The sequence below is a fragment of the Phaethon aethereus genome (genome assembly GCF_964289735.1).
Source record: "Phaethon aethereus genome assembly, chromosome: 13".
NCBI lineage: Eukaryota > Metazoa > Chordata > Aves > Phaethontiformes > Phaethontidae > Phaethon > Phaethon aethereus.
The window spans coordinates 12,281,776-12,570,133 of record NC_138589.1 but is presented as its reverse complement, the minus strand read 5'-3'; the positions used below and the strand labels follow the sequence as shown (position 1 = coordinate 12,570,133).

General features: G+C 38.5%; 5 protein-coding genes across 11 annotated transcripts; 2 read left to right on the top strand and 3 right to left on the bottom strand.

Moving 5' to 3' along the window:
- Window positions 1–37,102: 37,102 nt before the first annotated feature.
- Window positions 37,103–66,533, top strand: GARRE1 (granule associated Rac and RHOG effector 1; the record flags this gene model as incomplete). Its single annotated transcript, XM_082005531.1, has 13 exons — window positions 37,103–37,597; window positions 45,742–45,948; window positions 48,377–48,517; window positions 48,622–48,717; window positions 48,871–49,032; window positions 49,985–50,143; window positions 54,974–55,071; window positions 56,569–56,694; window positions 57,191–58,185; window positions 61,487–61,652; window positions 62,529–62,663; window positions 64,928–65,006; window positions 65,594–66,533. 13 exons carry the CDS (start codon window positions 37,103–37,105, stop codon window positions 65,915–65,917), a joined length of 3,183 nt encoding a protein of 1,060 aa, XP_081861657.1. The 3' UTR covers window positions 65,918–66,533.
- A 2,865-nt stretch (window positions 66,534–69,398) lies between these two features.
- SS18L2 (SS18 like 2) lies at window positions 69,399–72,141 on the bottom strand (the record flags this gene model as incomplete). The annotated part of the gene is made up of 3 exons (XM_082005703.1): window positions 70,545–72,141; window positions 70,306–70,382; window positions 69,399–69,483 (listed from the first exon to the last, which is right to left on the bottom strand). The coding sequence occupies exons 1-3, from the start codon at window positions 70,611–70,613 to the stop codon at window positions 69,399–69,401; spliced, it is 231 nt and encodes a 76-aa protein (XP_081861829.1). The 5' UTR covers window positions 70,614–72,141.
- Window positions 72,142–72,715: 574 nt separating this feature from the next.
- On the bottom strand, window positions 72,716–91,847 carry LSM14A (LSM14A mRNA processing body assembly factor; the record flags this gene model as incomplete). 7 transcript variants are annotated; one of them, XM_082005676.1, is made up of 10 exons in its annotated part: window positions 72,716–72,854; window positions 74,757–74,985; window positions 75,859–76,030; window positions 77,522–77,701; window positions 78,366–78,428; window positions 78,737–78,913; window positions 80,767–80,889; window positions 82,000–82,132; window positions 83,512–83,675; window positions 91,727–91,847. In XM_082005676.1, the coding sequence occupies 10 exons, from the start codon at window positions 91,845–91,847 to the stop codon at window positions 72,831–72,833; spliced, it is 1,386 nt and encodes a 461-aa protein (XP_081861802.1). In that variant the 3' UTR covers window positions 72,716–72,830. The 7 variants fall into 7 exon arrangements, with proteins under 7 accessions (XP_081861802.1, XP_081861803.1, XP_081861804.1 ...); XM_082005677.1 differs by having other exon boundaries at window positions 77,522–77,695; XM_082005678.1 differs by having other exon boundaries at window positions 82,000–82,096.
- A 5,615-nt stretch (window positions 91,848–97,462) lies between these two features.
- Window positions 97,463–245,557, top strand: LOC309409571 (transcription initiation factor TFIID subunit 4-like; the record flags this gene model as incomplete). Its single annotated transcript, XM_082005740.1, has 15 exons — window positions 97,463–98,615; window positions 102,436–102,608; window positions 116,378–116,515; window positions 117,730–117,957; window positions 118,844–118,966; window positions 120,690–120,779; window positions 122,656–122,913; window positions 132,527–132,632; window positions 136,927–137,041; window positions 144,369–144,538; window positions 163,111–163,241; window positions 165,195–165,320; window positions 174,195–174,251; window positions 199,702–199,824; window positions 243,775–245,557. The coding sequence occupies 15 exons, from the start codon at window positions 97,463–97,465 to the stop codon at window positions 243,940–243,942; spliced, it is 3,159 nt and encodes a 1,052-aa protein (XP_081861866.1). The 3' UTR covers window positions 243,943–245,557.
- Window positions 245,558–249,084: 3,527 nt separating this feature from the next.
- On the bottom strand, window positions 249,085–288,078 carry KCTD15 (potassium channel tetramerization domain containing 15; the record flags this gene model as incomplete). The annotated part of the gene is made up of 5 exons (XM_082005472.1): window positions 249,085–249,240; window positions 254,944–255,249; window positions 263,901–264,045; window positions 286,455–286,630; window positions 288,061–288,078. The coding sequence occupies 5 exons, from the start codon at window positions 288,076–288,078 to the stop codon at window positions 249,085–249,087; spliced, it is 801 nt and encodes a 266-aa protein (XP_081861598.1).
- Between the last annotated feature and the right edge of the window lie 280 nt (window positions 288,079–288,358).

Sequence of the window (288,358 nt, the reverse complement as noted above, 5' to 3'; positions counted from 1 at the left end):
TAGTTTCATAATTCCATGTTCTCCATTACAAAATTAATCCTTATTTGGCAGTTTTCCACAATACAAAATAATCTGTATAGGCAAAAGGTAATAACAGTACCACTCAGGCAGCTGAAATTAAGTTGCCTTTGTTACAGTGCCCTAACAGAAACTACGGCAATGCAATAGCATTTGTTCCCCTGTTCAGTCCTCCTGTAACAGTCCCGTGTTGCAGGAACTACCACACCGAAATTCTTTAAAACTACCATTTAGGCTTCTTTCTAGACCACTTTAAATATTTATATATATTTATAAACATATATAATTTTTGTGTATTTATATAAACATAAGTTAAAATAAATAATGTAAAATTCACCATTCATATGGTAACATGTTTACTATAAACTACTAAAATACGAACTATTTGTCCAATAGAAGACACTTACTAAAAAAATCAAATTCTGTTATTTGAAACATACATAACACCTTATTGCAATCAGTCATACAACGTCAAACAAACAAAACTTAATTTGGCAAGCAGCCTCTAATTTCAAACATTTAGTACAAGGGATACTATTTTTCTGTACCTGCTTATAAATGTTCTAGAATTAATTCTAAATTTTGTTTCACTTCTTCTTAAATAGTGTTTAGAATCTATTATATTAGAAGCCCTAAATATCCTATTAATAAGTCAGGTCAATTCCATAGAATTACATTTTACTCTTAGTCACAACTTTACAATGGAATATACTTAAATGCCATATTAATTTCTAAGTAAAAAAAAAATCAGTCTAGTTCTCATTCACACATTTACAGCATATCTGTTTTATAACAATCTTCTAAGAGCTAGTATTACAAAATGTCAACAACAGTTCTTTGTGTCTCACAAATAATCACTCAACACCTCCATATTTGCTGCATACTTTGAACAGTTCTAAGCCAACCACTAATGGCTAACTAATAATGAATTCATAAGCACTTGCTTGTCATCAAAATAAATTTTTTAAATATAAAAACTTCTCCAGTATTTAGATGGCCCCGCAAACTATTTTACCACAGCTGGCTGAGAAGTACATTTTTGTGGTTTTGCAAACTGATTCCTTTTTGTGAAAGTTTTCAAGAAAACAAGCAAAATGAGATCCCAGACATCTGAATCACCAGACATTCAAAAAAAATTATACATATGTTTAAGTAGTTGACTTCCTGAAGCAAAAATATGAAATGCCAATGACCATTTTGTGCATGTAGTTGGGAGTACTCCATTCCTGTGCCCATCTGGCTGGTCGCAGCAGGCAAAGGGTTTATTTCAGTCTAGTCCTCCATTTCAGCACAAATGGAAGACAGTTTTTTAAGCAGAACGGCATTTTAAAAACAAACACATCTTCTCCTTCATCTCTGGACTAGGGACACTGACCTTAAAAATATCTGAAATTCTTCCACTGCCTGTAAACAAAAATGGACTGCAGGCAGTCATGATCATATGTCACTCTTACAAAACATTCTTACTCGTTGGCTACTTTTTGGAAAGGTTATTTGCTGTCAATCAAGTGACAAGTTCTGCTTATATTAATGGTGATGACATCAGACCTGTAGAAGAGAAGATTAGCATGGGGAGTCTAAATATATAAACTAGAAGGTCATGGGATACATCCAACGTCAATTGAAGTCAATGGTCTCCATTCACTTCGATCAAAACTGGACTGATCCATGTAGGATTAAGAGATTTTAAAAAATATTTATTTATTTATTTATTTTCCCTATAGCTAGTATCATTGGCTTGCGGCCTAGGATTTTTTAAGGTGACCTGGATCTTTGATTTGTCTAACAAGAAACGGTGATTGTCCCTATTTTTATATTTAGGTGGCCATATATAGTCAGTCATGTTCACTCTTTCCAAAGTGGGACTCGCCCTGTGGAGGTAACAGGGAAGAATTTTTCCAGACAGCAGGCTGGGGGCTCTAACCACGCGCTTCTTTCGCTGTTTGGTAGTGTTTACAAAGAAGCTGGGCAAGAGGCCAATTCTCATTTTAAGCCTCAGGTTGGACACAATGGTCGGTCAATGTACTGAGGGGTATAAAGCACAGGTCAGCAGCTTTCCTGTCAGGCAGCAAATAACTAAATTTCATTTGTCTGAAATAGGATTTTAGTTGTCCAGGGCTGCAGGACAAAAGGACTGTTCTCACCCTGACAGCTGGAATGGATGATTTATGAAATGTATTTTTAGAAGTCTTATTTGCCTATGTGTATGCCTGCATTGTCAGACATTCAGACAGCAGGAGCAAGTTAGGCTATGAGCCACGAGGACTATGACATACTGTACAAACTTTATAACATATCTAGATCTAAACTTGCATTTTCGTTACTTCTCACCCTCCAGCTGCAAATACACAGTCCAAGTATTAATGCGACACTACTGCTGTTCTTCCTGTACTTCAACATACTACAGCATTCGCAGTAATTAGTAACCACAAAGGGAAAATCACTGCTGATACAACAGGACATTAGTGATCAAGTCTGTTTTCCAAAATCACACTGGTTTTCCCCACGTTTCCTTTTCCCTAAACATATCTCCCTGATTAACAGAAACAACAATCTCTTGTAAATTAGCTTTTTCCTTCAACAAGACAACCCACTCTTGAGGGATTTTATTACTAACATTCATCCTCCTAATCTTATCCCACACCTTGCTGATACGCATATCCTTATTAACATTTGCACATGGCTATTGTGCCAGTGCTGCTTTTTTTCAGAGCTAATGATTTCTTCCTCCTGCAGCCCATGACATCAAGTTGCACTCATTTCAAAGCTGGTTTCCTCTCTCTCTAAACAACATTGTTACAGTTTTTGTTTAAACAGTGCACAGGTTTCCTTCCCTTCCTATACAATGGAGGTCTTGGAAAGCACTTTTCACATATACCTAACATCAATAGTAAAATCATAAATATAACTGGATACATCTAGTCTATGCTGATTTACATATGACTTTACTAAATAGTTAATCGTACTACCATCTTTCAAAATATTTAGAATTCACAAAAATAAAAAATAGAGTATACAGTATATAGTATTGTAAGCATTCAGGAAAACAATTTTAATGTACAGTGTCACCACAGATATCTACACTATATATTCTCTAGTCCTTAGGAGTTTCCTCTTTATTCTGCAATAGTTACTATGCACTTCTGCTGAATTGAATGTTTTCATACTCTGTTCATATTAAGAAGTGTGAACTTCCTATTTATTTCTCAGTCTGTCTTAATTTCCTACCATCTGGTTACGACATATCAGCTTTGAGGCTAGGATTCTGACCAGTCTTCTGTGCCTTTATGCTCTTAATCTATAAGCTTAATCTGTACTAAATTTCAAATTAAATGTCTGATCTTTAGAGACAGCTATGTGTTAAAAGTTGTTATACAGCACTGTAAAAAAACTATAATAATAAGTAAATAAATCCAGCAAGTCAAAATAAAAAATATGCTTATTGTGTGTAATTCCACTGTTGGTGTTGACAGAACCAAATTCTGAACAGATCCACTGAATACAATGAAATCACTAAGATAACAAAATACGGAGCAGACTTGGACACGTCTTGATAGTGTGAAAGAACAGGTTTGTGCATTGTATTGAACTGCAAGACTAGGTCTGTAGAACAAATTTCTGCCCGTGAACACAATATGCTTTAATCAGCATGGCTGATGTAGTTTTGGGATCTATTGGTAAAACATATAGCACTATTAGAAAAAGTCCTGGTGGATGGCCATCAGCCAGTGCAATATAATTTGCCAGCTATTCATGAGGGCAGGAGATTGCTGTGGTCCCATAAGCACCGTATCACCCTCTTCATATGACCAAGAACTGCAAGGTTCGTGGCTTGGAGAGCAGAACAGTTTGCAGGTGGGAAATGTGAATAGCTCACCAGGGATTCTAGATTTCTTTTTGGACAGGCCTGGACTGGACATGCAACAAGACTCAAGCGTGAGTAGTAGTGTTTGCCTTACTAACTCCTAATGGTTTTCTTCTTCCTACAACAGTCCCTGGCACTGCTCTGCGCTGGCTATGTGATACAACCTCAGCACAAGAGCAACGCTTGAGCTCCTGGAGAGCTGCTTGCAGCTAAAAAGCTCCAGCCGGGCCACTCTGCTTCCCCAGGATAGGAAATACAAGTATCCCTAAAAATACACGTCTCTGTGTGTGTTAATCTCTCTCTCTTCATTCTTGGGAAAAAACCAAACCCAAACACAAAAACAAAAACCAGGAGATACTTTGTGGTTTTCCCTTGATTACTTTTAAGGTATAGCCTCACTGTCTGGCCTAGGAGGAAGGAAAATACATCCCAGCATTTTCTTCTCTCTTTCCCTTCCTCTTCAGCTCCTGCTGACTTCCTTTACATTCCGTTTTTCCACCACATACCCATACTTTCTTCCACTCAAAACCTTGTTGAAACCTCATCAGAGTATTTTTTATCTTTTTTAAAATCAATATTTCATCTACCATTTAGTTAAAAGCAGCAAAAAAAAAGAAGGTACCTTCTCCAGCCATTTATTGCAATCTTGCAGTACAACGAATACTCCGACACCCCACTCTGTTGAAGAAGCCAACAATATGACAGCCTTCTGTTCCCTTGCGTGCTTTCCAAGTATTTCCCAGGTATCTCTTAATTTGAGGACTAAATTTACTAGGAAGAGACATGCTTAGCAGACATGCGAGAATCAGAAAAGTTTGGAGGGAATGCACTGATGAGAAGCCCAGTCTGCCAGCAACCATCTGTTACTAAGAAGGAAACAAAGCCACAGATTGCTCCCAGGCAGCTCCCCACAGACACTACCTGAGGACTATTTCCAGCTTGTGGCTAGAAGGTGTCCAATAAATTGACAATTTCACTTCTTCCCACAGAGTTTTCTGATTAGCAGCACTGAAACTAGTGGAAATTACTGTTCTTTTCACTTAATTACTATCATATCCAAGTGTGTGGGGTTTTTTTTGGGGGGGAGGAAAGAGTTACAGGCAGATTATTGGATGCTTAGCCCTGTAGACAAAATTTTTGCTTACATATATGCCAACAATTTTTGACTACTCTCCTACTATTACACGTTACCATATTTTCTAACTTCTACCAGACATTTCTGTAAGTTATTAAATGCTTGTTCCATTTCAAATGTAAGATTTTAAATGAGCCTTGGAAATAAAAAATAATCTCTTTCTACTAAGAAAGGTAGGATTGATAGAAGACTATTTCTATAGAAATAGGATTTGAAAATACATTGCATTTTCTGTATTTTCAATACATTTTCAAACATTTCTGTATAAAATCTGCATTAAGCCTGAGAAATAATACCAAACCAGTTTAAACCCACACAGCAAAGCCATCATAGACCAGGCCCGTTTCTGAACAATTCCTAAAGCTGGTAGCACTGTGACAGTTACGTCCAAGGGATCAATTTCAGATAATGTTTGTGCTTTTTACCTAATTCCCAAATAAATCCATTTAACAGCAGTGTTGAACTCTGCAGTTTATCCAGCTAGCAACGTTGAACCGACGGGGAATACAGTACTTCGCAGGTGTCACTGGCGATCTCCATCACAAACAAATTGCTGTACTGAGGGAGGACGCTGCACCTTACCACAAAACAACAGAATGAGAAATCTCATTATTTTAAGCACATATAAAATATTCGCTGATTGCTTCTTTCCTCCTTCGCCCCTTTTCTTCTGCCTGGCCGTCCCTCACCCTCGTTCCCCTGCACCCCTCGCAGCCGGGGCCTGTCCCGGGCAGTCCTTGTCGCCCCCTCACTGGGACAACCCCACCGCCCCCCTCCCGGCCTCGCCTCACCCGCCGTGTCCCCGGCGGCATCCCCGCCATAGGGGACGCCCGGGGCCGCCGCTGCCCGCCCCTTCCTCCTCCCCCCACCGCCTGCCGCCCGCCGCCCCTGCCCTTCCCTCACCCCTCAGCCGGCGGCCGCCCGCCCTCTCCCGCCTTCCCCTTCCCGCTGTCACTCGCGGCTCCGCCCGCCCCCTCGCGCGGCCCCTCCCCGGCGCCCGGCGGAGGAGCCGCCGTTTCCGGAGTACACAGAGCGGGGCTGGCCGCGCGGCGGGGGCTGTCGCGCGCAGGTGAGTGAGCGCCGCCGCCGAGCGGCCTTCCCCCGGCCCCGCGGCGACGGTTGCTCCCGGCCGCTGCCCGCGGGCGGCCGGCAGCAGCCTCGCAGCCCTGGCCGGCGGGGCCCTGGCGGTGCGAGGCACCGGGCTGGTATGGACGGCGTTACCGCCGCTCCGCCCTCCCTCCCTCCCTCTGCGGGCGCCGAGGGGGACGGGGCGCGGAGCCGGGCAGCCAGCGCCCTGCGGCCGCTCGGGGGAGTCCCCTGGGCCGCGGCGGGGGGCGCCGGCAGGGGCTGGGAGGAGCCGTCGTCGGCGCCTCGAGGAGCCTCGGCCAGGGGGAGGGCGGCGGCAGTGCCCCGGGGCGCGGCCCGGGGGTTGTCGCCGCGTTCCCTCGGCGGGGCCGAGCCGGGCCGGGCCGGCCCTGTGGCGGCGGGGGCAGCCACGGCGCGGGCGCGCAGCCCGGGGCCGTGGCGAGACAGCGGCCGCCCCTCACCTCCCCCGCCCCTTCTCGCCGCCGTGACCCGTGTGCGGGCAGCCCGGGGAGCGCGGCGGGGGCTGAGACTGCGCCTGCGGGAATTCCTGCGCACCTTCCTGCTAAATAGTGACCGGCGGCCGCCCGGGGCGCCAGCCTGCCCCGGCCCGTCAGCGAGACCCCGCCGCGGGGGCCTTGCCTCAGGGCGGCGCGGCGCTGCCCCGGCCCGGCACCGCCAGCTCCCGGCGGTGGGGCGGACCCGCTGGCCGTGTGGGCCTCCCGGGCGCTGCCGGTGGGACCGGCCCCTCGGGAGGGTTGTAACGTCGGCCTCCCGAGAGCACACCTCTCCATGGTGCCCGCGGTGGGTTTTCGCGCCCCACGGTCCGAAGGCCTGCGGGCAGCAGAGTCTCCGTCGTGGCGGCCGCTGCAGTGGGCTGTGCTTGTACGGGTTTTTTCACCTGATGCGAACTGAAAGTGCCGTTTGTTGTTATCCAGCCTTATGTTTAGTACGTTGTGTGCGTATGGTAAATGCAAGCAGCAGAGGATAACTTTCGTTTTGGGCGGTAGTGTAAAACTTTACTGATACCCCTTTGCTTCTCCCTGCTTGAGGGGTTTTACCGTTTGAATGGAGAGGAAATGCTGCCGGTATATGTTTGTCAGGTGGATGTTGTCTTAGAAATTTGAAAGAAGTCAAAAGATCTTGTTTGTTTTGTGTGAGATTATAGACCTAGTTACAGGTATAAATCGGATGTTATTATCATCATTATTGGTTTTATAGAGGAACAGATGTCTGGGTGTCTTGAAGAGCGGCGTACGTCAGTCATGTGTAGCCGCAATAAATTGCTTGGCTTTTCAGAGTTGGTCAGCGTCTGGCTCCGGAGGCAGCTGACAGAAGGTTGAGGCTTGGTTCCCAGAATGGCACTGCATCTTGTAGCTGCCGGTGTGGCTGTTGGATGATCTTAAATCTAGAGTTTGGGGAAAAGTTTGCTGTGGATTTCAAGGTTTTGTTGCTTGAAGTTTCTCAGCCTGATGCCATCTTGCAAAGGGGCAGTGGTGCTCTTGAGGAACTGTTGCTGTTTTCTGTGGGTGACAGGCAGCTGAAGCTCCTGTGGTACGCTCCTCTTCCCTCACCTCTCTGACTTATGTGGTATGTGTCATGTAGCTCCCAGCCACATGAAGGTTGTGGTATGCAGCGTGTGGGATCAGGAGTGTTAGCCGATCTTGGTATGTGCACAGGTGCTATTTGTGTATCATGGGTATCAACATGATTTTGTGCTTGGCTGGAGTCTTCTACTAGGTGACATTTCTACAGAAAAGATGATGGACCCTTCTTTTGTGAAGAATTGCTATTTTTCTAAATTTAAGACGTGCACATGGTTTTGTTTTTTTCCTTTATTTTCTGTTCCGTATTTCCCTTCCTAGAAGGAAGGACTTTTGAAGTATTTAATCTATGGTTGTGAAGAAGGTGTATTTCAGGTCAACATACATATTTACGGTGCTTTGTGGAACCTTTGGGGTGTAAGGAGCATGGAGCCACTGCTTCCCATGTGCCTTGTGGTACTGCTTCCTAGGTCAGCATAAGGCATAAATTCTTCTGTTGGTGTTTTTTATTCCGAATCAGGAGTTACTCAGAGTTGTTAGGAAACTAGAAACAATGCATACAGGAAATATTTTCCCAATCAGAGTCTCATCTGAGACTCTGAAATTTGATTAACAGTTAAATAATCCTTCATACAAAGTAATATGAAAATATCTGCTGCAGATCTTTAAAAGAGAAGGCTAGGTTTCTTCTACTTCTTAGGTATCAACTTGTGTTTGATCGCTTGAATCTTTTCCCACTTGAATCTTACTTTTCTGTGTTTTTTTTTCCTGCTGTCTCCAACCTGAGAGCTTTTTTCCCCACTTCTTCCCACTATTTATTACTTTTCAACACCTTTTCTTCCTCAGCGTACAAATGATGGTCAGTTTTATTTTGCAGCAAACCAACTGTATTTTTGCTGTTCTGTAAGGTTTATACCTTAAGCTTCCCTTTTTACCCTGAACTGACTGTAGTTTTAAGTGCTGCCACTTGCCTCTTGTTACTCAAAACAGGATTGTGTCGAGAAATTGTGCTGCTGCTTTTGTTTATATAGTACTACTGTAATAGGAAAAGACTTGTTCTTGGTACAATGAATGCTGGTACACCAGAAATCCTGCTAATGATAGTGATTAATGGGTGCTGCTCAAAATAGCTGTCACTGCTGATATGACTAATTGTGCTATATGAGAAGAGCTTCTTTATTCACAGTAATCTCAAGGTGTTTCTACAGTTTTAGAGAAATGCCTGATCTGTGCAGATAGATAAATGCACAGTGAAATGCAGAACTTGCAGTGAAGTGTGGCAATTTTTTAGCAGCTTGCTGCTGCACTGCAAAACCACTTGGGGCTGAAAATGAAGAATATTTTCTTGTGGTTACTGTAGGTAGATAGAATATTATTACTGGAATTGGATGTTGGCCAGAACAACACCCTACATGTTGCAAACAATGCCAGGGTATTGTTAGTAGCTATAGAAGGGGTTTTATATCATACATGAAAGATGACATTTCCAGCAGCATGGGTAACCTCATCACAAAACATTGTGCTGAGGCTGGCTCGGAAGATAACTTGGCTTTGCTAGGCTTGACAAAATTGCATCGGTCCTCCTAGAGCTTGGTGATATGTCTGGATTAGTGTTTCTTAACCTTCATTGGCCTTTGGGTAACAACAATGTATTAGTAATGTGCCACAGGCAGATCTTGTGCTCTCCAGGCAATATTGTATTCCAGGTTCTGTTTAGGTTTTGTATGTCTTGTGGCTGAAAGCAACACTGGAAGCTTATGTGGGGACTACAGATCTAAACCATAGAAAATGCTGTTTCTTGATATCTGTGAAATCTGAAGTTCTGCCTGGTAGGATGAGAACATTTTGAAAGTTAAGTAGAATTTGTTAAAGATGGTTTCCAAACTCACTGAGAAGAAGCTAGTAGTAGTTGTATTTTGTTGTGCCTCTGGCTTTGTATGGGTTTTTTGTCTTTGGCTGTTTGTGTACCTCAAGACAATTTTATGGCAGGAGGGGTTTAGACAGTCATCCCTTTTGTCCTCAAACTATTAACGGGGTGGGGGGGCGTAAGAGGCATTCGTTTCACAAATACTGCATTGCAGGTTAATTGCTGATTTGGTGATTTGGATCACAGTCTTGTAGTGTTCTGAGAGTAAAGCATTTAGGTCCAGTCTTTGAATTTTGCCAAAACAGTAATTAAAAAAAAAAAAAAATTTTTTTTTCTACTGAACTTTGTAAAGATGACATTGGTGTTAATGAGATGTGTTTCACTTTGAAGTGCTCTAATGTGACAAGACAAATTATTTGGAGAATTGTGGTATTGAAATATCAATCTTGTCTTACTCTGCTGTAATTAATGAAGATTAATGTGTGGTTACTCTAAGATAAATTTGGGGTGATTCATCTATGTGGTTCTGTTAAGGTCATAAACTTTGCATGAGGCAAAGACTTTTGCATGAGACTTCCAGGGACCCAAGTTGGGGCAGCCTTAAGTACAAGAGAAAGAAGGGCATGTGTGTGAAACAGTGGAATAGAGGGTCTAGAAATGCTGGGTAAGCTTTGAAGAATGAAAGAAAAGTGCTGAAAAAGGGTATGCGAAGTACTCCAGGTGTGGCTGGGGTAATCCTGAGATGTCTGTGAGTGAAGATCAGTATGGGTCTACCTGAGGTAGGAGTAACAGCCTCTGAGGCTTTCAGGCATGTTCAAGAGCCATTCTAGCAAGTCAGACGTTTTTCCAGCTGTGGTATTGCATACCGTCGGTGGTAGATTAGCTTCAATCTAATGATAACATACAGCAGCTTATCAGGCCAAGCACTTATTATAACTTTGTGTTAAAACAATTCAAATTTGAAGTGAGATATTCTAGAGTTTTGCGTTGAAGAGCTATTTTCATGAAGGAAATAAATACTCTCTGTTCTAAGGAAAGCCCTCATAGGAGAACATGGTAACAGCAGTAGATAGAATTTTTGCTGTATTAGCTAAAAAGCAAGAACTTTAACAAGTTTTTGTTGTAAAGTAGCTGTCAGTGTTTTTTAAAATAAAATTTTACCTTGCGTGTTCTTACAGTCACATCAGAGAAAATAATTCCTTAGGAAACAGTGCAATACCTCCCTGAATTATGACCAATTCCTGCTTATTTTTTAGTAAAATTTTTTCCTTGAAATGACTGATACATGTATTCTGTTTTAGGCTAGCTTGATTTTAATTGTCTTGCAACATAGCTGTATTCCTTCTTTGTGATCTTTTTTTTCTTATTTTTCTAACAGTTTTCTGCTTTTTCAAGTGGTTAGGGTGTTTTTTTTTTTGTCAATGTAACTGTTTTTGTTTTATGTAGTCATGTTTCAGGGGTACTTGTCAGATGCTAATGTTTTCTGGGAAGCTTTTCTGTACAATAGCATTGCAAAAGACAGATTATTTGGAAAATTTCAACAGGAAGATCCCTCTACCACCTTATCAGCCACCTCTTACCAGGTTTAGATACTCTATTTTAGTTCTTTCCTGACACTACATGTGTGTTGGTCAGAAAGTTATAAGGGAACATGTCAACTGTTGTTTAATAACAGTACTTTAGGTGTGATTCTTGTTGAGTTGTGCACTCAAAATTGACATTTAAATGGTACTGTCCAATTACAGAAAATTCCTCAGGGGCTCTGTGCCGTGTATTCTGCAATCTGGGAATGAAATAAAATTCCTTGACTTCAACAGCTTCTGAACATAAGGGAAATAATATTTAACTTTGATTCTCTAATGCTTTATTCTAACATGCTGTATTTTGGGAACTTTAAAGTGGTGTATGGCATGTGTTATAGAGGAGAGGGGGTTGGAGAAGAGTAGGAAAAAAAGGCCATGATGGACCTCAGCACTTCTCCACGGGCATCCCTAGTGTGATCCATTTGTGTGAGAGTTATCTAGCAATGAAATAGATCTTTAATCCTGTCAGTAACTGAATGTTTTTAGTTTCCCAAGTAATTACCTCACTGTGATAACTTGGTATGTTTGTGAGTTTCTAGATGGTATTGGTAATTCCTCTGGATTTACTGGGGTAAAATTAGATCCTTTGAAGCATGTCCACATGGTCCGTCTGATACCACGATAATTGGAACAATGTTCCTAGGTGTTTTTTTTGTTTATGAAAGTTGAACTTCCTGCTCTTCTATACAGATTACAGAACTTGGCTGATTGTGCCTTAGAAGAACAGTTTGAGTCCAAGCACAAGAGCTTCCCCAGAGAAAGATAAAGTACCTGAATGTCTACAGCTCACATTCCAGAAAAATCTGGAGATCTTTTAAGTGTTACTTCCCAAGAGTCTAAGTACAAGGTAATACTTTTAAAAGTTCCTTAAAAATACTTGAAGCTGGCAATCTCATCCTGAAGAAGCTACACATTCTTTTCATGTGGCCCAACATATAACAGAAATGCTGAAAATCAGTGAAAGCTGTAGTGACTAGAAAGGACAGACACAGAAATACTCTTGTTGAAAGGCTTTTCTTGTGTCTGCATCCTCACAGCTTGAGTAAAAGACTGAGTATCACAGGGGAAAGATCACTTTGCATAAGTGTAATTCTATGCCAGACTCAAAAAGATTTGAGGAACATAATCTCTTTCTGTTGAGTATTTCAAAATTTTTCTCAGAATGCTATTTGCAAGTATTGCACCAGATGGTATTACGTAGAAGGAGGAAGAATACAAGGAGGAAGAGGCTACCTAAAATTTTCATTCTTCCAGATCTGTGTGTTCTTCTGCATGCATCTTGCAGGGTAACTTCAGTGTGGAATGAGTTTGTCATCTCCAGATGCTCAGAAGAAACCATGTTTGTCAAATGAAGGTAGAAATGAATGCGGGTTTTAATAATTTGTTAACAGCAGCTGTGTTTAGTAAAAGTTGGAAAGATCCTGAGGATAGGAGATTTTTTTGGAGGGAAGAATAGCAATATTGCTTGCTGTTGAATGGTCGGCAATTCTTTGTCCAAGCAGGAATTGAAGGCCAGGTAGTATAGAATAGTGTTAACTAAAACTGTGCAAATATGTTGTTGCAGAATCCAACTTCATCTGTCCATGTTTCATAGCTCCAGAATAAACTTTATTTAGCCTCTTACCAAAGACATAGTTAGATATTTGTGGTTTTTTGGCTGAACAACACAGTTTGCAAATATTTAAATAATAAAGTAATATAGATATACCCTTTTACCTACATGAGATGGACATTTATAAGCAGATGATGTAATCAAGAACTTTAATATGGTACTGAAAAATAGGTCTACTGCTAAATAAGCATGTATCCTTTAGAAAAGCTAAAACCTTTCATTTATTAAATAAAAAGCAAAAGAATGAAAAAAAAAAAGTGTAAGATTTAGTAGTGGTTGGAATTTTGTTTTGCTGAGTTCAGTTCTGAGTAACGCAAATGAAATCGTCAAGACTGCCAGGTTGCTGCTGTTGTTGGTAGGAAAGCAGAGCTTTGAGTGGATACTTGTACATTCTTCACCTACAGAGAGCAAACTGGGCATACTTTACTAACTCATAGTGGAGTACAAATAGACTGTCTTTCTACCAGTGTAGATGTACAAGTTATGATACAAGCAAGGTTAGTAGTAGCTTTGGTAGTATTATAACTTGCACTTCTGTTTTAGTGATTTTTGAAGAGAAGTTGCTGAAGTTTATGTAGAGAAGAAGGGTAGGTTAACTAAAAATCAAATTTCCTAAATTAATCCAAGTGTAAGTGGACTTTTAATTCTGTGGCTTATTTTTCCTAAGAGACTTCCATGCTGATGAAAACTGTATGGGGTGCTGGAAGGAAATGCCAATTATTAGAACAAAACCCTGAAAAAAAGGGCACGTATACTGTTACTTGGAATGTGCTTGCTTCTGTATTGAGTCCTTACTCAAAGACCTTCCAGTCTTTCTGTGTGTCTTGTGTTGCTTTCAGGAAGAGAATGAAAACATTTTCTCTCAAGCAATCCTATTAGATCTTATAATAAACTTCTTTGTCTAAACATTGCAATAATTTCCAGGGCAACAGATTGTGATGTTGAATTCAGCACTTTGACCTCGTTTCAGGTCCAAAGAGGAGTGAGTATCATAAAGTTTTAGACAAGTTACTACAAAATAACTTTGGTAATTACCAAACTTTATATAAAATTTGTCCATGAATTTAACACGGGTTTGTTCACAAGTTCTTCTTAATTTGGATCTGTAGAATACCTTTGCTATCAACCCTAATTTAAATGTTATCTTTCATATAATATTTGGTCTTAGAACTGGACATACCGGCATATGGTCTAGTTTGGCAGTCTTTGGCCAAGTGCACTTACTGCTTTATACATGTGGAAAAGTGGTACATCTGACCTGTGCTATTTTGAAATTAATCTGTTGCTTGGTTTTGTGGTTAGAAAAGATCTTGGTCTGCTTAAGTGAAATCTATTGGTCTGCAGATGTTGCTGGATGTGAAATCCGTTGAAAACCACTAATGATACTTTTTTGTTTTTTATATAGGAATGTTACATTTTTGTGGTGATGGCTTGGTATGATAGAGTAAATCTATAGTTGACACACAACATTTAAGGAAATGTTTTTTGAGGAAAGTGCATTTTCTTCCTTTGAAGACAAAGCAAGGAAAATATGTTTTTTTTCTTTTTTCCATTTTAGTTTCTGGAACAGTTGGGTTTTATGAGGTTTGATTAGGATTGTCTGATTCAGTCAGACAGATGAATAACAGACCATGATTTGCCTCTTAATTATGTTTCCCCGGAACATGTGTTAAAAGATTTTTAGCTCTTCTCACTCTGCCTTCTCTTTCCATATCATGGTGACCATGAGGGCTGCAGTGGTCCCTTTCAAATCATAGATGCTGTCTTTCAAGCATCAGGAGGTCTTTTTGTAACTAAATTTCTAACACTATTTAAGTTGTTGCTGGTCAGATGTCAGAGTTACTACTCTAAAACCTTTCACGATGTCTTTGATTCTGGATGCTTTTCTGAAGAATATGCTTTAATCAGACATATTGTTAGACTGAATACCTGGTGTGTGAATTGCTGTGGCTTACAGATACCAGAGTTCATGGTTGAATAGCTCCTCTGGCTTCAAAGAAAAAATTAAACTTAATATATTGTATTATTTTGAGTTTGTTCCTTGTACAGTATGTTGACATGTTTTTTTTTGTGACACTTTAGTGTTTTTAAACTAAACTTCTCAGGTCAGTTTCTGAGGGAAGATCTGTAGATTAGCATGTTGCTGTTGGTCTTTTCAGCCCGTACTTACCCTCTCATTCATTGTTTTGTGTTTTAATGTGTGCTTCTCCATCCCTTGCACTTTGGGGAATTATTGGTGGAAAATGGCTGTCTAAACTCTGCCTTCTCTTCTGTTCCAACACCTTTTGTTATGTGTTTGTTCTTCTTGAAAGGCCTTCGTGGCCCTCAACTTTGTGTCTTGTGATACATGGAGAAGACTACTGCCAATATGACTGAAAAATTTGACTTGATTTTAAGTTGTGGTTTGTTTGTTCTTTTTCTTGAGATGTTTGCATTTTTATGGACTTTTTCAGCTTCACAGTGCAGCCAGTGGATGCTTTTCTCAGTCTGATACAGTATGTTGTTACTGATACTTTCAGCTGTATCCTGAAACAGGAGAAAATGATGTATTTCAGTCAGTGACTTTCTGCTAAAAAGTTGCATCTGTATTTTGTTCCGAAATTGTTTTAGCACAGATGAGGCAGTTTATTTTAAAAAATTCTTCTGGTTTCAGGGAAATAGTATAGTGTCTTCCTTGCATATGCTATTTGGTATAATGTGTTGTGGAGTGTGAATTGCTAATCTCTGCTGTGTTTGGTTGTTTTTCACTGCATGTTAAATCCTGTATCAAGAAAAACAAGGGTAAGTATAGCTTATGGAATTTTCTACACTACATAATCATGCTCCTTTTCCTTTTAACTTCAGGTTTTGTAAGTGATGCAGTTCTCATAATTACAAGCTTAGATAGGAAGGTATGCTGTATTTTGATCCGGATGTTCAGTGTATTGAGGAATAAATTATAATATGAATGCAGGGCATCTTGCACACTATGTCTATGCTAAATATTTTTCTCTAAAATGAATCCTAATGTGAGCAAAGTTAAACTGGTGTAATTTGGAACAGTACTTGGAGCAAATATTATGCAACTAGGTATGTGTGCATACTGACGGTGATGCTTGGTAGCATGCGAAAAATCTGATTGTGCCTCAAAGCACTGTTGACTTAGTGGACTTCTTATCCTTTATTTAGCTGTCTCTAAAGGTTTGTGTTGTGGGTTTTTCTTCTTTTACATCACACCATTGACTTAAGACATATAGTTCATTGGCTTTCACTTACCTTACAGTGTCACAGACGGCGTTTTGGCCAAAAGATGATGTTGTGAAGGGCAGTACTCTATCTGAAATAGTCCAAACGTAGTGATCTCAGAAGACCCACTTTATATACTCTGAGAAAGGCAGGGAATAGTAATTGCAGCTGTAGAATATCCCTCAGAGGGGAAGCATTTGACAAGTTGACTTACATATACCAATATGTGTCCTCAAATGCAAGATACCCTTGTCTTAGAACTGCTGTGTATTCCAGCACTGCTAAGACCTTCTACATCTTTTTAGGTAAGAACCAGCATTTTAGGAAGTAATACTTTGAAACTGATGCTTTGTAGTTGATGTGAAGGGAGGAATTGTTTTTTGTTTTCACTGGTGAAATTATTTTTTTTCTAAATCTGCTACTTATGTGCTTCCATATGGAAGGTGTTGCCTCAGCTTGGATTGGTGATAAGCTGTAGGCAGGTACTTGTGGCTTACTCGCACTTACACCGGAATGCCTCTCCTTCTGCTTTCTTCTGTTCTTGTTTGTTTTCTTTCCTCTGTTCAAAGGTTTTGCTTTCTTGTTAAATACCTTCATATTGAAGACTATGATAAGAAATATAGCAAAACAACTACTCATAAACTTAATGAGTAATCATTGAGATAACGCAGTGTAATCTTTTAGAATTAACAAATAATTAGGTGAAAAAATTTACACTCACTTATGAACAACAAGCTTAAATCTGACACAAATGAGGATAAGGTACTCAGATTTTTACAGCATTGACATGTGGTAAAAACCTAGATGCCACAAGATTTTTTCATTGATGTTTTTTCGTGAGTAGTTATCTTATAGGAACTTACCAGTATAGATTGCTTAATATAACATTGAAATTGTTTTTATTAGTAATGAGTCAGTACCACTTATGACCAATAAAAATCCACTGTCTTGTGCAACATATGGACAAAGACATGTCCACGTAAATGAAGTCGATGTGTTTTGATTTTAGAGGTAAATAAATGCCAGCGTAATCACCTGAAAGATATAAAAAGCAGTCCATGGAAGAATTTTCTATTTCAGACAGAGAATAATATGTTAGTTATAAGAGGAGATAATACTCCATTTTACAAGTGGCTATACTGTTTAAAATTATTTGCCAATATGCATACAGCAACTCAAAAAGCAGCAGAATGCCTTACTAATAGCATTTGAGAGCCCTAAAACATAGTTTGATATCAATTTTTAATATCATCATATCAATACACTGTAAAGAAAACCATCAGTTTCGTTGCCAAGCCCACAATCATCTAATTTTCTTACACTGCTGAATCCAGTCACTCTCCTTTTCTTTTTTCCCTGTGATTATTTTTTCCTTCTTTTACTGCTTTTTTCCTTTTGATTCACATTTAAAACTGTCCTGTTTATATGTATTACACAGTGAGAGTTGGAATATTAGCTGAAAGATGGGGAGAGAAATCTGCTGTGCTGAAAATGCGAAAGATTTCCTGTTGTTCTAAACTCAGTTTGGTATGAGTGTTCGTGTCCGTGCAGCTGAAGCACTACTTAAACTCTCCAGTGGCACAGCAATACACGAGTGGTAGTTGAGGATAAAATTCCCTTGATGTATCAGGTAATACTCTGACTGTGGTTAGTCCTAGTTCTGACTGTAGTATACTTTGTTTCTAATAAAATAATAAATGCAAAAAGTGGTATGGTCTGTTCCAGCTGCATAGTGTTACTGGACACTTTGAAGGAAGGTAATTATTTATTTCTAGAATTGAAATTTTGAGAAAATGACTCACTGAAATTCAAATCCCTTAATAAAAGAGAGCATACAGAATGTAATGTGTACATAACGGGTATTGTTAGGTGTATGCAGGAAATAGTATTTTGTATTGTGGATAAAAGCAAATATATAAATACCTTAGTGTGTAGTAAGGATGCATCTCATACTGTGGTTTTTAAGCTTGCTGGAATGAATCTAAAAGTAGGAAAAAACAGTTGAAAATAGGACCAATGTTGTTGAATTGAAAGCAAGAAAATAAGATATATTTTTAGTGTTCAAAAATTACAGGTAACTACAGACTTGATATTATAATAGGTTTTTTGAAATGAAGATTCAAAAAATAAATGTAGCATGCCTGTGTTTATTCATTTGTGTTTCCTGAGAGATTTCTACCGATACATACTGTAGGCTTATGCAGAATATAGAAGTTGTAATTGCCTAACAGAGTATCTCTACAAATAGAGCAAGATCCTTACACAGCGTTGGAAGGAAGGAATGCTAGTAGCAGTAGGAACAGAGTTTTCTAGGGTTTTTTTTTTTCCATATAACGCTTTTGAGAATAGGAATGGATGGAAATCCTTCCTGCAAGAGTGTGTTAGCTGATTGTGCAGTAGCGATTTGCACTTTCTGCTGCCATCAGTAATTCAGGAGCAGAGTAGACACAAGTTCAGGTTTTTGTCAGAGCTTGCCTAATGGGGAAAAAATGTGGAAGGTGTATTATCTGTAAATGGAGAATATAGTAAAGAACTATAGTGGAATTTTGAGCCTTAGATCTTAGGGTCTAGCAGCAGGGTTCTTTCCAAAGAGTTAGTTGTTCTCTGGGGTTCTATTACTGTGTTGTTTATCTTAAAGCAGATGTAAGGTGAACTTTTTGCCTAAGTAATAATTTAATTTACATTCTCCTGAGATGTGTGGAAGGAGTTGTTTCCTTAATACTGATTATGAGGTAGTAGTGGGCATTGAGTTTTGTCCAAAATCGGTCTGGCTGAGGTGTAGCCACTGTGTGATGGTTCCACTGGGGTTGGAAGAACTTGGAAGTAGTGAATATGTCGGAATGAACAAGATATCTAAGATCTCTGGCAGTGGTTCTTGAGAGGTGTTGATTACAGCAGTGTCTGGCTTCTTGCAGGGAGGTGGCTTTCGTAGCAGGCTTCAGTCTCCCCTGGCAGGGAAGCTGTGTGTGTGCTGAATCAGATGTTGTGGAAGTTTGTGGCAGCTAGCAGAGAGTCAGAAGGCACATGTTGTCTGTTTTGGCCACTAATACTATCTTAAATGTAATGTTTACTAGATTATGTTAATTTTCTTTTACATTATGTTAATATGCTTTATATTTAAATTGTTTGGTATTTAACAATGCAGTTAAATTATTTTTTAAATTAACAACACAGACATTTTGATGATCAGTGTTCATTTATTTATGCTCCAGTACTGACAGCAGTAGTTACAGTATTGCTGTTAGCACTATGATGACTTCACCTGATGATGCTGGTGGGCTGTGAGTAGAAGGCATTATTTTTCAGAAAACCTTCTCAGATTTCCTTTTAGAAATTTCAAAAAAATCACTACATTTTCAGTGAGCTTAAACGTTTTTTTCAGATGCTCATCGAGTAATTTGAATGTTTCATATAAACAATTGTACATTAAAAGGGTTGTTTTGACTTAGTAGAATGTTCATTGCATGCTTTAGCCAAAATTTAGGCACAAATTATCACACATCTCCGGCCTGAATCAGTGATTGAACTCCAGGAGCCCTTTCCCTATGAAGTAAGGATTTTTAAATGGTGTCAGGTGTGGATTTACTTTGGTACGTACTTGGTTTTCATTCTTTATGACTACTGAAGAATATTCTTACGTGACTAAAACCACCTATGCTGTGTTCCCACAAGTTTATGAAAGGTAGGAATGGAAACAGTTTTGAAAAAAATAAAGGCCTTCTTAATACTGTCCTCAGTGAGGACTTCAGAATTGCTTCTGTAACTTTCATACTGAAGGCAGAGACTATGGGAAAATGTTTTTAAAATTATATTTACATTGACAGGCAATATTATATTAGTTCTTTAATTATGTATTTTATGGAGACCACAGTAATAAAGTGCTTAATGAATTTAATATTTTTGAATAGTTGGGTTGTTGGACAGTGGTGGCATGAAACTCTTTTTCCATTTGAATAACAGTATCCTTTTGAAAACATACTTGCGAATATTTTCCTAGTGCTATGATAAATTTTTGTGGCTGTCATTCATTGACATGAGAATCTCGGTGATGTTTTTTGAGATGTTTCTAGTCCTTATTTTGGGGTGGGGTGGAGAAACTTTCAAACATTGACCCTTAAGACTCAATGAACTTACCATTCAAAATATGTTTTTATAACATCCTTTTTTTGCTGAGTGAAAGGCAGTCCTGACTTGCAGTTATAATTTGTGTTGACAGTGTAATTTTATTTTATTTTCTAAGTAAGGAAAGTATTGTTACTCCCTCAGTAGCCACCTAGGAATGACTGTCATGTCGGGCATCTTCTGATTGTACTGTTCCTGTTATTGTGCTAAGTTTTGCTTCATATTATAAATTGATCTGATAAGTATGTTGATGGGATGACTCTTGACTTCACTATTTCTATGTTGTTTTAAAGTCCATTTCAAAATCCAGCTCTGCCATCTTAAAAAGTTCTCACACTTGTTTTTCTCTAGTCTGATTTCACTTCTCTGCTTTTATTCTTAATTGCTAGAGGCTGTCCTCCCACTTGCAATATTCACTTTCTGTGGAACTACCAGTAAATCCAAATGATGCCCTACTGAGGATAGGATGGAAACTGAAGGAGTGGGAGAGAGAAAGTAGAACAAACTAACAGTATTTGTTAGAACTGCATGTGCAGACCAATGCGAAACAAACTGTATTTATTGTAAAATATCTTGATAAGATACAATGTGTTTTGTTAAATTTTTGTATGTAACACTTCATGTCTTAGTTCAAGGATTATTCCTCCTTTCCTAATTTTGCTTGTGTAGTCAGGTTGTCTGATAACTGCTTATATCGAAAAGATAATTCGAAAAGTAATTTTGTGAAGTACTAGGGGTAATTTTTTTGCTGTTAGCATCTGAGGCTGACTGATTTTCTGATCAATCAACAGAAAGTCATATTGATATAGTTGGCCTTGTTTTGAAAGGTTAGCTACTAGCTTGGTATAAGTACTATAAATATTTTGATAGATGGGTGCATTGGAATTAATTTTTTTACTTTCACTGTGTGTAAGTGAAGGTGTTTGCAGGTATTCACTAATGCACAGTGACCAAATCAGTTCCCCTCTGCAGGCTAAGCACGCAGTCAGCTGAACAGTGACAGATGTTCCCTCCATGACCTGTGGGGATGTGTTTTCTGGGACTGAAATAGCATGTTTTGGGGTAGGGAGAAGAGTGTCAACATGTGGCTGGTGAAAACGCATACATGGACTTGTAACTCTGTGCAGCTCTGAGAGGGCATGGCTGTGTCAGACTGCAACCTCCAGGCTTGGGACACATCCTGGCAACTTCTTGTTTTTCAGCACTTTGGAGACAGAAAAATATTTTTTAATTCTTCAAGGAGCTGTTCTATATCAAAGTGCTTTTGTGGGCAAATTTGTGCATGGGGGAACATTTTGGCCTACCAACTGCACAAATTGGGTATAATTGATAAAAATACGGAAGAGGGTTATGGTGCTAATTAAAAGTATAAATTTTTGTCACTGCCATTGTGGCCCAGATAGACATCTGATCCAGTAGGTCATTTTTATTTTAATTAGTTTTGTGTAAGAAATGTTACAGAATCAATGACAAACAAATTACGTATTTTGTTGTTGCAGCAAAAAACCAAACAGGTTTAAGCAAAGTCCTTCTCATAAATAGGTGATGTCAGATTGGAAGACTTCCTTTGGAGTAAAACCCTGGAATTAGTAAGACTTTAGCTTAATTTCCACAGGTACTCCCCGAGTATCAGTAATGGCTGGAAGTTAATGCTTTGCTTCACAGGCTGCACTGAAGTGCAGATCTGTTGTATTTTAAGGTCTTTATCTAAACCTTCTAACAAATGAAGATGTTTCATTGCAGTGGAGTACTGACGGCAGTATTGAAAACCTCTTTTTCAGAGAAGGCTTTTAAACCTGTATTGCATAAACACTGTATGTTTCTAATGCTCTTAAAAGTAATGTAAAATTGTCCTCAAGAAGAAACATATGGTTATAAAATCTGACGTGGTCTGTGAGCTGTCCTGACTCTTGGAAGCAGAGTCTGCAACATGGAGGATATTTAATTTAAAAAAATTGGGATAAGGGTCGTGAATTGTATGCTAGAAATAGAAAATAAGATTAGAGGTTATGTTTCAGGCATGGAGCTGTCTCTGGGGGGGGAACAGAACAAGGTTACTCCAAGGTTTGGAGCCTGGCTGGGGGATGGGGAGAAGGGAGGAAATCCAGCAGTGACTAAAAATGGTGCCTGGGGGGGTTTGTAGTAATATATAAAGTAGAAATTGCCAGGTGTTGCCTTGATGCTTAGTGTCGTGTGTTGTAGCCTTCTCCCTACCATCCTTGCTGGTGCCAGATTAGTCATGGGCAGTGCTTGGTACCAGTGGGGTGGTCCTGGTTGTCAGAATGCCCTCTGCACAAACAGTCCTGGTGGTCAAAAAGTTGCTTTTTCTAAATCTAGTACTTAGGAAATATATTTGAAAGGGATCTGGCCAGATCTCTAATAGATGCATCAGCTGGTATTGAAACATTGCTTAACTGTATTTGGCATCTTTGCAGTCTCTTACGGCTGGCAGAGCTTTATTGTGTCGCAATTTCTGCAGCAGAAAGCCCTTTGTCAACATAAGTTACTGTGAAGGAGTGTCAGCATGGCTTAAATCGCCTAAACATCATTTAATGTAAGTCTAGCCTTTCACGTTGACAGTAATTTTTTAGTAAAATTGACATGTCGGAAGATACCACTTAAAATTTTAAACATTTCCTTCCAGTCTTCACTTGTGAACAAAATTCAGCTCTTAATGAATATTGAGAGATACCACTGGATATACTTAATTAGGTATGAAATTAGGATCTTCCACTGATGCATGTATGTGATATCTTGGTCTGTTTGTACTGGGTGCTTCGGGGGGAAGACGTGTGTTTTCAGAAAGATCTGACAAATAATAAAAGTTTAAGCTTAAGTCTTCAGGATTGCTTATAGATTTTTGATTTCTACTGAATAGATCAATCACATCATGTTAATTTGTTTTATGGATTAAAACATTACATCTGTTTCTCTTTCAAGATGTATTCTACCAGCATAAATATCCCATTGTATCTTCTGCTGGGCAAAAAATTTCTTGCACAACTCAGTGCAAAAATTTTGGCACATAATCTGGTGACGAATCGTGCTCATGATTGAGGGCTTAGTTGTTTATATAAAACTATCAGTACTTCTACTTTCAGGACTTGGTAAGGTGGTCTGACTGTGCTTTATACGTTGGAAATGAGGATTGGTAATTATTTAATAATTGATAATATTATTGGGAAATATTTGGAGAGTTCTTTGGGGAATAATTTTTAACCTAAGAACAATGCAGTTTTTTAAAGGAAAAATCACATCAGTTAAATCACATCAGTATTTATCTGAACCTCAGTTTGACTGTTGTATGCCTTTCCATGCCATATACTTAAAGTAGCAGCTTAAAGCCGGAAGCTAGAAAAGCTATGCATGCTGCTGAGACGTGCCGGCAGAATTCCATGTATGCATTTGTTAGCAAGTAGCTCTTGTGTGAAGTTATTTATATTCCTTGGTAGCATCTACACTAGATTAAAAAAAAAAAAAAAGATTTATTTTCCAAACGTGCAAACTTATTTATATTGAAAGGAATTAAATGTATTATTAAGAGTATCTCTGTTTTTAAAGAAGCAGGAAAACAGTAGTCTCTTAAAATATTAAAATCTTTTGCTTTTCTTAATGAAATGAAAATAACTTTAATCAAGCTACTCTTCCTAGGAAGAACGTATAGAATGCAAAAACCAAATAATTAATTGCTTTTAAACCCAGAAATTTATTACAGCTGTGTCAGTATAAGGAGTGGATGGAGACCTAGGATTGCTTTAGTATTCCTCAGCCTTCAGTCTGCAACTTTTTGATTTTAAGTTGACCTGTGGCCTATTTTGTCATTTACATTGTATGGATAAAAGGCAACAAATTATTCTGTGGGCTGAAATGGAAAGCAGGATTACTGAAGCAGCTAATAGAAGGCACTAGATACTGGAGTCTCAAAGTTGTAAGCTGCCACCATTGTGTTGAAGGTGGCGTGATACTTGCTGGAACACAGAGGCTTGCTGAAGAAGGACAAGAGGAGAATCCTTTTGTCTCTGGTGCTTAACTTGTGTTTGAACCAGTTGTTAATGGCATTTGCAGAAGATTGAAAAGCAGGCAGAACAACTAGACAAGCGCTAAGCTTTGCGTGTTCTTCGGGGGAAAGGTTATAGTTGGCAAGATTTGGCTGCTTTTTTAGCTTTTGATTTGTGTTAGAGATTTATAAAGTGGAAGGGTGCTACATTTGATCTCATAACTAATTATGTTTTGACTTTAACCATGCAGGATGAGTTAGTGTTATTTTAAAAATCTCATCTATATTTAATTAAGACTTATAAATTCTGGTCTTAATGAGGAGGGGAACGCTGTGCCCAAGACACACAAGCAGCTTTTTTGATTAGAAGAAATGAGGAAAGGTTATGAAGTATGCATGCTATCGTTTCTACTTTTTTAATCTTTATGATCTCAAATTACTTGTCACCACTGTTCTTTCATCAGCTACAGAAATTAGTTCTACGTAATCTAATATATTAAAAACCATAGATTTGTTAGAAATCATTTTGACAGTCCCAAAAGTCTCCTGGGATCTAGTTCAAGAATGATTCTTAGAATTAAGGTTTAAACGATTCAACTGTTACTATTTATGAAATCGGTATTTACAGTCATATTATATGATGATTTTGGAGTATTATGTACACACTAATGTCTGGTTTTGTTACAGGAGGGAGACTCTTATTCACACTGGATTGCTCTGGTTTATTCATATCCTGTGACAGTGAATCAGATATTGCTGTCTATATACAGACTGAATTGCCAGCCAACTTTGGGCCCAAATATGGTAAACATAATTATGTTCATTTGCTGTAAAAAGATACTGTTCTTAGTTTAACATTTTCATGATTACAGTTTTCTGATAATTCCATAATTTTCAACATGAGAGGGATATGAAAGGCCTAATCATCATGTCCCTCTCTTCAGTATAGAGTATAGTTTGTTTTCCTGGGCAAAACTCCAGCTGTTCAGTGATGAATTTACTGCTGCTCAAATACAGCAAGCCCATAAACCATTTGGAAAGTCTGTTCTCAGAATACAGGAGTTGTGGTACGGAGACATGAGTCTGTATTAGGTAGATGACAAAAAAGCTCGTGGCTGCAACTGTCATGAGACAGTAAGTCTATGTGCTGATGTCAGGTTTTCTGATATGCACTCCTGTTTCCTATTTCTGGAAATGAAATTCATATAATTTCAGAATACTTAAGGAGACTTTCAGTGATTGAGTTGGAGGAGAAGGCAAGCATTGAGATAGAGAAAACTTCTACTGTGTATGGAAGAGAAATATTAATAAATATTGGATTAGGTTTTAATTCCAGTCACAAAGAAATAGCATAGACACATATTAAATATGAAGAAGAGACTAGTTACATGTGGAAATAACATGCTAATAGTAGCTACCTCATTTATGTGAATGGGTTAGGGTTAGTATATTTAATGCAACTAAGAAAACATTTGCAGGGCTTCTTCTTTTTCTTTTTTGATGTAGATTAGTATCAAGAGAATGTTGTAGATGTATTCTGTGGCAAGTGTTGAGAATTCAGAAGCAGCATAGTAATTTGGGAAAGGAAAGATTGTTGGTGTTGAGTTACTTTAAATGTTTTGAAAGCTTTCATCATCCTTGCTGTAAACAGGCAAAAAAAAAAAAAAAAGAGAAATCTTGAAGTCTTTACAGGATTTTCTGTACATAATCTGTCCTATGTTTCTAGTACTCTAAACTTCCTTCTTCATAGGAGAACTTTAAATATGTAGATGATCTGTAATTTTCCCTGCCTTTGAAATATTACTTTTGTCTAACACTACTAAAATAATTAAAATGTGTTCTGAAGCTTCTCTGAGTTTGGGTTTGTCTTTTTAAAGTTGCATAGCATCACAAACTCAGTTAAAACAGTCTAGAAATTAGGTTTAGAGATACTTTTTTCAGTAGAAAAATTCAAATCTGTATATGCTAATAAGTGTGAGTACTGTAGCATTTATGAGATGTAGTATCTATGTTTGCAAGAGCAGTAAAATGGCTGGAAGCCTTGTCTAAATATCAATGAGGAAATGCTTATGTTTCCAGAGCAGTTGTAAACAGTATGTCATTGTGATATACTGCTTTTGATGATCACTAAGTTGGAGTGAATAGGAAGGTAAAAATGGTCATGCTGATTCAGACTTCAAAATTGATCCAACTCAACCTTCTTTATCCCATGGAGGTTATAAATGGATGCCTAGGGAAAGGCAAGAACAGGGTGAATTTGTGGGCTACACTCATTTAAAATTCTCTTCAACGATTTGCTGCATATAAGACTTCCTTAGCCTGTGGTTAGTCTATTTAGTAAGCCAAATGAGTCCCTCTGGAAGAAGGAGCGATAAGGAGACCAGAACTGCACGCTAAATTTGGAAGTGTGGGTAAACCATGGATTTATGCAGTGGCATAATTATGTTTCTGGCTTTCCCAAAGCTGCTGCTCCCTTCTAAATTCCTTTGCTAATAATTTGTAACTTAAGATTTATTCTTCTGACTCTACCATTCAGCATCAGGCTGACATTGTAGCAAAACTAGCCAGTTGTTACACCAAGATCATCTTCCAAAGTGGTAATGATCAGACCAGGGCTCATAATTTTGCATGTCAGGCTAGGATTGTTTTTCCCATGTATAAGTTCATAAATTTATCCATAATTAATCTAGTCTCTTATTTTAGTCCCTCAGTCCAGTAAAATTATGCCATTCTTTGTGTGTGTAGGTATCTATATATATAGTAGTGTGTGTAGTATGTCATGCCTAAACACTGTAGTATTTGACTTGGGCTCTTACTCCCACTTGTCTTTCCAAGTCTTGTTGAAAGTATAATTTGTTTGGGGCAATGAAAACTTCCTCAGAAGAACCTGACTTCTGAAAGAAGGTAGCATTTAGAATGTCTTTCAATTATTTCTCTTAAGTACTTTGCCAAAGGGTGGGAATTACTCCCATTTTTCTAGGTGCAGAAGCTTTTTATGTGGTATTTGGGTCCATGGACAAATCATTTTAAGTCAGTGGGAATGAAGCTCTACATAATCAAGCTCTGCTTGATTTCTTGATCTGCACTGACTCACCAGTAACTAAGCTCTTCAAGGTGATTTCCTAAACCTCTTTAACAAATTTCAGTAGAAACTTTTAGCACGCTTTTTCCATGTGTACTAAAAATCTCTCTTCCCAGTGAATGATACTGAAAAATACATATGACATTTGCTTATGCTGGAAAGCTGCAATTCACGATCTAGCAAGATACTTGAGCATGTGAGATACACCACTAACTTTACTGGAACTAATCATCTGCGTAAGTCCATTGCTGAAGTGAGCCTAAAGATTAAACTGCTTCCAGGTTTAAGATGTCTACTATGATATTACAGGATTGTCGGGTTTTTTGGTGGAGTTTGTTGTTGTTTGATGTTGTATCATGTTCCCCCAATGTGAAAGCTGGTCTTCTGCAGGAACATGGGAAATTGTGATTTTTGTAGTTATCATTACAGAACTGAGAAACAATTATATTTTCTTTTCTTAATGCTTGTTTTCTCTGTTAAGTTTTAACAGGGAAGTACCATCCTAGACTCTGTGCTGACTGCATTTAGAAGTGAAACTGTAATCAGGAGTGATGGGGTGAAGACGAACAGTCTTAACATAGGTGGCTTCTGCTGTAGCTTAGAAAGGCTTTAAGTGCATATATGATGTGCTGGGTGGGATTGAAAGGAAAGACTTGGGAGAGGAGGAGGGATTATCTCAAATGGCCATAACTGGACCATGATGCACAGTAAGTAATATTTCTGTTCCAGATATGTTTTAATTTAATATTTCTCTGGTTCATCCTTTTCTTCCTGCCTTCTCTTCAGCAGGAAGTGAAATCTGTGGCTGACAAAGGCTGTTTATAGGAATAGATGTTAATTTACTCTTAAGACTTTTCTAGAAATTGTCAGCTCTCCATCTCTTCCTTGAAACCATGGCCTTCAGTTCTTCATTTTGGAAAAAAGCCTATTTTTTCCGATGGCTGACTGCAAGTGGCTGGTTTTCAGTGTGAGCAGTTGTCTCTTCCCAAGCAGTCCTGCAGGTAGTGGCCAGGATCAAACAGTTCTGTAGGCAATGTCTTCTGGGCGGCCTTTTCTACGGGTGGTTTGTGCTGTTCATGCTCGCTCTCACTGTGGTCCCATGAGCCTTTTCTTTATCTTACCATGTTTTATAGCTCTGAGAGAGCAAGAGAGCGTGTGCTTGTGGCTGATGTTAAGTGCACACTTTTGGAAGATGAGAGATAGAGTCTTGAGCCTCCTCTGGCTGACAATCACATTGCATGGGAATTTTTCATGCTGCGTGCAAATGCTTTGTTAGGGTACTGTATCAAAAAATCGACTTTATTTTCTTTTCCTTCTCTTTTGCACCCACGTTTCTCCTGCAAAAGGGAACTGGTCCTGCTTTCAAAATAGATAACGTAAGTACCTATTGCCAAGGGAGGCTTGAAACAGTGATCCTGATCTGACACAGGCAACTATTTTTGACATACAGGGAGGCACCCAAGTCTGAAAGAAGGTCTGGTTTAACACATTCCTTTCACCAGCTTTTCCTTTTGCTGTCATATCTTTTTGCTGAGACTTGAGTTAGTGCTATTCGGTGTGCTACATGTTTTAATTCAAACAAAATGTAAGTCTCCTTGATGCACTGTAGGCTTGGAAAAATCCAGCTCAGTCTATTGATAACTGTGAATCTGATTCAGAGATACCTACCTTCTGTGTGTATATTACAGGGAGTATAGTTATACAGTTCAGGGCTACAGATTCTTTTCTGGAAGGTTAAGGGTTGGAAGCAAAGTGGTGGAGTGCTGAGCAGCTAAGACCCTCATCCTTACCTCGCTCCAGAAACTTGGTGTTCTTTAGCCTTTTCCAGTTATCTCTGTTTCCAAGTTGTTTTCATGACAGAGTCTTTGGTGACTTTTTAAATTTTTTTTTGGGGGGGGAGGGCAGGGCAAGGCATGGGAGTATTTTTGTCTTTGCTTGTCTTTTAGGCATCTAGCATAGATGTGCCTCTAGATGATTTTTCAGTATAAGTGCAAAAGACACAAATCTGCATAAACCAGTAATAGCTTTGTTTTAAGGAGGGTTATTGTGAAGGGAGAAAAGCTCTAGACAAAGACATAATAAATCAGTTCAGAGACTCTCTATAAATATTAGGTAAATATTTAATCAATTAAATTGGCCTTTGAGTTAATAAAACGAAATTGCTGGAGCCTTACACTTAAGTTTAACAAATCTTCATGCTTCTGTTTGTAATTGCTTCATTGGTAAATGAGATCAGTTTCTGTATTAATAAGTTAGTCTGTTTAGATTTGTATAGATTTAAATAGGATGCTCAAGTTGGTGATTCTAGTTAAACTACGCTGACTACATACTCCCTGTGGAGTATGTCCTGTGAGCTATGGTCCCCAACCGGTAGGAGGAAAGACACTGAATGGGTTTTAAGACTGTGGCTATTGGCAACCATCCAAACCTGGAGTAGCCAGGAGAGCAGGCCAGAGCATCTGGTGAGCTGGTATTAGGAAGGGGAGAGCCTGGAAGGAGGATGCTTCTAACAGGCACTTCATGGGTTCACTAAGGGTTGGCTTGCCAACTTGTTTTGTCTTGTTGGTTTTTTTTGTTCCAACTGTTCTGGGCAAGCAGCTAAAAAGGAATCCCAATAAGCAATTTATGAGCTCACAAGAAGTAAAATGATATTGGTAGCAGAGACTATTTATGTGTCTCTCCCCCTTTCTCTCCCTGTCCTTCTCTAATAGGAGATTTTTACAACTTGGATGACCAAAAAAACCCCAAACAAACCACCCCCCAGAAAACATCCAGGAGGTGCCTGGGTCTTCTAGTGGCTGCAGCCTATCCTGCTAGAAAGGCTGTCGGCCTTGAAAAGCGAGGTTTTCCTTTCTGGCTTTGTAGCCTAAGTACGGACACCTGTGCTGATGTGTGTTGCCTGTTCCCAGGCTGAGCTACCAGGATGTGTGTCCTCTCCCTGCTGGCACTTGTGGGCTGCTGGGGTTTTTGTTGTGTGTCTGCATCCTGACAGCTGCGTGGAGCAAGTCCTGAGAAACTGTAAGCCTCGTTTGCTGTGATAGTGAAGATGATGATACTTGTCAACCCCTATAAAAGGATTTCCATGCTCTAAGTATTTATGATGTGTTGGTGTGAAATTACAGGTGCAAAATAACTTAGTTGATGTCAGAGATTAATGAATATTTTCTGCCAGTCGGCATTACTTGGAGTTGGCTGTTCTTGTTGACTGAAAAGTTTACTTGTCAAAACATAGTTTCAGCTCTTGTATTATTTGTAAAAGTTTTGTGTCCAAAACAGTGTTTAAAAATGAAAACAAATTTTGAAAGTTCCCACACTTAATTTTATGCATTTTCTTTTTATGAATGGATTGAATGTATTATACACTTGTTGAGAAACTCCTTTATATTCTCAATTGTCATTCTTATGGCAATTTTAATACTAATAGATACGATGTATTAATTAGCAGTGGTGGAGATGTTCTAGTGGAAGTCAGAATTTAATTTCTCTGGTTATGAGATTTGTTACTGAAATTCAAATATTCTTTATATTTAATCTCTGGTATGCAGATTCTATTTTGTAGTGTTTTTGAATGGATCTGGTTTGTAAGTGCTAAGTATACTTTATAGCTGTAGATTTAGTTTGGGATAGTGTAAAATGAATCAACTCACAGTTAAAATCTAAAATCCTGTATTGATCTCTGTCTTGACACCTCCCACCCCCCCGAATTGGGATTATGTGATTGTTTTTATTGACCTGTTTATTTATGAGGCTCCTGTAAAGTTTATTTAGAGGAAATAGTTTCCACCATCTGTCTTAGTTGACTCGTATTCTTACCTACAATTAGCAGCCTGTCTAAAAGGAGAAGCAGGAAATAACCTCTTACACCGCACACAGCCTGTGGTTCTTCCCTCCAGATGAAGGTTTGGTGTGGATCACTCGTGCCTTGAGTACACTGGTACAGTCTACTTACAAGGCCCTTACCTGGGACTAACTTTCCTTTTCTCCTGTTTTACTACTGTGTCTGTGCTTTTGTGTAGACTGCTGGTCTGAAAGCTTTTTATAGCTGGGCCTGTCAGTGCTTCCTTCTTCAGAATCCCTTGCTGTTGTCTCTTCTGTCCTTGCTATCGTCTCCATGCCATCGCCCTTGCCAGTGTGGCGCTCAAGGTGATCAAAGCAGTGGAGCCTGTCTTGTGATACACTGCACGCTCGGCTTTGGGTCTGAGCCGGATATCGTTCCCAGCCCGGGATCCCTGCTTTACGCCACTGTGTTTCCTTGGCCAGGATGTTTGTAGTTGTGTTGGGAGGTGCTGATACACAAATTGATGTTGCTTCGGCCTCGACTAATAGTTTTTTTAGTTCTGAGCCAGCTAGTGGTGGGGACGGAAGACTGGTCTTCAGGAAGTAGCGTATGCACTTCCCCGACTGTTCTACTCCCAGTTTGCTATTCAGATGTTGAAGACCATTTGGGATGTTTGTTTTTTTTTTTTTGAAGGTATCCACATTTGGACTTCGGGTGGCCTGGCCACATAGTAGATCTGATGTACACATTAGTGACAGCAGAACCTGAAGGTGGAGTGACACCTTTCATAGTGGAGTAACTTCTGAATTTGTACAAGATTTGTGTAACTAAATGTGAGAGGGAATTAGTGTGTTCTCAGCAGGCGGCCCTTGGCTCTAGCAGCTTGCCGACCTTTTGGCCTTGCAGTAGGCTTTGTTTGTTCAGGCTTTTCCTTGGTAAGCAATCTGGCTGTTCTGGGTTGTTCCTTTTGGAGTTACTCTTTTTGGGACATTAATTGAACTTGGTTGCTTTCATGTTTTATTGTTTTATGTAAACGGTGCTTGCGTTGCTAAGTTCATCCTGAGATTTGGAACCTGTATCTCATAAAATTGAAACCAACATAAAATATGTGGAAGTGTTACTTTCAAAAAATTTAGTTCAGGTATTTTGGATCATCTTACTCATATGTTATTTTGCACGTTCACTGAAAGTACAACAGAATTCATAAAGAACACCTTTGCAAGAGGTTTTCAGAATTGAGATCAGAACCCTGTTTAAAACACTTTTTTTTTTTTGAATCAAAAAATTTGTAACCAGTATGGCCTGCAAAGCATTCATGTAGATGGCAAATGAAGTTGGCTGAAAGGAAGTTGATCGTTTGGGTGATTGTGTAACTAAGCTAGTGATAGACTTGTACATGTTACTCACTACTTCCTCTGCTGAATATGCTGTTGACTCAGGGGAAAAAGATGCCTCCTCTTCTAGCAGGGTGACCCCAGATGGGACAGATGGGAGATTAGACCCCTTGTTGCTGGTCCAAAACAGAAACAGGGAGGTGCCAAATTCCGTTTTCTGAAAGTCTTCTGTGTTAATTTGTGTCTCTTGCAATTAGTGAAGTTGGAGAAAATACTTTTTCTGGGAAGTATCTAAGCAAAATAAAATAAAATTGTTACATTTACAAAAAGAATAGTGAACTTGATTTGCATATGCACTTATTTTCATGCAATTTGTTTCCTCTATGCAAATGTGGCCATTTTTAGAGCAACTCATGCAGATGTCTATTTGATTCTCTGTGGAAGTTCAAATAGTTCAAACTAGTAGCAGTTCCTTAACTATGGCATTAACTCCTTAAAGCAAGAACATAAACAACGTGGTGAGCTTTTCAGTAGCGTTTTACAGCTTTCAACAGGATAGTGTTCGGTGTGGAGCTTGTTTTTTAGACTGTATATTCTATTTATGATGTTTAATAGTATATGAACAACATGTTTTGGCCTCGATTACATAAAGGGAGGAATAATTTTTTTAATTCGTGGTATGCTAACTTTTTTCATAGTGTCTACACGTGATTTCTGTGAATATTTGTTTTCTGCAAAATGAAGTACAAGCTTAAGGTTTATATTTTGAACTGAGAACATGCTTTTGTATCACTAGAATGAAACACTTTGATTTTTACACACACACACACACACACACACACCCCCCCTAGTATGGCAAGAGTTAGACTGGCATAAAGTTCATATAGTTACAATATGGAGCACCCACTTTCAGCTCGTGCACAAAGAGCAGTGGGGGAACCATAGCATTGGGGAAGGGAGAGGAGAGCGTGGGAACATTTTTCTGCTTTACTTTATCAGGAAAAGATGCAAAAGGAAGAATGTTTATTTTGTACATAGCATGTTGGAGATCTCATTATAGAAAGTGTAAGGCATGTAGCATTATCCATATGCCTAGTGTTGAGAATTGTAGTTTTCCTCCCTCTAAATAAGTATCTCTTTAGATGCTGAAGGTATAAGCTGTGCCCTTTAAGCTTTTTGTTGATTTTATTACAAGGGAATATTGAAGCTGAAGAATTGAATAAGTACCTGTGGGTTTGACTATGAAATTGTCTAGAAGTAAAACACAATGATTTATCATGTTTATAGCTGTAGGAAATATGAAAACACCACTTTTTTTTTTATTCTTTGCACTTATATTCTTTTAGGATATAGCAGTTTTACGTATTGGCTAAATATCAGACTGTTTCAAATAATCAGTTCATCTCTAATATGCTTGTCTAATTCAGTGCTGTTTAGCTTGAAAACCCCTTCTTAGCTTTTTCTACTTTTGATACTAGTTAACATTTAGATGTTTCATGATAATTTCTTAAGTTCCTCTGCAATGTGAAATTCATGTCTAATTAGGGAAAATAATCACCGATTTGCTTATACAATGCATATAAATTAAGCAGCTTTTTTGTTCCATCTACATTTATGTGCAATCAAGAAAACCAATTTAATCATGCTTTCAAATGTAAGGCACCGTAGGTTGTAAAGCAAGGAGAAAAATATTTTCAGCTATGCATATGATATCAAGACCTCCTAGCAAATTCAGTTTTTAATGTGTTTATTGAATTTTGATGCATTCAGTGTGAATATTGAGAGAAGTATAAAGTAATTAGGAAAGTAAGTAAATCAGTTTAGAGTACTCTAGTATGGGATGCCGAAATGTGTATGGGAATTTCTGCTGTGTTTTATCTGTTTATAATGTTTTAGTAAGTGGGAATATAAAGGGGTAATGGTTTTAAACTAAAAGAGGGCAGATTTCAACTAGCTACAAGGAAGGAATTTGTTACAATGAGGGTGGTGAAACGCTGGCACAGGTTACCCAGAGAGGAGGTGGTAGATGCCCATCCCTGGAGACATTCCAGGTCAGGTTAGGCGGGGCTCTGAGCAACCTGATCTAGTTGAAGATGTCCCTGCTCACTGCAGGGCGGGGGGTTGGACTGGATGACCTTTAAAGGTCCCTTCTGACCCCAAACTATTCTGTGATTCTATAAAAGGGTATTTGCTCTAGATCTCGGAAGCAGAACCATCTGCAGCAATGACTTCCTGAAAAACTTGTGTGTCTGTTGTTTTAGTGGGTGTGAGACTATCCGGCTTTATATGTTGTTTTGTCCTGCTGTGTCTTGCCTACTTCTTTATCTGTGGGATTTTGTATCATATATATGTGCCAAAACACATTATGGGAATGAATTGACACCTTGTTTCTTCAGACAGGTGGAAATAAATTTTGACTGAAAATAGAAATCTTTATTTGCCAACCATTTTGGCAATATTAATACAGGTTTCATATCTCAAATATAAAAAGCTAAAGGGACATTTTTTTGTTGAATTAAAGGGCTCCTTCTTGTTATATCTGGATTATTCTCTAAGTGCTCCAGGAAAAAAACCCACACCTATTATGAATTACTGTTTGATGTTAGCCTTGTACATCACAATTGCTGCAGTAAGGAAAAGAATGTCCTTATTTGATCAAATCAAGTTACATGTTTGCGTAGGAGAGGAAGAGAGTGGCCTGAAGTGTGATTAATAGCTAGGACCAGATAGACAGATTGAACAAATTGTATACTTTCCTTCTGATAATGTCATGACATTGTTAATCAGTGTCTTTTGCAGTCTCAAGAAATAGAACGTTTCTCTCTCAAAGTGAGGAAGTCTATAAGAAGTTAGCTGTTTAAGACAATAGTATGGGGTTTCCCACCCTAACGTAACTGGTGGGATAAGAGGTAATTGGGTCAATGCAGTTCTGACTCTGGCACAGAAGAAAGGAAGATGATTGAGGTGGGATTAATTAACAAGCTATAAATTCATAGTCCATTAAAAAAGTTGCATCACACACACATATAAATACATGTATGTGTATATAAAGATATATAAATGATCTCCTAGGATAACTGTATGGGTATAGGACTCCAACCTCTAAACATGATCATGAGATGCCAAGCCTCTGTCCAGTTAAGAGCTGTATTTGGCTAAGGGTAAGGGCTTAAAAATCTTCATGCCCTTTTCCAGAAGCTCCAGGTTCTTCAGCCGGGTCTTGAACATCTCCTGCTGCAAACTGACCCTTCTTACTGCTCAGGCTCTGTTCACCTTCCAACAAATGCCTTCAGGAAAGCACTCTTGCTCTCCAGCTGCACCGGAGTTTGCTGGTAGGAGCAGGGCAGTACTAGAAACTCTATTTCCTCTGTGCTTTCATGTCTGGTGAGATTGCTATTTAGGCCAATTTGTTATGCAATTTTGCCTCATATAATACTTTGCATATGATAGATGCTGTCCATCATTCTGAAATGGGATGTGTATTGTATTTTTCAGCTAATCTCAGTTAGGCTATAGACAGATTTGTCTGCTGTTGTACTGAAAAAAGTTAAGGACCTGTATCTGTTGATTTAGTAAATTATTAGAATGAATGGGAGTCTCAGATTTCTGTAGTAATTATGGTGTGTGAAAAAGGTTTCATTGACTTAAAGAATTAAGTTATTTAAAAAGGATGAGGTTAAAAAACATGATTAACTCCCCCTGAGCTCTGCATTAATAGCCTTCCACTGTTCTTAACTGTGTAAGGGTTGTACTGGGGATTAACTATAGTCTTGTTTGACAGTCTAGGATGGGAGAATTAATAAGAAAATATTCAGCAGTGTTGAGTTTAGTAACAGGACGATACCAAATTTTAACTGCCTTCTAAGCTGTCAGTGCAACTCTCCCTTCCTTTTAATTTTGCGTAGTTGACAACATATGCTAAGAGAAGTATATCAGAACAGTGCAGGAGTTAAAATTTTAAACCTTCTCATTGTTCCATAACATTTTAAACTTTTTTTTTTCTCCTTCACAGGAAATGACCTAGAGGCCTTACAAATACATATGTGCATTTTTGTTCCGAGTCTACAATTGAGGGCAAATGCAGTCTGGAAGCACCACTTCTTAATGTTACAACGGAAACAACTACCTCAACAAACAAGGAAAGGGGAAGAAGGCTTGCAATAATAAACACTCTAATTTTTAATAGCTTCTACTTGCAAAGTCTTCTGTAATCAGAGTCCAGATTATTTTTTTTTCCCTCCAGTATTAAGAAGAGACACTACAAATAAACTAATTTGGCAGACTGGATCTGTCAAGACATTTGAAGATATTTGATCTGCTGACATAAGGATTTGCTTTTGCAAGGAAGGAGCCTCTGCACTGCTTTTACAATCGCTGTTGATCGGTGGTTTGCTCCACTTTTCCTGGTATTACTAACGGGAAAATTGTATTAAGGTATTGCTTCTAAAACTATTATTTGCGTTGACAAAAATAACTTTTGTAGACTTAAAAGCAAGTGACGATAATATGCTCATGAAGAAATCGTAGTTGATAACTTCTCTGCTCCAGCATTGCTTTTCTGTGTGCAGAGTGGAAGACCAAACAAGAGACAGAGCATTATTAAGATACTTTGGTTTGCTTTTTGAGTACAGTTTATAACTGCAGCAGGGCTGCACTGAACATTGAAAATACAAAGTCAGCAAATCTGCTGCCTTTCTCACTGCTGATACAAATTATACAGACGCTTGCCTTTTTGAAATGCCTTTTGTGAAACCTATGGACACAGTCCTCCACTGTTACTATACATAACTATATATTTGAGGAAGGAATTTGACAAGTGATTGTTAATTCAAGAAATCTTTGGACAAGCACTCACTTATGTATTGCTGTAGTGCACAAGAAAGCAAAATGGACTATAAGCGGCGCTTTTTGCTTGGCGGGTCCAAGCAAAAAGTGCAGCAACACCAGCAGTATCAAATGCCTGAGCTAGGCAGGACCCTGAGCGCACCGCTGGCATCTACAACCCCAACATCCCCTTTGGTCTCCTCAGCTGCTGCGGGCAGCTGCAACCACCCTGTGTCCCACACTACTCCAATCGCAGACATCCAGCAGGGAATCTCCAAATATCTGGATGCACTCAACGTGTTTTGCCGTACGAGCACTTTCCTTACAGACCTTTTCAGCAGTGTATTTAGGAACTCGCACTATTCTAAGGCAGCTATGCAACTGAAAGACGTGCAGGAACATGTCATGGAAGCAGCGAGTCGACTCACAGCAGCAATAAAACCAGAAATAGCAAAAATGCTGATGGAACTCAGTGCAGGAGCTGCAAACTTTAAAGATCAAAAAGAGTTCAGCCTGCAAGACATCGAGGTAAGTTACCTTGCGGATACTGTTTTGCATGTGAATTTGTATCATTCCTTCTTAATTGAACTTCTCTTCAAAATCACTTCTGTGCCAAAGTTCTTTCTGACGTTGTATTTGTGGGCAATGCTGGTAAAAAGATCAACTCTTCTATTATGTTTTCTTGGAAGTATTAAGTCATTTGCAGTGCCTGACTTCCAACTATGTTGAATTAGGTGTTTAGTGGATATTTCTGTATAAGAACTTGTACTCTATTTAAAGATTTCATGAAGTAAGAAAGATGAGTTATAATTAAATTGTACTACCTATATAATTCTAAGTGGTAATCTTCTATATGATTTAAACTTATAACCAGCAATCCAACAACCTCTTTCTTTGGGGAAATTATGCTTAGTTAAAAAAAAAAGGGGCAAACCAAAAAAACCCCAAAACCCTGCCCCTTCAAACCAACTAAATAAAAGTTTTAAACAGCTTTCTGTTTATATTAGCTAATATTTCTAACAATATTAAGTCATCATATTCTAAATTAACCTATAGTTTACTTAATATTATCCATTCTGAGGGTAAACCTGAACACTTTGGGAGTCGCATATTGTCATCAGTGTTTGTGTAAAACTGCATACTAGTTGGCTAATGATTGAACTTTGTGTAAAATAATGTTTTATCACTCTTCAAAAAAATTTTTGTCTCTTTGCGCTCATGTGCTTAAAAGGAAAATACCGTGCTAGCACGAGAGATTTGTGCTGTAAAAATTTGTCATGACTTTGCTATAATTTCCATATACCGGCAGCGAGTGCCCAACAGTCAGAATTCAGAGGTGTTGAAGTTGAGAGGATCCCCAACTCTCGTCATGCATGGCTGGGTATTTCTCCTGTAGTAAATGTCACAATTATGTAACGGGCAGTGCTAAGTGATAGTCACGTGTGAATCTCTGGTGTTTCCAGTAGTTCCTCATGTTTTGACATATTTCTTTACAGCAGTCTTTGCAAAGTTATTCTTACAGAATTCCATCCTGAGTGGAAAACTTATTTTTGAGTTCTCTTATTTCTGATTTCGATTTCAGGTAACTTTGTAGGGATGAATGGTATACACACATGCTTATCAAGCATTATCTGCTTGCTATAACTGCACAACTTACAGATGAAGTAGTGCTATTTGTAGTACATGCTTGTAGTGAGAAATACGACTGGCAGTTTTCAGTGTTGTGTACTTAGTATAGAAAGAAGTAAGATTGGCTATATATTTGTTATAAATGTCCTCTGTAGACCGATATTTTTGAAAACAGTCTAATAATGTCACTATGTTTAGCTAAGGCTGTAGGAAAAAAATATTTATTTTTTTAAAAGTTAAAAATCTGTGTGAATTTATGTAATTGAAGACCTTGATAACATCTGTGCTGAAAGACTTCTTTTAATTAAAAAAAGCAAAAACATACGCAGCACTACCAGTCTTCTTGGGGCTTTTTGTGGACTTTGAAAATCTGTCTTGCGAAGTGTTGGCAACTATCTGTATACTGCTTTTATAACCTAGTCAAGCAATTCTAGGTGCGAATTGATGCCCTGCCCCACACGCTGTGTGGGGAGAGTGCTTCTTCAGCAGTGAGCGGAGCTCACAAGCAAAAGCAAAGTGTTGTTTGCATAAGTTGGCTGCCAGCTTAAAGCAAAGGTGGAGAAACTTGCTTTGGTCCCTGCTTTACCTGTATAGACCTAACCCTTGTTCCTGAGCTCTGTGTGCACCTGCAGCGCGCTCTTCACCAGGCAGCTCCATGGTAGGAAGAAACGTAAAGAGAATGCAGGCAAAACAGCTGGATGGCTTGGCTTGCTTCCTAGGCATCTCTTGTGGAGACCGACCACTTGGATCGTACTTTTCTTATGCCTTTTATTAATTAAAACTGCATCTTGCGCATAGCTTTAAACAAGTAAATCCTGCATATTGATGGGAACTTTTGCATAATGAGACAAGTATTGCATTCTGCTTTTGCTTAAGACCCAGCAAAGGTGAAGGACTTGACACTGACTCACATGGTTATTTCATAAGTCAGGCAGGCAGCATGATTTAGATAACTTCAGTATAGGGGCAAGCTACTTGGATGATTGTGCCTCAGAAGCAGTTATCAGTTGCTCACTGTCAAAATGGAGCTGGGCAGAGGTCAGTGTAGAGAATATATTTAAGTTATATTAAGGTGACTCAGAAGTACGTGATGTAAGTATGCTGGAAGACCTGCTGAATTAAAGATAATCTTGAATTGAACAAATGAGTTTTCCAGTTGGGATGGGATTCAGAGGTGAAAATGGAATGTTACAATATTTAAATAGAAATCTTCAGCCTCACAAGAGGAGCGCACTGGGCAGCAGTTCTGAAGAACAGTTCTAGGGCTTATGGTAGTTGTATGTTGAGTAGGAGTCAGTGTTGTGCAGTTGCAAATAATAAATCAGTGTTGTTGCTATTCTGCAAAGAGGCAGTTGTCATGTATTTAACACAACTATAACCTGCAAGAACTGTGAAATAAGCATTCAACTCTCTTCACTTTAAGCATTCAACTCTCTTCACTTTGGTTATTATGGCCTTAAACACCATTAAGCACCAGTGCACGCGCGCACCACTGCTGTTGCGCTTAGAGAAATAGTGAGCAACTGGAGAGACATCAGAGGAGAGTAGCAAGAGTAATCAGACATCCAGGAAGTAGGACTTCAGAGGACAAATTGAAAAGACTGACTCTACAGAAGAGAAGACTTAAGAAGGAAAATCAGAATTGTTCAGGTATGTAAGAAACTGCTAGAAGACATGGCAGTGTTCTTCTCTTCATGCCCATGCAAGGTGGAGCAAGAAGTAATGAATTGAAATTTCAGAAGGAGAGATTCCTATTAATTGTTGTGGAAATACTTTGTCATGTTAGTGAAGCGCTGACGTGGATTGCTACAAAGGGTAGGGAGCCTCCATCATAAAGAACTTACAGAACAGGTTAAACCTGCATCTAGCAAAACTGACCCAGGTGAAATTGCTCTTGCTTGGGACAGTAGGATGACCTTTTGAGAGCCTCTCCTACTCTGCTTTTCTGTGATTAGAAGACTGAGCTATTTATGCTGAAATTAAAAAAAAAAAAAAAGGAAAAAACAAACCACGCATCTATAGAAAAGTAACAGTTCATAAAACTACCAGCAGGAGTAAAAAACTCATAATGGAAGCAGAAAAATATTGAGGTAGGAGGACAGAACCCCAAATTCATGAGAAGGATGTGAGAATGAGGTGTTTTCTATGCATGAGCACAGCTAAGGAAAACATACTTTTCCTAAGCCTTCCTCAACAAAGGCCGTATGTTTTGACGAAGAATGAGAAATATAAGTGGAGCGGGTTTGGCTTTAGGAATTCAGGAGTGCGCTATAGCTTTTCTTAGGTGCCACACATCTTCATCTAGTGGGCTCTAGCCCCCAGGGAAGACAACATCCAGAAATCTTCAAGTTCTCATGAACATACACTGACTTGGATTTGGACTAAAAAAGGTGGTACAACCTGGACTGTAGCAGCAAGTGGGTGAGGTTTTTAATTTATTTATTGTTTTTTAGCAGAACAGAGCTTGCTAGTTCAGAGCTGTCCTCAAGATGTGGAAGAAGGTGACTTCTCTTGATCAAAGTGTTGGTGACAGATGGAGTTTCCCAAAGTTTCTTAATTTCAGAAATGCAAATGCTGATTTTTATTTTCTGCCTTTCCTTTTCCCCGTTCAAAAAGCGTCAAGTTCTCAGGTGTTTTGTGCCTGTATGGGTGAGGAATAGCTTGGAAACTGGGGAATGAGATTGTGGTTTATGTTAAGTTTTCCAGATCTGTTCTTAAAGTTTTGTAAGCTGGAAGAATGCAGTAAAACTGTATTTCTGTTAATAAAAGCATTAAAGGAAATCCTGGGGGGTGGGAATTTAAACTGGGAAAAAATTTGTATATTTCCTCATCTTTTCTGAAGCTTTACAGCAGCCTCAGTACTGCAAAATACAAAGAATGAATCTTGTTTTAGTTAACATGGTGCTTGTGTGTTGTTTTGAAAGTGTTAGTAATGACAGAGATGTACATGTTGCCTTCCTGAACAAAACGGAAACATAAATAGGCACAGGATATTTACTTGGGTGCTCTGTTTTTTATTAAATGGGAGATTGTTTTTGGCTTTTATGTGTATAAAATAACTGAAAAATTTTGAACAAGAAGCTTGTGGGACAAAAATGTCTGAGTAAATATAAAATGTAGGCTTTCCTTAGCATACACTGTGAAGCCCAATTTATTTATTTTTTTTAATTACTACCTTTGCTGTGATTTGCAGGGATTGTCTTCAGACTTTTCTGAGTTGAGGAATTGTTAGTAGCAAAAAGCTGCTTCAATTCAGTAGAAAATGCTATGGCTTGCTGGAATGACATTGTACTCTTGTCTTGGTCTATAATCTCAGGGTCTGCTCAGACCTGTTAGCATCATCTTTAGAAACATTTCATATTTAATTTTAATTGATGCATTTTATTTTTAACATGCTTAACTCTTAAATGCTGTTTTGCTAAATTATGCATTTTAGTAGCGTCAATACCATGTTCTCTCTATTGGGCTTTGAGGTTGAGTGTTAGCAGAAATGAGTCTGTTGGGTTGCCTGTGTCTCCTAATACAGTAGATGTAAAGGTGCAACTTCTGCTGGAATCTAGTTTATGTTGTAGGCAACTCTTTTTCAAAGAGCAGGATTGTGTCTTTCCATTGAGGTGTCTTGGTCATGAGATCACTCTTCCGAACTGCAGGGCATTGCTATGAAGTAAAAATGAATAATACTCTGCCCACTTTCAGTAATATGTGGGAAAGGAGGTTATCTCATAATCTGGTACACCAGTTTGAGTCATACCTCATTAACTTCATTTTATTGCTATTTTAATCTTGTCTCTTCAGTAGGTAGACAGGTTGTGCACCAGGCTTATCCTTACCGAAGCTGTTAAGAACTGAATAAGCCTATTGCAGTGTGTTGGTTTTTTGACGGTTTTGTTTGCCTAGGGAAACAGCCAAAAAAAAAAACCAAAAAACCAACAAACCCCCAAAACCAACTGTACTACATAAAATGGTACTTGGAACTGTAGGTCAGTGTTTGTATCAAGTTTGGAAGACTGACACTAGTTATTTGCTAACTTAATTAGTGGCAGTGTTCTGTTTTAAAGAATCTGTTGTATAAGATTTGCTTGCCGGGGCATTTGCATGCGATCACTGTTTAGCAATGAAATCTGGCGATTTTATGTGTGCACTTTGTCCAGCAAAATATTCCAAAGTTGACTAACTGTGTGCCCCCAATAGGAGGATAATATGGGACAGAGTCACCTAACACTGCATCTCCACCTGATGCTCCTGTTTGTATGTAACCAGTTTGATAAACTTATCACCTGTTTCAGAGACATGGAAGTCTGAAGTGAGACCTCCCCAAAAAGTCCCATTGCTTCCAGATGCCTAAACAGGAAGACAGATTCCTTTAGGTAAGGTTATTCAGCTGCTGAGATAGATAGCTGTCCTACCTGGTAAGGGTTAGGAAGGTCAAGGTGCTGGAGCTGTATTTCTTGGGGACAAAAGATTTGTGAGCTGAAGACCTCATTATATAAACTATTTCATCATATAAATGCAATATAAATGATTCTAAGAAATGGATTAAGAAAACACCACCACTACCAAGAAAAATTTAACTAGGTGGCACCTGTGATGATTCCAGTTCATCTTTGATTACTGCATAGTTTTTAGTTGTTCTTATGGTCTAAAGCAGGAGAGTCAAACACTTCTGCATGGGGGAAGCAGGGAAAAATAAACTCGAAAAAAGAGATGGTGGTGTGTCTAACTGGGGGCTGGCGGGGGGGGGAAACCAACCAAAACCAAAAATATATCCCTATGCTAATATTGTTCTGCAGATCTCACAACAGAGATTTAGTATATGGCTTTACACACTTCGGTAACTGATGGCCAACCCTGGCTGTACTTGTTAAACTGGTGGCAGTTGTACTTCTTTCCCACAGTTAAAACAGAGTTTCAGCTCTGTGGAAGAACCACCTCAAAAAGTGAACTTTTAAAGCAAAGTGAGTTTGGCATCTGCAGTGAGTGTGTAACAGTGCAAAAATCCTCCAGCACTTGGATTTTATTTAAGCAGTTAAAACCATCCTTACCCATTTCTGAGGAAGACTGAAATAATTTACTTTTCAAACAAAATGAAAGTTCAGTAAAGCAGATGTTACTATTTATCTTTACTGTTTAACATTGTAAATTATACTAGGAATGTTGTGTGCTGCCACTTAAACTAAATAATTTGTTTATTTTGAGCATTATTCCCAGGCAAGGAGAAACTTCAACTTCTGTACCTTAAATATTCTTTGAAACTTAATCGGGTTGAAATTCCTAATGAGTCCTAGTTTTTTCTTCCCCTGAGAACTGCATTCTTTGTACACAGAAATACTCAGACTGCCAGTTGTCTTTTCCCGCAGTTTCCTTATAAATCTTTCTAATCTTGTAGCCAGGAAAGCTGGAGTTTTATTCACTTTATCATTTGCTGACTGCCTTTTTAATAAGGCGAACTCCACTTTCAGAGGTCGGTCAAAGTACCAAAAATGTTTAATTTTATGCCTTGTACAAAGAAGGGAAGTGATTGAACCAGAATGGAATGTCAAAAAGAGTCCGGATGCAATGGAAAAAAAGCATTGCCACCACTGGTTCTTCTGAAGTAGATAGTTAATGCATATAGCTGTTCGGGTGACTACAGAGTCTTGCCAGTAAGATCATTGTGTCTGAATGTTTTTATTCCAGAAGAATGTAGCTGAAAATAAGCCAGATGATTTATTTGCTCCAAGGCACGATGGCTTTGTACATTATCTGTGTATTTTATAAATTATTCCTAAAATGGAATTCAAGTTGAATTTTTTTTTTAATAAATCAAAGATACATTTTTGACTACTTTGTGTGACAAACTCCCTAAAAGAAACACCACACTTTGAATAGCTTTTAAATACTTTCTACAGTAATTTGGAAAATACTTGCTTCTCTGCTGCATTCCAGTTATGCTTTCTTGTAAGCTTTCCTCTGCTTAGGGGAGTGCGGCCCTGAAGGTAGATGGAACACTCCTGTTTCTGCTGCTTCGCTCCCCAGGTTGTCCTTCTGGATGGTTGCAGTCCTGTCTGTTCTTCCACACATGGAGGCTGCACCTAAATACTCAGTTTGTGTGACCTGTTTTGTTTTGCTTACAGTAACTGAGGCCTATGTCTGCCTTTGGTCATAATTCTCGTTAGCATTGGCATGAGAGAGGGAGATAAATGGGGGATGGAAATGTGCAGGGGACAGAGGTCCAGGATGCGGAGCCCAGCTCTGGCTGACAGAGGTGGGCACACCTTCCCCGGCAGGATGCTGGCGCAGCCCTCAGCCCAGCGAGTACGGGGAGGGACTGGCAGCCCTTCGCTTCTCTGCCTTTCCTCGGGCTTTCCGAGTGAGTATTACGTGACCCATTTTTGTGAAATATTCGGAAGAAAAGATTTGTGCCAGCGTTAGCAGTTCCTGTCAGACAATGCAAGTGACAGGGCTGCAAATTTGTGCATGCATTCTGCAGTCACTGTTATATTCAGAAAATGGCACTGTGTTGCCACTGTATTATGTGGCAAAATGTTTATCATGCTTATTACTGGTTATTTTCCTGCTTGGAAGATAAACTGGTGGATTAAACTTTTCTGATTTTTATGATAATGTTTTGAAATGATTCTTTTTTTGTTTGTTTTGTTTTGTGTTTTTAGCATAAATTCAGCTAGGTCCATGTGCAAATGGGTTTTGCTGTTGACTTGGTCCTTGTGGTAATATGCTATTTCTGTTTTTGTATTGTTTCATGTGCTTGATATTGCCAAGTAACTTAACAAGCTTTTCATTCTTCAAATAACCATGACTTGAATGCAGAAGTAAAAATGACATGAACTCCCTTAATTCATAGAAATCAATGCTCCCTCACTGTTTACTTTATCTTAAGTAAATGGTTAAATATCATGTGTTACTTATGATCTGAAGCGTTATTTTAATAAAAAAAGATCTGAGGTTAACTTAGCTCCTTACCCCAAACATTGAACAAAAAGGAAGAGGGAAGCTTCTGTGAAATACTCTGTTTGCTTGAAACTAGTTTGTTTCTTCTCCCGCAGGTACTTGGGCGATGTTTCTTGACCGTGATGCAGGTCCACTTTCAGTTCCTGTCACAAGCTTTGCAGAAGGTCCAGCCAGTGGCACACTCTTGCTTTGCTGAAGCTGTAGCTCAGGAGAGAAAAAATGTTAGTGGGGCTGGAGCCTCAAATTTAAGCCCCACGAATGAGCTAGAAGATGCAATAAGATCATGGAGAGGAGCAGCAGAGGTATGGAGATCTTGCTGTAGTGGCATTATATTTAGTGAAATGACAGTTATAGTTAGTGAAACCTAAATTCAGGCTGGATGCCCTGATAAAAGAAGAAAAGCTCTGATTTTAAAGACATACTACGTTTGAAGGGGAGAGCATGGTGCAGTTAAAGATGCTAAAACTTGTTTTACCTATATATGGTGATTATACTGTCTTTGTCCTGTGTAAAGTTTTCTTTGTGATATGATTGTACATAAGGAGTGCACAAACAGTGGAAACAGCTTTTTGTTATTAGTAGTGAATTACCAATGTTCAAATGTGGTTTGGCAGAGGAAATAAAAAAAAAAACCCAACATACAAGTCAGCAAAACCAGCAAAATCTTGATGAAGAATAATGTAGATAATGTCTATTTCTCTTAAATGTTGAGCATGAATTCTATTTTATACTTAAAAATCTTTACGGTAACTTCTAAAACTCTTGTCTTCATGCTGTTAAGCTTGATGTTGCTTGATCCATCAATTGTTGGAATGCTGATCCTATTACTTAAATGTACTGCGCTCTGGACTTGTATTTTCACAAACACTTGCCATCTGGGGAATTCTTACTTTTCCTGCTGTAAAAAGGAATTTACAGAGAAAAATGGTTTTACGAGCTTTTCTGCTTTCCTTTGCACTATTGAAGTCTGCAGACTGATATCAAAATGGATTCAGACACTGAGTGCATGGTTTCCTTAAATTCAAGTAACTTGGAGCATGTGCTTTTGAAGTCTAATTTCGCAGCTCACACAGTCATGTTAATCATCTTGACTGGAAATCTTGTTAAGGTTTCCATTTATCAACTAACATCTGCAAGGTATATGAAAGCAAACAAGTTTCCTTTAGAACTATGAATGCAGAGAAATTATTTGTAATTTTTACTGCAGCATAAATTTATTTCGCTGGATAAAATAGGGATTTGGGAGTGTTCTAGGTATATTACAGATAACTGTAACAGGTCTAATCCTGCTATATCTTTACTCTTTTGCATAAAAATAGTTAATTGTTTAATAAACTTAATTCCTTAAAACTATGTTACAATTTCTAGAAATGCCCTGCAATTGCTATCAAGCTTGTTTAAAATGTGGTTAAAATTAAACTTCTGTTTGCAGAATGTGGGACCCTAACTTTCTTTTTTACCACATTAACAGTCCACTCTGGCTATTTCTGTTAATAAAACCTGTATTTCAAAATAGAATTTAGTACAGGTATTACACTAATCAAATCCTTTATTAAACATACATGGGGAGGAGAAGAGAAAAAGACAGATTGCCCCTTGTTCCAGAATAACAATAGAAGAAACTTCTCAATTTTTATGATTGACTAAAATAATTAATCTGAAATATTTGTGTGGGGTTTTAGGATAGTATAAGAAAAATCTGTGCTCTGTAAATAAATAAAATCTCTCTCTTGTATATTAGCCTATCTTCAACTATAAGTCACTTTGATAGAAGGGAGATTTGAAATACTGAAATTTTTCCAAATTTTTGCTTTCTGGAGTAGAAGGCAATCCATTATTTCCATATAAAATCAGCCTTTTTGGCAGGAGAATACACTACTGTTTCAGAATAAAGTTTACAATGATACTTTTTCAGTAGCTCCAAACTATTTTTGTTTTTTAAGATCTTTCACTTGGAAAATGCTGTAATCTTGTACATGTTGATGAGGTGAGCGATGTGTCTGCCCATTGCCTTGTAGTACCAAAAATCCCCAGTTCCTTTAGAGCAAGACTCCTTCCTAGACTGAAAAATAAGCTGTATCTGAGCCCTTAAATGCAGTTGACAGTACGTTCCTATTTGTTTTACCCTGCTCAGTAGTGTAATATTTTACAGTTAAAACTAGATATTTGGCTTTTCCTATTTCTTATTTTTCAAAATCATGTTACATAAAGCTATTCTCTTGCTGTGTGAAGTTGGTTTTGTGTGGCTCTTCTCAAATTGCACCACAGTAATTACCCTTAATTTTGTAAAACATATCTTCTTATGTACACAGGAGTGATTGTACACATGATCAAATGTATCCTCTGTTTCTGTGGCAAGTAATACCCTTTATGTTGAAGTTCTAAGTCCCTCCTCTGGTAACCACAGTCATCATGTGGCCTGTGTAACCGGATCCTTAGTCCTGAGAGGGAGCTGAAATAGTAACAGCAAACAATGTTGAATTAAGTTGCTAGCCAATTCCTATATGCCGTACAAATTATGTGAGATTTGTACTTTCAAAGTAGCAGTGGAGATTTAATAAGTTATAATAAATAATCTCCTTCAGGTCTGTTCCACCAGGTGCTGCTTCTCATCTCCTTCATAATGTTTTAAACTCTGTGGGGTTTTTTTGCTCTTTTTTAAGATTTAATTAAGCTTGACCTGATTTAATGTTGAACCTCTTTACCCTGGATTTTTATTTTACATTACAGGCCACATCTCGACTGCGAGAAAGAGGCTGTGATGGATGTTTAGCAGGAATTGAAGTTCAGCAACTTTTCTGCTCACAGAGTGTGGCAATCCCTGAACATCAGCTCAAAGAGCTAAACATGAAAATTGACAGTGCTTTGCAGGTGAGGTTTTAAAGTCTGCTGCTTTCATGCTTACTTGCTAAATACTTACTGCATGCTTACTTGCTGATACGCCCATTCTATCTCAACTTTTTGTTTAATGTCAGGCTTACAAACTGGCTTTGGAGAGCTTAGGCCATTGTGAATATGCAATGAAGGCTGGCTTCCACTTGAACCCAAAAGCTATTGAAGCAAGTCTTCAGGTAGGATCTGCTAAACCTGCTCTCTCTTTCATCCCTCCGCACCTTGATAATAACTGTTAAAAAAAAAAAAAATATTGGACTCATATTAGGATTTTTTAGGATTTTTTTTAATGTCTTCATTTCTTCTAATTGATCTGTTCTCTTATATTTCAGGGCTGTTGCAGTGAAGCTGAAGCCCAGCAAACAGGAAGGAGACAGACTCCACCTCAGCCAATTCAGTGTGAACTGCCCACCGTACCTGTTCAGATAGGATCGCATTTTCTGAAAGGAATATCCTTTAATGAGTCTGCAACAGAAAACCTGAAGCTGAAAACGGTAATAACCCTGAATCTAACCACAGGAGAGAAGAGGGGGGGATGTGAGAAGAGTAGAACTCCTTAAAATTCAGAGAATAACTGCAGCAGATGTTCGGTGCCAAACTTTTATTTAAAAGTGCGTTATTTTTAGCCTGACTTCCTGTGGAAACAAGATGTTGATAACAACATTGTAGGTCCACACCTGCTTCTGATCACATTTTAACCACCTGGGCAAATTTAGTCCAGTCTGAGAGAGGCATAGAAATCTAGGGGGTAATGAAGCTTCTGTGAACTTTTTGAAAATAGGTGGGTTAGGTATCAAGAAGTGCAGAGGAAAGTGAGCCCTTACAGATGCCCCAACCAGGTGATGCACTTCAGAGCTTTTATCGTCTTAGGTGCCAAAATAAGTCTGGCCCAGCCTAGTGCTAAGGGAGGTACTTGAAAAAATACTCTGTAACAAAGCTCCTTTTAATGTCTTCTTACAGATTTCCATAAATTAAAAAAAAAAAAATTGTGGAGAAGTTAATTGTGTTTTCAGTATGAAGGAATGGAAAAGTTGTCCATTCAGAAGTAATTTGGGCAATTTTAATCAGCGTTTTCACTTTTTTTTTTTTAAGATAAGCCCAGTTCCTTCATCCTGAAAGAGTTGAAACAATCCACAGTTCAAAATGCTGCTTTTCTGTTGTCTTTGCAGTGCTTTTTGTAGTTTTGAGTAAACTGTTTTGCAAGAATATAAGCAAAATACTGTTTGATTTTGGAGGAGTATTGTGTTCCAAATAGCAGAGATGGTCTTCAATATTTCTGTTCTGCAGTTGAGCTCTTCTAGTAATACAAGACTGTTCAGAGGTAACAGACATTATAGTTGTTTGAAAAATGTGTAGAACAATGATAAATACATATGGAGGTATTGGTGTTAACATTTCTGAATCGTGTTTAGTATGACAAAGTTTTTATGACTCTGTTTTTTTCAGCACACAATGCTGCAGTTGATTAAGGAAGCTGGATGCCATAATGGACTTACACCACGGGATGACTCTCCTGTTACTGAAGTACTAAATCAGGTTTGCCCTTCCACTTGGCGAGGAGCCTGCAAAACTGCTGTACAATTGTTATTTGGCCAAGCTGGACTGGTACGTGACTATGAATAGGTTTAGCAAAAAAAGGGCTCTTTCAACATCCTGAAGAGAAAGTAGATATTTTAAAGAGTTTGGAAATTAATTTCCAGTGTCTGTCTTTGTGTTTCTCCATTTTTAATGCTGAAGCTAACTTGATTTATGAGCAAAATTTATCCTCGTAGAATGCAAGTTCGTAGATGGTATCTGTAGTTGATAGGAACGGAAGAATGTACTGTGTACTTCATAGTCTCCGTTATTAGAGGGACCACAAGAAATGAAACTTCTAGTTCATAGTGAAGTAGAACGATTTTCAAATCTGTAGATGACCATGTTAAAAAGAAAGACCCCTTCCCTCCCTTCTCTCAGATTAGCTTTAAAATCTGCCATTTTTTAATTTCCTCTCTGCTTTCAATGGAAGCTGAGTTTCCTGTCCAACATAAACCAGGAAGTCCTCTGCACCAAGTAATGCTACTTGACATCTCCAACAGAGGACAGAGCGATTAAATACATTGCTGTAGACATATGCATTCTTTAGAAACAAACCCCATGGATTTTACAGTATCTAAACAGTTGCTAAAAATAGATGCTTGGAATATACTCTGGTAAGACAATGCATTTGTGCTCCCATAACTAATTACTGTAATATCTTCATTTAATGAAGTGTTCCTTCATGACACATAAGTTTTTTTGGACTGCTGTGAGTTTTCATTTGACTGGACAAATAAAATGAGGGCAAGAACGCAATAGGATAGGAAAGAAATGCAAGCATAAAGGTACATGTTACCCTATTATAGTTTCTGTCAAGGTTTCTTTGAATCACCTTTACCTACAAGAGGCTAAATGCTTCTTGTTGATTCAGCATTAGGACTTTGTAACTAAGTGTAATTCCTGATGAAAGGATCCATATTGCTACATACTTTGTAAATACCGCATTTTTCAAACACCCGATTTAAGTGACTTCCTCCTTCTGTCCTAGTTCATTAAACCATATGATTTTTGGTACCATTAATAGGTTCTCCAATAATCATAGAATCTTTGGGTTGAAAGGGACCTTTAAAGGTAATTTAGTCCAACCCCCTTGCAGTGAGCAGGGAGATCATCAGCTAGAGCAGGTTTCTCAGAGCCCCATCCAACCTGACCTGGGATGTTTCCAGGGATGGGGCATCTACCACCTCTCTGGGCAACCTGGGCCAGCGTTTCACTACTCATTGGGAAAAATTTCTTCTTATATGTCGTCTAAATATGCCCTCTTTTAGTTTAAAACCATTACCCCTTGTCCTATTGCTACAGGCCCTGCTAAAAAGTCTGTCCCCATCTTTTTTACAAGCTCCCTTTAAGTACTGGAAGGCTGCAATAAGGTCTCCCCAGAGCCTTCTGCAGGCTGAACAACCCCAACTCTCAGCCTTGTGCTCGTGGGAGAGGTGTTCCATCCCTCTGATCATTTGGTGAATGGTGATCATAATGGTGAATGATGAATTGTAAATAATAAATTTGTAAGATATTTCTTCTGTAGTAGGTTCAAATCATACCGGAATTCAAGTGACTTTTCACGTAAAGAAGGCCTACAATGAAAGGAACAGATCATCAGTATCATAACAGCAGTGCACCTGCTGTGAGTCCTTACCTCAGTATGATACAGGGATTTAAGGGTAGGAGATGGTATTGCATTAACCACTTTGTAATATGGAAGTTTTACAGGGAGGCATAAGAAAGCAGGGGGAGAAAGCAAATGTGGAATAGTAGGATTGATCAAATTTCTACTTAGGTGTTTTCAAGGAAAATATGTATTAAATATTAATAAATACAAAAAAACCTAGAAAAAAGGATATGGTTAAGTGGGATGTGTTCAAGGTAGGATGTTGGGAGTCAGCAGCAAGGTATGGGAAATGAGGCCAAGAAAGAAACCATTTCTCAGCGCTATGGGAGTGTGCTGTAACTCAGGAGGAGTTCTTGGCTCCCGAGTGTCTAGATGAGGAATGCCTTGGAGGACGCTGCACCTCCCACAGTTTCCTTTCTGTGGGGTCTCAGTGCTGTGCACACCCAAGTTCTACCCTGATGAGATTTGGGGAGTGGCCCGAGGCACATTTGGACTCAGGAGTCTGGAAGTCTCCTGGTGTCCCCCAGTCTAGACATAACTAGTTAGACCTGCTGGTAATTAAAGCAATGATATTCTTCACGTTTATGATAACATTTGGAGAGTTGTCAGCATAAAACTTACTTATACATTCTCCCAAATAACAGTGCTGATACAAGGAATATTCTTTGTGTTGAATCATGAATGCGTCCGAAGATTTTTGCATGAACCTCAGGTTCTAAAAGTAGCAGGTTTCTATCTTCAAAGACACACTAATGAGCTCTACAGATGACAAAATACTTGTGGGCCTTCTCTCCTTTGTTCGTTCTCACTTTGATTTGTTACAATTTGGAAGGGTGTGAGGGTTGAGGTTTTTCCTTCATAAAGTATGTGCCATCATTTTTTTACAAGATTCAATTATGTTTGTATATAGCCTTATGCAATGACAAGAAATTGTAGTTTGCTTCTTTTAAAGCATTCTTTGGGTGGAGATGAGAGAGGAAACACCTGTAAAACAAGAACAATAGATGTCTGATGCACAGGAAGCTATCCTCTAAGCACCCACCAGGCGGGGAGGGAGAATGTGTTTATTTTAAGTTTATTTTGTGTAGAACTTGGATAAATGAATCATAGGACAATATTACGTAGTCTTTGGTTTACTGCTTTTAGAAACTAACCTGTCTGCATTAGTTCAGAATTGTGTGTAAATTTGTCATTTAAATGCCAAATTTACAAAAGAACATTCCTTGACAGTCTCAGTATCTTTAGCCTGTCTTGCTATGTGCCTTTTAAGAAGAAACTCATTAAGAGTGGAAAGCACAATGAGATGTGACTAAGTTTGCTTGGTTATTTCAGGCTTCAGCTTTTAAATAATTTTAAAATGTGCAGTTTTTCAGTTTCTACTTTAGCATATATATTAAGAAATTTATTTTCAGATTTGGGTCAGCTGAAGAAATCATGTTTGAATAAAAGTGTATTAAAATAGTTGAATTCAGAGGATGAGTGGAAATAAAACTTTGAATTGGCCTCATGCAAATTCATGAAGAGAAGGTTTAACTGCATCTTTAGCCATCCTTTTTTGTGCTGCTAGATCTTTCTACAGCAAAAAACAACATGCATTGCAGAAGCAGTAAATCTTCTAGTAATGTTTAAATCCCAGATGTCGTAACTCTGACCAAATGTTGGGAAAGGTAAAGCTCTTTTTTTTTAAAGGGGAAAAAAAGGAAGATACTGGGTGGAGGAGGGAGTCAGACACTGCCAACAAAGCCCAGACCGTGAGCACTACCTGCACCACGACCAGAAGCTGATCTAGGTCTGCACAAATCAGTATTTTAGTTCTGACTTACAGGTGTGAGGTGCAGACAGCATTTTTCTTGGGAGTTGAGAAAAATCATTCTGAAGTTCATCTCTCCTTATCCCAGTTATAATTGCAATATAGCTGAATTGCAGATTACCAAATTACATAAAATTAAAATGGTATAAATACAAGGAAAAAAGTAATGGAGTTGCCCAGTTATTAAATGAGAGGTATTTTCATGAGTGGATAATAGGATGGTGTTTTGTCACTGTGCTTAGACATGTTTTACAAGTTTGAATGAACTCGGGCAAATGCTTAGAGGCAGCTGGAGGAAAGCGAAGGCCTTATACTCAAGTATCTACAAGGTGAGAACTAACTGTGCTCAAGTGTCATTGGATGGTTTTGTTAAAGAGAGAGAGAGGAGACTCGCAGCATTATTCGAATTTCACATTTCTTCATAACCAGTAGTAGACAACCAGTTAGTAGTAGAACCAGTGTAGGATGATTGCAAAAAAGCCAGTAATATCCCTTGAGGCTTATTTATACTGGAGGACTTTTGCCACTTCAAGGATAAATGGTACAGCTAATCTGCTAGTCACTGAAGCAAGAACTGCTGACTGCTGCCAAAAAAGCTGCTGGTTCAGCATGACCAAAATAGGAAATTATGGAAATGATCAAGAAGGCCAACCCATGCAGACTGGACAACAACAGACAGCATGAACCAAATATGGAACTTGCTGTCACTGGTATTAAAATTTAAGTGAAGCTGAAGTGAATCCATTCCTTCTCAATTCCATAAAAAGAAAGGTTCATGACAGAAGGTTAATTTTCAAGACTTTCATCTTCCATATATCTCCATGACGTCTTACAGAAGGCTCAGAATTCAACAAATTGAACAGTCACTTTTCTTCTCCTTATATAATAGAGAATTAATAATAGTAGTTTCACTAGGTAGAATAGAGAAATGTTGGTGTGGAATTTTATAACCTTAAAAGGATGAGGGGTGTTAGGAATTGTGAGGTATGTGAAGAGTTTCAAACTAAATACTACTTGTCTATATCATACTGTGCACTGCAGTTAAATTATTTAAAATGTTTTGACAAACAAGTGTTTGGGAGCTGTTCAGGTAGTAACAGTGCCAAACCTTTCAAATGAAGCCATTGGTAACTACCAGCTGTTAGGTAAAGCAGTTGATAACTATGTAGTGATGTGTAACTACACTACGTAATTGAGCAGAATTAAGTCCTTGAAATACAGGTTACTGTATCAAACTAATCATTTTACAGTCCTTTTTTTAGATATTAAAATAGAAGTCATCTTACAATGATTTTGTGAGTTGATTTGGTTTTATCCGGTTATTTTTTGCACCTGTAGCATGGTAAGGAGGTGAGACTAATGCATCTTAACTAGAAAGGTGATAAAATAACTAGAATTAATTCTTAAAATTTCCCTTTATTTTAATTTTATTTGCTAGGTGGTTGTGGACACAGCACAGATTGAAAACAAAGAAGCCTATGCTCCTCAGATAAGTTTAGAAGGATCCAGGATTGTGGTGCAAGTTCCATCAACTTGGTAAATAAAAATACTGTATTGCAGATAATACTAATAGCTATGACTGAAATACATAGGGAAAACATTACACGACAAATGGAAGAGAGAATATTATATGATTATGGAATATCTTTAAGTTCCTTTATCGGGAACTGTTTGAATGCCACTGTTCCTGACAGACTGACAGTTGTACTTCAGCTGTCTTTGTACTAGCACTGCCTCTGTTGGAGGCAATAGGAGAGAGGCAGTGCTGGGGCCCTTAAGCGTACTTTTAAAGATAAAGCAAAAGCTTGATGAAGAAAGGAGGTTTAAAAAAAAAAAAAAAAATCCAATAGTATTCCTGTTATGCCCCTCGCCGGGGCTGGTCCTCCCAGCTGTTACCTAAGGAAGGCCAGGAACTAGATGAGATGAATAGAAGAGCTGCAGCTCGCTCTTCCCTGAGCTGTTCTTTAAGCGCTGTTGTGAACCGCAGAACTCTGTGGACCGAGAGACGCAATTCCTACCCGTTTAGTTGACTGCCTAGGAAAGAATGGTAGGATTAATCTGTGGTTTTGGTGAGGATTTCTTCCCTTGTGGAACAATGATTTGGAATTCAAACACTTCCTTTCTCTCTTACTCAGTGTTATGAATTTCAGTACAACACAGTTCATTCATCTGAATCTTTAATGAGATAGTCAGTCTGTTACTAATGGTACCAATGGTATGTCCAGAAGTATACGTCAACTGGTAGTACCCAAATACATCTTTAAGTCCTCTACAGAATGTGAACTGGCACTTCTCTTTCTGTAAATTGCTCTATTATGAAAGAACTAAAATAATGCAGAGCGCTTTAGAGCCAGGCTTTGTGCGCTCTGGAAGAGCTCCGCCTGCTGACACACAGTGAGAGTGCCTCTTTACTGGTCTGCTGGAGCGGCTCATTAAGTACTTGACAAATGTGCTAATATCTAGATTTAAGTTACTCTGATTTCAGCTCAAATTCAGTCCTAATTCTGTGCCACTAATGAGGAAAATTCACTAACCCTGCATCTGCACAGCTCAGTAAAATCTTCCCCAGACTGTTGGATAGGCTGAATCATTTTCCACTTGGAATCTGTCCGGCTGGGGGTTCCTAGTGTTGGACTCCAGAGTGCACCCATGCACTAGCGTTTTGTGTCAGGTTTGTTCACTGCTCTTGTCATTTTCCAGAAATTGGCTTTGTGTATTAGTTTTTTCTTACCTCTGTGCTTGAATTACACCTGCTTAGCTACAGAGCTAATAATTAATCATGATTTAAAAATAAATGCTGTAACAATTTTTCAGTTAATTAGTTGTATATTCAACAGTAGGGAAAAAAAATGGGGCTGCAGGCATAGTATTTAGGAACCCTCAGGCCTTCATACATTATGCGGCCTTTATTAGTTGCATCTCTGTAGGAGCATTAGTAGTACATCAATGGGCCTTTTATTATCTGACTAGTATGGTAAAATTGTTTATTGTAAGAAATAAAAATTTTGATTAAGTTAAACTTGATGATTACAGGTGTCTGAAAGAAGATCCAGCAACAATGTCTTTGCTACAGAGAAGTCTGGATCCAGAGAAGACTCTGGGACTGGTAGATGTGCTTTACACTGCTGTGTTTGACATACACAGGTGGAAGGAAGGAAGGTACATCTTGTCCTGAGCCTCGTGCTCTACTTTCCTAGTTTAAACAAAGCCATCATTGTTGTAGGTCTGTATGGAGGAATTTGATAGCACCAGTTCCTCAGAAGGGGAAAACAGTAGTCAAACTGAGAGCAAAAAATTGGTAATCTACATAGGTACCTTGTGGGTACCTACAGAGATACAGCAGTCTTAACAGCAAACCAGCAGCTTATCTAAGTGTGCAAAAGTATGTGTTTGTTTCTTACAAAAATACTTTATATTAAATTGGTCTCCATTTAGGTCTTGAAGCACAATTAAAATTTTTTAAGGAATGGAAAGCAGTTAACGCTATTGCAAAATACAAGTAATGATTTGCATTGTTACCATAGGAAGTAGCTGATGAACTTGGCAATCTGGTTTTGTTTCTTCCAGTAGCTATTACCCAAATACACATTTTCCTCCAAAGTGCAAACTCAGTTACGTCTTAGGTGGTTTGATATACGTGTTTTTGTTGATGCAGGGAGCAAGCTTTGCCTTGTATTCAGATCCAGTTACAGCGTGAAATCTCTGACTTTGGGAATCAAGTTGACATGCCATCCGGAAATGGAAGCAAATCTTCAGGTGGCCTACAAAAGACGTTCTCAAAACTGACTTCACGGTTTACAAAAAAAACTTCCTGCACCAGTACAAGTAATACTGGAAGCTATTCAATCCCCAATACACCCTCCAAAAATGTCTTCATAAGTTCCAACTCAGAGGAAAAAGCTAAAATGCCCACTAACATGGACGCACGGTTACAAAGCATTTTGAACATTGGTAATTTTCCTAGGACCACAGATCCACTGCAGTCAATTCAGAGCACAAATAATCAGCTAGTGAATGGATTTCTAGTCGAAAGACGGGACAACTTCTTCAAACCTGATGATGGCAAGGATGACAAAGGTATGAATTTACCAACTGACCAAGAAATGCAGGATGTTATAGATTTCTTGTCTGGTTTTAACATGGGCAAATCCCAGCAAACTTCTCCGATGGTGAAAAGAAGGAACTCTGCTGCATCCTCTACAGCAACAGAACAAAAATCAGGAACAGTACAACAGCAACCGCAATCTGTCTCTCACACACCACTGCATCCTTCTCAGCAAGGCTTGTCACAGCAGCAGCAGCAGTCACAAAAGCAGCAGCAGCAGCAAATGCAGTATTACCAACACTTGCTTCAACCTATTGGACCACAGCAACGTGTACCTGCCAAATGGCTCACTAATTCTTCACAGCAGCCAGCCCAAGCTGTTGGAGCTGGATTGTCTCATATAAACCAGTGGAACAATCCTAGTTTTTCAGATTTAAGCTCCGATTTGTACAGCTTGGGTCTTGTGAGCAGCTATATGGACAATATGATGTCAGAGATGTTAGGACAGAAACCACAAGGACCTAGAAACAACACATGGCCAAATCGTGACCAAACTGATGGAGTGTTTGGGATGTTGGGAGAAATCCTGCCTTTTGACCCTGCAGGTGTGTGTCTTTTCCTTTATTATGTTTTTTATAAGGGTCCTTTTACAAAGAATACTGTTAAATATTGTTAGCAGTAACTGTCACTTCCTTGTGCTCTCCACCAGATGCTACAGTTCTTACAAAGGCAGGCAGGCATTTCTATGTATGCCTTTTTTCTCTTTTAACAGAAGGTAAACTAACATAGAAGCACTTTTCATTCATAAATAGAATGCAACCAAATTCCTTGCTTCTTGTCCCAGTTGCAGTAGTTCTGACCTTTCCTGTATGGACCACATCAAAGTACTGAAACAGATACTTACAGATGGTATTTCTCTGAGCAATTTGTAAAATGGTTTAAAACCATTGTTAACTCTTGAACTTAGTATTTTACCTCTCCCCAAAATGATCTTTCCTGCTCTTTACCGGTCTTGTGGTCTGGAGCTAGAGCTGGATTTAGTCTTTCCCATATCCCTGCATTTCCCCTCCATTATGGTGCTATTTCATGGGAGTCGTACTGGTCCCGCAGTGAAAAGCTTGGATGCCAAAGGATTAGAGACTGAAGAGCAAGTTCCATATGGTCTGCCAGATGTGTTTGAACCACCAATAAATTGCAAATGTAGAGGGATTATTGTCAAAGATGAAGTGAGATAAAATTTTATAGCCATAAACAAATAGCGAAAGACTATGAAATTGACTGTAGAGTCTAAGAGGAGACTAATGAATTCTTCTGATAGTAGTACTAAGAACAACTTACAAATCTATTATCTCGTAAATATAATTTCTGTTGGCCTGGAACATAGCTACAGGAACTTTGTAGTATACATTTTTGAAAACTGCCTGGAGGGACGCAGCACTGGAACTAAGAAGAAAACCTTTTATCAAACCATGAATCTGTTTCCCATGTACATTTACATGTGTGTGTGTAAGACTGTGTAGGCATCTCAGAAAGCAGCTTATTTGACTCACAATTTTGATAGTTATTTTGTAGCTTAGTTGAATAAATTAGTGGAGTTTGTAAGGCAAAAATAGGCATCATAGGTTATCGAAAGCTTCTTAACAATTTTAAGTCTGGATTAGCATCACCTTATTTAAACATACTTATGGTATATACTTAAGGTTTATCACAACCTTTAAGAAAGGAAAAAATTATTTTCACCAAGCATCAAATACATGTACACATAGGGGGAAAAAAAAATGCATGTATATAAAGGACTGGCATTTTTAGCATTTTGAATTCATTATATTTCTGTAGTATTTTCCTTTTAATCTACGTAAAGCTACTTGTTCCATTTGATATGATGAATATCAAGGACTTTGAAAGTGATACTCTGAAAAGGCGACATTCAAGTTGACAAATGGTGCTCTGGGGATTAAGATACATGTTTCTACAGTTGAAGTGAGAAGTAAACAGTATTTCCACAGATCTGGTGTTTAAAAAAACCCAAAAAACCCCATCCAATCAAATAGATATTTTTTTTCCATTGGAAAGATAACTTTTCTTCATTTAACTTGTCTCCATAAAACTTGCTAGGTTGAGCTGTGATGTAGGAATTTTCAATTTAAGCTCTAGTGCAGTACAGAAGGCTTTAAAACACAGAACGCTTTTTCATTTCCAGGCTTTCTGAGGACTCTTGTACATTTGTCATTTGAAACAAATGGCATTACTTTGATACATATTTTTAGAGCCTGAAAATGATGTGTCTCTTCTGATGCAAATCTGCTAATTAAGAATTTATAAAATTGATGGCTTTTCATGTCAAAGGCTTAACTAGCTACCAAAAATGTATTTTGCAGTACTTTTATCATCTGTAAGAACTTGATGAAGGAATGTTGATACCTCCAGGTCTTTTGAATTACTTTCACAGATGTGAAAGAATGAAATGAAAAACAGATCTGATAAAAAGCTGCTTACCTGGTATGTTTTTGAGGTAAAAATTAACACAGGTTGCTGTTTTGAATATAACAGTATTTCAACACTTAATGCTATCCACAGGGGGGAAAAACTGAATGCCCTTCAGAATCTACCTAGAATCTGTCCTTAGATTTGAGGATCTGTCTAGCTTCCAGCCTCATCTTAAATGGACAAAAAGGTATTTCTCAGAGAACAGTATTAGTGGCAATATTTTGTTTCTGTACTGCTGTCAGATAGCTCTGCCCCTTGCTTATACATTCTTTATTAAAAGAATGTATAGAAACAAAGTTATCTTCTTGTCATTTTAATTTGCATCCAACAAAACATTGTGGAGCTCTTTTCTGAATGTGCCAAATGAAATTGAGGAAACTTTTCTTCTAAATGCTGAACTGAACATAGGGAAGCCATCACATGACAGACCCGATTTCTGCTTTCTGAGCTGTGCAGGCTTGTTGGATATTCTTCAGTCTTCACTCTTAATTTAAAACTGAGACCAGCAAGCCAGCAGCTCTGTACTTCCTGCTGCAATTACTATGCATGAAGTCTAGACATTTTCCATAAATCCAGTCAGATTGCAGTTTTCCCTCAGGGGCAAAAAAAAAAAAGGCAAAAGGAAACAGAAGCTGTGGAAACTCAATTACACTGACTCATAACAGCATTCTTCTTAATACATGAATTATGTGCTCTGAACAATTAGGCATTTAAAACATTTCTGGATTAAGGCTTTTGCTGTGTCTGTTCAAGATCATGCTTGTCACTTATCAGATCACTTACCAGATGCTTGAGACGCATTCTTTATTTTTAAGAATTACTGTTTTTTTTTCTGTAAATGTCAGTCTTACTCTGAAATATTTGGCAGGTCAGGATAAGAATGTTTTTGAAATTGTTGTCTAGTCTTTGTAGGAAGTAGGCAATTTCTGGGCTGTATGGTCTAATATGATCAATCTGAAATTCTGATTTCTCGAAGTAAGCAGGATCACAATGTAGATGGAAATCATGTTGCAATCTGGAATCAACTATGATCAGCACGTTCTTTTTCTCTAAGCTTGGATAAATATACAGGCTTCAATTCCGTCAGCGTCTGCTGATGGGATATTGGACCTTTCAGTGTATAGAGATGTGCGTAGTGACAAATACTATTTCCCTGATGGAATGCAAGGAGCAGGTGTGAGAGAGAATTATTATCCACCATGTATGAACGGCAGGTATCTACTTTTTAAAAAACATTTCCCATTCGGTGTTCTTCACTGCTCTATGAAGATGTATCAACTGTTGCCTGGCATTTATTATCAGTGAAGGAATTACTTTCTGTTGTGGGGTATGATCAAGCCTAAAGGATTAAATGAGGGGGATAATTGCAGTAGAAATAGCTGAATGTCAGCAACTGACTTCTTGGTTTCTTTTATTCAGTTGGCTCTGATCCAGAATTTGCCCGCTATGTTGCTGGGGTCAACCAGGCTATGCAACAAAAAAGGCAAGCACAGCATGTCCGTCGTCCAAGCAACACACGTAGCAACTGGCCTCTTCCTGATGATCCTCATAAAACCTGGCCCTTTCCCGAGTATTTCACAGAAGGGTAAGAGATTGGGCAAGCTACATATTTTTATTGTATATGAGTTTATTTTACACTCAAACTTGGCAGAATGTGGGAATACTGGGTGTTTTTTCCAATTGCTGCTGCATCTGTGAAAGCTGCACTTCATTATGTCGAGTGAGAAATCTGAGCCCTTCCTGCTTTGCTGATACTGAAGCACTGACATTTGTTTGATGTCATCTTTAGAGAGGAATGTATACTGACTTTGACTCGAACAGAGGAAATAAGGAAGTTAAGGCACAGATTCATTCAGAACGGTTTTCTTTCAGTATTTTGAAAACGCTTAAGACCTAGTTTTGCCGAAGAGTGATGCTATTAAAGTTGCAGTGCCTGACTGAATTCAGGTTTCCAGATTTTAGCCACTTAATCTTACTACTATAAGGCAGGTACCTTACAGCAAGTACGTTAGTAGTTTTTTTTCTCTCTTCCAATCAGAAGTGTTTCAACATTCTCTGTCCATTTGTCCATGATGTATTAGCTGTGACTCTCAAGCTAGCTTATAACGAGTACAACTATGTGTTCTAGCTCAGTTTTGCAATGAAAAAGCCAAGCGCTTAGTAATTCCAAAACCAACTATCACTTGTTTCTCCTTCCTGACCAAGAGAGACACTTTTGATTTATATAGTTATTTTAGTAAAATACATATAAAGTGACTGTAACAGACAAAGCATTTGATGTGGTTATTCAGAAGTAACTGAAAATACTTGTATTACTGGCATGTTTTACAAAGTATTGGAATTTTTTTGTGCTCTGAGGTTATCACCTGTGACAAAGATTCAGCGTAACTAGCGAGGGTATGCAGTCTGGACCAAGCACTATAAATACAAGGACTAATACAACCAACCTTTTGTCTTACAGTGATGTGACAAATAGCTGGTCTGGTACTCAAGGAGACTCTGCCAGCTCAAGCGATGAGACCTCCTCAGCTAATGGAGACAGTTTGTTCTCCATGTTCTCAGGGCCAGACCTTGTTGCTGCTGTAAAGCAGAGGAGGTGAGCAAAATGAACAGAAGTACATACTGCTTCATAAGATTCTTCTATTTTGATAATTTCATTTGAGTAGCCACACAAAGGAAATTCCTGCTAATTAGATGACTATACAAATGTCAGTTTGCGTGCTACACTGACATGGATCAGTGTATAGTCTATGTGACCTAATGCTAGGGATTCCCAAATTGAATTATATTGGTAGCTGTCTCCTTATACAAACTAGCACCTCTGCAAATACCCAGTTGTTAGCTGCAATTCAGTATGCCTAGAAAAGATGCGATGCTTTCCCTCTTCCAAGATAGATAAGCTAATTTGGACGCCACTTCTTTCTAAACTACCGAGGCCTTAGACATCATCTTTGAATTGGTTTTCTAAACTGTGTACAGCTTTGTCATGCCCCTAATATTGTGCCTTCTGATGCCAGCAAGTTCCTATTTCCTGGCTTCTACTGCACCTTTGTGGCACTCAAGACAGGCTGCTGATAATGTTGTGTAGACTTCCGTCTCCTTGCCTACTACCACCATTTCAGTAGTTGTAAATACCTGCCTGATAATACAAAAAGAGGCTTCAAACTTAGTAACTGAAAAACTAAGCCAGGATTCTCAGCTATAAAAATTGACTTGAAAGTAGTAGTGCGAATTACAATTGCTTTCTGCTTTTCTAAAGGGCTGGAAGTTGGGTATCTTTGGAACCTCAGGGATTCCACAGTAGAGGGTAGTTAAGAATAATAAAAGGCACAAGATGAAGCATGAATTCCAACCCACTTCCAATCTGGGATCACTCTCCCAAACTGATTTTCAGAGCCTTTTCTAAAAATAAATGAAGCTACTTCTGTGGCCAAATATTCTATTTTTGTTTAGATCACAGAATAATTCAGTCAGTACATCTAGATACAAGATTGTCTGTCTGCTTTTTGGTGATAGGAAAGTCAATTTCCTGCATATTATACCTGGATATTTTTGTATGCCTGGCCAGAAAGGAAGTATACTGGAACTGAAAATAATGAGACTAAGGCAAGCAAGTTGAAAGGAATTTACCAAAAGAGGGGCTGTTTTCTGAATCTTTACACTTACTGAGACTTTATATAGAGGGGATAGGAATTGACCTTCAATAAAAACTAAATTTAAGTTAATGGAAGAGAGCTGTCTAACAAGCAGTCACAGAAGTAGTAATTATGTATGTTTTTAAAGAAAGAAGCAGGGAAGGAAAACACAACAGACATACAATGGGTGAATTAATCTGCCAAGCCATCAGGTATCTAGAGATTGATCATGGAGCAAGAACAACAAATGCTTTATGTAGTGTTCTGAAGAGAAGAGCATAAGTAAGTTGCCAAGTGTGCACCTCATTAAATAAAAACTTAAGCTGAAGTAACAGCACTACTGTTTTATGTTACTTTTAGAAAGAAAAACATTCTACAAGGGAGGGCCTGACAAAATACCAGAGCTAAAACTGTACCGGAAGAGAAGGCAAAAGGGTTGAGCGCTCTAAAGCTGACCTGCAAAGGACTGCTTACCTATGGAGGCCCAATTGGAGCATGGTGATTTTTTTAAAAAAATTAAGGATGAAAGGATAGAAGATTCCACTTTAATCTAAACCCACCCATCTCACCCCCCCAAACGAACACCTCCCCCCCCCCCCCCCCCCCGCCCCGGCCCAAACCAACCAAAAAACAAAAAAAAGAGAACCTTCCAGAATGCACACACGTTGTCAAGGACTTCTATTTGAAATTAGGTATTAGGTCACAAGTTTATACCAAAGGTACAACGTTTTTCCTCAGTAAAGTCACTGTGCTTCAACAGATGTTTCACTTGCTCAACTGTTTTGTCTTGTCTGTAAAGTTATTTCAGAAAAGATACTTAAAAAGAACACCACACAACAAAAAACAAGCAAACCCACAAAAAACTAAAACGAGAGCAGAGCAGGTAACAGAAGAAAAAAGGCAATTTCTGGCAGATCTTCCAAAGTGGGCAAAGAGTGGGCAAAGAGACTAGCCTATTTTCCAAAACTGTGTGCATGTTGCTGAAGCTGTAGCATAAAGAACCATTGCACTGTCAAGGCTCTGGCAGTATTCAGTAATTAATTTCTTTCTGCATTGCTGCTTTTACCTGTACTGAGCAAAGATACATGAAACAAGATGAAGCGTCACTACACATTCTAGGCTGTCAAACATGACATACTGAAACTACAGAACAGTATATGCCTGTGGCAGATTAATGTGACTCATTTAAAAAAAAAAAAGTAAACGTTACTCTTTTTTTGGGCAGAAAACACAGCAGTGGCGAGCAGGAACCTAGTACGCTACCATCACCACCTCTTCTTTCTGCAGCAGATGACCGTAATCAGGTAAGCTGAAAATAGCTTTGCTTAGTCATTTTTCCTGTTTGCATTTTGGGCTGGTTTATACTAGGAAAACAACTAGAACAGCATCTGTTATCTCCAGATTGCTTACCCCTGCTAAAACCCAAACCATTTGCACTGAAGTAGTACTAGATGCTTTTATCAAAGTTACCAAATTTTAATATTAAAATTGGACATCACTTATCTTTTTCCCTTGCACCAGAAATTATCACAAAACCAAAGATTTCAAGTTAAGCAAAGAGGCAAGGAAGTCAATTTTAATCATCTATGCAGAGAAAACTAAAGTATCACCAGATTTACTACCACCTTTCTTGCTGGAAATTTTGACTTAGCGCTGGGCTATTATGTGTCCAGCAAACGTGCTGAAGTAAATAAAAAGTTTTTTCAATAGGCAGGTATTTTAAGAATTGAGAGTGTTTTACATATGCATCAATTCTGCTTTCAAATGTAAATTAATCTTATGAAAATGTCTTGAGCGGTTAAAACGACATGTTAAGTATTGTCTGAAGAAAGAAGTGTTTTGGTATTAAAATACCAAAAAACCACAAAACCACCTCATTTTGTTTTCTCAGGATAATAAAACCAAAACCTGGCCTCCAAAGGCACCCTGGCAGCATACGTCCTCTGTCACGAACACGCTACCTGGTCAGAGTACATCTTTGTATCCTATGAGCAGCCCTGTCAGCCAGTGGAGTGACACGATGCAGATCCTCCAGTCACCCGTGTGGGCAGCAGCCAACGACTGTGCTCCAGCTGCAGCAATCTCCTCTAACTTTGCCTATGCGCAGCAGCAGCAATCACAACAACAGGCTTCCCAGCACAAACAGATGAATAAGGGCTTTAAATCTTTTCCAGTAAAGCACGAACGCAGACCATCTTACCTGCATCAGTACTAACTGCTTTTCATATTGGAAAATGCAGCACAGGGCCAAACATAAATTACATATACTTGGTTTCACAATTGTGTATTGGCTATGTCCTGTTTATCTCATTAACTACGGAACTGAGGGGGTTTGGGTGAGATATGCAAACTCTTGAATTCTGATTTACAGTGCTGAGCAAATATGGCCAATATGTATGTTTGTTTGTATGCGAAAACAGCCCAAAACTGTGATGTAGAAATGCTTTCAAAAAAGTGTATATTGCCTTTACTTTCAAAACCTTTTTTTTTTTTTTTAAAGAACTGCTGAAGGACTACCATACAAGAAACACTGTATTTTATAGCTATTTTTCATATAGATCTATAGTTAAACATCTTACTGAAACACATTGAATATGCTGAAGCAAATATATAGTGGTCACTTTGCTCAACACTGTGTTCAAATTTATAATGGACAAGCTGTAAAGCCTTTCTCCATAAATGGCCTGTGGGCAGCTTTTTTTAAATGAAGTGTAAGAGCAGCTTTTTGTGTGCCACACAAGTGAGTTCCTTATGAAACTGTTGCAGAAACAGGTGTGAAATTCAGTTTTGTGGTACCAAGTGAAGAACAGCAGAACCACTCAACCTTGTGTCACAATGTTATCTGAGCTGCTTAAAGTAGACGGCATCTGTGTGGATAATATGACACTGGTTTTCAAATAAATACACCGTTTCTTACTGCTTCATTTGGCCAAAGGCATTATCCACACAGTGCTCCTTAAGTGTGTGAAAGTATAGCCTAAAAGACTACTTGCATATATTTAAAGTCTTATTTCAGATGCTACAGTTGATTAAAAATTGTGAGCTGGCTCAGAAGATACTAAACTGAAATGTGGGGTAGCAGTTAGTTAAAAGAACTTTTTTTTAAAAAAAGGATGAAGTAATTATTTGCAGTCAGTATGTGCCATTAAGTGAACCTGTGGAATTAGGAATAATCTTCCAACCAAAGTGGATCCGGGAGAGTGACTGGTGCTTAAAAATTGAAGAACAATGGTAAATATATGTATAGCTATCCCACTGTATATTAATTGAGATGACAGAAGATTCTTTATATAGTTAGAGCTTATTTAAATTTTCATATTTCATCTTTGAAAGAGTCTAAAAACCACAATATTTTCTGGTATAAGAGTTTTGACAGTATTAATCTTATTTTTGTATTTTTCTTAAGTCATATCATTCTAATATGTTAACTACTAGTAAAATGGGTTATTAGTTCTAACTACATAATTTTTCAATGAAGATAAAGCACATTTGTTGTTTTTGTTTTTACAAACTAAGTACATCTATATCTAAAGATACCAAAAAATAAATACATTAGATTATATATATATATAAATAAAAAGTATACACAACACTAAAACTATTAAACATTTGGGTATTTAAAACCCATCCACCTTTTTTGTTTGTATGGTGACGGGCTATATTTGCAGGCCCAGATTGTTACCTTTTGTGCTGTTTGAGGATGCCAATGTTGCCTGTATTTATGATATTGTCACCATGTTTTCTGGAACTTCATACTTACCATGTTTACAAAGATTTGTTTTCTGTACATAGACTTTTTACAGTAATGTGCTTTGCACAATCAGTGTGGCTTCTGTCTGTAAATTGTTAATGGTCTGTACTACTATAATTTTGAAAACCCTCTGCTGAAAATGTGTTTATTTAACTTGATGAATGGTTTTGAGTTTCCTAAATCTTGTCATTTAGATCTAATATTAAATCCTAAATTTGGTTGTACTTACTGGTTATTCATACTAAGACCAAAATCGAAGTTAATGAAAACACTTCATTTTGAACCTTTTCTAACAAGTGCCAAAATTATTGCTATAGTTTTTGCAGTTTTATTCATAATCACAAATACTGGCACGTTTCTGGACCTACATAAGTGAGTTGCAAAAAACACAGAAAGTTTGTCTGCATTTTGACCACGTAGGTGCTACTCTGTCCTTTGCTTCCGATCGTTCTGAACACTGGTAATTTTAAGAATTGTTGCACTTGGCAAATGAGTCTTGCCATTAAACTTCACTTACACTGCCAAGTGCAAGGGTTTGGTGCTTAGTTAATTTACCCTTATTGCAGTGCTTCTTGTGAATAGCTAAATGCTTCTGAACTGGAACTGTACATTTTGTATTTTAAAGCTTCTGTAAAAGTAAACTATTTGCTTTATTAAAGATATACATTTAATAGGTCATAGCTGTTTAAAATACGCACCTTGCTGAAAACGAGCAGCACCTTAAACTGTAACTTTGGTTTGTAAACAAAGATCTTATTTCATTAACATGGGATTATTTAACAGTTTGAAAATTGTCAACTGCCTACTTACTGACTCATATAAAAATGAACTTTATGCACTGTACAATCTGAAGCATCTGTAAGGCTACTTTTTCAAGTAGGTTGCACTGAAGAACACGATACAGAAGATACCTTAGCAGCATCTTTGCACTAGCAGTGCAGCCCAACGTTGACAAAACGAAGTTACTTGTGATTGCTACAAACTCAGAGTAAACAGTTTTGATGGTAGCAAGTGAAAACTCCTCCACACTCTCCCCTCCAACAGAATTATTAGCGAGGCTATTAGTTTAGCTTATGTTAATCATGCCACTGAAATGCACTACAGTGTGCAAGTAAGCTGTGCTCTTTGTGGATAAATGTACACCAGCACACAGCTGACCATAAATGCTCACAAATACCCAGGAAGCATATGAATCCATTTTGATTACACAAGAATTTACTTGTTTACAGAGCATTTCAAGCAAAAAGGAAAAGTCTTGACACAACTAGGGCAAACACACAGCCTTCTCTCACTGAAATACAGGCTTGATTTCTCCCTTGCACTTTGTTGCTCTAAGTTATGCAACAGTCCCATCTTTCCTAGAAAAGATATTTCTATTTCACTATATCACTGAGCTGCTCCTTTGTTAACAGGTTACATTAATCCAGAATATATTATAATTTACAAGGAACATCTTCAGTTTATTAAGTGCAATTCCTATGATGCAAGATAGAAAACAGTCTACTGCTTATATATATGGCAATGTACAAACTGCCTTTGTCATGCTGGAGATGAGACAGATAGAGAGAAGTTACTTACTTAGCTAATGCTTACCCTACTGTCACACAACCTCGGTTGTGAAATGGTCTCTGCTTCAGTGAGACTACAGGAGTCCTAAAGGTGTCTCTGGTAGTGCTGTCCCGACAACCAGGCTATACATGGAGTCTTTCGGGGGGGGAAAGGAAGTGTGATAAATAATCATCACCCTTAAGTTTTGCTTACAGTTACAGGGGAAAAAAATTGCCTAATATTACATCAAAAACAATGTTTGTGTTTTTAACATAAAGGCATGGATGACTTTACCTGCCTTTCAAGACCACAGCTTCTCAGCTCTCAAAATGAGACTCTAAACTAAGTATTTCTACAGATTCTTAAAGCATCACTGCTCATGTCCAGGTATGCGCAGTCAGTCTACAGTCTTCGTGCTGGGTGGCATCGCATCAGCAATTGTAGCTAAATAAATGAGGTTTCTATGCAGGATATGCTGGTACCTATGAGAGGAAGAAATACATTATCTGAAAAATGTGTTATTTTCTAGCAAACTACTCACCCTTTAATCGTCGCTTTGTAATCTGATCAATAGTTGCTGTTAGGGAAAGAAATAGCAAACTAAAAATAATAAAGTGTCAGGGCAAACACCTTCCTATCCTGTTTATATGTTCTAAAGCCCAATATACTGCACTGAACTGCATTCTAACAAAGCACCTTCTACTTGCGAACTTTGACAGTAAACATGCACGTTAAGATCTTTGTATGATCAATACTGAAAAGATGCAGAACCGCAAGAAAGCAGCTCAGGGGCAGGAGCTGACAAAGCTCCACTACTGGGCTGAACATACGGCCAGCACGCACCCAGGCCCGGCAGCCGCTGCCAACCTGTCTGTCGTTCGGGTCTCTGCAAGTCTAAGGGCTGAACTGCTGCAGAGCCACAAGCAGAGTACCCTCGCCCTTCTGCAAGTACCAGTCAGGGTTGTACACACACCGGCGGGAAGGAAAGGCCTGCCCAAGAGAGCTGGTTTTCATATTCACACAGAACAAAAACCTTGACAGAAAGGAGGACGCACAGGGTTTATTCTATACAGCGGCATTTCTGCTTTACACATCTGTAAAAGCAGTTTTTAGGAAGTCTCCTAAGAGGTACAACCGCATTTTCTTCCTAACGCCAGGGAAGCTCTGGACAGCACGAGCCGCGCTGCGCTGTCGTTAGGAATTTAGGGACTTCGAGGCTCCCGGGCTTCCGGGTTGCCCCGGAGGAGGCTACGCCACGCAGGCGCCGGAACCTGCCCGCCCGGCACCCACGGGGGCTCACTTACTGCACGCAGTCGGTGGCCCGGCCCTTGCTCTGGTACTCCACGATGCACCGGATCAGCTGGTCGTTCTCCTCCAGCAACTAGAGCACAGGAGCGCGCCGTCACCGCCCGCCTCAAGCCCGCCGCGAGCCGCTACCGCCCACCGCAGAGGCCGAGGCCACGGCCGCGCCAGGCAGGGCCGGCTCCACCTCAAACGCGCCGGGAGGGCCCGTGCCGCCACCGCCCCTCGCGCCCGCGCTCACCCGCTGCAGGGTCTCCTGGTTCACCTCCGCTTTCCCGCGCAGCCGCTCCGGCACGAACGCCACCGACATGGCGCCGCCGCCGCGCGCAAGGGCTGACGGGAACAGGCGGCCCCGCCCTCTGCAGGCTCCGATTGGCTCCCAAGGGCCGCCGGCGGGCGCCGCGCGCCTCGGCACGTCCGTCGCGGGGGCACGAGGAGAGGCGAGCCGCGAGACGACGCGGCGCCCCGGTGTGGCCACGCGCGCCCCGCCCCAGCCGCTCCCGCCCGCGGAGACCGGCGGAAGCCGCCGCGCCCGCGGCCGCCCGGCGCAGTGCCGCTAGCGACAAGAAGTAACTTCCAGCAGGCGGGATTTATTGAAGTGTTTATTCTGGTTTAAAATTAAAAAAAAAAAAAAAAAGAGAGAGAGAGAGAAAGGAAAAAAAAAGGCCGGGGGGGGGGGGGGGGGAGCACACCCCTCACTGCCGCGGAGCAAGGTACACGGAAGGTATGCCGTATGCCCCGCCGCTGCCTCCCGGGCAGGGAGCAGCCCCGGTAAGCCACGCGCAGGGTAGAGACTGAAAGCCCCAGCCTGGCAGCAGGTATCATTGGTATTTACATCTCATCAGTTTAAATAAAGCCTGGGACACCTCGTACAGTATACACAGTTATTGCAACAGTACAGCATTTGTCTCTGTGGTCAAAAGCCCCAACGGTTGTTCAGAATCATGATTCATGGATCCCAAAAGGCAGTGTCGTTAACATGCAGAAAACATTACTAAACAATATTATCTAACTTCTACGGTTGCCAAGTACTTGACCTTAATAAGGAAACCAATTACAAAATACTTCCTCGTAGTGCTATACAAAAGTTATAAAATTAAGATTCTATCAACCACTTTTAAATATTCCAATTTTCCAACAGTGCAGTTTTCCACATCTTTATCACCACTGAACATTCTGAAGATAAAGTAAAAAAAAAAAAAAACAGCAAATTAGATCAAAATGTTTTAATCTTTGGATCCCTTTATTCCTGTGGCCTTCATATACATATACAGACACAAATGACCAGGTTTCTATTTCAGCATATCAAAAACTCATAACTAGTCATTCAGAAGTGGCAGAAAGTCCATTCTATGCCAGTTGTGACTCCACGGTCTTAGAACCAGAGTCTTAATGTCTCCAAGCTATGGTCTATCAAAATGCAAACAACTTCAAACACTAAGAATTCTTTAAATTGCTTATTCCTACAGGTATTACAACAAAGTTAACATTTCAAGAATTGACAAATGGAGACATACTTTTGTCCCAGGCACTCCAGGAGAATCACTAACTCATGTGCCTGGTCCATTATTAAAAAAAGTTAATATTTATGACTATGTAAAATTAATTGCAAATTTTGACATATGAAAATTTATTTTCTCCTTATTTGAAAATATCTCCTTAATTTGGTCAAATCCTGTGATATGCCAGAAACTAGAAAATCAAATTCTTGCAAGAGAAGTGAAGAGTTTATCCAGTTTCGTGTAATGGAAGAACATTTTCAAATCTTCATTATAGTCCAAATATAAAAATCAAACACTTAAGCCTGAAAAAGCTGCTAAAGAAAAAAACCCCAACTAATTCAGTGTTCTTCAGCATATCAACTTCTGCAATAACACAGTATGTTTGCTGACTTAAAAATGTTTATTCTTTAAAAAATTAGTTGCTTTTTATACAGCTATACAAAGTTTGTAATGTTTCTTTGGCAATGGGATATAATGGAATTTTACAACTATATAAAAAGTTTCCTTTGCCTAAGAAACAGTATTTACTGTGTGTACATATTAGACTGACAAAGCAAGTTTTCTACTGTCCAGCACCCTAGTTGATAAAAGTACAACTATCTCAAAAGGGCTATTACAGGATTTCCAAAAAACAACCTTCAGTGGATCAAAACACTCACAGTATCGACGGCCTTCTGCATACAATTGTCCTTACAACTTGAAGCAATTATCAAATACAGTTTAGTAGTAAGAAAAATCCTTTCAGTGATGAAAAAATACTTAAACTCCATCGAAGTACTGCTTTATAATTAACTATACATAAGAAATTACTTATCCTTCTGTCTCAAATATATTTAATGCTCACTGTTTTCAAAGATGGCCATTTTTCAAAAGTAACTGCATTACACCCCTTTGAAATTAAATAGTTAAATCCCAGTGCTGGTGACAAGTATACAGCAAATTAACTTCATTCTTTGCAGAGACTGAAACTAATTCTCTGGATCAAGAAGATCTAGACGTTCACTCGGTTTCAGCTTTCTTGTAGACTATGCAGCAACTTTGTTGTCTTTCTAGAGGGAACAACAGTAGAATGTTAAAATTAATTTTGCAAAACAAAAATCACAAATTAATGTGGGCAACAGCACTGGGAGAAGATGCACTGTGATGGCTACTTCCCATCTTCTGAAATCAGAAAGACAACCTCCCTATCTGATCAGATTAGCATCTGGTCAGAACATGCTCTGGCACACGCTGAAGCAGCTCGCCACTTTGACCAGATGCGTGGCACAAATCCTGGGTCTTTACATCACCTCCTACTTTTCTGGAAGGCTGTGAAATTCTTCCATTCAGAAATTCAAGTCTTTGATCTTCAACCCCTCATTCCAATTCATGCTCAGCTACCAGAGGTTGGAATTACTAGTCCTGTGAGTTAAAGAAAACTAATGAAGGAATATCTGAGGGACAGTCAGAAATCTTCTGTGATGAAAAAAGGCCCACCTTTTCTTTTTTAATTTAAAAAAAAAAAATCTTCAACCAGAAAACAAAGATTTTGTTCTGCAAAACTTTTAACTGCGCACGCAGTAAACTATAAGAGGGAGTTCTTCTGTCCCAGTCAGAATTGTAAAAGCCTACATTTACTTGCACCAATCTGGTTAATTATTGTTACCGGTTCTAAACAGTATGACAGTATTATTTCTGTTCCTTAACAAGCTAACATTCAAGTTGCATATACACACTAAGTGTCAAGAAAAAAGGCTTTTACTGAAATTATTGAAAGATTCTAGTTTTGCAAGCAATTGAGCTCTGCTGATTTTCATAATCTGTACAATCAATGAGCTTTTGTAAAAAGGAGAATTCACATGATTTCCAAGAAAAAGAAAGTGCACCTTAGATACCACTGGCACAGAATACATCACTTTACTAGCTGGGGCTGACAAATAACTTTGCCCTTCCTCTGAATGGCTGGTAGGAAGAAGAGTTAAGATCTTCAACAGGAAACAGAGAAATGGGTGTCTTAATAGTGTTGCAAAAGCAACAAATTGCATAGTTATACTGTAAAGGAAGATTCTGCTCTTTAGCCATCATAGCTCTTGCAGAACAAATTACTATTTCTATGCTTATGTGATGATGAAAGTATGTTTGTAGATCAGGTTACTTCACTTAGCAGACTTATGTGGTGGCTTCTGCATAACTCTTGAAGAAACTGTAAGCTTCATTCATACTTAACTAAAAATAAAGCAGTAGTACTTCTTTTAGTCTTTTAAAAATGGTTTCGCTATGGGATGGACACAGATCTTTTGTTTTCAAGTTCTTATGCCTTATCTCCCACAGTTCTTTTCCACTGAATGACTAGCTGAAAAAAGTCAATCCTGCCTTAGCTTTACCACCAAATATTGAATATAATTCTGTAAAGTTGTATTTTTACAAAAAAAAAAGTGTAACAGGACCTTTCATAACTAAAATATTTTTATCTTCCTCTTTGCAAAAGGTCATCGCTACACTTCAGTAACTTCAATTACTGTATTTTAGGGGTTACATAGGATCTTAAAAGTCTCTAGGCTTTGTCCCAACTCATTCAACAAGGTTTGTTGCACACTAGAAGCAGGTTAAGTTACTCCCTCTCAATCTTTGTATTTTACAATATTGCTTAGAAAAATGCTTGCGATTCATGTTCCTAACACTTGTATTGAATCTGCACAACTTTCACCCCACCCCCCCAGTTCTAGCTATAGAACAAATATTTAGGGCATGTGAAGAAAAGTAGCTTTTAGTTTTGGTTGCTGCTAACAGTAAAATGATGCTATGTGACAAAGATTTCAGCATTAATGGACTTTCAATTAAGTAGCTCACAGTATCTGCAAAACACTATTCAAGAAATTCTAGCTCAACATCAAATTCAAAAGCAGGACTTTTTTTACCACTAGTTTCCAAGAACAGTGGATCACGTGATAGTAAGATTAAATATATGTTACCCTATATTCAAAGTCAGCAAACTCCCTGCCTCCACGACCTCCTCTGAATCCACCACGAAATCCTCGGGGGGCAGTGAAGCCACCTCTTACACTTCCTCGTCCTCTTCCACCTCGGAAGCCAATCCCCCCTCTGCCTCTGTACCCTCCACGGCCACGACTGGGACGCAGTGGTATTCCGAAGGTTTCTGCGTTTAATCTTCTTTCCTCAGCCCAGGTGGGTCGCCGTTCTCTGCCATACAAAAGGAACAAGGATTGTTTTAAAACACACTTCAGAAGGAAGATTGGCTGGCTTAGTTAGAATCGCCAGAAAGCCCATGAAACAAAAAATGATACATTAATCACATTGTAAATCTCCAAATTATCCCTTTCACAAGAATCTAGATGTCTGCCACAATTCATTTAACTCCATGAAAAGGGATACATTACAATATCATTAATTATACATTAAAAATGTTGTAAGAGTTTCCCATATAGGACACAGTCTGCATCCTCTGCACAAGGCATCATATAATAAATAAAAGCTGCCTGCAATTTAAAACAAGAAACAGAAAATAAGATTTTGCAGCTACAGACATTATTTTCTCTGGCCATCAGTACAACAAAACAATCCCCCCCTCACTCCGTAATTCAAAATAGGTCAGCAATACACACCATCTTGTCTAATAAAAAGGCAACAGCAAAAGATAATCTTTAATTTTCCTGAAATGCTATTTTCCCATTCAAACACCACTAATGGCCAAGATGGTTACGTAATCTCCTTAAAAACCATTAACAAAGCACAGTCATAACTGATTTAACTAAAGTGGTAATTTACTAACAAAACAAAATACTTCAGTAAATCTCAAAAGGAGAATCTGGAGTATGTACACTCAGTTCTAGAAGCACTGTTCTAGAACAGCATTTTAAAATGTCTTCCTACTGATGTATTGCACTTGCCCACAAAGAAATTTTGTGCATCATATTCCTGTCGTCCCCCCCTGCATGTGGCCATAATCCTTACTCACTTTTGATTCAGAGTTGATTGTAATGAGTAGTGCTTACACTACCTTGTGACATAAACATGCATTAAGTAGACTAACAAACTTTCCTTTACAGGCCATACCTATTGTCATCACAGGAGATGTTATCAAAGAAAGATTTGGTTTTGTCATAGTAGCAGTTGGGTCCAAGTGGATCTTCCTCATCCGCATTCCCTTCACTATTTTGGGTATCAACACCTGAGTCACCTTTGTCTTCTCCATTCACAGGCTTCTCTGGTTTCTCAAGCTTATCTTCTGGAAAATAAAAGTAAACAAAAGCCTTCCAGAACATCATACTAAACACAATGGCACTGTTAACTTACTCCCAGACAGGCACAAACTGTACTGAAATATACAAAAATACAAAACACCCTCCAAAATTTAACATGGAAGTCAAAGAATTTGACACATAAATTGGGATGTTTTGCTGTTGCTGTCTGGAGGTTTGATATCCTCTGTAGTCTTTGTGGGTTTAATTAACAAAAAACCTGTGGCAGAATGGATTTGACATCCATCTACCTTGGAACCTCCTAGCTACTTCCTCTACAGACTTAAAGGCCTCACTCAGTCATTCCTCATGTAAAAGCCATACCATGTTTTTGCTCATCCCTGTTACCCTTCTCTATCTTTAACTTTGCTGTTACCTCCTTCAAGGCACAGGTCCAGTATTCAAGATATTATGCCACAAACTGACTTTATGATATATTTGTCTAGCACTGCCTGCAGTTCAACTTACTGTTTTGACTGGTACTGAAAAAAAAAAGCTGATGGTTCAGCAGAACTAGCTATTATGATCTTAAAGTCTCATTCCTAAATGCTTAAATCGCATGATGCTGTGCAAAAACTTCAGTTAACCGGCTCAACCTTTCCACAACACGCACAAAAATAACCACTCTCGTCTCATAAAATATTTCCATAGCTCTTTATTGTTAGCTTTCCCTTTCTTCTCTATTACTCAGAAAAAAATAGTATTAACAGCAAACTGTCAACTCATTTAAAAAGGGGCAAGCACCAGAGAACAAATCCTATGGGACTCTACTGGTGTTTTTTCTCTACACTGAAATCTGACCATTTATTCCTACCTTTTGTTTCCCTGCTTCTAGCCAATCATTTACTGAAATAGCAAAATCCCTACTTTAACCTGTAACAATTTGTCCAAAAATAGTAGCAGCAGTGCAATGAACAGGTGGCTGGTCACAAGAGAATGAGGTAATTGAAACAGAAGCCTGCTAGAAAACAAAAAGTGCTGGCAGTATGGATCTAAAACTACTCCTGTGTTTCTTTCGAAAAGGGTAAAAGCAAAGAAATGCCTTCATAAATTGAAGATCTCGTGCATCCTCCAGCAAAGTTCTGATCCCAAACTCATGTGATTGCTTTTGGTCTATTAATTGAAAACATAAACCACAGGTTTTCTTTCATTGCATCTTTTCCAGAACTCCAAAGTAAATTCACACTACTGGAACTTCTGCTCAAGTGATCTGCATTTTTAACCATCAGACTTGTTAGAGCATGATGTATAATATTTACTAATTAAAGTTCCTTCAAAACTCAAATACTGACCCAAGCATTTAATAAATAATCCCAGTTTACTTGTTCCTTGATTTTTTTTTTAATTAATTTGTTCTTTTTAATGACTGCAAACAAAACTTAGTAGGATATGCCTTTTAAAAGTTGTTCTCCAAGGTAGGGTTAAAACAGCAATACACAGTTTTTCCATGCTCAAATCTAAAGCAAAGATTGGTTTACCTTTTAGTTTAAGTTTATTGTGAAATTCTCTATCAATTTCCTCCTTGTTGAACTGTGCATTTGCACTTTCAAAGTCAAAGTCCTTCTCAAACTTCATTGGACCATCCCTCCTAATGCCAAATCTTCCTCGGCCCCCTCTGTGACCTCCACGGCCTCTCCGTGCTGAAGGTCCTCCTGGAACTGAAAAGAGGGAAATTCTGTTTGGTTTTGTTTTGTGCATTGGTTTTTCTTTGTGGGTGGTGGAGGTGGTTGTTTTTTTGGGTGGGGTTTTTTAATTCCTGGGGTAACAGCTTGGGACTTCATGCATCCTCTTCCCGCACTTCTGTTGTTAAAAGTCCTGTCGGAGCAGCTTGTAATTTGTAAATTCACTTACATCAATTACAGCAGTGACACAGAAAGCATAATAGTACTAAACCTGTGTACTAAGACTTCTAGAAGTTATTAAAATGTTAGTGGCTTTTCAGGCAAATATTTTTGTAGAAAGATAACGGATTTTATTTCCTGCTATTGTGTTTATAAATCCATGAATACTGCTTGGTTTTGCATTTTTATTCAAATTGCTTAATATAGAGCAAGCAGAAGAGATTTTCTCTTTAATGCTGACTTTTTGTGCTTGTATTATTCTGACTCAATGCAAAGTTATTGTTACCCACTAGAAACAATTATGTGAAAGCATTCTAAATACATGAATTCTTTATTACTGTATTCTGAACTGCAAGATTTCTGGATGTTAGAAACAAAGTCCTAGCACTTCACAAACTATACACTATGTTGTATTTTAGCAGACTTTAAAAAAAATTAATCAAGTCTGAAAACGATAGCTATTTCTCAAAACAAGATTTACCAATTTGTCGTTTGTTTTCATTTCTGAGTTCATTTTCTGATCTTGAAACCTTGTGTGCTTCAGCTAAAGTTGGAAATAAAAAAATTATTTGTTTATCCAATTCGGTATTTTTGATCATACTTCTGTATATATATTGTTCAGATTTCAAAAAAATCCAAACCTATAAAAGTAAACCACAAGTTTAACTTCATAAAATTAAAGAAAATTTAGAATATATGCTTGACTTTAAAAAGAAATATATATAATCCAGGTCTCTGCCAGCCAGTCTACCAGTAACGGACAGCAGGAAAATTCCTACGTGTTACCCTTAAAAAGGGTACTTCATATGTGTATGGAAGACAACAAGTCATATGAAAATTATCCAAAGCTACCTCGTCTGTGCTCTTGATTCTCTAATGACTTCTGGCTAGCAGACACCAAAGGTCTGGCTGGTACAGGGCTCCTCCTCCCAACTGGTGCTGGAGTAGGCAAGTGGGCTGCAGGTGTTTGTACCGCTTGTTCCATAGTGGGGCTCCTTCTCAAATGATCTATCTGAGGGCTTGAACGACCTGGGAAAAAAAACCAAAAAAACCAAAAACCAAAACCCAGAGAGTTATTTCTCATCCACAAATTTGAGTTACTGGTCTCAACCAATCTAGACTGACAGGTTTATCTGCCTTACCAGTCAAGACAGCTGTGTCCAAAGAAGAAATAAATATTTCTGCACCCTCAGATCCACTAATCCAGAATGAAGGATATTTAGCAATTCCCCTTCCCCCAGTCTAAAAGAAAAAAATGGGTAGGACAATTAATCCCTACCAACCCATCCATGATGTGCATTTAGCTGTGGAATGAAATTTTTTGATTGGAGATAAAAATACTCTTTCTGCCTCCCTGGAAAGACAAGTGGAACGTGACTGCTCCCAAAGGCAGATATACAGTTACGATACTGGTATTTCATTTCATCTAGCACACTCTGTTGTATGATCACCACAACATAAATGAACAGTGATGGCTAGTGGCAGGCATAATGCAGATGAAGGAGCTATGAACGCTTCCCCACACAGTGCTGTTCACACATTTCAATTTGCAGCATGAGTGACTGGAGCCAGAAGCATGTTTTAGAATTTTGCTCCGGCCAGACAAGTTTACCACACCATATAGGTAGATCTGCTAAGAAATTAGAGTAAGAATCAAGTCCCAGTAAGTAGAAAAAAAGAATAATGTCATATCCCATAAAAAAGCTAAACAAAAGAAGAAAAACACCAAATAATAAAAAAAAAAACCACCACGACACCACACACTCTACAAAGATGACAATTTTTTTTTTTAAAGCAAACACACAGAGGAAAATCTCATTAGTGCCCCACAAGAAACTGTGGCAGAATGTATGTTCATCTGGAGCATATGTTATACATTAAGTCCAAGAATCAGACAGGTTTTTAATTCACCTCCAGAAAACCAAGTTACTCTTTCAACAGAGAAACAGTAAATGCTCAGTATACTCCACCCCCCACCCCCCCTTCAATTAATGTGACAAAATAGAACCTATTTTTGGTAATCCACTCAGCTAATCTTAGAAAGCACTCCACATTGGTATACAAATCTTAACTAGAAATTAGGAAAAACCTGTTTGCTGTAAGTGTTTTGCCTTTTAACATGACTGCATAAACTTAAAAACAGCATTAGGAATATATCTTACCACACAATTTTACTTGTGGTGAAGAGTGGAAGCACAGGAAGTAACGCCTTTTGGATTTTGAGGAGCAATCTTAACATATTTGCATGAAAAGTGAGGGTGAAGGTGCTCAACATTTAGTTTCTTTTTTCTCTGCCACTCAAAAAGCATCAAGAATTTCCTTTTTGCTTCTACTTTCTTTTTCCAGTATTACACAAACTACCTATACAGTTTCTATTACTTTTAAGCTTACTTAACTGTTACGTCACTACCTCTACAGGCAGTCATGTCTGCTGTCATTATTTGTATAAATATACATTAACAAAAAAAACCCACCACCCTTGGGAATAAAGATTTAAAAATTGTACGCTGCAGGACTTCACAATCCAATCAGCATGAAGTATCTTGAGTTTTCTCATGCTATCAATAAAAATAGATATTGAATTTCTACATGCACCCATTTGCTAACATTATTCAACTGAAGTCAGTCCTAGTCCTCAATATAGGTGCCATAAGGATAACAACAAATGTGCCACTAACAGTTACCTGTGCAGCATGCCAAAATGTAGGCAAACACACTTAAGAGAGCAAGTACAAAGACTCTCAGCACTTTCTGGTTTTAATACCAAGTGTTTTCATGACAGAATTCAGCTGTTTGGTTAGCATTTCTGGCAACCACCTAAATCATAGGGGCATGATTGGTCAAAAAAAAAAAAAAGATCAAAGACTTATTAAGAGATTTACCTTGAGACATCTGTGTTTTTAGTGATCTTGCATCTGTTGTAAATGCAGAACCAACTGCAGTGCTTTGGGACATACTAGCACTGGCTGAAGAGTCGGTTCCAAAAGATGTTAAAGAACCTCCTGCTTTGAAAGAAATAATATAGCTGTAAAACCCGGTTTAGACTTTTTTTTTTAATTAGCTTTAAATGATTAGTGAAGCCGTATTAGGCAATTATTCTAGAATACACATAAGTCTGCTCTTCTTATACACTCTGAGTTTAATGTAATGTACATTACATTAAACTTACAAATACATATTTGTAGTAAGTTGGTAAGACTGTAATACCTTCATGCTTTTTATCTAAAAAAAAAAAAAGCACTGCTAACTTCAGTTTTGCAAGTATTAACATAGCATTAGTTTCACAAGTATTAACATAGCATAGCTATGAAAGCATCTTACAGGGTAAGAAACAACGTCATTGGTATGCATTTCCACTTAGCATCTTTTAAACAAAACCATGACTGTCACATCTTAACTGTTATCAAGTTATGGCCAATTCCACAGCCTTCCTTTCACACGGCTAACATTTTCAGTACCAAGAGTAACGCTGTCACCATAACAGTTGCAAGAATGTAAGCTCCTATGTGAAAAACTAATAGGTGAAATAAAGAACTTTAACGGAGGAATTAAAGTTGGTCGGTGAGTCTCAGAGAGCATCTGCAGTATAAAGGAGGAACTAACCCATGCAGCTCTCAAACACTTCCAGCATGTACTTCATGCCAAGGTAAGGTCTCATGAATAGCTGAAGGACGGTGCTGGCACATGGATTGCTGTATAATCCAAACCCTTTGGTTAAGGCACACACCACCTGGTCAACCTGGGATACCAGATTTCTGCAGCACAGCTATGGGCCTTTTGTGGACGAGCTGCCTCTACCATTTGTGAAATACAATGATTACAAGATGAATGTAACAAATACATATGAAAAAGAACGTATTCATGAATACAGGAACCTTTGCCCACTTGTCCCTCTGAGATAGGGTGTTTAGTTTTCAATCATAATTGCTTTCATTTTAGCTGCAAAGGCTATGAAAAACTCTAGTTTTGAGCTAGACTGTGGGACTGATACAAATTAAAGAGTGGATCTGCCCTTAGGATAAGACATTGATGGAATTATAAGCACAGATTACTGTCTATGCACACACCTGCAAATTCACTTATAGAAAAATGCCAAATAATAAAAATGAACATACCAACTCCAACGGCACCAAACTGCTGCCCCACCAGTGGGCTTGGACTAAACTGACTGTATGCAGGCATTCTGCCAAAAGGACCATAGGACCCCACAGACTGGAATGAAGATGTAGTTGAAGATCCTAGTGAAGACTAAAGAAAAAACACACTTGCAGAAATTCATGTTTGCACAAGAAGTAGGAAATAGTTCTGCAAGGCAAAAAATGCAGAAACTCTAAAACTATTTGTTAAATTTACCCTATCACCATCACTGTGGCTAATACAAATAAAAGACCTTAACATTCATAAAGTTGTTTCTGTAAATATCAAGAATTTAACTGCTTTAACACACAAGCAAAGACAGCACAAAAATTATAAACAGTTAGCATAAAACATTTTCACAAGTATATATACAGTTCAGAAAGCACTTTTATCCTTCCGATATCACAAACTTGTGAAAACAATACCATAACATTTTGCAATCTCTTCCCTAGAACCTCAGATACTGGACTTTCTTGTCAAACACGTGCATAAGTTTTTGTTGGCAAACTTGTAAAGTGTCACATCTTCTTCCCTGAAGTTTCAAAAACCACATGAACAATGAAAGACCCAAACATACTGGAGAAGGGTGGGGTTATTACTATTATTGGGCCTACCAGTAATACAGTTTCACAGCTCTCAACTACCACTGACAGAAGTAGTTGCACCAAATTTAGCAAAAGATCTTAGAGGATTGCAAGTGTAGTTTATATGGAAGTATCAAGAATTTTATCTTACAGAATAGTTAAATATTAGAAATGTAAACACTTACATGGAATGATCAAGTTCCATTTGAACCAAGAACTTACATCTTACTCTCAGGGATGATTTTAAGACACCCCATAAGCACAATCAACAAGCTGACAAATTTCAAAAATAACTATCTCTGTCAGTCCATTTACTATAAAATAATAGATTAACTAAGCTTGAAGCCTTCAAGTTGTAAGTTGCCTTCCCTTCAGCAACCAAGTATTCCCTTTTAAAATAACTGCCCTTTAGTATGAAGCTTTTTAAAAAACAAATAGCTACATTAAATGCTTTTAAAGTCATAGTCAGCAAAAAAAGTTGAATGTTAAAATCCAAAAGCAAGCAAAACCAAACAAACCAACCACTAATGATTTGGCAAGGTTTCAGCATCTACTCCATTCGACTTATACCAAGTCTGATCTTTCCAAGAAGTCTTGCATGTGTGTCCTCCTAAGCCAAGTACCTTTCAAAAAAGGCATCAAGGTCTAGTAGAAGTCATTTGTTGTTTTTGAAAAACAGGCAGCTTTGGTATCCAGTGCATTGTGCTAGAGTTAAGATTTCAACCTTGATTTTCAGAGTTAAAGACATGATTCAAAAGACAAAAATCTTTCCAGAGTTTTTTTTACATTGGGTTGTGAACTTTACAGCAACAAAGATATTAATTTTTAAACACTCAGCTAGAGAGCACTTAAAGATACCAGGTTATACCTTCAGCAACAAACGTGTAAAAAAATGTTTTTACCTACCTGAACAATAGCAGGGTCCTGTGGCAAAGAACACTGAGGCTTTGGTGGCTCACAGACAGTTAGGTCTTTAATGTCACTGCCACGGAAAATAATATACTCAAAGACTTCATCACGAGGTGGTATAGGTCTATCAGTTGGTCTATCTTCTGTACCAAAGGAGCGAACTGCAAAATTGGGAAGGGGGGGAAAAAGCAAACAAACAAAACACAAACACACCCCACATTCAATGAAAAGTTTTAAAATATACTACCTAGACCAACAGCATTAAATAAAAAAAAAAGTTGTTGAAAAAACCCAACAACTAAATAGGCAGCATATTCTTTGCCATTATCAACTGCTCAGACATAAACAAATAATTTGATCTTACAAGCTTCAGTTAAAAATCAAGCAGAAAGATATTTTTTCTATTCCTTACTGAAACATCACTTATGCTACCACTCACATGTTGATTATTCTGAGAGTTTTCTGAGGGTAAGGGGAAGCAGGAAAGCAGTTTTTGCTAAAGTTAAGACTTCCTGGACATTATAGCAACAGGAACACCAACAAAGGCTGGTTAAGTCAGTCCTGTGAATCAAGGGCTACATGAAGTTTACATACTTCATATTCTGCACTTGCAAATCACAAAAAAAATTGCTAATACAGATAGAAACTAGAACATTAAAAATTACCTAAAACAAAGTATTTCTCAATAGATCCAAGGTCTGAATCAAGATTTAAATAAAAATTATTAATTCTGTGGCATGACAATTTTCATGAACCAAAACGCTGGTGTAAGTTTCGTATGATCTCTGTCAAATTAAGTCAACTCACTGGGGCATAACCACCTTCCTAAGTAGGCCTGCATAGTGTGCAACATACCAAGACATTAAATCTATTTGTATGTACCTAGCTGAATTCCAATGGTTTTCAGATTGCATAGCGATGAAGCTTATGATGCTTTTCCCTTTGCACTATGTATAATCGCTACCTCTGCATATGGCTAGCAACACTTCACATTCACTACCCTTTCCAAGACTTCTCCTCACCATAATACTGCCAACACTTGGTGAATATAAAATTAAACAAAAATCTGAAGAGATATATCTCCAGGAGCTAAAGTTTTGTAAGCAAAAACTAAACAATAATTGAAACCAGAGAAGAAAAAAAAATTACAATCACATTCTACTGAACATCAGTTTGCAGCAGATTTAACTATCCCTCATGACTGTCTTTGCTCTAGCCTTTTAAGAGGTTTTTGTTTGCCTTGTAGAGTACTACAGGTTATGCTGAGAAAACATATCGTATTTTGCTTTATTTTACCAGAATTAGTATTCCCTCCATTTTCAGATGCATCAACAATTTGGAGACATCATTAGGCACGTATTTGCAGCCATAAAACCATTAGTCAAGAAAAGCAGAGTTTCCTGTAGAGGTGTATAAAGTGATACTGAGTCATTTCTCAGGCTGCACCAACCATCTTCTGTAACTGTTGCTTCTTCTAGTACTGCATAAACAGAGCTTATCAGTCAAGTATTACAGATCTTTTTGAGAAGCATTAATTCAGGGATAAAGAGCTCAACTCCACACTACAATGAAAGTATTAAGTGGTTACAATTATTTTGTTCATACTTATATAAACTTGAGATTAATTTAATCAATTTTTCTATTTCTGTGCATCTGAAAGCCTGCTCTGAATGGTACTATAAAATGTAGGCACTGTAAAAAGGCATGGATTGTTAAATGAATTTCAGTATTCTGTTCTAAAATAAATCTGTCTTCTCTTCTTCCTCTACAGAAAAAGTTATATGAAGCTGAAGAATTTGCAGAAATTAACTCAAAGTAACACACAATAACTTAACAACATTTTCAATCGGTTATGTATATTACATTCAGTTGCTTTTTATTCATCACACCTTTCTATTTCAGTCTTGACTTCAGATCCAACTTCACTTTCTAGCCATCCTATACTCTATTTATTGGAGAACTAGTAAATTAACTTGGTCCTTCATTCCATCATTTGACCTGCTGACTTGGTAAGTATAACCAAAGTTGATTTTGTATTGGTTCTCTTTTGTCCCACACTGACATGGTTGCTCTAGTGGCCATTTTGTCTACAAAGGTGCACAAAAACCAGCCAGAGTGTGATCAGTAAGTTACTGAAGTATTTTAATTTCTAGCTAAAGTGAAGGAACTAAGCAGTAGCAATACCACCAAAAGGGGTAGTAAACTAGCGGATCACATCTCACCTCTACACAGAAATGAAAAGCTGATTAACTATAGAAGAAATCTGCTTGGAAAGTACTTTTTAAGTCAGAGCTATGCTGCATGGATAAGTATTTTACTACTAATACCAACATCACAAGACACATATAAGAACAGTTTTAAAACCTGGCAATTACTTTTCTCCATTCTAAACCAATCAAAAAAGAAAGTGAACACCCTAACTTTCATCTACTGACACCTTCTAAGACGTAAAGGGATTTTACTGTACGTCAACAAGAATTTGTCTTTCTCCCCATCATAAAATTATGAAAACATCAGAAGGTAGTATTTTCAATAACAAAAATTAGAATCAATCTTTAAGACACTCAGCTGCCTATCCAGCTAGATCAAGACACTAATAAGGTCATCAATGGTTTCACAATAAAACACATCAAGAGTTGCTACTAAGAGTTTGGGGTTTTTTTCTACCTCTCCACTGCCCCAAACCAAACTGGTTTTAGTGCAACTCTCAGCAAAACATAAAGACAATTTTGTCCAACGAAGATTAGCTCTGCTGGAGAGGGATAAGCAAACTCCTCTGATCTGGAGTTCAACCTTTCCCTCACGCCAAAGCAACAAAAATAACCATCCCTGAGTCTAATTGCCTCCTAAAGCAAGGAACCAGAACTGCATGTGCAGCGATCTAAGAAAGCAGTTTAGTATAAGGGCTGCTCAATGTTTTTGCAGTGTTTATCCCAACTAGGTCCTTCAGATAGTAGTATAGAGTAAAAAGTTGAATGTTACTTTTAATATTTTGCAAAGGGATAGCTGTCTTTATGGTTTCTTCTTTCCTAGCCTGGATTGGGATTTAACATAATCTGAGCTCGTTAAAGTAAAAAGTCTAATATTAAGGTGGCCAGTACAGTAGGATTTTAGAACAAAATAGTTTTTACCATAGTTTTGCATAATCAAAAATACTAAGTTGCCAGAGTATCAAAATGAAAAGGTATTGGAGCAGCAGCAGTCTTAGAACTCTATCCAGCTTTGTCTCTTGGGGTATTTCCTCAGACTACATCCTTCCTCCAGAAAAGGTGCAGTGGTTCACACATAGCAAAATACTAAAGGGCGAGAGGAAGTGAAAATAAACACCTGGAAGATAACAATCTTCCAACACCAAGAGTATGGTAAATCCATGTAATCTTGCCTTGTCAATTTAAGTTTTTTATTATTTGGGGTTTTTTTAATGAGCTAAACTGGCTTTATGACTTACAAACAAAAAGGCAACCATCACATCTTGAAACCAAACTTATTTTTTGTCAGCGTAAATACACACACTTACATAGCTAGCTAGCAAGAAACTAACACTGTTGAGCCTAACAGGATACATATATGTAATTTTATGCCCAAGTAGCTCCACCAATTTCATATTGAAGCGCTGTGAGCAAATCTTTGTACAGATTTTGACTGACTTAAATGTTACTGCTATACTGTATTTTAATACATATTACACTACTATAGCATCCAAGGAAAACATTGCAACTTTCCCTATCAGTTAACATCAATTATTACCTGTTGATTAACACAGAAATATACTGTGTTAATCAGAAGCCAAGCTATATATTCTACTAGCAAGAGGACTCTGTTCCTATGCAATGTGAATTATTATAAATATGTAGTTCAATCTCTGTATGCAGCACTGACACAATCCCATCAGACTTACTTCATATGTAGCATACATACACAGAAACCAGTCTTAAGGCACCCATGAGAAGCATGGCAACTAAAATGAGACCACCACTAACAGAATAAGACATTTCAATTGCCATCTCTCTTCAGAACATCACAACCCTCTCCCTGCAAGCATGCTCAGATGCCTGCACACCACATTACAGAAGAAATATTATGAAGGAGACAGCTTGTGGTGGGCTCATACCTTCAGCACAGTTAATTCAGTATGCACTCCCTTACTCTTAAGGGTGCTGAGTTAACAGGGAGACAGGTATGAGGAAAGTAGCCAGAAGTGGGCTTTGACAAGAGGAATTTTTCTGTTGTGACACACTATGCACGGGGTTGTTTTGGCACACATGCCCTAAACCTCAAAGCATGGAGGCAGCATGTCACTTAATTGACTAAAAAAATAACTTCATAAAAACTTGATAAAAATGTAACGCTTCCTGTTCCCGCTCCCACACCTGAACTATAGGAAATGCTCCAAGTCTTCACAAGAATTTAACTTTTTTCTGCCTATGTTTGAGTCTTTCACCAAACTAATATTGTGTAAAAGTCCAAATGAAGGGGAAGTTTTGTCTTTCATGTGCCATTAGACTATGGAAAACACTATCATAGATGGTTGAAAATGCCAGAAATGCCAGAAGTTTAACTAATTCTTAAATTACTGAAAGCTATTTTGTTAATATCTATTAATTATAATGATTCCAAATGCAACTCTCAATGGTCCAACAGCTGGTAAGTGAAAACTGATGCATTATACCAGATACACAGTATGTAATTTTCTGTTTCTTATACTTCCATGACTAAGGATTCCCTACTGTTGGCAGGGAACAAAGCCTTTTCTGATCCATTATGGTTGTTCTTACACAGTTTACCCACATTAAAAAATCCATCCCTCTAAATCAGTGTGTTGAAATATGTGTATTACTAGCATGAAACATCACACCTCGTTTTCAATGCCACAACATGTAAGATCAAGCATGATCACTCATGATTATTCTACAACTGCCCTCAGGTAGGGCAGCAATCACTTTACAGCAAGAAAATTTTACTCTTAACTGTGGCTTGCAAACACACTATTCTTAAATCGGTTGGACTTAATGATGTTTAAAAAATTAAGTATGAATTAGAAGTATGAACTAAAAGGATATTCCAAGTTAATTTAACTTGAAACTTCACAAGAGTAGGTGGGTTTTGGTTCCAAACACTAGCTCTGGAAAGCTGGGAAACAAGAAAAAAAACATATGCACCAATAATATATAAAACCCTCAAGTAATTGTATAGCTTGGTTAATATTTGGAGTCTGATATAGACGGGACTTTTCACTGTTATTTAAATAATAATACTCTTTAACACCTTGTGAAAGGATGCATTATTTTCCCTTATTAGACTCCAGGTTAGGATAAAAATGTTATGCTCAACATTTAAACAGTTGCTATCTTCCTCTAACTCATGAGACAGAGGCTGCAACTTTTGCTAGTGAAAGGATCACAGCTTTGTAAATAAAATGCCAATCAGAAAACTATAGGACATTGCCCCTCAGTAACCGAAGACTATAATCAGTATCCTGTTAGCAACCCAAAAACCTTATTTTGGTCTAAAACCCCAGAAGATTTAAGATAAATGAAGACATTGCACATGTAAAACTTTGTGACATTAATCTCAAGCTTCAGTTAAGCCCACTGAAGTCCTACTGTTAGGCAAATCTGTAGTTATTCATGAACAGATTCTGTGTCTACTTTTGCACTTTATGTCACAACAATTTCAGTGATTTCAGTTAGGAAATTAACAACAATAAGCCTCCCTGCACTTAACCCAGGTAACAGTCACATGAAGCCAGTTACAGAACAGAGCAACCATAAGCTTCGAGTCATCCTTTAAGGCTCCCCCCCCCTTTTTTCTGGCAGAAAATTTGACATTTGTGGTAAAGATCCATGGTAAACAGATCCATGGTAAACAGTTCTGGTTTGACTTCTGGACTCACCACCGGAATGAGAGATAACTATTAGCCGATGAACATATTTACAGCTACAGACAGTTCAGAAGGAAGATCCACTTCTTTCACATACAGACCTGGCCATGATTAACCACACCTGTCACATATATGCTCTCATACACATTCACATGACCTAAACCTTCATTTATTCAGAAACTTGAATACTGTAGAGTTGAGCAATTTGTTCATGAGCAGAGTGAACTGTTTTACAGTCCAATATGGCTGTTATCAGCTTCCAGATGAAGCTTAAGATTTTTGGTTCCAGGTGGCCTAGAAATACTGGTTTATTCTCTTCTGAATGATGACACTATATTACAAAACACATTCTTCAGCTAACTCAGCCAATTTTTATTAAAGCAAATTTAATGGTTTAGATTTACATTTCTGATGAGAGCTATGGGAAGAGAGTAGATCAAACTACAATTACAAATCTAACCTATCTTAAGTATGTACACTTTGGCAGATATGCTATAACACGACTTAACCGCTCTTGAAAAGTCATGCAAAACTGGCTTGGTCAGCACTAAATCTGTCTAATTTAGGACAAGATTATCACAAGCTCCTCAAGGATGGGGTTCTTGTAAGTGCTTTTGTACAAACCTTAACAATTACAGCATGCAATTGGAATTTCTAAACATTTATTTTTAATCACATTGCTCATCTTTTTCTCATATAAATAAATACTAGCTGTCCTTTTTAAACAGATAATACAATTCCAGAAAGGTAATTTAACCTAAGAGCAACTTTAGAAATAAGTAAAAAAACACATGAAAGCTAAATGCCCCATAAATGAACTATGCAAGCTTGGGACCAAACCTACTACAAGGTGTTTCAAAACATACATATAATAATTTACAAAACAAAGCAATCTATTTCTTAAATAATAAGGGGGGGGGGGCCCTTAAAGTCACAAGACACACAAACAAGAAATACCACAGAGACCAAAGTGAGATAAAGGCAAACAAACTGCTACACGGTTTGCAGCAGTATCAACTCCACAGACCAGCTATTATACACACCAACTCTGTAAAACATAACAGACTGTCATTATGCTAGAATGCTAAGCCTATCATATCAAACAAGAATTGAGGCTTGGAATACTCGCAGTCCCAAATATTTAATTTACACAAGAAGTAATTTTTTCCCTTAAGTAACGGTTGGATAAACTTTCTGCTTTTATATATGCATTTACACTATTTAGCAATACTTTACAGAGTCAAGAAGTGTAAAGTAAAATACCATTGAGTTTCGCAGAATCTATTATAAATAAGTTATTAAAAAATCCGACTTAATGTTTTACCTGAATATTCCACAAACTTGTGTTTAGAGTGCATTATTGTGCACAAGAAACAGCGAAGTACTTCGGATGCCCAGTTTTAAAGATCCTCCTTTTTACCCCCCAGTCTCTCTTCTCAATAAACATATCTTTCTAACTTTCTTATACATACACACACACATGTTCTCTGGCCAATACATTCTCACGCCAGTGTTTGTACTCAATTTCGATTTATACAGTGTTATCTCGGAAATTAAGAGCTCACGATCAGCCTTTGTTGATAACCTAGGTCTCCCAAGATCCCGTTTAGACCCGAGTTGTCTCCTACCCCAGGGTGCAGTAGAGTTCAGTCGCAATCGGCCCTGTAGATCTGCAATTCTTACGAAGCAAAGCACTCATCTTCCCAGTGTCCCTCTCCTACTCCCTTTTACGCACTAACGCCGGACCACTTCCACCGCTGAGGGCTTCATACTTCTACTCTATTCAGGACTCCTTTTAGCAGCCCCTACCTAGGTAATGTTACTAGCTCCTTTTCGCGACGGTCCCTCCGCGGCCGCTCGGGGCTTTCCATACCCCTTCCCAAAGCCGGGGGAGCAGCCCGCGCGGCGGGAGCAGGGGCCTCCGCAGCGCTGTCGCGCCGCCGCTTTCTCAACCTCTTCCTCACTTCCACCTCCGCCGTGAAGCGTCGCGGGTCGCCACAGCCCCGCCACAGACGCTCCGTCGGGGAGGATAGCGGCAGGACGCGCCTCCGGCCGAAACTACGCGGGCTTTTACCAAAGCTCCGCCAGGCCCTCTCGCAGCTGCTACTGGGCCCTCGTCGGCTGCAGGCCTCCCCCTCGCACCCCGAGCCTCCTCATCGCCGCAACGCCACGAACGACTCTGCCGCGGTTTCAGGTTCTTGCTCGATCCCCGACGGGCCCCCAACGGTCTCTACGCCCCCGCACACGCCGCGGTCCCACTCCCCTCCCTCTCCCTCCCCAAGGCGTTGCTGCGTCGCCAGGGCCCAGTCCTTTACTTCGCCAGGTCCTTACCCTTGGCCAGCGCCACAGTGGAGTTTTCGGTGTCGATGGTGTACAAGATCCCTTCATAGCGGATCTCGGCCTTGGAGATAAGACTGATCTTGCTCCCGATGTAGGGCGTCCCCCCGCTCATGGTGCTGGCTCCTCGGTCAGGGACACCCCCCCCCCTCCCCTGCCGAGCGCTCCTGAAGCCGGGCACAAGTAACTAAAGAAGCCCAGATCAGAGTCGTAGTAGGTGCTCTACTCCTCCCGCTTTGAGCCCGACTTTCCGCCGACCCCCCAGCGACGGCTCTCCCTGCGCAGACTCCCTCAGCACACCCCGCACCAAAAGCACCCTGAAGCTCCCAACATGGCCGCCGCCTTCATCTTCCTTCGGAGCCACCCCCCTTCGCCCCAACCACGAAATGGATGCCGGGAGTGGCGATGATCTCGCGAGAACTGGCTGCCGGGGGCGGGGCGCGGGCTGGTGAGGGGAGTGGGCGGCCATTTGAGCCGCCCGGAAAATTAATTTAGCGGCCTCGAAGCCATAAGCGCTCCAGTGCTCTTCCACCTCGTGTGTGGAGCGTGGCTTCCCCCGCCTGGCTTAGGAGTGGTGTGTGGGGCCTGTGGCTCCCCCGGCTCCCGCTCAGCGTGCCGGGAGTTTCAGCTTGCAGCTTGGAAAACGCACCCCTGCCTTGGCTTGTGAACACCAGGGGATGTGAAAGTAGGTTTGGTGATTTGGGCTGTTCGGGTTTTTTGAGAGAGGCCGAAGCCACTTATCATTGAATGCTAAATTCTTGTAATCCTTAATAAGCAATTTAGAATTCAGCCATGCAGAAAGCTGCAAAAGTCTAGATGATAACTGTTTAGTTCATATTTCACAGGGGATTCTGTTTTACTCAGCAGTGTTGAGATAGTCTGAACTTGCCAAGTAATGCAACTGTTGATGAAATCTTGATTAAACTGTGGAATTAATCCTGAAAAAATACCCTGTTAGTATAAGTACATAAAAAAAAAAAATCTTGAGATTGCACTTAGCTTCTACACCTGAAGTAAAAATTACAAATGAGGCTTCCTGTTGCAGGCTTTGCCTGTTAACACATGATACTGCCTCAGGCCCCCTTTTTAATATTTGCAGCCTAGAAAATCACATGCAACAAAAACTAACTTCTGGAAAGGATACTTAATAGCTTTTGTTGCAGCAACTGGACACTAGTACATTGCAAAGATTCAGCAAGTATTCAGAATAGTGCTTTGAAACAGAACAGCAAGTCAGATTTTTCTAGAAGGGCCTGTGTGTTTCTAAGTAGGAGCCATACTAGACTTCTGGAAACTTTATGTGAAAGTTCAACTGACTGTAAAGTCATGGAGGACTTGAGTGCCTAGGGAGCTTCACTGTGATGTGCTTCTAGGATGCCCTGGATTACCTGAAAGATTTTTGGAACAGAGTTCTTCAGTTAATGACTGGGCATACATGGCCACATCAAGTCCCTGGGAGACCACTGTTGAAAATCAGCATCTGTAACTCAGCTCAAAGTAAAGCTGATGTTTAGAAAATAACAGAAGATGTGGAAAGCCTAATAATCTAGAGGATCAGCTACAGTCTGTATTACATTGTTTTCCTGCTCCTGCCTCCTTGCAGGAGGTGCATCAGCTTTCAGGTATGGATGTGGCTTGGAAGAGGAAAGCAAAGCTTTGGGGGAGTTTGCAGGGAAGATTGGGGCCCTGGCTGAAGAAGAGAGAGGGCACCTTGAGGGTGTATCAGAGAGGCCTGTGATACTGACATAAGAGGACAGAGAAGGGGGAGGAGGAATACTTTGAAATACAACCACTTGCCCCAAAGACCCATGTGGCTTTTCTTCTGGGCAACTTCTTCCTAAGTTTTCCCTCATCTGCCTCTCTCAGAATTATAGTCCAAGGCTCCCATTTTTAACAACCCAGTATTAGGGTTTCAAGGTTGTGTAGTGGAACAGCAAATAGAAATGGACATTTCTTTGAGCTTAGGACAAAGTAGATGAGCACTTCAGGAAAGAATTTGAGCGGAAAACTGCCAGAGTATGCTTTTAGGTGTTACCACTTGCAAAGCTGCTGAAAGAGAGTTGTTGGCCAGAATGAATAAGGGGGGGGTGGGAAGCTAGGAATAGAAAAGTATCCTCCTGAGAAACTTTTTAAGGGTTAAATTGGAACTTTCTGGATGTCAAATTTTCCCAAGCCTCTTCATATCCTGCCTAGGTGAGCACGGACAAGTATTTACAATTACAATTAACTTCAAAAGAAAAGCTCCTAAATTTTTATAAGCCATATATAAAAAAGAAATTCCATTGCAACTGAAATAGATGAAACTAAATTCAGACATTTCTAGAACAGCTGTTAGTTACTCTATCTTTGTACTCTCCAATTTGTGGAATTTAGCATGTCTATTTCATCTGTAAAATCAGCAGTTGAAAGAATACTTTTATAGCATAAAGTGAATTTCAATTATATATATATAAAGAGTTCTGTAAATTAATTTGAAGAAGTTATGTCAAAATCTTATCTAAACCTGGTAGGTACCATTTTAAGTTAATTTTAAACTTAGGATAGTTAAATTGTATATTTGCACTGAAGGTGTGTATTTGAAAGAAACAAATGTCACATACTAGAAATCGTGCTTCTTTCTAAGTGTTTTCACTTAGATGACAAGAAGATACTTGTCTATGTGAACTGTTATTACTCCCTGCAACTTAACATGGTAGTGGTACTTCTATTATGTAGTGAGTAATTAATGAGAAAGGCTAGAAACAGGTCACAGGGTTTAACACTGTTAGTAACTGAACAGCAGCTTAACAAGTTTTGTGGTGGATTTTCTTTCACAGGCAATTTTAAAACCATGGTTGGAAGTTAACTTTCCTAATAGACATTCTCTATTTCACACAAACAAACAAATTTATGAAACATTGGATTTTAAGAGATCAGATGAGATGATCACAGCGGTTTCTTTGATTTTTTTTTCTTAGTTCTATACATATTTAACCCCTAAAAATGAAAAAGCAACAAATATGTTTAGAAATATATTTTCTAGGATGAAAAGCATGTAAGTATTTGAAAAAGATTTTTATTATAAAAGAATACAAAAGTTCACAGAGGTTCTGTACTTTATTAATAAAGTCTCATTCCCCTCCTAAAAGCACAAGTCCAAAGCCAGTTTGATGAAGAAGTTTATATACATTCTTATGTATGTCATCACTTCTTGACTTGAAATGAGTCCAATGTGAATCAGTATACGTCATGTTTTATTAAATATTCTATTGTACTTTGTTATTCTGTGTGTTTAATATATATAAAATGGCACAATTAAGAAGAGACAAGTGGGAAGAAATATGAATTCATGTTTTACAGATTACTCACCCATAAATGTACTTTAAAATTGTAATTAAGAGTAGGTAATTTTTTAAGTTTTGAAACCTGTCTTATAAATCATGACTTGCCATTTTCTCCTTCCGGTGGGAAGATTACTTTTTATCTTCTAAAGTTACAAACCAATAAAGTTTTCCTCCCAGGTGGTTTTTATGGAGATGCTTAGTTTAATGCCATAGTGTTAGAAAAACATATACTAAAACTTTTTTCATAGTCAGGACTAGTTGCAGAATCATATGTCTAACTTTCTATTCTCTTATAAAAACTGTGGAGATAGTGGTATGCAAATGAAGTCCAGGATCAGGGCAAATAAGTGAAGGAAGCATGGAATCTTCTCTAAGAAATTTAATAAAATGTGGGACTCTTAACAAAGTAATGTTGGATAGATTCTGTATTTCTCCAACCCAAATGAATATCTTTGTGCAATAGCAAATTGAGTAATAGTCTACTATGTTTTAATTAAATTTCCAGGTAGAAGCATTTGTTAAAAGTCCAAATTTAATTCATCTGTAGCATTCCGTAAAAGCAATACTCATTTGCTAAGCAAATTTTTGATGTATAGATCTCCTGCATATACTTAATATTTTTCATAAGCACTACTGTGCTTTCACATTCACTTACTGCACAGTCTCCTGTTTATACTTCGTGACCACACCTTTGGCCCTTCAGTACTTTTACTGGCCACTTTATTTAAGAAATATGCACTAGCTTATTTTCAGGAGACATTTAAACTTACCCTAATTAAACTGGTGCAACCTATTTTTAATGCCTTTTAAAAGTGGTTTATTTTGATTCATCATAAACCGGCTCCTAAAGGTATAAAGAGAGTATCACAAAAAACTACCCTAAATAAAAATTTAACAAACCAGTTATTAGCAGTTTAGTCTTGTGACTCAAGCAAGTCATACAATGAATGACTTAACTGATTGAGCCTGGGAATGGAGAAGAGTTCTGCGCACGCGTGTGCTGTGAGCCCTTCACTTGTTTCCTCCATCACTGCATTGTGCAATTGAAGGTGGATTATTCACTGATGCACCTTTTTCAATTTTCTGGAAAATCCTGAAAATCACAAAATGAAGAATAAGTCACCATTTCAGGCCACAGAGCAGCAGCTCAAATGTATCCAAGTTTGCAGACATCCATGCTATTGCAGGCCAGCAGAGACACATAATGGAATCCAAGCTGCTTTCTGCTGGCAGCTTCACAAATCCATGGTAGTTATCACTTGCGTGCAAGAACAGATGCAATGAACCATGGGTGATGGTTATTCACAGGAAAAAGTATTTATTTTGAAGATCCTACCAAAAAAACTGCCCTGTCATTAGTCAAAGAAATGATGGGTTAGGACCACCATCTTTCTCTTAAATGTCATTTCTGAATGCATGAGGCGAGCATTGATGGGAAAAGGGCATACAAGAGTCCAATAGCAAAAGTGTTAGTAACAAAGTAGGTTTTTTATATACATGAAAATTTCCTGTGGGGATGCTGAGGGAATACGGTATGCCAAAACAGCTGCTGCGATGATGCCAAGAATCTTATTTTTAGTTTACAAGTCTTCTGTTAACAGTGTCGACATCAGGATTTCCTGTAACTATTCTTGTCTAGGTAAAGCAGTAGCTTTGGACATGAATGACTAACAGTCTAAAGCAGACACAGCAGTGCCAATGTGAGTGCAGGTACTCTGCAAGTATCTGAAGATTTCAGAGAGCTTCCACAGCACTTGCAGTTCCCTCCTTTGCAAGACTTCGTGTGTGAGGCAGCTGAGCCACTACAGCTGACTGCACACATGCTTTCGGCTCTCCCCAAGTGTGAAGAAAATTGTGCTGGCTGCAACTGTCCTTGCGGGGAAGGCAAAGAGCACAATTACAGCAGCATTGCTACCAGAAGATAACGTGATTGTATGACACTTCAATTCCCAACGTGCAAGCTCACAACGCTCTATACAGGCCTTCTCCACACCACAAACCTCCCTGCCAGAAGTCCCTACAGACACAATTAATGGCAGGCTCTTACAGCGGCCCCACCCCGCCCCACTAAGGCGCTTGCCTGGACACACTGTCGCCCCTCGGCTTCCGAAGCGGCCGGGGGGCAGCCTACCGTCCTCTCCCTTACGTAGCCATCGCTCGCCGGGCCGTTCCTGGCTCCCGTCAGCCAGAGTCCGCAGGAGCGCTGCAGATCTCATCGGACCTCGAAGGAGCAGGCGGCCACGGCCCCGAGTCCCGCGAAGACACCCCAAGACCCGCCAGCGGCGCGGTCCGACCCCGCCCCGCCGGCGGGGGAGGAGGAGGAAGCCGGCCCCTCCCAGAATGCCTCGCGCGCGGCAGAGGCCGGCGCGCCTGCGCGCTGCGCGGCCGGCTCCCAGCTCAGCGCAAGATGGCGGCGGGCGCCTCGGACCCCCTGGAAGAGATGCTGCTCTTCTCCGAAGAGGTGGACGAGAAGGCGGTCAGCGACCTGGTGGGCTCCTTGGAATCGCAGCTTGCCGGCGGCCGGGGCTCTGCCGAGGCGCTCCAGCCCAGGACCTCTGCCCCGTCCCAGCAGCAGGAGCAGCAGCACCAGGGGAGCCTAGCGGGGGGCAGCAGCCCCGTCCGGCAGCAGCAAGGGCATCCCGCGCCTCCTCCCGTTCCCGGGGCAGAGGAGGCGGCGGGGTGCGCTGGAGCCGCGGAGAGCCGAGCCCTTGCCCAGGGGCCGCTCCCGTCCCCGTCCCCCCCGGCGGCGGCAGCGGCGGCGGCAGCAGCGGCGGCGGCGGCAGAGAGGGGAGTGAGTGTAAACAGTAGTAGTGTGCAGCAATCACATGGAGCGGCTCTCCTCAGCAGCGGCGGCAGCAGCCCCGGCGCGCCCGCCGCCCCTGCCCCGCCGCAGCCCGCTGCCCTCCCGCCCGCCGGCGCCCCTGCCCAGCCTGTCAACAACCATGTGGCTGCGGGCGCCGCTGCCCAGGACGCGGGGAGCCCCAGCCCCGGCGGCAGCCCGCCCGCCGCCGACAGCGCGCCGCCGCAGCGAGCCGAGGCCGCGGCCGCCGCGGGGGGGAGCGGGATCCCGGCGGGGGGCGGCGGGCCGGCGGGAGCGGCGGAGGGCGCCGCGGCCGCGCCGCTCCCCGGCGAGGCGGCGCCCAACGGGGAGGGCGCCGGGGGCCGGCCGGCGGCAGTCCCACCAGTCAGCAGCCACGGCAGAGCCGACGCCGCCACAGCCCAGACCAAGCCCGCGCACGGCCCGCTCCCCGCAGTAAACGCACTCAGTAACTCCGCCAGCCCCGCGCCCGCTGCTGCCCCGCCGGGACAGGGCTCGGTCGCCAACTGCGCCCCGCCGGCCCCCGCTGCCGCGGCCCCCGGCGCCGCGCCCAAGCCGCCTGTCAGCGCCGCGGGCGTCGCCAAGGCGGGCGCTGCTCTGCCCGTCGCCCCCGCGGCCCCCCAGGCCCTGTCACCCAGGCCGGCGCTGGGCGCTGCCCCCAGGATCGTGGCCCCCCAGCTGATCGTGAGGCCGCCTCAGCAGACCACCATCCAGCTGCCCCCCGGCTTCACTATCCCGCCTGGTAAGTGGAAAGGCAGGGGCCGCGGGCTCGCCGCTCTGTGTAACGCTTTTTTTTTTTCCTTGGCCGAGCGTGTTTCCCCCCTGCCCCCCCAAAAGTTGTCATCTTCCCGCTGCTCGACGTGCTGGAAACAAAAGAAGAGCCACCTGTCTGAGGGCGACGTCTGACAAACGGGCTGCTGTCCATGAGGATGTAATTGGTACGGGACAGGCGGTTGCTAATGCCAAGTAATTATGACTGTTGGTTGACGAGTTACTTGTTTTGTCTTGGGGAGAGAGCGGCAGTCGCGGTAAGTTACTTTGTAGTGGTGTGGTGAGCAGTTCTGCACAAGATAAAAAGCTGGGCTGTTAGAAGAATTTTACGTATGTTTTGAAGGACTTTGTTTTCTGCTTTGCTCTTGGTAGTCTTGAAAAGCTCTCTTCCAAGGGTGTCTTCTGTCCTGAATCAGGTGGCAAGGTACAGGCTAATTTGTGTAATTTAATCTAAACCGTTTCATTTCAGTGAACGTGATGGTGTCATTCTCCGCTGTGCCTGGGCATTCTTTACATCACCGGATGTTATTTCTAACTCTGAAGTAACCGCTGTCTCCTGTCTATTTTCCTTTAGTGTTTTAACTTTCATTAATAAAAATGTAAGTTCAGCAAGGTTGCTAACTAACCAAAACAGCATCCCTTCATCCTAGTGATTCCTACTGTAACTGTATATTCTTTTATCTGGAATTTTCAAGGGTTGTCTGGTTCCCTACGTAGGTTTTCATGTTCCAAAAAGTTTGTAACTTTGTGCCTTCTTGATTTAGCAGATGATTTAACATTCGAACTAATTTTTTTTTTTGCTGTTAATATTGATAGTATAATATGTAGAGATATTGATGTAGTCTGAAATAACATTTCTTCTGCCACACTTCTTAAAATAGTTGGTATTTATTAGCTAAGATAAGCGGAGCAAAAATGTGATGGTGTAGAATCTTGCTTCTAAGTGGACTTTTAGTAGTTGTCTTTGGCCATGGTTTATGAAACTCCTGCTCCAAATTCTAATGCTCCGACCAGATAAAGCTTAGTGGTTTCATGAAGACCTAACTAACTGATAAGAGGTTCCTATTCAGACTGTGTTGGTGCCTTTAGCCTTTGATTTCCTGTTGTTAATCTATTTAATAGTTAATATACACATATGGTAATGTTTATCATAATTTCACATACGGTTTCTGAAGTTTGTTGTGTCAATACTTCGTTCTGCTACTTAATTTTCAGCAGAGGAAAATGGAGCCCTTGAAAGCAATCTGGTCCAAGGTTTAGAAAATGTTATGGAAATAATACTGTGGAAAGTTGTAATTTTATTTTATTACAACATAGTTTGAAATCCATTAAATTTGCATAAACACAAAGATAGTATGTTGTAAGAGGAAGGTACTAAAAAAATACAATGTTATTTTTGAGCTTTTACTGTGTAAAGTAGTGGATCATTTATAATTAATTTTGAAACTCCCATATTGAAAACTTCTGTCTAAAGCAGAAATTTAGAATCAGTTTTTGAGAATAAGTTATTTTAGCATATAATACTTATAAGTTGTGTATTTAATTTTAACGTGGATGACAATAAGGAAAAATTAACCTCATGATTTAACCATATTCTAATTTGTACATATTGTTGAGTAAAAGAAATTAAATTAAAACATAACATTAATACGTGAACATTTATGCATCTATAGTGGTAATTATGTCTGCAACTTTTAGTGAAACTGTGTGCATGTGTTGCAATTAATTTGTCCATTCCATTCTTTTTTTTTATTCAGAATGAGTTTTAGAAAATTGGAAGATAAATTAACAAAACGCTTGTGAAGCAGCGTAGTGCAAATAGAGCATGTATTTTTTAATGCATGATAAGCATTATCGTATGAGGATTTTTTTATATAAGGTTCACAACATAATCAAAGTGATACCTGTTTGGCCATGTTGGCAATCTACTAACTTTTGTGTGTCCAGATGGTTTAGGAATGGCATATATCAAATAGATCATCTGCTTACAGAATTTTTTACAGATATAAACCCTGAGGTTTGGCACCCGAAGTGCTAGTGCATCCAAAATGCTGTCTTTTTAAAGAAATTTTATGGTAGTGTGCCCTATCCCCTCCCCCAGCTGTTTTTAAAAATTACTCTCTGGGCTTTGAAAGAGAGTTAGGATCATCAGTTTTTTAGATGTGGTCCTTGCTGTAGCTCTTTGTCTTTTACCTTAAAGCTTGATTTCCACAAGTCTTCAGTTTGTAGTGGCAGAAATTTGCTTTCTTTGTGCTTTTAGCAGTGACGGTTGGATGGCAGCACCTAAGACTACGTGCATGAGGGCTTTTGTTGGTGCTGCAGGTCACTCACATGTTCATCCCAGGACTGGGATTTGTCTTTCTATGTCAGACACTGGAAGAAAGACTTTATTGGTATACGGTTCTTTTGAAATTTGTTACTTGCTTGATATAATACTGTTCACATTTCTTCATCCTCACAATGTGTTGCAAACAGTGTCCATTTACTGAGGCTTTTTTTTTCGTTTTTTTCTCGGAAGCTAATAATTAGAGGTGGATGTAAACTTCTACATTCTTTATTTTCCCTTGAAAAATTAAAAAATATATATGAATCAATTTGCACATAGAGATAAGCTGCAGAAACATCTACTGACTTTATCAACAGAATAGAAGTTGACTTCCTAGATCCTTATTTTTTGGTTCTCCAGTAGTTACAGGCAAGATGTTTTTCTGTTTAGAAACCTATTGTATCCTATGTTGTTTCCTATCTAGGTTAAATTATTAAAATGTATTCTGGAACTAACTTGGAAATTCTTGTAAAATAATCTCTCTGGGGAACTGCTTATCTGAGAGAACTAGAGGAAGCACATCACATGTTTTGCAGTGATCTTGAATAAGTGTGAAGCTCCAGATGATCCAGGGACCAATTTAAGTGTTGTCTTCCCTTTTCTGTCCTGCTGATTGTGGAAAACTTAGGCCAGTTACACATAGTGCAAAACCTGATGGCACTGACTGTGTTGTGTGGAAGGCCTCCACTTGTGAAATGTGTTACTAGAAAATAATCTGAAAGTATTATCATTTACTTCCAGGAAGTCTTAGAAAGCACTTGCCTAGTGTTCTGTTAATTTGAAAACAATTCTTTTGGTGTTCCTAAAATATCTGCACTTTTATCCTTTGGTACTGAGCAGTAGTTGTGTTGATTCTCTGGGTATGATGATATTTTTTCTTGATGTCCAAACCACAGGTAGTGCTTCCCAATACGGTGATGGTGGGTGCCAGATAAATCCGTGTGTAAATCTGTGCTCAGCAATTAACTAAATCTCAAATATCATGTACTCAGAAATGTGTCTCGCTTAGGGTCTGCATGTATGCTTCCCCTAAAGCTGTTGTTTTAGTGTAAGGCTCTCATGTCATTGCACCTGGTATGTTCATACTGAATGCTGTTCTCAGCTACTGGATAGTCATTATAGTTTACTTTTAATGAATATTTCTTTCTAATTTTATTCTGCTGACTCCATCTAGACTGCTGAAAGTTGCTGTATGCCTATACACTCAAGTGACATTTTTTCATCACTGTTATCCATAAACCGCAGTTATTTGAATTCCAAACTGAATTGTGTATTAGTTTTTGTCTGCTGGTAGAAACTCCTTTTCTTCTTTGAAATAAAATCTCACCATAATAATAAAAAAAAAAAGATACAGTGTAAAGAAATAAGTACAGTGCTATACATCAATTTTATTCTGTGTTCTGTAGTTTTTTATATATTATTATCGTTATTTATTCTATCCTTATTGTTACTTTGGTTTTGTTAGGTATGGTCTTGGTGCGCACAGATGCTGGACAGCTTGTAATGGTGCCTCAGCAGGCTCTCGCGCAGGCTCAAATGCAGGCTCAAGTACAAACGCAGGGACAAGGTCCTACCAGCATTTCACCTAGACTTTCAGTGCCCACAACCGGCCCTGTTTTTCGCCTGTCAGCAACTCAGGTATGTCTAGCTTGATTTCACTTTACTTTTGTGCATTATGTTTTCCTCTGTCTTATACATTATTAGCTTATATGTTTTTGCAAATGTGCTTTCGTCCCCTTTTTTGTTGTGAAAACAGGAAATAATTCAAATGCAGTTTATTTTCTGATGCCTAGGAATTTTTTGGTATTTCAGAAAAAATGTAATTTATAGACTCTCTCAAGACCTTGTTCAGATTGTGAGATCATTGGAGGCTAGAAGGCTCAGTCTTAGCCAGAACTTAGTTTGGACTGTATGCCACTGGTTCAGTAAGCACCCCTTGTTCCTCTGAATCAGAAGCATTGTGATATCCCTGCATGCTGAATGCATGCACAGGATACCTAGATTTCACTAGAAATTAGAAGAGAAAAAGCTGAGCACATTCCATACAAGGATTTGCAATAATTGTCTAATATACTTTATTCAAAGAAAGGTTTGATTCCTTTGATTCACCTCTGGGTGTGATCTGTTTTACACTTAAAGTTTTGTCTGTGTTATGACTCCATTTTGTTTTTCATACGGATTGACAGGATCATGTACTTTCTACCCCAAACTCTTCAGTGGAATGTGTTTATTTCAACTCAGAACTGATTTATTTTAGTGAAGGTGCATTGTTTTTTCTAAATTACTTGGTAGGCTGCATTGGTTTAAAATTTTGTAGCGAGGCTGCTCGGCTTCGGGCATTTGGGGCTAGAGCTGACATCTCTTACTAAAATGTAGAGGCAAACATCTTTGGGTGTTAGTACAGGGTGGCTGTGGCATAATAATAGTAACAGGCAGGGTTTAAGGTAGTTTTACCTAAGGTCTTTGCGGAAATGAGAAATAATTTTGAGTGGAAAGAGATGAAGAGGGTGTCTTTGTAATTTTTTAATTGATTGTTGTGTAGGTTGCTTGAAATAACTTAAACATTTATTTCCCGATGTTTAACATATGACTACTGTCCCATTATATGCTTTGTGCATTACACCATATTTACAGTCTAAAATATTATTAATTCATAACTGAAAACAATGATAAATTTCTCAGAAGAGAAGCCAGAATAAAATTGGAGACTTGAAAATAAATTACTAACATGAAGCAATCTAAACCACAGAGTAGCCAACTAGAATGTAAGTTTTAGAAATGAGTCTCACTAGGAAGATTGTAGCTCAGTGGAATGTATCTCAGGAAAGACATAAATAAAAGCCTGGAAACACTTGAAGAACTTTATGCTCTCAAAAGAGAGATAAGTGCAGTATTGGATGGAATTCATAAAAGAACTCTTCACAGGAAAGGCAGCCATTTAATGTTTAAATTTGTGATATCTTGTGATAAGAAGACTTGCAGAAGCCTTGGAAGATAAATGTATTTCAGACAAAATAATCACAGAGGTAAGCCTGTGTTAATTTTGAGATTTTTTTTTTTTTTTAGTAGTTTGATGACAACAAAAATCCAGACAAGTTCTTCTTTTCAGTTTGTATGTCTGCCTTTGGTTGGTTGGGGCTTTCTTTGTAAATAAGTACAATCAGTTCTTTAGTGGTGACTACAAGGGACTGTAAAGCACACATTCTAGCAATGGATCTTGAGACAAGTGCATAGCATAAATGCAAAATAGAAATTGTGGCGTGGGACTGTACCAAGAATATGATCTCAAATCTGTTAAAGTGAGTTTGTTTTAGCTTTTTCTGTTTCATACTGTTAGTTTTCATGTAACTTTAACTGCTGTGCCTAGCATACAGAATTAAAATTCAGAATGGAAACACTCATAGCAAATTAAATATTAAGAAATTGTCTGTAGTTTGAAAATGTTTGAGGAATACACCTTTTTTGTACATAGAATCTGAGGAAGCGTACAAAAATGTAGACCAACTGCTTGGCTGTGTGTGTTCAGTCTTTATTAGAAGACTGGAGTTTGGATCCTAAGGTCAACCTTAAGATGTGTGCACAGCAAATGTTGGGAATTTATCATGTTGGCCTCAGGCAGCTGTTCTCTAGTTATATGAAGCAGTTAAGGTTGCAGAAAGAGTATAATCTGACTTGCTGGATTTAAATAAAAATAAACCTGTGAGGATAGTGCATGTTTTTATGTTTGTAGAAATACCTAAAATCTGAAGGAGTTCAGGTATTAGAAAGATGTAATTGTTTTTGTGCAGAGTTCTGCCCAGATAAGTACCCCATTGCATTATAGATATTCCTTTACACCTGTTAGTGCTAATAAGCTGTTTAAGAATTGAGGAAGCCAGCAAGCCCTTATAAATGATAAATGTTTTACAGGATGCAAAAGTTTAATTATTTTCGTGTGGCAGGATTAGAATCATGGTATCGTAGCTTGTCAGGATTCATCTCCTTTGACAGGTCTTTGTGGTAGCTGCCCAAACTGTACTGCATCATTTCTTTATTTGTTGTAATTAACAAGGATAAGAAATAATTAATATTGTCCTTGGGACATTGAACTTTCATGAGTCTGCATGTGGTGTGCAGACTCTTCTTTCATTTTTACAGTGCTTGTGTTTTCTATATGTTTGACCTTAGAGTGTTCTTTTAAAAATGATAGTTGACAGCCTTGTAAAACGAGATGGTAAAGGTTTAAATTCTAAAGGTTTATTGCATCAGAAATAGACACTAGACTCTTACTTCATTAGGTGGATAGTTTATAACCAGACGCTATTCCTTGCTTTTCTGGGGGAAACGTCCAATGACAAATATTATGCTAAGGTTTTAGAAGTGTCAGTTATTTGTTGGAGTAGTCATTATGATTAATCAAGAAAAAGGATCAAGTTCTAAAATACAGGAAACTGTGTGTACTGAAAAATAATTTTTCAGTGAGTTTAGAATTAATTTTTTTCTTCCAGAATCAAATTCTGATGTGTCAGAAAGCTAAATTCTGTCAATTAAAATTTTCATTAGAAATTTAAAATGTATGAAAGATAATGTCTGATGTTTTTATGTCTATAAAGTATAATACTCAAGAGTCCTAGTCTCCACTGTGACTGAAACACAGAAAAATTGTGTATGCCATTAGCTCAAGACAGAATATAAACATTAATCACTTGAGTCCTGTGAAATATTTAGCAAAATTGATGAACATTGCAGGTTGTGCGGTTTTAACTTCTAGAACATCAAATGCCTATCTCTCTAATATGTTAGTGGAATGATTGTTATTTACTATGCAGAACTCATAAAATAATTGAATAAAAACATAATAGTCAATTTAAAGATAGCTTTATTTGGGTTAAAATTCAGGGTGATTTGTATATGTAGAATTTAGTGTTAGTCACATTAGTCACTGTGTTTGTGTTTTACTCTACTTTTACTTATGTAGAAAACCTGTGCAGGTAGAAATTTGCAGTCTACCATAAGCATTCTAGGAAATAGTATCCTACTACGAAGAATGTATGATCTGTCTCAGAAAAGCCATAGTTTTCATGGTTCGTAGGTATTATGGTTGCTTTTCTTCAGATTGTCCTAATTTTTAGCCACTGTCAAGTGTCTCTAGTTGTTCAGCTAAGTTATTGTTTTCAGTGTTACAGTTAATTTGTATATACACTTAATATATAATTATTGTCTTAATAAAGTGAGCTATGAGCTATCTAGTTAGATGTAAAACACAGGCTATTAAATAACATGCCAAAGAAATTGCAAAAGCTGGCAGTTAGGTTTGGCAACTCATTAAGAAGTGTTGAGAGTGATAACTGGAGAATATAAAATTAATTATAAATTGTCTTTTTAAAAATTACAAGAAAGATAATCTGAAAAATTACCAAGTGTTTATCTAAACTTGAAAGCTCTTTGAATCTCTCCCCTTGACAACTAAGTAATTTTTCCTTCACTGTCAAAAAGGGAGGAGGGGAAAATAAGGAAATGTTTTAAATGTTTTTAAATGAGACTGACCTGATTGATACATCAGAGCTGTCCAGAGTCTAAACTGCTTCTGCAGCCTGGTTGGTATAAGATTTTCTTTCCATATCTTAGGGTCATCATTTGATAGATCTTCTCCCAGTTATTTGGGAGGAAGATGAATCAGGTTTCCTGTGAAAATGCCTCTAGTTTCCGTAGATGGGCTTAGATCCAGGGCAGTGTGTGAGGAAGGAGCCACCTTTCTGTAGGAACAATGGAAGCTGGTGAAATGAGAAAGCATCGTCTGTTTTCCCTTAGGATTTAGTATATGGGCTTAGGATAATGCTTTCCTTGAAGACAGTGGCTTCGTCCTTACATGTTGCATTGCTGAAGGTTCAGAAGTCAACTGTCTATATACAGTAGTATTTACCTTTGTAGGGAACTGATACGGCCATCCCTCTTCCCTTCCCAAGTTAAAAAGAAAGAATAGGTATTTTTTGTTGCAGTGCGAAACACAAAAGTTCAGAAGGATTAAGATACATAACTTCCCATTCATCCTACAGTAATCTCTCCTGTACATGTGCAGTGCATTACAGTCTTTGTATGATAAATGCACAAAGATAAAAGCTTCAGCTAGGCAATCAAGGCACACAATTGATGTTGCACAGCAAACTTGAATCTGACGTTTCTTACATTTCGAGAGCTTGACTTTGCTATGTAAGTTATTGTTTGACTTGTTTGTAATACCTTCCACTTTTTGCGGCTTTTAGGAGTAGAGGATGTAGGCCAATGTAGTACAGCTTTGGGGACAGTTTTGCATTAGATTCTCAGAAGAAGATAGGCAAATCCATTTTGAAAAGAAGACTTGGGTTCTTTTCTCAGCTCTTAGGAGGGGTAGTCTTTGATTAGACATTTACTTAACGCTCCTCTCAATTGCTGCTGTGTAAAATATGAATAAAATCTGCTTGTTTTCAGTTCCTAGTGGAATTCTGGAAAACTGGCTAATCAGGATAAGCAAGTAGCTTGTAGGAAGGGTCTCAGTTCTGATCAGTTAATGCCAAGCTGAAAGGCTTTAGAGCATGGGATCGTGGCCCAAAAGGATGTACAGTGTCTGAAGCATGGAGTCAGAAGTAGTGAAGTGGATTCAGTCAGAAGAACTAGAATATGACAGTAACAGAGTAGTACAGAGAAAGCAGTAATTGAGAGAAGTACCAGTAATAGGAAGATGTACTTGATATTTTAATGATCTTTTACATTTACAGTCTTTCTGGTTTCTTTAAGTAAAACACTCAAGAAAAGCATTAATAGGTACAATTGTACCATAAAATAGTTTTGGTTTAGGTCCAATTATAAGATTGTAGAGTGCTATAATGGGGGGATGTTAACTACAGCTAACTACACTTTTTTTAGGGAAAAAATACTGCAAAATATTCAGGTATATAAAATTATAACATTTTTTAGATTGTGAATATAAATTATTCTTCTGGGTGCAGCTACTAGAGACTTGACTTTTTTAAATTGGTATCTTGTGTTTTACATGGAAGTACTCGATCTTACAGAAGATTATTATAATCTTGATGCGTTAAGTGCAGTTTTGCTATACTATGAATACATTTTCAGTGATAACATGCTTGTTTAAAAAAACATTTAATCAAAAAAGATTTGGATGTTTAAAGCAAACATTGGTTTGAGTTAACTGGGCATAATTTTAATTGAACGATTTTATCTTTCTTCATGATTTTAGTTTTAGTTTTTGATTGTTATTGATTTTGGCTGAATATTAAAAAGTGATTAATGTTGATAAAATTTTGTCTGCTATAGGTTCTTAGTTAAAGTATAGGATTTTTAGGAAACAAGCTATAATTTGATGGAACGTCGAATGATCTTAGAAAAATTTTCTTCTGGATTCTTGTATTATAAGCAGGTCAGATAAGCATGGGTTTGCTTGCATTACTATATTCTTCAGAGATAATAAGTAAATTCAGAAGTCTTTTAAAACTGATTATTTAGATTGCATTAAATTTTTGTCTTCGTATCTTGTTTTGAAGCTTTTACTTGTGAAATTATGAAAAATAGGTAGGTGCTGCCATCTAGTTTTTCTTTGGTGTGTTTCTTTTGTTTATCTACATTTTTCATTTGTACAGTTTATGGCATTTCATGTTTTGATACAGATTTTGTTTGCTGGCTTCAGTATATTAATACCCAGTTGCATTTACATTAATAACCAAAAAGCAAAAAATAAGTTTCTTATTTTAAATTATTTTTAATTAAAATTGTTTCATGTTAGTTAAAAAACTAAAGTGCTGCTGTAGACCAAGAATATAAACTGAGTATCATACAGGAAAGACCAATGTTAGCTTGTCCCACAATATTTTATTGTGGAGTATCTCTACTTATAAATCAGGTAAAATAGTGTATCTGTTGGAATTTTCATGAGACTGCTGCTGAAAATAGATTTGGTCTTAGAGATTACTAATGTTTTTGTTTCAAGCTTGATTCAAAATGTTTTTTCCAGTATTAAGATGCTTTGTACATTTTTAGCTATTAGAAAAGGTAAAGTTATATGTAAAGTTTGATGGTTTGGTCCAAATACTTAGGCACAGAAGTGGGTTACTTAACAACTGTTCTACTACAAATATGATTACAAATCACTTGAGTGTTTTTTTTTCTTTGCATAAATAGTCTGATCAATATATGGATGTATTTTTAAGAAAATTACAGTTCTTTTCTATTTTGTTTTTTTTCTTGCTTTAGGCATTTTTCTAACTTCGACTCTTCAGAATTTCAAGTTCATGATATAAACTTTACTGATTTGTTTTTTGGTTTTTGTATTAACTTTCTGTTAAGCTTTGCTTTACCATCCTTTTTTAAAATAATAGAAGTCTTTTGAACTTGTGAAAAATGCTGAATCACCTGCTGTGGAAGTCGCTATTTTTTTGCTGTGAAATATGTTTGATGCAGACAACAGCAGCTTAGTCTTTGCCATCACATGTGATGTTGAGAGCAGCTCTAAACTTGGCTGACGTTTCACAAGCTGTTCTTGCTAAAGCAGAGCTTTTCAAATCTGAGATAGTTCTGATAATATGCTATGCCTGTGTTTTCAGCAGTGTTTGTATTTTTATGTCATCTTTTAGTTTTGATAAATTTTTTCTCATTTATTGGTATCTTCTTTTTCCTTTTTTACAGTTTTTCCGCACCCTTTCTGCTTTTCTGGCAAATGCTTATTTTACTTTTTTCAGAAATTTTAAGCAATTTGATACATCTTTGTTGTTGCCTGAGGTGCATTACCACTATTATCAAATAAGCTATCTGTACTATTTCTTTTGTATAAGCCGTTTTTGGGCTTCTTGTGCAATATTGTGGAAAAAACATTTGTGTTAGCAGGGCAGGTATGTTGAAAGGCCAGAGAAAGTAAAAAATGTGTGGTCTCGGCTATGCTTTAACCACAAAACCATTTTCCTTCCTCCTCTTCATGGTGAGTGACTCTTTTCTGTATAAGCAGATAATAAGTTCTTACTACTTTCAAGTTCTACTGTTTATATTTTCATAGCACTAACATATCTTTTTAAACTTCTTAGAAAACACTCAAACATTAGTAAGGCTGTAAAATTAAACATGGAAAGATCAGGAAATGCTATGAAGAAGGTTCCTGAGCAATCTAATAGTGGCTCCCATGTGCATATGCGTTATGCTGCATGACCACATACTACTGTTATTTTTAATTTCTACAGTGTGTAGGCTGGACAGTCGTAATTAGTGAAGAATTATGTAATTTTTTTTCCCTACTGTTCAGTGGGTTGCTTCAGGCTTATTTGCTGCATATTATCTAAGCCTCTCCTCTGAAGTTGGAATTAATAATGAAGCAGGTTTTTTTGTGAAGCTTATCCCTATAACAAGTTTCTCAACAATGCAATTAAGGGGATTATTAGCCTAATTGCCTGTCTTTTATATATTAAATTAAAAATACTGGTTAATTTTTTGTGTTCAGTTTCACTTCATTGTCTTCAGTTGCAGCCATGACCACTCCTGGTCACAAACCCCATGTTTCAAGTTGTCCACTCATAAATGTATAGCATAAGAGTATCGATTACAATAGATTATCTATATTGCAAGCAGCATGAGCACTGAACAATTGAGGCAGCGGTAGAATCTAATTGTGGGACCAAATTTCATCTGCTTTTTATCCACTGGATTTCTTGGATGAATCGTAGTGATTATAGATGGACCCAGCCACTTCATCAGAGAATGAGAAAGTACTTTGATAGTGGATTATACAGGTATTGGCTTACACCAACAGGATGCTGAGGCTTCAGAGGTAGGGGTTTTGGGCTTAGAACCCCTGGTTTCTGAAGGTTTTCTTTGGTGGCCCCAAGCTCCTCTGCCCGTCTTGCCTAATTGCTCGCAGTCCTGTGTCTTCCTCCTCTGTTGTTCTTCTAGTTCATGAACCCAAAAGGGACGTCATGAATATGAGGAACACAGCAGTGTCTCCCTGCGTTGGGTTCTGATCCTTGACTCCAGCGATGCTCTGGTGTCCCAGAACTGTGGTGGCAATGAAAGTTCTGCCTCTGTTGGCTGACTTGTTAAGAGATTCTGCCTCCGGTCATTTTCTGCAATTGTGTGCAAATGTCAAGTTTTTAACGGGTTAGTACTTTGGCTCAATTTAGGTGTGTTTTTACCAGAGTGAAAAAATCAAATCCCTGACATATAAATTGCTCTGCAACTGATGTTTAAGTGCGTGTTCCAGATGAACCATAACCAAAAGAATTGAGAGGCAGTAAATAAGCATATGAAATTTCTCCATGAACTCTTCTGAAATCTGACAGCACTTTAAGTATCGGAAAACAGAGTTTGGTAACGGGGAGTGTTGTGATACCTTAGTAATAAGTAGAGCTACCAGCCATGCCAATAAGAAAGGTTGTCTAAATTAGTTACTCTAAAATGAGCTACCAGATTTGACCTCTGGCCTGTGCTTCTGCCAGTATCTGTGATCCCACCTTAGTTTTCTCTTTGTTAAATGCTGTCTTTTATTGTTTGAGGCATCAGGGCATCTTAGCATGGCCTGTTTTCTTTGTAAGAAGTTTTACAGATTAATGGTTAAAAATAAAATTGAATTTTATTTCAGATTTTGCAAATTTAAATGTAAACGTAGAGGTCATACTCTGCTAAAATCGAGTTTTAGTAGCACCTAGTGAAGACACAGAAAGAGGTGTCATGATGTGTATTGTGTTAAACTTGCCCCTGTGTGGTGGGTTGGCCTTGGCTGGACACCAGGTACCCACCAAAGCTGCTCTATCACTTCCCTCCTCAGCTGGACAGGGGAGAGAATATGAGGGGCCTATGGGTCAAGATAAGAACAGGGAGAGATAGCTCAGCAATTACCGTCACGGGCAAAACAGACTCAACTTGGGGAAATTAGTGTGATTTATTGCTGATCAAAATCAGAGTAGGATAATGAGAAAAAAACCCAAATCTTAAAACATCTTTCCCCCACCCTTCCCTTCTTCCTGGGCTCAACTTCACTCCTGATTTCTCTACCACCTCCTGCCCAAGCGGCACAGGGAACAGGAGTTGCGGTCAGTTCATCACACGTGTCTTCCACTCCCTCCTCCTTGGGCAGAGGACTCCTCACGCTCTTCCCCTGCTCCAGTGTGGGGTCCCTCCCATGGGAGACAGTTCTCCACGAACTTCTCCAATGTGAGTCCCTCCCATGGGAGACAGTTCTTCACTAACTGCTCCATCCTGGGTCCCCCCACAGGTGCCGTCCTTCAGGAACAGGCTGCTCCAGCCTAGGTCCCCCGTGGGGTCACAAGTGCTGCCAGCAAACCTGCCTCAGCCTGGACTCCTCTCTCCATGGGGCCACAGGCCCTGCCAGGAGCCTGCCCCAGCACAGGCTTCCTGCTGGGTCACAGCCTCCTTCAGGCATCCCCGTGCTCTGGTGTGGGGTCCTCCCCAGGCTGCAGGTGGAGATCTGCTCCAGCGTGGAGCTCCCTGGGGCTGCAGGGGCACAACTGGCCTCACCGTGGTCTTCCCCACATGCTGCAGGGGAATCTCTGCGCCGGCACCTGGAGCAGCTCCTCCTGCTCCTTCTTCACTGACTTGGGTGTCTGCAGAGCTGTTTTCACAGGCTCTCACTCCTCTCTGTGGCTGCAAATGCTGTGTGCCTGGTTTTTTTCCCCTTCTTAAATATGTTATCCCAGAGGCACTATACTGTCGCTGATGGGCTCGGCCTTGGCCAGCAGCGGGTCCATCTTGGAGCCGTCTGGCACTGGCTCTGTCGGACACGGGAGGCTTCTAGCAACTTCTTGCAGAAGCAAGCAACCCCTGCAGCCCCACTGCTACCAAAACCTTGCCTCGCAAACCCAATAGACCCTGCTTTTGTGTTAACATTTGTTCAAATGCTATTGGTGTGTTTTCTTTCTTCCTTCCTTTTGTGATTGGTAATGGCCAAGTTTATTGACAGGACTGATCATAAAATGATATATGCAACATACTTATCAAAAGTAAGCTCCCTTGCTTTGTAGCACAGAGACTGTGTTGCTGGTATCCTGAGTGTTCATCAGTAGGTGGTACTATAGTACAAAATACAAGTTTACCACAAACTTGTTTCCAAGGATTTAAATACCTCAGTGTGCTAACCTGTGTCACGTTAAATTGTCTTGATTTTACAAAACTGTGAATACACAATGCAATCCCTAAAATTGTAGTCCTGCCTTGGCAGTGACAAATAATCCCTGGATATTTTGGTGTATTTTCTGTACGTTCGAGTGACCTGCTTTTTCAAGAGCAGCCTTGTGCATTCCTTCAAATATAGAGGCAGCTTGTTAGTGCACAGCAGGTACAATGCGATTCGCTCCTGTTTACACCTCGAGGTTTTCCTCTCTATTTATGTATCCCAAGCTCTGGGGAGAAGGTCTACACAGGAAAGTTAAGGTGTAGTTATTTAGGGAGTGGATTTACAGGACACAGAATAATTCCACACGGACTTCGGTGAATAGTTGTAATGTGCACTCAAGTGCTTCTGTGGAAGTGACTTACTGCACTCTGAAACTGGAATCACTTGCATTATCTGCATGACTTGTGCAGGTAGAATGAACCTTGGGATATCCCCCCTCCAAGCTGGCCAGACGTGAGCCAGCTCCATTTTGAAATCCTTATTTCCACAGTAGCACTGTGCTGTACTCCACTTACAATTTCTAACCTTTCTGTGTGGACAGAGCCAGCTCAAATCTGTATCCAAATGGCTGCCTTAAGCATTCTCAAGTGTCCCCATGGAGATCGGTAGTGGATTATATACTGTATTCATTCATGTTCTAGTTTCCTGCCTGTTAATGTCTGAGTACAGGGAAAAAGCCTTGTCAACATTACTTTCATATATTTAGGAAACATAAAAATAGGTGATGTGTCTAATCAAAAATAATACAGTTACATTTGAAAATGTCTCTCTTGGTAATTTTGGAATTTAATAGCAACATACCAAACCTGAGCAGTTGTTCTTTAAAGAACATAAAAAATTCTTTTAGATTGTTCCAGTAGAAGCTTGACACATCACGTTACGATTTTTATTTATATAATGTTGATAATTTTTATTTCTTTTTGATGGATTTCTCATGAGATCTGTTTAGAGCTTTCATTTCATAGGAAACACAGCTATTTGTTTCTAAATAGTTTTTACCAGTTCTTCGTGAAGTATATATGTTGGGAGTCCTTATAGTGTCTTCTGGCAACTTGTAGCTGTCATTTGAGTATCATTTTCTTGATACTTAAGAATTTCTCTAGGCTAGTTCCTTGTTATGTTTCTAATCCATTCACTTCTTACTTACCTTTTTAACATTTATGGGTTTTGGAACCACTTTAGTGAACTGTTGTGTTACTTTCTTTGCAGTTCTTTGGTAGTAAGGCTTTTCTTCATATCCAACACATTAATAGATTTTTACTGCCATTTTGTATCAAAAACTTTCGTCACTACCAATTTTTAAAACTGAGGGTGCATGTAGTCTTCGTGTTGCATAGTTTGCTTCTGTGGTCTGGCACAGTGGAATACTATGTGAGGAATGTGTTGCATACTTAGTTGGATAATACGCTATTATGATACTGAAATTTTATATTTTAATTATATGCAGTTTTGTTTTCAAGTATGTTCCTGTGATGAATCGTAGGCATTTATTAGCTGAGAAAAATTTTCTAGCTAGCAATCTGAGCTATGTATTTGGGGATCTCTGGCTGCAGATCTTTCTCGGTACTGAGTAGCTGCCAGAAGTTTGCCTGGTTATCTGCTTGCTTTGTAAATCCTCACCTCTGGAAGCGCTACCGACGGGGGCAGATAACGCAGGCATGCTGTGTTTTTAGGTTGGAAACACTGATTATAAGCAAATGAACAAGATATGTAGTATTTATGTTCTTAAATGCAAACATTCATAAGGTAAATACAGTTTTATTCAACCAGTATTTTAAGGAAATCGAAGCAAGTGATCTTTTTTACAGTGGAGAAGAGGGGTATGGTATTTAAAAAAACTTTTGTGATCCTTCGTCCAAAAAAACAGACAATACTACCTATTCATGATGATGCTGTTTATTGCCTTCAGGCTGTCTCAGTATGGAAGACAGCCCTAGTCAAGATTTTAAAAATCCTGAAAGCTATCCGGAAAAAAAAAAAAAGGTTTTTGTTCAGATGTCAGGTAGATTCTGGGCCCCACCCCCCCCCTTTTTTTTTTCCCCCAAGTACAGAAGATTGATATCCAATAGATGATGTTGCTAAACTGATTGGTAAGGAATGCTTGGGGCTTTGAATGCTTGCCTGGGCCTTGGTTCCTTTTGGAGATCTCTTAAGTATACTGGATGTTCTTTGAAGAAGTATTTTATGTAGGTTTAATAGACAGTTTAAGAATCTAAAATAAGCCATTCTTTATAAAAACATAACTTAAAATGTAAATCAAAGAAAATTAGTTTTATCTTGTGCAAAACAATATTGCCCATGATTTATTACTCCAGCTGCTTAGAAAATTTGTCTTTTCTAAGTATGTATTTGAATGCAAATCTTAATAAGTGCAAGTTATAAGAGACCAGTGGGGCCTCCATTTTTAATAATGAGTGTTTCTCTTTTTGTCAAAATTGCCATATTGTGAGATGTATTTCTTTAATAATGGTATTTACATTCATGTAGAATTAAATAACAACTTTCCTGGATATATCTTTTATTCCTAAATCTTGTCCTTTTATATGATGGTAAGAGATTTCAATCTCTCTCTCCTAATTAAAGTAAATTACAAAAACAATTAATAAGTTTGCATGAGGCAAATTTACTGAGTTGTAAAGTCTGTAAGCTACTGAGTGAAAGTCTGTAAGCCAGTCACTTTCCTTTGCATTTAACATTCCAGCTTCTATCTGGTTACAGAGTGTGCATTCTATGACAAAGATTCTCAAAATGCTTAGACTTCATTTCTGTGCAGGTTATTTTCTGTATAATTTAATCTGTAATTATTTTGAAAATATTTTTCTGCTCTCTGAATTTTCTCTCCATGTTAATTTTCTTCAAGAAAAAGCGCTGGAAAAGGTCAGTAAGTACCAAAATTACCAATATGTGTTACTGGCAATTACAAACTCAAATATTGATGAATAACTGACATGTAAATACTACAACTGAACTAATACATCAATGTAACATCAGTTTTTTTGCAGGTCACATCCTATTTTTTCTAATCTTTTCCACATACCTGTGTGAGAAATAGCTTTTAGGAGGAATATTGCAAACATATTATTGAACGTAAGAAAGCTCATTTTTGCATTATTTGTGAATATATGCTTAAGAACATATTACAGTTTTTGGGTTTTTTTGCAGTGTTAATAATCATTATTCATGTAATCACTATTGTTAAAAATTCTTGGAGATCAAGTTACTAAGGAGGAAAAAAATAAAATGTTTATTTTTCTTTTATTAGCAACCAACTTCTGTAGCCACATCTACTGTTCGCCTAGGACTTCCAGTGCAAGCCAAAGTTGTGCAATCAACTGCTACACCCGTCAGTGCTACATCTGCTGCGACTCTGCCAGGAGGTTCTATTCTTTCACATACCACAGTAAGTAGTAAGAATACAAAAAGCAAAACAGGGGTGAAGAAATGGATGTTTGTAATTACATGTTTTTTCAACAGTGAATTTTAATGTTCACAAGTTTGCTTTTATCACAAACGTAATCCCAGAAATTAATAATGAATGTATAGTCAAACTGTATTATGCAGGTGCTGAGTGATAGCCTAAATCTTACTTTCTACTGTTTCCTAGATGATAAAAATTTGGGGGGTAGCGTAGATTCAGTTTTAAGTTGTTTGTTTTTTTTTTAAGGGAAAACTTAAATCAGCTGGACTCAAATACTGTGTCAGTGGTGGACATGCTGCACTACATTTGTCCCCTGTCGAGAGCTGTGGCGTCTGCTGTGTGGGCACCAGTGCCGCAGGACCCACGGCATCACCTGTGACATTGCAGTGCAGGTGCCTGTGTCAGCTCGTTCTGCATCTGCACCCAAGACAGAGCAAAGCTCTGCAGTCAGTCTGGATTGGGAGGACCTGGTAGCTTCTGCTCAGTGTGTTATGCTGCATAGCTGAGCTCTCTAGCTTTGATGTGTCAGGCTTTGGCACTTGGAAGGGTGGCATACTAAGTCAGATAAAGTATGAGAGCTGAACTGGGGGTGTGAGTGTACATGGTGCTCTGTACAGCCTGGTAAGTTTTCCAGCCCTCTAAGGTTGAGGAGTGTGCAGCATGGTCTTTGCATGTGGCCCAGCTAGGTCCAAGACAGTTCTGCTTGCTAGGGCTTTGCACTGGTGCAAAAGCGTATATGCTGCTGCTGGGTTCAAATTAGGTTGGGAAGCTGTGTTAGTGTGTTTGTTTCAGCTGAATCTTGAGCTGTCATTGTGGTATAGATAGTTGTAAACCTGATGACATGAACACAGATCATTGGGAATTGACTTGTTTATATTAAGGGCTAAATTTACGGAAAGTTGAGTTACAGAAGTCACATCATCATGGTGATCTTAAAGGGCTGGGTAATAGCAACTCATTTTTCAGTGGTGCATTTATTTTTGTAATAAAAAGAACTTCAAATGAGGACTTTCACTGTTCAGTAAAGGGTGACAAAATTAGGGTTATAATAAGTAAGGTCAATGGTTTTATTTTGTCAGTAAGGGTGTATTTGAAAGGAAATGAGTCTTTCTTGTCAGGCTTTCAAGAACTTTATGGTTGAGTAAAAGAATTAAAAGGAGATAATTACCTGTTTTTTCAATATAAAATATTAATAGGTATCAGTAGCTACAACAAGTGCTCAAAATTTATTCAAGACAACAGTAGCAACTGGAACATCAGCTTCTCAACAACCTGCAGTAATTACTGCTGGACAAACTCAAGCTTCAGCACAAAACCAGGGTCAGCCTCGGCTGCCACTTCCACCTCACACAACAGCACAAGTACCAGCACAGCCCCAGGTCATACCAAGCTCTCCTGTACCTGGAACTACAGTTGTATCACAGGTAAGTTTTAAAATACTAGATAGTTGTTTTCTTAGTACTTTTTGAACTTCTAAGGTTTATTCAGAAGCAGAAAGAACTTTTTCTTCATGCAAACACACTTCCCATGATGGAACAAATACTTTACAAACAAGAAACATTTCCCCTCATTTCAACTAAATGGGATACAAATTATGAGAGGGAGGAAGAACACTTGTGGTCAGCTTTCCCTATCCTGCCGTGTATGTGTCAGTAGTGGAAGAACTATTGTGTTTCTGTAGACAGAACAATCAGGCCTTCAGTTTATGGACTTCATTACTATCATGTTGCTGGGCCTCAAAACTGTGGTTGCGCTGAAGTGTAACATTTCTGTTTCTTGGACTAATTACACCATATAAAAATAATGGCTTGAAAAAATTAAAGCATCTGTTTTCCTACTGATGAAGAAAACATTAGATGATGTTTGAAGACTATTTCTAATTTGATTTTACTGCTGTAGCTGCTTTGTACAAAAACATATTGAATCAGTAATTTAACAAATTAAGATAGCTTGGGGAACATTGTACATTGTGTATTGGGCATCTCAAAGGAGAATGCATTTCCAATAAATTGTGTTACTTCTCATATTTAAGGTTATTTTTATCGAAACAGACTGTAAAATATTAAATATATTTCTTTCATTGATTTTTTTGTTAGTAACTGTGAGGTATGATGTTCAGTTACATAAAGAAGTGAAGAAAATACCAGGTAACTAGCAGCAATAGTAAAATAGCTGCAGATGTATTTCCAATATGTCCTGCCTGAATTAGAACAATTTCATCATTTTCCCAATTTATAGTGATCAGAGCATGCATTGATCCTGATTGGAAAATAGCATGGATCTGATATTTGTTTTCTTTGGCTTTTGCAGGAAATGCAAGAGAATGTGAAAAAATGCAAAAACTTTTTAGCTACCCTTATAAAACTTGCTTCTCATAATTCACCATCTCCAGAAACATCCCGTAATGTGAAAGCTCTGGTTCAGGATTTGTTGGTAAATATTTAGTTATCTTTCATTTTGTTAGTTATCCTTTAAGCTTGCTATTTATGTATGCTAAAAACCGTTGCTTTGATCTTAACAATTTATTCTGCTGTAATGAAAATGAAAGCAGTTGAGCTACATCAAAATGCAAATATTCTGTATGTTACTTAAAAAAATCTGTCAAAGGTAGGCTTTCTCTTAGTTTCTGAAAGGAGAAGTGCATCCAAGTATTTAGTATGCATTCGTCAAAAATGCTCTGATGGATAATATTTTGGTCATTTATTTAGAAAAATAGAGGGAAATACAGGATTTTTCCTTGGTGATTTATTAAGTTTGTTTTCCCTCCAAACCATGGTCTTCTCTGAAACAGGAAGAAGCTATTAAATTTTTTATTCATAGGATGAATGTAGATAACATGCCTCCACAATGCGGGTTAGAGTTTCTAGGACTGAAGGAAAGGTGTTTTGCTAAGCTGCTGAGTCCAAGCAGTTTTGCAGACAGATGCCCCTGCATGGAGCCTTAACTGCAAGTGGATTTCAAGAAGCAAAGTTGTGTTTCAGCGAGACAGAGTCCTTGGGCCGGAAAAAGTCTGACTGAACTGTAGTCTCCAGTGCAACAGATGTTTCAGTGAATTGTATAAATGTGTTGCGGACAGATGTTACTGTGGGGCTGGACAAATGGTCAAGCTTCTTAAAATAAATTAAATGCAGTCTATGAAGATCTTGGATTTAAAAGTAGTTGATACATATTTCTTTGAATTCATTGACAGAGAAACCTATGTATTTTAGACAAGCCTAAGACTTTTTTCAGGTATGAGCCATTCAGCAATAATATTCAGTGGTTCCAGTAAAAACTCGTTTCAACTCTTGAAAACTAAGAAATATTAACTAAGTAAAAGTAACTACTTATGATATTTTAAATGAAGTAATGAGACACATATATAATAAATACATTTTTTGAAGGTTGTTTTGGTTGGTATGTTTTTGTTCTTGTTCTATATAGTCCAGGAAAGCTAATGAATGTTTGATTACAACCTGAGATTGTAACTAACAATACTCGAGAAGTATTACAAAATACACCTGGATGATAGAGTTCTCCTGTATTAACTACTAAATAAACTACTGAATATATATTTCATATATTTATAAGCGTATATTTTGTGAGTAGACACAATATATATATACACACATTTATATAGGTGAAAATTTTCTATATATTTATATGTATTTTTTTAATATGCATATGCTTTACATATAGTTTTATATATACACATACACATTTTCTACTAAGTTAAATTGAACCTTCAAAATTGGTTTTGGAATTAAATAAAGAAATTTTCTTATTCCAAGGGCTGAAAAATTTTATAGTCGTTTGTAAGGTTACTTCAACAACCTGTTTTTTTATTAATATTTTTTTATAAGAACTCCCTATGTAAATGTTAGCAAGAGAATGGAATCCCCAAAAAAACTTGAGTGTTTGTGGGATCTCCTTGTGTCTTAAATTGTGCATCCCCAAGGGAACTCCCTGAATTCTGAGTGGTATGTTACATATATAAATTAGCTCTTGACAGAAGGATTTTATAGATTGAGAGGAGCTGAGGGACTTCAGCTTTGAAACTTCTTCTTGGTACGGTAGGCTATGTAGCTAGAGATACATACATATATATTATCTGAGAAAAAAACAACCAGCTAACTGAACTGAGTTGTTGATACTTTTTTTTTTCTTCTCCCTGAAGGATGCAAAGATTGATCCAGAAGAATTTACAGGCCGCCTTCAGTCAGAACTCAAATCATCTCCTCAGCCATATCTTGTACCTTTCCTTAAGGTAATGTGAATATTGTTTAGATAAGTTTATTTCAGTGCAAATCTCAATACATTAAGTTTTAGAATATACTTTTTACCTAGAATTAGCTTTACCTCTCTAGAGCAGAACTTCTCAGTTTTTACTTTGTGCTGCCAATTTCTGCTGAAATCTTCTTGGTTGGAAGTCATGTGCAGGCTCCATCTCTGTCAGGCCAGCCAGGTGCTGCTTACTGCTTTTGTAGTTGGGAGCTGTGTTTCTGTGCTGCAGCTGTCTGCTCCCTGACAGGTTGAGATAATGGTAAGAAATAGGGCTTTCATACAGGAGGACGACCTCATGTGTTTGGGGCCTTGATTTAGGTTTAAGAAAAATCTATTTGTCATCCAGGACTGATCTGGAGTTTACTGCTTGAGTAGCTCTGATCTAGAATGTTGTAGTAATTAGATTTATATAAAAAAGCAGTTACTCTCTAGTTTAGAAGTCATCCATTGTCTATTCAGTAACAATTCTTTACTGTTACAATGCATATACTTTTCTGTGGTAGTGGGCAATTCTCACAAGTTTTGTGAAGAAGTACGGCATTCACATTCGGAAGACTCACAAGTTATTTCTATAAAATGCTTCAAGTAATTTAATAAGCCTTTTCCATATTATTTTTGTAATCTACATTTGAGTTATTGATAACTTTCAATGCATGTGTAACAGTGATTATGGAAAAACTGAACTGGATAACGCTGTTGAAATAATTGATTAGCTGATCCTATTTGTAATCTGGAACTATCTATAATAGAAGTTCTAATGTGATACCAAATGGATTTATTGTTGGGTCCTAAGTTAGCATACGTGGTTTTAAATTTAACTTATGATTGATTCTGGTACATTAGCTACGATAGGTTCCATATGCAAGATTATACACAAACATACAAAGTGTGTTTAATTATGCCCCAACAGAACAACAACTATAATTTTAAAAGTATTTTTCTTCTAGTCCAAAACTTCTCAATTCAGGGCAGATTTCCTCTCTTTCTTCTCTCCCTTCAACTTTTCTTCAGAACTCTCTCCCTCTGCTTCTGTTTTTTCAAGTTATCATTAACCCTTTTTGTGCCTTTTCCTGTTGTTATACTGCAGTCACTTCTAGCATCATAATAAGTTTTAACTTGTTTGCTTTCTTTGAAGTCCTTTCTTGGCAACAGGCATTAAGTTTTTAAATAAATATTAGAGGTTTAGAAAGGACTGTAGCTTGGGCTAAACACTGTTGCATTCTACAGCTGCCTGGGGGAGCACTTCAAAAGAACATTACTACCACTTAAAAAGTTTACTCGTGAAGGTACAGTATAGTCTTTTAGAACTGTATTTTTTAGTTGAACTGGTCTGAACATGAAGTGTACAATAGTACACTTTTCTAATCCAGTCAGAATATATTAGATCAGTCATAACACAGTAAACAGCTATTGCTGTAGGGCATCAACAGTTAAATCGTCTTGTTCTAGGTACTGGAAGCATGTCAGAAGTAGTAAATTGGTGCAGCTTGTTTCTTCTAGCATGCAGTGGGAATAGGGTTGTTCCTATGGCTCTTCCTTTTCTGTTTCCATTTTTTTTCCCTTCCAAGGACCTAAACTACAAGTTCTAGATAGTCTTGAGGAGGGGACTGTTACATTTTACTGCTGTGATGGAATTGGGGCACTTTTAGGGCACAGGGTTGCTAAATCCAAATTGAAAGCTTATTAAAAATGTAAGCTGAACTTTCTTACAAAATATGTTCAGTGTTATTTCTTTGATGAATAGGCAGATAATAAAATTGTAAAGAGAGCTGCATTGTCTTAATTATGTTTACAGTAAATCTAAAAATACTTTTTGTCAACCTGATAAATTTGATATTTCATAAACTTTCTGTTTTTAGAAAAGTCTACCTGCATTGAGACAATCTTTGCTGAATAGTCAACATTCAGTTTTGCAAGGACAACCGTCTCAGCAGTCACTTCAACAAACCAAGCTATCGCAAGTTATACCTCAATCTGCCTCTGGAAGCATTTCCTCTGTTGTCACAACGCAGACAATAGGAATAAGGCAACCGAACAACATTTGCACAGTCTCTGTATCAAATACAGTGCAGCCTCCTCAGGTTAAGGTGGTACAGTCAAATCAGAGTTCTCAACTGGTAGGTACTGTAGTATAAAAGAGAACTTCTTAACAAACTGAATAGCAATTTTCAATGTTACTTTTATTGCAGCTTGTTTGTGCAAATATTTTTTTGTTTGTATCATATTCTGTGATATATCGTAGTACCTCATTTTATGGCAGTTCACATGTGTGGTCAACCATTAGTTTAGATCATATTGTTATATAAGCACACTGGAATTTGAGTTAATTACAAATCTATAACAGAAAACTTTTCAAGACTTACAGGCAGGAGTATAATTTTTAGTATGTCATTAGGTATGCTGCTTTGCGTAGATTAGTTTGCATTAAAATTAACTCTTATCTCATTTTAAACTCTTCTACGCATAGTTATAAAATCTTGTAGAAGAAAAATTGTACTGTACCAGCATGTCTTGTTTAGAAAGAGTGCCATACTTTGTTATTTACTGAAATATATTGTTGTGCATATTGGAGTATTACGTACTTAGACTCACTAATTTCAAAGGCACTATCGATAAGGCAACTACACAGCCAGTTACTCACTGAGTGTGGTAAATTTATCCTGCTGTTATACAGGATCTTGCATGTGTGTTTACAGTTGTAATTAAAGTATTTTTAGGATTTTTACAAGGCCTTGAGTTTATACAGGCATTATCAAACCTTCAAGCAAAGATCTAAGAGTTTCTTTGTCTGTGGTGTCTGTGTATGTATGAGTAAAGTAGTTGACTCAGGTTTTGAAATCAAATTGACAAGTTCCAGAAGGTGTATCAAGTTGGTACAAATTTATAGTATCAGGATTCAGAAATGCACATATGATAATGTAAAACCTTACAGTGTCTATCCTTGAGTTTATAGGCTCTATAAAGGATAGAAATAAATTTGTAGGGTGTGTAGAGAGAGAATATTTCTTTTGCTTTAATTTAAAACTAGCAGTGCACAATCTGAAAATGTCTGAGCCATCTGAGCCATGTCTTTTGAACCATGCAAATACTTTCTAGTAGCTAAACTACTAACTTTGAAATAAAAGTAATATAATTTTACCATCCTTTAGTGAGCATAGTTTTAATGTGTAAGAACATCTTAGCTGCTAAGTCTGACTCTGGCTTTTGTAATACACACAAGGCATTTGGATATTTTGCACCTGAACTTGGCTGCTTTCTGTTCAGACAATTGCATTCTTTTCTTTTTCTAAGATGGGTTCTCCCATCCCTTGTCGACTGTTGTGTTGATTAGAAAAACATTCCTCAGACTTTTTGTGACTTCTTTTTGATTCGTCCATGTTTCGTGAGACTGAATTGACAGTCGCTTTGGTTCTTCAAGTTAGGGGAGCAGGAACTTGCTGTAATTACAGGCAGTAGGTGTAAAAATTACTCCCTGTCCTGGGGAAAGCAAATTTCTGACAGCAGCTGACAGGTTCCTTACAAGTATAAAGGGCCAGTAAGTCTAGCCTTACCTCATGCCACAATCTTAGGACTAACCTACTGCCAGGTAACACAGCTTTTTCCAATGTTTTGTAATCCACTTTAAACACTCCTGTCCTTACTAGGCAAGTTGCGCCCCACCTTTTAAGAAACAGCGATGTAGAACAAAAATGTGTCAGTAAGTCCACAGGAATTCTTACTCCTATGATTATAGTTCTTGTGAAATATTTTCTGAATGGGATAAAGCCAAATTTATGGGAGAGACACCTTCTGTGTCTCTCTCACATGTCAATTCATACTCAAAGCGAGCAATTGTGATGTTAACCTGAGTAGAGATTAAGAATGTGAAGAGTTGCTCTGTCATCTTATTCAATGTACCTATGCAATATGAGGGAGCTGAAAACTGCTAAAGTAATATATTGTGGAGATTGATCTGATGGACAAAAGAAGTTGTTTTTCTGTCTGGATGTCATAGGTCTAGGACTGAAATTTCATCTTACTGGGTACATGAAATGACCACTATGTTTTCAAAAGGTAGCAAACTCTGCAGAGCAAAACTATACCTAATACTATACCTTTTCTAGAAAATATTTAGGGTGAGGTGAATACATTAAAAATTATAATTTATTGGCTTTATTGCAAAACTGTCTTTCTGTATTTGCTTTTAATTTATCAGTAGTTAGTTAATAGAACCAAACATTACATTAACCAAGCACTTCTTATTGGCCTTCACATAAGTTCTACACAGACAAACGCAGCATCAGACAGTAAGAGTTACTGCATTAAAAAAATCTTACATACCACAACAACCATCAACTCAGGTGCCAAGCAGACAACGCAGCACCATCTCCATATCACACTATTAATTGTTTGTATTTACTTTTTTGTGGTGACAGTGATCACACTCTTCACACTTCTTAGTGCTCCCTAAAATCAGAGCACAGCAAAGAGCTGCTGGCCATCTTGCCTGGGACTTGTCCGGAAGAGGAAGATTACAGCTGGCTTGCCTAAGGGTGGCCAGCACTGATGGAGGAAACTGGCTGAGCTCCAGATTTTCCGAGCCTGAAGCTCAATGGAGAGAGTTCCAGCTGGCTTTTCAAACTGTCCAGCTGCAGAAGGGCAAGCCTGTTTTGGAATATAGTTCCTTTCATACCAGCCCCTGTATAGTGGTCTACTTTCTTTTAAAATGTGGAGAATCTTTTAGCTGTTCCTTTCTTCTGACTTTTCTGTTTTACAAAGGGGTAGGATATAGTGATGCTCCTTCCAGTTACATTGAGGTATCTTGCAACATGGGAATTCTATGTATGCTGTTCAGCATGCAATGTAGATTGTGCAAAGGAGACTTCAGCGTTAAAATGTGTAGTGTTAGTGGAGATGAAAGAGGAGACACTTTTATTTACCTGTTTTGTGAGGTATTGGAATCGCGTTCCAAAACTATGAAAAAGCTGTGCTCTGAAGGACTGGATAGTGCTGTTAGTACGGTAACTACTTCTAGCTAGGGAAAAAGGGAATAATCTTAGGCTAACATTTTATTGATGAGACACTAATGAGATAAACCAGCAATCAATTTTTTTAATTGTTCTAAGTGCAATGTTCAAAGTTTGTCTAAATTGGCATTCTTAGGGTGCAGGAGGTCTATATAGCCTTATATATGCACATATTACCTGTCTTGTTCTGGGTGTTACAGCAGACAAAATTTCTATGAGAGAGAGAGATGTTCTTTATTAAATGTGTTGAAATTGTAAGTAGATTGATGAGTAATGGAGATCGATTAGCACTTTATATATTGTGTTGACACTGCATTGTAAAGGGAAAGTACTCCTGGAGGTTGAAGCCAATTACTAAATTTAAACGATAAAGAAACAGTAAGAAATTCCAAGTTTCCTAATCTTAATTAAAACATTTAATTATATGCAAAGCAATATAAAGATTTGTGCAGGTCTAGGATTAGGAAAGATGTGTAGAAACACATCTGGACCATTGTTGCTGCAGTAAATTGTGCACAGTGTCCAAAGGGGAGATTTTACCATCTTCTAAGTTACATTGGAATAGTATTTGCTAAAACATTTACTAACACTTTTCCAGGGACTGTCATAGTGGTTGGAGGCTCCCAAAAGGTGAGATAGAGTAATGGAATTTGGAAACAAGATACAACAGCAAAATGAACATTATGTTATATGGGGATGTTATGCTTTGCTTTTTAATTCTCTACTTAAGCTTTTTCTGGCATCAGTTTTCTGTTGTTGAATGACCGTAATTTGTACACATTTTAGTAACTCGCAGGAAATAATTTTCTTTTTGTCCTGTGTGCAAGGCAGCTTAGAAATGGAAGAGTAAAAGATGGCTATTTGGATAAAAGGAGTAGTTTCTGTTAATGAACTAATAAAGATCTAGTCACTGACTTGGAATTTGGTGTACAATAAAACTTAAATAAAAATTGCTGTTGAGCAATAGACGTCAGGGATCCATTAACAGGAACAAAGCCTGTACTTGACAAATTGTATGCCCATATGAAATACAGCCTAGTAGTTTTCTGTGTTGTTATCATGGACTTTACTGTCATAATTTTGTGGGCTGTACCTTAATATAAGGAGGATATTGGCAATGAATGCTGTTTGGAAACCAGTAGCAAAAGATGGCAATTAGAGGACAGACTTGAAAGCAAAGGCTAAAATAAAAGCTTAAGAGAATTAAACACATGTAACTTGGTCAAACACTGACTAAAGGGGATCATAAAAACCATTACAAATATTTTAAGGGTTTAAACATCAAAGTATATTGATGAATTATTTAGAGCGGTCTAAGAGAGTATAAATACGAATAACAAGATATAATTAAGCAAAGTAGGATTTAGGCACTATATGAGGCAAAATATGCTTACAGTAAGACAGATTATTAGATGGTAGATCAGGCTCCCAAAGACAGTGATGAAAAAGCTGTCATTGAAAACATTCAAAATTAGACGAGGTGAAATACTGCAGGAAGAATTGTATCATAAATTAGGGAGCAGGTAGGACAAGCGATCCAGTGGCTTTTGGTTTTATTTTTATTCATTGCTTCTTTGAAAACATACACACAATGGAACAATATTGTTGTCATATTGACATTAAAAAGTACATGCTGAGTTTTTAAAAAGTCAACTTTTTCTAATTTTGGAGGAAAAATAATTGCTTATGCAAATTCTGAGGCAATGTTGAAAAATTGTGACTGTTACTATTATAGCATGGTAAACAATAGTAAATATGAATTCTAGGCCCATAAAAGCATGAACATTGTAAGTTAATGCTGCCAGATTACATGATAGCTGAGGTTTGATATGACATTTATCTTCAGGAGTGAGTAGACTGATAAATCACAAGTGGCATAGCCACAAGTGAGTTAGCAAGTGTTTACTCATGAGTGAAGATAAATGTCATATCAAACCATAGCCATTCCAAATTTTGTACATTTAGAAGTGGCTTGTTTCTTCCTTCCACAATACTTTGTTTTAACCTAGTTGAGAGAAAAATGCTTGGTGAAGGATATCTTTTACAATTTTATTTTTACTTTCCATTCTTTGCAGAAGTTTCTATTTCCTATGCTTTTGTTTTTATTGCTGTATTTGATATGCTTAAGCTTTTGGATCAGGTGTTTTTGTTGCAAAATGTGACTTGTGTAAATTGAGTCAAGCTGATTTTGCAGCCCTTGTCAAGTAAGGGGAAGCATATCGTTGAGACCCCATGCATCTGCATTTGCAAAGAGGCATCTAGATTGTTGAGACTTGCACAGTCCTTGTCCTCAAAAACTTTAGCGGTGAGTTCTAATCTAATTGTCCTAGAAGACTTTCTTTCAATGGTTTGTAGGTAGTAGCTTTAATTTTTATTTAGTATCTGTTTAAATAAGAGAAAGAGAACAGAAGCTATCAGTCTTTCTACTCCTATACATTTTATGTGCTTTGACTGAATTCTTTCTCAGTCTATTTTTGTTGGTCATTTGTGTGGTTAATTACTGGTCTGTGTTCACATCTGTAATTTGTTGTTTGTCCTGCAATAACATACACGGTAGAAGATGCACACTTGTCATGGTATGATCATCACCTTTGGCTTGAGATTAGGACCAGAGAACACTATTACTTTATTCCCATGTAGGTATTGAATCTAACCTTTTTGAAGAAGGGCCTTAAGAAAAATTAGAATTTCAGCTGTCACCACTTTGTTGTTCTGGTTGTCAGTAGTGTGACTGTCAAATACCCTTTTTTCACCTTCATAAGTCTGCTTGTTTTGTGGAAGCACCTTTGTATAAGCATCCCTTTTTACAGATGGGAAAATAAAGGGAACTTCAGAAATGGACAGAGTAGTAGTCTGGAGCATCCGGGAAGTGAGAGAAGGAATTTGTGTGGAGGAGCAGACAAATGATGAATCAAAGTGAGTGTGACTAGTAGAGCGGAAAGATGACGGTTAAGGGGAGAAATGGGAAGAAGAAATAAAAGAGGGAGAATACTTTCTATTGTGAGAAATGTGCATCTTGTTTTATAGAAAACTGTTATTTTATAGAAAAAAATTCAGGTAACTTTTCATGTACTGCACTTGGAGAAGCAATGCCATGACTTTCCTGCTTCAGTGTGTTCCTTGAAGAGCTCCAAAGTGCAGCAGCCTGGGAGATGACTCTGCAACTTTTGACTGATAGATTGAAGAGGAATAAGCTGGTATATGACAGTACTTGCTGGCACTGTCTTGATCATAATTTTATTTGATAATTTTGCTGTTTTCCAAACTCATTCTCAAATCCAGACAATGGCTAAATCACATTAAATCCTTTCTATTTTCTTTGTTGTTATTGTTCTGCTGTTGTGCTTGCTGTCTTTAGTGGTGGACGTAATGAAAATGGCTTCCCTTCTTTTTAATGGAGATGGAATGATGAACAGTTTCTGTAAACTTTGAAGACTTATATTCTATCTTGTTACGTTTTCTGACTCTGGACTTCTAAAAGGTCATTGATACTATGATTATGGATGTAGTGGTAAAAGGTTGGAAAGGACTTCTGGAGGTGTCTAGTCCAACCTCCTGCTTACAGGTTGGCATGTTGCCCAGCACCTTGACCAGTCACGTTTTGAGTACCTTAAAGATAGAGATTACACAGCGTCTCTGGGCAACCTGTTCCAGTGCTTGCCCACCCTCATGGTAAATTTTTTTCCCCTTATATTAAATTGAAATTTTCCATATTCCAACTTGTGCCCGTTGTGTCACATCCTTCTGCTCTGCACCTTTGAGACAGTTTGTCTCTGTCTTCTCGATGTCTTCCCATTAGGTGGTTGCAGGCAAAAATAAGATCTCCCCTTTGCTGAAGGCTGAAGTAATGCCTCTGATAACCTCAGTGTATTAAAACATCTACTTCTGTATCTTCTATATCAGTCTGGGTTAGTAAGTTGGTGCTTAAGAACTGATCATTTGGGATTCAGTGTCAGTTCAGCATGTGAATAGAAAACAGTAGATGGGGTACACTCATTGTGTGTATTTTTAGGCTGTGAGAAATACGAAATTATTTGATTAAGTTGTTAATCTTCCAGACTAGCTTGCTAGTACCTTGTTCATTGTCTACACTTTTCAGGCCAAGTTAAGGACATAATAGTAATACTTATGCTGTTGGGAAAATAGGAAAGAGGATTATAAGAGTTTATTGAATTAATTGATGAAGGGTGGTTTAGATTGTTTTATAAATTTTAATGCAGGGTCAGTTACCTCTGATTCATCAGTTTTTACTATGTCCCTTGTTTGCCTGCAAAGAAGGTTACACATTGTGTTTCAGAAACAAATTGCTCGTATTAATTCTTTAATCACTTCCAGATCTGAAGATTGCATCTGTGTTGAAATGTATCTTAAAACCATACAGAAACTGGAATTTAAGTGAGTGTAAAATGTTGCTCTGATTTCAGGTGCAGTTGTTCCTTTTAGTTTAGAGAGTACGTGCTTGTTTCTGATCAGTTTCTGTATGGAATTTAAGATGATGATTTTGATCTGATCTCTTGGAAAAGTTTGTTTCTCAATCATTTTCTACACTTTCAGCACTTTTATGTATGTTGAAGTCCTAATACAGTACTTGTTAAAGGATTTTTTTAAAATGTATTTGATAATAAAGAAAATATTACCATTATTTATGTCATCTTAAATGGTCAAATACCGTCCTATCTTTAATGGTGTTAGTAGCTCATTTTTTTGGGCATTCACATTAAAATATTAATCAGGTGAAAAAGAACTTGATTCTGAACTGTAGAAGTTGCTTCCTTTACAGATAAAAAAATTTAATTGCAGACTATTACTGTAATACCAGATAGTAATTCTATCCACAAGTAACACAATCTCCTTTTTGGCCTGGCTTCTGGCCAGTTAAGGTATGGCTGCTTTTTTTCACTATCCTCTGAAAACTCATCCAATAAATTACTCTAAAAGTGGAAACTTTCCTTCTTTTTTCATACTACTGTAGTCTTTTTCTGTGGGCTCTTATGTCTCCTTACTTATTAAAATACACATATACATGTGTCCTGTGCATCAAAATGCAGTCAAATTCAACTTTTTTCCTCATTTTCACTTATCACCTCTCTTTCTTTCCTGTTTTTAAGCATGGTAGCTACTTTATTCTTTCCCCTATGAATGTCACTATTTACTCACTGCCTGTCTTGACCAAGTAAATTTACATCCATTTGCTCCATTTCTGTGCTTAGTACAAATGCTCCATTTTCCTTCAGTGTCCATAATTGAAGCTGAATCCTTAATGGTTTTTTTTCCCCTTTTCTCTTTCTGCAAGGTAGCTATTGCTAATACTTCTACATCCATAGGTTTATTGTGACTTTTCAACTTCTAATATTTTAGGATGAGCAGAATGCAATTTCGTAACTTCAAAATGGCCCTATTGTTTTTTCTCCAGACTATGTTACAGATCTTGTTCCCTCATTATTCTGTCTTGTTTGCAGTTTTCACCTCTCCTCTTTCCAATTTGGGAGCCCTGGTTCCTGCTGTTGGGACAATTTCCTATTTGTTCTGTAGCCTCTTCATTCTCTAATTTTAAGTCTCCTTTGGAAATATTGTTTCTCCTTTCCTTTTTTCCACAGTGTACTTTGAATTCAGACAATTGGCCATTCATTATACAACTAAATAATATGGGTTTAGATTAACTTTGTAATAATAATGCTGACTGTGCTGAATAAAGATGCAGCGGTTCCCTTTTGCTTCATGTAGCGATGTGTTGCGTGGCGTATTGTCTTCTAGGAGGGAATACGGATGGCATCCTGTGGGTGTGCGACTGAGACGTGTAATTCAGAAACAGCAGATGCATTATGCAACAGGGGTAACATATTTGTGACTGTGAAGAGCACATGACTTCTGAAGTTGTCATGCCTTGAGTTGTGGTTGTAATCTTATTCACAGCTATTTGCCTGTGTTTTGTTTTCAAAGTTTGTTCATGGATTTTTTTTCCAGCTGTGCAGCATCCACACATCTTTTTGAATCTTCTCTTCATTATATCTGTGCCTACTTTGTCCCTGATTTCATGAACATACATTTTGTTGTTGCTTAGACATGGGCCTTGCAGGTTGTTTTGTTTTTTTTTTAATTTGTTTTGTTTATAGGTAAAATACTAAGTTTCTAACCCAGTTTCAGTTTTGGGTAAGGACTTCAGAACTTGGCTTAGCAGTAAGTGAAACATTGAGAATATCCAATTAACTTTTAGAAGATGAATAGTATATGATCACCACAAAACACTGTTTTCTTTCTTGTGTGTATCTGACTTCGGAATCCATAATATTTTAGAATTTACTTTTAGTTGATATTTTCTTTAAAAAGCATAGTGAAAGGCCTATGGTTGTAGGTGGATACCATTAAAGTTATTGCAGCATTTTCTTTTACAAAAATGCTTTACTTCCTTGCAAAAATTCTGAAGACAAATGTCTAAACTTTAATATTTACCTTACTACTTTGAAATACATTTTTGATGAAGGTTGCGACATATGACATTTATGTCTAATATAATTTGATTTTTTTTTTTAAAGCATAACAGGAAAATAGGTATATACACACACACACAACCACATGCATTACATGAATATGACTTTTGTCACTAGCTGGTTATGCTTTTAGAGAGCCATATGCTTATATTAGTAATTACAGGTATTAGTATATATACGTTGTGTGTGTTTGTGTATAAAGAGTATAATATAAGTATACTTTTTTTTAATAATAGCAGATTATCCAGTCAACATCTGCTCAAACTGTGAAACGAAACCCTGCTTGCCAGACTACCCAGATTAGGATGCCAGTGGTAATAACTCAGACCATTAGACCACAAGGTATGGGTTTAAATGTTTTAGTGAGATTGTTACCTTTGTATGAATTTCATTGTAATTACAAACTAATAGCATGGGAAAAACTTACAGTGTTGACATTGGCAGGCTTGACTTTTTTTTTTACTTCATACTGGCTGAGGAGTGCATGTTCTTATTATGCAGTTTCAAGGTATTTCAGACCAACACAGTGAAATGTTTTGAAACAACCTTAGGTCTAAACTCTCACGTGCTTAGCTCCTTACTCAGCAGTTTTTAATGGAAAGTTCTGAAAGAAATCAGGAACTTGACTCTTACTGTCCTAAGCTCTCACTCTGGGCCATGAAAGAAATTCTTCATTTTTTCCTGAAGCCTAGAGGATGCCTCAATTTAATCATTCTACTTTTACTCCTGAAGCAGAACATGATAGTCACTGTCTCTGCAGCTCCAGAGGTCAAGGTAGGAGTCCTAGAGAAATTTCTCAACCCACATGCCTTTTTTTTTTTTTTTTTTTTCCTGCCAGTATGTTTACTCTTTGAGGTCAGAGACTGACTGCAGCAACATGACATGCCATGATTAGCCAGGGGAGCAAGAGGTGTGGTTTGTACACAACTTCCTCATCTGTCTGTGCACAGATGGATTAATGGCTGACTGATACATCCCACTTTTTAAGAGGGTTCTTGAAGCCTTCTTACTTTCTAATAAATATCCATTTATTTCTTTCCACCACAAGACCTACTAGGCTCTGTTTTTACTTTTCCTGATTATGTGTGAGAGTATTATCTTGGATGTGGGCATTTAGATGATTGAGGGTTTGTAATGGAATACAGAGCTTGTCATCTTTAGGTATTGGATCAAAAATCAAACTAGCTCAAATGCACATAAAAGCTATTACTGACGTTATTGCTTTGTCTTTTCTGTTCTTGGGAAAAGAAAGCATCAAAAACCCCAGTGATCACAGTTAATAGTAGTTGCTGTTCTACTTGCTCTGTTCTCTTAAGAGAATCCAAAGTTTGAATGGACATGGAGACCATGCTGTCACTGTAATCCTGTAGGCTGTTTTTCCAAGTTAGGAAGAAATGCATTTATTTCTGAAAGGTATATATTTGATAGCACTGATACTCATGTCCTGAGTTAATTAATGAACAGGGAAGGTATTTGGGACCTTATAGCATGAGCTTTCACTTCTGACTCGTGTCTGAGAGTGAAGGCTGATTTCATTTCTTTGCTTGTTCAGTCTCTAAGTTGTGAATGTCAAGTGTGCCAAGAATTTGCAGGATAGTGGCATCTCTCTTTTAAACAGTGGATTCAGAATATGATTTTGTTCATGATAGCTATTGATCAGCCAATGAAATGCAACTTAACTGGCAATTTGGCTTAAAGACGACAATGGTTCATAAAGGTCTATTCACGCAAAGCCCTGCTTTCAGGTGAGCTTTTTCCTATTTACAAGCTTGTTCAAGCCCACCTTTATATTGTTTTAATTACACAAAGCAAAAAGAGTAGAAATTTAGAAAACATCCCATTGTAAAACTGCTCATCCTGCAGCGCATGTCTAGGTAAAACTCTGCCTGTGTGCTTGCAGCTCTAAGAAATTATGCTATGGCATACTGTCAGATACCAGTTTATTTTGATCTTGATATGTTGTTCAAACTTTCTACTGTAAACACCAGCATAATATTTTATACTGACCCAGGTATTCCTGTAGAAGGAGGTAAGATACTGAAATATATGGAAAATTACAGTAGTATGATTTTGTGGAGTGTGACTTGTTAAGGATAGTTATACCAGAACTGAGGTGACTTCCACAGAATGGTGCATTTTCCTTCTCAGATAGGAGTGAATCTCCTAGTGTAATGTATCTTTACATTAATATTAATGCACCCATGTGAACAGACTGTAATGCCTTTTAAAACAGTAGTATAGATAACGTTGGCAGGATGTAAGTACTTATATTAATAAAATTACTTCCACAACAGGGGAAGTAACACTATAGTTATAGCATGAAAAATTCACACTCCTTTATCAAAGCACTTAGCAGTATAATAATTAGGTGAATTGCATCTTATGGGTCGGGGAATTGAGCCAAAGAATAAAATCATTAGCCAGAGTATTCATTGCAGCTATTTAACCTGTGCAGAAATACAACTAGGAATTTATAAGGTCCTAAATTTGGGCCATTCAAATTTCTCTAGATCATGCTACTTAAAATTTGAAACAAGGACTCAGCGGTGATGAAAGACTCTGTATGTCATTACCAATCCTATGAAATATCTAGGCCCACAGGTGATTTTAATTTTCAAAATATGCCCTGCCTCATAATATAAATTGATGTTTTAGCCATATTTTGTGTCTAACTGTTTAATCATGCACAGTTGTGATTTAAACCAGAAAACTTGTATGTCATCCCAAAACTTACATTTACTTTGCCAGATCCATTTGAGTAAAATTACATATACATGGGGTGAAAGAAAGTGAGACTAAATTTTTCCATGTCCGCTGTAGACATACTGTTTTCCTGAGGCAGAGAAGTTAATTACTCTCTTGCTTTACCTTTTTGTTTGGGGGTTTTGGTTTTTGTTTTGTTTTGGTTTTTTTATCAAAAGTTATCATCTGTAGAAAACAAACCATTGATAGTAGTTCTAAAGGAATATAATATTATACATACATTCTGGAGGAGTGCCACTGTTACCTTAATTTTGCCATTGCAACAATTTTCAAGGTTAACACACTTCTAATCTCCTAGATGTTAATTGTAGAAAGCAGACATCAGCTCATGTTTATTATTGTATTATTTCTTTCCTTCTAGTTCACTTACTAGAAAATTTTTCCATTAGTTCATCTGAAATAGATAAGTGAATTGTCTGGTCCGTGAACTAATGCTATCTCTGACATCTCATGGACCTTGAATATTCTGATGACAAAATATTTTTGTTCCCCAGGCTTGGAGCCTGAAGTCCTAAATCTTGTTTTCTAGTTACTAATGTTGAGAGTCACCACAACAGTTTGTTTATACAGATTGAAGAACTGAACAAACGCTGTCAAATTAGTTTCACTTTAAGATCATATGTTGAAGTTGGTGAAAACTTCAAAATAAAATAAAAGTAATGCTGGACTCAGTCAAAGCTAGCACATTTGTTTTAGCAAAGAAGTGTTCTTAAATGGATTTGTTGGGGTAGTTGTGTTTCAGGTTTTTATAATACAGGAAAGAAAATAATGTAACTCTACTAAGGTTCATGCCATGCTGTTTATATGCTGTTGAGTCAGACGTGCAGGAATAACTTTCATGTACTTCAAGTCTCAAACAGTATGTGTATGTAATGCTCAACAAAATTGAGTGATATACAAGAAAAAGGTGAAACCTTTTTAAGTCAAGTAGACATATGAATTAATTATTTTGACATGCCAAAACACAGGTGGCATTAAAGGAAACACAAAATATAACCTAAGTAAACGTGTTTAAGCAGTAAAGGAGGGCTCACTCCAAAAGCTTCATTTGTCAATGCTTTTTCAGTTGCATACTGATACAAGTTGATAATGATTATACAGGTCTGTTGATTTACTAACTGGTAACATAAATTTGTAATTATTTTCTGTTAGATTTTTCCAAATGTCATGGAGCAATTAATATCCATTTTTAATTTACTGTCACAAGAAGCTGAATGTCTACCACACTTCAGCTCATTTACAAAGCCCAGTTTTACTTCTACATGTAGACCTGTAAAGTCTAGATACAGATATGAATTACTTTTAAATCATTGTTTTCAAAATAAGAAAGTAAAAGACAACCTTTATGAGGGGGGGTTATGTCAAACTTTATATTAGTGTTTTTTCTTTTACATACAATACAAAGCATTTTAAAATAGTTAAAATAATGTTTTCAACTCTGAAAATACATGTTTTTCATTGCAACAGAGAACAATGACTATATGAAATAATGTAAAAGGCATAGTTAATACATTGAGTGTCTGTGACAAAGCATCTGTATTTCAAATTCTGCTTCTTCATTGTGTGCAGATAATCTAGAAAAGCGGTTTACTGGCAATTGCCAACACACTTATAGCTTGTATATGTATTATAACCAGTTATGGCCAATGGTTTTCAGTTTTGGAATCTGCAGTATTCTGTAAATATTGAACAAACTGTAACGTTAATATAAAATTTGTATATTAAATTGTTCTTCTTCAGCAGTGCAATCTTTAAAAATAATAACTTCCTTTGTTTGCAATTTACAGACAGTTAAATTTAGTTCCTGGACAGAAGGTTCTTTGATGTAAATTGTCTAAGACAGCTCATAATAACATTGCTTGGTGTTTTTCAGGCACAGTAGGGAAGGCACCAACAATACAAGCCAGCAAAAGTCCTGGGGGCTTTGGTGTTCAGGTCTCTGCAAATCAGAAAAACAAGCTGAATGACCCTGGAGGTGGTTCTTTCAGGTAAAAAAAATAAAAAATAAAAAATGCAGGGGGGTGGTTGGGGGGGATCTTAAATATAACATAGAATTTAGAATTGGTGTAACACCAGAGGGCAGTGTTTTACAATAATTCCTGCTTTTTCTTACTGTGATTGGGTGACAATTTTCTTACTTAGTTCTATTTTAAAAAAGGGGAGGGGGTCATGACATGTCTTGAGGGTTTTTCTCTAAATGCACGTTTTAATGTTTAGTAAAGCCTTCAATTATGTGGATTTTAATAAAACCTCTGGTAAATGGAATTATGTGTATGAAGTTTTAACTAAACACATGGTTGGTTTTATGTATCGGATTCTAACATTCATATGGAACGTATGCTGCTGAGAAGATACTAATTGTCATGACAAGGCATCCTGTCGATGGGCTTCTGCAGCTAAGCTGCAGCTATCCCCTCATCAGTGTAGGGAAAATATTGTATGGTTTTTGTAGTGGGTTTGAGGTTTGGGGTTTTTTTCTGTGTAGGACTGTTGTTCTTGGTTTTAAAGAGAAGATGTTGCTGTATCTATTCTTCACGTGCTTGCTTATGGAACAGAGGTTGGGGCATTCTGTGGGGCCCTGTAGTCAGGTGCTGCAAAGGTTCAACAGAGTAGCATTGATGTATTGAGCTGCTATACTAGTTCTTTTGTACTCCAAACTTTCGTATATATTTTGGATATTTTTTACTCTTTTGTAGTGAAAAGCTAATCTTATGTTTACTGGATTTTGCATTCACTACCATAATTCAATTTTTTTCCAATGATGAAAGTACATTTTACTTGTGTTTAAAAATTTTCTTTCTTTGTTAAATGACAAGATACTCCTAGATTTTAATTTTTGTCTTCTGGAATTCTTACGTTGCTCTGACATCATCAAACTAGTAATTAATTTTTAGGCTTATGCTTTTGCAGGTGAAGTAAAAGAGAATTTGTAGCTCTTTGAAATATCTCTGCTTTGAGGCATGTCAGTATTGCAATTAATAGTGGTAGTACTTAGTGTTAATCTAGAAGCAAAATCATCCAATTTTTTATTTTCCTATGTTTTTGCCTCCCACTGAGTATTTAAATGATTTAAAATGTCTGTTGGGTTCAATTGTACTGTCTTAATAAGTATTTTTTATGTTTGTAAGCAACATGAGCATTTATTCTTTGTTAGTATAGCTTTCAATTTTACATACACCAAAAGGGACAGCATTTTTTTAACTGGCTGTTGTAAACTGTGCCAGGATTGATTCTTGCATTCACTTAGTTCATACATAGAATATATTAGGTTAGCTGGAATTGTTAATTTTCCCTTGGGGAGAAGCAAATGCTCAAGGCACTGATTGATAAATCAATAAATCTTTAGTGAGTTTGGTAAATAAGCTGTCAAGGGTATATGTCATTTTTCCTCTAGAGAACAAATTTTAGTCAGAATGAATGTGTTTGTTTCCTTGCATTGTTTTCTTCTTCAAAATAGTAAGACACAAAGCTGCATTTAAATAAGTCCATAAAATTGCAAGGATTTATTAAAGAGCAGCAAAGATCAAGCTTTTTCTTGATATCTTAACAAAGAATTCAGTTGTTTGCATATTTGCATTTCAACCCCTAACCTCTCCTGAGGACAAATAGATGTCTGACTATTAAGCCTGAAGGCACAGTGCTGGAAATCTGTATTAATCCTCTGAATGCTGACTAGTTTTCCTCAACATTCCCAGCGTGTGTGAAGAATGTGTTTTTAGCCAGAAGGCAAACTGGCATCTAAAGCAAAGCAAGAATTTTGAAAAATAGTTGTGTTATGTATAAATTTATTTTGCCCTTAGTGTTTTATTATTGCATATTTGTTTCATTATTTTATATTCTGCTTTCTTTAAAATAACTTACTTGAGCTTTTCACTCTTGTGAGCAAAGTGTTAGTCACTAGAAATGGAAATATGTTATTTTCAGTTTCTTCTGTTCTGGATGGTGGGGAATACAGGAAGGAATTACATAAAAAATGTAACAGGAATTTTGCAAATTACAGCTTAGCCTTTAATGTCAACATTTATTAACGAACTGTAAGACTACTTACATGAGTTCACTGGATATTGTAGTAGCTGTTCTGTGACGCAGAGTTTTCAGCCCCCGACTTCCGCAATATAAAGTTGTATTAATGAAATTTTATGTCACCTTTTTTTGGTATTAAAATTTATTGTGGCTAAATTTTTCAGAGAGAACTGGAGGCAACTCCATTTAGTTGACTTTTCAATTATGTTAATACCTAAGGATGGAAATTCTAATTCATTTTTTTGTAATTTTTCGTTGTTTTACAGTAGAGATACAGACTTAGATTTGTACCCTAATAGTCCAGCTAGAGGTTTCTCTAGTTGGGGGAGATGAAGCAGAAGGCCCACTGAAGTCTGCTAGGGGCCTGTGTATTTGGCTACAACTGCTCTGTACATCACCATTTCGTTGGTGACCTCAGAGCTCCCACTAACATAATCTACCACTGATGACAGTGAAAGTAGCAGACTCTCAAAGTAATTATTACCCATAGTTCAGATTGTGGCCGATATAAGAACTAGTGGAAACACTCATTCCCCCGATACTGAGTCAGAATTTCAGATGGCAGGGACTTTGAGAGGTCGACTAGTCCAACTTCTGACTCGGAGCAGGTTTGGTTAGATCAAGGACTTGTCCATCTATGTTCTGCGTATCTCCAAGGATGGAGATACATGTTTGTACTCTTGTATTATCCTACCACTTCCTAACTGTATGGAGTAAGGCGCAGTGGCACTGCATGTAAAATCAGACAAGTGGACAGAACCATTCGCTCAATGTGTGTGGTGGTGATTATAAGTTTGCAATAGTGTACCAGCTAGCCAGACGCTCCTTCCTTTTCACAGCAACCTTTCTTTTTCTGAAACAGTATTTCAAAGTTACATACAACCTCTTGGAGCCTGTCAGTATCAGGTTTTATACAGCCAATGTGATGGTGGGGTTGGTTTTTTTTTTTGTTCAGAATCAGTTCTATGAAGTGACTGAGGTAGTTTGAAGCTTATCTTAGTATTTGTATTTTATGCTGCTGACTAGCAACATTTTGAAGTAAAGGCTACCTGGGAATAAAAAAATTGTTTTCAGACCTCTTTTTGTCTAGCCAAAAGAATCTGTTGCCTGTTATTTTATTTTTATTTTTAAAAATAAAACTTTAGTAACGTACTTCTGGCAAAGTGCCTCAAAATGCATCATGTTACATCTAATAACATGCAAAGCAGCCTGTCTTTAAGGAGAGATAGAAAGCTAATGTTGTGTTAAATGGATAACTTCAAAGTTTTCATCTCAAAATGGCATATGACGTAAAACCTTAAGCTTTAAGTTCCTTTGTTTTTCCAAATAAATATTTCAAGCTATGTGATCGGGTATTTTTTCCATATTTCTCAAAATAAAGGAAAATGCTGACCACAAATGTGGTATGTTCTGTCATCCCTTTTGCTTATCAGTGAGAAGATCCAACATAGACCATGAATTAATTGTACAATAAAGCAGCATTAGGGAGAAATTTAAAATTCAAGCTGGAAAGTCAGAATAAGTGTTATAATAAATTTGTATAAATAGAATGTTTTATTATAAAATACAATAATACATTATAAAATACATTAAAAATACATTATAAAATACAATATAGTAGTGGCTGCTACTGTAATTTCAAATCACTGTTTATATACAACATATTCTTGTTGATCTCTGATCTTGTAATCCATGGAATTTGTAGATTTGCTCAGAGTCTTACATATGTTTAGGGACTGTGCCCTAACAACATGAAATTTCACTTTTGAGAGAGAGGGGAATCAGTATAATGTTTTCTGAGCTGCTTTATTCTTACCGCTTATTTGGGAGCAGTTCAGTATTGCAGATTTGGACATCATTGACTCAAATCTTACAAAGTGCCTGAGAAAGAAAAACAGTATGCAATCGTGCAGTTAAGATTTGTTCATAAAGAAAATGCTACCAGTTTTTTATAATGGCTTGTCTTAGTTTTAACAAAACCTTTGAAGCATCTTATGGACAACTGTGCAAATATTTTGTTTTTTCTTTCTTATTGTCAAATAAGTTGGGTTTTGGTTTGGTTTTGGGGGAGGGTAATTGCATGTGTGTTTTTAATGGAGACGGAAGGGAGTTACAAGAGGTTGACTACAGGAGGAAGAATTGAACTCTTAGACTATTCTAAGATGTAGCTTACATTTGGAAACAGCTTGAGAACCCATGCTGTTGTCTTAAAAATAGCATGCATGTTGGAATGTTAGATTTGTCCCATAAGACTCAGAATTTAATTCAGTAAAAAACGCAAATAATTACTGAAACAGTGTAATTGGTATGAGCACAGTAATATATGCCAAGAAACATGAAATTGTTAAATACTGTGCTGGGATGAAAAGGGAAGGATAGACAGTAATCATCAATCTAGATGACCACTGGATGGCATATTTGTTCCATGGAATGACATCTGAAAACTCACTCATCTGGACTTAAAAGTTGACTTTTATAGGAAATTGTTTGGCAAGAATGCCAGCCCTCTTATTTATAAACGTGTGTGTGCTTCAGTATCCAAACCCAAACTCTTTTCTGTGGTGAAGTTCCTCAAAGTCAAAAAGGATATATTGATAGAGTTTTTCCCATTAGACTGAAAAAAACTGTAGGCCCAACTATGATTAAAACATTTCATATGTATATATTCCATGTTACATTTTAAAAAAAATAAATAGATGTACTCACAGATAGTAGATCACCAGAAGGAGGTGATTCTGTCCAGGAGTTACAGTGCCGGTCTTCGTAAAGTGCTAATTGCATTGATTTTGATAATTTCATTGGTATCAGGGTTTGTGCCCAAATTAATTGTCTGTTTTGATTTCAGCAATATTTGTTTATTTATAATGTGGTTACACATCTGTACTCTAAATAAAAATTGGAATAGCTAAAATGCGAAGCAGAAGGAAGGTAAAAGATTGATTGTAATTTCTTCAGCTGTTAAGTAAAAGTAGAGATAAGTATAAATTTTTCTTGAAAATTATGTTCTTGAAGTCAAGAGTGCTGTCTTGGTTTTTGTATGGATGATTGCTTGAAGGAGATGAAAGTACCTCAATCCTGGCAACCTGATCTGGAAATATGGGATTGAGACTGTATACTTACTGCTAGCCAGATTGTGCATCACTCTGTGATAAATGCTTGCTAAAGCGAGTGAGATCATGGGGGCTGTATGTAGAAGAAGCATGTGAGTATCCTGCTCAAGTAATAATTTATCAAGATCCTTTGAGTCCTTGTGCTCAGGTCACCTCAGCAGGCAGCAGTACCCAGGCACTGCCAGACCCCATGGGGCAGCAGTGCCACCTTTGCACCCACAGAGATGTGAGGGTCCACTGGGAATCAATACTGGATTTTTTTTTTTAACTGCACAAGCTGGTTAATGTTTTGTAGTTTGGTCAGTTTTAGGTTTATCTTGAAATTCCGGGCTCAAGTCTGTTTTCCAGTAGCCTCCACTATGTTACATAGTTTTGAGTTTGTGTTATCATAACTGCCTTTTGCCGTGGTTTAAAAGGCCTGCCGGATTTGGGTCTTACGGGTCCTGGGTAGATTACCTTGGGTGATGCTCATTTGTTTTCAGCATTGAGGTTTTTAACACCCCAAAATAAAAGTTTTTCCCCCCTTTTCAGTTTTAGTTGCTGTTTTTCATTTGTTTTTAGAATCTTTTTAACTCATCACTGTTAGTTGCGATGTGTCCAAGTACATTTGTCAGCCTTCATATTTGGGGGCAGTTTCACACCTGGCTGGACAAGGCCAAAGACTACTTCAGTCATCTATTCACTGAATGGATAGGAGCCCAGTTTCTTCATGGTGGCTTTTGTGACCCTCCAATGGATGTCACATACATATCATGTGAAATGTAAAAATTAAAATCCTTTAGACTCAGCATGAAAAGCATCAAGGCAGGAGATCAATTTTGTGACACTATCCTCAGGAATCTTATTCCAAGAGAAGAAATGAAGTGCTTAGCACTCATGGAAAATAATAAAAGCTCATTTGTGTAGCATTTTTCTGACAATCATTGTAGAGGTTTTAATTTTCTGCCTCAAGTGTTCAGCACATTTCTCCAAATTTATACAAAGAAAAATCCCTTCTTAACTTCTCCTGTAAAAGAAAACAAAACCAATATCTAACAAACCACAGAAGTCTTCCACCAAAATTGGCTACGCCAGTGCAGATGTCGAAGAGAGTATGGGAGGGCAAGGAGGACCTAGATTATGGATTTCTAGATTTCTCTCCTTTTTTTCTCAGACCTTACTTGTAGGCATTAAACTTGTTAGGAGGTGACAAAGTATTCTACGATGACATCTATGTAATATTTTTTTTTAAATCCTTTAAATTAAGCTTTTATTTGTTTGCTTTATGCAGTAGTACGAGTCTGGACTTGGATGTATGTGGATCTTTTCCATATATATTCTCAAAGGTTGTGTAATCACTCCTAGAATATGCTGAAATACAGTATTTTTGTCAGTAATAGCTCCTAAACATAAGGTGCTAAAACCAGATCATTGTTTCCACAGTTACCAGTCATACTTCATAGAGGTAGGAGGGAAAAGATGCTTAGGACATACAGGTATGGAAACTCAACTTTGCTAGTCAGTACTTCCTTAAGCTGTTAGGAAGGGTATTGCAGTGGCCTGGGAAGTGCTGCTATCATCTTCTCAAATGCAGCTCATTTTTCTACAATTAGTTGACATGTTCAACTGTTTTTATTATGTTGCCAGAGAAAATACTAGGGCATATTCAAACCACACTTGGAACGCAAACTTACCTATGAACTCATCATGGTCAAAAATCTTTCCTGACTATTGCTGAAAATGCTTCGGTGCCCATTTTGATAGGAACTTGTGAAACAGTGCAGGATTCCAAATTCACGTTTTTGCTTTTAATGTCTGTGGGGTGTTCCGTTTATTTTCTAATTTCACTCCTAGTTCTCAGCATAAAGAGAATAGCCAAATGTGATCATTAGAGGTGATCATTGCCTTTAGTTTCCTCACCATCCTGGTTTCATTGATATCACTGACTCTCAGATGAAGAAAACACACCTCTGTCACACCTTCTGTTACAGACAAATTGTCCTGCTTCTAAAGTTTTCCTAATCTGATCAGAGAAATACGTAATTATTTCTGAGTCTGGAATATATTCTATGAAAATGGAGACCCTGGTGGTTGTGCACAGCCACCAGGCATGTTGTATGATGACTTTTGGAGGAGCAGTTAAAATACAAAATCAATATATCACATGCAGAATTATTTTTATTTTGTTTTTTTTCCATTGTAGAGATGACGATGACATCAATGATGTTGCTTCTATGGCTGGCGTTAATCTTAATGAAGAAAGTGCCCGAATTATGGCTACCAACTCTGACTTGGTTGGAACCCAGATACAGTCCTGTAAAGATGAACCCTTTCTTGCTGCTATACCTCTACATAAACGCATACTTGAAACGGGTGAGAAACATGTCCTTTCTTTTAATAGTGTTTCCTTTGGAGTTAATGCAATTCTGAGTAACAGAATATGCTTAGCACTTAAGATTGTTTTGTAAGCGTTTTATTACATAATCTTGTATTACTAAACTTTCAAGGTTTTTTGTGATAAAAGTAACTTGTTTATCTCAAATTGGAAAAAACGGTATACTGGTACTTCTATACTTCATGCTTTCCCCATGTTTTTTATATCCAAGGATCTCAAAGCTCTTTGCAAACATTAATTATTTCTCTCAATGCTCCTTCATGTTTTACACATGAGAAGATTGAAACAGAGAGGTAAAGTAAGTAGTACAGGTCACAGAGGACACCTGTGAATAAAGATATAACAGAATTTTGAAGTTATCTTTCAAGATTTTCTTTCCCCATAAAAACCAGTCATGGAGTTCTTAACACCTGCATCTATTTAAGATCATAGTGATTTTCTTATAGCATTTTTTCAAAAAGGTGTATTTATTTGGAAGTTAAAAACTTCAGTTGAAAAAATAACTATTGAAAATCAGTGATCTTTTAAGGTTAGTAAGTACACGCGGAATGTATTTTATGACATACTTCATTAATATAGTACGTATGTTCTAGTACCTAAATTTATCTTTTTCAACATCATTTTGGTTTTCAGAGCTATCAGTGTCTTAAGATACTAAGCTCTAATTGTTTAGGGACATAAATCATATATTTCTTTCAGAACGATGCTTACATCACTAGTTGAATTTGTAAAATTTTTAGGGATTTAGTTCTCATAATTTTAAAGATCAGACCAAAGTCTTGTTTCAAATCAGTACAGTTAGGTTTTTAAGTCATGCAGTTACTTTTGAAATGTTACTTGTGTTTATGTTCATTGAATTAATGGAAGCCTTTTTATATTGCAGTTGCAGGCAAAGTTCTTCATTGACATATTATCAAGCTTCACTCTTGTATTTTAATTAGTGCCCTTTCAAGTTCTCATTCAGAGAAAAGAATGATTTTGCATGCTATAGTTATCATGTTGCAATGATGTGATGATGGCGTTATGTGATGCAGTCTGTGAAAGTGTACGTGCAACATTTTGTGAGATGGCTTACCACCACTGAGATAGGAAGCCAGCAATGTTTTAATGAAATTTGTTTGAGTAACTGTTGTGAGGGTTGCTCATATAATAGTTTGTACAGGTGTAAGAAAACAAAAAGGAAACAGACATAAAACTGTTAAAGAGAATGGGAAATCAGTAATGAATGTGCCATATAAGCCTTAATGAACTGTCTGGGTGTAACAATTGCTGCACAACATGGCACTGTAATTACAAGTGTAGGACTTACAGGAATTTGTACATACTTTAAGAGCCACAGAACCCATCACACTATTCATCACTGCCTTTTGGGGTTTGCTTCTCTGAGGAGCAAATCCCTATGGCTGTTTTTGAAGCTTTATTGGCTTTGATAATTGAAATGAAACTTTCAAAGCTTTTAAAAGCAGCTGCAGGGATTTACTTCTCAAAAGCAGTGAATCCAGAAGAGTAGCCACTCCTAGTGATCTCCTGCAGCCACTTTTAGAGCTTTGTTTTGGCTTTACATGAAGCCTTTTACAGTTTTGAAAGTGGCTGTGGGGTTCACTAGTGGCTACTATCTGGGATCTATGGCTCTCGAGGAGAGAATTCCTTCAGCTGATTTTGAAGTTTTAGAAGCTTGGTTTTCACTGTGTGTGGCCAGATTTGTTGATTGCATAGGACCACACACAAATTTAGTAGTTTGTGCTACTGGGCACTTAAAATAATGACATTGTAAGTTCACGTCAAAACTCAGTCTTACCATATGTTGCTGTGCCTGGACACACCAGGACTAAGCAAAGGAGGCTGTGACCTTCTCAAGCACATTAGGGGGAAAAAAAAAAGTATGTTATGTGAGTCCCCATTCTTCTGTTTTCGTTATGCCTGTTGACAAATGAGATAAAATACATTGTTTCTTCTTACTTTTACCTGAATATGACTTAAACAGATCTATTTTCTACCTTTAAATCTATTCATATTTAATGATCGTTTTAGTTTTAGGGCACGTTTTTAATGTTTTAGTAAAAAAGAGATTTGTGGTATGTACAGTATTAGGAAACTGTTCTTCTCTCCTTTCTCAGAAGCTAGATCTTTCAAGTTTTCTCTAATATTAATCTCCTCTCTTTTCTGAGTAAGAGCTCTGTCGAGCAACTCAGTAGTGTTCCCCAAAGGCTGTTTCAGAGATTGTGCTTCCATTCACCAGAGTCAGAATACAAACTGCTAAAGTGAGAGCAGATGCTATTGAGTCTTTGGCAGTAACCACCAGCCAAATGCCTCAAAGTTATAGTGAAAGAGGTTTCTTAATATATTGTATGTTCTTATCTCTGCTGTAACTTGGCAGCGTTATCATCCAAAGTTTATTTTAAATCTAAATGACTGATATTATTATTGATCTTTTTAAATGGAAGAAGTCACTGAAAGGTAATTAATGCAAATATATTCATCCACTTCCCACATGTTTCCGTATCCAATTTTGTATCTAGTCATCTTTGGCTAGTAATCATTGCCATTTGTTCATGTAGGAAGACAGGGCTGTGACTGTTTCAACTTCTTTGATGCAAAATCAAGAGTGGGTATTTCTTAGCAGATAACGTATTTCTTTTGCTATTCCATTCAGGATCATAAAACTTTAAACCCTGATCTTTCCACATGACAGCACAGCACAATGAAACATATGCAAAGAGTTGTAAGGCTTTTGTTTCTCTTTTTGGGAAGTCAAGAGGCAGAGGTTGATGTTCTTCATGCATGTGCATGCTGATGTGCATATAAATTCTTAAAACTTTCTAGGTCTTTAATTTTATTGGTAAATCGTATAGTTTTTCTTTAAAGGGCAAAATAAGCTGATTAGACCCTCACAAATAAATAACGCTGAAGAATCCTAGCTTTTTTGTGTGGTTTTAGGGGAAAGAAACAAGAAAAATAACCTTAACAATTTGTGATTCTTTCACTTTTATTCATTCATAAGATGTTTCTTGGTGGGTAAGAATGCTGTATTACTTAGGTTTTAGAAGCTAGTTTTTGACATTCTGAGTTTCCACTGTTTACCAAAAGGGACAACACTTTAATGACTAAAACAATATGACTTAGCGTGTCAGTTTTCTCTGGTTTGTAACAGTCTTGTGAAAATAGAAATTGATTGACTCGGGAATTACTTTATTACACCATTGTTTCTGAGAGCGGATAAGAATTAGGCTGCACTGTATTTTATATTTAATATTAGTGAAAGGTAGCAGCACATAGTGAGGAATGGGATAAAAGGTGGCCCTTTTTACATTGCCTGATAAGTAAATCCATGGAAAAAAGGAACTCTCTGAGAGTTGGTGGTCTCTAGAACTCCGCTAGTGGTTCCAAAAAACTTGGCTTTAAATTTTGTGGTCAACAGAGCATGATACCCTCACAAGCTTAGAGTCTGCAGCAGCTTATTAATTCCCACAGCTTTTGTTTTAATTCTCATTTCCTCTACAACCAGGTGATGCCATTTTGCTTTTACTTGGCTATCCCTAAAATGTCACAACTTGCAGAGAATCTTAACCATAAATGGTCTTAATGCAGTAATAATGAAACATAAGCTTGGCATACTGTATTCTTTGACTTAGATCGTTTCTTTCTCTCATTTTCTTTCTCTTCACTGTCAGTGTTCTTCACCCAATTTTTCTACTTCAGTTTTTATTGTTACAGAGCACTGGCTGAATAAGATAATTTCAAGTGTGACATTCTAAGAAATGTGGGACTGGTTTGTCCTTATTGAATACATTTTAACTGTCCATCTTGTATTTTCAAATTATTTTTATTTCAATATGTATGATAAAAATGTATTGGAGAATCATTGATGATACTTTTTTTTCCACATTCATTCAGAATTATTTTTACATCTGCATTAGGAAATAAGTTTTTCTATAGCATAATATTATGAAATACTGTATTTATGTCTGTTATCTAGCATTGTTAAAACTTCCTTTGGAAAAAGTCTATTATATTGACAACATAGGAAATGTTCCAGGTGTATGCTATCACAGAATTAGTACTGGATTCTCTTGCTTCATCCAAATAGATTTTTAGGCTAGAACACACGTAGTGGTGCAGGCCAATTATTATGAAGCTTGAAAATGTGCTGATGAATCCAAATTCTCCTAGTCCAGTAGTTTAAAAGCCTTACAGTCTTCCTTAAAACAGCGTCAGAGCAGCTTGGCTTGATAGATTTAAGCCACTGTCTCTGTCAGTGTAACAATTGTAGGATTAAGCTCAACATAACTTTTAGATATAGCTTTTTGTTATTTTACATGTAATATATTTTTTAATTCTATCTGATGAAATATTGATTGTTGTTCTGCCTTGATTCTGTCTTTGTTCAGTCACACTTTAATTGCATGTCTGCATACATAAAAACGCATGTTAAAACATAAGGAAATAGCTTATCTGTGTCTTCTGTATTCTAGAGTATATTGAATCTACTTATGTGGCATCACAGTGGCAGCCCAGTTGTATGCATATGTATCTATTTTAAATAAATAATTTGAATACTCTAGAGGGCATTTTATATTGCTAAACCATCTAAAAACTGATCGGGATATCCTTTATGAACCAGGCCAGTAGATTTCAGAGCCTCTATTTCAAGCATTTGTTACTAGTTTAGTAACAGAGTCATTCTGTCATTCCCCTTTCATCTGTTTGTTTGTCAACAGTTGTATTCATGTTTGAATGAGATGAAACTGTACTATTGATGATTGCTCTTTCACGTACAGAGGAGTTCTAACTTAAAAGTATACTTATTTCTCTGGTCGGTTTACTTTTAGAGGGTTTTTATATCTGCTTAGATTACAGTTGTGGGATCTGAAATTCTGAGCTATCAGATTGCTTGTGAACATAATTTTTTGTTTCACTGCTCTTTTTGTTGATGTGACTTAGTAATTTTCATTGTTAACTTGTAACTTTTTATCCATGAGTTGATTTGCCTTCAAACTGAAACAATCCTTTTAATACTAGTTTTTCCGCCAGCATCTTTCTGTCAGGATGACCTCCTTAAATACCTGTGGACATAACTCTTGATTGCATTTAAAGATAGTTCTAACATGTACTTTTCTTAAACATAACATTTTGAAGTCATGAACTGTCCTAACAGTGTGCTTAGTCTACTTGAACTGTACCTGGAGTGATGTTTTTTGTGATTCTAGTTGCCTTTTCTCAGGGAAAAAAGTTGTGTTAGGTATTGTGCAATCCAAATTGCAAGTTATTGTGCATGCCAAATATGTTGACTTTCTCTAGTTCCTATAAACTTCAGTATGTCACCTGCAGAGATGTGGCAGACGTAGAGATGTATCTACATTCTGATATCTGGAATAGTTCTGTAACTTAGTGCAGAGTTAGGGTTTTTTTTCCATTAGTATAAAACAAGCGATTGGCTAGAAATTTTATTTAAATTAGGAGGTGTGCACTGCTCCCAATCTTCTTATCAATGACCATAATTGTGATAATTTAGTTTCTTATGCTGAGATCAGAGTTTATTGTACTTGTTCAGTAGAGAATCTCGTTTTATAGTCCAACTTAGTCAATTGCTAATGTTACAATATTATAAGATAATTTTATGTTGTTTACATTTATTATTTTCTTTTCAAAAAAGGTGGGAATATATTCCCATCTTAGTATCAGCAGCAGTGTTGCCAAATAAACATAACCAGTAAGTATTTCAGCAGAATGTTAAACCGTATTGTTGTTCTTTCTTTAATAGGTCCATGATTAGACTTCCTGCTTTACAAGATGTCCCAACATGTGTTGGAATGGTAACTTCAGTACCATCTGAGAGCTTGGAGTCTGCCTTTCTGTGAAAGGTAGGGCAGCTTCTGTTCAATATTTTTTGTGTATTTCTAAGGTTTTCTTTTTATTAATCTTATTGGTTCTGCAACACTACAGAATCTGACTTATGCTTTTAGCAGTACCACCTCTAACTACCAGAAGTGATGTTATTTCATCAAGCAGTAATTTCTCAAAATAAATGCAGATATGTTCAAACTATGATTATTTATGAAGAAAATGAAGTTGTTTCTTCACACATAATTTTCAAAGGTTTTACTCTAACTGAACTGAGAGCATGACTATACTACTTGCTCCCAGAAATACTCTGAGAATTCAAGTTTTGTTTTCACCATAATACCTTGCTTCTGTTTTATGAATGTAGTGGAACAGCCTTCTTTAAGAGGTCTTGCTATTTCTGGAAGGCAGTTCTGGCTTTCAGGGCCTACCAAAATACATTTGCCTGCCTCAGAAAAGTTTGTATCTGGAAACTGAATGGCTTAAATTTCTTGGTCTCTGCAAAGGAGGGTAAAATTAAGATCATCATTCTGTGGAGATTCATTCTCTACCAGATTCATTTATAAGGTCCATCATAAAGAGATTTCTGGTAATAAATACTGGATGTAAAATAAGAACAATAAAAAGAAAACCTTAGAGAACCATTCAATATTGCAATAAAGCTGACTTACATTATCCCTATAGGCAAACTCCATGCTCTAGAGGTGGTACTAATGTCCCCAACTCTCAACACATGTTGGAACATCTTTGTGGAGGAGGAAGTCATCAGTGAGCAGCATCTTCAAGGATCGTTTAAGGGGGAAAAAGTAAAAGGTAATATTTTCTAAAACGTGTTGAAATGACTGTTCATTACGTTTATTTGGCAATCCTGCTGCTCATACTAAGGTTGTAATGTTTTCATTTCTTAAAATTATTGAAAAACCTCATAAACTTCACTTTAGTCTTTACTTCTCCCACAAGTATGAATTGCATTTGTTAGCCTCCTTCATGTTGCTGAGTCTACTGCATACAAAGTCCGGATTCTACTATAACTCATTGGCAAGTAGACGCTTTTTTTCAGTGCTTATAATATGGAGAGTGTTAGTCTGTGGTTTAACCAGTTTTGCAGTGTCTAGTGTTAAATAAGTCACAACCAAATGTTGCAAAGCGTTGAACTGGTACAAAGGCATTCTACTGGTAACAAAGGGATATTTGTTTTCAAGGAAGTAGCTGGAACACTGGATCTTGCGCCAGATGAGGTACCACTATCTATTCTTGCACAATAATGTAGAAGTGCGACTTTAATATCAACTGTTGTAAACTGCAGCTATTTTGACAAAAACAAATGACTGTCTGATCTAGATAAATTATGTAGTGGTAGATGAACTGGTGATGCACAGATTTGGTATTAATAAATGTGGCATAATGTCCTGATCTTTACAACTTTTCCCCTAATACTGTACATACACAGATGAAGGTGCTGACGTTTTGAAATTCAGCTTATGATCTTTGGTCTGCCCTTCTGGTATCCTTTTTAATTTCCTGTATTCTTTGTGTATATCCTTTCCGACTGACATGCCCACGCCACCTCCTTAAGATGAGGCCTCATGTTGAGCTAGCCTGCCTGGCATCAGGCTTATAGTGGACAACTGTGATACCTGTTCAGACATGTCACCAACAAGACTTTTACAGTGTCAGAGAGGTGATTTCTCCAGGAAAAAAAAAGCCAAAATGTCTGCATTGTTTACAGAAGTTGTTTTAAAAGAATAGAAGCATATAGGCAAATTCTTATACTTGGTATTCCTTTAAATCCTTGTGTGGATGTGATTGAGAGTGTGTTCTGATACTACAAGGACTATGTTACAGGATACTGGCATGTGTGCCTCCGCATGTGTTTGTCATCTCTGACATTCTTATAAGAGTTCTTCTCCATCTTTGTCTCACCTGACATACTCTCATAATTGTATACTGCTTGTATGTAAGCCTGAGGTCTGTAATGGTTTAGTGTCTTTTGATCTTGGGCTTAGCCCAAGAAGCACATTCTTCTACCCCGCATGAATACCGGTAGGACATAAATCCCCAACTAACAACTTCTCTATTGTTTTCTTAAGGACTCTTATTGGTGTCATTGCCGTATTAGTTCTTTCTCATCTGGTCCCTCTAACAATCTCTTTTGATTTGACTCTGTAGTGAGTAACCAAATACAAAAGTGCACTGAGGCATGTACTATTATTCAAAAAATAGTGAACTTATTTTCCAGTTCTCTACGGACCTTCTGTTTGTTCTTGAATATTCCTGAATGTTTTTGGACATGCTTATTATGTTGTATTGTATTTATGTTTTGAGAAAACTAACATTTTAAAAAAAATCATATAACTGTAATCTGTGTATTCTCATTTGGCTTGTTAAGACCTGCAACTATTTCAGTTCTCATCCCCTCCTCTGTCTTTTATGTTTTCCTCACACTGTTCAGTCACTGCAGCACACGTTACTGGGATTATGGAGTAGAATCTGAATGTAGTTCTCAGAAATTCTTTGACCTTCAGTGCCTCTCTTTTAGTAACTTCAGCATCCTCCCTTCTTTTAGGATATACACATGAAATTGCACAAAAGTGATCTTAAAGAGAAATTATTGAAAAAGAAGGAATTAAACATCAAAATTAAGGATAACATGTTGCCTTAGCGCATTGAGATTTTGATTTCTTCCAAAAGAAATTAGCTAATATACAGTTTAGTTACAGAAAAAAATGGGGAAAAGGTTAATAGTATAGCTTCTGTTCCTTCAGAGTTTACATTCTTTCTGTCCTCTCAGATCAAGCTATAAGGTTCCTTGCCGTCTGAATACCAGGTATACTCTTCTCCTAGATGCACTGCTTGTATGTTCATGCATCCATGATTTGTGGCAACTCTGTCCATTTTCCAAGCCTCCACATACCTGTGTATAATGTTGTTTGGTGACTAACTTGGTTCTGTTAGAGACAAACCACCAAGGATAATAAAAAGACTCTTTAGGGATGATTAATAGCTACCTTTCAGCTGTTTAATTATCTAGCTTAGAGACAGAATTTTGGAAACTGGATTGTCTAGTTATATATATTTTAGGTCAGACCTCTTCTCAAATCAGTTCTTTCTTTTTGCCAAAAAGTATGAATTATGTGTGGGTTCCCAGACTTACCCACGTGGTTGAAAATTCTTAGCGAAGTGAAGGCTTTTTTTGTCATTCTTACATGACTTTCATCAAAAAACACTAATCGTTTAAGTAGGGTTAAGTAGAGTTCTTGAGAAATTATTTTTCTACTTCATTAATATTTTTTGTCCTGCCTCAAATCCCACCAACTTGTGCAAGAGCTTTGAATCACCACAGAAAATAGGATCAGACATTTTGGCCTGGTTTACACATAGATTTTTCATTGATACAACTATTTCTCTGGCTCTGTTGTGTCAAAATAATTTTACCAATATGACCCCCTAGAATGGAGCTATTTTTCTGGTTTTCCCTTTACAGGAATTTGGGATATGGTATGAAGTTAGAAGGTAAAAGTTCAAAAATATATTTTTTTTGGCTGGGTGAGTAGTTAAGTTGTGGAACTCTCTGTTTTAGGATGTTGCAGGTTCAAAAAATTACTTGAAAAATTGATGGGAAAAAAATTCTATCCTGACCCAATAGGGAGAAAAATAAGATCCTCTAACTTAGGATGGTCCTAGGCTGTATATCGTCACACAGTCATCACTGTACACTTTTTGGGTTTGGTTTTTTTTTTTTTTTCTTTTAATAGTCTTGTAGCAGCATCTCCCACTACTGCTGTTAGAGAAAGGATGCTGGACTATATTACCCAGTATAGCTTTTCTGGGTACATAACATACATAACTATTTATTATAGTATAGTTTGTACTGAGTAAGTTAAATTCACTATGGTACCTGAAGCAAACTATGAGTGATTTTGTACCAGTGCGTTCACACTAAAGAGTTTATGAGTCTTAGTTGAATCTTGCCAGCCAAATTATTTTAGCAAAGTATTTATTTTGGAGGGAGTAAGGAGAGAAGAGGGTATTAAAATTTGTGTCACATTCATTCAGAATTTTTATTCCTTTAGGTTACATTACAATTGTATGGCTGATATCTTTTTTTCTTCTGTGTCTTGCACTGAAAATAAAATGGCTATGTGTTTTGAGGATTTTAATCTGTAAGTTTGGAGTTTATTAATTTATTTTTTTTAAAAGTAACTGATGTTTTACCAGTTTCTCAATTTCACAAAATGCTTCCTGGGGAATCATCTCAAGGTGGGTAGATCTGAAGAAGTACAGAACAAATAGTACACCCAGCACTTCTTGCATTCTCAAGAAGACTGTCCACTTTTATCCAGAAGCTGGGTCATGAGATAATTTTTATCCTATGAGAGGAAGAATGTTCTCTTACATACAAGCTTACTGAAGTAATTAATGTAAGGTTGTCGGTTATTAATTGTAAATAACAATTACATGGTGATGAAAAGTCATTCTCTTTAACAAATACAGTTTATTACTTATGAAAGTGAACTGGAAATACAGTGTTGAACAGTATCAGATACTGGTTTAAAAAATCTTTCCCATTCCAGTTCAGGGCCGGTTTGGAACTGTGGAATATATTTTGGCCATCTGCCCCTCACGGAGGGATGCTGGTTTGTACCTGCTAGAGGGAATAATTTACCAAATCTCAAAGCACTTCGCACTAATTCTCTCTAGCTTGGCAGGAAACACTCCCTAGCCCGTGGCTTCCCTAAACAAACTCCAGGTTATAGGTTCCTCAGAGGTGCCTGCTCAAAAGACTTCGTTTGGATTGGCTGTTTTTGTGAAGGTAGCAATTAAAGTTTTTTGGTTTTTCCTTAATTCATCCTGTCTTCCAGCACCAGACAGGCTTAACAGTACAGCAAGTTAACATTTATTGAATTATTCATACATTTAGTTAGTAAGACTTAAAGTGAAGGTTTTATTTAAAGGACTGAAACCAGAAAATTATGGCTAAAATTAATCATAGTTTCTTTTGCCTGGGATCACTAGGTTATCTTATACTCCTAGGAATCTCTATCACTCTGTTGAACAAGCTTTTCCTTCAGTTTTTAATACTTAAAGTCTGTCTGGGGCTCTAGTAGTCCCACCAACACAACCCCAGGGTATTTTGTACCCAACCAACCTCCTCAATTTTTTCCTTTGTTGTGTTGTTCTCTAGATAAATATTAAAGATGGGGTTTTCTCTTTGATAGCAATATGAATGCAGTATTGATGGATTACTTTGTAGGCTGAGGGCACTGCTATATGGGAGATGTACCTTGTTCAAGTAAGTCCAATAATTGCCATTTATGGCTCCTCAGGATGCCAAGGAACCCTTAGTGTATTAGAGTTGTTTCTCCTTTGTGTTTAGTCAGCCTGATAGTTAAATGCTGTTGCTCAGTTTAGAATTAATATAATAGTATTAGACAAAGCACCTGTTGCTTTCTGTTGATTTCATGACCTGCTTTGTATAGAGACAACACATGGTGTGTCTTGGGACATACAAACGTTGCTTGTCTAATTTTAGAAAGTGCACTGCTCTCCCCTTCCATCCCCAATTTTTCCAGCTGTTAGTCTCCAGAGGTTTCTGTGTAGTGTAAGTCTTGAACAGTGACTACTTAACTGATCATGTTGTATTTAATTACATGTAATTTTGCAGATATTAAGGTGTTTTAAATGTTTCACAGCTGACATCTACAGCAGAACTGTAAAATCATCATTTTCCTTTATGCTGTGGAAATGGAGGAATGGAAGTTATTAAAGAATTGCATAGTTTGGAAGGCTGCAGAAATTCAAGTGGTAGTTTTTCCAATACCTTGCTTTTCCTGGTGGGAAAGATTGCAGAGGGACTGAGGCACGTAGTTCTCACGTGGTTCTGTTGAGATAAAAGAGGAAGGGTTCTTGAGCCTACAATTGTAGATGCAATCCAAGGCACAGCCTAGTACTTACTGTGCTGTGGGGATAAGGTAGGTAGGCATGACCAGATGCATCTTTATTGCATTATTCTAGATCTGATGCTGTTGAATGAGGTTAAGTAAAGGTTTAAACAAATAATGTCCCAGATTCAAGGGGGGGTGGACTTTTGTGAATTGTTTCCACCTTGTAGTATGCAAGCCCGCTGTAACAGTAGAAAAGGTCTGGACCTAAGAAGTCTGGTTCCAGTTGCATCTTGGGTCAATATTTCATGCATAGAATGTAAAGCTTAAGAAGTTGCTCCTGGTTTTAAGGTGACAGCAGAGAGTGCTTTCTGCAGTTCTGGCTGACCTGTGATTAGAGCAAATAGAGACTAATTATGCACTGTCCCAATGTTTCTGTTGAAGGACAAGACAAATTCAAGCCATAAATATATGCTGTCTAACTGTTTAAGCCCAGTTCTTCAAGGTTTTTCTGTTTTAAGTGTAGACATAAAGCAATTTTATACAGGCGCTCAATAATTTATCACATCAATAATCAGAGTCAGACCTAATGTTTTGCAAATAATTTTTTTTATCTTTGATCTCAATCCTGTCAGTCCTCTTAAAGTATAAATTATTAAAGTAACTTCTTGATTCTTTGAAGGCCTATCTGCAAAGATAGTATTTTTCTTCTGCTTCTCAAATAGGGCAGTACTCTTGATAAGATTTATTTCAGGTTTTTTGATCAATAAAATATAATTAAACTTTTAAAGTGCAGCAAAACCAGTACCTTTCAGATAGCTAAGCAGATGATAGCACTCCTCAGAATTTTCACTTCTCAGGACCTGAAAGTTTTCAATGACAAGGTTTAGGTGAAAAGCAGTCTTGTGCTAGTGACACATATGCCAATATCAGAATAATATTGCTGAACGTTTTTTCCCCTCAAGGTTTTTAGAACTTACAAGTTCTAACTTTATAGAAATTCTATTGGAAATCTCAAACTTTTAAGTAGAGTATAGTTTATTTTTAACAAAAATATTCTAACACACTTTCTTTGTATGCTGTCTCGTATACTGTACATCTTTATTAAATGCTGATTGAACCAAGGTTTGCTATTAAAGCTTCCAAACATGTAATTAAGAATTAATATGTAGGCAGACTATTGTGTTGTTCTGTAAGTGCTTGGCAGATTAGAAATTTGCTTACTTTGGGGGTATTAATTTGTGATCCCTTGTATTTTTCACATAGGATAGTGCAACTCAACTGAATGCTTTAGTACCAATTGATGCCTCTGAGGACGTGTTGAAACTGAGTCCTTCCACAGAGAATTGAAATGTTCATGCAATCAGTCATTAATTCTTGATGGTCTTGCACAGTTCTGGTGTAGTAGAGATCTGGCAAGAACACTTGAATGAAGAACGTGACCTTAGTTATGCCTTAAAAAATACAAAAACTCAAATTCAAGCAGAGAGAGTGGTTAAAATTATAGCTCGGAGCATTGCTTTGCTCCAGCTCCATTTTTGTTGTTATCCTCGATGATGTTTTTATCATAGCTCTAGGAAAACTTCAGAATTACATTGCTAAAGCAATCTTAAAGACTTGAAGAGTATACTTGTTATTAAAAATGTCTAAATTTAACAAATGTATTATTTAAAAGCAACCAACTTTTTTCAAGTTACACGTTTCTTGATGTTTGATGTTTTACTTTTAAGTGTGTGGCTCCTTACTGCTTTAAATGCAGACTTTTGGTCACAAAGCTACAAGCTAGGATGGCCATGGTATCAAACTTAAAGCACATTAAGGTCACCTAGAAGTCAGAAACAAGTTCAACTTTCTTTAACAAAAGACAGATTATATTATTCTGTTGGTAGAAGTAAGTTGGTTTTTTTTCTTCTTAATTTTCTCTCTGGGTTTTGCATTTTTGTGTGTATGTATTATGACTTCTTATTGCAATGATCAGATTGCACAATTAAGACCAGAATGCTAGGACCTAAATAAAAGTATCTGTAGATGAAACCACTGCCCAGTGACTGCATTATGAAGATGAATGATACATTGAGGATATTTGTGTTTCTGTGATACAACTAAGTAAGTATAGTATTATAAAATGTATATGTGTATATACACATTTCTTAAAACTATAAATTACATTTCCCATACCATCATCAGTCTAGGGAATCTTGCAAAGGGAAGAGAAGCCTTTCTGTATTTAAACAAGGAAAAGTAATTATGCAGACTAGAAGAATATCTCAGGAATTTCCTATTTAGAGATGATAAGCAATATTTTCCTTTGATGGCAGACAGAATTCCAGTATGCTTTTTATAAATGAGAATGGATAAAACTCAGGAGGAGATGTAGCAGTAAAGAAAAAAATACTTAGACTTTAATAGAGAAACATATGAAAATTAACAGTTTCCAGCCCTTTGCATAGATTCAGTTTCTACTTGCCACTTTCAGTAGCAGAAAGCAAAAACAGACAATGTCTAAACAATGGTATCAGAACTTTCTTAGGTCAGCGGATCAGTTAAGTGGTATGCATGACTGTTTACAAAAGTAAACTAGGCCAGCCTTTCCAAGCGTAGATGAGATTGTTGTTTCAAGAACACATTGGTAATTTTCCCATCCTTGCCCCAAGTACAATCCAGGTATTTAAGTAGTGTGCCAAATCTTCATGTAGTGTACAACTTTGGAATGCACCTTGCTTCTGACGTCCTATGCTAACAGGATTTTGACTAATGTAATTTAGAGCAGGGAAGACGTGATGATGCTTCCACACATGATGAATGTTGTGCATGACAAGTTGACTTTTAAAAATTTGTCTTTTTGTAGTCTGATTTCTCGACACTAATTCATTTTGGGGGAAATTTGTTTTATATTCTTTCTTCCTTAGCCTGTTTTCCAAAGCAAGCTAGCCTTAAGTGATTGAACAGTCTGTTCGCCTTCCTTCTCTCTCCCTGCAGGTAACTTTTGAAACCATTCATAAATCAGCAGCTAGATAGCCCCTCTGTGTGTCCCAGTTGAGGGGGAAATCAACCTTTTTTTTTTCCTTTTCTTTGTTCTTCTGTCTGTTCGGCTGCCAGTCAGCACTCTTGTACAGGCTGGCCAGGCTATCTTCAGGGTGAGTTGCTGGACAAATATGGACTGGGAGACATGCCAAGGTGTGGTCCTAGACGTATGAGGGAACTAAGGGTATTGTGTAATAATAAGAAATATGGGAGGACGTTGGAGCTATGCAGGGGGACAGGGGTCATGGAATCACTCAGGTTGGAAGATAACTTTGGGTAGTCATCTAATCCAACCTCTTGCTTAAAGTTGGGTCAACATTAAATTCAGACATGATTGCTTAGAGCATTGTCTGGCTGAGTCTTAAAAACCTGGAAGGTGGGATAGTCTACAACTTTTTTGTGCAAAGTGTTCCAGTACTTAATTATCTTCATAATGAAGATAATTCCCTATATCCAGTCAGAACCTCTGCTGTTCTAGTTTACGAATTTATTTTTCTTCCAAGCATCCTCAATAACAAGTCTGGCTCCATCTTTTCAATAACCTCTCCCCTAAGCCTTCACTTCTCCAGGATAAAGAACCCCCAAGTTCTCCTCATATAGGTCATATGCTCCAACCCCATAACCATCTTGGTGACTTTTCCCTGGACTCAAGTTTTCCTGAATCTTTCTTGATGCTCCAACCCCATAACCATCTTGGTGACTTTTCCCTGGACTCAAGTTTTCCTGAATCTTTCTTGTACAGGGCGACCCAAAACTGACTGCAGTATTCTAATGTGGGCTGAGCGAAGAGGAATAATCACTTCCCTTGGTGTATTGGCTACTGTTGATCTGCCACCTTGTTGTTGATACAACCCACTGTACTGTTAGGCTTCATTGTTGCCAGGATGTACTGTCATCCTGGTTAGCCTACTGCCCACCAGACTCTCATGTGCTTTCCATCAGTGCTGCTACCCTGGTAGGCAGTCCCCAACCTGTGTTCTTGCAGAGTTAGTCCATCCCAGGTGCAGTACTTTGCATTTGACCATCTTGAATTTCATGAAGTTCCTGCTGGCTCGCTCATCAGGTCCTTTTGATGGGCAGCCTTTCCGTTTGCACTGCTCAGTGTGGTGCCGTCTGCAGACTTGATGAGGGTGCTTTGTGTCTCCCCCTCCAAGTCACTGAGAAAGAGACTAAAAAAAGTAAGTCCCAGGACAGACTCCCGAGGGACTCTGTTCATATCTGGTCTCCGGGTAGTCTTCTGGACTTGAGAATACTGTGTTGAGGGATTTCAGGAGTAGATGGTTACTGGGATATTGCAGAGGCCAATGAAGAGGATATAGGACAAGAATCTTTAGGAACCAGGCGTCTCAGGGAGTGGTCCTTTGATTATGGATGAATTTCTGAAGAGTTGAATAGGCAGAACAACCCATATAATGGTTGAATTTACTTAGAACAAAAGTCTTTAAAATTAGGAAAACCTTTATTGTGAAAAAAACAAGATGATGATAGCTCTTTATTATGAAAGGGGGGTTGGGTGTGTGTATTTGAGGAAGTTGGGTAGCTGTAGTTACACTGCTGAAATTCAAAGAATTATTATTTTTAACAGGTACTTATTCATACCCTTACCTAGAATACTCGGCAGAATTTTCCATCTCAAACCTCTTTTCTGGATACTAGTTAATTAAATTTCCCCTCTTACTTGCATTTTTATCTTTCAGACTAGGGTTCTTTGATAGCTTTGCTTACACAGGTTTGCATAATAAAATGGTACATGCTTGAAGAAGTCTTGATATTGCAGGTCTGACTTGCACGAATAGCTCCTACCGATGTGAATAGTCCTACTGACTTCAAGGGCTTAATTTGCATGAGTAACAGTTGCAGCATGGGGATCTTCATGCTTATGTCTGCTTTCCATTACACATTCAGCTTTCAGCAACTGCAGCGGAGTTCCATCTCTATTACAGGGGACAAATTGGGCCCCAAGAAAGATTTAATTTTTTTTAAGTCATAAAGCAAAAATCGGTTAAAAAGCGTATATACGTATTGGTAAAATCCTTAAGGTAACGTCTACAATATGGAGTCAGTGATGGCTTAAGTTAGTTTAAGAGATAGCAACTTCAAAGAATCATTAAAAAAATTAGTATCAGAAATATGACATGGAGAATTCAGCTCTGGGAAGTGTGGGAATGATGTACTGTAGTGATGTAATAAAATGTACATTTAAATAGACGCCATAGATTAAAAAAAAATGAGGACGAGACGGGGCGAGGGAGAGCTGCAGGAAACGTAATCTTTTGCGTGCGGCGTAGCACACAACCAGTGGTAACTGCCGTGCCTGCAAACAGAATTCGGAGCGATTTTCACTTCGGGCTGTGTCGCCTCAACGCTTCCCCACGCGCCAGTAATGCGGCGCGGGGCGGCGCGCGAGGCGGCCGCAGTGCCCCCTGCCGGCGGTGGCGGCGGCCGGCCCGCCCGCGCCATGATTGACCGGCCCCAGCCCGGCCCTGACAGAAGCCCAGGGTGATGCTGAACGCTGCCAGTTCGTCTCAGATCACATCATTAAAATAACAGAAGTATACATCCATGTAAGACCACTGCTCACTTCTTCGTCTTCATTTTTTAGACGTGTGATGGTTTCTTGCTCTTGAGTTTGGCCAGGAAAAGATAGGAATGCCTCACAAAACAGATATTCACTCGTAAAGCCTCTCAGGTTTGTATTTGCTTGGGGACCCCTCCCGCAGACGAAGATTACTTTTGTAATTAGCCATTCAGGAAAGTCTTTCCAAAAATATTCTCAGGCAAATTTCCTGTAGTGTTTTACATACCCGTTAACATATCACAAACATATTCACAAACATTTTTGAAAGTCTTGTGTTCATTCAGTGGAAAACTGATTCAGTGTAATCAGAGTATGTACTCTTTTATGGTGGGTCAAGTCCAATAATCCACACAAAATGCAACTACTGATTTTTTTAGTATATAAAATATAAGTGTGTGTGTGTGCACACAGAATTCTCTATCCAGAAAACTGTCCCACGGGGGCTACTGATATATCTTAGATTAGCATTTCTGTTTGTACATCTACAAATTTATATCCAACACATCATAGTTGTTTTGATGAATTTAGGAATTCTTAAGTGTTGCGCATATTTTTTGTTTCTGTAGCTTAGGTGATTTTTTAATATATCCATACATTAGATTGTGGAGTGTTTACTTTTTGTGTAAACATAGCACAAAGTATCAAATGTCCGAATAACTATGAATATGTCTTTTAGCTGTGTTTTAAAATAACTGTTGTTAATATGACTTTATTTTCTCATATTTAATTAATAGGTTTTTTTCCTAAAGAATTTTTGTTATCGGTAGTATGCCAATAGCGTAGGCGAAATATGCAACAGTATACTTTGGGCTGCAGCCTCATCTCATTGACACTGAAATTAATCTGCGCTAGTGCTTCTGAAAATAAAGGAATTGCTTTTTCGTGTGTAGAACAACTGAGAGCTCAAATTGTCTCGTACTTTGTTATGCTTTGTTTTAATATACTTTAGTATATAACTTTAGTAAAGTTCTTAAATGCTTTCTAAGTGCTAAACCCCCCCCCCCCCTCTGATTTCTCTTTCAAACTTTAAGGTGTAGTCACACCTCTTTTCAAGGGGTCATGAATGTATCACCAAAGCTACGTAAATACACGGTCACAGATTTTTCTCTTCAGGAAAATGAAGTTATGGCTTTATGTTCTTTAGAGTTGCTTTTTTGTTTGCTTTTTTTTTTTGGTGGGGGTTAAGCTAATTCTGTTTTGTTTTTTTGTTTGTTTTTTGCTTTAGCTAAAAAACTAGGAATTACTGATGTGCCAGCTGAGGTGGTTACTTTTATTTCCCATGCAACACAAAACAGATTAAGAACAGTGATAGAAAAAGTAACAGTGATAACCCAGCACCGAATGGAATCGTACAAAGTGAGTGTGCAAAGAAAGGTATTGTACCTTACAGAATGATGCAGTGTGATGCTGTTTTTTCTTAGCACACAGTAGGTGTTTTGTGTTCATTTTGTGTGCAAAGTGTGTTTAATCGCAGGTTTGTCTACCTCAGCAAATAGAAGGTGATGGGATGATAGCACTGCTTGCCAGATCTGTCTTCCTCCTCTGTGATAGAATTTGTGTGTAGAATTATGTTTTCATCCTTCTGTGCTAAAGTGTCTAGTACGGAGCATCTGTTAAGCTATTTCTGCTCATGGATTGTGACTAAGACTGTTGATTCCTGCTGTCTCCTTTTTTGACCAAGATATCCATTGATTGGATCAAAATTGCTTCAATATATAATCATCTATGGTATCTTTACATGTCCTTGGCTTTGAGAAATACTAATATTTTACAAAAGCTACCAATTTATCTTAAACCAGCAACTAAAGAATTCACCTGTAAATTTTTCACTGTAATTAAACAATGATGTTCTCTTGAGAAAGAACATTTCAAGATAAAATGCTACTCTGATTCCATTGTTAGTGATTGTATTCTTGAAGAAAAAAGGGCAAAATTTAAACCAGAATCTGCATACCAGTTTGAAATTCAAAGAAATCAAATATCTTTATTGATAAATACGAAATATATTTTTAATAAAAGATGCTAATAGTTATTAAACCGGTGTAAAAGCAAAATGGTAGTAACATTAGCTGGTTGTGTCTAAGCTGTGCTTAGATTTCTTTAGTGTATGTATATATTGAGTAGCTCTGGTTTGGTGTTTTGCTTGGTTTTGGGGTGGGTGGTTTTTTTTGTTTTCCTTAAGTGAAAGCCTGGTCAAGCAGCTTTGGACTGTATCTTTGCCCACCTATTTCCCAAACCTGAGTCACAGTTGGACTAATTATATGTGACATTTGCAAGAAAAAATATCTTTGAGATCTGTGACTAGAATCAACATTACTGCGATAGAAAAATTGATTAAAAAAATAAAGGCCACTATGCCTGTGTATTACCGACACTTGCATCTTTCTTTGCAATTGATGGATGTATTCTACTATATTGGACTAAAAGTCCTTGTTTCTTTCCAATATTCTTCATCAGCTTCAGCAGTGTTAAATCCCTCCTTCCTTCTCCCTAGGATAGTGTCTGAGAAGAAAACACTTCACTTAGCCTGTATTAAGCCAAAGATGCATTTCAAATAATATCTTAACAGATTCTTAGAAAAAAAATTAGTGTTGTCTCCAATTGAACTGTAGTATTTCCATTGTCTTCTGTATATTTCTTGGTTAATGGTTTTCTTTGATTTCATAGCACTGCAGTAAAAAAGGAAAATATTAAGCAGATAAATGAGATGGAAGTAATGTGAATAACTTATTTTCTGACTGACATTCTGAGTGTTCCCCATGCAGCTTGTGTAATAAATTCTTATTGTTTAGTGGGTACAAGGAAAGCTTGCATGCTTTTAGTTGTTGTAAAGTTCTTCTATTTTAATTGTAATTAGAGGCTTATTTTCAACTGAACTTTTGGCTTCAATGCTTTTATAATGCTGCATCTTGATCATGTCTGTTAGTAGCTCAAGATGAGTACAAATACAGGAATTGCAGTTTATAACCAGACTTATATTCTATATCTAGGATTGTTCAGTAAGTTAAACATCTTAGGGGCTTTTAATCAGTAAATCTATTGGTTTTATTTTTTTAACTCTTTGATATCTCTGGTGCTGATAAATCAATCCTTGTTTTTTTTAATTTGCTTAGATATTAATTAAATAGGTTCTAGCTGGATTATTAAGCATAGGCTGGCTTAATTCCCCTGCGCTTAAAAAAAAAAAGAGAAGTTTTTTTTTTATTAGTACAGTGGAAAGATTTTAATGTTTAACACCTATAGTCTTATTTAATTGCATAGTCTTGATGAAAATGCATGTTTTCTTACAACATTGTTCTTACTTTGCAGGATGATGAATGGTACGAACAAGCTACAGACGTCCGATCACAGTTAAAGTTTTTTGAACAGTTGGAGCGTTTAGAAAAGCAAAGGAAAGATGAACAAGAGAGGGAAATCTTGCTAAAGGCTGCCAAGGTATTAGTTTTATTCTATTTAACAATCCATAATCTTCAAACAATTATTTAATTTCTTGAAATCTGTTTCATAGATACGTTTCATTTTGTTTCTTATAACAAAAAGGTACTGTTGTTGTGACATCATACCTTTAATTCATTAAGCCATGCTATCTTATTTATGATGACTCCAGACCTACCTGACTGGAATGCTCCTTCGTTTTCAAGATACAGCTCTGAATTTGATGAGTTCTTGGGAATATAGGACACAATGGCTAACATTTTCAAATTAACTTGATGAAATAATTTTCACAATTGCCTTTGAAATTTAATAGATGCCAGGTTTTTTGTGCCATTTGAAAAACATAGCCTACGCTTCTGGTATTTAAACACAATTCAGTAAATTGTTACAGATTTTTTTGAGGCTTTTTACTACTTGAGTTTTTTGAGGCTTTTTACTCCTTGAGCTTCTAGGCTTCTTTTTGCAAAAACAGTTTGGTACATTTGTTTAATTTAAATACGATGTGTTCCAGTTGGTGTTCAGGTCACCTCTATATAACTGTATTATCTAATTGATTCATGCCTGTCTTCAGTTAACTATCACAGAATCACAGAACCATTAAGGTTGGAAAAGACCTTCAAGATCATCAAGTCCAACTGTTAACCCAACACCGCCGTGCCCTCTAAACCATGTACTGAAGCACCACGTCTACACATTTTTTGAACACCTCCAGTGATGGTGACTCCACCACTGGAAAGACTTAGTAGGACATAGTTTAGCAAAACATGGTCAGATTACAACTTTTTATTCTAAATAATAGATTGTTCTTTTATTATTTCCTTAGGATCTAGGTTGCTGCTCATATGCAAGACTACCTGTACATTAAAAGTGATAACTGTTGAGGTCTTTATTCTGAATTCCTATATATTAATTCCTTACCAAGAATTTAATTTTATCTGGTCTTTTATGAACTTGCTTAGTTGTCTAAGGAGATCTGAGCCTTGTGGAAAGGATGCAGTAATTGTAATGACACAGTTATTAAACAGGCACAGTTAAAATCTGCCCCAGCTGCCCTGATACCTAGTGATAAAGATCAGTAACTGTTCATGTCTGTTTGTGGCCTGATGGTGGATATTTATGTCTGCAAAAGGTGTAATGATTAAACTGGCTCTGGAGACAGAAATACCCGCTATGCAAAGACGTTGTTTCCCTGATAGTGGCATCTTTGTCACCTTGACAGTGTTGTGTCTTTAAAGGTTAGAAAACTTGTGATTTAAAATGAAATTTCTATTTCTGCTTTTTTCCTATGGATGCTTAAATCTACAAATCAGAATTTTTTTCTTTTATTTATAGCTGTAGCTTCTTAATATGCCTTTTAGACGAACAGAGTGATCTTTTATCTTGTACATGTTTTGACATGTTATTTTGCAACAGGTTTTTAAAGTTACTCAGCAGAATAGTTTTAGGAAAAGTTTTGAAATTGCGTGCTAGTTGTACGTCATCAATTGCCTAGTATGAAAGAGTGTAAAGATGTTTAACTTACACAGTGAAAATTCTATTTTAATTATTTATACTTTGGAGCCTCGTTAACAGTCAAAGTCCAGGTTTTGACAAAGAATAAGATAATGAAGGAAATGTTTTGGGCATTGGAGTGGATGATATTAAATAATCAACTGAAAAGATGATGAAAAACGAAAGAATAGATTGAAATGAAAGAGGATTCAACATGAGTCTTTGGGAAGCCTTGAAACCAATTTAGTAATTTTGCATTAGAATTCAGTAAGGGGTAAGAAAGATCTGTAAATTATGGTCAAAAAAGTGTCAGGTGTGCAGGTTTTTGTGGTTGGTTTGGGTAGTGGGTTGGTTTCTTTAGGAGGAGAAAAGCAAATACTTGACACTAGTGTTCTGATTGATCTGCAACCATAATTTCAGTTGTTACAGTGGGATGTGATTGCAGAATTTGTAAGCACCCGGATGGGATTGTTTTTGCTTCAGAAAATGTTTTTGGGAGAATAAGAGATAAAATCAGATAAGGAGATAGAAGAAAAAGAAGTTAGGTTTTGAAAAAATATTTTAAATTTTTGACACTCTGAGAAAAGTCACTATTGAAGTTAAAAATAATTGTTAAGCTACAAGAGTATCTTTAAAGCAAAATAGCAGTATTATTTGGCTTGTTAAATGAGAGGATATTACGAAATCTTATGTCCCATACCTGGAAAATACTTGAGAAATAGAAACTCCATACCACGAGCTTAGAAGAATAAAGATGTTTTCATTCCAGTGAGATATTTTGAGGGAAGACAAACTTGACAGGAAAGGTATGCTATAGTAGCAATGCAACATACAATTTTTTTTTAATTAAAAACTTAAAAAATGAAAACAAGACGATACCGTTTCAGGAGCCAGCATGATCTCTTGTACCTCAGGGATCTCTTCATCATGTTCCACGATGTATGCATACCAGCCTAGAATGTGTGGCCCAAAGCATTTCTCTAATTTACTTCTTAGTGATTCTTTTTATAATAGAAATGTTTAAAGATATATTGGTCCCCAAAACTGTGAGATCTTGTCACCCCCCTGCTGCTGGAACAGCCCCTGTTTCAAACATCCAGATAATATGATATGTCAAATATAGAAGCTGTACAGGCAGAGACCGCAGCTGACTTGATTGTCATTATTTTGGGGTTATCTTCCTGATACGTGAATAATAGGGTAAAATAATAATGGCATAATGAGCGGCCATCTTGTATATAAACATGTATGTGGAGTGCAGTCTCTCTAAAGGAAATGTCTGGGAGAGTCAACTCTTCGCCCCCATTTGTTTTCCCGGTAAGAACCCACTGGCTGTTGTTTCCATGTGTGTGCAGAAGCAGAGATCTTTTGAATCTGTCTTTGGCTGGTACGGGAAATCACAAGAAGAGCTAAGGAAATTCTTAAGACTGCAGAAAGGTCAAAAGCCGGACTAAAATCACTGGAGGAATTTACCTTTACATTTGACACGGTGTGTGCTCTGCGGACTTTCTTAAAAAAACAAAAATAAAACCATGACCAACAACAAAAAAACAAAGCACAGGTCTTGCTGTAGTAAAAGATGTGTTCCTTGATGCTTTCATAGCTTTTTTCAAAACCTGGAGAATGCAGGTTGTGTGTGTCAAATTGAATGAAGTTCTGGTTCTGGGCTGATAATGGAAATATTTCTGGCAGCAGGAGGAGTAGGAGTTTGTAGTTGATTTCTTTGTTTTGGTTTGGGTTTTTGTTTGGTTTCTTTTACTTCTGAATTGGTTTTTGGAGAGAGCGGTGCTTTCTTACAGTAAAGATTTACAGCTTGGGTTTGTTCTTGTTTTCAGAAAATCAATGAATAATACTTATGTGATATAATCTATAATAAAGTGGATCATGTTAAAATTACTTTGTTAATTCATCTGCTTAAACTGGCTACATGCATGTTTATTTTATTATCAAATTAATTTTGAAAATGAATTTCGAATATGTACATTCTATTAGTCTATTATTTTGAGTGTTCTGTATTAGTAGCACAAGCCTTTCAAGTTTTGGGGTCTTAAATACGACTATCACAGGAGTAAGATCTGTTCTGTAAAAAGAAGAATTACATAAGTAAATGGAAAATTATGTTTAGTGGGGTTTGCAAAGTTAATTAGTATTTGTGGATGATAGTAACTTTTATAGCGCTGTAGACTGCAGGGCTTTTTTGTTGGTGAGAGATCATTGAAATTTGGCAATGCAGATTTCCTTACACACATATATCTTGTCATTACTTGGAGGGGCTACCTCTTTGAGCCAGTGACGAGTTCAGTTGTCATGCCAATTTAATCCTTTCCCTCTCTTCTGAGAGTACGGTGGATGTAATACAGCTTTCTGTGAGATGAAGCAGTCTCTGAGTCGGAACTTATAACTCTACTTGTGATGAGAGGAGAGCAAAGAAGGAATTATGTGTTGAGATAATCTTCTGGATTTTTAGAAATTTGGTACTTCAATTTTAATTATTTTAAAATAAATCTTTTTTTAGACCTGTACTCTTGCATTCCACCTCACTGTGGTCGTAGCTCTGAATAGGGTTTTACCCTCAGCTATGCTGCTTTTAACTTTCACTTTATTAACAAAGCTAATGTGAAAGCGAAGTGTTTCATGTTGCCAATTTAATTTCTTTAATTAAAAGAGAAAGTTATAAGCTGGTACAGCCGTGGGTGAAGTTCTAATGTCATCAATGGGTAAAAATAAGTTTAAAATTGAAACTGTTGGCACAGCAGTGGCTCTCAATAGTACAGCACCTGCAGTTGTGACTCCTAACTTTACTTAATGAAAAAAGATGAATTTGAAGCATTAAAGACTCTCAGTATATGTATTAGGAAGGGGGAGTAAAGCTGTAAGTGCCTTAACTGGGATCAGATGTTGCTAAACGCAGGAGACAAGCATGTATTTTGGAGAGGAGAACCTGTGAGACATTTTCTAACAGATTTAACAAGCTGAGACTTCAAAATTATTATAAATCTAATGGAAGACTTTTTTTGTTAGTAGGACAAAATGTAACATCAGTGCGGCTTTGACATTACAAATTACAACAAAATACTGAATAATGATCATAGTTAAATGTATCAGCGAGACTGTTGGTCTGCCCTTCTGCATAGATGCACAGAGTATCCTCTAGTTTTAAATATAATTGTTGCATATATTTAAGTATTACATGAATTATAGATATCCTTAATATTTTTAAAATACTGTTGCTTTCTAATTTAAGACAATTCTTTGAAATACAAAATCCCCTTCTTAAAACTATGCTGTTACATGTGTAATTAGATGTCTGTTTTTGTGGCATTCTTCCTTAACACAATCAAGGGGAAAAGCTGAGGTTTGGAACATTAGGGAGTTTGGTAACATGTAAATGAAACCCCATATTTCTAATGTGTTTTGAATACGCACGTTTAACATAAGCTGCTTTTCATATTTTCAAAGTCTAATATTTCCATAGACCTAATGTGATCTATGCAGTTTTCAGATAAATAAGATAGCAAGTTCTCTAACACAAAGCACTTTCATTCTTAATTAAAATATCAGGCTGTCTGGTCTAATAAACGTAGTTTATGTTTGGGAGAAATGCTAACAAACCTGGTTTGGTGAATAAGTTCTCAGTAGGAGACAACATTTAATGTATTTAAAAGTATGTTATCTGGTTAGGATCAGTCCTAGGTTTCTCTAAAATCACTATGGGAAGCTAGCTTTCTTCTAAAGGTGTTTATTCATCAACATGAACGTATATTACATAAACCCAGCTTTATTTACAGATCTAGACATGAAGGATAGAGAGGGGAAGAGAAAGGAGTTGTGATAAACTCCTTGAAAGTATTTGAGTTGGGGGGTTCTGTGATTGGTGGGTGTTTCCTTTAGAGAAAGGAGGCATTGGTGCATTAAAAGCTTTTGTCAAAACATGTTTGACAAAACATGTGAGATGCAACATATTAAAATTTGGATATTAGAGGGAAAGGAGAAGGGAAGACAAAACCAAAAATAGGAAATGACTTTGAAGAAAAAATTGAAACTAGTATTAAAAAAAAACACTAGGAATGATTTGTCAGTAACTTGATGAAATAAGTGTAAAATATTAAAATAATTGATGAGTAAAAATGGTGAGATGTAGAAAAGTACTACAAGAACTGAACAGCAGCAAAATTGTTCAAATTCTTCAGAGGAAGGAAAGTATATTCACATGTGGAATGGAGTGTAAAGAGAAGTCAGTGACATTTTTAAAGCTTATCTAGGTACCTCTATTAAGCTTGACATTTTTGTTTGCTTGTATTTGCTTTAATCTGCGTTGCATTGGCATTGAAGAAGCCTTTTATAATTTACATTAGATTGTAAAGTGAAGAAGTAATAAAATAGTCAATGTTTATTCTTTTCCTTTAACACATTTTAGCCTCCATATGCTGATGATTTTATTTCTGAAGCTTACTGATTTGCAAACTGACACGGTTGTCAGCATGAAGGTATTTTAGTCTTAACAATCTGTTAAAAAAAAAACCAATTATTTAAAATTTATCTGAACACAAAAAGAAACAGAAAATTACAATTAAATTCCTTAATTTTATTAGTGTTACTTATACCAGTAATGACCTATCCAATGTAAAATTGGAATTCTACTTGTTTGAAACAAGAGCTAGTCTGAACTCTTTGAAAAGGCCATTTGGTGTGGTTTCAAGGAATACCCAGAAGCTCATTGCATTATTCTAAATGTAAAAATAGTTCTATCTTCACCTTCAATCTGGGTTTATATATCTAACATCACCTGGTATTTTAAATCTCCATTACTGAAGAAATTCCTGTATTCGTCAGGAGTTGAGTACCTTTTCTCACCCCTGCAATAATTTTTATTATTTATTTATTGTGAATGAGCTGGAAGTTTACACAGATCATCTGCTTTTTTGCCTACTTTTGGGGTCTGCTTTTTCATATTATCCTGAACTCCAGATCTGCTTTTATTTGGTTAACTTCTGGGGGGGGAAAAAAAAAACCAAAACACTTCCCAACTTTTAAATGTGTTATTTTTTTTAGTCTGTGGCACTTCTTAGAGTTTTTCATTCACTTATGTCCAGGAAATTGCAATGTTATTTTGCATCTGTTGCTTTACTTTTTCTTACAGTGTCCCCAAACACAATGTAGATCTGGTATTTTTTCCAGGATTCTATGACTTTCGGTAGAAACTTGGTAACAATATTAGACGTCTCAGCTTGATTCTCCCAGGACACTGCTTTCTCCTTAAGCTGAAGTTCTTTTAACTCGTACTTTGCATTTGGCAAATGATTCAGCTTCATACAGCAGTGTAACAACACTTTGTATTTCTGTACTGCTTTCACTGCAAGACTTGGAAGGCAATAGAATTTCATTGTACATTTATAAATTTATCATCAAAAACCAAGAAAGGGCTAAATATAATTTTCCATACATTGTACTGGAGAAACTGAGGCACACAATGATTGAACTGTCATCACAAAATGACAGAGCAAGGACCTAATTCCGCTCAGTTCATAAATACTTACTGAAGTCCATCTCCTAGAGAAGCAATTCATTGAATGTTTTGTTTGTTTGTTTTTACCAAATAAGTATAAATATAATCAAGTTCTTCCTAATTGCTTGACTAAATAGGGTCCCAGGTCTCTGGCAGATCCACATATTTCATGAAATGCCTTGTTGTTCTCTAAACATCTAACTAGGTCAGATTATCTGCATTTTTCTTTTTGTCTGGCCACAGCAATTAGAAGGAATCTCAGTCAACGTTAAGTTGAAGTTTCTTTCTTGGTTCTTTCTACAACATGGGAGCCTAATTCTGTCATTAGCTACCTACAGATTTTAATTTCTTATTACTTTACTCCAGACACTATCCTGTAAAACTGCCTTTTATGCTAACAGGCACAAAATCACTAGTAGATGGTGTTGGAAGGTGAAGCTAATGTGTGCAGTGGAAGAGTCAAGCACATCTTCTAAAAGTCTCATTATTGTTTAATTTGGTCATGCTTTGTCATCACTATGTTTTACGTGTGTGCTATATTAGCTGAAAACATAATCCCAGTTTAAAAAAAAAAAAACCACCAATGGAAAAAGGGTAGAGAATTCAATGGTATTGGTGCCCTGTCTGCCAGATCATAGTCAAGGCTCTCTCCAGATACAGCAACAATATTACATGTCCCCCTGCCCTTAAAACCTATTTCCCTTTGGTTTTCGTCATGGATTTTCAACTTCTGAACAGGATATATTAAGAATAATTCAAACAATGGGAAAAAATGCGAGCATGTGTAAGTTCGCAAGCTAATCAAGTTTCAGGTCTGTTTTCAGCGTAGAAAGAGGCAGAGAAAGATAGATAGGAGCAGGCATAGATGTTCTTATTCCTTTAGGAGTTGTGTAAATGATACCACTTTAAATCTCAAAGAAATACTGAAATAAAACATCTTTCAGGTAGTGGGAGCAACAGTTTCCCATGGACGTTGCAACTTCTATTGCAGCTTCTTACAACTTTTTGTGCAACCTTTTCTGAATACTGACCAATCATGCAATTAAAAAAGTATAATGCATATATTATCTACCTCTTGAGTTTTGAATTCTGTCAACTTGAGTATACTTAATGAGCGTAAATAAGGATTCAATAGTTTTAACATACCGTTGTAAAAAGGTCTGTATCTGAAGAGAGGTACTGTTATGGGTTGTCAGTGCAATGGAACAGTTATTCTTAATGGCTTTTTAGAGCTATTGTTCCAGGTTTTGAAGGAAAATATGAATGCTGCCATTTGGCAATACATCTCCAGTTTTAAAAATTGCAGTATTAATATAATTAGTAGTGCATGAATGAGTTTAACTTATATGTATTTCTGTACTCAAAGTAAGCTCATACAGATAGTAACACCTTTATTATGAAGATTTACTGTTTGGGAGGGTGACTTTACAAGTGTGTTCTCCACATTCGCTACCAACAGCTGAATAAAAGCTTAGTTGCAAACAGTAAATTATTTTAAAATAAGTGACTGCAAGGAGTTTAAATTAAAGAGATCAGATAATGGAAAGGGTGTCACTTCCGTTCTCGGATGCTTGAGTTTGTTTGTATTAAATAATTGAAATCTAAACCTGTATGGAAACTTTAGCATTGACAGAAACATGGTATGGTTTTTTTTTTTAATTTAAATCTAGAGTAGATCTTACTTACAACTGAATATTTAACAGTCTTTTGGGTGAGGCCTACGGGTTTGAAATTGCACTTGTATGAATATAACCATCCCATCTTTGACACCTTGTATCCTCTTCCCCTTTCTTTGCTATTTTTTAACTTACTGCAACAGATGAAGGGTTCTTAAACCATCTGTTAACCTTTTTTCCCCCTTTTTTTTAAACATGTAGAGTCGCTCAAGGCAAGAAGACCCAGAGCAAGCTAGACTGAAACAAAAAGCAAAGGAGGTAAGCAGAGCTAGAGATCATTACACTTGACATTTCAAGGCTTGAACATATTAATTTTTTATGCCTTGCTACTTGTATATCGTTAATAAAAATCTGACTAAAAACTTTTCAGGATGTATTTGTTGCTTTGCCTTTGATCTTAATGTTTGCAAACTAATACATTAATACATGTGAAGCCTAAGGAGATTTCATAAGAGAATATTTCCATACATTACGTTTTCATTTCCATTTTAGGTAGCTGTAGCTTTTGTTGGGTTCTTGATGACAGCAGTGTTGGATTTTGGTGGAAAATATATGCCTTTGTCTTTCTGTAAAATGTCGCTGTCTTAGAAATGTGTTACTTTAACAGTTTTGTTCTGGTAACAGTCTTTCAAGTAATGTAATTGCCCGTCTTTTTCTCTACAGTGTGGTTCAATGGACTATTTACTCATCAGTCTAAATAACAGTGATCTAAAAATTATCAAATAATTGAAGTTTTGATATGTTATTCTAAGAGTAACAATTTATGAACTACCCAGTACTTTAATTTGCTGTAAATGAGAGTTCCTGTCCTTTGCTTAAGGCATCTCCTGGCTTAGGATTGGATTGTAACTTAAATCAATTAGACTAAAACATCTATCTGTTGAAAGTCATTCCTATTTTAAAAAATTAGCAACATCATTTGCAGCAAACTGATGGTGTTTTTTTTAACGAACTTCTTTGGGTATATGCATTAGAAGGTAATAATCATACATTAGAAAGTAATATATACAGAAAAATGCATATAACAAGTTGTATTGACCCGTTCTTCCTGTTTTGTTTCCCTGTTGGCACTATTCTATAGTTCCGTTAGCTAAAGAGATTTTATATATATATAACAGTTGTAAAACTCAACTATGTACTTGGATTTTTTTTTTTTTTTTGTCTTTTGCATTATGTGATTTTGTAGTAAGATTTGCTGAAATGAATTCTTGTAAATCTTAGGCCATGCCTTAGTGTTTACAGAGTTGGGTTTGTCAAGCAGGTATTCAAATGAAATAGAGTAATCAAGTTATTTGGCAGGAAAAGACACAGGATTTTAATACTACTTGAGTTTAGTATGTAGCCAGTGTATGCAAAGGAAGAATCAGATTTGTGAAAATAATTGATGGCAGGCAAAACTGGCTGTTGAGCTGCGAACTAAAACTACCATGCTGTTGGAAGTGAAAGCAAGCTAGAAATAAATGCATTTCTTGCTGCCACAGTATTTGCATTCGTTGTAATTCTTTTTTGGCCATTGGAAACTTGGGGAAGCAAAAAGTAAACAACGGGGCTAGTAAAAACACATTTTCTAGTAGTCAGAATGAAATAGTGGTTCTCTTTATAGCTGTGATAGAAGACTGGCACTCTAACGAGCGTTGTTGCTTGTAGTGTAGCTGCAGGAGTACTTCTCCCTTGTATGAAAATTCAGGTTGTCCATATAAACTGTGTTTCTTACCCACTAGAGGGAGTGATGCTGTGCTGATATATGAATAAAAGAAAGTGTATGAAATGTATTCTGAGTAATAGTAATAGTGGTATTAGTAAAGAGGTAGCAAGTATTTTGGTGGTAACCTAATTAAAATGATTAGAACAAACTGGTATGTGATTTTAAAGTAGTGGTGTTCCTGAATATGATAACGTGTTTGAGTAAATGTGGAATGAATACTAGGTTTTCTGTTTGAGTGCTGCACCCTGTTCTTTTGTACATTAGCCCTGCCTTTTTTCCCACCCTTCTAATGAAAGTGTATAATTTTGTGGCACGATGCCTCTCTCTGAAGTTGAATTTCATTCTACATGTTTGAAACCATAAGAAATAGATGCATATGTCTGTTTTTAGTAATTAGCATTCTAAAACTCTTTCTTCAACTAGTTTAGAGAGTTTCACTTAAAATATTCAAATATATTTAATAAAAACATATTCTTTTGCATTAGATTTTGCAAAGGGGAGCGGGGAAGTAGGACTGGCAAGATTTTGGTGTAGTATTGTTCATATTTTTTTCTGTACTGGATAATGAATAAATGCTGATCTCTGAAATTGTATTGGCACGGACAAAATTAAAAATAACCAATTTCATAGTATAAAAAGCCCATTAGATAGATGTCTTTGCCATAGCTTTGTTATTGGAAATAAAAGTTTTGAATCAACTCCTACAAAAATGTAAAAATTTCAAAACTTCACAGCCAGCTGGGCTACTCTTAAATGTGCATGTGATCCATAACGGAGAGAAAAATTGGGTTTCTTCCAGGTTTTGTATAAACTAATGTATATAATACTGTAAGCTTTGATAATAAGCTGGATTTGAAGCTATGTCTCCATGATTTCCATGTCTTGAATATTGCCTGAAGAGCTTTGTTACTCAGATATTCTTCTGGCCAGTAGTAAAGTGACTACTAGGCAGTGTTTTAAAAAGCATGAAGAGGGCATCCAAATAATGTGCCGCATTTTTAGTTTGTGTTACTTGTTTAATGATATAATTGTCAGATAGTTTGTTTTTTCATATCAGCAAAGCAGCTGATAATTTCATTATTATGTTCCGGAAATGGATAATATTTTAGACTTTGCAGAGTGCCTGCATTTGAACAGTGACACTATTGCATTCCTTCTGCTAACCAGGCAGTCTGGAACAGTCCTCTTCAAAACTGAGTGTGATCAATCTATACTCTGGTTCCCTGCCAGATAGAAATGGATGAATAGCTAAAACAAACGTAACCAATGTATGAACTCTGAGAAAGAAAATGTAGCCCAAAGAGAGCTTCAAGATACTTAATAAAGACAAAAGTCAGAGGAAGAAAGTGAAATACCAGAAGTAGTAATTTAAAATCTTTAAGAGAAAACTTCTCAAAACATTGAAAGAACTCTAGAATACATTGTCTTGGAATTCAAAATAAAGACACCAACACAAGGATAATAGGATGAAGGGGGAGGAAAGAAGACTAGCAAAGAGTATTTGTTCCAAAGCATTCTCCTTTATGGACATTTTGGAGTCTTTCATTTCATAATGCTCTCATTTTCTTCCTGATTTAAAAAGAAAAAAAATTAGTTCAGTTTCTTTCATAGAACTTCTATTGTATAGAAGTCCCCTTCTTGCTTATTGGTGTCATCAAGAAAACGTGCAGGGAGATTAGTATGTCCTTTGAACACATTTAAAAATGGATTTGGTAGAGTGAAAATTATTTTATGTTTTGCTCTGTACCTCCATCTTACTCTATTTATCAGACAGTATTCAAACCACTCTGCATATTGTTTAAACCAAACTGGCATAAATCAAGTTTAAATTGTGTTTAAATACTTACCAAAACAAACAGAAACTCCATCTACTTATGGTCTTATTGCAGAGATGAGACATAGCAGTCAGGTTTCATTCACACACAGACTAGCACTGTTTTAGTTAAGTCAGTGCAAACCCACTCTTATTTCAGTTTGATTGACTTATTTTCCTTTAGCACTAACCTGTTTCAAATGGACTTGAGTGAAAGCAGTAGGAGATTGTGCCTATAGGGGCTTATATTGCTTAAAACTCTCCATTTATTTTCACAATTATAAATTGGTGCAGCTTTTTGTCAGTGAACATTATATGATTGTTTTAATGGTAAACCTATTTAATAAACTAGTGAAAAATATTTTCCATTGAGACTATTTCAGGGAAAAATGCTGCTCTTCATCTGTCACTTGTTACATTGTTTTGTAATATAAATTCTGAAAGTTTGACAGCATCATTTGTGAGCAGTGTCTACTTCATATTGCAGGATTAAAGCTTTTAAAATCAAGTTTTAGAAAATACACTATGTAGTTTGTTAGAAGCATAGAAAGTCACAAATATAAGATAAAGAAATTACGAGTTCTCTATTTTTCATTAAAAGGGTTCATTAAATAGCACATAAAACAGGCCATATAACTGATAGCAGGAATAGATCAAGATTAGGAATAATTGAGTCAACACCTAGTAATTAAAAATATAAATGATTTAAAAGAAAGAAAGGGATTCTAAACATCCTTTCTATCACTGATATTTTTCCACATATTCAGTGTCTGTTGGCTAAAAATCTTTTAATTTAAAAGTCAAGTAGCTGAGTTTGATCCTGAAAGATTAACTTGGTTAAAATCTTCGTGTCATCACCAACCAAGAATATTGCATAATAATAAAAACTTAAACCAGACACCATAAATGTCTGGGCATGTATCCAGGACCTAGATCAGTTTAGATAACACTCAGCTGAATCTATTCTCAGATGTGCTTGTTAACCATGCAAGTGAAATCTCAGACCTGTTGATATTCATAACAGAAGCCTTACTGATTTCAAAGGGAGACAGAAGACAGCCCTTTACCTACCTTTATCAGCACAGATAGCCCACTGTCCTTTTAACAGTGATACGTATTTAAGCAATTTGCTGTTGTGGCTGTCACACTGGCTAGGAGCTTTGGGAGTACCCAATTCTTGCATAAGTAGACAAGGGGCAGAGTTTTTTCCATACTTCCTGAAGGACTTGCATCTACTGCAGAATTGTGGTACCCACTGTGTGTCCTTTTCTGAGTTACATGCACAAAAATATCTGGACTGTTAGTAGATAGAGTTCTATAAAAAGCCATAGTATCCTTCTCTTACTTAAAAATAATAATGAAATATATACATCATATGTTGTATATCTTATGTGGCTCTAACACCGCTTTAGAAATTTTAAATCCCACATAAAAAGGTAAATTATCTTAGCAGAATTACTGAAACTCCAGCATCATATATGTAACAATTAGTTGATGAAAAGAATTTTACTCGTCACCACATTAATATTTATCAACTCAGTAGGAGTGGTTTCTTTTGAAATATTTAAATAATAGTTCACTGCAGTTATCCCTGTTTTCATAAGGCATTACTGCCAATTAAAAGCAAATGAAAAGGATTTTGTTTTGTTTGGTAGGTTCTTATTCACCTTTTTAGCAAAACCAAAGTACGTAAAGATGGTACTAGTAATGCAGTATCATCTAAAGAAGTTCTCTATTTTTTTATGCCTGACATAAAAATATCGATTCAAAAGCAAGAGTATTCTCTTAAAAAGGTTTCTTATAAAACATTCCGCTGAGAAATGGAGCACTTGGACAGAAATAAGTTTAAATTAAGTTTCCACTTAGGTCTCTAACCCATTTGAGGGTCAGTAGGTGGAAAGAAGGAAGAGCTAGGAATATGATACCTGAAGTAATGATAGTGCAACATTTAAGCAGTAATGATTCTTTAGAACTGAGTTGTTTCATAAATAGTTTTCAGCTTCAGGTTACCAATGCTATATCTGTGATGCAGAAGGAATGCAAGCATTTTTGTCAATACATGTAGAAGGTAAGATAAGAGAGTCATTTTGTTTACACTCTCCCTTCACCATAGGTCTGTTGTTTGTACCCAGAAAAATGTGTGAGAAAAATGTTGAGACTATTCCAGTACTGTCTAAGCCTATGCAGCACTGATGTGGATTTGGCTTTAAAGTACAAGATTTTTCTGAAGTTACAAAGTTGTTGCAGTGACTTCGAATGTTAGTATTAAACTTGCATCTCAGAGAGAAGTGGTCCTGTCTGTTATCGGACAAAATACTTTAATGAAAATCCTGCTGCATTATCAAGCTTACTGCTTTTATGTTAACTGTTTTTTGGGGTTTGGGGTGTTTTTTTCATTTTGAGTAGAGGTTACTTTAGATGTACAGATATATTATGATAACAGTCATAAATTCTGATAACTGGAATCGATTACGATCTCCTGGGAAGGACAGGAGAGGAATGGTATTATATTTGCATATGCAAATAGTGCTGCTGAAGAAACAATAAGATCTATAACCAGTGATAAGTTTATTGCATAAGAATCTCAATGTATAGCTCTTCAAAAACTTCATATTAGTTTAAAGATAGTAGGTTTTGCCAAAAAATTTCCAGTGTTTCCAAGTATAAGGTATTACCCTGCCGTGAATTCTGCAAGTCCTGAAGAACTTTAAGCCATAGTAGTCTTACTGTTCAGCAGAACATTTTGCATATCTGTTTGTAAAATTGAAGACGATGACACTTCCAACCTGTTTTCCTGTGGTTAGGAGCAGAAGCGATGGCAGTTGTTTGGCTAAAGATGAAGTGTGGTGTTACCCTTGCTATATAGAGAGTCAGAAAACTGGATAATTGACAGAAAAATGCCAGGGGATCAAAGGAATGGCCATAATATTTTCCAACTGAGTCAGATTGTTTTATTCCTGCTTAGGTAAAATGTGTATTAATTAGAGTTGAGTCAAGGGCTAAATTTTTTTTGTCATTTCTCTAGCCCAAGCTTGACCCAAGATTACCTCATTATTCTAGCAGAAATCTGACTTAAATCCAATCCTGTCCGACTTAATAATTTCCTTCTACAAAATCATATTGGTGGAGTTCCATAGTGATGTATGATCTTAGTGTACATACACTGCCTAGCTCTTGTTTAGCTAACATGAATGCTTATTTTTTTGTGAGTGATTATAACTGTTGTTTTTAGCATTCTAAAAGCAAATGCTGTTTTACTGATATATGAAGTAAATACATGGCCTTTCTTCAGTAGCAAACTATTTTTGTACTTGATACATCTATATAGTATAAAGTAAGAACACTTTTTATGTTTGTTTATACTTGCTATCTAGAAAATAAATTCTTAGAACTTTGTTTACTCCCTCACTAGAGTTACATACAAATTTGAATGCGTTGTGTGAGAAGGATCATTAGTATCATATCGATGTGTTGTGCTACCTCATGAAGACCCATGTCAGACTTGCGAGTCTGTGTGTGAGGTGTTTATAGGCACAGATGAATAAGGTTGCATACCTTGGAGAATGGGGGCTAATGTAAAACAAAGTGGAACAGGAGAGTATGACAAGTGGAAGGAAGAAGCAAGCTGTCTAGTCAGGTATTGTTTGTTGTTTAGCTGATGGCTTGTGTCAGGTTAGAAGTGAGTCTGGAAGAGCCTTCAAATGTATGACAAATGTATTTGTACTGATGCAATCTGTTCTTTCAGACATTAGCAGCTACGTACGCAAATGAAATATAGTCATTGTCTTACCTTGCTACCCAAAGGTTGTCATGTGTGTCTCTGAGAATTTGGAGATATTAATCAAGTAAGAGTTGTAGACATTTGTAAAAGTTGTCTTTTGGGGATTCTTACTTGTTTTCTCACCTTTCCAAACAAAAGTGTAAGGGTGTACTCTAATTTTCAAATACAACTAGTGAGGAAGACTGGAGACTCATTTTCAAATTAGATTTTAGCTTTGTTGTGAAATATATTTGGCTTGTGTTTGAACATTTCCAAGAGAGCAATACCTGTTACAAATTCTGCTCTACCTAATGGATTTCATTTTTTTAAAAAGCTGAAAAGGCTGCAGGGGAGGAGAAATCCATCCCTGTTGTTTACATTGTCTTCCAGATTGCATACACACTGATGGAGTCCTGTCTAATAAAAGATTGTTGTAACAAGTAATCTCTCATTATGAAGCAACAGGACTACTTAAATATGAATTTCCAGAACTTGGGTTTAGAATGATATAAGCTTTTTGTAAAGAATTTCTGAAGCTGAAGGTGACTTCTCTTTTCTGAATCTCACCAAAATACTCCAGCAGGAACTTCCTCTTGTAAAATGAGTTTTCTGAAGGCGGTGTCTGACTTTTCCACTGCAGGAAAATAACAGTGGAATTTTCAGTCCTTCAGATCCCCTGCAGTTTTCCTTCCATGTCTGTAGGAATAACCAGTGCTACTGCTTTTGGATTCTGAGGCACTGTTAAATAAGTGGAGGGTGGCAGCCCCATTTTTCTAATCACTTTTGGGTGCCCAGACAACAAAGCTAGGCAAAGAGAAAAGGGAACTGTTTCCACCTTTGCAGTGTTAGATTTGTGGTAAGGGTGGATTGGCTTTGCCTCTGCTGAGTGTTGACAATTGCATCCAGGGGTTCCAGGAGAGGCAGCGAGGAATGCATGCAATGGTACTTCCTTTTCCAAAAGATTTTTAGAAGTCTTTTTATATATCTAAATGTATATATGTATAGCTACATATATCAGATCAATTTCTGCAAGAAAGGTATCAAGACTGAATTTCCAGTTCTCCTCCTTTGTCACTCTGGCACAGCCACTCCCCGCCCCCCCCCCCCAAAAAAAAAAAAAAAAAAGAAAATAGAGCTACATTAATTTGGAGCAAGTCATGAATGTGGAAAAATCACATAACTGTTTTATCTGAACACTGCAACAGATTTACTTCCCTGCTGATCTGGCAAAATAATAGTGCTATAGACCTTAGAATATGATTGCCTATTTAATAAGTAGAGGGCAGCAAATGTCAGCTGTGTCTGCTTGTCAGGAACTGAGGAGGTTGCTTGGACAACAATCTGAATTATTACTTAGATATTTTGGTCCCGTAGTCAAGCCTGCCCTACAATATAGAAGCTTGCAAGGAGAGGTCAAGGTGTACTTAGGCTTCAGCCTGCAGGGCAAGTTTTCCCCCATCCTCTGTATGCACATTGGTTTCTTACTCCAAAATAAACCTGAATGAGGGCTTTAATTCTGCCGCTGAGCTAACATGTTTGTGAGCCCTGTTTGGCAGCCTCGGAGTGCCCGAGGCAGCACACAGCTGCCAGCTTTCATCTGCCCCCAGTTCCTCGGGGCGCTGCGAGTCACATGATATAACCGAAGGGGACTGAGACGCACCTACTAAATCTTCTGTTCCTCTGCCCACTCAGTCTGGGTGCTGCACATTGCCCCGGCAGCAGGCAGCTGGCCATCAGCAATCAGCTGCATACCTCCTGCTGACAAATCTTCGATCTCTTCTTTGTGCAAGACCCACATACAAAGATCTAGCCCTGGTCCCCACGTCTACTTCCCGGCTGTAGTCTGGAAGAGTATTTGCATGTTCTGTCATCTTACAATGGCAGGACCTTGTTTGAAATGTGTACGTTTCGTAGAACACCCTGCATTTTGTAAAATCTGTGCTCTGTTTCTAGACTGTTAGTGGAAGATGAAAGAGTTCATGGGAGCAGAGTTAAAGCTAAAGTTGGAACCTTAGGAGCAAAATTGTAAAAAGAGTTATTTAAAACTTCCTTGCCAGCACATTTTTGAGAGTGTTGATGTATGTGCATGCAATACTTTTGCGGATCTCCAAGTAATTTATAAGACAGACAAGACATTAATTTTCATAGTTCTCTTGAAGAATATTTTATTTAGAGGATTGTAAAACCAGGTACAAAGAAATAATCTGATTCTGCAAATCTGCTTTGAAAAGTATGCTATAATTTTCCTACAAAGTTCATCAGCATCTCCTGTCTGTCTGTGCTGGGATGTGACAATTTATGCTTATGTACTTATGTATGTATGTATTGTGGAGTAATGTGAACATTAGCTTTGTTGTCATTTTCAGCTAGTTTATTGTGGTAAAGTTTTAAGGAATATTTAATACAGTTAACAAAGGGTAAAAAGTGTGAGTTTTGACTTAGTAAATACTGGGTAAAAAACTAGCTGGACGGCCAAGCCCAGAGAGTTGTAGTGAACAGTTAAATTTAGCTGGCGGCCAGTCAGAAGCAGTGTTCCCTAGGGCTCAGTTTTGGGGCCAGTCTTGTTCAATATCTTTATTGATGATCTGGATGAGGGGATCAAGTGCTCCCTCAGTAAGTTTGCAGGTGACACCAAGTTGGGGGAGTGTTGATCTGCTGGAGGGCAGGAGGGCTCTGCAGAGGGATCTGGACAGGCTGGATCAATGGGCAGAGGTCAGTTGTATGAGGTTTAATAAGGCCAAGTGCCGGGTCCTGCACTTGGGTCACAACAACCCCATGCAACGCTACAGGCTTGGGGAGGCGTGGCTGGAAAGCTGCCTGGTGAAAAAGGGCCTGGAGGTGCTGGTTGACAGCCGGCTGAACATGAGCCGGCAGTGTGCCCAGGTGGCCGAGAAAGCCAACAATGTCCTGGCCTGTATCAGGAATAATGTGGCCATCAGGAAGTGATTGTGCCCCTGTACTCAGCACTGGTGAGGCTGCACCTCAAATACTGTGTTCAGTTCTGAACCCTTCACTACAAGAAGGACATTGAGTTGCTGGAGCGTGTCCAGAGAAGGGCAGCAAAGCTGGTGAGGAGTCTGGAGCACAAGTCTTATGAGGAGCAGCTGAGGGAACTGGGGTTATTTAGTCTGGAGAAGAGGAGGCTGAGAGGAGACCTTATCGCTCTCTACAACTACCTGAAAGGGGGTTGTGGTGAGGTGGGTCTCTTCTCCCAAGAAACTAGCAATAGGACAAGAGGAAATGGCCTCAAGTTGCGCCAGGGGAGGTTTAGATTAGATATTAGGAAAAATTTCTTTACGGAAGGAGTGGTCAAATGTTGGAACAGGCTGCCCAGGGAAGTGGTGGAGTCACTGTCACTGGAGGTGTTCAAAAACCATGTGGACGTGGTACTTTGGGACATGGTTTAGTGGGCATGGTGGCGTTGGGTTGATGGTTGGACTTGATCTTAAAGATCTTTTTCAACCTTAATGATTCTGTGATTCTGTAAACATTTCTGTCTGTAGCTAGGTTATATGCATACTCTTCTCCTAAACTACAATCCAGGTGGCTGGTCAGTGACATGCAGAGGTCATGAAATGTGTGTTAGCATCTATTTCTTATTTTTAGTTCAGTTTTGTCATTAAAAATACTTTTGTGTCAGCCTGTGAAAGAATCTCCCAATAGTTAAATCATCTTAGTTGAATAATGAGATACAGCTCAACACAACCCAAAAAAGTAGTTCCCATTGAGTAATAGTAATTTTTTAAATAAATAAAATGTATTATTGCCATTTCACAATGTAAACAGAATAGTTGTTTTTCCCTCAAGTATGTGTTTACTAAAGGTCGATATTATCTCTAAAATGTAAATGCTTGAAAAGTTGCACTGTATTTTTAACATTATTAGGCAGTTGAGTAATGATGTGTAAGACTTTTGTTTTCATTTAATGTTGAAAGTTGTTGCTGAATTGGTGGTTAACTTCTAGTTTTCCATAGAAGCGGTCAGAAAGATGTGAATGGCATTTTCTGGAAGGGGAAAGTATGTTATATGTTTGTGCTGACAAGTGTCTGTACAGTGACGCGTTACAGCTTCCTTAAAACTGGTTTCTCAGTATCTGTAGGATTAAAGTGAATTGAAAAACAGTATCATGCAATATATCATAGGTTTATTGACTCTGCACAGCCATGCGAAAATCTAAACAAGGAATCTGAAGTACAGAGCAGGCTTCCTTACCCTTCTCCGTCCTTTTCCTTTGCAACTAGTAAATCTATTTATATTCCGAACAGACATTTGTATTCTTGAAACAGAAATATCACAATGTAGATTTCTGAAGATTTCTCGTAATCTTCTTTTTTGACATACTATCAGGTTTTTAAAGGAGTTTTCACCCTATATGACCAAAATCATACTCACATATCAAGGTGAATGAACTTTTCCCAAAAAGTAAGAACAATTAAAAAAAAGTATCCTGGAAGAAGTGCTCATATCTGGCAAACATTAGACTGAACATAAAAACTGAACTCAGTTATTAATTGTGTACAGGAAGACAGGAGAGAGGGTGATTGTTCACTTTATAAGAAACATCATAGAAGTGAGATTGGTGAGAACATAGCGCATTTTCATGAGAAACAGGATAATTTTGTCTGTCTAGTTTCAAAATTTATGTCTAAATTCTGGAAGAGTTTGATATATGTTTTCATAAGGAGCCCTTAGTCTTAAGGCAGCACAGCACTTTGTGTCTTTGATGGACATCAGCCAGCGCTGGAGAAGTGAGATGGGCTTCCCAGTACAGGGTACCTGTAGAATATATAGGGATATCTGCTATGTCTTACTATGATAGGTAATAATTGAGAAGAATATTCAATATACATTACTATTTCACCGTATATGCTGCTGTTTAATTCAACAAAATTGTTCTCTTTTTTAATAATGGTCTGTCATTAGCAGTCGCCAGTTTTTCCTTCTTAAGCAATATGTTCAGGGAATCAATTGTTTACTAGGGTGTGTCAGAAAACATAAATACGGGATGATTTATTTCCCCTCCAAGAATATAAATTGTTTGCATCTTTTGGCTATTCTACCTTTTTAATGATCTAGTTCACCGCAAGATAGAGTGATACAGACCTCTGGCTTGCATGGAAAATATCTAAAGAACATGCAGCTACACTAGCTAATCCTATAAACTTCTGTAATTTAGTCCCAAATTGAAAACTTGTACCTTATTTTAGGATGCAGAGGTCGAACAATGCTCTGGATTGTACTAGAGATGTCACTTCACAGAGAAGAAAGGTAACTTCAGGTCATGAGAGACTCTCTGGCACAGTTCTTCGAGACCAGTTGTTAATCCCAGTTTTGTCAATGTTAATCTCAGTGATTTATGTAGAGTTAAAATACAGTTCACTATTGAGCTAAACTTTTGCATGTGTTATGTGCAGTCATGGTGCTTAGAAGGTGCTGGGGTTTCAGTAAGATGTGAAAGCGTTCTGCTGGGTATTTTCTTATGTTTTAGAGAGCAGTTATAATGCATATTTAAATATCTTGTACATTATTATCTAAAATGCCTGTGTTTCTTAAATTTGTCAGTTGATCAGTCTATGAACATTACAATATATGGTGATATCTGTGATATGCTCAGCTGTACAAAAGAAAAAAATTATAAATGTACATTTCATAAATACACTTAGGTAATTTTTACTGAGGCATTAAAAATAATTCCTGAGTAAAAAATGCTCACCAGTCCATCTATCTATGTGGAGACATTTTTTTCTGGGTAGTGCTGAAATTTGGAAAACAAACCCTTGAAATGTGATGAAGAAGGAAATGTCCACCTTAGCAGGCATGCCAACATTTGGGAATGCTGAGAACATGTGGTAGACTCTGTAGCAAACATGAGAAAGATCTGACTGTTTTGTCTCAGGGATTTTTATTTTTTCCCGGTTTCCCTTTTAGTGCATTTTTGCTCCTGTCACTTTTTAAATGTGCGGTCTTCATATTTAAAATATTGGAAATTGAATTCTTCTCTGTCACTTCATTGTAACTCTGGAAATCAGTAGCAGTATTCAAAACAAACAGAATTTGTCCTTCTGGTATTAGATATAACCTCATATCAAAACATCTCCTGTGGACAATTATGATTTACAGTTACCAGCTGTATGTAACATTTTTACTTCAGTGCAAAATATTTTTGTAATTATATATTTTAAATAATCTGTGTTTATGTGTACCTTTTATGTGAAAATCAACTAAAATTTTGGGGATTTTGCATTAATTTCTGGTTTTGCAGATTTGGCATATATTTCCCATCTCCTCATTTTGATTTTGTTATTTAAGATGCAAAGAAGCAAAGCTTTTTAATGCACCGAATCTGTTTTCTTTTTGCGGTAGTTTCACATTTAATTACAGTTGTCTTTGATAATAAATTGTGTGCCAGAGTTTGCAATATATTTTATAAAGTGCAGTCCTTTGGTGAGTTGGTTACTGAAACAATAAGCGTTTGTGACAGGTTGTTTGCTGAATACTTCCTCTGTGCATATGGCAGATCATAGTTCAGTTGTTACAAGATTATCCATTGTGCCTTGATGATAAAAGAGAATACTTTCAGGCTGTGTTTAAAGCTGTTCTGCACTGTCCAAAGAATGGTTACGTTAAGTGGGATCGAAGAGAAGTTAGGGGAAGTTCACATCTTTTAAGAAGAGAAAAAAATGAACACAGCAAATAACTTGTAGTGATTTTAGCTTCCCGCTCATGATCTCTGACAGTATTTGTTGTTAATTTTTCCACTGAATTTAAAACTGCTTTGAAACAGGTAACCAATTCTGTAATAGAACATCATTAAATATTCTTCAAATTTATAGCCAAAAAAGAACCTTTAAAGGTATGTAGAACCATTCAGGGCCAGTATTTTAATTCCATATTTTTAAATCTGGACTGGTCAGAAAAATGAGGGTTGTTTTAGATATCAGTATTTTACCTAATTTTAGGTAATTAGGAAATTTTACCTAATTAGAAGAAGAAAGTAAGAAGTACTCACTTTCAAGATTGTGAGGACGAAGAACCTGTAATGAGGGGATAATCTGTAGCTTTCCTCACTTATAATGTGCCAAGGAATAGAGAACGAAGAATATAGTGGAATTTTTCTGTGAAGAATTAGATTCTGCTGTTGGTGACATACATTTTAGACTTCTAATATGTTGAAGGATCATTAATATCTAAATCAATGCAATGAAATATTTGCAATACAATGAAAATGAATTAAACCCCCATGTATTGTTTTGGTGATGGGGAGAGTATTTTTGGGAAAAGCAGAACGAAGAGTGACAGATTAAAAATATTTTACTTGAAAAGATTAATATAAGGAGGTACATTTTAGATCATCTCATTTCCTTTTTAATGCAAATCTGATTCTTTGGTTATTCACTTTTATTGTTTGTTTATGCTTAAACAAAAGTTAGGAATTACTACATATTGGGAATGTAGGCATTTTTATAATGCAATAATAATAGTGCAACTGTTGCACTCATTTCATCTATTGGTGAAAAGGGATTTCAAGGAAAAATAATTTTGAATAGAATTAAGGGATTCTTAAAGCGCTAAGCTTAATGTAACTGCAGTTCTTTAAAGCAGAAAAACAAGAGAGAAAACAAATAATGCCCCTTAAGCAGATGCTTAGGATAGCTACTCTTTGATTTTGGAGAGGTGGTGTGACGTGCAGTTGGAAACCTTGATTTATTGTGTTGTTATTTATATCTGCAATAAATGAGGAATAAGCCTAAAACATGAAAAGGGAAATTAGGTATTATGCTAGTTCTCTTACTTTTTGTATTTTATTTACATGAAATATACATTTTTTTAATGGTGTGTTGCTGTGCCTTTTGTTGACCATGTCTGTACACCAGGTCTGTCTGCCTGTTTCCATTGGTTTGTCATGTTCACTAATTAGGGAACTGCTGCATGATTCACCTTGTTAATTAGAGGGACTTGCACACAAAGGCCCTTCGGGCAGTGCGAAAGAAGAGCCTAGCACTAGTGCCCTGAGAAAGCTACAGCCTGTGAAGTAATTCTTCTCATCTACCTTCTATTTTTTATTTGAAATGAATAAATCATTGAGGTTTTCCTTGTGGAGTGAGAATGCAAGAATTCACATCTTTGTAAGATGTAAATTATATGTGATCAATAGAAGGGGATGACTACTGTATTGTACTTACAAGATTCCCTAATTTACTACTTGTCAGTGTATGAAAAATTGCTTGAAATATTTTGTCCCCACACTGTGGTATGTTGTTCCCTTGATCTGCACAAGAAATGAGCAGTAGCGGTTTTGCTATAGTTAAATCTAAAATAGGAAATATGTAGATTATTTAAATTTCAAGCTTGTTTTGCATCCCCAGTGGAACTTCATTTTGTAAGTGAACCCCCAGTACTACCCCACAACTTTTAAGGGGGAGAAGAAGGTGGGTGTCTGGCTATTTTTGTTCCCGATATTGCTCTGCCTCAAATCTCACTTTTGAAAAGAGTAGCATACTTGCTATATTGTGTATTCTTTAGTTGAATATAGTTTCAGAATAAATTAAAATTGTTTTTGTCATGTCACTTGGACTTGCTCAAACGACAATCCAGACTGCAAAAAAGGGTATTGCATTAAAAGTGCACAACCAGTCTCTACACTACACATTTCCCATCTGTTTATGAATTAGGAATTAACTTCAATGCCATTCTCTCTAACTATTTGATTAAAATTACATATTACAGCCAAATGATTTTTAGTAGATGGATACATTTGACTCATTTCCTCCTCAAATGAGGCTGGCAGTTTCAAGATGCAGATTTCCCGTTAGAATGGTAGAGAACTGGTATCAAAATCTAGGCATTTTCTTTTGGAATAATCTAGTTAATAAAGCCTCTTACCAGAATTTCTGGTTAACTAGTATTTTAAACGCACTTAAAATTTCTGCAATTCTGAATTTCTGTGGTAACGTCATATACACAGAGAAATTTTTACCAAAATATTGAAGTATTTATGTTGAAAAGTGTGGAAAATGCTTCAAACTGACTTGAGATTTTGTGGTGGACACACTGTCACTCTTCATTTCTACGAAGCTGAGATCTTCCTACCTACCTCAGTCTTCAGTTGACTCCATTGATATACTAACCAAGAACGTATTTTCCCTGGTTTTGGTACAGTTCTGGTGTACTAGTTCTTAATTATTTCAGATTTCAAGCGTGTGCCAAAGATGGAATAGAAATAAAACTAACAAAAGTCTATGCTATGCTATTGAAACTCGTGATGCTCAGAGAAGGTCATGCAGATAAAATTCTTGATCAGAGTCTCATAGTACTAACACAAAGTTGTAGCAGCCATTGAGAGTTTTCACTCTCCAGGTAGCTGTTGTATTACTCAGATACAATGAAAGATTCTTTAAAGTGTAATTTAAAAAAATATTTATTTCGGGGATACTTCACCATCTACAAAATAGAGCAGTTGATTCATGTTTTAGTACAATCCTAACACTGTGTTACAGTGGACAGGGTAGCCTCTGGGAATTACTCCAGCTGCAAGCATGGGGAGCTGATAGAAAGCTTGGTTCCGGGGTTCATCTGAGCATCGTATTTTCCAGTGCATGACTGTTAAAAAGCAAAGCATATTTCCTCACTTCTCTTAGTTGAGTTAGCTCCCATTATCCCCGTGTTTCTGCCAGACCTCCCTAACTAAAGTCACAGCTCAGCAAGTTTTCTGCTCTTTCTAACTCTAGTTCGCCACTCTAGACGTGACTGTCATTCATACAGGTTTTCACTGTATTTGATATTCCCTAATCTTCATTAAACATCAGTTTTGGAGCCCTTGCATAGTGTCTTGCTTCCAGGGGAAAGGAGAACATCCTAGAAATCTTATAAGGATAGTAAACCCCCACTTAGAAAAACACAGGGCCTGGGAAGAGATCTTAACCAGTCTTTCTCACCAATGCCCCAAGAGTGAGGATATTACTCTGTTGCTTACACCTGAATTCAGGAGCCTGTGAGTAAGCCATCAAGCTTTTTGGCTGGTATTCTTACCAGTCATATTTATACTGTAATGAATATGTCTTGTTTCCTTTGATGAACAGTTTGAGAAGATTTGTGATTGTCCGTTGTTGTGTTGCTCTGAAATAAAATAACAGATCTTACGGAAATTCTTTCAGAACTTTTTCTGATCTTAGTACAAGTAAGTTACCGGCATCTAAAAAAGTTGCCAGCTGTAGTAATGCTAATCCTGCCAGTTGTCTGTGCCTTAGAAACCTTTTGCTCAAATGATCTGTGTTTGGATCAGCAAATCTACCAAACACCATTATGGGACCTAACAAATACCAAGGCTTAAAGTAGGTGTGTCTCCAGCTTAGTATAGAAGAGCCTGGAACTGGTGCTACTGGAGAGAAGTTGTTTGAGGAATAGTATAACCAAAACCAGACAAAGCAGTTTTTAAGAAATGAAGAAATGTAATTATTAAGGTTACTGTAAGGATAAAAAAACCCCATTGTTGTAGAATTCTTTCAGAGGAATTTGAGGGATATCTTTCTTAAAAAAAGTAGTTATTGTACATTGTGTGCTATAGGTAGGAATATGTAGCTTAAGAGATTATTGGAGAGCTGCAAAAGTAAATGGTTTTAAGTTAAACTAAAATAGTGCATTGTATTTGGAAAATAAAAAGGGCAACCAAGAATACACAGAACTAACAAAAAGAAGTTCATGGATACCCATAATGAGCATTAGTTGATTAAAGGTACTAGTGAGATAAGGAGAACTTCAAACTATTTGGGGAATACAGTAGTACTAGACAAAGTATGGTAAAAAATTACAAGACTTTTAAAAATCACTCTCAAAATTCTTCATGCTTTCAATTTTTTGTATGCTATGAGTAATCTTTTAAGGAGACTTCTGAGAAAATGAAACCTATGAGCGTGAATATATATGAATCAGTTCAGACCGTATATAGTCTTAAGCAATAAGGAGATAAAATTGTAGTTTACTGATAATTGTTGTAAAAATTGCATTTAACTAGGCAGTGTACGTGACTTGGAAAAAACAAAATTAAGGCTTTCTTCAGGGAAAAATAAAAATGAAAGGGAGGATGCACCTGGCATTTTCTACATCAGAAGCTTGACATATATTGTGTTGAAAGTAATAGGGCAAATGTTACTGGAAAATTAGAGTAAACTTCTAGAACATAATGAAATTAGATGTAATAAGCATAAACGTCTATTGTAAAAAAGACACTTGGTCAAAAGTACCCCAGTTAAGGTTCCGGAACTGTATTCAAATGCTCATTATTTTGAGAAACATTCATCTTGGGGACATAAATGTTCACAACTTAGTCTTTGCCCAGGGTGATTTTTTTTCAAACACTGTGCAGTAACTTTCTAATGTTGTTAAAAGTGTGTGGGAAAGAAAAAAAAGAAGAAACAAACCCCAACAACCCAAACCAACACCACCTTCCTTTTTCAGTAAAGTAAAATCTTGATCTGCTTCAAATAGATGTACAACCGTTGCAAGTGATCACAGGAGCTTTTACTGAGTTGTGGGAGAATGCTTGTGGAGAAGTAGCATCCAGCTTTGTATTGAAGAAAATTAGATACAATTTGGCAGAGCTGTGAATGTTTAAAAGTCTCACAGAACATGTTCAGTGTATGATTTGCTATTACACATGTAAATCTTCTCTGGTATTGTATTACTGCAGTGCCACTTCTAAACTTAGCTGCTTTGGACCAGTTTCTTACCAGTTAGCGTGCTATTGCTGTAGAAGTTCTGCTGACCTTTATTAGACTTCAGTAATGCAAAAGAGAGGCAGAAGCATAGCATGGGCATTCTGCAGACATTATCTGTTTTTCAAGACTCGCTCTCTGAAGTTCACTGTTGTACTGATCCTTCTTCATCATTGTCCTGGACTTGTTGAGGTTACTGCCAGCATTTTTAATGAGTTTCATTTTTTTAATTGCACCTTCTACTGCAGACATCTTAGGACATGTGTAATGGCTCCACGTTTCAGGCTCTCCTCAGCAAAAAAGATGTTTTTCCAGGGGGTATAATCACTGTCTGAGACTGATAGATATATGTTGCAGAACCATCAATTAAGACAAGCTTTTCCCAGCATATGACCCTGTTATCAGGAATTAAACCATCCATCGCAAACAGAATTAGGAGGGATCTCCATTGATGCCTATTGGCTAGAAATCAATGTTTAAATAATTGTTTATATGATCTTGCTTTCATCAAACATTTCTGCCATTTAGCGGTCTCCATTGCCAATTTCCTGTTCAGTGTTCATTCCTGGCTGTCTTCATTCTTGATTGCAATTTACAGTCTGTCGATATTTATAGCTTCTGTCGTGCCATTAGCCTCTTCTCTGTCCTCTTTTCTTTTTCTTCTTAGGTGGTATTTCTGAACTATGTTGGGAATTGTAAGTAGCCAAAGTCTAGTTCTTTGTGGGCTGAGTTGGCTCTGTAACTACAGAAACTTAGTTTTACAACTCAGCTTCTATTCCCTTATCAAATCCTGTATTGACAGTATTTAAACATACATGACTACTTCCTCAAGCTCTTCTTTCTTCTTTATCTTCACAGTAATCTCTGTCACCGGGTTATTTCCTTCCAGGACAAAAAACATCCCTGATTTCTGCCTGTAGGTAGAGAAACACCTCCGTCACCTTTCTCTCTCTCCTGTGATACCACTCCTCCTTCTCCCTTTTATTTTTGAAGGTATTTATGTGTAGACTTGAATTGTTAAGAGTTCCAGTCATCCTTTTACTTTCTTATTATATTGAAGGAAATTAGTGAAGTCTTTGGCAGCTACAGCTCAGGCCCTTTTTCCATCTAGATCTCTGCTTTAAATAAAGCTAATTTCAGTTTGCTTAGGTTTTCCTCTCCATTTGGAGCACATCTCACCTTCCTTTCAAGGTGCTTTTTGCTCATGGTTTTGAACAACTCCTGTCTTACTGATAAATAGTGCAGTGCCTCATTTGCTGTTTGACATTCCCTTTTCCTGTGGATTCAGGTGAGCAAGAGGGATTCACTGGGATGTTTGCATAGCTGATATTAACAGATTTATTTCTCTTGGGAGATTCACTTTTGTGCTCACTGAAGAGGAAGAATTCTCTGACAGTACACATTACAGCCTCTGCTAGGCTATTTAATTTTCTGGATTGGAGAAGGTGTTTGACTTGAGATCCGTGGGTGTTTACACCAAGTATCCAGCATTTGTTTTACAGTTGTCTTTCCAGACCAAATTCATACCTTGAACAAATCCATGGAGTTTATTCCTCTAGCCATAACTTCCTTGAATTTGCTCTTCGTTTAGTTGATCTTGTAGAAAAGTGGAAAATAATCTTCACTGTTCTCTGTGATTATTAAAATACTAGGTAGAGTAATGGATGAGGGATTTAGTTCTTAAAGAAATCTTGAAAATCAATCCATACTCATCTGTGGAACAGGTGGTTTCTTCCAGTTGTGTGGACTGCCACAACTGCCAGTGGAAGTAGAAATGTAAGAAGAAGAAAAATTCACTGAGCATATATTCACACCATAATATTTATATATTAATACCTCAGTGGCTGTTCTCATGATGGCTTATAGTGCAGAAAAGGCTTAAAGCGAAAAAGGGTTGAAGTACATGCTTGGTTTCTGTTGCGAAGTTATTTACAAAGCATGCCACGAATAAGTGGTGCGGTTTTGGTTTTGGGAAATTATTAAATCTAGATTTTAAGATCTAATGTTGATACTTCAGATAGAGGTATGGCTGTCTTCCCTGCGGCATATGGCTTGTGGCACTTCTTTCTGAAATACCTAAATGTATCACAACAAATAATGATCTGAGGAACACAAACTAAAATTTTAGAACCTCTGTTTTTAGCTTTATTAAAGTAGTGAAGTAGTGTTCTTTCTGTGGTTTTAGTTAGGGCACTGTCACGAAGAAGAAGATTTTGTTGTGTGAAATAATATTGGTGCTTAATTCTTATACTGTACTTTTCATCAAAGGGATCTCTTTGAGTTAAACTTGTCATTAAGTAATGGAATACCTTTCAGTAAGTAAATGGCATGCTAAAAATAAATTGGGATCAGATAAGGAGCAAGGAACAGCATCTCATATGTAAGCATTTTTCTTGTATAATATATTGGAATATTTGTCTGTGTTTTAGATAAATATTTTGACTTTCAAAAAAGTTAATTGTTGTTGATTAGTGTGGTTCTGAATGAAGGTTCCCAGAGGGCAGAAATTTTAATATGCTATTGATAAATATATCCATATTAATTGTGATGATGGCAAGTTAAAGAATGATATTGCATCAGCAGTCCAATATGAAAATGAGAGTGTGAATGAATGCAGCTATCAAACGGTTGCATCTTGTTGGTTATGTAGTGAGTTAAATTCATTTTTGCTAAATTATGTTAATTAACAGGAAACTTATTTATTTTATCAGGATGTATAGATATTAACAGGTGCTTCATTTGTTTAAATCTCCAGAAATTATTAACCAGCTTAGAAGATAAACTATAGTGTAATAACAGGCTGCTTTCTTACTTTAAAATATAATAGATCATGTAAGGTAAGAAGCTTAAGTAGCTTTAGTTGCACAGGTAATTTTAAGAGCTATTTCAGAACATTGAAGATGGCTACACTTAATTCACATTATTCTTGGTGCTGAGAATTCAGAGAGTGATGACTTTAGAACTACGTATGTGAAACTGGTTGCAAAGTCATTTCCACTTGACGTGGAGAGCACAGTTCCAGAGTATACTGGGTAAAAGAGCCTCCACTGGTCAGGGTCATGCATTTGGCATTGGGTGGTACAACAGGTATATCTTAAAAGTAATCTCTGTTGACACTAAAGCAGAGTAATTAAATGTACATTAATTACACAACTCCCACAAAACTGTTTGGCTATTCCTAAACTTCTTGCAAAATACCTGCAATAACCATATCAGGTTTTATGACTATTAAAAATAGTTCATATCTCCATAGTATTCATTCTGAAAAGCTCCTGTTGAATCAGATGTTAGCAGCCATACTGCATGTGTAAATGTCTTTATGAAAGGTATAGTGTCCCGTTCTTTTGAACTGAAGCCAAGATACTGGCTTTTTTTTTTTTTTTAAACAAAAGTTATGATTAGGGATAACATTTTTGATGAAGAGTCAGATGATGAATAGGAAAGAGATTTGGTACAGATTATATGATATAGGGTATGAAAAAATAGTGTGTGCCTTGGAGATGGGAAGAAGAGGAAATTGGAATGGGTGTGTGAAGGAATCAGCAATGGTGGTTGGTCTTCTCCTGGATGTTAAATAACATCCAGGAATCATGTCAAATGTTTTGCTAGTAAGTATCTATAAACTGCAAAGATGTTTTATTGTAAGCAAATTGATGGTCAGTAGCGAATGTGCAAAGATGTTCCCTTAAGCCAACTGGATTACCCTAATCACTGCGAGATGAATGCCTGTGTTGGTAATCGGTATCAGGATCGTAATTCTTTTTAAATGTAATTTTATGATTGTTTGTCATAAAGGCTTACAGGAGGTTGTTCTTTTCTATTCTAGTATACCAAGGTGTGTACTGTAAAACCGATATCAGAAACTTTGTTGTGGTTTTGTCTGGAGTTTTTGTACCTGGCAGCACAGTCCTTATTTGTGTTAAAGTAGTGTCTATTAGTCCCACTGGGACTAGATGATAAGTAAGGCACATAGTACAGAAGGATCCATGTCTGGAGAGTTTATAGCCCAAATAGACGAGCTGGGTGAAATGGGGTGAGAGGCACAGGGAAGTGAAGGAAAAAGGTCTTGCCAGTATTCACCCCGGTGTCAGTAGAACAGAGCCCAGCTCCTTTGGCTTCATCGGCTGAGCCAGGTTTCCTGTCACGCACTAAATTATAGGTAGTTGAAAATCTTGAGCATTTGTTTGGACAATCAGTGCTAGGCTGAAACATTTGTCAAAAATTAGTGTGCAATATCAAGAACTAGCTTTAGCTTTTCTCACTGAATAGAAAAGAAAGGACAAAGAACCTGAGGAGTAAACGAGTGCAAGTAGACTCTTCAGTCTATTCCATGTTTGCTTGGTAAAACAGCACCAGATACTTTGCAGGTTTTGAAGCAAAGGAAGGATTTGTCCCACTATGTGGAATTTGGAGAAATGACATGTTTTGCTTTATAATTTGCATGTGCAAAAATTAAAAATACTAAATTACAGTTCTTAGAGCAACTTTTCAGAGGCACTATGTGCTTATATAACATGTTGAAACAATCGCTGTACATTGCAGTACAGGTAGTACAAAGAGCCAAGTAAGTATTAGCTTACTGGTGGTTTGAAAGTGGTGATTTTGGATCAGATACTCACATAATAACATTTGTATGATACCAGTTATCTATCAGACTATGTTTCTGACCTGCACCTCCCAGGAAACGAATACTTAACTCCAGTGCAAAATTTCTTATTCTGTGAAGCCATCCACTTTACAACTTCCTCTAAGATCACTCTAAGCCAGTTGGCCCTCACTTAAATATTCATCAGACTTCTGATAATTGTGATAACCCTTATAGGCTGGCAAGCATGGCAAATTAGCAAAAAGATGATTGATCTTTTTTTATATGCAGTTTTATCTTCAACCTTTCCTGGATATATATTATACTATAGTAATAATTTCTTCTCTAAGGTATTTGCCAGTATCTGGATTTGCACATCTATTTACAGTTGCCTTGAAGCCTCATAATTACAATACAGCTGAAATGTCCATTTTCTTTCCCTGACTACAAATAGGGATCAATCGAATTTTAAATGACTGCTTACGGGCTAGCTTCCGATCATGACCTTTGTAAATGATTAGAGCTCTCCACTGTTGCTATCTACCTTGAAAGGGTAAGCGGGCAGGTCTGTCTAACTGGCATTTAATCTGGAAGAGAGCCAAAGATATTTGAGCTAAAAACCTAATATGAGTTGGCAAAGAGAAGTACGTATAGACCTTTGCACTATTATTTAGATATTTTTCCACGTTTCTTTTTTGTATTTAGGAAATTCTTTTAGCCTGTAGATAAACGGGATGTGTATTTGTAGATAATTTTATATTGAAGTTATGATAATAGCTGGAGTTGCAAAATATATAGCATAAAAATGTGAAAAAATGGGTTTTCAAACTCAAAATGTACTGAATTCTCTTTTTCTGAAGAACGTGAAAATATGTTGCATTGCTAAATAAATAAACCTGAAAAATGCACTAAATAGGATGCATGAAGTGGACCTGCTTTTTCTAGGCAGAAGTGAATGGAGAAAAGATACTGTACATTGGTACTTTTTTGTTTAAACCTTCTTTCCTTTTAATGTTGGCCAAGATAGTTCAGGCTCCACTTGTATAGGCATCTCACATTTAAGTAATGGCTGAGACACTTCTATCTACACTTGTCAGTTCAGTTTTATTTTAATGAAGAATTGTGCCTGTATCATACAATGTTTTTATTACCACTGCTGGATTTCTTGGGGTAGTGTTCTGTGCGTTTCTGTTGAAGTGGGAACAAGTATGACATCAGTGAGATTAGAAAACAAACACTTCCTCTGAATTTGTTGAAGGATTTTGAAACGCAGAGATTTGAAATTAATAAGAATGATTACTAAAGCATTAGATAAATGCTTTTATCTAATTAAAATCATATGCTGCATTACCTAATCAATTATTCTTGTGTAGTGTTGGTGATCAGAATATTTATTGAAGTAATACTGTTCATGGGAATATGTCTTTTGTCATTAACTCACTAAAAGGATTATGCAATTGATAATGAATATGCAGTCCTACCTCTTAATCATGTGCTGGCCAGAGTATTTTCTCTTTTTTTCTGTAGTATGCTATACTGTTATGTAATGCAGCTGGCAGGTTGTTTTCTTAGCCTCAAACAAGTTAAACGTGCTGTTACCTAAATCCTAATCCCAGAAAGCAGTTGAAAATTAAGTTTGTAGGGTTTTTCTGTCAGCTTACCTTCTGCTAATGTATAGGTAGAGGTGTTTTATTCATTTAGACATTAATTTTTTGGAAGCAAATATCAAGTATATTTGAAATATTCAAAGGAAACCTGAGATGAAAGAAAATGTTTCAGATTTGAGGATTTGAATTGGTGTTTACGTTCTTCATATCAATTTTAAACTGGAGATGTGTAATTAGTATATACTTACTGGCTAAGGCATTTTTCAAGGATAAGGATGGAGTTTTCAAAAACAATTGAGTTATTTGGAAGCAGAAATCCTGTGGAAAGTCAGGAGAACTTCTGTATCTTCTTTATTACTCTACTGCAAGGCTGCATGCTTGAACTGCTAAAATGGTATTTCTAGGAACGGCACAGTTCTGTTAAGGATTGCTCATGTGTGACTTACCTCACGCTCACAAGTCTGCGAATAACTTTTTGAAATGACAACAGAATAAAAGCTAAACAGAGTTTTTTCTCTTTCTTATAGATGCAGCAACAAGAACTTGCACAAATGAGGCAGAGGGATGCCAATCTAACTGCATTGGCAGCTATCGGTCCCCGGAAGAAACGGAAGCTTGATTCACCTGGACTACTTACCATAGGAGGAGAGGTATGTTTCTATCCACAGAATAAGAGGACTGATTATTTCAAAACCTAGTAGGAATAACTAGAGATGCTACATGCCAGTATTTTCAATGGAGTGTGTAGCTTGGAAAAGGTGATGCAAATCACTAAATTAGAAGGACTGCGAGTTCAGTTTATCTTTCCACAGTTAAAATGACATCTCCTCTTAGTCCTATTTTCAAGTGTTAACTTCCAATAGATAAGTAAAGAATAGTTTAAAAATAAGTTAAACGTGAATTATAGGTGTCTCCCTTAAACACTCCCTTCACTGCCTTTATACTGGTTTTCTCCTCTGCATAATCTAAAGGAAAACAGAAAAAAGAGTAGGGCATGAAGAAATACCCAGAAAAATATAACTGTACTCTCGCTTACAGTTTGGACCAAGAGCTTTTAGTAATACCAGTAAGTGTGGTTTTGTGACAAATATGTGTCAGAACTTTACAGAATGGTTGGTTGTTCCCTGCAACTGCAAAGACGAGTTTGTAATCATGCTGAGTTGTATGTAATTGTAATAATAATACTATGCTCTAGAAGTAGAATCAGCTTTGTTAGCATGGCTTTCCTGTTATCTTAGAGGGAGAAATAGCTGTACCACACAGTGCAACACAAAATCCTTAAAAGCAGGATATGTATTAGACAAGGTGAGAACTACAGTAAATGTGTGTGCACTACCTTGCATAACTCGAGTACTGTGTTGTATAGGTATAGTTGGGCTGCTTTTGTTTCTGCTAAATTGCCTATGCAATAGGAGTCAAAGTAATTCTCCTTACTATATGTCTGTTCTGAGGAAAATGCAAACATTTTGTTTTGAGTAACTGACTAACAGTTTTGGCTCAGACATTGACTGTCTAAATGCCAGGCGTTTCCAAAGGCCTTTTTGTTTCCCTTTTTGGATAGCTTTTATCTGAATTCTCTCTCCCTTTTCATGTGCTAAGATTAGTGCTAAGGAATTAGCTGAGCTAGGAATAGAAGTGGAGCTTGTTTATATTCTAAAGTTGACTTACGACTTCAGATGCATAGGAGGTGCTCCTGTTTTCTGGTCAAGTTAGTTTCAGGCTGAGAAAGCTTCCTGGGGTTTGTGTTGTCCTGTTAAAATCTCTTCCTTTCAGTCTGTCTCCTTGTCTTAAATTCAGTAAAGCATTCTGTTCTCTTCCATATGCACCTGTAAGAAATCCTGCAGCAACACGCCAAAGGGAGCTTTCATTACAAGCTCAGTTGGATAGCGATAGCATTAGCTTTCACACAGATTAATATTAAAATAATTTGAACCTTCTAATAATACATGGATTCAAATTTTAACAAATGTACATTTCCAACTTGTCTTCACCAAAGGGATATTTTTTCCTAAGTATCAGAATTTAATTTTTATTGTCTATTGCCCTTGTTTTAAAAAAATTATCCTCTTTTTCTTTTCATAGCTTTTCGTAGTATGGTAAACCAAATTGTGGTCACCTTTGGTGAAACATTTTATTTGTAGCTATATGCCTGAATGGGTTTATGGTAAACAGTTTCCGTCTTGCTCTAGAAGCTGCTGACTTTCCTGGTATACTGCTTCAAAGAAAGATATAGGTCTGTGGCAAATCCAAAGGCTTCTGGAGGTTTTTTGCTTCATTTGTTGCTCCCCCAGCCCAAATTTGGCTGAACTTCTGTGTTATCCAATTGACAAATTATCCTTCAAGTTTTTGCCTATATGTGGATTTCCTGGATGCATGAATTGTGTGGATCTTCTGCCAGTTCAGACTGAATTGCTCCCTTCCCTCTCCTCCTAGCTCCAGCTCTCCTGGCCAGCTCACATCGGTGTCTGGCTGCAAGTTGATTTTAAGGACTTGGAGACTGTATCTGGATTATTCAGTGGCAATTGTAGAAGCTGTGTCATGCAGGTTGGCTGCTAGAGAATCCCTTTCTGTTAATCTCTGAGCTATTCATTAGGGCTGTGATGCAGAAATAAACTTAACTACTCAAAAATGTTTCACTCAAAAAAGGTACTGGAAATTTGCATTGTTTGTCTAAGACTATGTGATTTCTCTTCTTTGGATTTCTGGAGGTTATAAACAACATAGAAAACTATTACAAGACTATGTCCTGTCTTACAGACATCCCTTTAGCCTAATTCCACCTTCAGATGTCTGACTTCCACCATGGTCTATGACCCTCTGATTTCTTTAAGGATTTTCTAAGCTTCTTAGCAAGTCCTTGCTACTGGTAATATTGTGTTTGCAAGGTCTGACTTGGCAAGAGCTTTCTTGGCCTGCCCTTTTTTTATTTTTGTCAGAAGTTGTTGGTCTCCTCATTAATCTTTTTTGACATATATGTCTGCTTTTGTTGCAGCTCGGACACTGCATGTTTGCTGATCCAAAGATACATCATTCACAAATCATCCCCCTTGCATGTTACATTTTTTCCTTTTCTGAACTAACTTTTGTTTGATATTTTACTTAGTTGCATTGGCCATTTTTTTTCAATCAGAAGTGTTGGATTTCAGTCCAACTCTTGGTTCAACAGAAATGCTAGCTCACAATTTCTCTTTGGAAATTGGATCTTTTTAATAATACCCTTTTGATCTGAGCAGGAGGTCAATTTAGGGAGTAGTGATGGTTATTTTGCTTAAGAGAAAAAAGTTGATGGAAAAGCTTAGTGTTTCTGTGATCAAGTACTGTTTGTTGTATACAGAGAAACAGCTCTTATACAGCTTTTATAAATGTGAAAAAGCTTGTGCTCATAATTGCAAATATTTTTCCACCAGCACTTTGTTCAAGTGTGTTTTCTTTAAACTTGTTCTGTCTCACATTGCCAGGGCTCATTTGGACTTCTTTGCTTTTTTTTTCAATCCATAGCTAAATAGACTTTTTTTGGGGTGGCAGGATTAGTTTAAGTTACCAAGGCCAGGCCCATCATTTGCTTCTTCGTTACTAGTACGTCTGGCTTTTTTGATTACCTTTACTTGCGGGGATGGAAAATCATCAGTTTTGGGGTGAGGTTATTTTTCCGTGATACATAGAGATTCGCTTCTCCATGCAGCCATATAAAAAATTCCTGTCGAAAAAATGGGGAAAGATATTTTACAGAGAAGTGGATGAACAGGGGCGAGACATCCTCAAATAACACTGCCACCAAACGTGTACCTAGTTTCAGACTGTGATTACACAGTAGCCTGAGCTAATCTGACTGTGATCTCTATCCCAGTCCCTACTAGTGCATTCCTGACCCTTCCCTTTCATTGGCTCTGGCTCTTGTTGTACCCTGTGCTAACCCGTTTCCATTTGATAAATTGGCAGAAAGCTAACCTAACAACAATAAAAAGTGAATAGTTTCTGCTTAGCTTGCTGAAGTAGTTTGGCCTAGAGCCCATTGAGCACTGGAGAAGGAACTTACAACAAGGCAGAGGCAGCAAACTTGAGATCACCTGCTCTTCATTTGCTTTCTTTTTAGTACCTTTCTTGTCTTCTCTTATTTTAGATAATCTGCTAGAAACACAGCTTCCTCTGTAGCAGCCAGCAGCTCATCAGTAATTCAGCCTGCTCATTATTATAATGCAGTTTAGATCAAGAGTGAAAGAGAAGAGGTAAAGAGAAATGAGATACCTTTGGAAGAATTCAGCTTCTCTGCCTTGCAGAGTTGAAAATACTGCATTTGCAGAATTTAATCGTTTTTTAAATTTATTTAATGATACTAGACAAAATTATTGGAAAATATCTTTTAAATGTTACTACTTTTTGGAATTAAGGCATGGTTATCAGGTTAGGTATCTAACTCCTGAACTATGTTATGCATTTAGAAGCAGTACTGCCTAATTCTTATTTGCTGTGTGGGTCTTGTTAATGCTTGTGTGTGTTGGTACACAGCATTGGATGGTGAAGGTAGGGCAGTGGATGACATATACAAGAAAGGGAAGACAGCAACCACTTCAGCTCTTTAGTATCCTTAAGCACCTCTAATGTCAGATTAGAAACAATAAATTTTGAGTTGCTTTTGTTTACCTTCTGAATTTTGAGTCTATTCAGTTCATATTGTCAAGCTTTTTTTTTTTTAATTGTAAGGCTTTTAAGAATTAGGATTAAAAATCGGTTTTGTTTATGAAATAGATATTTTCATGTAATTGGAAGAGTTAAAGCCTTAAGAGCGTTAACTATCACAAGACTAGGTCAGGTAACTTTACAAATTAAATATTTGAGTAGTGCTAATGTGGCAAGAATGCAGAGTTTGCATATTTCAAAGTTCCTCATTTTTTCTATGGAATTAAATTGTGGGGGTTAAATGCAAGTATTTTTCTGTATTTAATAACAATAATAATTAAATAATTTGGCTTTTCATCAAGACCTATGGCTAGTATCCCAAAATACATAAATATAGAGTATATGTTTGAAATATCTGAGGGTATAATTTGTTTAAATATCAAGTGAAAGCCCTCTCCTGGTACTTGCTGGCACAGATGGTTTTTGAATACTGAGCTTCCAAAGGCAGCTTCAGGGCTAGTTCAGTGAATCACCGCTTATTGAAGACAGTCATTTTAGGGATAAGAAAAAAACCCTCTTTCTCACATAGTGGAAGAGCAGTCATCTTAAGAATTCAGCAAACTATCCCCAACACTGTCTTCCACAATTTGCAGGACCATATGTTGGGCCAGTGCTCAAGGGAGATCCGATACTTTGTGTCATTTCTCATCCAGTATAATCCAACCCTTGTATTAGTCAAGAAAGATAATGTTATTGCAGACCTGGAAAGTCCCAAAACAACTACAGTTAAAACAAGAGATGTTTTGTGTAGAGAAAAGCTAATTACTACAGTGATTGTGAAATGTATTTCGTGTACAAGGCACCACATTTTTTTAATTAAATTCATCTTTCAGATGGTATAATTTGAGCATTTTAAAGCTGTTCTCATGTTAAGGTTTTGTATAAAACATGATTAAGATTCTGGTTTGAGACTTGCAAATCTGTGTTATACCAGAGACTTCCAAAAGCAGACATAGAGAAGTTACTTAATATTCCTCTCTATCAGATCTTTATACTACTAGTAATTCCTAAGTTCTAAGTGGAAATGTAAGGATGAATTCATAATTATTTGTGAGGCACTTGGGTACTACGACATAGTTGGAAAAAAGTACTTTTGACTACAGTCTCTTTTTAGTTATCCAGGACTGAACATGATTAATTTGTTTGCACACATTAGAGCTGGCATTCTCCCTTCATGCTTGGGTTATCCATAGACATTTCAGCAACCCCTGCAATTATTCCTCAAATCCATTGTTAATATTTTAACAATATCAAGAAGAAATCAGGATACGAGGTAATTTTATCTTTGAAATGGGTCGGACATGATTTAAAACGTACGACAGAGTCGTCCCTTGGAAAACCTGGCCTTTGTTTCCTTCCTTTCTTGCCCTTTTAAACAGAGAGATGTATAGTATGTCTTACAGAAGGATTGTGCATTGGGTTCTCTCCAAAGTGTGTACTGAAAGAATATCATGTAGATTTAGAAGTTCATGAATCAGCCAACATAACTGTGAGGCATAACTGCTTCTGACAGATCTGAAACAATTAGAACCAATGAATAGTCTTTTATTTTGGGGAAAAACACCAGTCAGTAGGATTGCCATGCTTTGAGCAAATCTTTAGGCTATTCCCTCACCTTTTTGGAACTAAAGTAATTTTGTGGCATCCACTTTCAAAGATCCTTGGAATGACTTGTTGTACATCAAGTCTCAGCTTGGTCTTTATACTGTATAGTTGGCTCTTGATAAATTACTTTTTGTTTTAAGTGGTCAAGATATGTTTAGAAAGCAGTGGAATCTAAAGATCCTTTACACTTGTTAAGCTTGAGTTATGTGAAAGCAGATACAATAGACCAGAACACCTTTTGCAAGTGTTTATGGTCCAAGAAGCTAAAGCTTGCTTTCTGTACTTTTAAACCTGTAGACTAACAGCAGAACAGGAGGAATTTTTATGCTTTATTGTATCATTGCCTTTTCAAGCACTCTTTGCTCCATGTATCACTGACATGATAGAATGCAGTGGTTATCTCAGACCTTATTTTGGTGCAGGATGTCACTGTTGCTGACAGTTATGATTTTGTTTGAGGTATCCCAAAACTATCAGTTAAATCTATGGGTTTGAATTTTCAAGGAGACAGAATAAAGTTAAAGAGTCTGTCCTTACAATTTCTTTAATGGAATTACATGCATACTACTTTATGAATCTTTGAAAATCTCAAGTTTAGCTTCAGCTTCTCTGGCTTGTTTTACTTCTTGTTTTCAAAAGTCAAATATTAAAATAATTCACAAGAAATATGTTAATATCTATTTGAAAATCAGTCTTTTGAAAGACTATATAGAAGTTCTCCTAATTAATAATTGCACCTATTTTTGTCATTCTTAAATAGAGGGATTTCAATTTTAAAATAAATTGCCCCAATGATGAATTTCCATTTAATTTCAATTTAATTTCAAACTGTGTTTTAGCCCATGACGAACACATTCTATTTTTTTTTAATTCTGTTTTTATTTTATAAAACAAGATTTATAAACATTAATGCATTTTACAGACTTAGTAGTAAAAAATAGGAAGGCGTTAAAGATGATGGATAATGCTATACTTACATCGATTATTAATAATTCTGATTTGGAGTGAATGTACAGAAATACATTTCTGTGCCTGTTGCAAACAGGCAGGAATACAGACAGTGAGTCAGGAGGCAGTAGAACAATTTTGCATGGATCTCAGTTGACAGCAGGAAAAAGCCAGGCAGCAATGCAAGAAAATAAAAAGTGGCTCTGTGCCAGCAAAAACATTCTTTTTTTACTAGCAGAACAGGTTTGCATACTGTATGTATTCCTTTGATCTATGTAACACAAAATATTCTGACAGAGGTTCAATGATATTAATCATTTTTCCTTATTGGCCAAGACAAATTTGATTTTTACTTCATTTGGAGATGGAAATAGTTAGTTGATCCCACTTGACTTGCATGATGTTGATCTAGCACACAGAAGGAGACCATTAGAGCATTTCTCTCTTTGCTTTTCAAAGGTTTCTTACTGGAGTCTTAAATAGTGTTTTGCTGGTTTTTTTTAATTGAAATCCTCCTCCTTGGTTAAAAAAGGAAATAAATCATTGTATTTTTTAAAACAAAATAATTTTATCAATGTGGTAATAATAAATACAATCTTTTTATTTATGGATACTTTATAAATATAATGTGTGCACCTTATTAGCATGGAAAGTGAGAACTTGGCAAAATGACCGAGTAGTTAATAGTTCATCTGTTATTTGTCAATCCTTATAAGAGATCTGCTATTATTACTGTGAAAGAGTATTGGGTTTTTTTCTTGCAAAAGGCAGCTACCTTCAGGATTTGTGGGGACAAGAGGGTATGTAAGCTTGTTTTATGGTTGGGGTTTGTTTTTGGGTTGGGTTTTTCTGTATTTTCAATAGTCTTCTCTATTTGTCTTCCTGATTTTCAGACACTGAAGGATAAAATATGTTTTGCAGCCTCTGTTTTTCTGACACTTATAATTTCAGAATTATTCTTTCTTCTGGCTAAATAAAACTGCCAAGACTAAGAGAAAGAAAGTCTGAAAGGGTCTAGCTGAGGGTTTGTCAAAATTGACTTGAGTCTCTCCATTGACTTCAGAAGGTAAGGCCCAAGGTGCTATGACATTTTTAGATGTCGGTGAAAATAATTTTTAAAACCTGACCAGAAAATTTCCAAGGTATAACTTTTCAACATACCCATAGAAAGATTGGACCTGTATCTTAAAGTAGCAATGTTTCCCTTTTAATTGATCTTCCTCAAGAAGAGTCAGATGAATCATCAAATAGGTAAATTTCCTTCTCCCTTAAATCCCATTCAATGCTAGATAAATTTTGTGTGTGTGTTTTTTGGGGGTTTTTTTGTTCCCCATCCCCCCCATTCCCCCCCATTCCCCCGGCTAAAAAATCTTTAACTGAAGCTGCGGTTTTGAAGAAGTCTAAAGAACTTGAAATACATTAGGATGCCAATTATTGGATATTTCCAGACTGATTCTTTACAGGAAGTCAAGTAACATATTGGTCAAACAAAGAGTGACAGGGTAGCAGTAATTTAACATTTTAGTTTACCCTGAGCCTTTAGGCAAACAGGCCTGAACTTCAAGGGAATCCTGTTACCAGCTTCTAATGTAAACACCTTACCTAGAAGAACTGAACAGAAATTTTAGTTATTTTACCGGGTGTAAACTGTAGAACCAAACTGTCCGAGTCCCCCTCCCAAACATGAGTGTCTAAATTCTGCTTCTGTTAAGTCTTCGCTATTTCAGAGAACCTTTTAAAATGGGGTAATTAAATCTGTCTGGGAGTCTCTTTTATATTTCATAATGTAAGATACAGAGAAAACAGTTTGGAATAATCAGACAAGCTCCTCTTTCTTGAAAACATGAAGTTATCTGTACAAGCTTTCTAAAGTCTTGGCAGGAGCTTCAGTATTGATGCTCCTTGCCACCACTGTGCATTATGCTACTGTTGAATGTTGCCTTACAATATTCTGTTGATAAGAAAAGTAGAGGTTCTTGAATCAAACAAAACAAAAACCTGACAGATAAACATTTCACATAGAACATGTTGTCTTATTATGTTTAGTAAAAACTTACCCCTTCATTTTAAGTAGTTCTAACTGAAAAAAAGCTCAGTGTGTAAGAAAGAGGAATGAAGACAGGCCTTTCATGGTTTCCTTTTACCATATACAAGTCTTCCAAGATTGTACTGTAAGTTTGAATGGTTTCTTTATCAGTTTGGGAGTATTTCACGTGTGCACATTATCCATATGTGTATGTGCACAAATTTTGGAGTTAGGTCCTTAACTACAGGTTTCCTAAGTGATGTCATTATGAAATGGCACAATATCAGCAGTTTGCAGTGCAGGCAAATTTATTGTGAAGAACTTTGCTGTTCAATGGACATGATGTACTTTTAGTCCATCTGCTCTATTCTGTATTGAAAAAGCATTTTTAGCAAACACTTTAATTTGGAAATGAATGTTCACACGTTTTCCACATATGTTGACCAGTTTCCTACGGTCCACGTTCCTCTTTCAGAATTTGACTAAAATTTGCCAATGATAAAATTCAAAGGTGTCAAAGGTGTGGCTCAGCTATGTGAACTTTGAGCTGAAAGTAGCCTTTCAGCTTTGTTAAAAACTGTTTGTACGTTTACATGAGCAGTGTGTATTGCACATCCTTTCTTTGTAAGAGAGATAGTAGAATGGGTCCTGTTTGGCCACATTCATAAGAAGTGTTTGAGCTCCAAACCTGCAAGGACATGTGCACAGGCTTAACTTTAAGCACAGTGGTTAGTTTGTTTGAAGTTAGTAACATGCCTCGTGTAGAACATTAATTACGTGCAGTAAGCTTTTGTTGGATTCCTGTGTGTGTCAGTGTTCCTGTCAATCTCCTTCTGTTTCCTAGTGCATGAACTCAGGTTTGCTAATCCATAACTGATTCTGATGTAAGAAATGCTTTATTTCTTTCTTTCAATGGTAAAAACAGGGTTTTCTTTCTGGAAATAGGCATTTTGAAAGTCTCACATTATTTGACCACAAAAGTCTTTGGGATTATCAGTGTGTGTTAAATGTAGGTTTATGAAGTTTCCCAATGTGTCTTGAGTATTACAGGCTGTATTTTGCTTTCAAAGAAATAATATAGTAAAAATATCTGGTAGTGGGATCTTCGTCTTGGTGTTCCTTTTGTTACATACTCTGTTCTAGTGAGTGACTAGGAAAAAAGGGTTTTTTGTTTTTGTTTTGCCTGGAGTCAAACAGGAGCATGCTGGTTAAAGGGATTCTGTGGGGGAGTTGGGCTGGAGAGGGCCCGAGGGAACTCGGAGAGACATCTACCACCAGCAGCTTGTCTGTGCTAGCTAATTATAGCTAGGGTACTGTTTACTTTAGTGGTATACTCCTTATTTATTAGTTACTTAGTTACTGCTTGCCTTCAAGTTACAGGCTTGCAGCCAGTTGCTGCAGGGGAGGTGCAATAGGAAGGGAAGGGCATCATGCAGTACTGCAGATCGCAGCTCCCTGACCTTGGCATATTTTTTAAAACTCTGGTTTTGGGGGTTTTGTTTTTAATATAGACAAAGGGAGAGACGGTCAAAAAGAAAAGTAGACAAGTTTAAAAATGGGAACAACTTAAGGAAATTTTTTACAGTCTAGAGTGACTGTGGTGGTAAAATTATCATGAGTGTCTCCATGACTTATCAATCAAATTGGTATTTTTCCCTCCTTTTCTTCTTGTCTTTGGAGCAAAATCTCACTTTTTGGTCTATGTGAAGTTACATTGATTTGAATAAAATTGTGATTTTTATACCTTTTTTTTTTATCTGGTACCACTTTGTGCGGGAATCTGGAGTTAGTTTCAGGGGGCAGTTTCACTAACTAGTAAGTTATTTTCATATCAGCACTTTTCTGAGCATGAGTGAATCCACACACACATATTTCACAATTAACTAAAACTAACAAATTAAACTATTACAAAGATTTTATATGGAAATCCTAGGTCATTCTGGAGTCCAAGTCCTTATGAGCTGGACTCCTAGGCCATTGAACCACTTTGGGAAATCTTACCCTAATTCAACTTCTCATTTTTATGATGAACTTTGAGCAGGGCCTGTGGATTAGCTATCTGAAAGAGCTAGTGCAGTAGACCTATTTCAGCTGCTAGTTTTGCTGTTGCTTTTGTTATTCTGGTTGTAGTAATCTTGGTATAATAATTATCTCGGCAAACAAAGAACAGTAGTGTTGTATGGGGAGGCGAGTGAAGAGAATGATGAGATTTTCTGCAACTGTGAGAAAGTAGAAGGTATCGTAAATAGTGATTTCCATGCATTAGCAGCATGGAAATAATGTTGGCCCATGCTGTAATTAGCAATAAAAGAGGTATTTGTTCAGTCTTTTTGAGCATGACAGTCTCTTGCAAAGCCAGTAGGGTAACAGGAGCTGAACCTCTGTATGATGGACCAATTGCTGAACAGTTTAGGGGAAGCTCTGTTAGAAGAATGAGCATATTGTAAGATACATACAAAAGATGAAGTTTCTATCTCCCAAGGAGAAGGTAGGGAATAAAAGGAGCACAACAGGTTAAACAGCCTTGGCCAAAGAAGTGAGTACCCCTAGGCAGACCAGCATCTCTAATCAGTGGTAGTGGTACTAGCTCTGAGGGGAGGGAAGTTCAGACTGGTGCTCTCATGTAACATTAAAAAGGACAAGCAGTCTGTCAGGAGAAACAGTCACTGGCGTGGGATTTCTTCTCTTGATCAAAAAGACAGCAGCACTGCAGCCTGCTTTATCTATAGGGGAGGTGTTGGCAGAGGGCAATTTTTTCCCAGGCCATATCACTGGCCTGTGATATGTTTTTCCCAAGCCATAAAAGAAGTCACCTATGTTCCTCTCTTTAGCAAGGTTTCGTTAATATCTCATTTTCTTATTTTAATTTGTTTTTATGCCATTAGAATAATAAAAAAAAAAAATCTCTACAAAGCAGAAGGTGAGCTAAATCTGATGGACCTGGAAAATATGCCTGGTGCTTGTCTCCAAAGCCAAAATTAATTGATTACTCTATAAGTAATTCTTTATGAATAACATAAAATGCAAGTACAGTACATTGTTTCCCCCTCCCTCCTTTAATGGAGCTTCAAATTACAGTCTTCACAACCTTTTCTTTTCTTTTTTTTTTTTTTTTTCCCCTCTGGACAACATTGACAGCCCTAAGACATCCTCAGCTGTAGCTACAATGAGATGGGATGAATTTTGTGCTGCTGCTGACTTAGCATTTGTCTTACTAAGTAACAGAACAAATTTCTAATGAAGAACTGCAGGTACTGTTCCTAGCATTGTTGTTAGCTATGCAGGTAGTCAAAGTAATAATAATTGCCAGTGATGTTTGAAAACAAAAATACAAAGATTTCAAGTATACTTTTCATAATATACCTTAAATAACTTAGAACCAATATGGAAGGGCTTCCAGAATAAGAAAATTAAAATAGAATGTAGGTTTTCTCTGTTTGAAGAAACTGTAAATGAAAATTGCATCTTTGGAAATACTTGCCATCAGAGTGTCTTCATTTCTTGATTGAGAATTCGGAAGAAGAATTATTTTATTTACTTCAAGATGTACTTTGAGTCTGAATCTTCAGTTAGTTACTTCTTAGTCTTGTGAAATGTTCAATCATTTGATGAATTTACTTGTAATGGGATATGTTCTGTGGCTTTTCTTGTTTAAAGGCAAGAAGAATTACAACAGGTGATCTGATTCCATGCCAGGTCGTAATTTTCAGTTTTGAGCATTAGTCAGTGTCCAAATCATTTAAGCATTAATACATTATTTTAGAAAACTCTTAATGAAGATCTAAGTAAAGCGTCCAGAGTAAAGTCTTAAAGTAATAGGCTGGAGTCAACTCTGTTTATGTTGACTCTGATCTCTGTGTAATCAAATCTATAGATTGTGTATGTTTTGCATTTCAATTTGACATCTGATCAATTTGTAGCAACTAGTGAAAGTTAAGAATCCTTAATGAACTTTTTAATGCTTTTTGGTTGACATTCTTGATATGTACTGGAGACTCCAGTGTTCCAAGTGTCTTTAGAAGTCTCTACCTAGATCTAGTTTGTGGCCCATTAGTTGATGTTATTCACAGTATTTATTTTAGCTATAGTGATTAATAAGTCAGTCTGACCTATTGGGGTTTCTTTTCTACAGTGCCATATATTAAAAAAGTAATGTAATCCATAATTCTGCTTGTTCAGCTATGTTGAGCAGTAAATCCTGGTTGGTCTGAAGTCAAATGCATTTTTTACTCTAGCCCTACTGAGACACAAGGTTTTCTGGACTTCAGACAACTTTTAAAAGTTTATATATTGCCTTTTAAGCCATTTATCCTGGTGGTGATCAAGACCAATTACTTTTTAACATAATTTTCTATATTTCTGCCCTTACTATATAAATATTACATACTGCTGTGGTAAACTTATTAAATTGTACTAAGTGAGTTGGTGGGAGAAAGCAAAACAGTGCTTCTTCTTGTGAAAATGTTTCTCCAACTATAGATTCTACAAAATTAGATTTTTGCTTCTAATTTCAAAATAATTATTTAATAAGGCTGTATCATCTCTAACTTAACTTTTGAGTTATTTCATTAGACTACATATTGAGATTCATTGCTTTTTAAATTACATGTGTACTCATATAAGCCTTAACAAAAATTATATACCTTTTTTAAGGCTTTCAGAGGCATGTTTTTATCTCCAGCATTCAGTTGGTATATCTGAGTAGCTCTTTTCTGAAGAATTCTGATTTGTACTGAATTTCTGATACAATCTTCCTCCGGGGGGGGGGCGGTGTGTGTGAGCAAAACACAACAAAAAGCAACTCATTAATAGGTTTGTGTACCCTCTCTGCTCTCTCCCGCTCAAGACAAAGTTACCTGATTTATGTCTGGTTAGAATGAGCATCACATAAAACAGACAAATCAAGCTGTGTCAGATTAATCCTCCTTAAGCGGCTTACACTCCAGTTGCATAGAAAGACACCATAACATGGAGAACTTGTTCAAAATTGACACCAAACTAGAGATTGCATATCAAAGAAAATGCTTTACCTACCTATTCTGAAGTCTACCCTTTAGTGTGAATTGTTCTTCTAGATCTGATAGTAGAACACTTCTGGCTGGCTGTGCCGTATCATCTTGACATTTGGAATACAGATACATGAGAAGCATGTCATGTTAACAGAACACTACAACAGTCATACTTGTCTCAATTGATGGGGGAATTGCAGCATACAGCGTAATTCATGTTGACAGTAAGAACTTGCAGATAGGCAGCCTAAAATGGTGAAATCATTATAGAAATTTATTTAACTGGTTGAATGGCCGTAGCAGATTGGTTGAGCCAGCCAAATCAAAGAGTCTCTGAAGGAGACATCTTCTCTACTGCAATTTTTAAGATTAATTTGTGGTGGCTTATATATTTTTGGAATACATGTATTTTTATCTTTCAATACATATAATAATATAAATGTTAAAAGTAAATGGTAAAATATTAAGTACATCTTTTCATCTCTATTGTTCAGATATATAAAGGTATTCTTTTCATGGTTAAATTTTGAGGAAAAATAATGAAAAGAATGCAACCATATAATTGAAAATAAGCCCATTGAATATTTATTTCTATTTCATTATCCTTAGAAGAATGTGTTAGCAATTTAATGAATAATATAGTTTAACAACTTGTTTTAATTAATTCACAAAATGTTTTCCAATTTATTCTGTTTTTCTCTGTTTTTAAATCTCTTATCTATGACAAAAATCAGATTTTTTGTTTACAGAAATTGGATAAAGATGAAACTCTACAGGAGGAGCTGCCTTAAGTATTTGAACGATACTATTTATTGAAGAATCTCTTTTAAAATTTTATTTCATGTATAGTTTTTTCTTTTGCAATCTGGTACTATACTTTTCCGACTTACACTTTAAGAGTGTAAATTCTTTTGATGTGTATTAGCTGCAGCATTATTTTACCTAGTTAAAAGAGGGATGTGGCAACCTGTGTCCATAAGTCTAATGCAGTGGCATCCCTAGGTGAAGAGCATGTCACTGCATTTTGTTTGCAGGTAGTCAGCTCCTTTTGCCGAAGTGTGACAGTCTAAGCTATCTTCCTGCAGTTTTTTTTCATACAGAACAATGGTGGCTTCGCGTGAGAGAGGCCTGATGGTTTGGCAATATTTTTAATGCATTATTATTTTTCTCTAAAGCACTTGATTGCACAGTCAAACCTGTGTATTTATTATTAAAAGCAATTAGCTATGAGAGACAGATCTGGGAGTACCTGATGTTCTTGACTTTAACCAAATTCTAACCAATCACCTACATTTATATATTTTCTTAGAACTTAATTTCAGCAAGTTTTAGTCATACCCTCTAGGATCTTCATAATACAATTCTGTAGGTGCAGCAAATTCTTTAAATCGCCGTTAGCATCAGAGCACACAGGCACGTTACAGACGTTAAGCACGAGAGACCTAAGTCTGTAGAGAGAAATATGCTTTGAGTATTATCCATATAAAAAAAGAGATATCCCAAACTTTGCATTTAAAAATATTTCTCTAAAGTATTTCTTTCAGTATAAATGCTGGTGTGCGTTGGTGTTAAACGATTGTATAGAGAACGTTCTGTAGCCCAGTAGGATGGGAATTCTTCCATTGTCAGTCTGGCTTGGCTTCTGTCTGTGGCTTACTGTAGTTGACTTTATCTTACGTGCTCTTATCTTGTTCATTGCTATTCATAACCCATACTTGTGTGAAGATGGGCCTTTATTCATAAGAAATATTTGCCAAGTTCCTTGTTCCTTTATGTAAAGGAACAATAAATACTATTTGAACATATATACCTTTGATTTGTTTTCATTCTCAGTTTAATTATGCAGTGTGTATTTTAGACACATATGTCTGATTCTTGTCTTGTATTAATTTGCCTTTGCATGTTAACAAGCACGAGAAGAAAGCAAGCAAAAACAGTACTGCTTTCTAGGTATGGGGATGTTTCGGGCCATCTGTATGTTCTGGTGATAGGCCTGCTTTAGAAGAAGTTAATAGCCAGGTGGTTCTCAGTTTTTGGATAATTTAAGGAAATCACTTCCGCAGATGTCAAAGATGAAAATTTGGCAAGTCCTCAGCTGTATAAGAAAAAAGATCTCTGACATTTGAATCCACTCCTCTCTTACCCATTTATTCCCCAAACTCCTGCTGTCTTTAGTGTTTAGTTGGGGAAGAAAAAGGTTGATTGCATAGTACAGTTAGGTTGTGGTGAGCAAGTGGAGAGTGTAAGATACAGTTTTCAGTATCTTCTGCTAACTTGTATAAATTCTATCGACTAGAACCAAAAAGTTCCGAACCTCTTCCTTTAGTTATTCAAGCAGTTGCACTTGAGCTGACCTGTGCGATAGGTAAGGGAGAAGTAATTACTAAGAGTTTGCATAGCAAATGAAATGGATCTAGGATTGATGTTCTCATACACTGATGCACAAGTACTGTTTCAGGTTACCATTTCTGATTGAAGTCGCTTTCCCCTTTGTGTGAAAGCAGCATAATTCATCAGGCTGTAATGAATTCAGGTATTGCTAGTTTGTCACCTCAAGAGAGAAGCTACCAGACCAGGCTGAAATCCAATTGAAAATATGGTTGCGATTAGTATTTGGTATTTAAAGAACTGTTTTAACATGTGTAGTGTAACAGTAGACACCTTTTGATAAGTTTAGGCAATGTGTGTTCTATGGCTTGAAATATACCTCCAAAAATAAGTGGAAGATGATCCCAAATTCTCCTGTAAATTTAAAATGAAAAAAATACTATTTTATGATGCATTTTGCAGATTGGAAAGGGAATACATCATATCTAGAAAAGGAGTCTGCAGCTCTAAATATTATTTGATTTGTGTGTTTAATTTTATCTTTATTAAAAAGAAAAACAAAACAAAACCTCAGCTCATTTCAGTGTGAAAGTTGAGTCAGGCATAATCTATTCACTCAAAATCAAGAATCACCAAGCAAAACCACGTTTTGGCTTGTGGTCTAAGTTATTACTCTTAGTGATCTCTTACAAGCGTTATTTGAACAAAGGTGATGTTTTTGGTGCTGTACTCATTTTAAGTTATGGGAGATCTGTATCATTATTGTTGGTGCTGTTTTCAAATGTCAGTGCTATTGTAAGTCCTATGTGTAGTTCAGTAGGAAAATTCCATGGGTGTTTTTGTTGGGGAAAAAAAAAAATCAGGTTTTAGGCATTGCTTTATTTGCTTACGTGATTTTTAAAATACTTTATTTTATTGGGGAAGATGGCATTTTAGCAGTGACTCCTTTGTAGGGCTTCAAAAAGACAATCACAGTGCAAGCAACTACACAAGTTGCCATCCGTATGACTTGTTACAGAGGTCAGCACTCTGAAGTCCTGATGGTGGAATGGTTCATGCAGGTGCACTTGCTTTAGACAAAAACAACTGGATTATTCTAAATAATGTAAATAGGTGGTATGGGTTAGACGAACTAATATTGCCTGGAGTGAATTAGGGAGCACTCACATGAGCTACTCTGCTGGCAGATCTTCAGGATAATAACTTCAGCAGGGGGCAGTGAGGAGCAGCTGGGGGGCATAAAGCCTTTGATCAGCACAGCTGGATCCAAAGCTAACATCTGTCTATAGTCTTAGACTCAACACTTTTGTTAATACTGTGAGCTGTATTTGCATTTGTTAGATTATTTTGGTAACAGTACTTTCTTGTCTCTAGTGTTCCATTTCTTTCCATAATCCCCCCGACAGCAAAATCAGTATTGGCAATTCAGAAGAAATAGAACAATTATCTTCATGTAACCCTTTAACAATTATTAACTTTCCTACACTTTTCTAGCAGTGGTTATATGTGTAAGTCTCAGTAAAGAGCAGCTGCAAAATTAAAATACAGGAATTACAGAAAGAAGCTGTTTTAGTTGTGCCGCGTTTGCCATCAAAGAGCGCATATACATACTCACTCTTTCTCTCTCAATATATGTGCCCATATACTCGGGATATTTCAAGTTCCCACAGTCATGAAGGTCCTCTCTGCCTGGGAATGGCTGATGGAAGGACAGGAGGTTTGACTTTACAGGCCAAAGCACACTTGACCATAACTGAGTTGATTATAAACATCCATATACTAATTTAATGGCAATTTAAAGAACACAGGTAGGAGCAGCTTAGATTAAAAAAAGCAGTGTTGTGAAGTAGCAGTCTTGGTATCTATTGAGCTTCCCTGCATTCACTTATTCATGTCTTTCCTTTTTCTTATATGCTCTCTATACGCTTCAGAGAAACAAATCTTGTAAACATTTGCTTATTTTTGGCATGGAATAATAAAGCAGACAAGTGTCACAATGTGACACTTGTACAAATGTCTGTGAGCTCAAACAGGACAGGCAAATTATGTTTTGACCCATTAACTATAGCTGTCTTAGGTAGGGGAAAAAAAAGCTGATTTATCTAAATATTTTAATTCAAGCAAGCACTTCAGACTTAAAAATTTGGCAGAATCATACCCTCTAAAATTAATAGTTTGTCTGCATATTAAAAGCATGTTAAGATGCATTGTTCTATCCCCAGTTTACTGAAAAGTGACAGCTTTGAGTGGATGACAGGGAGGAAAATCAATCTGAGTGTTTTGATTCCTTTTCATACAGATACGGACCATCATTTTGCCATTCCTACTGTTTACCCATTTAAACGCAAAACATGGAAATGCCAGTCTCTGGCATGATCAGCTTCTCAAATTTCCTTTCAACTTCTCATAGAGTTGTGTTAAGATTCTGGGGTGGTAGTCGGAGGTTTTCTACAACATAGTAAATATGGCTGTCTCTCCATAACTGAGTAAGTGGGGTAGCCTGGTTGTGGGGCTCAGACGTGATGCTGCAAATAATTTTTTTTATTATTTGTTATTGTTGATGTTGAAGAATTTTTAATTTGAAAGAGATTTTTTTTTTTAAAGAAATTGGGACTGTATAAATTCTGCTATGTCTCAAAATAATTCCCATTTATTATTATTTCCTTTTTAGTGTAGGTGTTTATGTAGTTATATTACCATGTTAGAGTCTGATGCCATGTGAATTTTTCCAGCCAGCTCCCAGTAATCTTATGCTAGAAGGATCATTAGGTACCTGTGTGTTGCAGTAACTCAAGATCCCCATCTTTCGCCTTTGTTTCCTATCCTTCTTCCTTACGCGTTCCTTACCTTAGCTTTCCTTACTTATTCTCCTCTTTCTTCAAACAAGGAAAAAAAAAAAACCTAAATGAAGGCAAATTTTTTTAATGCTGGAGTTCATTTCCCAGAATTGAGACCTCAATTCTGAAACATTTTTTTAAAATTGTATTAATGTTAATGAATTCTCTGTTACTTGGTTTTTGATTATATAGTTGATAATATGATAATAGAGCTCAAGAATTTAGGACAAAGAATAAAAGTTTTAAGTATTCATGTACTCTTAATTTGAGCATTCTAATGGTTCCTCAAAGTGTAACCTTTTATTAATGAGAATATTTTGGAACAAGATTAGCAGTCTGTAGCAAGTAATAAACAGGCTGAATGTACGTTTGTGTAGGACTTTTTAATATGAACGAGGAAATGAGGTTGGATCTGCTTAGCTGGGAGACAAAAAGCCCATCTATGTTAAAAGGCATAATAAGAGTAATAAAGTGAGGCACAGTTTTAGAATGAAATGAGAGTGAAGACTTGGCAGATTAGGTTTGCCTTAAGTCTATGATAGTTAAAATAACCCCGTTAAAAATTTTGAAACTGTAATTTACATGTCCCTTTATTACTATTCAGATTAATACTAAAAGGGCAGAAGTCATCCAAGGAACTTAAACATTAATTTTCTTCTCTTTCACTACTTGGCAGATTTGTTTCAAAATATTTTTCTAGTACCTTGAATTTTGTTATTATTTTTTGTTTTGACAAGAGGTAACTTTTCTTTCTGACTGTCTATTAATGCTACTGAGAAATAAAGATGCTTTTACAAAATGCTTTCAAGCACAAAAGGAGATGGTTTTCAAGAGATTATTTTACATATTTACATATTTTACCTTAAGCATTTTGTAGTCACTGCCTACTGGTGAATGTATCAGATTTTTACACACACTTTCAAAATGAACCAGTTTTGCTCCTAAGCCATTGCAAAGGGAGGAAATGAATTCTAACTTTTTTCACTTCATTTTCACATCCTCACATTTCCTTATTTCACATGGTTTAAAACAAAATGCCTCCAGCATTATTTTTCCTTTCTCAAGAGCAAAGTGAATGTGACTTTTCTAAGGGGGTCACAGGATGCCTCTGAGGCCTGTGGGTGTTACTGGACTGCTGCCTGCTTTCAGCTTAACTGAAGGGCTTGTCATAGTTTTCATCTCCTAAGAAATTAGCCCTAGGTGCTGGCCAGAAGCAGGAGAAGGCAGCATTATGAGTCCCACGCTGGTTATTTCCCACTGACATCAAATCCTGAGGTTTTTAAATTAATCCCACACAAAGACAACCCTTCATTTTGGTGCCAGTTTGAAATTAGACTGCAATAATGACCTTTTAAAGATGTCTAGTTGTTAAGATAACCCCCTGTTGAAACTTGAAGGTAGCCGTTGCACCCCGTGTTGATAAGACGTTACTGACACTTTAGCAGATTTTGTAAAGGTGACTGGAGTCGTGGCCAGTGACTTGACCTGTGCTGCCAACAGGAATGAAACCGATAGCCAAGCAAGCTCGCCTCGCCTTATATCTCCCTAAATCTTGGTTCCAGAAGCAAACAAAGGGTCTTTATAAAGTTCCAGCAGGCAGATTAGTTACAAACTAGTAATAGAAGACTTGCACAAAAGGGGACTGGCTTGGCCATCAGAAAAAGTTAATACTCGGCTCAGAGTGTGAATTAAAAGCATACCTTTTAATGCTGTAACGCTGGCTGGCAACTGGAAGAGCTTGGAAAATTGAGTGTTATCAGCAACTGTTAATATAAACAAGTAAAAGAAAGTGATTTAATATATGCTACCCTCAATTTGTTACATCTGAAGTGAAAACTGACCCAACAGAAAATGGGAAACACAGAATAGATCTATGTAATACATAGGAGATTTTTGTCTATTGGAATAAATGGAAATTTGTATTGGTCCTAAATTGAAATTACTCACCTAATTGTTCCTGCCTTTTCACCTTAGGGTTTTGCATCATAAACCTATATGAGTTTACTATGTGCAAAATTGTCTTTCATTACTAGTAATAAATAGGTATGAAGCTGGAGATGATATCTTTTTGTAGTCAAAATAGATATATGTAAACAAAGTCGAGGCACTGTATATCTATGAAAAAACTGTTTTGGTAACTATTACTCTTAGCAATTGTTTTTCTTCATTTAAATTATGAATAAATACTATCATCATATTGTTTATTCTGTTAAAATTATACCTGTCACTTTTTACACGTAAAAATTGACTATGCTCAATTTTTCAGGGTTTTTAAATTTTGCAATGCTTAAAGGCAGTTAAAATTGTATAGAGCATAACTTTGCTGAGGCAAATTTGATTATGATTTTAACTATACGTCATAGATGAAAATTTCAGCTGTTTAACCAGCATTAGTGGCATGTTTTCCTTTAAAAACTGTAGTATGTCCTGTAGAATGAGCACTTTTCAGCTGTTTGAATACTCTACCTTTTACTATTTACTGTTATTTTAGTTCTATTCATCAAAAATAGAAAACATGCATTAAACATTTTATTATTTGATGGTGTACTACACCATCTGCTGCCATAATGCACACAATTCTGACTTGTTTTGAGAAGTGTACTCTGAAATAGTAGTTTGAATCTGTAGATTTTGAGAACGTACAATATACAGACATGTAAGCATTCCTTTTTTTAACCCTTAGCATTGTTAGAGATTTCAAAAGCTTCTTTACAGCATTTCACAAATTAAAGGCTTATCAAAGTACAGAGATAAGAAAAATCCCGTTTATATCTTGTATTTTTCTTTTGGGTATTAAAATAGTGGGATTACTTCCTTTATCAGTTTAAGGAGGTAGTAGAAAATTGAATCTCTCATTTTGTGATCATTTCTCTTCTTTAATACATTTCACCTAGTTTAGAAGTATGGATCAGAAACTCACAAGGAAAACTGATGCCCTTTCCTGCAGCTAAATTAACAGGAATCACGTGGAAAACAATCTGAGCCTTGTATGAAAAGGGGAGCCATTAAAATTAGCCCTAAGCTATGGACTGCACCCAATATCACTAGAACTGCACTCACTGCAGATGTGGAGGCTGGCTCTCAGGCAAACTGAGCTGTGTTGTATAGCTACAATTAAAATCAACTCCTCTGCCAAAAAATAAAAGGGAGGAGGGTAGAAGGAGAACATCAAAGACAGATTGAAATGTGTAGTTAGTAATAAGAGTGGTCTCCTCTTGAACCAAGCCCTGCAGCGATTCATGGCCCCCTTGTTAATGAGAAATTTTGACCTCTGGTTTGTAAGTTAAACTTGTAATCCCAGCTAATGAAGTAAATCAATCCCAACTTCAGTCTGTTGTTCCCATTTTTCTTTGCACAGTGTGTCTGGGAGTTAGTATCCAGGTCTACAAATACGATTTGGGGGGAAAAAAATTTATTCTACTGCTGTATAACTTCTTCTGTTTTGCAGATTCACTTAAACATATCTGAAGCAGACATTATTTTAACTTGTCTTGTGTGCTTGTAAAATGTCCTATTAGTTTGGTTGTTTTAGAGACATTTAAATAATAGGCCGGAGTTACCATTTTAAAAGGAAAGCTGGATTTGTAACTCCCAAAATATTTGTCTCATAAACAGATTTATGCTTTAGAGATATAGATCTGTTGGAAATTCTTTGAGGAACCTTATTTTAATTCTTGCTATATATTTAAGGGAATACCGATGATAATTTTATGTCAGAAAAAAAGGTTTCCCACTGCAATCTTAATTCTCAGAGAAAACAGATTCGATAGCAATAAAATGAATGCAAAGCAAAGATGCTAATTTTCATAATGGGTGGATCATCTTTTGAAAGACATACTTCTATGTCTTGTAAGCCGCAGGGTGACAAAAAACCCAGCCCCAAATCCAGGCCAAAAGCCCTGGTAAAGCCTCTGAGTTGATTCCATGTCACACCATGTTATTAAAGAATCTGTAAGAGATCAGCAAATGGTATAAAAGGAAGTGAAGTCTTTGTGAAAACGCTTGCTTGTAGCTGCTTCACTTTCCTTCTGCATTAGTAGTTGGTATTGCTATGGACCCTTCTAAATGATACAGGCCCTTATTTGTTCTGATCTGTTTCTCTCCACAGAGAGTTTTTACATTGTTTTATGGCTATTTAGTGCTACAGACAGTTATACAGGGCCAGAAGCTTCCTAACAAAACATGTTTTTCTTAAGGAAGGGGTACACAAACCCCTCACTAACTGCAGCCAACTTGCTGCATCTTCACATGCATCTCCGCTCTCCCAGGCAGCTGCAGCACGGAGTGGTGCAGAGTTTTGGCTCTCAAGTTTTTGGCCTGTAATGTTGGTTTTTCATTGCTGTATTACTGCAATTCAATCAACAAACCTTACAGCGTACTACTATCTTTCATAGCATTTAGATTTCTGTCATGAAGAGGGTACAAATGACCAAGTGCTGCTGTATTTTATGCAATTTTATTATAGAATAGAAGATGGTTTTTACGCCAGTGAATTAGGAGTCTCCTGGGATTGATGCAGTTCAGCAGTTGTTTTTTCTGCGATGACCCCGGAGGTGCTGTATTTCGGTTACCTCGGGGACCAAGCCTGGTCTGTTCTTTCCGGAAGTAGAAGCTGTATTATTTTTATGCCCTTAAAAAAAAAGGTGACTCCTGACTGGATTTGATTACTTGCTGCCAGAAAGCTGACTGTGATTTCCTCAGGGCAGGCAATTGTCAGAAGGCTGTTGGTGTACCCAGAAGGGATGCATTCCCCCAGGGCAGGGACACAAAGGCTCCTGCAGAGCTTCAGTGAAGACCTGTCATCAGCAGGTGACACCTGGCCCTTGTCTGTTTGCCCTCTTAACTGATGGAGTCTGGGGAGCACTGAGAATTGTGAGGTTCAACCTACTTGGAGAAAAGGCCTCTTTGTAACTAACTGTAGGCTAGTTTGAAGCTGAAACTTGGAGTGATGGCCCCTGAGTAAGTTTCGGCCTTTCTCAGAAAAGCAAAGCCCCTGAGCTGATGGGTCTGGAAAAAAGAGGTTGATGAACAGTAGCTTTTGCAGAGGACCCACAAGTTATGGAGGGTGAGATGCAAGAGGCTGTCTCCCAAGGAAAAGGAGGAAGAACTGTTCTGTAGAGGAACAAAATATTAATGTAATCCAAATATAGAGATTACATCCCCTAATAAGTTCTAGCCTGTAATGTATATTTTCCTTAAGGATCAAATGTAGTGAAAATTTGTATTACTCAGAGTTCCTCTGTATCTAGAGGGACACCATTTGGTTTATAAGCAACGCATTACATATCATCTTCAAAGTATACATGAAGGGCTAGATTAAACTATATACTATTCTTGTTGGTGATAATACTGTACAATCATTAACTTTACCTGTATCGTTCTTTGAAGATGCTCACGAGCCTCGTAATGACTGGAAGCTGGGTGCTTTATGCTGCTGCAATTCATTAGTACGTTATAAGCAAGAGTTTAGAATAACCTACTTTTTGTCTCACTAAATGTTAAGAGAAGTTTTGTTAATTTTGACAAGTGGAAAAACACAGCAATGAATCAGTTCTCAAATGATATACCTTAGTATACAGAGGCTCCTGTTGCGAAGAACTTTGAAAATAATCATGGTTTACTAGCTGCACAATCTTTTTCCCTTTGTTTCTATTCATTTAATTTAAAGTGAAACAACTCAGCATGCAAAACTAAAATTAGCTGCAAAAAAGGTGTAAGTGAATAAACAGGCAAATCCATTAGAGTCGATGGGTTATTGGATCCCTTGCCATTCCTCAGATGGCGGCCTATTAAAAGTGGTAATGTCTGCCTCTGGCATGGCCTTAAGGCAAGAAAGAAGGCCAAGACAGGCATATTTCACATGCATCAGACACAAGAATTAAATAGACCAATGTTCCCTAAAAGACTGAAGTACATCTCTTTCTGACGTTCATCTCGGGCAAAAATTCATTGATCTCAGTATGTCCCTTGGCAATTATAAAATATTAAATCCAAGTCACACTTTTCTAGTTGGCTTAATTTTTTCTCTATTCACAGCTTTCTATTTGATCAATTTTAACAAGTTAGGAATAGCATCTAATAATAAAATAAAAACTGCAGAGTGAAAAAGTTTGTTCATTTGACACTCTTACATTTTTGTATTTAGTCTTTAGACCTTCCTGTCATTTTATTGTATTTTAAATAAATTTGCATGGTAAATGGATGAAAATAATATGTATTTATACTCATAAAACCCCCTGCCACTGTCTCCTTTGAATTAGCAGTTTCTTTTTAAAGCTGGACACTTGTATGTGGCCTTGGTATTGCAGTGAAATCTGTATTTTAAAGCTAAATCTGTGTAGTTAATCACCATTGTTTTTCCTAGTGTCAGACAGTAATTATTGCTGCTTCATGTTTCTCTTTTTATGTCAGACTGGAAAATGTAATATCGGTGAAACCTTACTTCCAAATTACTACTTAAATGAGCGGCTGTGTTTTTTTTCCTGTTTTAACTGAAATTTGGTTTTGTTTGTGTAAATGCCAGTCAGGTGGCAAAATGAACAATAACCTGTCAGAACCTGGATCTATTTTAACATAAATTTGGAGATTTTAACATAGAGTTACAGCAGAACGAATGTCTTTGGTGGTCTTTGCTGATGAGAGGCTCATTTGGGGGAAATTTTTTCTATACAGGCAGTCTACCTGTTCTGTTAGCTTGTTCCCTTCCTGCTTAGCATTCTCATGTGGCTGGCACACTTACAACCTTCCATTCCTTAAATAAGCTCATTCAGTGGCCAACAGCTATAAGCAATCTTGGCTGAAAAGATGTCAAGAAGAATGCTCAGAGTCTTCTTGGCTTTCAAAAAATGACAATTTTTATTATTTACTATCAGCAAAATTACCCCATGGAAAGGTGGGGGGGAGGCTAACCAGTAGGTCTTCAAATTTTAGAAAATTGAAGTTTAAGATTTTGCTTTACGTTTTGGAAACAAGACCCTGTTGCCATGTCTCTACATGTTTATAAACCGCTTTATTTTTTTTTTTTAGTAAGAAAAGCTATTGTAAGTATTAATTAGATATAACAAAAGGAGTATGGCTCCTAGTGTAGCTCCATTAGCACCAACAGAGAGAAACCAGCTTGCCCTGGGTGCCCAGTTTTAGACATGGACAGATTAGATGTGTATTTCGGTGCTTTCTCAATTGAATTTTTAACCTGTAAAACATTTACATTAACGTTCAACCCAACCTGTATAAGATTAGGTTTCCTATCTGTGTTTATAGTCCTGGGCACAGGTTTGGATACACTTGCTGTGAGTTGCAGCTTCCTGGGTGGCCCGGGAAGCGGACTAGCCCACTCTGGTGGCTGCACAGAGTGCCCTGGTTATAAAATGACGATACTAGTACAGCTTATCATCCATCCTGTTCTCTTTCTTTTGCTGTTCGTTAGATTGTTAATTGTGCCTGTCCCTTGCTGTGTCTTTGTACAGCTTATATGGTAAGAGAGCTCATTTTCAGATGAGACTTAAAGGTGGATATAGTTACTAATTGACCAGTATCCACCCTATCCTGCTTGTGACTAACAAAGACGTGTGGGTATACTGCAGTATACGAGGAACACAGCAAAATTCTACTGGTGACTCAGAAGCCACTAGCTGTAGAGATATTTTTTTTTTCCCTTTTTCATTGAGAAATTGTGATCCAGGCATTTAAAAACCACTTCAAGAGCAATGTTACTCAGAAGCACATTGAGTCTTGAAAAAATGCAGCTATAATTTTCCCTTTAAATTTTTTTTTTTTTTTAATTCTTCTGGAAGAGCCACAATTTTAAAAAGATCTACAATATAACCTAGACTAAAATGCTTGTGTGTCTCTCTCTCTATATACATACATATAGACATAGATAATATTTTCTAACTATGTATCTGGTTTGCGGTCGGCCATTTGATATAGCATTATAAGCTGTTTCAAACATGGCTGAGTTAATCTTAATGAAATTAGAACAGTTGTGTTCTGTGTTTGATGACTGTAAGTTGACGGAGTAAGTTGGGTCTTTCCAAGTTTCAGCATACTACTTGTTAATATATTCTCTGTAATGGTGGTTTTGTTGAACAGCCAGCACACCTTTATGACCAGCCAAAATGTGATTTCCATGTCTTACCTAATGGACTGACACATAATACATTATTTATTAAAACCATGATTCTAACTGAAGTTTTGTCTAAGTAAACATCAGTATATTGGATTCAAATGGTACTTTTATTCAAAGTCCTGTTTCCTTTATTGAGTCCCTGCTGTACCATACACTCTTAATCTCGTGCTATTTCTCTCATCTGCCCTGAACGTAACTCTTGCCTATTTTCTTTGAATTTATAAATTGCAGAATTACATTTGCTCTTGAAATCCACTTAAAAATCTGTATTTCAACAAAATGAGACAAAGCAATATTATTTTAACTATACCTCTTCTGAATGTTTCCAAGACTTCACGTTATATGAATAACTGTTGTTCTCCAGCTAGCAGTTTTGTTTTATTCTGCAAAAATAAATATAGCCATTCTTAATTAAAAAGAAGAATCTTTAAACATGAATTAATGATAGTTTAATCAGTTTTCTGGCAGTTTACATGTTTCTTCCTAGTCAGTTCTGCATCATGATATTCTTATACATTATATTATGATGCTATGATCCAAAAGTAAAATTAATAGCTGTAAAAAGTGACAACATTCTGCTGTAAGGATGTGCAATATTGTTTATTAAAATGATCCTGTTTAAAGAACATTTTACTGAACTTCATTTTTCTTGAACTGCATACTAATTTTAAAGGTCAGTGTGGTTAGTTACCATAGTAGTGACCTAAAAATAACCTTTCCAGTGTACCTGTATATTTCTGATCTGTAGTGTTAGCATTCAGAAATGTTCTTTCCCTTAGAGTTTCAGCAGCTAAATAAGTTGCAACCCCTTCAGCTATACTCATAAAAATTTGCTTCCAGACAACATGGTCTGTTTATTGTGTAATAATCGAAATGGCACTAAATTGTAATGATTGCTGAACACTTAGGAATTGCATTAACCACTTAACTGCTAAACTATTTTCCATTTTCTTCTGCACTGTGAAGTATTATATTGATTTCCCTCTTAGTTAGAGCTGCTTACTCAACCTCTGAGATGAACAGAATATTTTAGTAGCCTCATATACTGTCATATTTTGAGTCAATCAGCAGTCACCTTGGCTAAGAATTTTCCAGAGGTTTTTAAAAAAGCTGTCAAGCAAAATAGCTCGCAGTGTTTAGCCTTGAATCTTTACAGAAAAGAGAGGGAAACACAAAACATCTCTGCTAAGTGAGTTAAAAAAATTAGAAGGATTAAATTTTTGTCTTTCTCTCTATATGAAATGGGTTATTTCCTATTACCTTTAATACGCTGCTACTAAGACAAATTAGTTAATAGTTATAGGGCCTTATCCAGGCACTTAATTGTAGCCTGTTATGTGGTGCTGGGAGTTTAATTAAAAATCTAAATGCAGTGATAGGTGAAAAATTTTAGTAGTGCCATTGTTTTCTGTGGGGATGTTGATGACTTTCTAACTATTCTTTAAGTGAGCTAAACTAGACAAACATTTGAGCACTATCAAACTTCAGATCTCCATGATGATTCCTAGCTCTGCCAGTTTTGTTACCAAATATTTTCATTTAAAATTGGTTTCCTTTTCCTCTCAAAGATTTATAGAGGTAAGTTCTGGTCCTGTTTCTGAGAAAACTTGTCAGAAAAAGCAGAGGGGTTTTTGGTTTGTGTTTTTGTGGGGGTTTTTTTAAGCAAAACCTTTCTGAAATATTGCTGCAAAAAAGGGGGGAAAAGGCTGATACAGGTAAGGAAGAGTTAAATAGAAATTGAGCGGGGATGCTGGGGGGCAGCAGTGCTGCAGAACATAGCAGTGTTCGTGCGAAGGCAAGTCATTTCCCGAAACACTGCAGACACATGGCCTGAGGCAGTCTAAAACCTTTGGAGACCAAAATGGCTCGCAGGAGTTAGAAGTAATAAGGTGTTTTTCCCTTCTTTCTCCTTCACTGAAATTCTGTAAGGTTGCTATGCATTACCAAGGAACAATGCCACTATTTTTGTGTTTTATATGGGTATTAAGATCCATTACAATTTGACATTTTTAAGATTGGTTATCCTGTAGTTTGGTGTTAAATTGAAGTTGTTTGTTTTGAATTTAATTCTTTCATTTTTCAAAGGAAAAAAGGCAGCACTGCTGTGCTGATAGCTTACTGAAGTATGCCAGGATTTGATGTTTGAATTGAATATTTGCTATCCCAAAATATAGGCAAAATTACCTGTAAAAGAAGTCTTGGTTGTTTTGTTGCATTCTTTTAATAATTTTTTAAGTCTGAAAGATGCTTTCTGGGTAGCTTTTCACAATCAGGTTATAGAAGATATTGCATATACAATATCTTTAAGGCATACTGTTTCTGGGATTATTTTTAACACCGTGTTGCACATCCAAGATGTATTGTGCTTAACACGACCTGCTTATGATTATTATAATCCTGTATGTTTGCAGCAGCTAAATAAACTCCACATCAAATAAATTACTGCAGCAATGTTATTAGGCCAGCAGCAACGTTAAGGACATTTGTTAACTCTTTTTTAAATACCCTGTCCTTACTCGTTTATTCTAAACATCTATGTTGTTAATTACTACTTAAGTACATGAAGTAGTCATTCAGATATAGCTGTGAAGACCAGCTCAAGAGGATGAGACAGGTTTAGGTCGGGTTCTTAGCCTTGCTCTGAATGTCACAGTGAAGGGGGACCTGTAGCTTGCTGTTTTAGGGTAAACACCCGTAAATCAGGATAGAGCAATGGATAACTGACGTATATTTCCCTTACTGCAGTTACAGCAATAGTCATTACTCCAGCCAGGGAGACCTCATCTCAATCAGCAAGGCATAGTCTGAGCAACTTTCCACACTTGGGCCCTAAAAGTCCAACTTCTTGTTATTAGAGCTGGTGAAAAAAATTTGCAATGAAACTTTCTCTGTCAAAATGTATTTTTGTCAAAGATAAAATGTTTAGCAAAAATACATCTGTTTCAAAAACATATTTGTCAAGAAGGTTTCTCAGCTCCAAGATGACATTTCTAGTGAGAAAGTGAGTCTATTGCTGAGTGGTTGCAGCCCAGATCTGGGAGATGAAAGATGAATAGTGCCTTAGCCAGTGGGTTGACAAGTCTCTCTGCCACTCATGTTTGTTATAACACAGAATGAAAACATTGTTGAGAATTGAAATGTTTTCCAGCTTAGTCTTTATTATGTGGTAAAATGTTACACATTAGAGCCCAATTCAGTGTTCTTTTAAAAATCACTTCTTTCCATTTGAAATTAATCTGAGACCGTAAGGTGTTTTTCTACCTGGCACCAAGAGTGGCCCAGGTCTCGTCTTTATTTGTAATTTAGTGAATTGCAGATACTTGATCATGAAAACAAACAGGATGCTGTCCTTCAAAGGCTACATGGAACATAAAAGCAACTCTGGTAAATTAAAACAAACAAGCAATAATAAAAGAACCTGCAGAAATTTTCTATAGACAGCGTCTAAAAGGTTTCTGTTTCTGTTGGGAAGTTTGCCAGAACGGTGTGAATGTACATGGCTTTTCATCAGCATCGTAGGAAAAACAGATGCAAAGTAAGGAATACTCGATAAGTGTGTTTTGGTTTTGTCATCTGAGCAATGTCTGATTTTCAAATTACAGTCTTGCTTCTCAATGTGATTGAAGCAAACCTCTAGTATATACTTACAGTATTGCCAATTGAAGTATTTTCTCTTGCTTATTACTACTGTTATTCAGTTAATCACAAAGCTCATGGGGCTCTTCGCAGTGTGTGAGGCTGTGGAGGATCACAGCTTGGATAGAAACCTCTCGTTAAATGATTCACCTGCAAACACACTGAGCGACCACAGACAGGACTAACTGCCTGCAAGTGTACAAGTTCCAGGTTGCAAAATGGCTTCCTCTCCTTTGCCCACGTTCTCCTTGGTGAGACCAAGACGCCCAAGCGGAGCGCTTGACCTCCGGTTGCAAAGCCCAGTGGCTGCCGCCAGCCCTGGCCGATGTTTCTCCCATAGCGAGGTTCCCATGTGCTCCCTGTCAGATAAGATCATGGGTTGGCCAACTTTTATTTATGGGCCAATGAATTATGCAGCTGGGGTAATTAGATGTTTTTGTTTTGTGAAACAGGATTATGTTCCTGGGGTGCCAACCTAGGAAAGTCTGTGAAACTGCATAATAAAAGTCATTTTTATGCAGAGGTGGAAATATTTGAATTCAAAAGAGAATTGGGGGGTTGGGGGAAGGAGCTAATGTCCTCATGTATTTGGAGAGGAAAAGCAAAGTGTAAACTCTAGTTGTTATCCATTACAGCTTTTATTTCTCTTGCATTGTATAGGTAGGGAAGAGGCTGTTTTACCATAAACTCCAAAGGAAAATAAGTACTTTGCTCTTCCCCCAAGTAGAGCTATAAAATAGAGATGCTTTTGTGTAGCTGGAAAACATGTATGGAATTGTATTACATATATATTATATGGATAGTCAGGGACTCGGTGTGTTTGTATAGTCACTGTATGCAATTTGTGTAATAGGACCCTGATTACAACTAAATTCAATATTCTTTAATTAAATGATAGTTTCCAATGATACCCTTCAGTTGCATATTTTGAAAGACATTTGAGGTAGCAGACTAGTATGTAGTTTTGACTTCTCTAACCTACATGCCTTATGTTTGTGCCTCAAGATAACATTGAATAACATATTTAAACTATTCAAGTGTGAAAAAGCAAAATTATATCTCATGAACTGATTTCTTCACACATTCAAAAAATCGAATTCCCCTTTTGTTCAGATACTAAAAAGAAATCGGAAGGGAAACAGTATGCGTAGAAATAATACGGTATTTCAAAATGGAGAAGATATGAATACTTTTAGTGAGAAGGGATTATACTGATTTTAAAAGTTGAATCATTTTACAAAGTATTCTTTTACATAGTTTTCATTGTGTAGGCATTACAGTCTGGTTCAGTTGATAATGAGTCAGAGAAGTTTACTGAGCTGTTACGATTTAATATTTTGAGTTGAATCTAGATATTTTAAAATAGTAATTGGTGATAACTATATTTGAGTCTTTCTTCAATTTCATCATCCATAAGAACTAGTACTGTCAAGTGCTAATGCTTTGTTTACATATCATAAAAACTAGAGGTGCATATGTTCTTATGGCTATCATTAGTACTTATTAAATATATATTTATGTTTTCCATATGTCTGTGTATATGTAGTAGTTTTGTTAGGGTATGTATGAATTCACTAAAGCCACGGTCTTTCATGGATTTTAATTACTGTGTAGCTATTCTTTGAGTTTTTGTAAACAAGGCAGACTCTCAATTTTAAAGCAGTCCTCCAGATGAGCTGTGCTGGCAATCCCTAGAATTAAAGCTTAGACTTCAAACTCCAACATCTATATGAAATGGAACTTGATGACATGGGATGCAAGTCTTAAAAGAAACAAAAACAAAAAAACAACCCAATAATAATAAAAGCTTCAAATATCCTTTCTCGATTTACAGACTCTGTCCAGTTTTCCAAACTTTGGGGAAAACTTACGTTTATTGCCATAAAATTAACATTTTTTTTTTTTTCAGTATGATGCTACTGTTCAGTTTTGGCAGGTACGCAGAGTAGCAAGGTGGTATGGTGTTACAGTAATGTTGCTGTTTGTGCAAAAAACCAATTAGACCCGGTCTGCTTCACAGTGTGAGTTGGTTAGACAGAAACTGAGTCAAGCACTGTGGGGAACACAGCTGACAACCTGAAGTTTGCTCTTGGAAAGTATTGTGTCCGCTGTAGCTTCACTGAAGGTGATGCACTTTTCTAAATAAGAGCATAATAGAAACAAAGTACTTTATAAATGAGTATGTAAAGAGTATGGCAGGCTCTTCAGTACTGGCTTTCAGAATAAAGAACGTTCTGGTTACAGACTTGTATTAACTGGAGGCGGGGGGCAAGCCTGCAGTTTTGAAGGAATGACTTGTTTAATACCCTGACCAAATTAAGCCACCTGGGGAGCAGTGAAGGCTTCTGAAGAGCAGCATATAATCTGGCTGTCTGTTTTGCTGCAATTTAATTTTAAAAGGGTAAGTAGAAGCCAAGATCTAAGAACTGTGGCAGTTAGCGGGAAAAGCTGATATGGGATTATCAAGGTTAGAGTTCAGATAGAACAGATGGTAAAATAGTTATAACCTACTGTACCATATGTTACTGCTGCACATGTTCAGGTAGCACATGATATGTACTGTGTGGAAAGATCAGTGATCCTAACACAGGTTTTTAAAAAGACCAAAAAAGCTCTTGAAAAATTAATTTCATAATTTCAGGCCAGGTTAATGAGAAAGCCGTAATTGGTTAAACTGCACAACAGAACTCACTATTCCAGAAAGAGATAAACAAAATTAGGCATAGCGTGCAACTGTATCTTTTCTAATTCCCAAAAAGCTAAAATGAAGCTTGTATTTCAGGAAGTCTGTTTCAGGCTTGTTATACTTGAATTTCTGGAGAAAGTATTTAAAGAAAAAACAAATCCACAGCACTTGAAATCAGACCATTAAAAACAGGTTACAATTTGATTTATGGTTTTTCTAACTTTTCATCAGGGGCTAGATTTTCAAAAGAGCATGCAATCTTATTAAGGTGCCAATGAAGTGATAAATTTCTCATTGGAAACAACTGGAGCTTCACTGGGTTAGAGCACTTTGGAAAATACGACTCCTGATCTATAATCTCTCCTGTTACTACTCAGACGCTTTTTAAAGAATCTGATGTGATACCATGAAAATAGGAAGACAGAAGACAAGGAAGAGTAAAAAGGGTTAATCAAGTCAGAAGTACTGGGAGAAGAAGTGGAATGGTAGCAAAGAAGAAAAATGAAGGCAGAGAGTTGTGATTTGGAGTGGTGCTAAAGAGCCTCTGGGCTTGAGATTCATCTCGCATTTTATAATGCTCATGTTGTATTGTATCATAATGCACTTGCTCCTACTAGAGCTAGCTGCTTCTCCTCTCTTACTGCCAATGGTAAAAATAGGCCAGTAGCATCATTCCATACTATTGAGTGCATTCTAAATTCCGTGTTGTTTTTTCACTTGCCTCTAATTAATTTAGTAATCCCTTTCAGTGTGTGTGCATGTGTACGTTGGCGTATGTCTGCTTGGTTGCCCTCTTCCGTCATCTGTTCGAGTTCTCACGTTGCTGATGATTGGTTGTGCCAGCTCCTTTCCAAAGACAGTGAATATATTACACTCCACTGCCTTCTGTTTAACTTGCCCCTCAAAAATCCCATCACGAGCCTCTGTTTTTGGCTAGTACTTTGGGAAAGTTTTTTCTTCTGTAGTTGCAACCCTCTTTTTTTATATATAATATTCATGTTTATTTTATTTTGGGAGTAATTAGATCCGGGAGACTGTCAGTTTACACATTGATCATTGTCAACTTTCGGAACCTGTTAGTAATTCAGTATCTATCAGATGATTTATGGTATTAGGCAATTTTGTGTCTGTCTTAGACTTATTTCCTATTACATATTATAATCTGTTTTAATTAGAATTGTTTGTAATGGAGCCTTTGATTTTGACTCTCTGTTTTTTAATATTTTAATATATTAATAACTATATATATATATATATATGGGTTTTTCCCCCAATAAAGGAAAGGTAAAGTTAGCTGTGATCACTTACTTGTTAATTCTTCTTTTCTTGAGGTAGTCTGAGTGGTATCAAACTTATCAGGACAGTAAAGGTGAGAAGGTAGAGTAAGGTTTAACATCTGAAAAAGTTTTTGTATATCACCATGTCTCCTCCATGATCACCTGTAAACTGAAGAGAGGTTTTTTTAGATATTGATATGGATTGCTGAATCATTTTGTTAGAGCAAGATACAGTTGGTTAAAGAATATTCTTGAAAGTTTTTGTGATGCATTTAATCCCACTTTATAAAAAGAGGTGGATCTGGGATAATTGGGAGAGTGAAAAGGTTAAATTTACAAAAACAAGTAAGTGTGGTTTTTTTTCAAATGGCTTAGTTTGAAATTCAAGGTTTATTCTCTGTTGTTGGCTGTGTTGAATATAAGTATCTTTAAAAGGTTGGTTGTTTGCTTTGTGGTGAAATGGATTGGAGGGAGATAAGGATTTGGGAATTCATGAAGTAGGAGGGGATTACAAGGTTTTTTAAATGTTAGAGCAAAGTTTAAATTGTCAGTACAGTGTTTATAAGTTGAACTGATCTGCTTTTTACTTAAGGCTTGGCTGTCTTATTTTGTCTGATAATGGAGAGAAAGGAAAAACCTGGATTGACACTAAGAGGTTAGAGGACAGTATGAAGCAAAGGTTTAAAAAAACCAAAAAGACAATGGAAGTGTGTATGCTGAAGCAATTTGAAGCTGGGCGGCAGATCAGATTGCAGTGTGGAGGACAGAGCAAATGAAGAGTGGTGGAGACATGCAGGATGTGAAGTGTATCTGCTTTGAGTCCTGGAGAAGTGATCCTGGTAAGACAGAGGGGCAGGGGACTTAGAAAAGGACTTGAGAAAGAGAACAGCATGATAAACAGCACATGGTGACTGTGATGTGCGAGGGACTGTCTTCATAATGTAGAAAGGAAAGCTAAAGAACTTACTGAATGGGGGCTCCTATGAGCTTACTGATATCTGTAGGAAAGAAAACCCACCTTGTTTCCTTTTTTGGAGCCATTCTTCGAGGAGTTTGTGCTGATCTGATTTAAGTTTTTTGAATATTTTCTGAACAAACAAAACCACTAACTTAAAAAGAGTCAAGAGTGAGACTTAACTGTAAGAAGCAGAAATGTTAAATCAAGCACTGAGTGGCTAAATGATTCAGTCACTTCTCCCTGCTGAACTCTATCATCTCTCCCTCATGTCTGAAATGCACCAAGCCTTAATTATATTCCATGATATCTGCAGTAATAGAGTGTTAGCAGTCTTCCACATTTTATTTACAAATGTTAAGGTCTATTTCCTGTACACTGGTCTGTGTTCTGACAATGTGTTTATCCTGCAAGCTGAAGGTATTAGCATTTAGGGCTTAATTTTATTGCCACTCAATCCAGAGATAACCGCATTGCCTGCTTTGTTTTCTTTTATTTAATGGGCTGGGTGTACGAATTAGGGCCATATACTACCCTCAGTCCACAGAGGAGCCTCTGCTAATTATAGGGAAAGGTTTATACCACTGTTTGGAGATTGTAACTAATCTGCGAGCAAATTTTACACGGGAATAAAACGTGCCAAGAGCTGGTAGATCTGTGGCTATTTTTGCCCTTTGCTTGGCAAGTGGTGCATAAAGTCACTTGATTGGCACTTGCACAATTGCTGGGAGTGCACAAGATGGCCCACAGTTGCAAACATAATTATTTTAAAGTCTGGGTGTTATATATCATAATTAGGCTTAAGAACTGAAAGTCAGTTGAGATGAATGAGGGCAATTCATGCTCTCAAGAGCTAAGAAAGTGATTTTGCATTTAGATTTTGCATTTGTAAGATTTTTTATTTCTTTTTCCTTCCCCACAAGCGTTAAGATTTAGATACTTCTCTGTCTCCCACTTGTCCCCTGGGAGGACTGGCAATATGTGAAACAGCTATATGATATCTGTGTCTCACCTAAAATAGGTGAGATATAGCTAGCACATAAAGTGTCATGATACACTTAGTGCTGATTTTTTTTCTTCAACAAAACCTGCTATGAATGAATCTAGTCCCTCACCATTATCTTGTCCCCTACAGTTGTTCAGCTCAGCATGTCTTCAGTAAGAGATACAGCAAAAAAGCAACCTTTATGGGATAGCAATGATGTATATTTTAATTAGATATTTAAACAATTAAATTTTACAGTTATGTGTCTAGAGATTGATGAATGTAGAGAATATTTTAATTATTTTAAGTTTCTGATTAAATTAATGTCACAATCATACTGGTTAGAAAAGAAAGGACCACCCACTATGTAAAATTGAGATAGTTTTGAACTAATATCAAGGATTGCCACCAGAGAAAATTCAGATGGGAATCAAATATGATTCAAGAAAAATGTGAATCCTGCAAGTTGGGCTGTAGCGCTTCCCGCAAAGTTGGTTTGATGTTTCTTGACTCTTGAGAGAGAATATAGGAATGTACAGTATGACTGGGCAGGAGGAAGTTGGGCAAGTCCTTTCTAAAAAAAAAACCAACAAGAAAAAACAAAACCAAAAAACCCCACAAAAAAAAACCAACCACCCCCCGATAATATTGAAAGATGTGAAAGGAAGAGCACCACAATGCTTGAAAACTAACAATAAAAAAAATTGGGAGGATTAGTATTTCAAAGGGAGCAGCACTTGATTAAACATTTGGAAAGCATGGGAGGAGAAACATTCCAAACAAAATTAAAATTTATGTGTATGATGGAAACAGGATAAATAGAATATTCCACTTATAATTACCGCTGCAAGAATGCAGCCCAAACTTAGAGTTCTTAATCAGGTAAAATTGTCATTGCTTTTAAGTCCAAGTAAGGTAGTGAATTGTGGTAGGTATGAGATGTTTGTGGATAAAGATGTTGGCAAGATCTATAGCTGCAGTGAAGAGCAGGTCCATGAACAAAGTAAACGAAGAGACTTGGAGCCTGCACCACCGAGCAAGTCGTGAGTGTGTTGCAAGAAGTCAGAGGATACAAGGCATATGTTTTTATCACATATCAACTGAGGGATACTGAAAGATCTTTAAAGGTTAGAAGTCTTCGCAGAATGCAGAGCTGTATCTCTCTGCAGGAAAAACTAGAGGTTTTCTTTTTCACATTAATGAAGTGATTATTCAGAGATCTGCATGGAGAAATTGATTAAGAAGTTAAAATTAGTTGCAGTCTGGTTTCTTCCTGAAAATGACCTGTTGGGGACCAGGCAGCTGAACACCCATCTCCCTTGAGCAGGTAAATGCCACAGCCCGTAGCTGCCCTACATTCATCTGCATTGTCTGTTTTCATTTGGGCAGATTTCTCTCCTTCCCGAGTTGCTTCTCGCTGAAACTGCTTTTGACCCCGGCTCTCATTCGGTTTGTGGGGGGAAGGAATAGGTGGTCAGATTGGTAACAGATGCCAGGGTTCTCTCAGCTGGAAGTTTTTGGTGTGATGCTGTTTTACAAAGCAGGTTTTCAATTATAATAGTACTCGCATATGTGACTTAGCTTAACATAATAAAGGCAAAGCACAGGTACATATAAAGCATTCTTCTTGTAATGGCAGCCCATTTCTTTGGGTTGAAATAACATCATGTAATTATAAACTAAAATGATCACATCTAAAGAAAAAATTTTCACTGTATCCATGTCTTAGTATGATTTACCTTCCTCTTATTATTTCTTAATATAAAAATTACTGCATGCTGTCTTTGAAATGTTGCAATTGTGTTGGTATTTGAAGTACTTGTAAATACTTGTGCAAATCAGTTTTTCTGATGTTTGTCTGCAGGGCGAGGTGTGTGTTTATGTGCCCAGGGGAAATGAGATGCATTTGCATCCAAGAGGGTGTAGCAAGCGAACGCGTGCCAAAACGGAGTCTGTAGGAACAGTTGCACTAAAATAGTACAGGATAAAAATGTTTGCAGATGAAAATAACTAGCTTCCAAAGAAATAATGGTATCTAATCCTCCCTGTAAATGTTGCTGATCTGAAGGCCTAAATGGTAGTTTTTGGTGATGAATCTTTCTAAAGACACTTGTAAAAGCACGGTATTGTGCATATGAAGATGCACAATCTTCTTGGACATATAATTATATTTCATATAGTATTGTTAACCTTTGAGGTGCTGACAAACGGTTATTACTTACTTTTCTGTACTTCAGGGGAATACTGATTTAAGGATGTTTCGGCTCTCATTTAAATCAGTAAAATCATTACTGTTAGCCTCAGTAGGTCCTGAATTAAAACCTAAATTACGTGGAACAGCTAGTCACATGTAATATTATACCTGTTTTTCATGTACAAAGTACCTCTCAGCCAAAGATCTAATAGCACTCTATGCAAGTAAACATCATTGCTGCAGAATATTTCCAGAATATTTTTTATGATCCAAGACCTCTTATGAATAAGAGCAGACTAAGATAGACCTTATCTTCCCACTCCTCTTCAGTGCATGGAGGTTGGAGAGACAAAATTCCTGGTATTGTTTTACTCCATAGATAGCTTGGCTTTGAATTGTTACTGTACGATTCCCACCTTCAGACTTTGGCTTGAAGTGTAAGTCTGCCACAAGGATGTGCCATGTAGCCTGGGAAGAAAACCAGCAGATCTTTTATCATTATTGCCTTGTCTTTCTGGGTCACAGAGAAGCAATAGCCGCAGTTCAAGACTATGTTCAAAGGAGAGATCTCAGAACTGAATTGTTTTCTGGTGAAGGAAGGATGGATAAAATATTAAATGCAATTTGCCCTCATCCTTGTGTTTTCTGACAAGAATATCCTGTACTGTATTTCCATGGTTCTGTACTCCAAAGCTGAAGGTAGACAGATTTGTGAAAAATGTTATTTATTTAACAGTAGAAATCATTATTTTAAAAATAAGCATAGATTTTGTATTACATGTGCTTTCTTATGTGAAAGCACTTCTATCTCAAGCAAGGAACAGCACATTTTTGAGAGTTACTCGGTTTAATTTTCATACACCTGCTGCTGTAATTATTGTAATTTAACGCACAAAGACATTTTAACTTTCTGAGTAGTAGGGGAGTTTGTCCATGAAAATTTCAGACTAGGTGTGTCTGTCTCTTGCAGCCCTCTTTCCCAGTAGCCTGTAGACTGTTTGGGAAATACTGGCTAAACCTGGTGGTGGGCACCAGCAGAAGGGGGACAGAGGTAGGAAGGAGCTCAAGATTTTAAGTCCCTACAATTTCCATGTGAACTGTTGGTTTGGATGCAGGAGGGAGAGACATGCTGGTCTCACCAGCAAAGAAAGGCTGCAGTATGAGCTCCACAAGCTTTTGGGGTAAGTTTGGCTTGGGGGCCACATGTCTACTGGGTGGCTGATGAGCACATGCAGCCTGGTGGTTCATCCACCCTGCGGGACGATGATTGCCTAGCTGGTACGTGAGGGTGGGAGAAGAGCCAACCATGGAGTAGTTCTGAGACTTTTTTGAAAAAGGTGAAGGTTTGGGAGGTGGGGGTTTGTGATAGGTGGAGGGTAGTAGAGAGGACTGAGAATGTTTCTGGAGGAGGTAAGAGGGGATGAACACTCTGTAGAGGAGCTGAGCTGGGTCTACTGTGGTAAGAAGTAGTACCAGAGAAATGTGACACATCTGTAAGAAATGAGGCTTCATTAGCTTCTCTGTGCACAGGACTATTTGTTTTAATTTCTACCCTGTCACTGTGAGGGCGTATGTTTCTTTGGTGGGTTGTTGTGTATTTACCTAGTGATCAACCAAGTCTTTGGTCAGTGTTTTATTTTGAACCGTTTTTATGCTGCTTTTCCAACAGCATGAGTTTTCTCATAGAGGACAATCATGAAAATAGCAAACAGGCTGAGATGGGTGGCCCAAAACTTGTGTCACATCTGACATAAATTCAAATTGCTTCAAAATGTGCATACTGAACCAGTAATTACTCTGATTCTTCTTCTTACGGCATAATTTCAAGCTAGGTAGCTTCCAACAGTTGAATTAAGCTTGTTATTTAACACTGTTATCCAACACTGTTATTTAAAATAATGTAAGCTATATATACATCAGCTGTGCGTATCTGAAGTGCATTAAAGCCCATTAAAGTAGATGGAATCTGACTGTTTCAGTGGGTCTTGGGTTACAGGTTAACAGAGAGCATGGCACCATGGCGTTTTTGCAAATTCCTGCATTTGATTTTGTGTGAACTGATTTTCTCTTCAGTCCCAGCTGGGAGCAGGAGTTGCGTGGGGATCTCAGGAAAGCCCCGTTGTAGCCCACCTCTCTGTAACCTCGCGAGGAACACGTGGAGCACAGAATAACTTGTTTGCTCTTTGCTGTCTTCCTTGCTGTCCTGTGGGATTGGCAGCTGCCAGGCTCAAGGCAGTCACCGGCGGCCTTGGTGTGTTCCAAGAAGGCAGGATGGAAAGGAGAAGAGGCAGTGGGGAAAAGGGGAGGACAAGAAGGAAGGGGATAAGAAGTTGCTGTAACTCATGTATGCAAGCGATCTCAAAATGAAGAGGCAGAAAGAGTTCATATATAAATTAAGTTTTTTCCTGGTCTGGAACATCTTTAAATTCCCCTTAAATTATAAATAGAATTTCACTGATACAAAAACTAGTACTGATGTATATTTGAATGGGTGTGACTTGGAAATAGCTTGGGTGTGGCAGGCCAGGAAATAAAGGATGTAAACAATTTACAACCATTTATTTTTTTATTAGAGCTTTTATCTTTGTAACTCTTATTTGTTGCCATAGATACAGACAACACAGGGCTTGTTCGGGTTAATGAAAAGTCTGTCATGCTGATAAAAAAATGTGATTTTTCTTGAGAAAAATCTGCATTACTTCAATTCCACTATTCTTCGCAATTAATTTTAACTATGCTTGTATTCATGTATATAATTTTAAAAACGTGGCATTTAGTAGTCTACATTTTTATATAGCATCTGCAGAATAATTTTGAGTATGATGCAGTACCAAACAAATTGGTCTTTAATTTAAATTAGAGACTATATTGACAGATATACATTACTATTCTGTCAGTTTACAGATGTGCTTCTGTACTTTCTGAAATTATCCTTGTGATTTTTTTTTTTCCACCTTGAAAAGCTATTACAGAACATTATCAGGTAACTGATTGGCTCACAAGTGCAGTTCTGAATGGGCACAGCTTAATGTCATGTTTTGATGTTGCATTAAGTATATGCTCTTCCTACTAAAAGTTCAGTATCTCAAGTGATAAATGCAATGAATATGACTTATCGCATCTTAACTCCAGCTACTCTGTCCAAATAGAAAGCAGTTATTTGCTGTAACTGTACCTCAGCTGATTCAAGAAATGGTTTAATATGGAGCAACACTTTAAAAATTAAGTAGCTTTTCTATTTTTGGTAAGTGTGTGCAGGATGGTTCTAGTCCGTTGTGCTACGGACGGTATTTTTTAATGGACTTTAAGGTGGCCCCATTTCTTACAAGTCTGTCTGTCACTGTTCAGGAACTGTAGTCAGGATGAATCTGAAATAAGTATTACTTGGGGCAGGGGGAAGAGATGTACCATGTGGGGAACAGAGAAGAAAGAAAAGTACTTTTGAGTCAGCTTGATTTAAAATGAATACATATACGGTGGTTTCTTGGAGAGTTGGAAACAGTGGCAACAAACAGTTGCTTCCCTGGCAAAGGGAAGCATGGTCGAAGTGCAGGCGGGAGGCAGCTTAAGGCAGGGTATCGTTGCAGACCTGTGGAAGACAAAGAGTACCGGTTTAAATGATGCTATTTCTTTAAGGAATGCAAAGCGTTTTGGGGTAAAGGCTGAATTTAGAGCATCCCTACATAAATGGATTGTGCACTGGGGATGCGTCTGGCTTCAGCATGGATGAGCAACCCTTGCAGCTGCAGCACATGCTTTTCCTATGAGCAGTGAGGTTAGGTGGTAAATCAATTAATCTATTAACAGAAGCTACTCCATACTGGAGAACGGAATCCCTCAGATCAAATGCTCACGGTGCTCGAAGGTTGTGGGCTTCTCCCTCTCTTGCCTGCAAGCTTAGCCACATTCATTTTATTGCATTAAGCCCTTTGTGTTTGTGGTTACAAGAGAACAGGATTTGCCCCACTACTGTAATTTAATAATCAGGTATAGGAGAAGTAACTTGGATGGTATAGTTCTGCAAGGAGTCTGACTGCTGGTACACAGAGAGAAAAACAACGGAAAAAACAGTGCCACGTCTTACTTGCAATATACCATATATCTTTCCCCTTAACTGTATTTTTAATGGCTAGAATCAAGATCCTAGAATAAGTATTTCCTGGGGAAAGAAAGGTAGGTTAGCATGAGCAGCAGTAAGTACATTTGGGATTTTAAAAGTATTGAAAACTTCGCCAGACGTCTTAGAGGTTTGAAAAAGAATTTAAATCTTCTTAGAGATTAAAACCTATTTTTCTATGTTAGAACAGTTTATTTTTCCAGAAATCAATAAAAATTGATAATAAAAAAAATTAAAAATTGATAATAAAAACAATGGTCTCCTAAGGATGAAAAAGGGTTGAATGTGTGCGTGTATCAGGTTTCAGTTTTAAACTCAACAAGACTGCAGCGAGTCTGTAATTGTGTCCTTGCAGTTTCTAAATACTTAGATGACCGTGTTCTCAGGCCCAGTTTGTGGATTTTCTCTCTGCACAGAGAGCCAGGATGAGGTATGCACTAATTCAGTAGCTTTGAACCAATTTAAACAACAAAACCAAGTATTTAACATCGCTTTAGAGAATAGTGTACTGATGTTTGTCTTTATCATCGCACAATGTCTTTGTGATTTTTCTGTTTCATTTTTCCATCTATCAGCTGAACGTTGGTTGTGTACTCAAGCAAGATCGTTCAGCGTCTCCCCACACTGAGCCTTTCCCTCAGTAGACCCACAGGAGAGAATCGGGGTCCCCGTGGGATCAGTAGACCCACAGGAGAGAATCGGGGTCCCCATGGGACTTAGAGCTGTGGAGGTTATTGTGGTAGCAACATCCCAATACACCACTCACCTTTTTCCAGCCCTAGACCCAGGATTTGGAGTAGGATGGTGCACACGTTTGATACACTGAAGATGGATTTATCTGCTGCAAATAGTTTTGTCCTTAAAAGACTCCTGAAATTAAACTGGTCAAATACGTCCCTGGTTAACATGACTGTAGCAGGAGAATTAGTCAGACACATTTGTCCCGAGTTGTAAAGGAACAAGGTCTAGCCTCACGTGTGTTTTCACTTGAGTTAAACTCAGGGTTAACTTGGTGAGACTCAGGAGAATGGGGGTATGGGGGGGAACCTCAATTAATACTTTCAGAATTAGACTCTTAATAATCCATTTAAGATGTTTAAAATAATCCAGCAGTTGGTAGTTGTAAACCCGAGAGTATGCGGAAACTCTTTACTGTTGCAGGACTTTTGACTTTGCTGTGTTTTCTTCGTAGGGTCTCGGTATGTCTGGTGGAAGTCAGGCTGGCTTGGGGAATCCTTCATCCAGGCAGTATGCACGACAGAAAATAACTCGCGTAAACCTCAGGGACTTCATCTTCTACATGGAACAGGAAAGAGAAATGAGCCATTCTCTCCTGCTCTATCGAGCTTTGCTTAAATAAAGCCAAGAATTGTACTGATTTCTCCATACAGAAGCTCAACTTGCATTGAAAAGCTGTCATTTTAATGTGCCTTCTATTTTTTTCAGAAGTCAATGTTCCAGTAATTTTGTTTTGTAAAATTGTCAGACACATGCAATAAATTCCCTTTATGTAAAAAAACAAAAAACAAAAACACCCCAGACACCAAAAAATGTGCAAAAGGTTTTAAAATGTTAACTCCACAGATAAACCAACATCAAAGTCTTGCTCCATTTGGCCATTTTAGGTAAGGCTGAAGCAGATGGCGTTGCAGTTGGGCAGATGGCAAGACTGCTGCAGTGGCTCACCTAGACCAGCTCACGGCCAGGCCTGGGACGGGTTCACAGGACTGGGACCCAACTGTGGTGTTGTCCTGTATGTTCACGTAACGGTGCTGGTTTGTTTTCTTTTTAGTTTTACTAGCACTGTTTCCACTGACTAACCATGGTGATACCCGTTTGTTATTTTAAATTAGTTATAATTGCAATTTTTTGCACAGCTAAGACAATAGCCACTGCACACTCTCACAGGTTTTATATATTTAGGATTTTTGCTTTTACTGCACAGCTCATTTCCTGAGCCATTTGCTGAACCAAATCCTAAGTGTATGAAATCTGTGCGTTCCGGTCCCAGCTGAGTTACCTTGACTGGCTTCCAGTTGTTTTCTAAGTCTCTTCAACCTTTTGCACATTTGTAGCAGCTGGTTAGTAACACGAATTAAAGTTGGGTTTTATTTTCTAAAAAAAAATAAAATAAAAAAAAAAAATAAAAAAAAAATCTTAATTTATTTATTGCAAAGAGTATGGTTTAATGGTGGTTTTAAAAGAGAGTATTGTTCAGTAAAGATTTTAAAGTATTCTATATGGATTTTTAAAGTCACTGTAAAGGAGGATTTTGGGGGCCGGTTCCACTCTCGGAGAGTCAGGAGAGCAGGGGTGCGCGAGCCCTGGGAGCCTGGTGCCGCCGGGCGGGCGGGGCAGCGCCGCAGGGACGGGCGATGCCTTTGCCTTGGACGATTGGACCCGAGGACTCCGGTCCGGAGAGGCTCATGAACAAGCGCATGACTTTAAGCATAATGAGTAGTTTTAAGTACTTAACGGTGGGATGAATGCTTTTTAAATGCTTTGCTGAATTGGAATTTAAGGGGCCCACACCAAAGCCAAGCAAAGTCAGTGTGAGTCTTTTAAATGGCTGTGGGATAGAGCAGGCAGGTGGGCACGAGTTGTTCTACTTCAAACCTAACAGTATTATCAGTAACCATGGAAGGGAGACATTTACTTATTTATCTTTTCCATTTTTACTATGTTATGCTTGCCACTTTTTTGAGGCAATTTTTTTTTGATGGGAAACCATAGCGAAAGCACAAATAGAACTATTTGTCCAATAGTTTTAAAAACAAAAGTTTTAATTATTTTTTAAGGTTTATGAAAAGCAGAAGAAAATTTATACTGCTGCTATTTAGCCAAAAGATTATTCATAAGGTATTTAAGGCCAGGAAGTGTAAAATTATGTTTTAAATGTATTGATAATTTGTACATATTGTTTATAAAGGCCTTGTGTTTATTAGAAGTATGTTATTTTGATGATTTCTGTACATACTCGTAAATACCCCCAATTTGTGTGAAAACATACTCCCTTATTTGTACTTATTTTGTAAAGAAATAAAACGATTTACTAAAGTAACACGACGAGTGACATACAGCATTAATTTATCAAACATGAATTTCACATTGTCTTGTAGTTCTTAAGCACTGTTCAGAAACATTTTGCATTAAAATATTAACAGAATACCCACAAAGAAATATTAAAACCAAATACTTCAGTGTTTTGTTGTGCTGATTCTTATCCTTTGTCAAACATCTAATAAAATTGTCAACAAACCCCAATGCTATTAATGCAGTGAATGAATGCACTCAACAGTCGCTTTCTCAAAAGCGATTAGTCCAATGAGCACAACATAACATTCTCTCTCTCGCTTGCTTTCCGAGACGTGGGAGCACAGTGGTCTAACAGGGCTGTACAGAAAGTGCTAGCGAAGACTCGCGTTCTTCAAGCCACAGTTTCGGTGCTCGGTGACAATTTTGTTCAGTTGAATTAGGCGGAAAACCGGGCTACGTTTGCTTTTTGGCCTTCAGAGTAAAAACATTTGCTGGCTGTGCTCCACAGCTTTACTGGAGGTTCTACGGTATTTCAAAACCTGTTTTAGCGACACTGAGCAATGTTCTCAGTTAAGTTATGTTGCTATGGTTTAAGGCCAGAAGTAAAAATTCAAATCAGTTTTTGCTGATATTGCTGCCTAAAAATATAGAGAAATAAGTAAAAAAGATATAAATGAAACTGTAATAAACTTTAAATAAAGTGACCTGAAGTTGCTAACTAAAAGAACATGTCCTAGCTTAACTTTTCTTTTAAAGGCATATTTCTGCTAACAAAGTGATTGCTTCCACATGTCTTCCTTGCCTTAGTGCTAGGTTGCAGTCAATGTTGTGATGTCATGGCTCAAATTTTCCATCTCAAGTTCACATTTAACTTGGCTCGCGCAGCCTGGAACCCTTTACGATGCCACCTTAGCGAGCTGCCCTAAGTACTGGAGCTGCTTTACTGAGCTAGAGAAAAAAACACGATAAACACCAAACTGAAGAAAAACCAACCAACCACAAATACCTCCATGGCGTCCTACGTACATCTAAAAGCATCATCCCGCCGCCAAGCTTGCGAGAGCCGCCTGGTCCCACCTGCGGAGAGCCGCTGCTGACCTCGGGGGAGGCCTGGCCGCCGCGCCAGCGGCACCACCGGGCCCCTGCGTTTGGGTGGCGGCGCGAGGCGTTCGCCTTTCTCCCCGGCTCAGAGGTAAAGAACGGCGAGGATGCGCCGACAGGCAAGCGCTCGGCCGCCGCTAGCGCTAAGCCTGCCTGTTCGGGAGGGCAGGACAAAAGCGTACGTAACATGAAAACAAGAAGCTAAACGGATTATTTAAGGATACTTTGAACTTAAAGTGAACTCAACGTATCAGAATAATAAATAAAACACTTTGTGTTTTTCCTTTTTGTAAGACGTGGCTACATCAAGCTGAAAGGAGCAGAAGGCCGGAGGAGAGACAACCAAAAATTCTCGCCTCTTTCAAACAACATGGGAGATACAGTGAGTGTTCCACCCTACTTGCTTATTTTTGATCATTTACTTTAGAGAAATGTTTATGGCATGAAGTACTGTATAAGAAATGTGCATACACAAATACATGACAATTATACGTTAAGTTCTTTACAATATTAAATGTGTAATATACAATTCTACAGATATCTTACATACAAAGGTGAATGTTGTGCCATATATTCAAATATGGCAATGCCTAGCAACTTTAGAATGTCGTACAAGTATAAAACCACAAAATAAAATAACTTTACAACTCTTTTAAAGTAGACAGGTTTGCTCAACTGTTCTGCTAAGTTAGCAGGCCAACATGTATCGGCCAAGATTTCTGGAAGAGATTTCCGAGTTGGGTAAGCAAGGTGAGGAGACCTGCAGAGGTCCGATTTTCCACGGACAGGTATCCAGCCCTTTTCCAAAAATCAGACCCCTGCCTAGGTTGCACCTTGGATAGTCAGTACAGCTCATCGCTTTTGAAAATACTGGTCTTAAACATGATTTTTGTATTTTGCCCAATTGTAAATCATTCGGCATTAAATAACTTGACCACTTAATACTCTGTCCCTTGCTCTATGTGGCCATTTATGCATCTAAAAAGAGTTTAATTAAAATTCAGCACCTACAACAGTATTCTATAAATTAATGTGGGAGAAACTAAATTGTGATTAACACGTGAATTAGTTATTGAGGACCCAATCATGCTAAAGAGCAATAAAGAGGATTTAGCAGAATGCTATTTATAACCTTGCACCTGCAAACATGGTGCCGTCTCCTGAGTTAGGAAGCCCTGCAAGTCAGAGTCGATACCGATTCACGGAGGAGCAAGAACCTCCTGCAGAGTGGGCTTCGTTAAAGAGAAAATTACACAGATAGAGGGCAGCTACAGAATCGGTATTTTAATAATATTTTAAAATAATAGAGGAAAAACAATCTAAACAAAAGGTGGCCTGCTTTCATCGGACAATGGCAGTAGAGGATTTTAACATGTTTTTGCAAAAATTCCAGACCCATAAAGAGTAGGCTTGTCCAAAATTCTGAACGTTTCCTCCTAAAATGTGGGCTTACAACGTGGTTAGTAAATGAATAACAAGGGGTGGCAGAGCTTGCTTGGCAGAACCATGCTGCTTTGACAATGCAAAACTTAACAAGTTTCTGAGTCAAAACAAGACTGGCTTTAAGAGAACTACGGCTCCACGTTTGGTCCGTGACCCTTGCGTGACGGTGGATGGCATTTTACTTTGTGCTTCCAGATCCCTACTTTTGCAAATACTGCCATAATCGGCCTTGTCAAATTCTTTGTCGCTTTTTTGTTTCGTTTGTGTGGGGTTTTTTAGTACTGAGCACCAGTTGACTATAAATCGGTCCTTTTCGGATTCTGGATTCTGTCCACAGAGAGAGATCTCAGTTGGAAATGTTGTATAAAAATAAGCCATTTGCTTGCATGAGTAAATACAATCACAGAAGTGTAACATAACGTATGGAGGTGTAAAGCACGTCTGATATGAAGGAGGTGTGGCAGTCGGGGAAGATACTCAGTGCAGTTTTTCGTGTACCATCTTCCTCTCGGAGGCGCCCACTTCCACGCATCACAGCATCGGGGTATCGTAGGAAAGGCTGTCGGAATCGTTTCTCCTGCTCATCTATTCAAATTGCTTTAATTGGTCTTTCTGCAGAAGCCCAGTCTAGGGTCAGGGGTTTATGAAGCTTTGCCTTTTTCACCACCACAGCTGTTCAGCCCAAAGTACATTCCCAGCAGGGCTGGTACGCTGAGCATGCTCAGGAATTTCATCGTGAAAAACGGACAACTGGTTTTTCGAATGCATTTCATGGCTGGCTACATGACAGGTAGTTTCAGAATACCACTAATTGGCAACATGAAGTCAAAATCTGTTTGCTAATACTGTTTTGCAAATCCTCAGTGTTTCACATAAGGGACTATTAAACACTTCTACGGTTACAAAGGAGTACGGGCAGGGTCTAGTCCAGGGGTTCCTGTTTTATTCTGATTGTTGGGGTAGGTTGTGGTCGTCTGTCTTCGCGACACAGCACGTATTCACTGAACTGAGAGGAATCCACCCCACCACCGCATGAAGCTGCCACGTTAAATCCCTTCTGAAATAATCGTTCGAGCACCTGCAATGTGGGGAAAAAAATCAGATTAATACATAGCAAATTTTAGTGATAAAAGCATTCAGGAGCGCCAGATCTACATGATGGATTTAGTCTTTCGACTCCTCGCTGAATGAATATTATTCAGCTATAATTCTATAACTTATTCTTAAATGACTGCACTGTGATTAAAGTCTCGCTCTCAGCAAACCTCTGTAGAAAACAAAAATTAATCACACAAATAAGCACTCCGCAGAGCAGCTTAGTACATTATATAGTAAAATACTGGACTGTGGTGATATTGATGCTATCTCTTACTGCTTATAGAAAGCAGCATCGGGTTTAAGTCGTAATAAAAAGTGCCCATTATTCATTAGTAATACGAACAGTCTTACAGAAAGGGGCTGAAAACATTTCTCAGCTCCTCCTTGGCAGATGAAAATGTATTAGGAGTCTGAGTGACGCTTCCACCAGATCTCCATGGACATCGCGGCTGTGATTTCTCCCTCGCTGGAAGGGAGTGCTGCTTTTAGCGAAGCATGGCAGGGATGGGATGCGGAGCCAAGGTGTGGACAACAGGGAAATGTTCTGGCCCAGGAAAGAGGTTAATTTGTATTGCCCAAATACGTATTTTCTCTTTCTCCTTCTAAAGAAAAGTTGGTGCAATTTAGATGCATGAATTTAAGGAACCCAGAGGCAACTTCAATTTCTGAGACTGTCACATAGCGTATTACCCTAGGATATACTGATCTTGGCAATATGATCGGGGCCGTGTTTTCACATGCGTGAGCGTGTTGATATACGGTTTCCCAGCAGAGCAGGACACACACAGACTTTTCTTGGCGTTAGGCGAGAGCAGATGCCAGATCCACCTTCGGCAGATCTGCAACGCAGGATCCAGCGGAGGAGACGCCGTGCTGCCTCCCTCCCACTGGCGGCTCTCCCGAGCCCAGGACAGCAGCCTGGAAAAACGGTTCCTGGGTTTTTCTCTGCTGGCAAATGCCATCATGAGGAGCAGCCTGTACCATTCCGTAACAGTTTCGCCCACGGTACCGCTTCCATTGCTACAGCACGTGGGCCCGCTGCGCTGGGAAGTGAACCTGATGATTTACTAAACCTGATGAACTTGGTAACACCAGCATGCCCATGCGACAGCCGTCTGCCGCCCCCGACGACAGGGACTAAGCTATTTAAGAACTTGTTCACTCAACCTAGAGAAGTGGCTAAGCAATACACCCACTGTCAGACGGAGTCAACTTGCACGCTTTCATGGGTTTATGTTATAGGAAGAATTTGATTTCTTCTTTGGTTTTACTAGCCCTGTGAGCACTCAGCAGTTACACCTACTGCAGTAGTACTTAAAAGTCTTGTGTTTCAAGGCCCAAGCTGGTTATGTTAAAGACCTGCACACACGACCACTGCCCTCACCCTCACACACAGACCCGCGTGAGGCCACGGTGCACTTCTTAGTGCACCGTTTCTTTTGCCTGAATGTTGGCTTTGCTTTCCCCAGAAACATCGGTTTGGAGCCTTTATTAAGGGTAACTGATTTTGAAGGGACGCCTGTATCCAAGGCGGTACCGTAGTGCAATACAAACCATGGCAGCAGCACTTGCTGGTTTTAATCCGCAGGAACCCTCCTCTGAGGTCGCCTGTGTTACCCATCTGCATTGTAATCCATGGTTTGGGTTTTCAGGGGTAACCAAAACTTTGTACTTGCTACCCTGGCTGCTAAGGACAGGCGAAGGAAAGGAGCTGCTCCAGCACGGCTTTGCCTCAGACATGCCAAATCTGCTGGAAATCAACTTGCCTGAGGAGCTCTGCCTGGCCTTGGGACACTGGGACTTATGTTCTCAGAAAGCTGCATCTGCCAAATCTCACTGACTTTTGCCCTGATTTTTATATACTTTATACTGTAAGAAAGTTGCAGAACTAAAAGATCAAAAAAGCATTCCGGTGTATGGAAGAAAAATGAACCTGGAGAGATTAAAAGAAGGGGTGGGAGAGTGGGTTATCAAAATATATTTAAGAGAGAGAGATTAAGCTTACAACTCTCTTACTTCTCCAGGCTGTATGCAGCCTGTAGGCCAGAAATAGGGTGCAGACACTAACACTTGTTCCTGCTCAAAGAGGAAGGCAGGGGTTTGAGAGGGAAGGACGAGTAAGACATCATCAGACTGCTGTTTCACAGGCTGGAGTGTATTTTGACTGTATCATGTATCCCTGTTCCTAGACCTGGCAAGATGAAGACAAGAGGCGACCCAGCCACAGGAAAAGAGGAGGCTTCTTCCATTTAACGGGATAGCGAAACAAGAGGATTGACAGGTAAGATTTCAGAGAGATGGGACTTCAAAATCCTTGCTAAAAACTTCATAAAACCAATTTGCTTGTAAGACAAAAAAAGCACGGGGGTGCCCTTGGCTTGCCTCAGTCCAAAGCCATGGAAGGCTGCATGTTAACATAGGACTTTTCTTTACCGAGCCAGCTCTCTGCAAACATGCAATCTGGGTAGACATTACACCTTAGAGCACCTCACTCAGAACAAAGCGATTCATTTTTGCTACCTACGCGCTCAAAGGACTAGACTGCAGGCTATAATCTAGTGTTAAAAACCCTGGTATCATCAATTTTCTCAGCAAGGAACAAAACAGGCCAAATCCTGTAAACAATGCAGAGAATGTTTAAATATAGTGGAGTTTTAAGTGTAACTTGGATGAGGTTGAGCTCAGGTCTTGTGGAGAAAGGCTCCTAAAGGCTGCTTCAGTATGCGCTGAGCACTGGTTTGTATGCGCCGGTGCGTGCACAAGACTAAACGGCGTGTTGAACACGAACAGATTTAAATGCCATTTAGTGAATTTGGCTCTGTGCACATTACCTTTTTCTGAAGGTAAGATACAGACAGAGGGAAACCGGTAAGCGTCTCTGAATCGCATCAGAGCTACTCCCCTCTATATCTCCAAAGAGAATGTGCCAAAAAGTGAGTATCAGCCATGATTGTCCTACGTACGGGGAGACACACACACTATTAAATAGAGGATTTGTGCTAGGATTTAATCTACTCTGTCTTCCAGTATTCCAAGCACATCTGATTTCATTGGAAGGTTTTCAAAATAGAAACATACTTTCACTTACTGCTTTTCATTTAAATTTTGCAGAATACTAATGAACACATTCTTAATTATGAAGACTCAATGTTCAACATACGCAAGCATCAAAGAATTTTCTGGAAGGTAAGTTCATGTATCTCACCATTATCTGTTGCGAGGAGTTGAAAAAACAGTGTCAGTCTTAAGAAAACTCTGTACCTATATGTAATTACAAATGGGCGTTAAATTAAGAGCTACTGTATTTTTTTGGCTCCTACTACCTACTGAATGTTAACATTCTTTGTTTTATATGCACAGTTCTTGACACAAAACATTTAATGAAAATATTTTCCAAAGACCCAAAGAATTTATAAATATTGCAACTGTGCTGCCAAGCACGTTCAGCAGGGCATAGGGAGACAAAAGTGATGTATCTCAGCAAACAGCAGGCAGATTTACTGCGTCACTCTTTGAGATTCTTTGGAAATGATTCTGCTCTTCCAGCCGCTACCCCTCCTATCCCACCTCCCTTAAGTCTGTGCATTTGCTTCACTGTACTTTCAACTTCTGACTTAATATTGTTTAGCCAAAAAATCCTGGGAAGGGCAGCGCCCATGCACTGACCGGAGTCCATCAGAGCCAATGATAATTAGCCGCTGATTTCATCAGCCTTTGGTCTCAGGAATGCATCATTTTCCAGAAAGTGTTTGAAAACGCTTTCTATTAATTATATAGTAAAATGATGTAATTTAGTAAAATGATGTAATTTAATAATATTATTTATACTGTAGACTCTTTGACAGAATTTTTTTTTTTACAACATGAACTTGCAAAGAGACTCTTTGATTCTGTCTGAATTTTGACTGAATTCAAAATACATTCAAATAACAACAATGATTAGCATTCAGCTTTTACTACAAGCACACGTTTCGTACCAGTACGCCACGTTGGATAAAATAGAGCCAAGTGCTAAGCCATGCGGACATCCAGCACTTTGACTGGCTGCTTGCAGCGCTGAGCCCGTCAGTGGCTCGCAGCGACCCTTTATTGTTTCAGTTATTCTAATTTCTTGCATGCATCTAACCGTATCACATGGACAGAGTGGCTGAGACACAACCACGCTTCCCCCTCCACTTACCTTAGCTAAACTGCAGCTGCTCCCTTCTCCACCCAGCACAGTGATGCATTCAGCACTGTTCCCACTGCCAGCAAACGGATCTGCCTCCAACCCACCTCCAGCCTTCTATTTTTGGGGCAGCCCACTCTAAACCTTGCCAAACGTGAAATTGCTAAGGACTGTGAAAAATTAACCACAGGCATCGGACTGTTAAAGTTCAACCGAATAAAACACTTGGGAGTCTTGAACCAAAAATCACCAGAAATAGCTGGGTTCAGACAATAGCGTCTACTAGCGCACGGTGCACCAGAGAATGCTGCCCCAAGGAGGGAGGTCTCAGTTGCCAAATGCAGGTTGTTAAAACCACTCCAGCTCCTTTACATATTCTGGTAACTGCAGGTGTCCTGAAAATGCTGTCAAGTGGCAGCGTGGGAGACGGAGGGTGCCTCAGCTTGCTGCGTAATAACACCACGGGTAAGCAAGGGCTCTGGGCTCTTGCGCTCCCTCGCTATTACGCCTCCCTCCCCAACCTGCCTGGCCAGCATGTCCCATGGGCCAGCTCTCCTGAGGGTATTTGCCCACAGGGAAGTTTATCGAGAGCACCAGGCATTTCCCACAGCCCAGCCAGCACCTCTGCAGAGAACGGTAACTTTGGACATACTCCCCTATAGGTTGATTTCACTTTCCATAACACAAGTAATTTGCAGCATATTTTAAAGGCGGACATGCAAAAACCAAGAGCTCTGTTTTGCCCTTGTTAATTAAGGCAGAAGTTAACAGCATCATCAACGCCATTCCTTCTCCGCAGCCCAAGTACAGCTACAACACCAAAGCTTTGGCCGCAGTGGCGGTGATCCCTCGTGAAATGGCATTTCTTGCCCATAAGGCTGCTGCCTAAACACGAGCCATGTATTTATTTCCGCTACTATCCACCTATCTGTCCAGTTATCTTCTTTTGTTTCATATGTTTAATTTTAAACCTAATGTCAAAACTCTGAGTAGAAAATGAAATACATTTTGTTTAAAATACTCTGGGCAATTTTTATAGAACATCCTTTTGAAAAAAAAAAAGTGCAGAGATCAATTTTTTTAAGTCCATCCCGCAGGCACCATCATTTAATTATGAGTGAGACATAAATTATGCATTTACACATTGTTGCATTTTCTATAAAATGGTGTGGAGATTTTTTTTTGTAGTTTTTGGAACTCTCTCTTTCTTCCTGGGGGCACTTTGGAGGGAAAAAAAACTGCCGCAGGCTATACATTGATGAAAAAATTAGCATTTATCAGTATAACACCATTATGAGACCAGCATGGCACTAACATACACAAAATCTAAATCTATTTTTCTGCTTAGACTTAGGAAAACCTGAAAGACTGTGATCTCACCAGGCAGAAAATGTCTCCTTGCAGTATAAGCACTGAAGGTAATTGGGCAGAAGCAAATAATTTGCATATAATTGAACAAGAAATAATAAAAAAACACCCCAGCAAATAGATGAGCCAGCACCAAAAGGCCATTACCTGCACTGAATTCAACCGGCAGTATCCGTTCAAAGGAAACCTAATAACGTGGGTAGGGTCCTGGTTCCAGCCTGCGTTTACGGAGTTGCACATGACGTCCCCAGTCTCTGGGAAGATCTCTTCTATTAAAGCTTTCTCCCCGCTCAATGCAATTCTTTCCCCCAGATCTGGAGTCACTCTTACGACCAAGCAGTCACAAGGCTGGAAATGTTTCCTTTGTTCCTTCTCTTGTTTCCATCGCTCAAGTTCCTTAATCATTGGCTGCAGCTGGTAATACTTTGCTTCTTCATATAAAAGATTAAAGTCCTGGGGGAGAAAAAAAAAAAGAGAGGGAGAGAGAGAAGCTAGAAATGCTTATAGTTCGCTTTTAAAAATAAGTATTGTTCCTGTTTGACCTACTTAGGCTTATGTATTGTCAGCAAGAGTGCAAAGGCAACAGGTACCCACATACTTTGTCTTCGTCTTACACCTACACAGAAAACCACACTGTGTTAGTGTTGAATCTATTTGAGCTGACCGTGAAGTTCCCACTGCACTGAATTATTCTTTCATTTATTATCCCACAAGCTCAATGCCAGAAGGCATTTGGATTAAGAAATCAAAATAACTGGTTGCAATAAGCAAAGCCTGCTGATGTAAGAGAAGATGTCCTGAGCCCTAATCTTCACTCTTGGCCTCAGATATTCACTTCTGATCTTACAACAGATTTTAGGCTTCGCTGTCACCTCTCGCACACATGTTACGAGATGGAGATGTCAGTTCAGCTTCACTTCTCACCTGTCTTTGCTGAGTCTGAAATTCAACTGCAGCAGCTCAGCTGCTCCCTGCCTTCCATGATTATTCATGTATTTAAAGTATACCTTAGAGCCTGGTAAATTATACAGATGTGGTGACCATCCTGCTGGCTGGGAGCTCAGATATGCGCTCCGACAACTTAAACAGTTCTTCCCAGCGATTTGTCCATCACCTCACTTGGGCTTTGGGCAATTGAAATTCCCAGTTTGATCCAATTCCCAGTTCACTGCTTGAGAGGTCTTCTGCATACCCTCGTTAATAACTTTTCATCAGATTTCCAACAGATCTTCCCACCACAGCTTAAATGCATGGGAGTACATTAAGGCAAAGGGTGTCAGCAGCCCCCCAGATCTGAGGAGGCAGCAGTGCCCACCAGACCAAGCCAGAGAAGACAGAGAGGGGGAAGCACCCAGGGGCAGTTTGCTTACACCGGCCCCACCACCTCCTTCAGCCTCCTGAAGGGAAGAGGAGCAACAAGAGCACAGCACCAGCTCCTCTCTCCAAAGACCTGCCGTTTGCTTTCCTAGCTGTTTACAGATGGAAATGTTGTACCACAGGTGCACTACGTGACTTGTGTGGAGTATGCTGTAGGTCAACACCTGGACATAAAGGCCAGTCCTCCACCACTGCGATGAAATGACAAGACTGAAATGACTGGAATCATTTAGGCTGGAAAGAAGGGCATGACAAGAAGTAATCAAGAAATGGGCACCAAAATTACATGAAAAATAACCGCAGAGCTGCTGCTCCAGGACTCGGGGAAGAGGGGGAATCAAAGGTCAATGAACGTGCAGCACAGAAAGGAGCGACTCTTCATAATGGCTTCGAATTAACCTGTAAAATCTGCTGCTGCAGGACATTATTGAACCAAAGCAGTTAGCTGTGTTCAAATTTGGCACCACAGACCCACCGCCAGTAGGGGAGAGGTGCTCCTTCACCCCAGGGCTGCCTACAGCCTGGAGATGTATGAATATTCACAGTGACACCGGCAAGGTTATCATGTTACAAAAGGGACATCCCATCCTTTACATCTCTTTGATGTCTGTTAAGGCTGGGACAATACGTGTACCATTGTGCATCACTAAGGGAAGAAAAGAAGGAGAGAGAAAAGGTAAGAGCAAGTAGGAAGAAATGAGGGCAACAAACACACTCACGGGAAGAAGACAGAAGATGAAAAATAACAGGAAGATTAAAGAAGCTGCCTCATCTCCTGATGGAAGGTATTTTTTCCCCTCTCCCCAAAATCAGCACTCGGCTGAACCATTACTGCTTTTCTCTGTCCACCAGTAAAGGTCCCTGGTTACTGACCATGGGACTGGTTTAAACCTATGGGGATTAGTGGCCTAAATTAAAAAACAACCCCTGCCTCAAGCTTTCTGAAATCTTCTTTGTGTGGGACACTGGAGCAACACAGTCCACCACTTAACTGCAGTTATTACGGAGGTGTCTGCAGGGGGTTATCAAACATTCACTGGGCATCTGCTGGTCCCGTGTATCTCTCTTTTTGAGCAAAGGAAAACATGCAATGCTAAGGAAAAATGTAGTGTAACGCTGTAGAGTGAACAGGAGCATCCAGTGCTTACTGAAGGTAATGGAAAGTCTCTCGCTGTTTTCAATAGGTCCTGAAGAACCAGTTTTAGAATATCTGTGTCCGTGGTCACTATAAAATAACATATTATTTGTCAGGTCAATCAGTTGAGTATGTGCTAAGAAAACTCAACAGTAAAGCCCAGAAGAGGTGGTACAGCCATATAAAACCCAGTCCATTTCTGAAAGTAAAGAGAGGTACAGAGCTCCTGAGGCTGGATACAAAGCCCATTACATTCATGAGAGTCTTTTTGACTGACTTCACTGGGCTTTGGACTAGGCTGACAGTATCCAGAATCACCCGAGTTCAATGGCCCAGCACCCCCGGGCTAAAACAGTAAATGCCATAAAGCAAACAAAACCAGGATCACACCACCTCTACCTCCCCCACAGCCATGCCCACTGCATCAAATGCAACTCTTTGGTGACGCCTGCTAACCATCATGTGTCCTAAATAAACAGGATACATTTTCTATTCTGGTATCATTTTGTGATAAGACAACTAGTTTTCAGATGAAGCAGCTCTTCCACTACTGTTCCCAGAACACAGCCGTGCTTCAGACAGCCGTGTGGAAACCAGAGCTGTACTGGAGCACCGCGTGCTCCGCGGGATGCCCCCAGTCGTAAACTGCCTGGGTTAAGCCAAGGTTCTTGGGTTAGTTTTTAAAGTAACACACTCATCTCCATGTCCGTTCCACACTTGGGGTGAGCACAAATATGCCGGGAAGGCTTGTGCACCTGAAGGAAGGGGTCTGTAACAGAAGCTGGGAATCGGAGGCGTGCTGGTGCGAAGAGGCGACGTGCGTGTGCGGCACCGGGAGCCTGGCACCTGCTACCAGGCAGTGGCGGCGCAGGGAGTTTGTTGTGCTGTAACCGCTAGAGAGGATTATACCGGGTTTGTGTGGCAAGGCTTTGGTAGCAGTGGCTACAGGGGTGGCTTCTGCGAGAAGCTGCCAGAAGCTTCCCCTGTGTCCCACAGAGCCAGTGCCAGCCAGCTCCAAGATGGACCCGCTGCTGGCCAAGGCTGAGCCCATCAGCAACGGTGGCAGTGCCTCTGGGGGAACGGAGTTGTTAAGGGGGAAAACAACTCTGCAATTGCAGCCGAAGAGAGGACAGAGAACATGTGAGAGCAACAGCTCTGCAGACACCCCAGGTCAGGGCAGAAGGAGGGGCAGGAGGTGCTCCAGGTGCTGGAGCAGAGGTTCCCCGGCAGCCCCTGGGGAAGCCCATGGTGAGGCCGGCTGTGCCCCTGCAGCCCGGGGAGGACCCCACGCTGGAGCAGGGGGATGCCCAAAGGAGGCTGTGACCCTGTGGGAGCCCCATGCTGGGGCAGGCTCCCAGCAGGACCTGTGGCCCCATGTGAAAGAGGAGCCCACACTGGAGGTTTGCTGGCAGGACTTGTGACCCCGCGGGTCTGCTCCTGAAGGACAGCACTCCGTGGAGGGACCCAGGCTGGAAAAGTTCGTGAAGAACTGTCTCCCGTGGGAGGGACCCCACACTGGAGCCCAGGAAGAGTGTGAGGAGTCCTCCCCCTGCAGAGGAAGGAGCGGCAGAGACGACGTGTGATGAACTGACCACAACCCCCATTCCCCGTCCCCCTGCGCTGCTGTGGGGAGGTGGTAAAGAAATTGGGAGTGAAGGTGAGCCTGGGAAGAAGGAAGGGGTGGGAGGAAGGGGTTTTAAGATTTGGGTTTATTTCTCATTATCCTACTCTGATTTGATTGGTAATAAACTAAACTAATTTCCCCATGTCAAGTCTGTTTTGCCCATGACAGTAATTGGTGAGTGATCTCTCCCTGTCCTTCTCTCGACCCACAAGCCTTTTGTTATATTTTCTCTCCCCCGTCCAGCTGAGGAGGGGAGTGATAGAGTGGCTTTTGTGGGCACCTGGTATCCAGCCAGGGTCAACTCACCACAGGGATAAAAATGCGTCTTCTGTTAGGAACAGCAAGAGGAAATTCATGGCTCTCCACCAGTGATGGTGCTGGGAAGGGACAACTTCTGTGACCCCCCCACTCCGTGTACTTGCACGCTGCCCCCGACCAGCCACCACCAGCAGAGCCTGCCCCACCGCCCTGACCTGCTCTGGCTCCTGTAATGAGAAATCTGGCATTTCTGCACTGACTTGGGCACCACTAAGAAATTTGACAACGTATTTAGGGAGGGAAAAAGATTTGTCAAAACCAGGAACAAAGAATGAATGGCTCACAGCATGGGGGTCCAGTTCTCTAAAGCTGTGCTTGGGCAGGGTAACGAACTCGACACACCGCTGAGTCCACGATCTTCTTGTGCAGGTTTTATACACCTTTTGGAGTACTGTGTGGCTGTGACTGGACTGGAAGCGATGCCCAGCTCTGGATTGTCTACACACGATGCTCAGTATGCCCAGGTAATACCGACGTAGGTGTTTCCACCCTCGCACTGTAAATGTAAAATCCTGCCCTGATGATTTGCAAAAGTTTAACATGAAATGTCAAGTAGAAAAATTTGACTCACAAGGGATCTCACCCAGGGAGGTGCCACAGGAGCTGCAAGAAAACATTTCCATGCTGCTCATTTTGAGAAGTTACCAAATGCAGATGCAGATACGAATCTTCCTAGACCTATCCAAAAGTGGCACATTGCACTGAAACAGGCACAGGAGTCGCTACGGGGTTGTTAACTGCCTAGCACAGCGGCAACGTGCACACTGCTTCATTGAAACTCAGCCTCCGAGCAGCCTGGTACAGCTTCTGTCCCACGCATGTGCTGATAAATGCCTACAGATATTGCACGCTCTCTGAAAGGGAGACTGAAAGGGGAGATGGACAGTTTGGCCTCTGATTTTGCTGTAAAGTAGCACAAAAAGCCTTCATCAGCTACTATGAGCCTTCAACTTCTTATGGCTGCTGTAGGAACTAGTAGGGAAGTTCTGTCAGGTCACCTGGAAGAGGGACCAGATAGCCAGGTGGGATGCACACAGCCTTTCTCCATCCACAACTTTTACACAACATTTACACCTCATAGGAAAGGTAAACAGAACTTTCAAAGACACAGATTGTGCCTTTCATAAAATAAGCTTCTGCTCGTGATTCAATGGAAAAGCTTTTTTTCTGGTGGATTTCACATTGGCTAAATTCTGCAGTCACCTCTGGCAAGGGTGCCATCTTCCTGGGGAGGAGACGGGAAGCGTGACTGCAAGGCCAGTTGTGCTGCTGTTTTGGTATCTGTGCCAGTGGGTCAGTAAAGATCTGCTAGCGACAGGCAGAGACAGCCAACAGAAACTGCGAAACCATGTCTCCTGTGAGCCTGATGCTGTCCTCTTCAGTACTACAGAGGTCCTTTGCTTTTGTACCTGATGTTGACTCCTGAACAGGCTGAAAAGGCTCTTTCTGCCCATTTTTCACATGTTATTCTTTGTTTACGTGAAACAACAAACTGTCATCTTGACTCAATGTTTCTTTTATATTTTAGTGCTGTGAAGATCTGACTCCTGGCTATGAGAGAAAGTTGCTCACTTCTAGGACAACTGCGCCATTTACTAAGGTCAGTTTGAGAACACTTAAAAATTAGATGCAAGCACTAATTTAAAAATGATATTAATAGATTAGTGTGCCAGCCTTGTGGTTCCGGTGCTACAGGTGACCTCTATAATCCATACAAAACATGTCCTGTGCATTCGTGCTCCTCCCTTCCTTAAGACGGAGTAATAATATACACATTGCCTACATCTATTTTTGTTTGAAGATCTCTAAGCAGGGAGTGAGTCTCAAATAAGTAGGTACGATGGGTCCTGGTTTTGCATGAAGTTTTGTATTGGCAGTGAAGGGGAGAGATGCTGCTCTTAAGTGTCCTGGGGAAACACCTCTGATGGTGGGGCGGGATCAAAGCAAAGGCTATTTGGGCTGCAGACGAGGGGCAGCTCCTGTACCAGCCATCCCCTAACCCAGCAGCGTGGCAGACCAGGGGGTGCTGACTCCATGCTCTGCTCGAGGACATTTGTTGCGCAAGGTGGCATGGCCCCGCTCTGAACTGGTGCAGGAGAAGGAGCTGTAAGCAGCTCCCAGCCGCTCGCCGTCACCTCACCCAGCACCGGGTGGCTGCGAAGGAGAACCGAGCCCAACAACTCACAGTAATTTCTCAGCATACTTCATGTGGCTTAAAATCCCCCAAACCCAGGAAAATTATATGAACTATTAAGAGTGTTGCTTTCAGCAGGGAGACCTGTCAGATACTAAACACTTTCAAGTTCTGGCTTCTTAGTAGTTGGAAGTATAATTAATATTCAGTGTAAACACACCAGTCAGACTTGGTAATAAAGAATCACTAGCCTAGGACCACATACCCCACTTTCTCTGCATGTCAGTGTTAACTTAGTCTGAAAACACCACTTAAATAGCAAACACAATAACGCTGGTGCGGTACTAACATTCCAAACTTTCCAAAATAACCATCTGAGCAGCAATTCAAGTTGAAAAGCAACTTGGCTAAACCTTGAGGCTAATAAACTGCTTGATTAAATTAAGGGGTAAAAACTAATAAATATTCAAAACACTTGATAATGCTTTGTTTGACATAAAGAACATTTAATGCAAGTCTCACTGGAAAACCTGTCAGGTTTTATACCTTAAATAGAGTTTTGCATTTAGAAACTCTGAGTGATTCCATTTGCTGCCTTTGATTATTGTCTTCTGTCACTTTAATCATGCTGGTAAAATTACACGATTTCTGTGAAGTCAAATCCGTTTACAATGCAGTTTTAATATAGCTTTGCAGCACATTCTTCTATGCATTTTTATTTAGTTACTCCCTACCTAGCAATACTTTTCTTTGTTCTTGAGCCCTCATTAGCCTGGGGTTCGCTCCAAATCTCTCCCAGGGAGGAACTAAATAAAATACAGTTAACCCTATGCAAAGAGATGGTCTGGAACAACGGACTGAGCCCGGGCACAGCGCCGGTTCTCCTGAGTCTCTCCCAGCCCTGCCAGAGGCTCGCTGTGCAGACAAGTCCTTGGCATCCATCAGCACTCTCACCTCCAGCTCTTACCAAATCCTGCTGGTTTTGTTTCACAGCACCTCTGAAATCCGGATGCCGGTTGAGGCCATGATCAGCTCAAACTACATCTCTTCTACCCTCACTTCTCACAACTTCTTGCCACATCAGATTGTCCAAAACGCTGCCGCTAAAGCATCTCTGGAATTTCACCTGTACTGCTTCTCCATCCACCCCCTTTTACTTGATCCATCTTAACTCCACAGAACTGGTCTAGTCATTAGCTTCACTCCTACCTGTATGTCTTCTCTCATTTCTCTGTAAAAAGCTTTTCTCTCTTCCACTCCTTAATGGTCTGCCTCTTGCCCTGCTTCATGGCACCCCAACCCGCAGGCCAGCCTCCCCGACCTGCCCACTGCTCCCCAGAAAGACCAGTGCTCAGGACAGCCCTTCTGGGCTGGAGCTCAAAACCACACGTGAATGCCAAAACTTCTCCCTACCTTGGGACTAGATGTGTGCTCCCATCACACAGCACCTCTGCTCAACATTAACTGTAAACGCTCCCACACCAGGTCAAATACAATTACCCTCGTAACTTAGGCAAGAACGGCTGAGAAGCGGTTTGCAGCATGAGGATCAGCTGTACTCCAAAGCTAAAGCCACCACAGCAACCACAAATCTGGACTGACTCAATAATGACTGGCCAAATTATCTTGCCTACCTAGTCCAACATGCAAAGTGAAATCTTACTGCACAGCGCAGGAACCTTCCTCTCCAGCAATGCTCCACCGTCCTCTAGCTCTGAGCAGATCCCTGCTGCCATCCCAATTTACTCATCTTTTCATCCTGGAGTTAATGCTTTTGTTGAATCTTGCCATCTACAGTTTGGACACTTTTGTCTTCTAATTTTCATACATAAGGATGACAATGTTGCAAGTTGTGTAAGTGCAAAGCCAAATAAACAAGGCTAGGAGGAGAACATTTAAACAATCAGGATGGGCAAAGCAACCACCAGTGCCATTACTTCATAGAAAACATGTATTGCTCCTTAAAAAGCCCTCAGTAAATTCCATCTCCCAAGAATATTTTGACATTCATAAATTGTGTAAAAGATTGCTTCCTAAAATCAAAGTATCTACATCGGTTCTATCTAACACAAATCCTCATGGGTTTGTTTAAGGGTGTTTCTTTTTTATACCAACAAGAAAAAGATTTATACAATTTAAGTACTCAAAGTATCAAATTTAAAACATTTCTTTCAGATTCTGAGCATTAAACCCTGGTAAGTGCTAGCTGCTGATGTTGCTTCTTAATTGTTGTTATATCCTGATAAATAAGCTAAAAATGTGAGAAAATACAATTAGTTTAGAAAAACTGATTTAGCCGTAAGCTTCATCATTTAACTTTTTATGGTATCCATGACAACCATTGGTCCATTATTAAATAATAGCATCCCTGGTGTAATACACAAGTACTAAAAATCCTAACAATAAACAGCAACATTTAGTTAAGTGTGTTTAGGTCAAGTACACTAACCAACCTGCACCAAAACAAATGACAGAATGGGAGGAAAAAATGGATTGTAGACTATAGCTTTCCTTACCTTAAAGTCATCTGGGAGCAGTAGCTTAGATGTCCTTAGGAAGCTTAATATATATCTGAAAATTTCACCATCTCGATCAATGAAATAATGTTGTTTTAAACTGTCCAAGACAATAGGCTCTGTGCCATTAAACAGACGACTTATTCTGAAAAAAGAAAAGAAAAACAAATGGGCAAGAGACAAAAATCTCATTACATCCTCAGGGCTTAAGAACATCCAGCCAATTTAGCTGCATCAATTCAATGTGCGTAAGATAACGCAGCATCTTAATTTGGTGACAAACAAGTGCATATAGATGCCTCAGACACGTGTGCGCACCTGCACGCTCACGCGCACGACGCACGGCACGCGAGGTGCTTGTGCTCGTGCAGACGCAGGCGCGCACACCAGCAGTGAGAGCCCCGCAGCTGCCCTGGCGCTCAGCTTCCGCTGCCCCGAATCAGGGCTGCGAATTGAGCCCACGACCCCAACAAGGAAAGTGCCTGTGAAACGCTGGCAGAGTAATTTTGGTGAGACTATGCGTCACTGGCTTCGTTATAGATCTATGTCCACCATGTCCTGCTAATGGAGAACCGAATGGTTACTCGGAGATGGGTTCCTGGCCATGAGCTTTTCCTCCCTCCAGCTTGGCTGTCATTTTGATCACACACCATCAAAGCCTTTCTATGCTAGAAGAGAGGCTGCCCGTACATCGAGATGAGCTGTTTGGACCTGTCAGCGCTGGATAAGTGGCCATCCAACGCTGAATGTTTTGGCAAACCAGCAACCAATGCCCCATGCAGCATCTGCAGTGCTGCCTGTGGGACCACAGTCCCACCACCCGTAGTCCTGGGGATCAGAGTTTGGCAGAAGCAAGCAACATGGCAAATCTCTTGTGAGCAAAGGAAAGGAAGCGAGACCCATGAGACACAGGGATCAGCTGGTTACTGGACCAAAATACCACATCGGCTACATCACTCCAGCTTTCTCCATATCCTGAGGAGCATGCTCTGCAGAAAGCAAACCAGGCATCTGCCTGGCTGACATTCCTCCTGCCTCTCCCCTCCAAATGCCTGGCTTCTCTCAGAATGCTTTGTCTTCCCATGAGAAATAACCCAGCTGAATATATGTTCTTGAAAGGAAAATCGCAGGAGACAGACAGCAACGACCTATTAAGTAATTGAGTCCATCTCTCTGACAGTGCAGCATTGTTCCCAACTGCAGAGTGTCTCGTGTTTCAAAGTCAAGTCTTAAATAACCCTGCCAGTGAGGACTCCTCCATTTCCCAGGGAGGCTATCCCACAGCCTGCTGCATTTCACTGTCGAGCTGTCCCTTCGACTTGGCCATGCAATCCCCCCCCGTCCCTCGCCGAGACCAGGGCAGGGCTTTCCCCTGCTGTGGGTAACGAGCTCATCAAACCCTGCCAAAGGCCATGGCCGGCACTGCTGGCGAATGCTGCAGCCGCAGCCTCGCTGCCTCCCTCCTTCCAGCACCACCACCACCCCACCCCAAGCTTTCTGGCCCGGCAGCGAGGGGAGCGGATGCGAGAGATCACAGCCTGGCTGGCGAAGGCGCGTGCCCACCCCGGCGCTGGGAAGGGGCAGGTTCGCTCCCCCGCCACTGCCCGCAGTGCTGGTGCTTCCAGCTGCGCCCCGCGCCACTTGCTTTGGGTTGTGGGTTCATGCAACATGAGATTTGCTCTCCACAGCTGCACCTCGGTCTGATCTTTTAACTTGCTGATTTAGTTGTAAATTTAATTAACGTGCTGTTTATTTCTAAATTAACTGTGGAGATATTAAATAAAACTGGACTTAGCACGTTCCCACTGAATTCAGCTAAAAACCTTTCTGCCCTCTTAAGCAAGCTCCAGGTTTTACTCCTGCTCTCGTGTCCGTGTCAGCATTCAGCTAGTCTGAATTACTTATGAGAATAACCAAATGCTCCCCTAAACTCTAATTATAATATGTTTACTGTTTTTCTTCAACCTCTAGCTTTTCAATGGTATCAGAAAACACCATCCAGTTCACACTGCAACATTTAATTTATATAATCCAAAGGTTCGGTAAGCCTCCAGTAATTCATTATTATCTTTTTTGTTGTTATTTTGGGGCTATTTGCCTGAGACCGTTAAATATATTGCTTTGTACAGTGTTAAATTTTATTCCAGGAACCAGACAGTTAATTTATTTTCTTAGACATGCACATGAGCCAGTGTGCTGTGCTGGGTTAGACTGAATGCAGAGGAAACACTGACAGAGCAGCTTAATGTTCAGTACAGTACATTTATTGAGTAAACTTGCGTGGCTATTGAAAGTTTTGAGATCTTACACCTAAACAAGCTGGGCAGTGGCTTAACCCTCCTCCCCTTCGCTGCCCTTTCTCTTTGAAGTCTGCAAAAGCAACACGCCGGCTGCTGTTCAGCTCTGCCGCGCGTATGGGTGAAGGTTTGCCAACAACGGCAGGGCGCAGGGAAGACAGGGTACAAAATTTTAATGGGCCACTCTTTAATGTAGTGAAGCATTTTTCTGGTAATGAAAACAAAACATGAATTTTGAGGCCTTTGTGGAGTGCCCTGAGCTGTATTTCTTCACCAGTGAAATTACTGCTGGGGAAAGAAACTTGCAGAGTGTTGAAAGACTTAACTGCCACCCCAAAAACAGAGTGATGAATAGTTTAAGGATTTATTTGACGTTTTAGGGGGCTGCTATGTTCCAGGAACCAACTTCACTGCAGCATGTTGTAACACTGTGTGTGGAAAGCGCTCCTGCTTCTCCCTTCTTGCCACTATGAACCGTACCTGTAGAAAGTCCATCAGAAAACGTAACGCTGTGAGAGCACGAAGTGAACTCAAATGGCAGCTTCAAAAGGAAAATTTGCCTGACAGGTTTACTCATCACATGTGAAGCCATAGAAAAGAGCACAGTGACCAGGGGCAGCTCCATAAGCCCCACTGGGACCTGATGTGCTCAGTGAATGGGTCTTGAGTGGACAGAACAATATGCTGCATGCAGAAGCGTGGAAGCAAAATGCGCACGAGCTGTCAGGCAGTCAGCAAGTGCAAGGAGATGGGAATGGTTTTGCAGGGCGTAAACTTGTTGATGTTCAATCAGAAATTAGGTACCAGTCCTAAGCTGCTCCCTCCAGCACCCCGCCATGTAATGTGAGTTAAAGTTGTGGCGAGCAGCTACAGCTCTCAGCTCGAGCAAGTGCTCACCCCGAAAATGGTTGGTTTTATGACTGGCCATGGTGCCCAGTACTGTACTGGTGGACAAGTTGGGTAATAGCATTTTCCGGAGACACTTGTTTAAGGCACATGGGAACGGTGCTTCCTAGTGATGTTTGTGAAGAGGTGGAAGGCACTGGAAAACAAGAGATGAGGCCAAACCAGCTGCACTTGGATCCTACAGCGACGGGTGAGTCTGAGCATGACCGCTTCTTCAGCGTTCCCACCTTTTGCAAGAGATGCTTCACTTACTAATTTAAAAACACTCTTAACATTTCTGGACAAGATTTAGTTTCCAGACAAGGAGCAGACTGAGCCAGGATCAATCCAAGTAGTTGCAAGCCTAAGGATGGCAAGTTTGCCTTTCCATTGCCTCCACCTCCCTGGCCAGGCCCCGCTATACTCGTACCATCTTCCCAGTGCACAGTTCGTCCCAGCCGTCCGTTTCTCCTTCTCAGTTGCTCCTGTCCTCCTGGCAATGTGCTCTTCCCTACTGCCCAGCCACTGCTCCGCAGTGCTGCCCACCCAATCTTCGCAGGGCCCCTGCTCCCGGCCACTGCGGCATCATGTCCCTGCGAAGCAGAGCCACAACGGGGCTGGTGTCAGGCCTCCAGCTTAGCAGGTCTTGCTGGCACCTTGAGCTCTGGCTGGCTGCTCTTGCCCATGCCTCCCAACATCCAGAACACAACCTGTTGATCCTAGTTCTACAATTTCTTTTTGCTTCTGTTGTTTCTGCTAAAGGCTTCTACATTTTCAATAATGTTTCGCCAAAACGCCAAGGGGCGAGTTTCTAGCTTTGTACCAATTTTACTATGATATTAAGATCTCCTTTTATTAGATTAAAAACAAACAATGCAGCCAGCCAACCCACAAGGACAAGAGCGCCAGTAAATTCTTCTCTTAGTTTCTTGAGGAAGCTGTGTGCTGCATGCAAGCACCTACAGATGGCTGCTGCTACCATCTCCCCCGTTAACGCTGGCGACCAGTTTTCCACCACACGAGCTCCCTGCAGCACCTGTAGAGACAGGAACACAAGAGGGGGCCTGCAAGGCAGTGAATCCAGCCCCCAACCTCGCGGCACACCACCTCTTTCATAAACTCACCCAACTTCATCTTAGAAGCAGCCAGGGCTTTTTGCACCCCCAGCTCCCTCTGCAGCTCCCTCAGCCTTCCCAAGATCAGCACCGAGCACAGCCACAGCCCTGCACATCATACACCCACTGTTGGGGGGTTTATGGGCACATTGGGACAGAAGAGTTTTGGGGGGAGGGGCTCGCTTTCTGGTTTGGGGCCAGTTTAGCCATTTTCTTGACAGCTCCCGTTTTGAACAGGAAATGTAAGTCCTTAATAAATTGGTTCCAGAGGCTTTAAGAGGAGCAGCCAGCATGGTGGGACCTGTGGGACAGCCAGCAGCCGGGGCTGTGGCAAGCACCAGCAGAGCCCTCTGCTCCCCACTGCCAGGGTGGCTGCTGTGGCCCTGTGCCCCCCACACCCACCCAGCCAGCACAGCGACACCACGTAAGTAAAACTCTCTATCACAACATTGCACTAAAAGTATTAATTTAAGTAATTATGTGATTAATATTTAACTGTTCAGTGATATTTTTGTCATTCATAATTTAGTTGTTTACATTTATTAAAAATTTATTCTGTAGACACTTTTTCTGCCCAATGTCAAATCAGCAGGGAGTGCACATTTCAGCAAACTGTCATTAAAATATGTCTCTCTCCGAATTTTATTGGCAGAGAAGGGAAGAAGAGAGAAATGCCTGACCATGGGTCTTGCAAACACACGGGTTTGTGCTCCGCTCGGTGCCCTCCGCTGTATCTGCTGCCCCTCCATGCACCCTCCTGCTCCATTCAGCACAAACACACAGCGAAGCTGACACGAGCTCTGCAGCTCTCCCTGCACTTTATACGGCGGCTGACAGTTGTACTTGGCTTTTGGGCCTTGCTGTGGAGCTGGAGGAGGAGGCGGCAGTTGTGGAAAATGCTGCAGAGAAGAGGAAGAGGGTTGTTTAGAGCCAGGACACCGAGCATGACCTGAAACTGCCCTGCGGGACTTGTTAGCTAAGTGTCCCAGGTGTACAAGCAGAGCCCAGTCATTGCTGCTGAGCACAAACAGTGCTGCTTATCTCCTAAATATTTGCTCAAGGTGGGTAGGATAGATACTGTTATCTGCTTGGAAGGGAAAAAATGCTGTGAATTGGAGCAGAGGTGCTCGAGAGACCCGGAGCGCTTCACAGTGTGTCTGGCACTGCTGCCTGTGTAGCTATGTCTAAGTCTGCTGCTTGTCCCGTCACAAGAAAGTAACTGCTGGGAAAGAGCAGCAGAAAGGCGCTGGAGCGGCAGCACCCTCCCCAGTGCCGGTGTGCCAGGAGCTGGCTCTCTGCGGACACTGCAACACCCCAGCCGCAGCAGCATGGCCTGGGCGGACACTGGATGGTGCTGCCAGATCCTTCACAGAATCACAGAATCACTAAGGTTGGAAAAGATCTTCAAGATCATCAAGTCCAACCATTAACCCAACACCACCATGCCCCCTAAACCATGTCCTGAAGCGCCACGTCCACACGTTTTTTGAACACTTCCAGTGATGGTAACTCCACCACCTCCCTGGGCAGCCTGTTCCAATACTTGACCACTCCGTGAAGAAATTTTTCCTAATATCCAATCTAAACCTCCCCTGGCACAACTTGAGGCCATCTCCTCTCATCCCATCACTAGTTAGTTGGGAGAAGAGACCAACACCCACCTCACCACAACCCCCTTTCAGGTAGTTGTAGAAGGCAGTAAGGTAGTGTTTTTCACATTTCCATTATTTTTACTGTAAAACCAGCTGGGTTTGTGCACAAGTTCCCAGCAGAGCAAACTGTAATGGAGAAGGCACCTGCAGCCCCTTTCCCCAGGGAGGCATACTAAAGCACCCTACCTGTCAGGAAAGCAGGCAGGGCTGGCCAGAGGAGGACAAGGATAACCCCGCTGAGCAGCAAGCGGGTGACTTCTGCCTTCTGGCCTGACGGTAGTTATGAGGGAGAGATGGTAAACGTTGTCTCTGCCAGGACACATGCTCCCTCACGCCCTGTACAGCAAGGAACGTGGCTAAAGGTTGCATCTGGCTGCAGTAGTTTTTCTGATCTGCCTCAATTTAAAACTTCAGCTATAATTAGCATGAAAGTCCATAAACAAAGCTCTGTTGTATGGTTATACCGCACCTTCACACCCTGCTACTTGACTGGTGATTTTAAGCCTTCTCCAGTTATGGGAAAATGGTGCTAAGGAGCGGCGCTGTGCACAGCGTGGGTCTGTGCACACACGACCCGGCTGCAGAACGGTGCAGAAACTCTGTGCGGGCGGCTTCGCCCTTACAGCTCTGACACAGTTTCCATTTTAATCAAAGATAACATCTTGACCGCCTCAGATTGCTACAGGCGTACACTTAGCTTGGAGGGTGTTTCAGCTGGGGAGAATTTTGGTTTAAGCATCTTTTAAATCTTGTATTTGTACAGTGATGGGAAAAAAAAAGGGGTGTGGGGGGAGTGTCTGAGTCTTAAATTGAGGGTATAAACTGTTGCTCTGCAAACTATGAAATCCCACCAGCCACGTGTGCTTTGGAACCAGTTCACGTGCCTGAAGACGCAGAGAGGTGCCCCAAAGTGGGGTTCTGGCGTAAGTAAGCCCAGATCAGGTATCGGCTTCCAGTATCAAATGGAGTGCAGGCATCAAGCACTGCCACATTAGGCAGGTCATCGCTCCTCCGCAGGTGCTCGAGCCACCCCCACCACCGACCCCTTCTCCCACCACTCCTGCAAGACCAGGGTGTGCACCCACATTTCAGCAGGGCAGGCTCAGGCACCAGCATCCTACAGGCACTGCCTGGCCCCGTACAGGCATGGCTCCGCCCCGGACCCTTCAATCCTGATGGCACAAGTGAGCAACCGCAGATATTCAAGTACAAAACTGACCTATGAGAACCAAACGGAGATACTAAAGCCTGTAACCCCCAAGCCCCTCTCAGTTTTTAACAGGAAAAGAGCATCAAGTAGTATGGTCCAGGCTCAGCAGAGGGATGGAGGACGTAACTCACAAGGTAACACATTTATCCATCTCCAATTCCTACAACCTTCTGTTCCTGCCTTCCAATGCTGATTCTGGAATACCATATGAGTTTTTTGAGCCACATGCTCACTTTGCAGTGCTTTTGAAGGATATTACACTCATTAACTATTAAGCACCTGAAGGAACTGCAGGATCTATTACCTAGATTTAATACTTCATATTTTGCTGTTCAGGCTAGAATATCTATTTTTGCAATAGATCAGAGCTAGTCTATATAGTATCAACATGTATTTTTAAAAGTCAATAATCCAGAGAGAACATTATCATCTACCATGCAGAATCACTCTTCGGAAGTTCTAGAAGGACTTTTTTTCTTCTTCTTATACCATCACTAAAAAGCAAAGTTAGCTAAGTAATGAATTTTGTAGTTAAAACAAAGGTATGAACAATTGTATTTTCAGTTCTCTGTTACTATCCGTTAAAGTCCACTGAAGCAACAGGCAATAAAATCCACTGAAGTGGAAATTACTTATTATTTTTTGGAATACCATAAAGCATTATTATTATAATGTAACTCCACACTTAAGACACTTTGGCGGGTGACTGACTTTGATATATAATTTCATGGAAATATGTATGTATTTTTAGATTTTGATACATGACACTTTTTAAACATAGTATTGCCTATACATAAATTAGCAGTTAAGACAAGAAATTGGAAACACTAATTCCAGGTAGAGAAGCCAGTGTCTCTTCCTGCATTAAAAAATTCTCTTGCTGTCAAGAGCTGCCCTGATCCTGCATCCATGCAGCCAAGCACCCCATCAGGTCTTGACGGAGGAGGAGCCGTCAAACAATTACAACTAGCAGACCAGCAACTAAGGGAATCTAGGCTCCCATGAGCTTTCCTTTGCAGGCTTTTCATTCCCGTTAGGTTTACAAGGGATAGTAACCCTAAGCCCTTCACTGCATTGGGATACTGGGACTAGGCCCATCAGCACTGGCCACTCATCCCAAATTGATCAGCAGCGTGTTTGTTCCGTGGGACCCTGATTCTGCCACCCGTCTCGCAGGGAGTCAACAGCTCAGGAGCAAAGCGCTGCTAAGCCGTGAGTAACGGTGGCAGAATCTAGCCCTCTGTCAGGCTAATGATTTTATTTTGCATTACTCAAGCAGCGTTTGTGTATGTTAGTGTGTTATTTCAACAGCTGTAAAAAGACTTCGCTAAACAAACAGTTTCTAGTATGTTAATTGCTGTATTACGAATCCTTTCACTGCATTCGGCATATAACCACATTTACAGGCAGGATAAGCAGCCACATGCAGACAGAACAGCACTCATTTGCTACACATATCAGCATCCTGCCACATTTATTTACGTCTTCAGCCACAAAATGCATTTGCTGTGCTTAAGAAGAAAAAAATGTAACTTTCAAATACAGGTCGAATTTGCATTTCTCCATTAAAAGTTCCTTACGTGCCACTGACACGGCTTGTTCATCCTTTGTAACAGGGGCAGTTAGTTACGGTATTTTTGACGCTTAACCATACCGTTGGCATTCACGTGGCCTGGCTGAGCTGCTCTGGAGCAACCATGACCAGAGCAGAGGCCTTGACCGCGGCGGGTGTGCAGATGCACGGCAGCCCAACGCGAGCGGAGAGGTTGCAGTTAGTTACTGTAGTTCAAGACGGGCCAGTTCTGCCACCCCTATTCCTGACAAGCAGTAACTGCTTGGGGAGAGTGAGAAGGGCAGAGTCTGGCTGACTTGCATGCTTTTAGTAAAAGTAACCAAGTAACACTACAATATAATATGAACCCTCAAAACACAGAACTTGTTAACGGGAGGATCCTAAATATTACCCTTTCAGTGAAACAGGCCCATGTCCCAGTAACTGCACAGAAGTTCATACTTTGTAGGTAATGCCTATCTATTTTGGAATTCCTCTCTTTATTTTAAATCGTGGACTTGCATTTGAAGTTAAAGCAGCACATGCCAGCTGGATTTCCAGTACTGTTATTCTTTCCAGTATAAAGTTCAGGTTACTTTTGCTCTTCTTGCGTCTTTTACTTCATTCTAACTGAACTGTTGCCTAAATAGTTGGTGAAGATTAAAAATATTAATACACATTTATATTTCAGAAGTACCCTGTTATTATTATGCCATTGTTGTTGCCGCTCCGATTTGAGCCCTGCGAGGGTTCTTGGCCTTTCATGTTTTCTCAACAGAGAATTTATACTAAATTCTAGCCATTAAAATCAAGGCAGGAACAAAAATTCTTTAATTTGGAACAAACTCCTAAACTAGCACCTTAGTTTCCCAAAGGTCCCAATCCTGCAAGAACTGCATTTCAGTTCAAACTCTGTGGGAGTTGCGGGCACTCAACAGAATTAAGTTGTTAATACATGAGAAGATGCACAATTCAAATAAAACATTCCTGCCTATACAAGCCTTTTCTTGCTATTGCTTTAACCATCCCTTCCCCCTAAATAATGGTGCTGTGAGGACCCTGATGAGAACAGGGTTGCACCAACCAGCAAGGTCACTCTCTTGCTGCTCACCTACTGGCTCTAACCTCAAGCGGGAGCTAACTCAGTATTTTTGTTAAAATTTTCAAATATGACTAGATCTGGACATTACTTCCATTACCATCACGCTTGTACAACTGGGCATGCTGGGAGGTTGGAAAACATGCAGATACTAGTTTTATTTTAATATAAATGGGCTAAATCCTCGCTCATTGCAGTCAAGAGCGAAACTCCCACTGGGACTCAGTAAAGGCAGGGAAAATTTCAAATGTTAACTCATTTACCTTTTCAGGGTGCGAGTCTGGCCCTCCGCATACTTTGCATTGTGTGGGTGCTGTGAAACCAGTACGTTTCAGTACACAAGAGGAGAAAGAGGGACGGATACTCAAGGGCTGCACAACCTTTTATAAAGTGTAAATGGTGACAGCTAACACATTCCCTTTGGTACCTGCTACTTGTGCAAACAGCTAGAATATTTAACCTGCTTGAGCCACAGCCCTTTACTTCCAATCCCAGATATACAAAAGCTGAGCAGCTTTTTCCTATGATTCTTTTATTTATTTCCAGATCCACAGGAAAATGTTCCCAGGCATGGGCTGGCTGTGACTCTGCAGCACCTCACTGTCCGGGATGAGCAGGAACACCAGGCGAGCCTCGGTGCCCACGGTGCCTCTGCTGCGTCAGGACACTCCACTGCTGTGGACAGGAATGATGCCAGCCTCTCCAGGTAGGGATAAATTAGCTTTCTGCTTAAAAGAGACTGGCCATGCTGCTTGGGCACTTGGCTGGTATGCCGATTTGCAGAATTGGTAAAGCAGAGAATGGCCGACAATGGTAATATGGAAAAAACCAGCTGATGTTACATTCCTCCTCTATTTGCTTTTCCTGCAGCCCATCCTTCCGTCCTCCAGTGAGTGAACTACACCAATTTTGCTCAGTCCCAGAATGTAACGCTGCTGCAATTATGCTACCATACACCTCCAATACAGCTCACACCACCACTCACTCTGGCACGAAGACATCGCGGGGAGCTACAGGCAGACTGTAACTGGTTATAATTCTCTACAAGCATGTACGTGATTGGCAAGTTGCACCCAGTTCTCTCCATTCGTATTTTTGTTATCACACTTAAAATGATGAATGAATGATGCTCCTGTTTATTCTTACATTTGATTAAGCTATACCCAAGATATTTTTCCTGGCTGTTCACTTAAACAAACTGAACACGTCAAGAATGATTGGTTAAAAAGCTGTTTTGAAGAGCAAACCACCACCAAAGCCCATATATCCACACCAAGTTGGCAGACTTGTGTAACAGTTTTTGCTGGTGAGCCGGAGCCGTTGGCAGATGAAAGGCAGAAGCAAAAAGGAACTTCCAGTGAGTTTTTTGTTACTGCAGTCGGAGAGCAGAGACAGAGAGGAAGTGACCCACTGACATGTCCGCTGGGAAAAGCCCAGCTCCACAGCCACATTCCCGAAGAAAGGGGGAGCCCCTGTCTAGGGGCTATGGAGACGGAACCTGCACCTGGGAAGGAGACAGCAATACACCTGCTGCACAGAGGACACTTGCCCTACAGAATTAAGCTTAGCAAAAACTTTAAAAATAGTAAGAAAACCATTAAGTGTTAGATTCTGATGAGATATTGAAAGCTGAACCTGTTTTTTTTATGTGACTGTGAGAGATTCATTCTTAAATACAATACTATCGTCATGGATTTGATTGTGGTCCCAGTGAAGTCAAGGCCAAAACATCCTTTGATTTAATTGAAAGCAGAAGCAAACCTCCGCTTTAACCCTCACGTCTGCGAACAGAATATAACTGGATGTGAACAGAAGAGGAAATACGTTTGGAACTGGTTACAAATCCATGCGTGATTCCTCCTCCCCGCCCTGGTAAGATTAAAAAGCATTTAATAAATAATAATAAAGATTTTTTTTTTTTCCTCATTCAACAGCAGTGTTAAGTACTACCGGCCCAAATTCAGCCCTTGTTCCCTCCCAGACAACCCCAGCAGAAGCAGAGGACCCAGTTTCTCTCTATTGTCATTTACTGGTTCCCATGGAGCTCCACTAGACAAATTTGTCCGTGAAATTGTACGTCAGTTTTGCAATGGCAGATTTTAGGCAGCGGTCTCCCGAACAGCACACCACATTCCCCAAATGCCAAAGCTGCAGCCTTTGATATAAATTGTACCGGAATAACTTGTTGGCATAACACCGTATGGCACCAAAGAGGTTAAAAGAGCCCCTGGTTTTCATTGTCCACTTTCTCGAGAGAGATTTGCTGCTGCAAAAGCATCTACTAGATCTAAATGGATTACCTGCAGCACTGGAAGCATCTGCACTCCATTAGGAGAGAGGCGTAACGGAAGCCTGCCCTTTGGACTGGGATTCCTTCAGCGTTTCAGCTTTACGGTGCAAATCTCAGTCTCCAATGCTTGCCAACTGATCCCTTCTGAGTCTGACCAAGAGTAACGGTGCAAATGCTGCATAATAGCTTCCCAGCATCCACGTGCAGGACTCCTTTCAGGTTTTGCTTTATGTGGTCCTCAGCAGATAAAAAAGCAGCAATTTTAGCCTTTGAACGCATACCATACTGCAGTAGAGTGAAATCAACACAGTACAGGTGAACACCGGAATACCTCTGCTCAGCCTATCTGTCCTGGTGCCCAGCTCTGACAGGCAGGCAGTCGTCACAGTGACTGCATCAATACGGAATACAATCGTGCGCACATGTGAAGCTAACAGCCATTCTGACTGGCAGAGTTTCAAGTGAGAGCAATCAGGTGAAAACAAAAAAACCCTCCAAAATGTTTACAGCTGTCATTTCTTTTTTAAGCATCACAAGATTGAAGTACATGCTAATCACAGCAGATGAGGTGAAGGAGTAGGCAGTTTGGTGGACAGACCAGAGAGACATGAGTTTATAACTCTGTAGTTTAATTCCAGCTCTGCAGCTTTTCCCAGCTATCAAACTGGGTTAGGAGAGCCACCAACCTGGTGTAACTCTCCATCAACGGAGTTATACCAGGGATGATAGTGACTGACAATACTTACCTGTTTTAGTCACCAGATTATGCATTTCATGTCAGTACAGCACAAGGGAACAAGCTGTGGTGCTGCAAGGGCTAGGTATGCTCCTCAATTTATTACATTTCATGCAGCAGAGAAACTTGGCAAAGTCAATGTGGCCAGCAGCAGCATGGGGCACGACCTGCGTCAGCTACAGCCTGATTTCCTTCACACCATCTTGCTACTCCGTGCTTGAAGAGCTCTAGCCTCCCTTATGCTTTCACATATGAATCCTATGTTTGCATGCCTGCATATTCCTTCTATTTAAATATGCACTTTGTTCTTAAAGATTTTATTAACCCATGAATACATTAATTCTGATTTCAGTTATACAGGTACAAATTTGGAATAACTCCTTCAAAACCAGCGGAGTCATCTCTTTACGAAAGCCGTCTGACCAGGAAAGGCACATGCACGTACCCGTAAGTGCACGATGCTTTGTCTTCATTTGCCTGTTAGTTTTACAACCTTCAGATGTTTTTGAGACCAAGTACTGTGGATACCCAGCAGAAGCATCTTACTACAAAGTTCAGATTCTCGTAACTCCTCTCCACACATCACATCAGTATACATCCCTGGTGTAATTCCACAGAGGTCAACAGGGTTACACTAGGGATTATTCTGGCCAGGTTTATTACTAGGGCAGTTTTCTAAAAGAATAGGGCTTATTTTGTTTCCATTTACACTTATGGTAAAACTCTCATTGACTTCACTGGAAGAGAGATTTGGCCCAACATACCAATATCCAAACCACCTCCATTTATTTCAGTGAAAGTAAGGCAAGGAATTAATAAGGTCCAATGTATTTTTAAATCTTAGATTTCATAAATGATCACAAGCATGTAGGTCACAATATATACACAGAACGACACCTACGACAACCACCAGTGGGATCATTAAAATAATTAAGTTAGGCCTAGAGACAAATTCATTTCATAACATGTTCCTTGCAAAATAGATACCCCCTTGCTTCATAATCTAGGGAGCCTGTTTTATAAACTTCCTAAGTAGTTCATGAAATATCCCCCTAAGCAGACCAGGTCTACTTGCCATTGCAGGGTCTTTATAAATCAAAAGTTTATAAACCAAAAGACAAACACCAGTGACGTGTACTCAAAGACCAAATATGAAGAGGTAACGCCTTGTCTGTTCCACTGGTACGGCGGTTAGCTGTGACCTCAGGACACGATTTCCAGTACAAAGCTACCGAATCCACATTTTTACATAACTCCTCTCCATGCAATCAGAGAGCTGGATGCACAGCACATGAAGAAACAATCAATAAAGGAAATTCCCCTTTGCTTTAAGTGTAAAGCTGCTACACCTATGAACCTGAGCACAGGTGCAGTACTCCATGCAGTACACTATGCTCATCGGCAGGAAACATCCTCCACTAACAGCACGTAAAAGGAGGAGACAGGTTACTTCCACAGCATCCTATAGGAGTGGTTTCTCAAAATGTGCTAATGCTTTTCATGTTACTGCCCTGAAAATGGCTGCTGAAAAATATTTAAATTGTCCTGCTGGCACCAAAGCACCCTGTCAGGTGAGTGGTAAGCAAAAGTAGCAATGAAGGGAATGACAAAGTACTTGACCAACTAACCTCAGAAACTGCTATAGAGTGCTAAACAAACAAACAAAAAAGTTGAATTTTTGGTCTCCTTGTCTGCTGGCTGCTCTTTGTGAGTTTTAATAAACCACACTAGTTTTCAATCTCTTGTAAACAGGAAGGGTGGGAATTACTAATGTGCTAAGTGTAACTCAGCTAGAGTCATGTTATCATTGCAGAAGAAGAAAGGGAAGAGCCGAAAATGAGACAAGGACAGCTGGGTTTTGCACCAAAGGTACTGGACATACTGTTCAATGTTCATCTCTGGACTCCTCTCAGAGGCCATTAAGTGACATCCCTCCTGACCACAGCTAGGCTGTATGGAGATGCCTGTTCTCTCTTTTGACTAGCTGAGCTGAATAAGCTAGTATCTGGATAGGAATGTGCAACTTTCTCAAATTCAGGTTGTTTGGGCAGCCTGTGCCAGGTGTAGCAACACAGCCATAATTTTATTTCTGTAAGTCAGATGAGTGTGATTTGCTATCTTCTCCTCCCCGTGACCAGCTTGGTCTGTCCCGTCCTAGATGCCGTAATACCCATTTATGCCTAGAACTGCACACAATCCAGGCTGTAAATGTATACAGACAACCAGTAATTTCTGAGAAAGTGTTCGTCAGAGACTAGCTGGCAGTATTGTCTTGTACGTTTCATCAAATATTCCAAGTAAACACACAAATAATTCATTCATCAACAGGGCCCAGTCTCAGCACCCAATTACAGTAAAATTTGTACTCCCAAAGGGTAAACTCTGCTTTCCTCTCCAGAGCCTGTGGGCAGTCCCTGGGCAAGTGGCTGTGCTGGGCAAGGCAGTGGTTATGAAGTTGAGTAAGGAGTAAACACCTTTATCACAGCAGACAGCTCAGCTCTGCTGTGGTTCCCTACATGCCAGTTAGTAGGAGATCCTGGAGAGGTGGACACAGACAGGTCTGAAGAATCAGTTTCCATAAAAATTCCTTCCCTCCTATCTCCCCAAGTCACTGGAGTGAAGAGTTAGGGTTACAGGGACTATTCTCCTTTACCCCCAAAGCCACCAGTTCAGCTGTGCAACAACAGCCCTGGGTGATGCCTAGAAATCTGCTATCATGGTGTATTTCCATGGGCTCTGCCAGACCCTGAACCCAGGATTTTTTCCCATTAGTGAAAGCTAGAGACAGGCATTCCCAGCTGTAATTAGATCCCTGTTACAGATTATTTTTATTTTCCATAGAGGCTAAGCCATGTGCCCCTCCTCTGGCACAGGTCATGCCCTGGTGCTCCTAGACCCAGGACCGGGGCAAGTCCTGCCAGTTCAAACGGCTCCTCACCTCCACCCACTGCGCTCTGCCCCGCACGCTGCCCGGGAGCTGTGCTGGATGCGTCCTACCAGTAATGCACACCTGCCCATAGGAACTAATGCTTCACACCTTTCCCAGAGCTTACTGGAACACTGCACGGACTTGTGTGACCTCAGCCATCCAGCAGCCATACAAAACAGCAATACTTGGCTTCGCAGATTGGGAAAGACTGGTTCATTTTACACTATCTGATTCAGCAGCCTGGCAATGAGAGTTCCTTCACTTGCTCCAGCTCCCACTCTTGGTAAGTGCAACATCCGCAGCCAGACTGGGAGGGAGAGAGAGGATGGGAAAGGGAAAAGTGCTTTTAAAAGGGTTTTTTCCTTAAGCGTTCTGCTGGTCAAAATTCCCTTTAGAAACCAAAGAGAGATGTGCCCGGCCAACAATAAAATAAGAAAAACTCAAAAGATTTAGCTCTAAATTGCAGGTGCATGAAATGAAACCGAAAATTATTTTCATCTCCATGAAAATTCTTATATTGATTCAGAAAAGGCGCTGCATATAACTAAAACCTCAGGCTTTCGGCTCCTTTACTTGTCCTCATCCGCAGCACGCACCTGATCGCCTTAAACAATGGCAGAGCCCCAGGGAGCCCTGGCAGGCTCACCCCTCTCTGCAGAGCTGCCACACCGGTGTGCAGTGTCGTTACGTGTGCACAGTGCTCACGCACCATGCCCATAACCGGCATCTGAGCATTTGGAACATGCAGGAAAAACACTTGCTCCTGCTTCTTCAGGTGTTTTGCTTTAAAGTCTGTGTATGCTTTAAGTTCACAATACCTATTAAAATTAATGAGCTTTGCACTGCAGCTCACATGCAGGCACATTTTGTAGCGCTCTGCCTGAACGTGGGCTGCTGGCTCCGACTCAGAAACTCTTTGCCTTTTGGGTAATATACAACAGTTCATAGCCCACAAGTGTCAGAGCCTGGTGTCACCACAGACAGGGCACTCAACAACTGACCTCGGTGAGAAGAGTGGTACCTTATGAAGAGTGAAATGTGCCATGGCAGGATGCTTGCCTGCATCCTTCACTGTGCTTAAAACAGTGTCATTTAGTGGGTATGCAAGGATGAGAGAGGGATTGAAGGCACCATCCCTTCAATCAACCCCACCCAGATGTGGGGTTGGGTGAGCAGCATGGAACGGCAGTGGCACAAAGAGGTCTGGGAGACACCTAAGTCAGGATGGACGCTACTGATGCCACAGTCGTGCAGGACTGCTGCGGCACAGGGCTGTCAGGAGGCTGCACTGGCCCAGGAGAGCTGACACCGCTTCTGCTCCAGACCAGGATCCTGCCCTCGAATGGCTTTCGCAGCCACCAACAATCTCTGGTTAAGAATAAATCCAGTCTTCATTCCACCTAACCTGTCCGGAGTACAGGCCTTGCTTAAGGACTGCCAGCATGGGCTAAGAGACAAAATTTGCTAATCAGACGTTGTTTTCAGGCAGTAACATCAATAATACGCAGATTTGAGGGGAAATTAGCAAATAAGTTATTATATGAGTGACACTGGATTGATCCTACACGAGCAAGAAATGTGAAATGTTCTTGGGTATGCCAAGTCTGAAGAATTATATATTCTAAACATATCTGAGTAAAGAATTGACCTGCTCCCTCCCTGGAAGTGCAGAGCAGGATCCAGAATGGAGCCCTTAAGGGGTGATGTGGAAAATCTGTCTTGTAGATCTCTGTAGCAGGTGTGTTTGAGCTTATGAAACCACTGTATCTGGCTATACAGCATCATCAGTCATGTTCTGTCAGGGACAACAGAGAGGTCCTAAAATTTGGAGAAGAGCATTCCCCTGCACTCAGTCCAGCCCAGTGTGGCTGCAGAAAAGTGTGGGGAAGCAGAAGATCTCAGGCGTCAGTGCTGAGCTGCAGCAACCAGAGAGATGGAGGTGCTGGAGGAAAAGGTAGGGGAATTAAAAACCACAGATACCTACACAGCACCTAGAATCAAAAGGTCATGTTTGGTAGGAGAGCTTGTCTGAGGTCTATACAAGAATGATCGTTTGTTTTGACAAGAAACATTCAGAGGAGAAGACACATGCTTTAGGGGACTCCTTTGTAAATCACCAAAAAAGTCCATGGGTTCAGAGGAAAATGAGGCAGGTATATGCCTGGAAAACTCTACTACGTCTTGTAACAGCTAAGGTCGTGTCATTAGTTTCTGAAACAGTAATAAAGCCTGTGCTGGTCGTCTTTGGAGGATGGAGCCTCCAGAGAAGGGGGTGCTAAAGCCCAGGTGCCCCAAGAGCCGAGATCAGGACTTGCACTATGTTAGCACTGGCTCAGCATGCCTTGGGCCATGCTCCATGGGCCAAAAAGCTCCATTCTCCTGGAGAGGAAAGACTGGGACCAGAGACATCTCAAACACAGTGCGCTACAAACTGTCAGAGGGAGGCTCCCTGGGGTCTGAGCACCCACACCATGCCCATCAAGGCATCCCCACTTCAATTAATTATTCCTGCTCGTTTCTGTCACGTGACTAACACCACGGAAAGCATGAGCTTTTATAAATACGTTTCAAACAAAAGAACATACTTAACTTTAATAGAGGGTTATACAACAAATACTAATTAACCAAGAATGTAAGCTAAATATATTTACCTTTTATAGCAGAACAACTCAGAGCTCACAGCGATTCTCTGAGTTAAAAAGGGCTGTGAAAAGGACAGGCTTCTGATGAAACATCTTGTTCTACTTTCTAACAGAAATTCAAAGTGATATCAGAATTTCCAGCGAAATCGAGAAGCTGGGGCTTGATGTGGTATACAGGGATTTGGAAGTTCTTCTTCTTTTCCACTTGAAGTCAATGAGACGTCTGCCACTGAGTTCAGTGGGAGTAAGACTGGAGGATCTGGCAATGCCTTTGGGTATTCCTGACTGCACGTTAGGAGCTTGGACTTTTGGTGTGGGCTTGTTTTTTATATGCAAGAATTGTCTCACTCCCTTGGATAAATACAAATTGCAACTCACTTTATAGATGTGCTAGAGCTTTTGCAGCCTTTACAATCTGTCATATAAATCCATACTCAAGTGTCAATGTGTGAAGGGGCTGCTTTAGAGGTCCTCTGGGTGAAAATATGAATGGAATTTCTAGAAGAAATGCCCTCAAAGATGAATAATTTGTCTACTTTGCCAGTTACTTTAGAAATAAGCTGTTAATGGTAAGAGCCACTAAACTGAATTCAACAGTATTTTCTTCTTTCTACCTGTAACTCACAACTACCAGAGTTGGGAGTTTTGGTGGGAGAACTTGCTGAAAATAAACTATTGAAATTGAGCCTCAGACACAGGTAAGCAAACGTCAGCCTCACTGTACCTCTAAAGGTTGTTAACTTTAGTGGCAATTTTGGGTATGCAGGGAAAGCAGCCTCAAGTAGCTATAGGAAAAGGGATTAATAATATCATTTCTGATATAATTTCCGTGACCACCATCATTATGCTGTTGTTGGTCACAATTTCTTTTCTATGATTTTCATTTTCCTTGCCTTTTCACCCTCTGAAAGGCCAGCTTGCTTTCTTGCACGGTGTTTCATTCAACAAGCCAACTGGAACGGCGTGTAAAAGTAGTACGTAAGGTGAGTGTGAGTGGTTTAGAAACCATCTTTGACAGTGACTGTTTAACCCTCTTCTCCTTCGTCACACCAGTGGTACACTACTCAAATTTTCTCCTTTTTAGATGACAGAATTTATGTAGCCCATAAAAATCTACTGGAAAGAGGGCATCTACCCCCTTTAATGCCTAATCTGGCACCTTTTACTTATGCAAATTTAATCAATGGACAAATGGTCTCCTCACAGCAGCTGCACTTATACAAAAAACATCAAAGACTTTGACAAAGTTGTTCTGAAACAACTGTGGGATCACTGAAATGTAATATTTGGCCTCCGAGTTCACATCACCAGCCATACGCTGACATGAGTAAGACTTCCAGAATTGGGTCCTTTCTCTCCCCAAATTAGAGCCAGCCACTTAACTTGGGAACAGCCAAGCAGAGTGAGGCGAGCGCGCTGAGCACAGTCAATCCTAACAAATTACAATAAGAAATGTATCACACTGCCTGCTGTCAGGTGTAATTTATATCATACCAGAGGGGTGACTGGAGAGCAGGTATAGGCAGGAACTGGTCATACCTATACTTGCTCCTGCTGGGCCTGATCTTGCAAGCTGCTGAGAGCTCTTCCCTCCCATTGAAGTCAACGTGAACTGAGTCTGTTCAGGACCTAACAGGATTCGGCCTCCTCAAAATCCTATGGAAGGGTAAACACGATTTGATGGTTCGGGGGTTTTTTTTTTTCTGTTTCCCATTACCATGTAATGTCTCTGTGTATGCATACCCTGACCGTACTTACACACAAGCTCACAATCTGTATGTGTCCTTGAACATACATGTACAGCATATACTACAAGCTAAAAGCCTACTCAGGATTTTGGAGCACAGAGAAAGAAATAGAGGTTATAACACAAATAAACAGGAAGTTTATTCCCACAGCTTTCAATTTTAGTGAGTGCAAACTGTATTTTATGTGACTGGAGCTAAGATTTAGCAAAGCATTTCAGCATACATCCTTTGCTGAAATACAATCTACAAATTTGTTTGATTTCTTAGATTTGAAGCTTTTAAGCTCATGTTCAAACCAAGAGTTTAATATGCTGTCCAAAATAATCCAGAAAGCTCTGCGTGTGGCGGAGTACGGCTATGCACCAAATTTAAAAAAAATAAATAAAAAATTACAGTCTACCCTCCATCTACCTTCATAACGTACGTAGCAATACGTCCTATTTAGCATGCTGAAGGCTTATCTTTTGCTGTAAAAGCATACACGCTTACTATTTAACCTTTGTGATTTACAGGTCTCATCCTCTAAGCTGTTACTCCAGTGAGAACTGAAGTTTCAGCAGCTGAAAAAGCATTCAAGCCTTCTGAGATAACACAGCAATACAAACGTAAGACAATACACAGCAAAACACCAGGCAGCTCGTGAGCTCTGGTGAGGCACAGTTTTGTACTTTTAGTTTAAACAAAGTACAAAACCTGAAGAAATGCACTTTTGTTATTTAGCAAACAGAAGAAAAAAGGAAAATGGTTTAGATCAGTACTCCGTTCTTTTTAAATAAAATATGTGAATTTATGTATATTCTCGCAAAGGTTCCATAACTGAAATTTTTATTAAGTAAGTTTAATATGGGGCATATTTTTAAAATTGTGTCATCAGTGATATTTTAAAATGTGGAAACAGAGGTGCTACTCCATTACAACCGCTGAATCTTCTCTGTATTTTTTAATACTATGAAGCATTTGTCTGCTTCTGTTATAAATCCCTCCCCACTGAAGACAATTCTCCTCTACAATTAAAGAAGTACCACACAGACATCATTAAACAGACACTGTCCAGAAAAATCATATTGCTTTGGCCTAGCCATAAAATATATGTATTTTAATAATTGTTTATTTTCCACAGACAATTTCATCAGCTCCCTCTCCTTGGTATGAAATCACGGCCATATGCTTTATGACATCAGAGGCGTTACAAGGTGTCTCCACAAATGTCATTTATTGCTTGGGAAACCTGCCAAATCTGTGTAAAATTCCCTAGTTCTTTTAAAGGAAAAATCTTCAAATGAAACTAGAGCTTTACACTGGTTGGCATACCAAAAAAATATATCTATCCCTTATGGAAATACTGGCCATGCAGGTAGCAAAACCTCTGGCAACAAAACCTGCTGACCTGGGCTTTTGAGTCAATAGTGCCTCCTTTAACCAGTCTGCTGGGCACCCCGGCACTGCACATCCACAGCTGCTCTTGGTTACAGATGAGGCACTTACCCTTCTGAAAAACAAGCAGTCTGAATGACAAAAAGCTGAATTGTTTTAGCGATCGTAACTGTAAATCTAAATCGGATGTATTTTAACATAGTGCTCCAATTAATATGCTTTAACCCTTAAAACAGAGGTGCCTTCCACGCTACCGTCACAGGCCCGATGCTGCTCCGGATCCCTCATCCTTCACAATGCCCAGTAACCTGCAGGACTGGGAGCCGGCCAAATCATAAAGAGCCTCTGTGTCATACACACAAATATACTCTCATGCCACATCTATTCAGAATTCGACGGATCTGTGATATCACTCTGTGATAATACTGGCCAGATCCAAATAAATCTTGTCAGACATGCCACTAACCTATCCAGCACAGATCAGCTACCTTTAAACATGCAAAGATTCAGTCTAATCTGCAGCTGCAAGCAGACCGAGCAGGTCTGCCAACCACCGCCCAAAGAAAATGACCACTGACACCGAGGCACACAACTACCACTGAGGTTAGGATTTTGGCTGGCCGACAGAAGCATCCATTAGCCCTAGTGTAACAGAGCTGTTCTGTTTTCTTAAAGGAAGAAAACAAAGGAATTTTTCCCCCTAAATCTGAAGGAAAGAAGTTGCTTGGTACAGTTGGAAATAATCTAGGGTGGCACACCAACAGGTGCTTCAAACATATCGGAAGAGTGCGGAAGATGTTGAAAGAGAAAATTAATAGAGTCTCTAAATAATACATAAGTTTTACAGGCTTTTTTTTCCTGTAGAACCCCAGTGAAGTTACTATATAAATCGGAAACTGAATTATTCATAACTAGTGAATATATAATAAATCGTATTTCTCACCGAAATATTCCTCACAGGTACATGCGCCTTTCCATGCGATGAACAGAAATGGGCAGTGAGCCTGAAAATGCCAAGGTCTTACCTGGAGTCTGGGTACTTTGTCAAGGTAGCCAGGCTGCTGGTGTACATGTGTCCTCCTACATCGATGTGCACAGGAGCGTTGGACTTGGTGAGTTGAGCTGGGAGAGGAATTCCTTGAGCAGCCAGAGGAGAAACCGGGGACCGTGTTAGAGACAGACGGGACATGCTTCTTCCCTCCTGCAAAGGGAAGGCAAAAAAGAACAGTTTCTCTTAAATGTAGCAGTGGTGTTACCTTTCTTTCCAGTGTGATCACAGATCTAATCAGATCATTTTTGCATCTGCCTGATCACATATTCAGCTAACAAATTATTGCCACCACTGTAATTAAGTGTATTTGCATCATTTTCTTCAAAGTACCAGAGGGGAAGAGAAAGATGCTTATTAGCAATAAGAAATCAAGAAAAAAAATTTTCAAGGTGTCAGCCTCAAGGGGCATAAAACAAACTGCAAAATTCTAATTAAAGGTCGCGGGCTTATGTGTTAGATGTGAAATATCCCCTGACAAACGAATAACCAATTTGTGAATTGGGATTCAGGGGGTTTTGCAAGTTTGTCTCAGTAACGAGACACCTCTAAATTAGTGACTTCCTCGGTACCTAAGGCATTTAGTTTATACATGTAGTAAATTTCACATCAAACTAAGATAAATTTTCTGGTTTATTTTCAATAATTGTGAAATAAATGGATAAATTTCAGTTAAGCCTTAATATTAGACATAAAGAATTAGTAAGCTTTCAAACTGAAGGAAATTAATACCTGGAAGCAGTGAAAACAGGAAGATCTATAAACTGACCCATGCTTTCATGACAAGACGCATTAGAAATTACTGTACAATCTGGCATGTGAAATTACAAATTCAACAATCCACCTAATGTTTACTGCCCTACAAATACTTGAAAATTAGTGAAATTTCTGAATTGAGTCCAAAAATCTCCACCTGACATACAAAGAAAAAAATACTGAAATGTCTTAAAAATGAACAGGACAACCGTACCAAAAGAAAATTCCTCAATTCTCTTCTGCAAGAAAGGCACAGCTTATTCTGCATGAAACATGTGTCTCAAAGCTGATTTCAGTTAAATCGGTATAGACAGCATACATGTCAAACAGAAACAAAACCTTTATAAAAGTTTAAGAAAATGTCCCTCCATTCTCCCCCTTATGGGTAAAGCAACATATGCAAAACATTACAGTTGGAGACATTTCTGAATATAATCTAATTTTCTTGGTATTTTGTTCTGCAAGCATGCTACCAAGCATCCAGGCTCTTCCTTACATCTGACAAGCACTTTACATGAAGCATTGCAAAGTGAATTCCTCTCCCACATTACTTTTGACAATGTTTCTTAGAAATCTAAAGCTGTCTTGCCTTTCTCTTCGCAGTCAGTATTTTGCACAAGATGCCTGGCTATGACACTCAAACATGCAATTAGCAACATTCTTTGGAAAATTAAATAAATAAATTAATTGATCTAAATAGAAAGGGATTGAAAAATCTTAATACATCTGGACAGCTTCACAAAGTCATCACAACATCTCCATTTACTGCATTTCATCTTGGTTAGCTCCTAAGAATTTCCTGCATCTACAGCACAGAAATACATCACCCCATTATGAATCCACATCCTTTTCTCTTCAGAGGCTGGACGGACATCTGCACTGAACACGAAGCAAATACCAACTCTGTCCTAGGACTTCTGTGTCAGCCGATGAGAAATTGGGCATTAACATTTTTACTACAGCACCACCTTCGAGGAAAGTGACTGAATCCTTTCATGACTGAAGACGTTGCTTTCTTGTTTCCCACAAGAGCCTGTTGTGGGCAATCTTCAGTAAATATGTCATATAGCATAAATAAAAGAACTAACTTTTAAAAACAACTTAGTATGTAAGTACCTAAAGTAT